This window comes from Aquila chrysaetos, chromosome 21 (genome assembly GCF_900496995.4).
Source record: "Aquila chrysaetos chrysaetos chromosome 21, bAquChr1.4, whole genome shotgun sequence".
NCBI lineage: Eukaryota > Metazoa > Chordata > Aves > Accipitriformes > Accipitridae > Aquila > Aquila chrysaetos.
The window spans coordinates 17100502-17380937 of record NC_044024.1 but is presented as its reverse complement, the minus strand read 5'-3'; the positions used below and the strand labels follow the sequence as shown (position 1 = coordinate 17380937).

General features: G+C 45.6%; 16 protein-coding genes, 2 long non-coding RNA genes and 1 other non-coding gene across 42 annotated transcripts; 11 read left to right on the top strand and 8 right to left on the bottom strand.

Moving 5' to 3' along the window:
* Positions 1–46295: 46295 nt before the first annotated feature.
* LOC115333471 lies at positions 46296–52636 on the bottom strand. Its single transcript, XR_003920811.1, has 4 exons — positions 52247–52636; positions 51825–51986; positions 49945–50084; positions 46296–49401 (listed from the first exon to the last, which is right to left on the bottom strand). It is a non-coding gene; the product is annotated as an uncharacterized LOC115333471 (long non-coding RNA).
* A 118-nt stretch (positions 52637–52754) lies between these two features.
* On the top strand, positions 52755–54776 carry C1GALT1C1 (C1GALT1 specific chaperone 1). 2 transcript variants are annotated; one of them, XM_029996407.2, is made up of 2 exons: positions 52755–52868; positions 53373–54776. In XM_029996407.2, exon 2 carries the CDS (start codon positions 53378–53380, stop codon positions 54332–54334), a length of 957 nt encoding a protein of 318 aa, XP_029852267.1. In that variant the 5' UTR covers positions 52755–52868; positions 53373–53377; the 3' UTR covers positions 54335–54776. The 2 variants fall into 2 exon arrangements, with proteins under 2 accessions (XP_029852267.1, XP_029852268.1); XM_029996408.2 differs by lacking the exon at positions 52755–52868 and adding an exon at positions 52877–52918.
* A 1957-nt stretch (positions 54777–56733) lies between these two features.
* MCTS1 (MCTS1 re-initiation and release factor) lies at positions 56734–64360 on the bottom strand. Its single transcript, XM_029996409.2, has 6 exons — positions 64204–64360; positions 63282–63434; positions 62447–62544; positions 61205–61338; positions 60082–60149; positions 56734–57866 (listed from the first exon to the last, which is right to left on the bottom strand). Exons 1-6 carry the CDS (start codon positions 64212–64214, stop codon positions 57785–57787), a joined length of 546 nt encoding a protein of 181 aa, XP_029852269.1. The 5' UTR covers positions 64215–64360; the 3' UTR covers positions 56734–57784.
* A 2706-nt stretch (positions 64361–67066) lies between these two features.
* LOC115333470 lies at positions 67067–67923 on the bottom strand. The gene is made up of 2 exons (XR_003920810.1): positions 67879–67923; positions 67067–67477 (listed from the first exon to the last, which is right to left on the bottom strand). It is a non-coding gene; the product is annotated as an uncharacterized LOC115333470 (long non-coding RNA).
* A 148-nt stretch (positions 67924–68071) lies between these two features.
* Positions 68072–95779, top strand: CUL4B (cullin 4B). The gene is given in 22 exon segments (XM_041118896.1): positions 68072–68177; positions 69008–69526; positions 72185–72300; positions 77657–77760; positions 78701–78770; positions 79263–79336; positions 80371–80476; positions 80479–80535; positions 80636–80725; positions 81027–81109; positions 82238–82305; positions 83479–83597; positions 84428–84620; positions 85702–85806; positions 86115–86225; positions 86970–87055; positions 88453–88560; positions 88815–88928; positions 89904–90009; positions 90103–90275; positions 90823–90975; positions 92180–95779. Coding segments are annotated over 22 exon segments (2664 nt in total). The 5' UTR covers positions 68072–68164; the 3' UTR covers positions 92276–95779.
* Positions 95780–105071: 9292 nt separating this feature from the next.
* Positions 105072–114643, top strand: LAMP2 (lysosomal associated membrane protein 2). 2 transcript variants are annotated; one of them, XR_005931065.1, is made up of 9 exons: positions 105072–105243; positions 106355–106473; positions 107001–107214; positions 107862–108023; positions 108809–109026; positions 109561–109680; positions 109958–110037; positions 110386–110502; positions 110881–111054. XR_005931065.1 is itself a non-coding variant. In XM_041119134.1 (9 exons), exons 1-9 carry the CDS (start codon positions 105102–105104, stop codon positions 112438–112440), a joined length of 1356 nt encoding a protein of 451 aa, XP_040975068.1. In that variant the 5' UTR covers positions 105072–105101; the 3' UTR covers positions 112441–114643. The 2 variants fall into 2 exon arrangements, 1 of the variants encoding a protein (XP_040975068.1); XM_041119134.1 differs by lacking the exon at positions 110386–110502 and adding an exon at positions 112301–114643 and having other exon boundaries at positions 109958–110030; positions 110881–111048.
* Positions 114644–121765: 7122 nt separating this feature from the next.
* Positions 121766–133570, bottom strand: ATP1B4 (ATPase Na+/K+ transporting family member beta 4). Of its 2 annotated transcripts, none has more exons than XM_029996934.1 (9): positions 133366–133570; positions 133074–133180; positions 130230–130392; positions 127459–127587; positions 126508–126612; positions 126027–126223; positions 125539–125595; positions 124749–124844; positions 121766–123254 (listed from the first exon to the last, which is right to left on the bottom strand). In XM_029996934.1, exons 2-9 carry the CDS (start codon positions 133176–133178, stop codon positions 123093–123095), a joined length of 1014 nt encoding a protein of 337 aa, XP_029852794.1. In that variant the 5' UTR covers positions 133179–133180; positions 133366–133570; the 3' UTR covers positions 121766–123092. The 2 variants fall into 2 exon arrangements, with proteins under 2 accessions (XP_029852794.1, XP_029852795.1); XM_029996935.1 differs by having other exon boundaries at positions 133116–133180.
* A 2422-nt stretch (positions 133571–135992) lies between these two features.
* On the top strand, positions 135993–165363 carry TMEM255A (transmembrane protein 255A). Of its 3 annotated transcripts, none has more exons than XM_029996937.2 (9): positions 135993–136158; positions 140645–140787; positions 145336–145398; positions 151012–151101; positions 153005–153067; positions 154126–154214; positions 156916–157075; positions 159042–159185; positions 162696–165363. In XM_029996937.2, the coding sequence occupies exons 1-9, from the start codon at positions 136101–136103 to the stop codon at positions 162852–162854; spliced, it is 969 nt and encodes a 322-aa protein (XP_029852797.1). In that variant the 5' UTR covers positions 135993–136100; the 3' UTR covers positions 162855–165363. The 3 variants fall into 3 exon arrangements, with proteins under 3 accessions (XP_029852797.1, XP_029852798.1, XP_029852796.1); XM_029996936.2 differs by having other exon boundaries at positions 135995–136158; positions 156913–157075; XM_029996938.2 differs by lacking the exon at positions 151012–151101 and having other exon boundaries at positions 156913–157075.
* A 1069-nt stretch (positions 165364–166432) lies between these two features.
* ZBTB33 (zinc finger and BTB domain containing 33) lies at positions 166433–177564 on the bottom strand. 3 transcript variants are annotated; one of them, XM_029996930.2, is made up of 2 exons: positions 177395–177564; positions 166433–171478 (listed from the first exon to the last, which is right to left on the bottom strand). In XM_029996930.2, the coding sequence occupies exons 1-2, from the start codon at positions 177420–177422 to the stop codon at positions 169434–169436; spliced, it is 2073 nt and encodes a 690-aa protein (XP_029852790.1). In that variant the 5' UTR covers positions 177423–177564; the 3' UTR covers positions 166433–169433. The 3 variants fall into 3 exon arrangements, with proteins under 3 accessions (XP_029852790.1, XP_029852792.1, XP_029852791.1); XM_029996932.2 differs by lacking the exon at positions 177395–177564 and adding an exon at positions 172767–172888; XM_029996931.2 differs by lacking the exon at positions 177395–177564 and adding an exon at positions 172415–172862.
* Positions 177565–177670: 106 nt separating this feature from the next.
* LOC115333807 (NFKB activating protein) lies at positions 177671–183762 on the top strand. The gene is made up of 9 exons (XM_029997276.2): positions 177671–177963; positions 178387–178467; positions 178868–178941; positions 179164–179283; positions 180380–180425; positions 180840–180955; positions 181104–181179; positions 181680–181829; positions 182469–183762. The coding sequence occupies exons 1-9, from the start codon at positions 177710–177712 to the stop codon at positions 182641–182643; spliced, it is 1092 nt and encodes a 363-aa protein (XP_029853136.1). The 5' UTR covers positions 177671–177709; the 3' UTR covers positions 182644–183762.
* Positions 183763–188292: 4530 nt separating this feature from the next.
* Positions 188293–189294, bottom strand: NDUFA1 (NADH:ubiquinone oxidoreductase subunit A1). Its single transcript, XM_029997277.1, has 3 exons — positions 189033–189294; positions 188699–188788; positions 188293–188390 (listed from the first exon to the last, which is right to left on the bottom strand). The coding sequence occupies exons 1-3, from the start codon at positions 189132–189134 to the stop codon at positions 188370–188372; spliced, it is 213 nt and encodes a 70-aa protein (XP_029853137.1). The 5' UTR covers positions 189135–189294; the 3' UTR covers positions 188293–188369.
* UPF3B (UPF3B regulator of nonsense mediated mRNA decay) lies at positions 189294–197519 on the top strand. Of its 2 annotated transcripts, none has more exons than XM_029997264.1 (10): positions 189294–189739; positions 189884–189990; positions 190125–190231; positions 191725–191823; positions 192183–192293; positions 193002–193045; positions 193721–193909; positions 194405–194556; positions 194999–195000; positions 195265–195534. In XM_029997264.1, exons 1-10 carry the CDS (start codon positions 189554–189556, stop codon positions 195282–195284), a joined length of 1017 nt encoding a protein of 338 aa, XP_029853124.1. In that variant the 5' UTR covers positions 189294–189553; the 3' UTR covers positions 195285–195534. The 2 variants fall into 2 exon arrangements, with proteins under 2 accessions (XP_029853124.1, XP_029853123.1); XM_029997263.2 differs by lacking the exon at positions 194999–195000 and adding an exon at positions 196444–197519 and having other exon boundaries at positions 189497–189739; positions 195265–195577.
* On the top strand, positions 197365–200245 carry RPL39 (ribosomal protein L39; the record flags this gene model as incomplete). Its single annotated transcript, XM_029997464.1, has 3 exons — positions 197365–197697; positions 198059–198162; positions 199907–200245. Coding segments are annotated over 3 exons (486 nt in total), but the record flags the coding sequence as incomplete, so codon positions are not given.
* LOC115333952 lies at positions 199301–199433 on the top strand. The gene has a single exon (XR_003920971.1). It is a non-coding gene; the product is annotated as a small nucleolar RNA SNORA69 (small nucleolar RNA).
* A 5053-nt stretch (positions 200246–205298) lies between the features above and the next one.
* SOWAHD (sosondowah ankyrin repeat domain family member D) lies at positions 205299–219538 on the bottom strand. Of its 2 annotated transcripts, none has more exons than XM_029997266.2 (2): positions 206617–207744; positions 205299–205830 (listed from the first exon to the last, which is right to left on the bottom strand). In XM_029997266.2, the coding sequence occupies exons 1-2, from the start codon at positions 207482–207484 to the stop codon at positions 205691–205693; spliced, it is 1008 nt and encodes a 335-aa protein (XP_029853126.1). In that variant the 5' UTR covers positions 207485–207744; the 3' UTR covers positions 205299–205690. The 2 variants fall into 2 exon arrangements, with proteins under 2 accessions (XP_029853126.1, XP_029853125.1); XM_029997265.2 differs by adding an exon at positions 218089–219538 and having other exon boundaries at positions 205725–207610.
* SEPTIN6 (septin 6) lies at positions 217500–250039 on the top strand. Of its 8 annotated transcripts, XM_041119207.1 has the most exons (12): positions 217550–217566; positions 217796–217820; positions 224320–224437; positions 232087–232282; positions 233422–233608; positions 233845–234006; positions 239850–239946; positions 240211–240379; positions 240886–241018; positions 241693–241883; positions 243831–243874; positions 246404–247507. In XM_041119207.1, coding segments are annotated over exons 1-11 (1284 nt in total). In that variant the 5' UTR covers positions 217550–217564; the 3' UTR covers positions 243835–243874; positions 246404–247507. The 8 variants fall into 8 exon arrangements, with proteins under 8 accessions (XP_029853132.1, XP_040975141.1, XP_040975139.1 ...); XM_041119205.1 differs by lacking the exons at positions 243831–243874; positions 246404–247507 and adding an exon at positions 249050–250039; XM_041119206.1 differs by lacking the exons at positions 243831–243874; positions 246404–247507 and adding an exon at positions 249050–250039 and having other exon boundaries at positions 241693–241887.
* Positions 250040–250826: 787 nt separating this feature from the next.
* On the top strand, positions 250827–259229 carry NKRF (NFKB repressing factor). Of its 7 annotated transcripts, none has more exons than XM_029996460.2 (4): positions 251043–251146; positions 253145–253264; positions 254618–254739; positions 256877–259229. In XM_029996460.2, the coding sequence occupies exons 2-4, from the start codon at positions 253197–253199 to the stop codon at positions 258862–258864; spliced, it is 2178 nt and encodes a 725-aa protein (XP_029852320.1). In that variant the 5' UTR covers positions 251043–251146; positions 253145–253196; the 3' UTR covers positions 258865–259229. The 7 variants fall into 7 exon arrangements, with proteins under 7 accessions (XP_029852319.1, XP_029852320.1, XP_040974843.1 ...); XM_041118909.1 differs by lacking the exon at positions 251043–251146 and adding an exon at positions 251384–251928; XM_029996459.2 differs by lacking the exon at positions 253145–253264 and having other exon boundaries at positions 250827–251146.
* Positions 259230–262195: 2966 nt separating this feature from the next.
* Positions 262196–271512, bottom strand: UBE2A (ubiquitin conjugating enzyme E2 A). 2 transcript variants are annotated; one of them, XM_041118914.1, is made up of 6 exons: positions 271197–271512; positions 270831–270911; positions 270671–270696; positions 265211–265300; positions 264083–264195; positions 262196–263646 (listed from the first exon to the last, which is right to left on the bottom strand). In XM_041118914.1, the coding sequence occupies exons 1-6, from the start codon at positions 271238–271240 to the stop codon at positions 263518–263520; spliced, it is 483 nt and encodes a 160-aa protein (XP_040974848.1). In that variant the 5' UTR covers positions 271241–271512; the 3' UTR covers positions 262196–263517. The 2 variants fall into 2 exon arrangements, with proteins under 2 accessions (XP_040974848.1, XP_029852322.1); XM_029996462.2 differs by having other exon boundaries at positions 264083–264171; positions 271197–271491.
* A 1131-nt stretch (positions 271513–272643) lies between these two features.
* Positions 272644–276388, top strand: STEEP1 (STING1 ER exit protein 1). Its single transcript, XM_029996461.1, has 7 exons — positions 272644–272830; positions 272949–273066; positions 273246–273287; positions 273398–273536; positions 274061–274150; positions 274295–274387; positions 275152–276388. The coding sequence occupies exons 1-7, from the start codon at positions 272707–272709 to the stop codon at positions 275212–275214; spliced, it is 669 nt and encodes a 222-aa protein (XP_029852321.1). The 5' UTR covers positions 272644–272706; the 3' UTR covers positions 275215–276388.
* Positions 276389–280436: the final 4048 nt, after the last annotated feature.

Below are 280436 nucleotides of genomic sequence, written 5' to 3'. Positions count from 1 at the left end.
CATTCCAAATATGACTATATAACAGAAGGTGCAAACCTCAATCTGTTTTAATTCACAGTTACAGGTTTTTATACTGGGCGTACCATATTTGGAATGACTATCCTTCAAAAAAAGCACTTTGGTAGGAAAGTGTTATTGATCTTATAGAAAGACAGACTACAAACCCCTAAGGATTACTGCAAGCAAGCCTAATAATATTATATCAAATATATGTCCAATGTAGAAAAAAAAAGTCTAAAGGTAGCTAGGAGCAAGCCACATGAAACTGCTAAGTTTGTCTATAGGGTCAAATCAACACACTATTTCTGTAATTAGCAGTTCTTTTTATGGAAATCAGCATCATATCTCTAAAATTATCCACTAGCTTAACTTTTAACATTATTGTTCCAGTTCTGTAGAAAGCTGGGAAGATCGTATGTGAATATTTTAAGAGTACTGTCCAGGCTTAGCCGAGACAAAAATGTTATGTGAAGTCAAGTCAACACTGCTTTGCATCATACTGTCCTGCTTACCAGAGAGTTGACCCAGCTACATAAGTCAGGTTCGGGCTGTATTTCTGGCCTGTCCCTATCACTTGGAAAGGACAAATTGTCCTTGGGATTCAGAGAGAATAATTCCAGAAGGAAGATCTTTTTCCCCCTTAGCAAGATCCACACGGTGAGGATAACCCAAATGAGGGCACAGCTTCTTTACTGCAGATAAACAACCTGAAAAAAAAAACCATCTATTGAGCCACTCAGAGGGCAGAGCTACCTGGAAGAGGATGGTTTAAGCAGACAGCCCGCATACCGCTGCAGCTGTCACCCACTCAGGATAAAGTCTTTCACCGCAGAAGCAGCTAAGCACTGGAACAATACGTGCCAAGACATTTGAGCATATTTGTTGCAAAAGACAGTAGTCGAACACTAAAAGAAAAGAGGACGGTAAGTTCCGAGGCTCTTCTGCCTGCCTTTGGGACTGATTATACTCCAGCAGATGACTGGAAAACTCAAAACGCATGTAACAAGAAGGAACTGCTTGCAGGCACTCCACTACTGTCAGTCACAGAGATTCTCATTCAACATGCTGCCATCCAAACTGCAAAAGGTTGAAGCCGTTCTGAAGATATGTATCATACTCAGACTGCCTTTTGCCCAAGGATCTTTTGTGGATGAGAACCTGACAACCATTAAGCTTCCCAATGCCCCCACAAGGCAAGCCCATCGCCACCAGCAGATACAGCAGCAAAGCTATGAAGCCCTGAAAAGCTCTCAGACTAAAAACTCCCTCTTAGACATTAACATCAGGCAACTCACTTGCAGACTGATAATCACCTTTTGCCATGTAACACAGAGGTCCAAATTTAGCGCTAATTTTAAGTAGGTAGATAGCCACAAGAGAGCATCTGGAGCTTAAAAAGGGATTCCATCAGCTCCTCACCACAAATAAGCTGAAAGGATCACTACCGTTTTCCTTGATTTAATTCTTACAAAAATGTCTTATCCCCCTCTATGGCCTGTACACTGGTTATGTCTTTAAACCTTGTTCACTCCCTAGACGGTAACGTGCCCCACTGCTTCCCAGACAAGTGGTCAGAGGCTTGTCTTGAACGTTCTGTGAAAGAACTAACTGGATATTAGAAAGATAACAATTACGTTGTTCTGTGAAAGCTTTTATTTTCACTTATGTTGCGGAAGCGTCCAGAGGTGCGAACCACAAACAAATTCTCCTTCTACTAGAGCCCGCAAAACAACAGACAATTCTCGCCAGAAAAGCACCCTGTGCTGTCAGTGAAAGCAGAGAAGACAGGAATAGGAACAGAAGCAAGGAGCAGAAAATGCCCAAGATCATGTGGATATTTGTATTAATGAAAGGTTTGCAACTACATCTTACAATTTCCACTTGGGTGGTACCCTGTAAAGTGTTGCATTCTGCTGAGCAACCCACTGCCATCCTTTACAACTCCTGAGGATTAGCCATGTTATTTCTAGGTGTTCTGAATACCTACTTCAAACACTGAAAAAAACTTTCCTAAGAAGCCTTGAAAAAGTCCTATGCAACCAAACCTTCCACAGAGAGGCCTTAAAGTTGACACATTTAAAACAATGGGACCACATATAGCCCACTGTTCTGCAACAGCTCCCACTGCTGACCCAATACGTACACAAATGTATGGGAATAAGCTACAGCATGCAATGAATTGCCTTGGTCTAAACACACGAGTTCATTCTGCTAAAAGTGTCACATTATGCAACCTCTGTGGTTCAGATCTCAGTACTACAGGTAGAGGCTAATGCAAACTATTCCAATTAATGAAAATAAGACTGTTCTTACAAGCCTGCTGGATGCAAGTTTGGATGACTAAGGCTGTAGCATGCTGTGAACTTAGAATCTGACTCTTAAACTGTGTGGTGTGCAACATGAAAGCCCGTGAAGTCTCAGTAATTGCCGGAACAAGTAATTGAGTTTTCATATTCTGAACTAACCCTGCCTGAGGATTTTAATACTCTGCAATTACACAATCCCACCTCTTCTCCCCAGATCCTAGGGATCTGACATGATTTAAATCAAGTTAAAGGAAATACTCTGCCCAGAACAACCCCAAGCCCCATGCTTAACAACCCTATGCTGATGGGAATCGTAATTCAGACCTCGCCACATACACATTCAGCGAGTCACAAGATTTCCCCCCACCATACCCACCGCCAGAGCATGAGATACTATTTCATTTAACACTGCAACACAAAGCCTCAAATCAGTACGTCACCAATATCTGCTGTCCCCAGAAATATTCTGCTTTGCTATAAGAAAGTAAAACAAACAAAATACCTAAACCTGGGAAGGTGGACAGTACATTAGCGGAAAAATACTCAAATCTGTAAGCAATATATGCAGACCTGGGCAAAGGTTTTGTTATTCCTGCAATACAGCCTTGTGTCAGACAAAGGCTGACAGATACATGAGTCTTGTTCAGTGGAATCCAGAGGAGTTTTGACACTAACTTCAAGAGGAGCACAATCCTACCTGAAGACCTGTATGTCAGCAGACGGGAAGCACCCTTCTACCAAGTGCTTCAGCACGACTGCATTTCCATTTCATTAGAGATGTCTGTGTCTGCCTTTCACTGAGCATCTCACCAGTTAAAATGTCTAGCTTCCCAAGACAACTTTTTGTACTGTTTTTGCCGGGACTGCTCCAAAAATCAGGTTACGTTTGTTGGAGTGTTTGTTTTTTGAAGTTAGGCAAATTAAAGAAATATTAAAGTGCTACGTTGAGGTTCAGGCAGTGAAGCAGCATAACTTATGTCAGTAATACCAAGTTATATCCAAGTCTTAACTGCGAGTCATGGAGTTACAAAGAATGGCTGTCTACTGACAATCTCCATACATTCCATAGGATTCTCTCCTTGACACCAAATGAATTCCTGGCTCAGAGAGGTTTTTTTGCCATCAGCTCTGAAAGGCTCAGATTATACGTCCACTCTGACAAGTAGCGCACCACAGTGGGAGCAGATCTACAGAGTAAAACACGTGGTGCTGAAGACCCAATATTTGCCTTATGCACATTTCTGAGAGATTCCCCTTCAGACTAACATGCCCATTGGTCATTGGAGCATATTAGATGCAATCTTAGACTGTATTCTGCAGTTCAGTTTCATCCAAAGGAAATCCAGGTTACATAGTCCAAGACAGCCCCATGATGCAAACAAAGATACTCTAAGTGAGGACAGTTCAGAGATAAATTTCAAAAGCACACTGTTAATCCAAGCTAAAATGCAAATATAGAGAGAGCATTTGCTCTCCCTGCTGCAAACACTTACAAAATATGCAGCCTACGTGAACTTTGGATACGAATTCTTGCAAGAGGCAAGAAAAGTACAGAGCTAATTGGGTTCCTGAGCCTCCAAGTTCTGCTGGGAGGCACAGGTTTTGACTCTCCTAACAATTTCTTCTGGGTTACAGTAACCCTCAGATCCCAACAGAGGAGATCCTGTTTCAGCTGAGTGACAGCCATGGAGATTGTACAAATGGAGACCTGACCAGGTTTGATTGTAGGAGGTGCTGAATCACAACTCTCTCTCACAGATGATTCACAAATGCAGAACAAATTCTTCAATGCAAACAGGATGCAGTTAGTGTTTTGGGATCAAGACACATCTTCCAGCAATACAGTTATCTCAGCAATGTCTCTACAAAGCAAAAAGGTAATTCCGCAAGGTGCTGAATTACACAAGACCCTCAAGCTAAGGCTAAAATTAAATCTCAATCCGACATGGAAAATTGGACACATGCTTCTTATTGGGAACAGGATCTACAGTGGTCCAAAGCTTGGATATAATCCAGAAAATCTTCCCAGAGGGAAGCCTTTTCTCTTTATTGTTCTCTTTACTGTGAAGCATTCCCCATGGGAGCTGCTCTGTACAAAGCTCTAAGTCAGCTTTCAATTTAAAAGGGCTCCCAGTGACAGAACCTTGGTGCAGGCAGAGCTCCGTGTCCGAGTGCAGACAGCCCTCTCACAGGGTAAAGCCACTCCAGTTAAATTATTGGCAATTAGCGGCATGGAAAGAGAACAGCCTCTGCACGGTATTAAAAGCCCATGGGTCTTCTGTGGTCCATTTTGAAAGACATGCATCTGCTTTAGAAATCCTTGAGCTGCCCATGTTTAGACAGCAAGATTGGGCCCTACAAGTTCATTCTTTCATGGCTAAATATTTCCATAAAGGTATATAAACGATGACAAATCTCTTCTGTTAGCATATTTAATTATGATTTTTACATTAATAAAGCCTCAGACTTTTACTGGTATAAGTGGCATTTCCTAGCATGCACTTGAATGAGAAAGTGCAGAAAGAACAGAAATTAATCTTTGAAGTCAACTAAATGACCAGCAAAAGTTCCTTTTTCCCCAAAGCATGCTGTGAAGTTTTTGATAAACTATGAAATACAGCTTTTTATGTCCAACTAGTGCAGTGACATTTGAACTGACTTTAAAGGATCTCAGACACCAGCTAATCCAGCAAAGTCACCAACAGCTGCCTTCTCCTCTAAGTAAACACAGGCAACTTTGCATGATAGGGAAACAGTCTGCACCTCTCTGCACCTCACATTAATGGAGATAGATGTGGTAGCCTGAGAGCCTTTTAATAACCACCTGGACTCTAGGAAAATCCGGCTGCACAGCTCCCAGAGCACATGCTGTTCTCTGCTCTTGCCTCTAACACACTTTCCTAGAAAACCCTGGTTAGGACATCCCTGTTTCCAATACAGGTTTATACACACATTTCTTAAAAAAATTTTTGTAACTGACTAGGAGAGAGGACAAAATAGGACTCCACTGGGACTAAACACACCCACCCAAAAATAAGAGATGCCAAGTTAAAGTTCTCAAGCCTAGTTCAGGCTGACCAAGAGTTGAACCTGTAGTATGCCAAATCAGTGCCTTAACAACAGGCCTATTGTTATTCCCAGCTTTACCCCAAAGCTTTCCCATTCTCCAGAAAACCAACCAAGTTGAAATTTAATTAGAAATGGGAGACTGCCATGAAGCAAACAATGAAAAAAATCTTCCTGTTAGAAGGCTCTGGGCAAGCTTTAGTCTGACATCTGCATGGGCAAACACTCCTGCCTGTGGCAAGCTGTGTTGAAGCCCATAAATACCAACAGAAACATGAGTGCAAGATCAAGTCAAAAGACTCCCATTTGTCAGAGATAGGAAAGCCCTTGTGCACCATAACCAGTCTGGCTAAAGCGCTGGTCTGCTCCCTTCCCCTGAAACCTGCTCCGAGGGATCACGGGACCCTTCATTTGTCAGTCCTTGGCTGATTGATGACCACCTTCAGCACCGTGCTTCATCTCCCACCACCCCCACCAGACAGCAGCACCAGCGCCTTCACTTTCACGGCCAGCAAAAGAATAGGTGTTTTATACCACCTCGTCCTCACGCCAGCAAAAGCCTTTACTAGGAACTGAGCTTTAGCTGGCCTCCAGCTGGAGCCTTCTCCCTGCCTGATATTTATCTCCTTGATATATTTATAGGCAAACATATCCCCTCTTGGCCTTCGTTATACTATGCTAAGCAAGCAAGCCAACCTCTTCTAGTCTCCTCTCGTAAAGTAAGCTCTCTATTTTCCTTATCACACGAGCAAGCTTTCTTTGCACCAGTTTATTTTCCTCAGACACGGGTCATCAGAACTGTATACAATATTCCAGAAGAGATCATTTCAGGTCCTTGTTCAGTAGCATTTATGCTCTCCACTGGAAGCAGCTCTCACTGATACACTCTAATTGTCTCCACTTCCCACCCCTCAGCCTCCTGCAGGCTCTCCATTTCCATTTTCTGCTCTCCTGACCCCCCAAATGCAAAGCCACCAGCCACCACTTCCATGCCCAAGGCACAGGTCTCTGGAGAGCAAAGCGAGGTTCTCAGGGGAGGCAATACCCAGCCGGCGTTCCCTGTCCTGCGATCGCTGGGGACACTGGACAGGACACATGTGGCAGAGTCCTGTCCCGGCTGGAATTTTGCAGTGTTTGAGAGCACAGTATGGCCAAATTTCAGCAAATTTTCCTCAGCTAGGAACCTTGACACAAAAATTGCAACCAGATTTTTTTCTTTTTACCTCCCTCCCCCCCAAAGAATAGAAATACCAAGACAGGTTAAAGAACCGCCCTACCTGTCCCACCTATAACATTTCTAGAGTTTCTTATCCAGAAGAAGACTATCTCATTTCTTTCCCAAGAAATCTTCCCTTTAATTTTTTATTGGAACTCCTCATCTCTTTCAATTACAACTGGAACCAATATTATTCACCTGTTTAAATTTTAACTAGAATGCCAAAGCAGCACTCTAAAATGAGTATGTAGCAACAAGCACTCTGCAGGCTTTACTTCTGGCACTGGACAATCAGAGCATGTTGAATTCTAGTCCTATTTACACATTGTTCTATTAGCTAAAAGATTTCACTGGGTAGCAACGGATGCAGTTGCCTGGAAGCCCATTATAAATATGCAGTGCCTGTTATCCTGAAAAATCAGACACAGGAGTATAAATTAACTGCATTTCATATTGTAATACATGCAGCATACCTAATTCGGAAACAATATATACTTGTTACATTTGTTTTAACCAGTAGCCTTCACGTAACACAAAATTCAACTCCACGGTTCAGCAGATGCTCTAAAATTTGATAATTTTACCCTACCTTCAACTTCAAAAGATGTTTTGGGTTTGGCAAAAAAGGAGTCTAAAATGCTCAATACCCTTAAAATCAGACTTTAAAAAAAAATCGGGACTTAATGAGATTATACAATTAAAGATACTAAAAAAAAAAAATGCATATGTTGTGCAAAAATTGCCACGTTCTATGGTTATAGTCTTCTGCTGTCAATGGGAGCTTTCAGTTGTCCCATTAAGAAACATATATTAATTGAACTATACAAGTCCTCTGTAAAAATACTTATTTACAAATCAAGGAAATACTGAAAAGCATGCAGAACTATTCTATGCTTCTCATGAATATCATTTGGCAATGATGCATGGCATCCTGTCACATAAAAAAACAAAACAGAGCTTCAAATCAACAGCACGTATTTACAAGTCCTTAATTCAGATTTTTTTTGTGGGAAGATGCAAGGTCACACAGGGGAATTTAGTTATGAATGAGGAAAAAAAAGGCTTTTAAATCAAGCACTATTTTATTGAAGGAAACCGCTCTTTTCAGATACCAGGTCCCAGTTTGGAAAGCACATTTTTCCCATTGCAGTGAAAAGCCAGAATCAAATGTTGACTTAAATTAATGCAGCAGGGCAGTCAGTAACACTGCGCTAGTTAAACACTGACATCTACAGTCATGTCTTGGGAAAAAGATTGTCTCTGGAGTAGGATCCAACCCGGCACCCTTTGGAAAGCATTGCCCCGTACTCACACTCGATAGTTATGAGTGGGACATGCCTACCTGGTGTGAAACTCGCTGTGCAGGTTACGGATTACACCACGACATCAGACCTGCCAGGATTACTATTCCGTATTAGCAATGAAAGGATAGACACGTGCAGAAGAACGACGCTGCTATCAGGAGGCAGGGAATAAACACAGAACTCAAAACCAGGCCCATGGCTTGGTTTTTCAATGCCACTTGAACATCCATTAATTTCAGCTGAAGTTTGCTCTGTGCTGGCACTCTGACAAGAGGAAACACCTTGCAGTTTCTGCTGCTCCCAATGGGTAGTGTGGTTTTTAATTATACTATTAATTAGACCAGTAATTGCAATTGAAAGGAAAAAAAAGTTAATTTGATAACTCGTATTGTACCTGAGCCACAATACTGCCAACAAAACTGGATGATAGCTATAAATTTAACAACATTTCGTGCTAGAAAAGAAAGAACAACAACATTTACAGCCAGAGCACATATGTAAATTAGATGATTAACACTAGCTTGGCCTTGAATTTTCTTCAGGTGAGACCAGATGCCCAGATCTGCACAAACCCTTCCCAGCTGCATGTCTTTTGTTCTAACTACTACAGAACAAGCTCTCAATTTTTTAAAACATCCAGGAAAAAATAAAGCTCTAAGAAGTCTAGGGCAACAGCTACTCCCAGGCTCTGCGTGTTCATCCCGTGCAGTATCTTCACTCCACTATCAGGTCACTGGCTGCTGTGCCCACAGCCCTCGCCTTGGCACTCCAGCACACTACTGGGAGATCACCCATCTCCGAAATTCACTCCTGCTGAACTCCAGCAGCTGACACTGTACTGCTGTTCATCCACGGTCTACGTGCACTCAAGCCATCTCTTCATCCGTGCATTGTAAGATTGATTTTATTAGTCAATGCCCACCCACGTTGAAGGGATCAGCCACAACAATTTTAAATCTTCAGAGGTCCACTTCCTTCAAAGGGACCTGAGCTCACGTTATTATGCTCTCTTCAATGTTCCCCTGAAGAGAAATCTCAGCACTTGCAACAGGGAGGAACAGTTAAGATATCCCTGCCATACACAGAGCGATACACTCACAAAATGACAGTTACTACCAGGGAAAGGGAAGAAAAATCACCCCATGTATTAAGAGTCTGTACTTCCTATCTGAAGAGGACAAAATTGTAGTTTTTATGTGGAAACGCAACATAAAAGAGACTGTAAGATAAGTATGAAGGCCAGAACAGAAGTAAAATGCATGGATGGATGAAGAGAATTGAGTAAGCTGTTGTTACAAGTGGCCTCTTACCATGAAGAGCTTAAGCCCTTAACTTCTGCTGAATTGGAGGGCACTCATCTATTCTCAGGTAATATTCGCCTCATTAGAGAAAGTTCTATTAAAAATGTAGCGCTCAGACCCTCAGCTTTATTGTTTTTTCCCTTGCCTGCTAGGCAGAAGGGGGTTTATTACCTTAATTTCCTCTCAGTTGGTGGACTGGATTTTCCTGACTAAAACAGTCAGGAAATCCTCTTTTACCAGCCTCTTTTCAGGCATGTAATCCCAGGCTACTCTATAACAATGCTATTGCACATTGCCCTTACGATCACTGCTTTGATGCGGGAAAACTATTGCTCTCTTGGCAATTTGCACTCTTCTTACTGGAGCAAGTCACAGTTGGGTCAACCACCATCAAAAAATATCTAGGTGTTTCGGTTTAGAGCCAGCTCTTCCCTTTCTCCGAAGTGCTTAAACTTGCAACCTCTGTCAGGGTTCACCATCATTTATCCTGTTAGCCTACTGTTATTACCTGATAATAGATCTGGGTTCATAAACACCTTGCCTGAAAACTCCATCTCGCAAGTTAAGCGATTTTCCGTTCACGGTTTCTGCTCTTACAGCCAAGGGTCTTGCCAGTTGGCACCCCAGATGATTACACGCCGTACACCCTCCCAGCCCAACATTGCGATTCAGTTAGCATCCACCGTGCTCTGCGCAGGGTTTTGTCCTGTATACGAGTCACTGCACCATCTGGGCTAGATTACGTGGCAGCAGTCCTTGGATGGTAAGCAGTGGATTAGCGGGGATGTCAGGAACGCTCCCGGGTAAATGGCTGCAGAGTCCTGGGTTCACAAAGCAAGCAGAGTTAAGAATTGATCTGCAGAAGGTTGTAAAACCACTGAAATACAAAACTGTGTATTCTCCTGTTCTGCCCTAAGTACATGCGTAACATTTCCATGACCTTTACCACGCAGCTCCTGCTATTCAGGGGTGCGATTCTAAACATAGCTTTGCCCTTGCTCCCGACTTTTGTCCTGGGGACTGGGCATATCAGGTCCTCCGAGATCAGTGACGGACAGACCAGGCTGTTTGTGCCATATTTCAGGATTAGTTCAAATCGGGAACACAGACTAGAGCTCAAATTTTAGTCTGCTTTCAAGTCTTTGCCGCACAAAATGATTAACTAATTTTCCTCATGTCTTACCCAGAATATCACACACTGGAAAGATAAGAGAGCAAAGAGAAACCAAATTTAAAAATGGCATCTCTTAAAAATTTCTTTGGAATACATTATGGTTTCCCACCCCAACTGCCAGCCTTGATCCCCTTACTCCCCAGTCTCCGTGCATGAATCCTCTCTCACTGAAAGAAACCCTTAAGTGGAAAAGTCATTTCTGCAAAGTCCTCAAGAAGCTGCAGTTCCTTAGTCGCCCAGTCCTTTCACCCTCAAACAGGGGGAGCCAAGCATACCTTTGAATTAGACATGCAAATGAAGGATGATGCAAATAGCTGCCTGTAAAATCCAACTACGGTAGCATTGAAAAGGTTTTATGCAAGACTTTTGGTTTGCAAGAAAAGCAAACGACTGTTTTTAAACTACCAGTGGTAGAGTACTTTGGATTAAAAAAACAACCATCTGTTTTGTTTGTTTATTTAAATTTTAAGTATTGGAGTATTGGTTCATTAAATATTTGTGCTGGGTTCAGTTTATTAATGTTATGCAACTCACTAGAACACAAGCTGAAAGGCAAGTTTCTTTTCAGTATTAATACCAAACCATATCTTGTCACAGAGAAAGCTATTTTTCAGAGTTTCTCCTTGAAAACAAAAACTGTCAGCTAAGGCCAGTAGATAGGGAGTGCAATCAAAGGATGAGAGGAGGAAAACTCTTAACTGCAAATCCCTGGACTACCTCTATCATCAGTCAAAGAAACAAAACATGTACCTGGGCATTCATATATCATTATAATTTATTCAGGGGGGTGACAGGTTTTACACTTTTATGGTCATAATCACACAACGCCATATTGCTCTTCAGCAAAAGTATACACAAAGTAATTTTCAAGAGACCATTATAGAGCTTGAATCTGCTCACAACTAGCGATCTCAAGCCTGTTATTACATCCCCTCCCATTTCTTCCAACGTATAAAGTCACACAAAAACACTTGTTCCCATTAATGGAAACAAGGAAAAAGGATAGGATGCAGTGTTTTACCTTGCAAAAGAATTTTGACACTACCCCCCATCCTCTGCAAAAAAAGCAGTTTTCCAACTTACTAGTAAGAGACATTTCAGCTTTTATTGTAAAGAATTTTCAGGTAGTTTATAGAAGACAAAAGGCCCCATACTACTTGTATTTGACTACATCTCAAGTTTAATTGGCTGTTCAATCAAATACAGTTGCCAAAAATTGAGGTTTTTTAAAAATATTAGTTTTCAATCAGAAATCAAAACAAGATCATGGGACATTTTAGAAACTGAATTTTCCTGATATTTCCATAAATTATAATTCTTTTAATCATCTCTAAAAGCCAGCAGATCATGCTAGGTGAAGGACTATCATTTATATTCTCTTATTATGTTATGGTGAAGGCCTTTCTATTTAAAGAAAAATTCTCAAGCTGCCTCGGGATGCCCTGCAGGCATCACCACTCTCACTTGACTGTGGGGCAGGATTTTGCAGGGCAGGGGGCAGAGGGTTAATTGATTTTTCTGTTGGGACATTTGTAGCTTGATCAAAGCTGTCCATACATTTGTCCTTCAAATCTTCTATTTCTATTGCAGCTACGTTTTCCCTCTCAATTGTTTTCCAGGTCTGTTTATCATTTCTTAATTTCCTAACACTAATGAGGCTTCCTCCTGTCCCTGGATTTTTCACCTGCCCAGCACTGGGCACCTCCACGGACATGTCCCATCTTCCCATCTTACTTCAAAAAGTAGTCAAAGGAGCAGGAAACACAGACGTCCTTTCACAGATCATACAAATGAGGTGCAACGTTACCGGTAAAAATCCTGCTAACAATTAATTCCATTTGATTTGCAAGACTCGTATAACCAAGTATCTCAGCATATGCCAAACAAGCTATTTGCTTACAAGGTTGGTGTCTCACCCTCAGCCGGACAGGAGCAATGACACCCAGTTAACCGGACTTGTCCCAACGCTGCAGCAATCCAGGAGGTGGTACCTGGACCCCAGAGAAAACGTCCTGTCGTCTGAAAGGAGGAATGCTACTTAAAGCAGAAGGGTGGGGAGGGGTGACAGGATGTTAAAAATAGATTTTGGAAATAGCATGTTGGTTAATAAAGATGACTACTTTAGCAACAACAAAAAAAAAAAAAAAAAAAAACTGAGCTGGAGGGTGGGATCTAGGATAAGGTCCCTGGGATAGTTCAAGAGCACAGATTACTCACATGTGGATACGATACACTTGTAGAGATTCACCTCTGCTACACATACAGCAGTTTTCATTATCTGGCCCAGACATATGCATCTTCTGCAGTTTGTCAGAGAATGATTGATATAGCAGCTGTATTAGTCTCTCCATATTGCTTCCTTTAGCGTGCTCTTGGGGTTACATTCTTAGTCAGAGCACACACAAATGCAACACATAGGAAAACTACTATCGCTGGGAACACTTTAGGGAAAACACGTTAGAATTGGTCCCAAAACCAAGTCCTAAGGAGGGTTACCAGGTAGGGTCTTGCTCAGGATATCTGAGAAACGGTCTCTGCCTGCACCTAAGTTTGGAAGCACATAAATCCAGCACAAGGGTCTAATCAGTGGTTAGGGTATCATCCCAGAAGGCAACATCACCCATGACTGTGTTGCCAAGCTTGTAACAGATGTGGCAAAAACCATCCCAGCCACCGTATTAATACACCGCTATGATCTGCCAGCAGATGGATAACACTTCCGTTAAGACTCAACAGGATATTTCACATCCCACTGTTATTCTAATAGCGTTTATTAAATACAGAACTCAACAGCCAAGAGAGGAAAAAAAAAAAAAAAAAAATCCAGCTTTGCCTTCATGCCGTAGGATACTCTTTTAGTATTTTAAACCCAAATGTATCTACTGCTGTTTTTCTGAGACTCCAGAAGAGACAAACACTGGGATTACTGGAGCTCTAAAGGTGCCTAAACCCTTCCCACTCCCCCCAGGAAGCTGCCCAGCACAGCCCCCCAGTTCTGACCAGCTGCACCCAACAGGCACAACTGCTGGAGTTCACCTCACCAAAAGCAACAGGAAACTCCAAAATTTTGCTGACTTTGGAGTCGTAACTTGGCCTAGTATAAAAAAAGACCAATTATTTTTTAACAGCACCATAAAAAGCCTATTCTTTTAATATATTCACATGGACCATTAATAGCTTCTCTATCTCAATTAAATATTTAGTTTCAGTAAACCGATGGCATGATAATGGAAACTCATCTGCTAGTTCTTATGTGTATTTAAGAGACAATGGCAGGCACATTTGGCAATAATACTCCCTATTACTATTATCACCATGACAGTCAAAAGACATCTTTGAGACTGCATCAATTTTTAGTGTTTCCATTGACCACAGCATGAGAGGTTAATCCTGGGACACGGGCAATCTGCCAGGCAGGATTGTAACGCCTTTCTTGGATCAAGTCACCAACCCTTCCTCACCACCTCAGAGCCCATTTTGCCCTTCCACATTACATTTCCTCCTCACTGGCTGCCCTCTGTACACTAGAGGTTTTCTTCTCTCCCCATCTGCTGAGAAAGTTCACTGACATTTTCCCTGGTTTCTCCTCACACTAGTGTTTTATATAAATAAAACCCTGTTCAGAACACCTCTCATAGTAAAGCAAAAGTAATAAAGTTTTACTGTATAGATATATCAAATCCAATTAAACATCATACATTGATAATATTTTACAGGGATTATTTTCTTAAGTATGATTTTGAAATTTGCTATGAGCAGACTTGCATCCCTAAATTTACCAAGTGTTCCTGGAATATGTATTCCTTTTAGCATCCATTTGAAAAATGAGGTGTCCATCCCTTATATATGAGCATGTTCTTTACTTTACTAATGGCAATAAAGAGATTTCTCAGACAATATATACACAAAAAAGCCCACCTTTCTTCAGTACAGAGGACTGACCACATCAAAAACCCAGACTGAATGACACTTGAATGCTACAGTTTATAAGTTAGAAGTCAGTCAGAAACATGAAGACTCTTAACTCCTCCTCAAGCTCTATCCACAAATACTTGTTATTTTTCTCAATATATTATCTAGTCCTACTGATCATTACTGAAGACTAAAGAACTGTAAAAGTATTACATACTTCTAAGGTTATTCACCATTTTATGATTCTACTTAGATTTTGAGCCATAATTGGGTCATAAGTGTGTTACGAGCTGTAGCCATACCATCCAAAACCCATGCAATACTGTAACCAATTTTTGAGTATTTAATATTCAATATAGCAATATAAAAATGCTTAGCAGTAAAGAGACTCTACTATGTTATTCAAAATGCCTATATTCCACAATACATACCAATTAATTTCTATGATAAAATCCATCAACTGCTTTTCCTCATTTCACCATTTTGAGACCTTTAATAAATAATTTTTTCCTTGGATAATATAATGAACAAATTGCCACAATCAGGAAACAAAACTGAAGAGAATGAAGATATTAGAAATCCACTTGCAGATGTCATAAGATAACCAAACAAGACACTCATTCCCACTCTCCCCTGGCAGAAATACAGCTGTGTTTATAATCTGTGAAATCAACTAAATCAATTATCTATTAAAAAAAGCAGAAGTTCCACTGCTTTCAGAGTCATAGCAATAAATTTGATAAATGCCAACTTCAGTGTTCACTGGCTACCATATCACAAGATTGGAATCACTCTTGAAAGACTTTGTCCTTTATCATTATTAATCAATTCATAACATAAGTATTTTACATGCAGAGACACTCCCTATTTTCTTCATTACTCCTACAACCCCAGTGCTAAAGTAGAGGATAGGAACATAGGGAACTCCTTAGAACCCACAATCATTCGCTTTTTTGTTTGTTTGGGTTTTTTTAAATAATTCAGGCTTTCGGTTCAGAAGTGAATGTTCCCTCAACGGCGCAATGTCGGCTTCCCTCATTTTTTCTGTCATTACATTTTATAACCATCAAGAGCCTCGAGCATCCCTTTCAAAACTGAATTTACTACATTTCTCAGCCTGTCCATCCATCACTAGCCATCACCTACTCCCTACGGACGCTGGCACGCATCCCTCACGCGGAGCGAGGGTGCTCTGGTGCACGCGGGGATGGCTGGAGCCCGGGGCAGCCTGCGGATGCAGTTTCCAACCTGAAGCTCAGCGGCCAATTCCCCAGCAACAAGACGGGAAGCCCTGAGAGTACATGAGAAACAACAGGTTCTTGAGGTGAATTGTTTGGACATTAGAGTTCTGTAGAGCATGACGCAGACTGCGCTCCCAAGAGAGCATGTAAAATAAATTCACCTTTTTTTTTTTTTTTTTTTTTTTTGCAGAGGCAATGTTTCCAAAGGAGAACCAAGCTTGCACGCACAAAGGAAGACATATAGTCCATGTACAGCATTATGAGAGCACTCACAAAATTAGGATGGTCAACAGGTTGGAGGGAGAAAAGCAGAGAATAAGCTACTATCTGGAGTCCTAAGCATTGTAGCTTCTCCAGGTGGGTCATTCTTTTTTGCCCCCTCCTCTGGCCAGCTTCTACTCCCTCTTTCCTCTCACTTCCTTCCATTAACAGAAAACCAGTAGCTCCCGGCTTTTCAGATGTACATCATTCACCATTGACCGTGATCTGTATACTGAAGAAGTGAGAAATGCAGAAAAATGCAAAAAAGCAAAACACCCTCAAAATAGATTTGAGGGGATAAGAAAAACTGCTGCCATAAATAATGTAGAATCCAGGGGAATCAGCCTTAGAAACCACTACACTCTGAGCAAGTTTCCAGATGTACAAGGAGGCCAGGCAATTATGTTCAATTCTTGACTGATTTAATTGGTATGCACAGCAAACCCACAAGACAAACTACAGGCGAAGTTATAATTGCCCTGATTACATAGCTCTACAAGAAGCTTTCAACAAAATAACATGCAGCAGTTTTCCTTTATTTATATCTGACACTGAAGAACATCATGGACAATCCATTTTTAAAACCTCCTCTAAAGAAGCTATTATCAGAAGCTAGGAATAATAAAAACAGGAGGTGGAAAAGCAGTGATCTAGTCAGTACCTTGAAGTATATCCCATCTGCTTTAATGTCTCTATTTTGTTTTGTTTGTGAAGGCTTAGGTTTAAAAAAAATGCCCAACAGTTTTAATGACAAAAATAGCAATTTATGATGTAATTTCTTGATGCCATAATGTAGCAGTAAAGATCTTCTTTGTGTTTAGAGAGGAAAAAAAAAAAATGTTTTCTCTCACTAAATAGGCTCACAAAGCAGGGTTTGCAGCACAAACATTACCCTCTAACTTGAGCTGAATTTCTTCCACTACTGCTGACATAAATGTCAACTTAATCAATAGGTTATACTCAACTGTCAAAGTCTTTCCTACACTTATATTTTATCTTGCTCTTCAGTTGTTAGAGAGGAAAGAAAAATGAGCTACCTAAACCAACATCAAGCCAAACACTGCAACAACAACAAAAAAAAAAAAAAAAAACCAACCACACACACACACAACTTTCTCCTGCAGCCTGCAAAGATGAACCTCTCTCCCAGCTCTTCTTTGTGCTGGTGTGCAAAAGACGTGCACAGGACAGCAACACTTTCACCCCAACCGCACGTACTTCCAGCAAAGGCAGGAGACAATGTTATTCCTTGCGGTTCTTCTGCACTAAGGAAACCCTTTCTCCATCACTGATGAAAGCCTGTTTCATCTCTGGCTCAAGAGCTCGGTCTCCATGAAATAATTCATATGTGCATCTGGACCAGCACAGGTACACAGCAAACACTGAAATCTTAAACTTTTCAAAACTATTATCCATCTTTACCAACGTGTTCCCCCTTTGCTAAATATCCTACACCTCAGATGGAGACGTATTGAGCTAAGGGTCAGCCTCCTCCTGCCGCTTTGGGAACTTACCAGCGCAAGTGCTGATCACTCCTCTTACTGATAACATTGGGTAGATTCCTACTTGTTTCAGAGATTCATGATCTTCTTATTGAATTATGTATCTTAATTGCTGACTGCATTGTCTGGCCTATTTAATCAGTCTTCATTAAACACCATCACTTTTACCACTTTAACAGACTGATCAGTGAAATACAGCCTGGTACATGCTGATCTTCTGGAAGTAAATAAAAGGCTAAATGAGACCTGGATCAATATGCAAATTCTGACCCCAGATCAGCAAAGCAGAGCTGCACAGCCTGGCCTCTAAACAGAGGAAGGCACCAGCTGGAACATGGAAATCTAGGTGGAAATTCCTCCTCCACCCCAGCTTCTGGGTGATTTGGAAAAATACATCTGGCCCACGGGTGATTTTCCCAAATGGTACCTAGGTATTTACTAGAGCGTTCAGACAGGCCTAAGTAGGTCACTCCCTCCCAAAACCAGTGGCGAGGAAACACATAACCTCCTTAGACATTTGTAAATCCATCTGGGTGTTGATCTGCATAACTAAGGATCTGAATATAGCTAGTCCTTAGTTTCTCTGTCTTGATTGTCTCCCATTGAAATGAAAAAGCAGCTGAATATAGATATTGAGAGAGACAGACAGACTGAACCAGAAGCTCTACTGGCATAAGTCTGGCACGCGTTTATTTGGCATAAATTTGGTCCAGCAGATTTGTTGCCTCAAAGCTTAAAATAAACTAAAAACAAAGCTGCAGATTCAAAGCTTCACACTTCATACTTGGAAGCCTGGGGTAGTTCTGGAGAATAGCTGTGAAAGCTACAAATGGCAATAATACATTTTTAATAAAATTGCTGTTTTAAATCATTTGCTTTTAACATCTATTTTGCAAGTCTCAGAGGAAACCAAAAGCCATTTTGTGGCAGCTTCCTCATTTTTATATATTATGAAGAATCTCAAAGATCACTCCACCTATAAATACATGTTATGAATGGAGTTTGGTATGGAGGACAACAGCTGTAAAATAATGCCTGGGGGAATGAAAAATTTACTGAGGCTTTGATATAACACTGACAGGCAGAGGCTGAGTGCATTATTTCAGCATCAAGGTAACTTTTCTGTCCCAAGGACAATATTTCACACAGTGATTGCTTGAAAAAACAACCAATATTTCTTTTATTACACTTGTCTGTATTTTTTCCCCACACCCATATATTGAAATTGCTATAAATCCTATTTGCTCAGGCAACATTACCCATTTCATTTACTTGGGTGACACGCTTCTGAGCACATGCTGGTTTTTCCACACTATTTCCCGATTTTGCAGAAAACTGTGCATATTAGGTTGCTTTAGCCAGTTAAGGGACAGGGGGAAGAAATCAGGAGCTCTTGGCACAGCTGTAATGATCCTGACCCCCAAAGAGACGAAGAGCAGTACAGTACACAAAATCAATACACCCCTCAACTGCAGTCACAAATTCTGCATGTGATGTAGGTCCTCTTGCAGCAAATTGCCAGCTGCAAACAGACAGGTTGTTATACAGCACACACACAAGACACAAGCAGGAACTCTTGTCTTTCAAGAGACACCTAGGAAAAAAAAAAAAATAAAAAAAATACATACACACTCTTCTAGCACCCCACCTCAGCAGCGCAGCGATTCCCCACAAAGTCGGGGCACTACCCCACCAAAAGCAGTTTGCTTTGTGCCCCAGCAGGAAACATTTCAGACACACGCACAGAGCTCCAGCCCGGCCATGGCTGCAAAGCAGCACGTTGAACAGCTGCGACAGCAAGCACTTTTAGACAAATTTCCAAATGCAAGAGCCATTAAGGGAAGCTTGCTCAGCACGGCGGTACTGCCAGGAAAGCAGAGAGCAGGCTGGCACGCAGCACTAACTGGACACTAGCAGCGCTCCAGCTGCACAGTGGAAGGCTGCTGGGCTCAACCTAATTCTCCTCTCACCCTTTCTCAGCCCGGGAGCTGCAGATAACCTTGGAAAGCTTTCCTCTTGCGGCATTTCCACACACGAAGGCTTTTCCTAGCTTTGAGCATTTAGCCAACTACAGACCCATTTTCTCCGTGTCCCTTGTGCTAACGCTGAAGCACGCGGAAGCGGAGGGTACATAGCAGGTCTAAGCACTTTCAGAGCTACAGGTTTCTCTGAAAAACGGCTGACGGGCTAGCTGGGAAGATACAAATCTACACAGGCAGCAACAGAGCCAATTGTTGCAGTAGAGAGCCGGCTGCAGCATGTCACTGTGCTGGCAGGGAGCAGGAGCGCTAGAGAGTCTGTATTTGCCAAGGTTTGTTATAATTCTGACTGTATTCCAACCAGGGAGAACAAGCTCCCTTCACTGGGTTTTGCAAAGTTGCTGCATCTTGAATTGTAGTCGCTAGTTCGTTGTGCTGTTGGTTTTCAGCCAGGCCAATTCCTCTTGGTCCTGGAGAAGCGTGGCTCCTCCAGACAACTCTGAAGAAGCCCTTTGCCTAGGAAAAGTGTCCCAGAGCTCAAGTCGGAGACCAGACACTGGTGTACGAAACACGCAGAGAAATGCACGTAAGGAGCCTACGTGGGCAAGCCCAAGAAAGAGGAGGTTGAGGGTGCGTGCCGAGTCCCAGGATCGTTACCGCTACCTCAGCATCCGCATGGCAAGTTTGGAACAGGACCAGCACAGCGCTTTTCCTCCTGACACAGTGCATAGTGCTGCATTTCTGTCAACTCTGTGTCCTTTCTGTTTTCATCACCTGCGTGGTAATGCCTGTCTGTCTAGGCAGAAATGATAGCAACCCTGGTAACTGTCACTGAAACATTCCCCCTTCAATCCAGGATGAAGATCCCACGCTGCGTGCTATTGCTTGCGATGGCACTATAGCCAATAAAACAAATTGGGCCAAGGAAGACTGATTGCTTTGTTTGATCAAATTACAAAAAAATAGTAGCTGAAGGGAACACAGGAGATGCAATCTCTCAACTTTCATCAAACATCCGCTACAGTGCCTCACAAAATCACTAAAATGTTTGAATCCAATTGCTTTGGACAGAAGCACTGTCAGATGGTTTGAAAGTTAACTGGAAATCATAAGCAGAGAGCAACGTTGGACAGCAGAGTTTTGAGCAAGAAAGGCATTTGTAAGTGTGCTTCCACAGGGGTTACCGTTAGACTCCATTTTATATAACATTTCTGCTGAAGCATCTGGAAGAGCAAATAAGTAGCACATTAAACTTGTGACCAGTAATTGCATAGAACAAAGAGGAGCCGGTTGGAATTGAAAGCCTGGCCACACAACCACTTGCAATGCAAAAAACCCATAGTATTTTTAACTGGTATGAAAATATCATAGCAAGAAAAATATTGGGAAAGCAATAAATACAAAAGAGATGCCTTGCCGTTTGGCCAGCAGAGTAGCAGAACCATGACTTAAGGCCATCTCTTTCCCAAACAAGTTGCCATTCTCCTGAGCAGAGTAGGTAAGATCACAGGGGACATAACAACTATTTATGAAATGTACCATCATTTGGTAAGAGCTGGCCATCTGAAGAGTAGACAGATCTCAGTAAAGTTGAAAAGGTTTAGAGAAAGGTCTCTGTATCTATTACATCCTCATTAATTAGCAAGTGATTTTCTCTGAGCAGCAAGGAAGATGGAATGCAGTAAGAGCTGACACTTGCAAACACTAGCAAGAAACAGATGGTCCTGCTCTCAGTCAGGGAGACAAGGCTATGGATCCGAGTCTCTTGATCTGTAAATACTAACCCCTTTCTTTTGCATTATATTAGTCTGGAAATAAAGTTCCCAAAATATAATACAGTCCAGACATCACACTCAGGCTAACTTTATGGCGCTCTAATTCACCTTCTGCCAAGTCTGTAGCTGAAATACACGTATTTTCCTTTCATTTCTGTCTGCTGTCAATATACCTCATGTCTTTCAGCTATCAGAGGAATCTTCATTAGCAGCCTATGATCTGTTTTGCACAGCCAGTCTCGCAGCTGATTAAGTTGCTAGATAAAAGACATTAAATTTCAGATCCTAATTTCCTTATCAACTATAAGGAAACGCTCCACCCTGCAACAAGCCTTACTGTTAATCTTCAGTAACACCTACAAGGCATCAGATGTACAAATTAAAGCGATCCACATCTCCTGCTGTAATGTAAGGGTCTGAGTGCATCAAGATGCTCTGCAACCTCTCCCTGGCAGGATTTGCCTGCTCTGACCTGGCACAGCGGTAACCTGGGATCCAATTCTGGGAAGAGCCACGGGGAGGAAGATACAGGAGAGGTCTTGGCTGGGACCTCTCGCCCTTGCTTCGGGAGGTGTCTGCAAGCTCAGGGAGGTCACTGCTCTGCCTGGCTCAGCATCACCCTTGGCTCCCAGCTCACCTGCCCTCGCTGCTCCCCGACATCTAACTTGTTTACCCAGGCGCCTGGTATTCAAAGTTACGCTTCACATTAACAGGAGCTAAGTAACCTCGGCTCGTTTGTAATTAAAGCACGTTATTGCCAATATGAACTATTCCCAAACCCTGCTCAATAACCGACACTGACCCTAGGCCCATCATTAGTAGCTGAACTCGGGCAGGAGACAGTCAAGGCAATGAGTCAAAACCATCAGAGCTACGGTGGATATTACTGCTGATATTCTCAACCTCACACCTGTCCCAACACTCACCCTGATCCACTGGTGCCGCGCACACAGCAAAGCAACACCCCAGTGACACTTTACTCCCAAACTGATGAAAGCCGCAAGCGCTGAGGATCTGCTCCTCCAGAAGTACAAGCCACACAATGCACAGAATGGCACGTTCTCATGGGCGCTCTGCAAAAGAGGACAAAAAAAACCAAAAAAGGGCCCTTCAGGCCAGCACTACTGAACTCCAGATGCTGCTCTCTGAGATATATCAATGTCAGTTATGATTGTGTGGCTTGTAAGGGGCACGCTAGTCACAACACATCATTTGCTTTGCTTTTTTAAATGGGGAGGGAACAGGGGATCTTTGCCAACAAGAGAGGAAGTACATCCAGGCACGCTGCGCAACACAGTGAAACGTATAAGTCATCAGCTACCACCCTAATCCTATAAACACAGCCTAACCGGCTTAAGTGAAAACCCCCAGCCTTGCGATCATCAGCACCAAGTCCAAACGGTGCCACTAGGAACAACCCTCAGAGACAGATAGTAGAGTCAATGCTATTTAAAGTCTTTTTTAAATTACCTGGACAACATTCTCACCAAGTTTGCAGACAACACCAAATTGAGACCAATGCTTGAAATTCTGATTAGATATTTGCATGATTTTTTTTTTTTTCCCCCACCATGCAGGTGATCAAACACCAGAACAGGTGCTAGGTGGGTGGGGAAGATTTATCCTTGGAGATATTTAAAATTCAACTGGACAAAACGCAGAGCAGCCTGATCCAAGCAGGCCCTGCTTCAACCCCAGCATCTCCGAACAGATGACCCCAGGGTTCCCTCCCAACCTAAGTTATTTTACAACAGCATTAGTTAATATATCAACAGCAGGGCCTGTGCTTTTGTATACCCTCTGTGCAATATTACTACAATGGGTTATGGAAGCCTGAACATCCTGAATACCACCCTATCTTCAGGTCTCTTTTCTGTTAAAGTATCTAGCTTCTGACACAAACTAAATTAGATTTTACTCAAAGCTAATCTGCAACGAACAGACTGTCTAATGAGTACAGAAGCTTCCTCAAGCCACATTGCCTCTCCTTGATGGCAATTGTTACGATGACACATTTTGAGCTCAGTAGCTGCTTTCAAGGAGAATTATGCAAACTACACAGGGTCTCCTCAGAATTAGGCACAAACCTTAGGTCAGCTATTTTATAGATTAAAAAGAAAAATAACGCACAATAAAACTCTTCATGGTCAGTGTGAGTAATTACTTATCTAACTAAAAGCACATTTTCCCCCACGTCCTGAACGCTCTACAGATTGTCTGCCTATAGTTTTTGTAAGCAGACTAATTCTCAGCCTGCCATTCTTTGCCTACACTAGTTCATTCTGCTGTAATAAATTGTTGCCTGTAGATGCACTGAATCTGCAGGACTAAAAAAAGGAAACCTGTCCTTATGGTAATACCGCTAGAAAAGAACAAAACACAAAAACATTCATTTTAGCCAAAGTGCAATGAGTAATGAAAGAATAAATAAATTATAATTGGTTAAATTATTGATGTCTATAATTTAGGAATCTTCCTCTTAGCAGTAGAAGTTTTCTTCCCTTAGCTATTCACGATGTGCGGGTGGAGCAGAGGTAGAAGGTGATATATTTGCAGCCGTATTTGGATAGCATAGTGTTGTAACCTTGCAGCATTCTACAGAGACCTGAAAGTTGTTGACCCTGCCAGCAAATACCAATTACAAGTCCAGCAGAATCTGACTGTCCTAAAGCCTTGCTTTAAGGAAGCCTTCAGCTTATTAACATGATACCAGCTTTCAAAATAAATACAGAAAGATCTCCTTGCTTATAAAACATGTAGCAGCATTATACATATGAACAGCCCGGGACTTGCAAAGCATTTTTCTGGTTAGTTGGCATTTTTCTTTGTAAGTAATTGTGGTACTAATGATTCCACTAAATCAAATAAGTACTTGAAAAACATTCAGGAAATTTATTCTATGTAATGCACCACTTCTCCTTAAGGATGAGGTTCTATGGAAATATGGACCGTAAGCCTTTCTTTTTGATACAAAAATACCATGCTTTTCAGGATATTAAAGTTTAAGCAGTTATCAGAAAAACAGGGCTCAACTAATTACAATCCTGTGTTCTTTCAACACAGTACTGAACCGTACCAATTTGACAGAAACGAAAGCTGCAGCCACAAAATGTCTCAGCAGAGTTTTGTAGCTCTCCATGTTTTAGTGTTGTTTTGCCTTGTGAAGGAGCGTGTAGCATCTGAATTACGCTCCCAGGTCCCTGTGCACCCTACAAACACCACGGTGCCCTGCAGAAGGGGAACCACAAAGGCCCACTCGCTAAACACGGAGCGCTTTATAAGGCTTTAGCTGAAACATAACCCAGTTGTGTAACGCACACTAGGACCAGTGTCACTACTCAGTATGGAGCCCAGAAGAAAGATACCACCACCACTCCCGCCCGTGTTCTTGCCTCTGTGGTTTATTAGTTATCTGGGATGTTCGGGGCTCTCTATTGTTATGAGCCTGACTCCAGTGGTGTGATGGGTTGGCCCTGGCTGGTTGCCAGGTGCCCACCAAAGCCGTTCTATCACTCCCCCTCCTCAACTGGACAGGGGAGAGAAAATATAACAAAGAGCTTGTGGGTCGAGATAAGGACAGGAGAGCGATCACTCACCACTTACCGTCACAGGCAAAACAGACTCAACTTGGGGAAAATTAACTCACTTTATTACCAATCAACCAGAGCAGAGTAATGAGAAATAAAACCAAATCTCAGAACACCTTCCCTCCACCCCTCCCTTCTTCCCAGGCACAACTTCACTCCCGGCTTCTCTACCAACCCCCCCCCAGCGGCACAGGGGGACGGGGATGGGGTTTACGGTCAGTTCATCACACATTATTTTCTGCCGCTTCACCCTCCTCAGGGGGAGGACTCCTCACACTCTTTCCTGCTCCAGCATGGGGTCCCACCCACAGGAGACAGTCCTCCACGAACTTCTCCAACGTGGGCCCTTCCCACGGGCTGCAGTTCTTCACGAACTGCTCCAGCGTGGGTCCTTTCCACAGTGTGCAGTCCTTCAGGAGCACACTGCTCCAGCGTGGGTCCCCCACGGGGTCACAAGTCCTGCCAGAAAACCTGCTCCAGCACGGACTCCTCTCTCCACAGATCCGCAGGTCCTGCCAGGAGCCTGCTCCAGCGTGGGCTTCCCAGGGGGTCACAGCCTCCTCTGGGCATCCACCTGCTCCGGCGTGGGGTCCTCCCCGGGCTGCAGGTGGAGATCTGCTCCACCGTGGACCTCCATGGACTGCAGGGGGACAGCCTGCCTCACCATGGTCTTCCCCACGGGCTGCAGGGGAATCTCTGCTCCGGCGCCTGGAGCATCTCCTCCCCTCCTTCTTCACTGACCTGGGCGTCTGCAGGGCTGTTTGTTTCACATCTTGTCACTCCTCTCTCCACTGCTGTTCCAGTGCTGGTTTTTTTTCCCCCTTCTTAAATATGTTATCCCAGAGGCGCTACCACTGTCACTGATGGGCTTGGGCTTGGCCAGCGGCAGGTCCGTCTTGGAGCCGGCTGGTGTTGGCTCTCTCTCCAACACAGGGGAAGCTTCCAGCAACTTCTCACAGAAGCCAGCCCTGTAACACCCCCCCACCACCACCAAAACCTTGCCACACAAAGCCAATACAACTGGTAATTAATGGGAATTCCCAAGAACACAACAGGAGCCTTTTAAGGTTGTCAGCAGGCAGTGCTGAGAGCACAGAAAGCCTATTTCTCCAAAGTGCTTTCTCTTTCAGCTGCAGAGATACACCTCTCCACACACCTTGAAAAGTCTCCTGAACTTTCTGAACAAAAGGAAGTCTCTTTCAACCATTGCCCCTGCTTTTTTTTTTTCCCCTCTCCCTCTTCTCTGTGCTAACCAATACCTTTCCCCCAGCTGTTTTTGCTACCTGTAATATGTTTTCTATTGACACACAAAAGCTGTTGACCTGGCCAGCAAATAGCAATTACAGATTCACTGGGAACGTGCCGACTTTCAGCTTTGTTATAAAGAAGCCTATCTAACCCCAGGATCAAGTACACAGAAAGTCACAGCTTCAGATCCCTTCTTGCCAGAGGGAACTCAAGCACGCTGCTCCAAGGAGGATGCTCTGGCAACAGGCTACTTGGGACAAAGGAGAGAAAGCAATGCTTGCACCCATACAAACTAAGGCAGAACTAATCCACGTTGAATAGTTACACAATCACTGACCAGAGAGGAGCACAGTACCCAAGGTATACTAGCAGAGGAAAACAACCTGGATTGCAGTCCTTCCCCCCCCGCCCCCCCCAATTTATTGCTTTTTTATATAAATTCAGATTCCAAATCCCTCCCTCTCCCAGCATCCCCAAATCCTAAAGTGAAAACATCATACTCACTCTTTCTTCTCTCAGCAGCCAGCTGTTCCCCTCTCCAAAGGGAACACGGGCTAGTAGTCAGAGCACTGGCCAAGAAGATGGCTCAAATCTTCCTAAATAAAGGAAGGCAACAACATTAGCCTTCCCATAATACCACTTTCCCCTTTTACAGGGTGACAGAGAGCCTGCTCTCCTGCCTAAACCCTATTAGTTTGATGACCACAATCAAGACAAGCGCAAAGAGAGATCTCCTTTTGGGAAGCACAGGGAGACTAAAGCCCCAAGTAGAGACTGTGCCACCCAGCACAGGTGTGATTTACCGCTCTCTGAGCCAAGCAGCAGAATTTAAGGCACCTGTGGCACTTCAGTAACAAAAACCAAATACACCTGGACATGGGCTCCCCTGAGGTTAATACAGTTACAAAGATTTTAACTTTGGACTTGCAGATCCCAAAAGTAGTAGCTTGTCCCATATCTGCCTTCTTGAGGATCTAAGCCTAAGTAAATTCAGAAATAAGGGAATAAGCCTTTGCTAGGCACCACAGTCTCCTTTCATTTTTTAAGTATTATTCATTTAGGGCTTGCTGTAAACGTGGGTGAAAGCCCAGCCTCTCAAGGAATAACCACCATCAGCTTTGTCCCCGATGCAGTGACCCTGACAACTTCACACCACCAATTTTCAATCATAGATGATGGACTAATCAAGGCTGATTTGAACCAGCTGCACTCTGTCAGAGTCTTTGCTCTGATCTTCACGCTGCAATAACTTTCCATTTGAACTGATTCTGCCAGGGGTGAGGCTGTTAAGACAGCAAAGTACTCTTTGCCTCCCCTCTGTCACAAAAGGAAAAAAAAAAGAGGCAATTTTCACTAATACTACTAAGGTATTTTTTTACAATAGTGAGAAAACTGACATGACCCAATTTCTGTCAAATGCTTGTGTGTGCACGTCCTCATTAGCTGAGGCTTCAGAAGCTGACCTAAAATTTTAAGGTCAGCAGACCAGGCAACAGGAGGAGAGGCTTATGCCAGAAACAAACTTGCATCCATAGAAGATTATTCCTAAATTTCCCAGCTCTTTCTGTGCAACTTAGAGCTTTCTGCCTTTCAAGGAAAAAATTTAGCATGTCCTAGGTCTCCATCATGTACCATAATAATAGTTGCCATATAAATGCGTCTCACGGCTTATCCATCACAAAAAGCACATTTTGTGGAGGCTTGTACGTCCCCAAAGCCCAAATCAAAAGCTGGTGTTGGACTGTTTACTCTCCAGTTCCCAGCACACACACAAGCACAAGCACCTGTTAATACCATTTTTAGATGAACAGTAATTGACTGACGGCTCCAGGCACGGTTTCATGCAAAAGCTACCGGACTCAGTGAGGTGGAAGAGCAGCGGAGTGGGGTGCAGCCACCTGGAAACCCAAGATCCAGGATGGATGAAGCTGGCTTGCCAGCCACTGGGCCACGGGCTCTGATCACTGCCTGCAATCCCATCCTGAGACAAGGCACTGCAGAGCACTACCCCAACAACCCAGCCAGCTCCGTTCCACGATCTCAGACAGCTACTTCATTAACCCCGACAAAAGTTGCTCACTTTCCCCTTGTCTGGGTAAAGAGAAATCCTTCCCAAAGCATCAGGAATGAGCTCAGTTTCAGATTTTGGTGGCAGGGACCCTGCTGTCAGCACAGGGGCCAACAGCACCAGATGAAAGAGAGCATCTACCGTCTCTCCTCATCCCGCAGCAGGCCATCCAGCATTAAGACACGCTCCTGTTGCTGCTTGCTGGCATGCTGGTCCTTTTAAGTAAGCTTTCATTTCTCACACCGGGCTTAGCACGCAACAGACCATTTTGCATTGCAGTCCAGCCTCTCATTCAACCGACTGCTTCTGTCCACTCAAAAATATCTGAGATCACAAGTACCTCTCTGCTGCCAGAGCCCCAAGTCACTAGGTACAGCAACCCTGCCAGTGAACTAAGGGTTAATAATAATTTCACTGACAAAGGTGCTTGGAGAATTAGATCCTGGAAGGATCATGGGAATCAGGAGTACTTACCAACCACTAAATTAAACTGTTTATTGGCCTCCTTGCACAGGCTCTAATTTACGCCATTCTCTGCTGGGTAGCATATAAAGAAGTATCAGCTCTGAAGCTGGCTGGGATTCAACAGTGGTAAAGCAGCTGCAGCACCACCGATTCCAAGAAAGTGGCTTTGTTTCACCCAGTGGATGATCTCGGCAGCTTTCCTGACTGGACATGGACCTAGCCAACAGATCCCTGTACATATTCCCATCCCCGCGTGTCAACAAAGCTGCCTGACCAGATTCACTGACTTGATTTCAGTTTAAATGTTGGAGTGCATAAGTACATCAAGAAAGGGCTTGGGCCCTCCATAGCCAACTCTTTCCAACTTTCCCAGTTCCTCCAGAGAAGCTTAAAAATCCTGAAGACCATACAGACAAATATTATTATAATATAATAGAAGTAAAACTGCAATAGCTACTAAAACAACTTTATTAAAAAATAATCAGTATACAATAAGACAGAATATACTAAGGTGGCTCCTTTTAAATGCTACAGTAGAAGCAGCTAGTCCGAAACATGCAATCCTGATAATGCCAGAGCTATGAAGGGACATCGGAAGGCTCATCAGAAAAAAATATCATTAAATGATGGCCTCCGCCAGGTGAATTTGAAAGACGAGGCACCACTGATCGTCTCTAAGAGACAGCTGCTCCCTTGGTGACCCAGGCAGGGATGAGAGCGGAAAGAAATGGGGTTTCATATACAACCCAACATCCATTCCCTCTGATGCGGAAGATGTGATGTGTACAGTCTCTTCTAGCACATTAACGCACCCACCCTGCTCCTTTCTTGTCTCATTTGACTGGAGGAGAAACAGTTCATTGGCATCATCCAAGTCTTCGTGACAAACTTTTGAACTAACTCATCATGGAAGAAACGCCTGCAGTCCATTTCTCTCTAGTATTTATTATTTCAGGCTGACTACAGGAATAAGGCGTTGATTACACACAGTTCATGTTTTGAATATTAACTTCCCAACCATAAAGAGTAGAGCCATTTGAGTTCAAACAAGAGTTTAGCCTTTAGGACACAAAATAGCAGTTTCCAGAAGAAAAAAAACAAAAAAAACAAAAAAACAAAAAAAAAAAAAAAAAAAAAAAAACCACTTTACCAAGCCTGTACTGTATCCCAGTTTGGCCCTTGGATCTAGTGGTGAAAGCCAACACCTGAGCAAATGCTGGAATCCCAGCAGCCATATGAATCCAGACAAGTCACTTAATCATGCTGTGCCTCCATCTTCTCATAGGAATAATGCACAGCTACTTCACTGGGGTAATGCAAAGCTGATTTCATTAGCATTCACAAACTGCTTTCTGCCCAGCAGAGGAAAGTATTAGGGAAATGCTAAGAATCTCTGCTGCTGGGCTTCTCTTCTAAACTAGCTCTTTCCATAAGTTATGTCCTACCAAGCATGCAAAAATTTCTTAGAACCTTCTTAATCAAGAAAGCAAACATATCCTCATTTACCAAACACAGGCTTGTAATTATGTGGGAACAAGGCAGAAACAGCACATACATGCATTAACATTGACATGATCAAGAGATAACAGCACCATTAATATATCCTCTTGGAAATGACAGTTTGCAGCCAGACAAACAGTTGGAAAATCATGAGTGGAGCTCATTAAACATTTTCTTTTGCAAGAAGAATTAAACAAAGGGGAGGCTTAACGAATGCTGCAGTAACTCAAGGGAGAAGAGGGATAGTGGTGCTTAAGTGAGCTAAATACATTCTAAAGTATCCATCCAAATGGACCCATGGACCTCAGGTACCCAGAGCAGACATTTAATGGACTGCTGGACAGCTGTAAATAACCAGCTGACCTTGTATGAGCTCCTTCACCTGCTTCAGACAGAAAAAAATCTGTCAGTAAAGATAGAAAAGCACATGCTCCTCAGTAATTGACACTGGCACCCAGAAATGGTGTAGGATCGGGAAGGTGAGCAGCAGAACTGGGCACAGGAACAGAGCAGTCCATAAAACACTTGCCATTACAACACAGGTTACCTGAAGGAAAGGACTGGGGAAACACCTGGATCTGTGTTGGAATCCAATGTAAAGTCAGGATAGAACATATTCCACTGTCAATCTGTAACATAAAAGTTGTTCTTACTCTTATCATAGCATTGACTCATAAACGACTTCATACTATGCTGCCGTATCCTGAATTAGTTTCTTTTTTCTTCTTCTTTTTCTTTTTTTTAAATTAAAACAGGCTTATCTTTCCAATTTTCATTTTTCAGCACAAGTCAGCATTCTAACCCCATTATTTTCAACGACATTGATGTTGGGAAATACAGAAACAATCCCATGGTTGTTTCTTTACTTCCAGACTCCTTGAAAAACAGCCTGACACATACTGACCCAGGTGCAAATGATTTTGCTATACATCAAGTCAAATGCCTTCAAGTCATTTCAGCTGCTACAGACAGTCAAGAGATTATATCTATATTAGTACTACTAGAGATAATAAACATTAGTTCAAGAGTTAAAGGCCCAGTTCCAGTCTGAAAAATCATCTTGTCACAGAATAATTTGAGTTGGAAGGGTCCTCCTGAGGTCCTGCTCAGAGCAGGGTCAATTAGAGCAAGTTGCTCAGGGACCCATCCAGCTGAAGCTTGAACATCTCCACAGACAGAGATCCCACAACCTCTCTAGGCATCATTGCGGTAAAAGAGATTTTTCCTTATAATTAACCAGAATTTCCTATGTTCCCACTTGCACCCGTTGCCTCTCACCCCGTCCCTGTGCACCTATGAGAAGAGTTTGGTTTTGCCTCCTCCATGTTCTCCGATCAGGCGGTTGCAGACAGAAATAAGGTCTCCCCTGAACCTTCTCCTCCTCCAAATATTTTAGCTAGTGAATAGTTATTAAGACTTCCAGTGCTTTTTAAGCTACAGGAACCCATATGGAAGAGGGTGGTCTTCTCATTCTTTTGGTTACTATTGTAAACACAAGTGACCATTCTCTTCCAAAAAGCTACACATTTGGTAGACCTTTCTTTGTGTGACATGCAAGACAGAGCCCTTTCATTTTAACGATGGTTAAGATTGGATTAGGTTAAACAAATGCAAAGCACTTGGATCTTTTTCTAAAACAAATTAAGGATCCAATATACTTTATTAGATCTGGGAAATACAGGATATTTCTCTAGACTAAAAGCTATATTGCTTCTGTTCTGTGATATTGCTACAGCTCAGGTGCTCAGAATTTGTATCAGCACCTTCCAATATCTTTAAAGTTCCAACATGTTGTAAAGTAAATCTTTAATTATCTTCTTGTCATTTTACCGTTGTTGATCTGCCACCCATATCACTGTATTAAGTCACAGAACAGAGACGTGACATGGGCAAATACTACTGACGGGGAGTTCAGGCGAAAAAAAAAAATCACCTTAGTTACATTAATAAGCTTTCCCCATAAGGCAAACTCGGCTCAAGCTGCTGCAGTCTTAATTTCTAATTTGTTTGGAATCTGTTTTGATTTTCTGTCTCCTGTTAAATATAATTCTCTTCTGGGCTCTGTTTTTTGCATTGATTTTTGCAATTGCATCCATATTACATTGGGACCCAAAGCCACAGTTCTCTAATTCAGGTTACACAGAAAAGTTTAGACAAATAATCCCAAATTATTTTTTTTTTAATTAGATAAATACTTTGCGTCTTTGAACAAGGATGGGACTCAGACTAGTTACAGCACCATTTGTTCCCACAGTCAAGGATACACATCAGGAAGGGATGGACTGTTGACTTTTTAAGAGTGTACTAAAAAAACCTTCCCTCTGGACTGTACTTCGTATTGGAGAAACTTACAGTTTAATGAAGTCATCAAACTATTATTTTAAATAGCTGTGCTCCAGAGTAGCCATCAGTGCTGCAGTGAAAGAGAATCTCCTAAAAACCTCTTCTGCACAGGCCTCATCTCTAATGCAGCGCATGATGACTTTTTTCCTCTTAAATAATCACAAGTGGGTCTGACATTTTTATTTCAAGCAGGGTAATTTTTACTGATTTTTATGGCTACTAGATTAGTTTTAGCATGTATTCATCTCAAAAATACACGCAGAGAGCAGAAAGCTCATTACCACTGTGCAGACCTGGTTTCTATTCCTGGCAAGTCATTTAGGGCTTTCTGGAAAATGCAGGTGCAGACAGAGGCAAAGCCTCCTACCCCTGCTCTCAGCTCAGCAACTCCACCGCCGAAGGCTGTACCCGCGTCAGCACAGCACTACACCCAAACTAATCCAGTTGTGTCCTCTCTTACAAGAAGCTCCTCCAGCTACCCTTGCCTTCAACTGGAATATAAGGCGGCAACAGCTCTGAGGATTAAAATTCAAAATTAACTGGGCTTGAGACCATCCCATTTGTAAGGAGCAAATACTATTAACTACTTTTTGGTGTTTTGCCAGCTGAAGTTACTCGGAGCTTGTAGAAGTACTTGGTGGGTATGAAATAGAGGATGATGCATAAACATTGAGAACCATTAAAGTGGTAGAGATTTTTTTTTGGTCTGTTTTATATAAAAGCAAATAAGAACTCTGGCTAGCAGCCGACAATTTCTGCTGCTATAGGAAATGCTGTTTCAAAGGCAATGAAATCTTTGTACCTCAACACCCTTCCTTCACCCCCTTTATTCACAGGGTGTGACACAATAGTTTTGATCCTCTCTTGCATTCAGTTCAAATAAATATTTTCAATCACAAACTTATTTCATACAGACAACCAGAATATTGTCAGGGACAAGAGTTCTCCATTTCTTCCTACAATGAATATGCCAGAGGATAGAGATGCCCATGATACTATTCCACTAATATTAAGAGATTTGGTTTCCTTCCCCTTAGAAAACAGCCTACTAGAGCTAGACGCATGCTAGATTGCTTGCTTTCAAAATAGCCAAGAAATAGCCCGACAGGTTTTTGGGGGCTTGGTTTTGGTGGGGGTTTTTTGGGGCGTAAATGAGGGCTCCCTTCTCATCCCTTTTCAAGCAGAGCATAATCTGTATGCTTCTCTGATACACTGCTCGTTGTCGAAGTTTACTCATCATGTTGATCAAGGAGTCTGGAGTAGTTCAAGTACCCTCATTGTGTTCTCATTTGCATTTTAGAGATTGCCTTCTCCCCATCATCTCAGACAGAAGAAAGCAGAGCAGTCACTGTGATGGGCCACCCTACCATTGTGCTGACCAACCACACAGGAAAAGACGCTTTGTACATTTTTTAAGAAGATGGAGTTTTCTATTGCTCCACCACAGTGATTATTTTTGTGTCCCATTATTTCAAACCCTTTCCGCTTCATTATAAAAACACCATTTGCGAGAGCTAAGGTAACTAGCACAATAGCCTTTCAAGGCAGCATGAATTAATCAATACAGCCTCTGCAGCTGAGAAGCACAATGTCGCTCTCACTGGGAAGGTGTAGGTTTCATTTCAAGCTGCTCTCCACCCTCCTAATTAAGCACTTTATAACTCATCTTCTACAAAAAGCCTTAGCTCCCAGGTTGAAAAACAAACATCTCTGCTGAGAAACAGATGTGAATATAACTGGAGTCAACAAAATTACCCCATGTGTAGGAGAAAAAAAAAGGAAGAAAAAAATTGAGTCAAATATGATAGTCCCTACTCCATCTAGAATAGTTAGTCTTGACCCATGCACACATACACACCTGCTATTTTCTGTACAGTGTTCCCAAGCCTCAGGGTCGCTTGTTTGATCTGGCAAGAAGAAAAGAAGCAAGGGCCAAGAGAGGTTTCCTACCCATACTTTTCACAGCCTAACACCCCATCCCATTTCCAAAGAGCACTTGTTCTGGTAGTGGGGTGCTGCGAGAGCACACAGCATGCAGCCTGGCACTCACTAGAACTCAAAAGAACAGATTTTTATTTCCAGGGCTGCTATTGAACCAGGAAGCTGTTCAGTGTTAATGCTCATGATGTTATTTCAGCTTCACTGAGTGACCTGTGTGGGCTCTACCTCAAACATTCAGTCCATTAGCTGTACTTAGAAAAATTTGACTTTTGTTCTTAAAATAGGATACTGTGTTCCACTGTGTCTTGTGAGTGGACATCATTTCTACCACCTCCCCAACGCACCCAGAGCAAACCAGACCAGTGGGAGCCAGCAGAGCCCTGGGTTAATTGCTGTAGGAGCTGCTCGCCAGACTCCTGTCCAGCCCCACCAGTACAGTCATCCTTCGTCACTCACAGCCCCTCTATCCACGCAACTTGCAACTCAGCCTCTAGAGGTAAGAGAAATGTCTTAAAGCAAGAAAACCAGCCCTCATCCTTTCCACTTCCAAGCCTTCCTTTTAAGATGTAGAAGACGCCAGGCTCAGGGACTGTAGTCCAATACTAGCTCTTTCTAATTGCATGATGAGGAAATGGGAGGAGTAGCACCAGTCCTTCAGAGCAGGAGGAGTTCTTCCCTTCCTGCAGTAGAGCAGTATAGTCGTCTTCTCCTTCAGAGAGTAAACCAGGAGTTAGCACCTACCTGTTTGTGCCTCACCATGCTGAAGGGTCAATCCTGCATGCACTTCTGCCTCTAGTGATCATACAGGAAAAAGCAGAGAAATGGGAAAAAACTGAGAAATGGGAAAAAACATCATTTCTCCCTTTACTCCCAAACCTTTTATCTATTCTGCAGTCAAGCACTAAAGCAAAGGCTTAACACAGCCAGTGTTTTCTTTAACAAGATGTCTTCCCCCAGTTGCTTTTGTTCAGCTGTGCCATGTACAGATCTGGTTTGGGGTCTTTTAGAAAAGAGCTCTGCAGAGCTAACAGAGGTAGAATAAATGCTTTGAATAGGGAAATTTTGTCCATTTTTTTCATTTACTTTCTGGGAATCCTCCTCAGAGACCAAAACTAATACTGTGCCCACAGCCATATGCATACAACACTGCAGTTTATTCTGTATCATGCTGCTGGTTTTCCAGTGTAATTTAATGCATGGGATTTTATCACCAGTCTTTCAAGAGCAGGTATCAAGCAGTCAGAAGGAACTGGCTTACAAGATCTCTTACTGGCAAGAGTTTAGATGTGTGCTTAAAGGGCAACTGGAGTTAAAATATGACAGGCAGTAGACTAACCTATACCTTAACAGAGGATGAAGCTTTCAGACAGTTCTTTCTCTCCCAAAACACAGTCAGCTCCTCTGGGGTCTGCTTTGCCTGTATGTTGTAAAGGCTTGTAACAGTGTACTAATCCAGCTCTTGGGGCTGGCTCAGACAAGAGATGATGTTGACTGCAAGCTCGGGAAAGAGCAGCACTCTTTTTACTGAGGTGAAGCTGGCTGGCTGTTATTTTACTTTTCCCCTTCAGAAAGAGATTTGCTTAAAAACAAATGCAATCAAGACACCAGTCTACTGACCACTCTGTCAGATGGAAAGCAACTCAGCTTTAGCGAGCAATCTCCCAGCACATTAGCCTTCCCACCTCAATTTAAGGAAAAGTTTCGTTTTCTTCAGTTTCTAAGTCTATCTAAAAGCAGATCCAGTAGCAACTCTTCCGCATATCTACTTTATCCTCCAGTGGAGAGAATCAGAAGCAAACAGCTCTCAGAATCAGCTACAGCCAATGCAGAGAACTGCCAGCCCTTGGATGTATGGTACCAAGGACGATACATGGAATAGCCTCGCAAATACACTGTTTGGCCAGACTGGTTTCCCCTATATTTTTCTATGTCTCAGCACTACAGTGACCACCTTCAAGCCAAGGAAATTCTGTTCCTTAAGTTCTGCCAGCTGTGGTGAAAGCATATATTCTGCTTCGAGATGCTTTCCGATAGCGACACTGCTACCTCTTCTGCAGCTGTTCTGCAGCCTCATCTAGTTTTTTTCCTACCAGGATGAAGTTGAACTACCAAATGATCTGAACTTTTACTTACTCTTATTCAGTGCTCCAACAGTAATAAACAAGCAAGGGCTGGAGCTAGGATCTTTGGCAGATAGAGTAAAAATCTATTCCTTTCTGAACAGGCTGTTAGAAATGGTTATCTTCCAGGATAATACTTCAAGGGCTTTTCTCACATGTATTTTATATGAAGATAAAGGACACTTAAGGTAAACAAAAAAACAAAACAAAAAAAAAAAATCAGGCCTCTGATTTGGTCCAGGATTGACAACTGAGGTAACCACGTAGCTGAAGATTTTGTAGCAGCCAGAGGAAGAAGCAGTCACTGCCCCGCTCACCTGAACGAAGTTAATCCTGAAGGAAGGATCTATTTCATCAGATCAGAAACAGTCCCCAGCTCTCAGTTTCCTCCAACAGCTGCCTGTTAAACAGCTGCAGTAGGCTCCAGATATTTTTACCAGGCCTTAACTTCCTAGTACAGACACCTTCAAATCCTTGCCTCTCCAGTATCTTTTTCAGAACAGATCTACAAAACATTTTGACTCTCTCCCCGTTAAAAATGGAGGTTGGCTAATTGTGCAAGTCACCACTTCTTTTGGCATTGTCAAGATTAGTGTTGCATTATTGCATCTGCAATTTTTGTTGCTTTTCCCGTTTCTTCTAACACCACTGATAATTCTGCCACCGGGCAATAATCCCTTATACCTGTCTCCGAGCGCTCATGAACCCAGCGTGAGCACAACGTGCCGGAGCAATGTAAATGGAGGAAACAGAGCTCAGCGTGCAAAGCCTCCTTGTAAGACTGCTCCACCTTGCAGCGTGGACCCAACTACCCCATCTTCGGTTAGCTGGGTCGGTTCCCAGCTTCAGCCTGAGAAGTGCCGGGGACCACGATGACATCTCTTCCCACCGTGCTGGGCTGACGGCACGCACACCCAGCCCTGACGCCTCCTGAGCAAATGTGTTTTTCTCTGCAAGTGCAGAAGAGCAGCTTCTACAGCTGAGGAGAACGTGCCGGGCTTACTGCAGAGCTGAAGTAGTGCAGACAGGCGCAAACTCTGTGGCTGCCTGCCAGCACGCAGAACGGCGACTGCAAATGCACAGCCCTGTCCTCCCACGGCCGAGATAGCAGAGTTACCCGGCGAAGGCAGAGAGCAGGAGCGGGCTGGTACCGGCAGAGCCCATTTGATCTGAGGACGGCTCACAGAAGGATAGTCTCAGCCACAACAGGCCTTCAAGCTGCGGTCCGAGCAACGCTGCCCTAAAAATGGGAGGCATCGATATAGCGCGTTAATACTCAAGGACACCCAGGCACACACCAGGCAAGATATCTGTCCTGCTAGCAACACGCTTCCTGATGCGAGACAACACGAGAGCTACTAAGCTGAAATCCAATTTTAATCCCCTTGTTGAGCGAGTTCACGTAAGTTCAAAAGGGAGCTCTCTATCATTGTTATAGATCTCATCTCCTGAGACAAGGTGAGGCAAGTAAATCAACAGAAGTATCGTTACTAAACCATAGGAGAAATGGGTGTATTGGGGCTGAGTTGGTTTTCTAACTACAGCTTTGATTCACCTATTTTTCTCAAGCCTGTCTCATCTGTCAAGCTTTCCGAACCGGTACCATTTCAATGCCTAGCTGAGCTATAAAGCTTCCACTATTCCTCATTCAGCTTAATGTAGCACTCAAGCCTCTACGCTAAAAACCGTGGCGCCACATGGAGAGAATAGATACGTTTAAGTTTAATGCTCACTATAGCTAACAGTCATTTATGTTAATAGACACTTTTGTTTCTTGGAATTAATCTTCCTCTGGGATTTTTTTTTGGTGGCATAAATCAGGACGGATTATTTCCCTTACAATTTAGAATACTCTTCTTTCTCAGATACTAAGAGCAGAGAAAGACAATCACAAGCAATCGAATTACCATATCCTAATGAACTACCATTTGTCAGCTGAGCCCAAGTGACTATTTCCTTGCATGTAGCAGGTAAACATCAGAAAGGTTTGAGGAAGGTGATTAAAGCCCGTACATTTAATTCTGCATTTGCAATAGGCTGAGAGCACTGTTAACCACTCACAGCCACCTGCCTTCAAACCTCCATCAACTGCAATCTCTTGTCCTTATTCCACACTTTCATTTCAGCCTTTTCCAACTCTCCCAGCACTGACTACTCCAGCCAGTTCCTGCTGAATTTCCCACTGGCCTCTGAGTGCTGGAGAGAGATGTATTCCTGAGCAATTCAGGTTTTTGGACCACCAGCACAGGGAAGTGAAGAGCCTTGCCGGGTGTCCTAGGAAGCCAGAGGGCAGCTCTACCCTCAGCTCTGCAAGAGACAGTTTGACATTTCTTATGCCTCCTTTTCCTCACATCTGAATTGAGAATAACTTTGCAAAACATCCTGAGATCCTTGCTGAGAGAATAAGATACATAACACTCCGGGAGAAGGAGATGCCCAAATGTGACATCTTGAATGACTGCAGCACACGTACATTTGAAACCTCAGCTACTAAAGGAAAAAAAATCATCCTCTCCTATCCAATAAAGGGTTAAGAGTTCAAAAGAAATAGTTTTAGCAATTCTGGGTGCAATATTAGCTCAGATGCACGAGTTGAATCCATATGGCATATTAACGATTCCCAGCAAGGAAACAATTTCAGGAGCTATTCATTTAAGCAATAGTTTTCATTCTATCTAAATACTGGAAGCAATAAAAGCTCCTACGCACCCAGTAAAACAGATGAGGAAATGGCATAGTATGAAAATCAGAGACTAGGAGACAGATGTCAGAGTTCCAAGGAATAGAAGGTCATATTTTTATTTTTCCTATTTCAGCTTTGTGTGCATGAAGGGGCCCACACAGAGCCCGCTTTGGTTTTCAACACAGTATCCAAAGATGGGAGCTTGTATTCCCCCCAGGAGAATACAAGGGTGAAAGAGGGGGCTGTTTCCAACAGAGGTGAGGATTCAGAGAACCAAAAGATTACGTGCCTAAAACAGGGAAGGGGTGAATAATCCCCTCACCTGGAAAGCAGCTGGACTTGCCTCAGCACCAGCCCTTTAGATACTCTGCTACTGTTTTGAAACGCCATAACAAAAATGAGAGAAAGCTTAGTACAAGCAAACGCCCCGATGTGCAGCATGGGAAAAGCAGTGCGTGCTTAGCCCCAGTCTGTCACCATACACTCATAATGCCCCGCAGCAATGTCACATCCATGGCTCCACGTATCCCTTCTTACACGTGCCTGATCTCACGGGCAGCTGGGGACTACAGGACGGCTCAAGCAGCCTTTGGCTGGTCCACACAAGACATACGTTAGGTCTGTGGAGCATAAGTCACAGAACATACATTTCCCCAGCCATTGAATGTTTTCTAACGAGATGTGATCACCTTCTGCTCTTGCTGACGTCTGTGAAGACAATGCACAAGTACCACCACATACTTCAGCAACAAACACTAAGGATCTGATCTTTCTTTATAGAAATACATTATAATAGAAAAGTTTGTGGGTGTTTTGGCATCATATTAATTGGAGCTGGATCAAACCCAGGATGAAGGACAGCATTCCCTACTGAGACAAAGGGCAACAGTGACCTGGAGCCCTTTCATCTCATTACCATCAGACCATCCCACCAGTTACATCAGCACTGCACAGAGACTAAGGTCATCCAGCATTTGAGTAGACTTAAATACTGCAGTATTATTTCCAAAAAAGGCTAGGCTGTCACAGGCAGGAATAATCACTTCTCTCTCTCCAGGAGGAGGTATGCAGATTGCTGGGGAGTCATAAAGGAAATGCGTCCCAGAACTACAGCAAAATCAGTGAAATGCTTTACTTTGTTCCACTTGCTGTTGAACCATCCTATTTGGTCACATATGGAGGCAGGTACTACACTACTGCTCTTTAAGGAATTTATACCTACCATCTTTCTTCAAAAGGAACAGTAACAAAACTTCAAATATGCAAAAACTCTGAGGCATTCAGGAAGCCTGCAGTGCATCTGGCACTGCTCTCTGAATGCAGCACTGCTAGTGCTTTACCGTGTCCTCTACCCTGTCCCATCAGATGTGTTGGGTGTACTCACCTGAGCTGTGCTTTGAATACCAGCTACTTCTGGAATCACCTTAGATATTTTTCTTGATCAAGCAACTCTGCAGCAATGCTTCCCTCAACAGTATTTCAGCCTTGCTGCCACCTAATCACACTAAACAGATCAGCACTCAGTTTCCCCAGAGTCTGTAGAAATAGGGGTTATTCTAAGAGAATCAAAGGATGGTATGGGTTGGAAGGGACCTTAAAGACCACCTAGTTCAACCCCCCTGCCATGGGCAGGGACACCTTCCACCAGACCAGCTTGCTCAAAGCCCCATCCAACCTGGCCTTGAACACTGCCAGGGATGGGGCATCCACAACCTCCCTGGGCAACCTGTTCCAGTGTCTCACCACCCTCACAGTAAAGAACTTCTTCCTTACATCTAATCTAAATCTACCCTCTTTCAGTTTAAAGCCATTACCCCTTGTCCTATCACTACATGCCCTTGTAAAAAGTCCCTCTTCAGCTTTCCTGTAGGCCCCCATTAAGTGCTGGAAGGCTGCTATAAGGTCTCCCCAGAGACTTCTCCAGGCTGAACAACCCCAACTCTCATCCTGTCTTCATAGGAGCTAAGGGCTTCTGATAAGAGCTGAAGCCTCCTGTCATCAACCTCAGGAGGGATTAAAACCATTGAACATCTTGCAGAGAAATCTGTCTACCTTCGGCCACCAAGTTCCGGGGTAGGATGCGCACGTGTCGTACAAAAAAGCCTAATAATTCACTTGCAATGTCTTTAATGCTATCATTGCAGGGGGGAAAGAACGTTTTATCAGAGCAACAGAAGTCTCTTTTTTTAACATTGCCTGAAAACGGACAAAAAACCCTCCCCACAGCCACTGAAAAGGCTTTCCTTCAGGAGCCACAGAGACCTTTCACTTTCCTTTAAGGCTAAAAGAGCTTTCTGCAGTGCCACTTTCATGTCCTATTTTTCACCATCTCTGCTCTGCCCACTCCTTCTGAGGGTCCTCCCTGCTTCCCTTCTCTGGATCCGGGTCCCCTTTGAACAGCCTTTCTGTTCTAGCAGTTGGGAGAGGAAAACCACGCTCCTCTCTTTTCTTTTCCCCTTCCCCATCAGCAGCGCTTCCCTCTCTGCCCAGCAAATTACCAGCGTGGAGGTGCCCTGCGTGTCGGGGGGAAGACATTCTCACCTAGGGCAGGTGGGAGAGACGACCGGAGGACCAGCGCTCCCTCGGGCAGCTTCGCTTGCCTACCTCCCGCACACGGCATGTCTCCAAGAACACGTCCTGACACCTTGGCAAAAGCAGAGCAGCGGTGGCTGGGTGCGGCTAGGAGGGAAGGTCCTGACACCCTGTCTGAAAGGTTGAAAAATATCATCGCTGCTAGCGAGATGGTGTTGCTTTTGCGGGAAGTTCAGCTGACATCACCCGTCACCGCGCAGTGAATGGGTGGCTCAAATGGGGACGCTCGTTGCTCTGCATACGCTGTCTGCATTTCTGCAGAGTACGAAAACCAGGAAGAACAGGCAAGCAAGGGAAATTAAGATCGACCTCCCCTGTTGACTTCATAATGGTATTGTCAACATTATGGCTCTGCTACGGGTCTTGCAAAATTGGCTACGTACAAGGCATGCTCCATCACGCTGACGTTTGACATATGGGCCGAGCAAACAGACTCTCCAAAGCGAAGGCTACCTATACTGCAATGCCGATTTCTGTAAGCTGCAAGTTCCTGTCCTTAGTTCGCAGATACAGGAATGTTGTCAGTATATTCATGCCAAGAAGTCCAACCGTGAAAGCAAAAACTAAAGGAGGGGACATTGCCAAAGAAAATCTGACCTTTCTGAGACTCTTGACATATCATGAGTACTGAAGATGTTGGATGGTTCTGCTCCTAAATACTCCTGAAGTCAGCCATTAAATACTGTGCAATAAATCCAGCGTAGACTCACTGCCCCATACTGAAAGTTTTGCCTAAGCTTTAGAGAACCTATAAAAAGTTATACCAGGGAGAAGTGAGGCCACCTGTCCTACAGAGAAGCATCTCCATTAATCAGAATTATAGGGCCATCATTGACAAATACAGCAAATCTGTTAGCAGAGATTTACGTGACCTTGAGGGGAACTTCACCTTCTAAGAAACTTGTACCCATAAGACTCAAAATTAGCAGGGTTAAAAGGCTTCACAGGCTTTTGTGTCCTTGGTCGCTTCCTTTGAGCCAAGTCATGCATGGTGCCATGGTTTAACCCCAGCTGGCAGCTCAGCCCCACGCAGCCGCTCGCTCCCTCCTACCCGGTGGGATGGGGGAGAGAATCGGAAGAGTAAAAATTAGAAAACGCCTGGGTTGAGATAAAGACAGTTTAACAGGTAAAGCAAAAGCCGTGCACGCAAGCAAAGCAAACCAAGGAATTCCTTCACCGCTTCCCATGGGCAGGCAGGTGTTCAGCCACCTCCAGGACAGCAGGGCTCCAGCACCTGTTAACAGTTACTTGGGAAGACAAAACGCCATCACTGTGAACATCCCCCATTCCTTCTTCTTCCCCCAGCTTTTTATTGCTGAGCATGACGTCCTGTGGTCTGGGATATCCCTTTGGCCAGTTGGGGTCAGCTGTCCCGGCTGTGTCCCCCCCCACCTTCTTGTGCCCCCCCAGCCTCCTCGCTGGTGGGGTGGGGTGAGGAGCAGAAAGGGCCTTGGCTCTGGGTAAGCACTGCTCAGCAATAACTACAACATCCCTGTGTTATCAGCACTGTTTTCAGCACAAAAAACGTAGCCCCATCCCACCTACGGTGAAGAAAATTAACTCTATCCCAGCCAAAACCAGCACACATGGCGATGAAGCACTGAGCACATCAAGTTCTATGAAACTCACTGTCCTGGCTGTATTTCTTGCTGATTTGAGTCACTTCTTCAAACTGTTATTTTTTAGTGATTATAATCTTGCAGGAACCCTGAGCATAGGACTGAAAGGACCTCATGGATCACTGAGTCCAGCCTCCTCTTCTTGAAATTCTGCCATATAATCCCACTCACAAGACTTGCAAATTCAGGCTTTAAATTAGCAAGGTAGCTTGTTCCCCGTGCTCCATGGATACGCCTTTTCAACACAGTGCCCTGATGCTTAACTGGTTCTGCTGCTTTTTTAGCAAGTTTTATATAATACTTACTCTCTTTACAGCTCTACCTGCAAAGTACTTCAAAAGATTCTCTGTTAAGACTACCACAGTAAACCTGCTGACTCCATAATACAAATTCAAAGTAATTCCAGGTCAAACCTTTAATCAAAGAGACCTCTCTAAGCTTTTTCTCACCCTTATTAAAGAGATTTACAAAACCGTGAAGGAGGTTGGAGAGTTAATGATGTGCCATTTAAAAAGGCTCCATTAAGATTTGGGTATTTTTATCTTTTAGGAAAAAAGCATTTGCAGATTATAACTCTAAGGAGACAATTATAAGAGCATTCTGAGAGTCTTTTCACTTGATCTATAAGGAGGAGAAATGCTACAGCAGAGTATAGGAAAGAAAATACACTGCCTAAGCCTTTTTCTTGAATAGGATCCTAACTAGCCACGTTGCAGCTGCAGTGAAGTGTCTTATGTTCCTGTGATTTATTACTGTAAGGGCCACATCATCTGCCAAAGTGCGCTTGTAAGAAATTAAATGGTTTCCAAAGGAAACATGAGAATAAGACAGATTTTAGATTTGCATTTTTACCCTGATTAGTGTCTGTGAAGCTCCTTTGAAAATTTTTGTATCAAACACAAATACAAATTTATTGGCAAATGCAGTCTGAATTTGGGAAGGTTTCAGGAAGGAAGCCCAGTTACCCACAGAAAGGGAAGAAGAGACTGTTTACAGGCGTGAGAATACAGACCAGTACTGAAAGAGAAAGGAAGTGGCAATCTTCCAACATGCTGCGCCTTGGACCAAATTGCTTTCTGTCTAACATGATGAGTTGCTCACAGGCCTGAGTTATTCCGTTACCCTTTTAGCTCGACCTTGGACACTAAGCTTCAAATCAAATGTAAGTAACAAATTAAGGGCTTGATCCTCCACTCCAACTTGCCTTTCACTTCAAATTGAAGAGGGGGAGCGGTATTAAGACCTATATTAATGTTGATCATGGTGGTATTCCTGATGGACTTCCAACCAGAAAAATAACCAGAGAAGAAAACTCCCACAATCAGCCTAGTACTGCTGACAGACAATTTGGCATCATAGCAGAAAATGAAGCAGCAATATTTCCATTCATCCCAATAGCATTCGTGAACGTCGGAGTCAGCCTTTCAAGACGTTCGTTTGCATATGAGAATTTCTGCCAATTTGTATCGATTTCTCAATTTCAAAGGGAAAGAAATTCAACTTCACAGTATTTGCTCATAGTTGTAAGACTCTGCTCTGTTGTCCTGCTGCAAGTCAGGAAAACTGACTACAACTGTAAAGAAGTCGCAATACTTCCATCAGAAAGACCTTGGAAACATAGAGTATGAGTCTGTTACACCTTTTTATTTGTCATTAAAGCCTGGAAAGAGGCAAAACAAAATACAGATACATGGAAAAGGAAAAATATGCAATAATCTAAACAGATCAGCAAGCTGCAACACTGGGTATTCTGTCACGAACACCCAGAAGTTTACTACTGCTAACAGGCCAAACAAGCCTCTTGGTCAGTATCAGCTTGATTCATGTTGTATAAAACACCAGAACACTAGCAGTGAGAAAGGACTGACATTTTGCTGGCCTAAAGAGGTGACGTGATTTTCAGATGTGTCAGGAAGTTGCTCCTGGCAAATTAGTGTTGCCCCAAATAACATGCATTCTGTAGAATAATTGCTAATTTAGTTTTCTAGGCTACGAATCAAAAAGCACAAATAGTTGCCATGAGACACTGGAAACAAAGCAGCTTTGGTAGTTAACACCACAGAGGAAAATTCTCCCCTGAGTTTAGATAGTTTTCAGAGGGGATGTTAAAAAAAAACAGGGAATAATCAGATGCATGAACAATTGGAAACATGTGGCTAATCATGAAAAGAGAAGGGGTTTTTGAACTGGGCATTCCCACCTTTATCTGTATTCCTCCTAGAGAAGTTTTGCAGAGCTTCTACAAGGGATTATTTCTGATTTTGAATTTGCAATAGCAGTTGTAACCAATAGCACATCCCGATAAGCCATGAATATCTCCATCCACATTCAAGTAGCACAAGTTACACCACCTCAATACTTCAATCCATTTGCTTTAGCACCAACCTATAAAAGGATGACCTATAACTGTTCAGTTTTCTGCCTGCTTTCTCTTCTCATTTCATGGTCAAAACAAGCACTTCACCTTAACTAGTGCAAATTTCCTTGGGGAGACAGGATCACATTATGATGAAGCCCATCAGATTTGTTTTAGAACTATAAAATGTCAGGATCAGCCCATAAGAATCCTTCCAAGTGTATATCGTAGTTCTCTTCCTATACGTTATTTCTACAATCCCATTCCAATTACCATGTTCCAAAGCCTTCACCTCATGCAGAGAAGCCAGCTAACACACGAGAAGCCATTGAAAACATTTCTGACAGCTTCTTTGACAGATGTTCAAGATATGCTGTTGACAGTATATATTTTAACTGCTTAGGATTAATAATTAAAAATGATTCAGCACTGAGAATCATCTAACTTTGTTCTGATTGGAAAAAATCATGTTCAACTATGAGATGACTAGTATCATTAAAATTCTATTTCAGAGAACTGCTGTTAAGTGATAATTTTGCTCTTCAAATTAGGAGAGAGGATTAATAATTGAATCCAAAGACCTAGTTATATATTTTGGTGGGTTTGTTTCCTAATAGGAAGAATGACTTGAGCAAAAATCCATTAAAATTTTTAGTATTCCCATGCTAGTCTGATTCTAAGCTTTTCCATTAAGTAGCACAGTCATAATGGCATTAAACCACTTAAGCAGCAAAAACAGCACATAATTATCACTTTTAATTCAATCTTTTAGAGTGTGAATAGATACTGTACATCACTGACAATTCACGCTCCTGAAGAGATTTTTCTATTCCTTCATAGCAGCTTCACAGCCTCTTGTACTGATATAACTGACCTAAACATGTGTAATTTTTTTCTCAAGAAAAATTCCTCAGAATAATGAGCTAGCAAAACTAAGCACAGATGAAAGAAGTTGTAACAATCAGCTACTGCTTTATTCTTACCTGAAGGTAGACATTTAGATATGAGTGGGAACTAGGGCACCGTTATCCATGTATCAGCATATCAACATTTGAAACTATGAGTGTACTCTCAGAATTATGAGCATGTTAGATATTGCACGTATTAAAAAAAAAAGTCCCACATAAAGAGTATGAAGTACATGGAAGCTTTCTGTAGAAATGAGGGGGGAACAGAGAAGACTCTGCAGCACGTAGCATCCCCTCCCTTGCCCCTCAACAGACCCCACTGTATTTACCACCTGAGACCTCGTTCCCTTGGGAATTAGGAAGTGTGCCGTCTTATCCGTACCTGCTTGCCCCAAGCCGCAGTGACAATGGCTTGTCCCCTGCCATCAAAGGACTGATAGGAGGTGCAGCTGGTGCGAACAGAGCAAATATTCGCTTCGCACCACTGCCATCCTCGATGCCAGCGCTGCAGGGAGCCAGGAGCAACGCTGAGCGTTGCAGGGTCAGGGATCCCCCCGGTGCCCTTCTCCTGGTGCACCCTCCCATAGGATTACGCCTCTGGCACACTGTAGCAGCTACTACCATGGTGCTAAGGAGCAGTGGCACCTTTGCATTTTTGTATCTGTTAAAGGGATCCATAAAGGCCAATAAAAGGCAGAGCGCAGGAGTGCTGTGGCTTAGTTGTTGACAGCAGCGACTCTGCTAAAGGCTGCAGCACGGTAGCTGCAGTAACAGAAGGCTGGGCAAGTCAGGAGTCTAAATACAGCCTGCTCTTCACAAACTAAACTGAAAGAAACCAGACAGTACGCTAGGACTGGCCAAGCTGAGGCCCTGAGAGACAATACAACACTGTCAACATCTCTTTGAAAGAGAAAGAGGCTAAAATCTGACACATTGATCTCAAATGCAGCAATATCTCAGACCCTACGCGCTCTCCTCTTTTGCCTGCAGTGTATGCTACTCCCTGCTCACATGCATGCGCTATTAGCACTGCTTACATCCCTGCTTCACCAGAAAGCATAAAGCTTCTACATCTGATCGCGGTGCCAGAGTGACAGCATCCCCTCCTACACAGAACAAGCTCTCTCTTTCATGGGTCCTCAGCTACCACGTAAAGATGAAACGGTTCTTCTCCCACCCCAGGACCAGACATACAACGTTCATGGTACATCTCCCCTCTGCTAAATCACAGCTTCTGCACATACAGCTCGGGAGCCTCCTGTTTCAACATCAGTATAGGAAAGCAAACGTCTGCTTGGAGAATCTGATACTTTCAAACCTCAATTTCCTTGACGAAATAAAGGGATGCCAACATTTCGTACAAGAAAGCATCTCATGGAAGCTACTGACATTCAGGCCTGCCAAATGCTCTGCTATTTCCATCCTTCCTCTTCCTCCTCTTCCCTTATTCGGCTAACATCAACAGAACTTCACAGATCCTCCCATCTAGTAACAATAACTATTTACTCACCATAACCCCTTTTACAATAAATACCATGCCAGAAGCTTTTGCGTATCTCCAGGTTGCAGGTAACCAAACTGAGGCAATGCCTAAAGAAGATTTTCTAAGACACTGGAGCAGAACTCCTGCAAACCAAGCCACAAACCTAGTCCTGTGCTTAGGCTCCACAAACTGTCCGTAAATCACGTCAAGGCAGCGCCTGAAGAGCAGCGTTCCCCTTCTGGCTTCTCTGTGTGCCACGGGGCCGTCTTTGTCACTGCTGCTCGCAATGGTGCTTCTTACCTATGCAATCTGAGCCTGAAAAAACATAATTTGAGACCGTAATTTTCTGCAGAGGCCCTTTTACAAATAACCTCAGACTGACAAAAGCAAGCTCCTTAAAGATGCAGCAAAAATCACTTCATCACTGTTTCATGCATTTTAGTTTAAAGGACTATTAAGAACCCATTCTTTCTGATAGAATTCTATTTTGAGCTCCACTTTTTTTTCCTTCAGGAGCTTGAAAAATAAGATTTCTCTCTCTCTGCTTTTTTTTTTCCTGTTTCTATCTGAGCAATGATGATTTTTTTTTTTTTCTGTGCTTCTAAGAGAGTTGACATTAAAATGTCTAGTTCCTATTCTCTTTCTGTTGTATTTGTGCATCGGAGCCATTCACAATTATGTCAGCTCAGCTCTGGGCATTGTCTCTGCTAGTTCAATTCCAGCTGAATTGCTGGAGCTAGCAGGACATTAGCATTCACTTGATTGATTTGGCATACCCAGAGAATAAGATGAGTTTTGCATTCAGCTACACACATTAAAAACTGAAGAAATTATAAAGCAGTCCAAAGTTGGTAAGTTCTTTTGGAGTCACACGTCTTTTGCGTCTCATATATCTTCCTGTGCTTGAGGGCACCATTTAAATAATGGCTATTTCAATGCCAAGCTCTTCCTTGACAGCGCTCATGGATGAAAGAAGAGCGAAAAGTGATTTAAAACTATTGTTTAACATAGTTAATCAATTTAACAGATTTCAAGGCTAAACGAGCATATTATGCACTATCTCCTATAAAATGTGGGCTATACAATCTCATCTTGTAATTCCAGAATTTTGTCCAACAACTGGAGAGAACACTTTTTCAGAGGTAAATACTTCAACCCAAGTTTTGAAATTAGTATTAAAAATATAACACTGTATCTCTTGATGGCTTTAAAACTTTCTTCCTTTGTCCAGTGCCGACCCCTGTGACAAGGTCTTGGTGTCCAATGTGGCTGTGCACGCTTGCTCAAGATGCACACGACCTATGAAGAGTCCACGTCTTTCCAGATTCCAGATTTTGAGTGTGAAACTAAAGTGAAGAGGAGGACGCAGGGCAAAATTTTCAAATGAGGAGACTAAAGTTTGGCTCCAGAATCTATCCTTCTCCAAAAGAAATGCTCAGCTGAGCAGCTCCCTGTGAAGTGAATGAAGAAATATGGCTTTACCTACCCGCGAACTAAAATCTCCACCTCACTATTTTATGACTTTAAAACAGGGATTCCCAAACCTTTTCCAACAATAGGACTGAAGACCTCAGCAGACATGTTTGTTCAATTACGCACTTTATGGGCTGAATGAAATAATGGAAGTCCCAGGCGTGTAACAGAACAGTAATAGCTGACCTCTTCATAAAAGCCCTTTTCTTGCACTGTCTCTGTTGGCATCAGTGGGAGTTCAGCTATTCGGAGGTAAGAGTTTGCAACCTTCAGATCATAAACAAACACACTTGACCTCCTCTCCTGATGGAGTCAGATGGACGGGTAAAACTTGTGTGTTTTCCAGCAGCTTCAGCATCATAAATACATGGGTGATGAGACAACAAAGTCAGCTGTCCCAGTTCAACCATACCTCTGCATTTCTCATTATTTCAACAGTATCTTCTGATTAGGGGTTCTTTCTATGTGGCATATAGCTCAACTGGTGTTTTAACTGCCCAGAAAAGTCTGCAATAGCTCACCTCTAACTTTGGTTACCCGCTCCGAATGTTACTGCACTGCTGTAGCCCAGCCTCTCTGCTGCACACTTACATAACGGAGAGACAGATGAGTCTGTTTCCAAGAGAGTGGACAGTCATTTGTGATCATTAACAAGCAGTCACTGTAAGAGATGACAATTCATGTGTCAGCTGAAACATTTTGCATTAATTGGAACAAAGTTCCTATCAAATATGTTCTGATAATAGCCAATCTCTCATGGACATTTCGGACCACACAGTGAGAACATTATGTTTGATGTCTTTCCTTGGAGGCAAGAAAGAGCATCAGAAGGCAAATGCAGCTGCAGGCAGCGAGGAAAGACAAACAGAAAACGGCAGGGGATCAGCTGTCTGTCGAGACAAGCAACGAGCCGGGGAGCAATTCAGCTCTGTCAGCAGTTTAGATCCTGGCACAGGTCTGTAGGTTTCAAAAGCTGCTATTGTTTGAGAGCGTGGTAGAGATTACTACAAAGGATCAGTAGGAAGTAAGGGGTGAAGCTGCAGCTAATGAACATCTCAACGGACAGCAAGCCAGTGCTCAAAGCTGAAATCTGGCCGATACTCTGTGTGCATACGTAACCGCACGTTTTAATACAAAACTAATGCACAGCCATTTGCGGTGATCTTAGTTCTCCTGGTTCATTCCTACCGTGTGGCTAAGCATCTCCCTTGGCTTTCCTCACCCAACCTCCATCTTAGGGCTGGCCCTTCCTTGCTTATGAGATTTGACTGGTTCCCAGCCCATGGCGGAATGGCTTCAAACACTTATCTCCTGCAGTTTTTAAAAAGTTTCTTGTAGTAATTTGAGATGGATAGTTTACAGGAGTACATACATGTATGTCTAAATGAGTTCTAATATAGCTCCAGAATACTTAACAATGGCTGCTGTGAGATCTTATGCATTACTATGCCATTTTAGCCCTTTTAACACAAAGCAACAGTTTCAAGCAACACAGAAGAGTCTCTTCAGGTTTATAACATGTTTTACATGCTGCTTAAACTTTCTCTTCACTGATCTGCTGCTGGATAAAAGCAATGTTGAAAATGTATTAAAGCGCCAGTCAAGATCTGTAACTACATTAGTCATTCTGTCAGAGCCTTGGAAAGAACCTCACTGAAGTCAAGCAGGAAAACAATTTGCTGAAGCATCAGCTGAAGCAGTGAATCGCAACTCATTCAAATCTGTCTGAAGTACATGATCAGGCAACTGCTGAAGCCCTGAAAGCCACAACTGATTCTGCAAACAGGAGATACGTAAAACAAACTTTGAGCTGACCTCTAATCTCTGGTATGTGATAACAACCTGAGTGTCCACCTATTTATACCTTAAAGGCAGCCAGGTGGGAAAAGATAGGATGAGTGATGTTCCCTTAGTGTGGCAACAGAACTACCTGAACATACAAACTGACAGTATTCTCCTATCACAGTGTGTAACTGGGGTTTAGCTCCACTGAATGGAGCCAATCTGGACATACAGCGATCCAACCAAAATCACTGTTTTGTAACATTTTTACCTGAACCACAAGCAATGATTCCCCAGGCCCAGAAGAGTCAAGCAATCGATATTCTTACAGATCTTTTTGCCAAGGTAACATCGTTAAGCTTTGATGTCTACAGTACAACCACGAGCCTAAAAAAAAAAAAACTTACTTGAATAACTGAGGCATCTGGGGAACCCAGCCAGATGCCAGAGAATCCAGAGGAGCTCAGCTGTAAATTGACTTAAATAAAACCCACCGAGTTCAGCCAACCAGGGCATACCTTACAATATAGGGAAAACCTGCCTAGGACTTTATCCTAACCACTATGTTGGCCTAAGAGTACACTATGATCAGCTAATAAAGAGATAAAATATGTAAAACCTTTTTTTTTTTTCTCCTCAAGAGGCTGGCGGAAAAAGGGAGCTAACTATTGTTCAGTGATGCTCCTTCAAATCAGGTGTCAATCATAAGTTCTTGAGAGATGATGTGTAGAAAGTGATTCCGACATGCCTCTTTCAATCTGGAGCTCAGGAATAATCACCACTAAAGGAAAGAAAAAGTTATGTTAGCAGAAAAACGTTTTGGCTTTACTCTTTAAATGTTAACTGATCTCGTGTGTGTGTGTTGCGCTCCATGCCAGGGAAAAGGAAAACAAGTGAAACGTACTATGCTTCCAGCACACCGTATTTTATTAGTTTGGAAATTCAGGGCAGTATATCCCATCGGCGTCAGCAGGTGTGATGCTGGATATGGTTTAAGGCCGGTTCTACCTTTCCTTCGCCGCCCCGTCCCCATTGGCCTACCTTCCGATTTAAAAGCAGCGAGTTCGCGCTAGAAGAAACTCAAAAGTCAGGTAAAGACCTCCGCGAAGAGGTTCAGGTTAGCACCGCAAACAAGGCGCCAAGCAGCCGCCGCCGCGGCCCAGAGGCCGCCCCGGCCCGGGCTCGGCCGGGGAGCAGCGCCGAGCGGCCCTTCTGGCGGGGCTGCCCCGCCGGGCCGGCCGCTCCTCCGCCGGCTCGGCCACGGCCCCTCCAGCCTCTGCCTACAGGCGAACCGGCGGCGCCCGGCCCCGCTCCTCCGCACCACACGGGCGCCGAGGCTCCTCTCCTCAGCCGCCCGGCGAGCCGGCCTCCCTGACGGCACCCTCCGGCCCCGCGGGGGCCGCCGCCGTGAAGGCAACGAGCGGGGAGAGACCGCCGCGGGGGCGAGGCGAGGGCAGGCGGGCAGCGGGGCTCGCCGTCCGGCGGCCGAAGGCGGCGGCACCGGGAGCGGGAGCGCACCGCGAGATGGCGGCCGCGCCTCCGCACCAGCGAGCGGGCGGGCGGTGCCTAGAAGGGCCGCGGGCGGCGCTTCCGGCGGGGAAAAGGAAGAGGCGGTGAGGCGGGGCGGCGCGCTTCCGGGGCGCGGGAGGGCCCGGCGGCACCGGTAAGCGGGCGGGCCAAGGGGAGGCAGGGCCGGTCCCAGCCCCGGCGGTTGTAAGGCTGCCCCGGCGCTCCGGGTGTCTCGGGGGGCGGGCTGCCGTTAGCGGGATAGAGGGCAGGGTCCCGGGACTACGGGGGGCCTGGCCTCCGGTACCGCGGCGTCTCCGGTACCGCGGTGCTGCGGGCGGGCGGGCGGGGAGGCTGCGGGGTCGGAGCAGAGCAGCGGCGGGGCGAGGGCCGGGCGGTCACGGCGGTAGAGCAGGTCCGGTGGCCGAGACCCCTCCCGCCGGGGTCTGTCGTACCGTCAGCGGTAACGAGAGCCGAGCTGGGGGACTTTTTTTTTTTTTTTTTTTTTTCCTTCGGTACCGCTCCTTCACCAGCGTCGTCCTGGTACGTGAGCGAAGGGAAGCGCAGCTGGGTTTAGAAATTGAAGAGCGTATTGAAACTATACGGAATCTGCAGTAGTAAACTTACGCCGTAAGAGCTTACAGGAATGTCTCCTTTCTAGGGAAAATGATTTCTGAAAGCAGCTCCTTCGTGAAGGGAGTGGTGCTCGGAGGAGCCTTCTGCATGTTGGTTACGCTCCTCGGACATATTAAGGTGGGCCACGGGACTAAAGCGCATCACCATGAGCATCACCACATCCAGGCTCCCAACAAAGAAGATGTCTTAAACCTTTCAGAAGGCGAACGCGTGGAGCTTAGTAAAAGTATCCGCGTTTATTGTATCATCCTTGTGAAACCGAAAGATCTGGGGCACTGGGCTGCAGTGAAAGAGACGTGGAGCAAGCACTGCGACAAGGTGGAATTCTACAGCTCTGAAAACGTCAAAGTGTTTGATTCTGTAGCCCTCAACACAAATGACTTATGGGTGATGATGAGAAAAGCTTACAAGATAACGTATGAACGCTATAAAGATGAATTCAGCTGGTTCTTCCTTGCATATCCAACAACATTTGCTATTATTGAAAATCTCAAGTATTTCTTACTGAAAAAAGACCCCTCGCAGCCTTTTTATATAGGCCACACTGTGAAATCTGGTGACCTTGAGTATGTAGATGGCGAGGGAGGAATCGTCTTAAGCATCGAATCACTAACACGACTCTCCCGTGTTCTTGAAGACTCTGACAAGTGTCCAGAGCAGGGAGGCATGATTTGGAAACTTGCCGAGGACAAACAGCTAGCGATCTGCCTGAAGTATACTGGAGTGTTTGCTGAGAACGCGGAAGACGCAGAAGGAAAAGACGTCTTTAACACGAAATCAGTCGGTGCTCTCATTAAGGAAGCAATGTCTACTCACCCTCAGCAGGTGGTGGACGGCTGCTGCTCCGACATGGCCATCACCTTCAGCGGACTGGCCCCGAACCACATGCACGTGATGATGTACGGTGTTTACAGACTGAGACCCTACGGCCACACGTACAACGATGCACTTGTCTTCTTGCCACCTGCAGGCTCAGACAATGACTGATGTCTCTCCAGAGAAGACCTGGAACCATGGAGTCAGCTCTTCTCATGACACGCATTTGTACTGACAGATTCGATTTTTGTACCTGGTGGTACTGGTGTACAATTTTTTTTTTGCACATTGAGGTTTGGTAAAGCTCTTAATTTTAAAAGTGGAAGGAGAACTTTTTTCTAAATCTTTTATACAGAAATGATTCTGGCTTTTGACAGTGCTGCAATGAAATGATAAAGAAGTTGTTAACGTTTATGGTAAAAGGAAATTAAGTTTATATGGGGGGTTTGTACATGTAAATATTTATTAATGAAAACTCAAATGAACTTTAGTCTACTATTACAAATCTATTTTTGCAAGACTTTGATTCTTCCAATTCTTCCAGGCATTTCTAGAATGTCTTTATATCTTTCCAAGACGTACCAATAAAACTGACTACACATTCAGTCTCAAAGACTAACTTTAAGCTATTTCCTTTACACTAGGCTACACAATAGCTTGAGCTATGCTGTTTATGCAGCACCTGTCGCTTTATGCACAGCCTCCTAACCCAGTAAGGAATTTGCAAGCAGCAAGCTGACAAGAGATCTGTTAGGAAGTTGCAGCAGAGTAATATTAAGTGACCTTTGGACTGCTGTTTTTAAGCAGACAAAGAGGTAACTGTACTTGAGTAAGTATTGACATGGTCACATAGCCTGTTATTACAAGAGTAATTGCTCGTTTAAAATTTCACTTCATACGTAAGTATATTAGAATAAAGGTGCGGTATTATTTTCACTCCTGTTAGTGGTGCTAAGCATTTACAAGAAGTTGGTTAACTGTCAATTCAAATGTAGCGTAGACATGTTTACAGATACTGTTAACACCAAGATGCAGAAAGAGTAACACGTGCTTGTACTCCCAACCTTTCTTTGAATATTACACAAAACAGGTTACATGCACAACAAAGCAATACGCAGACCTCCCCAATACTGGGTTGGGGGGTTGTGTGGTGGTTTTTGGTTTTGTGGGGTTTTTTGTTGGTTTACAATCGAGTGCACTTGAAATGAGTTTTATACAAGTTACCAGGTCACACTCCCTCACAGTCACAGCACGTGGGAATAAACAGCACTTCAGTATTTACTCCATTTAGAACTCACTGACCTGACCCAGGTGTTTCAAGACTTAAAGAAGGTGCTACATCTAGGACTATCACAGGCTTTGTTGGTACTACAATAACATACTATCTTCTCAGGTCTCTTATGGATATCTCACCTTTCTTTAACAGACTATTTGTGATATCTCATCCTATTCTCAGCTGCAAGGAGGCAGGTGGGGAAGTGAAACAGCTGCTTCAGAGGTGATGAGAATATCCACATTTTTTTCTGTTTTAAGCATCAAGGCCTTCATTTTTGACAAGCATGGTAAGACAACTGCTCAGACCCCCAAGCAAGCTACCACAGCTCAGCTGTTTCAGAAGGTGCACCTTGTCTCACCTTTTGCACATTCTCCTCCTCTGTGTCAGTCAGAGCTCAGCTGACCTAGCAAGACAAACATGTACATGATTGCTGCCAAAACCGAGATAAAACTTTAGTATTTTTTATGTTTTTCTAAATTGGTATACAAAATAATTTAAGCATGATTTGACTTGTATCTTCTTACAGAATCATTTTTTAAAGGTTAGATCCACCATTGGGAATACTCTGACAAAGCCAGACAAAAAAAGTAAAATTTTGATTTCAGTGGTGTTTCTGATATTAAAGACAGTTCTGACCCCACTGCAACAACAGCAGTCATAGGGCAAGTCAAGGAAAAAGATTGGGAGTTAACATTTCAAACCAGAATAAATATAATTTATCACAGATTTGAGAGGTACTGTAACACAACAGGAGACGAGATGGGAGGGGGAAAAGCAAGCCACAGAACTCCAGACTAGCTCATCTTATGCAGAAAAGAACCACTGAAGCACAAACTGATTCCCCAAGAAATTAGTACATTTAAAGCGGAGTCTTGAAGATACATAAAAATGTCCATTAGCATTCCGAAGGGAAGGCTGAGGTTTGACCAAACTTTTTTCTGCAATGCTGCTGTAATAATAATCACCTTCATTTTTGTCTTCCTACATTAATAAATAGTTTCAGATTTACCCTGTGATTTTCAGAAATACGATCTTGTAAATCATTTTACAGGAGAAATTTAAAAGTAGCACATACTAGGTAACACATTCCATCTCCCATGTCTTAACTTGACTTTAGAATCAGATGGAGAACACCTCTGCCACTATCTTCTGTAAAGGTCCCAGGGTGGGGAAACCAAACATGCAGAACAGCACTGAGACAAGGCACTTGCATACAAAATTAGGTTCTCCCATTATAAAATACAAGTGTTAGAACAGAGACTTGAAATATTAATAAATGCTTCCAGAGACAGAGTTAGGAGTGGTAGACCTTAAAGTTTCCTTGGTTTATTAAATGGTTCCATGGCACAGGCTGTTTTCCATAGGCATAGCTTTGGGTATGCAGTTGCTGAACAAAGAGTCGGATTATCCAGACAAACACACAATGCTCTTTAACCCGTTCTGTAGATGTACATGTATGTGGCAGTGTGCACAAGCTGAGATCTCTTTTGAAGTTCCACCTGAAGAAGTTGCTCCTGGCTACACTGATAACCATGTTTTGCTATCATGACTTTGTTAAACAGTGATTTTGTTTCTGCTCCTAAAATAAGAAGGCAAACAGGGAGTAGAGCATCAGGCACCAAGTTGGCACACACTCCATCTGGAGTATGCCCACCATTACTATAAACTCCACTATAAGGAAAGCGATATCAAACAGTGTTGGCAGGTAGAAATTTGAACATATATATATATTCTTCAGATATGAACTAGCATAAAAGGATTTCTAGTCCACATACCAGTCTTAAATTCATAAATCCTATACAGATAAATGCATATTAAAAAGAGAAAATCCTTAAGTAAAATACTGAAGTTAATGCTGTTAATAAATTAAGTTAAAAATAAATGTCAAAAAACCTGATTTCTCCACATTCAAGACACAGGTAGACTAACAAGATGTTAATCAGAAGAAAAAAATCTGAAATGTTTCAGAGGTTTTATAAACCGTATTAATTATATTTCACATACACTTTATATTACTCTTTCAGAAGAGCATAAAAATGTAAACATTTCTTGGCTTTTTCCTCCTTTTTGTTTGCAATAGTCTACTCACAGTCCATGCAGGATCTTTCCATCAGATATCTTCAGTCACTGAAGACTTCGGTTTAAGACAAAACAAAAGAACTGCAATAAAAAGAAATCTAGAAAACTATTGTAGCCTAACAGTACTTTCGCATTCACTTGATTTATTTAGCATAGCCACAGAACAAAGTAATTTGTACATTCAGTCACATTAAAAACAAGGAATTACAAAGCAGTCCACATTTAATCTAAGTGCATTCCTTTGGAGTAACACAGTTCCTTTTGTTTCACTTGTATGTCTTCATATGCCAAAGGCCATCATTTAAATAGTGGATATTTTCGATACCAATCCCTTTGTTGACCTTCTCACTGTAGAAGGAGGAAAAAGGTACAGAAGTATTAGCTAGGTTAAATATTAGACCAGTACAAAATACAACATTTAAAGTAGAAAATGCAAACTTTGTCAACTGGAAGGGGAGAAGCTATCATCCACAAAGTCATAATCTTCAACCGCAGGTGGACAAGAAACAATATTTGTTATTACATGTACCCACATTGGTGAATGATAAGAGGACAATATTTGCCTTCCGCGTTTCGTCAACAACCTTCCACAATATTTTTAACTACTACTTTGTGGAAGGCAGTTCTTCAGACAACACTTCTGCTACTATTCTTAATTTTAGCATTTCTCTATCAAAGTAGCACAGCAGTTTTAAGTGACCCTCCCCCTCCTAGCACAGGAGGTGGTGTGACATGGCTGGAACATAGAATTTGACAACCTGTGGTTCCGAGTGTGCCAGTGACACAATCAAATGCAGGTGAGCTGCTTCACTGCTAGTTGCAGGACATCTACCCACTTAATAAAGAATTTTAAATGCTGAGTTCATGATCCAAGGACTTGCAGCATGTTACAGACATACTATCCTTCTGTATCTTTTGAGTCATGTCATCTTTTAAAAATGATTGGGTTTTGCATCTGTATTGGATTGGTGTTAATCTTTTTTCCACTACATTATTCCATGGAAAAAATCTAGTTTTGTCACAATAAACAAGACAAATCTCATCATTCGAGGACTCAGAACAAGTTTCATTCCTCTGGAGAATATAATTTACTGTGTTTACACTAAGTGTTCCATTACTTATACGACTTATCCAAAAGTAATCAGGAAGGAAAATACTGCTGAGTTAACTCCAATAACACATCATGGATCATAATCACACTAAGTGACTGAAATCATAGTTTCACAATTTTCTGCTTTAAACAATATCACACAAAAAAACATGCAAACAGGCTGTATAGATAAGTATCATTTAATTTTCCTCCCCAGTTCATGTTGCTTCTCACAGGAACAGGATATTCAGCCGCAAGGCTGCTGAATTTGAAGTTAGGATTAGGAATACAGATAATCTTGGTTTGCAGTGATTGCAGCAGATCACTGCAAATCTAGGACTGGGACAGAAGTAGCTATCCTTTCTACTTACTCTTGGAGTCTTTTGAAGGCACTACAAACAATCTTGAGGAATATAATTCCTCAATAGCTGCAGCAGGTCCAAACTGCTGCAGTCCCACTCTATCCCTGTCCCCTGTAACACATTCCCACCTCTCTCCCTTGTGCTACCATCACAACTTAGGATCACAGAGTGAAATTCATAAGATGATCCTGCTGAGAATTATCCCCACAAGAAAGAATGACTTGTTTTCATCAAAATCAGCTTCCTTACCCACCTGAGTGCTAGACAGGGCTGGAACCAACACAGCCCAAACCTGCTGGGTGCATCTTACATCCTGCTGCAAGACATTATAGAACTTAAAATGACAAAGTGGTTTAGCTACTTGTAATTTAGCACTATCTGAATGCTAAGAACAACTAACATCCATTTCCATTTTCTGTCTCTTTTCCTTCCCAAAGAGTTTTCAGTTGATGTTTATCCACTGAACAGACCTCTACATTTCAGAAGAAGCCCAGCTAAGCTAGTAAGCACATAAAGCAGGAATGCTGCATGTGGGTACAAGGTAAAGAAAAAGAGAAGGCCACAGAGGAAAGCCCAGCTGGTCAGCCAAGTACCAGCAGGACTTTAGTCTCGGCTGTTCCTGCAGACAAAAAAAAAAAAAAAAAAAAATCACTTCAACATTTTCAACCCCCTCAAATCCAAATTACATCTCTTGCCCAGTCCAGGTAGTAAGTACTCCATACAAATACTTCTTTGTTCAGCAAGATCTTTGAGAAAGTCTGATCAGAGAGCAAGAAATACTAACATTCAGCAGCAGCACTGATGTTCTGCGTCTTAAAATCCGCATTCACATGAAAAGAACTATTTTGATTCCATTTGGTAAACAAGTGAGGAGGGAAGTGTCCTGGCATATAAGCTTAAGTATAAGCTTAAACCACAACAGGAGGATACTCCCTGCCTCCTCTACTTTCCCTGAATATTAATCAACAAAATGAAATCTTAAAAAATTCTGTACTTGAACAACATGTGCTGCAACAGCAATGCAGTAACCTTGACAGTAGTTCTTATATTCCAAGCTAACACAGGAATAATGACGTGGGACAGGTTATATTTCAATTTTTAAAACACTTACATGTCCTCAGCTGACATCTTCATTACTCCCACACATAATGCATGTTGTTTTCCCTCCGCCATTATTGCCTACAAATTGCCACTAAGGAAAACAGATTATTTTAAAACTATTTCAGAAAAGTAAAAGCAATATGAGGAAACAACTTTCCAAAAAGTTTCAAAATCCCATGTTGAACTTTTACCCTTTTAGTAATTCTAGAGCTCTAGCTCTTAAAGATAAGCAAAACAATGCACTGCATTTAACAATTGAATCACAGTGTGTAGAACAAAGCATGTATTTATGAACTTCAAACAGCAATTACAGAAAAAGATCTCCCGGCACTACACTCCCATTTCTTCCTTTGTGCCTAACACTGAGAGATGACAGCCTCACCCTTTCTGGAACAAAACTGCACATGTTTGCGGGGCCATTTTAGATTCCAAGGTACAGAAGAATTGAGACACATCTAAAGAAAACCAGAAGTACTGAAACCAGACGTGTTCTTTTCAAAGCTTAGCAACACATGATGCTAACGGCAGATCTTTCTGTACAGCATCTAACTAACAACAAAAGCACCACAGCTTGGTATTATTAACGCTGTATTTGCTCAGGGTTCCTTTCTCAGTAATATCATGAGCAGGAGTGAATTAGCATACTTTCCTCATTTTACATATGCTAATTTCATCAGACACATAGAGCAAGTCCTGACTACAGCAAAGCTGATCCTAAACATCTTTCCAAATTCCCTAGGAACAGGAGCAAACTCTTCTATAACGGAAAGAGATACAAGATTGATTAAGGAGGCAGGGGACAAATTACACTGTGCCTCATCTGTTTTTACAGTTCTGCATAAAATCACAAAGGAGCTCCACTTATCAATTAGCTTAATGAACAGCATGCCACCCAACAGCACAGTAGGAATCATTATTTGGTTTGGATCACCACAGTAAGCAAAAAAAAATTAAGAACAATTTTAACCTTGCCAAATAACATCTGAACCTCTGCAGCTCTTTTCAGAACACTAGTTATTCCATGAAATACCATTAAAATCCAAAGTAATTCAGATTATGATCATCTGAGAACACAAGAACAGAAATTTAACTCATCTCACAGCAAGCAGTAATTCATCATTAAAGAAGGATACAACAACAGTATCAACGGCAGCAGGGTAAAGTTTTGCTCCAGGAGACGTCAGGCCAGGGCACATTATATTAGCTCCACTTAGTACAAATTTAATGGCGCCTTTATCAACCTGCTGATGTGGTAGAATAAATGGGTCTAGGAGGGGAAAGATAGAGCATTACAATTAATACGATGACAACATGAATAGCTCATTATCAAGTCAGTTTAGATGGGGCAATTAGATATATAGTCTGCTGCAAGGGTAGGAAGTTTGAGAAACAATTACCGGAGCTCCTGCTGGGCTGTACTGTCCCAAAAGGACACAAGTACTGTTCTCCCAGACCACATCTTTTATCCAAAAACCAAAGGGTAATCCAACACTAGGCCTATGCCTCCTGCATACTCATATACTGAGCAACAATTTTAACAAGTTCCCCTGGTGAAAACAATCATGCAAGTGCCCATATACTAAGATCTCTTAAGACCAAGGGGCCTTAAATCCCTCAAATTATATGTATAACCTCTTACATGAAAAAGAAACAGTTCAACATTAACAGGAGAAAAAAGGCAAAGATGGACAAAATTCATGAAGGCTGTCAGCTCTCCAAGCCACCCTTCCAGTGCACGCACCTTCTTGAAGTATTGCAATCACTGAGATTTGACCAAAAAACATTTTTAGGGACACCTACACTCATCCAAATGAGAGTAACACAATCAAGCAGAACAGTGAGAACAACAAGAAAAATAACGTGAGAGTAAATTGTAAGAAGTAAAAAGCATGCCGCATAAATTGTTACAAGAGACAAGAATACATTACAGCATTAAACTCATGATTAAAGAATATTTTTCTAGTAAGAACCTACAAGTATTTGGAAGGAAGCAAAAAGGGTTTAAAGGAAGACTTGAAAGAACAACGATAGGGACTAACAACAGGAAATTTAGATCTCTGTCCTAGGGAAACCTCCCTCAAGATTTTTTGCAGAGCTTTGCACAATTTAATTTTTGGAAATCAAAGCTCAGATTGCTTAACAAAGAGCATTACAGTAATTATGGGGGAAGCAACCCATATAGGCACCCAATACAGCAAAGCAATAAATTACAGTTGAAAAGGTATGCTATATCTTTAAGATCAATTGTGGAACATATATATATATATGCATATGCACATAAGTACTAAGTTCTTTTTAATTCAGTTCTACAGAAGTCCTGTGGAATCACGCGCTCACCCCTCTCTCCCCACCACTACCACCCCCAAGAAACTTACATTTGTGAAGCAACCTTAGCGTTGGGTAAAAAATCCCTTCTCTTTGTCTGAAGAACAGCAACTCCCCATTCACAGTGAGGATTTCTATGTGTTCATGACTGCAAGATCAAAAAAAGATTATTCCAATAGCTACTTAACCCTTTTATAGTTTAAATTAAGTATTTCACTTCACAGAGTCTGGTCTATCTTGGCATCTGAGAATTAAGAAAGCCAATTAGCAAGAAAACTTAAAACTAAAAATATTATTTTTTTAATGGCTTGTTCTTCAACACTGGCCTCCTGCACACTTCCTTCACCTTTAAAAAACAAGAAAGAAAAAAAAGAAAAAAAATCTACAAATATCCAGCTGGTCACAAACTGCATTTCTTGGGGTTTTTTTTTTAAACACAATACAGAGAGAGGACAAGGAGAAGGAATCAGAAAAATACACTACCCTCTATTTAAAAAAAAAAGACAATAATCCAGATAATATATGGAAGCCCCAAAAATAGTAAAAAAATGCTACTGAAAGCTATCCAAACAAGTTTGAGCTTCCATATCCATAAAGCTGAATGCTTCCCTTCAACAACAGGCTGATCCCTGGAGAGTCCCTGAATATACTGCACATTCACTACTAGGCAGCATTTTTGTTTTCCTCACACATCCTACTAGCATGCCTTCAAGAGCGTGATGAGCACACGCAAACTTTCTGGTTTGGCCAGAACATGGACTATTACCTATTAAGAAATGATAGATGCTTTTCAAAAACAGTAGGTTCATCTACTACATAAAGCAAACGTATAAAGGAAGCAATCCTAGCACCTCGGAAGCAAAGTTTAAGAGAAAAGAAACTTACCATCTTACTATTTTGACTGGGTCTTTCTTTGGCATAATTTGGTTTAGCCATGGTTCAATGACAGGAAACTGGTCTATCAGTTGATTCTTAATACCTTTAATAACTGAAGTCTTCAGCTGGATGCAGTTTGATACATTCTCCTTTTCATCAAATCTGCCAAGTGAGTGAAAGCATTTCAGAAATGCACAATTTGCTGCCCAAAAGATGCCGTATCTCAGCAGCATTCTTTGGAAATGCTTATGAACTCGCTATAAAACCTTAGCGGTACCACATCTGTCCAACTTTCAAATCTAGGATTTTACGAGGCTTCAGTTCGTCCCCTGGGAACACTGAGCTGGGGGAAGGCCAGGGGGTTGCCACTAGTAGGCTGTCTTTGCCCCTAAACTTTGCGTACATCCATGAAACATGCTTTTAGTCTCACAGATACACCTTGGCACGCAGCGTTATCTCACTCAACTCGTAGAGCAGACTTTGCTGGTAACACTAACGCCTACAGCCCTGCTCAGACGTATTTACCTTTACCGCAGATGTACGAACTGCGCTTTGCACTACCCCAAAGTTCAGACGAATTAATGACCCGGCTTACTTTTTAGGTTTTTTCCTCTGTAACAACCAAGCGCCCGAACGGCCCAGGCCAGCGCGCCCGAAGGCAAAGCCGACGCCTGCGGGGCGGGCGCTTCCCCGCGGGCTGAAGGGGCGCCCCGGGGAGGCCGGGGCTGCCGGCGGGGAGCGGGGCCGGCCGCTCCCGCGCTGCCCCCGGCCCCAGCCCCCGAGCGGGGCCTGGCCGTGCCGGTACCGGTGCCGCGCTGAGGCCGGGCCGGCAGGGCCGAACGCCGGGCCCGCCCCGGCCCCGCTTTCCCCCAAACCCTCCCCGGCCCCGCTTTCCCCCAAACCCTCCCCGCTTTCCCCCGGCCCCACTCACTTCTTGAACATCCTGGGGGCGGTGGGCGCCGGGCGGACGAGTGCGTGGGGCCGGCGGGCGGCGGCGCGGGCACCCACAGCCTCCGCGCTCCCTCACACGAGGCTCCCGGCCCTCCCCTCCGCGCCAGCCGGAAGACGCCGCGCGCTTTACGGCCTGTCGCGCCGCTGCATAACAACGGAACGCGCCGAGCGTCAACCGCGGCGGGCGGGGACTACAATTCCCAGAGGGCGCTGCGGTGTCCTCGGTGCATGCGCACTGGCGGCGCGCAGGGCCCGGGGGCCAGGGCGGCGGCGGCGGCGGCGGGGCCGGGCCGCTCCGGTCAGGGCCAGCGAGCCCCGGGAGGGCTGCCGAGCGGCATTCCGGTCCTTCTTATCGCTCCCCCCCGGTTTGGTGCGGCATTGCCAGTCTCGTGCTGCTGACTGCGAACAACGTGACGTCGTTCTGAACTACAAAAGGGCGCGGAAGGACGAACCGCAACTCCATAAACCGAAGTCGTCTCTTAAAACCAGCACAACTGCTTCAAAGGTTTCAGGTGGATGAAAGACATTTTGCCAGTCGTTTTTTCAAGGCGTACGTAAAACCCAGGTTTGCCAGAGCAGGCCCGCAGGCAGGGCACGGGGTGAGAAGTGACCTCATTTTACCGTCTTCGGCCCGCTCTTCTGCCGAACCGCGGCCCGCTGCGCAAGAGCGGCTTCGTTCCGCTTTCCCAAGAACTAGGTGCTAGTTAGTTGCAGACACGGCTCTGTTTTCCCCGGTAATATATCACTTTTCATTAAAATAAATCCTTCAAGAGAAAAAGCGCTAGTAACTACTAACATCGTTTAAACACAAAATACGTTTAACAGGAAAAAACGCAGCCGCCTTCACACCAGCAAAGCAGGAGGTGTCCTCCCGCCAGTTTCAGAACGGGACACAAGATCCTGTCTACGGCATTCTGGGGGAAAAAAAAAAAAGGCGAGGGGGGGGGAAAGACGTTTCTTGGCAAAGAGCAGATACTGGAGCCGGCCAGGGAATCGGCAGTGCCACATCCTTCAGGGTGGAGAAGGAGCAGAAGAAACGTGGCTTGCAGCGAAGGTCTCAACTGCCAGACAGAGAGATGAGTTCTGGCAAAGACGATCATGCTCCATAGTGTTTTTCGGGATCAAATTAGGTTTTGCTTGGTGGTGGCTGCAGTAATTATGGGCATTAGTAGAAAAACGTAGATAGAGGGAATTTAGCTTACTGCTTTTTAACTCTTTTTAAGGGCAGACATCCATGGTTTTGTTCTTTAGGCAGGTAGCTGCTACATAAGCACAGATAGAGGTGACCGCCCTGTTTCTTTTTAGAGTAATGGAAATGCTACCACTGGCATAAAGGGGAGAAGGGGGAGGACATAAAAGGCCAGGTCATCATTTATGCTAACTACCAAGTTCTTTTTTCCATACGAAACAAATGAATCAGCTTTGATACTATAACAACTAATCAAAACCTAATACCTAAGAGTTACATCAGTCATACAAAGCAAAATCAAGCCTTTATGCATGGTAGCATTTATTCAAATAGTGAAATGCAGAGTCAGGAACGCACTAACAACTTTTAAAAAGGACAGGAATGAACTATGGCATTATATAAATATTCAGGCATTTAAGTCATGAACGCCACCTCCACCTACTTTGTAGCATCACTAAAAATACTAAGCTCTAATCAAGAATTCCATTTTAACTGAAACACAGCGGCATTGCTCATGCCCAGATTAGAAAGTGAGAACAGTTTATCACGCCAACAAACTATTCCATACCTTTTTTGTGCTCTTCTGAATAACTTTTATTAAATAATACTTTGCCAAGTAAACAATCCTTGCAGCTGTGCTCGCATTTTTAAAAACTGTAGCAAAAAATTCATTATACTCCCACCTCAAATGTTAGAAACATAAGGTAAACTTTTACCCTCGATAACCCCTGATAAATATGGCACATCTCACTGAAACCATCTGAACCACTGGTTTCATGCTAGCCTAAAACAGCAAGATTAGTTCCTGGTTTTCAAAAATAGCATCTGTCAAGAGGGAGCTCTTATCTCCATTTTTCTGCTACCTTAAAGCACTTGGACCACTGGCTCCTGTCAGGGCCAAGCTAACCTTGAGTCTGGTCTCAACATCTCCATCTTCTCTTCCAAATGCTTTTTGTTGGTGTAGCTACGAAGACTGCAAGGCCAGCTAACTGCTTGCCCAATCTAAATTTGCTCGTACAAAGGATTTTTGAAGAAGGCTCCGAGCACCTCGACTGGAATTTCTTAATATAGCTCTCAGTATTATTGTTCAGCCTCACCACCAAAAAGCTGGAGACATTTGCTCTGGTTGCAGTGTCACTTTTAAGTAACAAAATTTTAAAAGCGTGGTACCTGGATAAGATGGACAAAGCAAGAGGCGCATCCAGCAAATAGCTTTACAACCCCTCCAGCCCCGACAGAAACCACCCCTTGGGATCATATGCTAAATAGAAAGGATTTAGAATCTCTCCCTCCACATGTTTCAGTGGGAAAAGGGCAAAATCCATTGCACCTGGCTTCTTCCTGGCTCCCCAGCACTTTACCTTACCTTTACCCGCTCTCCCATGTATCCCAGACCATGGCTGGTCAGGAGCTGCGTGTTCTGACTGATGGGACACAGTTACTGACTCTTCCCCACATGAATGACTGCATGGAGAAGACAACCCTCCCGCTCCTCCAGGAAAAGGGACGCTTACTTATGTCTCCTCTTCTATAAATCCAATCATTTTCACAAACCAAGGATCTGTAGAAATTTAAGATCTCTTGCATCTCTACACCTCTTACCTAATTTGGCTTAAGTGAACATGACAGTTACTGGGAACAGAGGAAACCTAGATAGCGTAATCATAGAATTTTATTTACTTAGCAAAGCTGTTCATTTCTGTTACATCTCACTTGGAATGTAACTTATAAGTACCTGGGAACTACACAGCCTGTTCTCAAGCCAGTCAGAAACACACTGAAACTTTGTGTGTTTTTTTTAACCTGGAAAAAGTACTTTTCCACACATCAGTAGCATTACACTACAGGCCTCAGGAGCCCTCTGCCAGTTACTCAGACAGAAAATACGCTCCAGAAAAACCTCAGTAAAGTTACATTCATATCTCCAGGAACCGCAGTTTCTGTCAAGACAGGTTAGCATATCTTTTTCTATCAAACACAGAACTGCCAAGAGCCTTCCCCCGAGGAGCTCTGCTGTCAGGAAGGCAGGTGTAAGCTCTTGGCTGAAGTCCTCGGAGGGTCTCTTCTGGAACAAAACCTCATCCCTTGTTTTGTTCCTTTTTCTGCAGCTGTTTCTCACCGGTGATTGAATCGTAACAACGCTCTTGGAGAGTTCACGTTTCCGTTGGTAACAGATACCAGCCAGCATCAAAAAAGAGCCACCAAAGGTCCACGATTTCTGGGTTTGCTTCCAAACGTTACAACAAACGCCAAGAAGCAACGACCCTAGGCTTTAGCCCAACGCACGCCCGTCTCTATTAGAACCCTCTCAAAAAGCTGACGCTAAATGAATTGCTTGTAAATAAACGTAAGAAAAAACCACTTCCAAAATAAGGTGACGGGCCGAAGCCTGCAGCTCGCCGGCAGGCTCCCGGCGGGGCAGCCCCGTCCGAGTCCCACTTAAACCCGCTTTTACACCACATTTACCTCAGCCGGAGGCCCGCGCGGCGACCGACAGGCAGGACTTGGGCTTCCCACGCGTCCCCCGCGGGCCGATCCCCGCCGCACCGGGCACCCCGGCGGCCCCGGGGGCGGCCGGCCGGCCTGAGGGGACGCTACGGGGCGCGACGAGGGACAAGCCCCGCCCTCTCCGCGCTCCCGCCACGCGGAAGGCGGCGGCCACGCCCCCTGCCCGGCACGACGCGCCTTTGCGCCGGCGCGGGGGGGGGGGGGGGGAAATAACGAGAGCGGCCGTTCGGAGCGGCCGGCAACCATGATCACTTCCGGTAGGTCAGAGGGCAGCGGAAAGGACCGGGGGGGGGGGGGCGGCCGCCGGTGGCGGGAGCAGGGCGCGCGGGCAGAGCCGCCGGGCCGGGCCGGAGGTGGGGCCCGCCGCCTACCCGGGCTGGCCGGCCGCGCTTCCGGGCGGCCGCGCCCCAGCATGCACGGCGACCGGATGTGCCGCCATCTTTAGGCTCCCTCTCTGCCGTGTATTGACAATAACAAGCCCCGGGCCGGGCCGTGTCCCCCCCCCTCAGGAAACGCGAGCAGGAGGCAGAGAGGGGGGAGGCGGGAGCCCGAGGAGAGCGGGCCGCGGGGGGGGGAAGAGCGGGCCGGGCGGCGGCGAGGGAGCGGGAGGCGTGTGGGGCGAGGGGGCTGGAGCCGAGGCGTGAGGGAGCCGCGCTCAGCCCTCCCCGCTGCTGCTTGGCGGAGAGGAGGCGGCCGGAGCAGGAGGGGAGCGGGCAGCCGTGGGGGAATACTGGCGTTGGAGAGAAGAATTGAAAGAAACCGGTGGGTGGCGAGAGGCAGGCACGGAGACGCTCCGCTGAGAAAGGAGTAAAAGCAGGAAAGCAGAGACAAACTGCGAGAAGAAACAAAGTAATAAAGAGAAGGGGAAGAGAGGAGAGAAAGTGATTCCTCCGAGAAAGAAGGCGGCGAAGGAGAGGGAACACGGAAGGACTCCACTGATGAGAGAGAGGAGTTGAAAGACACCCCCCCCGAGAGACACCAAACAGAGACTGACTCTAAAACTCTCTCTCTCTCTCTCTCTTTGTCACACCACAAGGATTTGATGCCCCTCAGCCTGTTCACTTCTGTGTGTTCATGTTTCCCACAGGTTTCTCTTCCCCCAACCCCCCAGCTGCAGCCCAGGAGGTCAGACCTGCCACTGATGGTAATACCAGCAGCAGCTCCTCCTGCAAGAAGAGAAAGTTAAATAACAGCAGCAACAGCAATTCTGAAAGAGAAGAATTTGATTCCATTTCTTCCTGCGCCTCTTCTCCTTCCAAAAACACCTCTTCATCATCTTCCTCTGTCATCACCACCTCCTCGTGCTCCTCCTCAGGGGTCGCCTCCTCTAACCATCACCTCCAGAAGAAGCTCCGCTTTGAGGACTCCGTGGATTTTATTGGACTCGATGTGAAGATGGCTGAAGAGTCTTCTTCCTCCTCCTCTCCTGCTGCCTCTTCTCAACAGCAGCACCAACAACAGCTCAAAAATAAAAGCCTTTTAATTTCGTCAGTGGCTGTGGGGCACCATGCAAATGGCCTGACCAAAGCTGCCTCCTCTACTGTTTCCAGTTTCGCCAACAGTAAACCTGGCTCCGCTAAGAAATTAGTGATCAAGAACTTTAAAGGTAACAGGCCGTAATTTGTCACGACCTACGGGGAGCTGATGCTCAACTGTTGTGTTTTGTTTTCAACATGAAAACTGGTTGGCTTTCAGATAGCTCCAAGTTTTACAGGAAATGCTTTTCTGTGGCAAATGTTTCTATACTTATGTAAAGAGGGAATAATGTTTTATGATGCATACTTGCCCAGTCATGTACACATCCTGAGCTACACCTCGCTGCTTAGAATTGTTTTTCAGACTCCTTTCCCTCTGTTTCTTGAGAAGGCCTTAATTTGCATGTTAGACGAAAGGTTTTACTACATAAGTGTGTAAATCGCCCTTCTTCAAACTTTTAACGTTTGATACCTCTTTTCTAGTAATCCTGATTCAGGGCTTGGTGTGTATTTTAGCGCAGTTCATGATGTCTTTGCACAGAATGCATTCTTTTTAAATTGGGCCTGTCTTGCCTCTATCCGTGTTGTCTGTTTATAGGTTAATCTGCCTGTGCTTAGTTTTAAACTTTGAAACTAAGGTGATTATCAGGCTATTATGGCGGATTTCCTTTCTGGTTTCCCCACTTGTCTTCGAAGTAGGTAGTTGAGATTTTTGCTGAATGTTTTCCTTGCAATATCCTTGCTGTAATTTTTATTTCACTCTTTAACGTCTTTTCTCTGTCTTAACATACTCTCAACTTTGCAAGCTTACGTTATTTTGTAAATCTCTCGAAAGATGTGTTTGGGATTCTTGATTATTGTTACTAGAGACCAACTGAAGCAGAGAAATGAAGCTTTTCTGCTGTGATGCTGCTTCATTTTCTAGTAAACAAAAATATAAATAGGTGTAGGCAGAAAGCTTAGCTAAAATTCTGTCATTTTTTTTCCCTGTAAAGATGGAGAAATAGTGGCCTTCTTTTATTTCCTGCCTCTTGCTATCTTCTAAAATAGTCTGATAGCTTGCTGCCTTGGCTTGACTTTCTTTTTCCCCATGTGTTTGGGGTTTGGGGAGGTAAAAGATATTACTTAAATTAAAATTAATTTCTAAATACACAATTGATACAAATGTTCTGTAGAGATGCTGCAGAAGGTAAGGATTAGGATTATTTCAGCCACTGTAATGTTTTACAGCAATTGATGATCACAGTGTAACTTTTTGCCTTTAAGGTCCTCCTAATTCTCAAAAATGTTCTCCGCCCATCACATCATCATCATTTAATTTGACTGATTATTTTAAAATTTATACTGAGGTTGCATGATAGTGAGAAATAAATGCCACTCTTCAGTTGCTTGTACACTGTTACCTTTAAGGGAAGTCAACTTTTCATGTTTAAAATATTTGCTAAACGTCATGGATTGCATGGTGCTGTGATCATCATTGCTTATGAACTGGTATTTGAATCACTTGCTTAAAAAGGATGCCTCAGGAATCTGCCAGATTTGCTTTTTATTTTTACTCTCAGGTGCTAAACCGAATAATAAGATTATTTTTAAAGTATTATTAATACTTTATCTTAGTGTGATAGCAATAACATCTTATACAACTTAAATAACTTCCTAAGTAAAATACCAGAATCTTGGTATTTTCTGCTGAGTAGCATACTTATTAGTTGCTGGTGAAAATAGGCAAGTCTCGCTTGTAGTTAGCTGTCTCTCTAGATTCTTACGATACAGCTGATGTTGGGATATTGCCAGTATTGTAGGGAAATGCTTGGGAGGACAAAAAAATTACTTCTCTCTGTTTGTCGCTTCTAGAGAAATCACAAAGCTTTACAATTTGTTTTTTACCTTTAGGTACGTAAAAGTTGATTTTAATAGAGTATAAACTCTGGGCCAGTTTCACCGGTTGGTGGCATGGATGTGCATGGTGTCTTTCTCCCTAAATTTTATTCTCCTTCCTTCTCTGTTTGGGAACATGCTTACTAGGACAGAAGTGGTCATTTTAGCTAGTTATGAGAACACACAGAATTGTAAAATAGTCCTGGTATTCTGAGGGTGTGAGTTGGGGAATCTCTCTTACCCTGTAACGGAAAGAGTCAAATTTGCAAAGCTTAAGCTATTTGAACATTAAGAGAGGGCTTAACTCTAAGAAATATCCACTGGCCAAACCCAAGAGAGACGTAACTGGATTACTTTAAAATAGGAAGGTTTTCCTTGTGACCATAAAGCCTGTATTACAATTACAGTATTTCCATGCATGTTTCTTGAGGGTTTCTTTCCAATTGTTAATACAGAGTAGAATTAATGAGCAGTAAATTTAAAAAAAATAGCTACACACAACTCTGTATCTTTTAATCCATCATTTTTGGCTTTTATGTTCACATTTTAGCTGTGCTGTCCTGGTAGTGAAAAAGAGTGTAATGAAGATGTAGATTAGTCTTGCTGGGTTTTAGCCTTTATCCCTTCTTGAGCTGCTCAGACACAGTACTGTGATGTTTATAAATCACACCTACTGTTTGGGCTACAGATGCTGTGATGTGTATATGAAGAGCAATGCTGAATTTTTACAATGCGTTACTATTTCAAATGTAAATAAGACACTGCTTTCTTTTCATGTAAGTATAAATTAAAACCTAGAGCATCAGCCTGTACCTCTTTCCTCTCAAAGCTGCATTTTTCACTTCTGTAAAAGGTAAAATGTTCTGCTTTTTCTAAATACTTTCTCAGACTCTATATAATTTCTTTTAAAGATAAACCCAAATTGCCTGAAAACTACACAGATGAAACCTGGCAAAAACTGAAAGAAGCTGTAGAAGCTATCCAGAACAGTACTTCAATTAAGTACAATTTAGAGGAGCTCTATCAGGTAAGTGCTTATAGTAAAAGTGATGGGGTAGGGCTTTTTGTTTTGTTGTTGGCTTTTTTTTTTTTTTTTTTTTTCTTTAAAACAATTCTGATACAGTGGTAAGAATATGACATTTTGCTTGATAGCTGCTTTTGTCATTGAAAAACTTTTCATCAAATAGTTTCTCAAATTTTAAAATCCTCAGTAAAAATTTCACAAGACCTAACATTGAACTCGGGAAATTTTTTTACTTGCCGCAACATAATCCAAGGTATGGTTTCCCTTACAACAGTTGACAAGAATTAAATAAGGCAAGGAGCTGTATACCCTTTACTGTTTTGGGGTTTATGGTGTGTAGCTGCTAGAGGAGAAATGTGAAATCCTAAAACATTGGTGTTTAGGTAAGAAAAAGACAATTTTTATTAAAATATAATCCGTTTTCTGAAGACAGTGTCTGTTCATGATTGAGGATCATAAATCATTTAAAAACTGAAACTTTTTATTTGACTTCTTAAAACATAGAATACCATTTTTCTTCATGAATTGTATTGTTTTGGTTTGATTGAAATTTTTTATCATTCAGCATTCTGTCTATTCTAACAACTGAGAATCAAAATTTATTCCCAGCAACATTTTGCCCTAAATGTTTTAGGAAGTGATCAGACTTGAACTGCATTTCCTAACTTTTTTTTTTTTTTTAATAAGCTCCACTTCTGCTTTTTTGGCTAAATGTGTTAGGGAGACTTCTCCCCCTCCTCACCTTTTGCCTGCTAACATCGTGGTACTTGTGGTTTTAGCAGCCTAGCAACAGTACTGCTTTAGCTAGGTATTAAGAAGCACTTAGACCTTTTACTCTGTACTTTTAAAGCCTTCATTACCTGGTTAGTTGTTTGATTTGTTCCTCTGCGTGTATATAGGCTTCTCTCCATCTGTTTTTAGTGTCTCTTCTTCCCCTGCCCTCCCCTTTTCAATAAAAGTTGCATTTGGATGTAAATGGTTTCTGTGAAGACTTGGGGAGAAAAATACTGTTTGAACAAGGTTTGGGGACAGATTTAGGGAAGGATAAATTGCCATTCCTCGTGGAACCAAGAACCTCATGGGCCAGGTTCCTCAGTCCAGTGTGTTTTTAAGCTCATTATAGTTTTTTATAATGTTCAATTAATCTAAAAAGAGCTTTTTTCAAGTTTTTCAGCATAATATATAGTATTGTAACTTTTGCAGAACTTGGTGAAACTAATAAATTACAACCCACTGTATTGGTTGGTATTGTAAATTACTTACTCGGGACTGAGCAACAGAGCCAATAACTGTAAATTAAATACTTGAAGGATATCCAAAATTGTTTAAAAATACAAAGTTCTATTGAAAGGCTTGCTTCTGCTTCACAGTTATCACTTAAATTTCTGCTCACTTTTACCACAGGCTTAATTGAATGTTGCTTGTGCTCAGAAAACCAAAAATACGCTTTTTTTCTTTTAAATCTTGATTTTAACATTGTAATAACTTACATACTTTTGAATGAAATAGAGTGCAATCAAGTATGAAATTTTTATTTTTTTTATAAATCTAAAAATAAATGTCTTGATTTAAAAATAGTAATAGGAATCACTAGTGTTTTTAAATGCTAACTAAACTAATGTCATTTCTGAACAGCTGTTTGGTAAATGGATCTGATGCCAAATATGCCTTGGCAGACACTATTATCCAAGCATAGAGGGGAATTGCAAAAGAGTCTGCAAATGTTCTTCTGCACACCTCAAAATAAGATACTTCTTTTTTTTAATGGAGTTACACTTCTTGAGTTTGGTTTAACTCTTGTCTGTTGGAAAATCCCACTGAGGAAACATTTTGAGGCTTTATTTCTTTGTGAGACACTGGCTTCGTACTTGCTTTGTTCCTCCCCAGCAAAAGAAATTATACACATCTTTGATCGCTTTATTAGAAAAGCTGCTTTATTAGAATAAATTTCCCTAGATTAGTACCAGAAAATAGACATCAAGATCTTTAGTACCAGATCCCTAGTTAAATATTTTTTTAATCAGTCGCAGAGTTAAGTACTTCTGGAAAGTTCTGATTTTTCTCTCATCAGAGCTGCGTTCAGTTCTTTTTCCTACTTTTGCCCAGCACACAAATCCAGGTGTGGATGCTGCAATTTTAAAAAAAAAAAAAAAAAAAAAGGGCAAATGAAAAAAAACAAACAACAAAAACCACCAGCAGAATATATGTTACAGAAAGGGAATATGATGCTTCACCTTCAGATGTTCTGACCATCTTCAGGGAACAGATTCCCTGATCAGAAAGTTTTATTCCACTAATTCAGAACAAGATAATTTTGTGAACTAGAGCCCCTAAAGTTGTTGGAAAATTTTGATAGATTACAATTATCGTTGTGTAACGCCAGTAATTAAATTTGCAAAGCATAATATTGCAGTAGTGGTGTTATGCTCCACAGAGCAAATGTTAGTGAAAGGTTTTGTATTCATGTGCTTAGACAGTTTAATATCTTAAAAAAAAAATAATAATTTGAGCAGAATTCACAAATTAAAACATTTCTATGGATGCTATTAATGAAGATGCAGAAGTTTTGCACTTGATGTTCAAATACTCAATACTAGCAGACGTGTTTAACACTTTGGAGTTTCTGATACACAAATGCAAAAAGCATGGCTTTATATGAACACTGCTTAAAAGTAAGTGCATATTAATATATCTTAACTTATTTCCCTAAGAGTTAATAGTATGAGTTTGTCCATCAACAGTGCAGAGGCTAAATTCTTTTAAGGATTTGGAGCAGCATGGTTAAGTAGTACTGGTGTTGATAGACAGCAGTTACAAAAATGTTGGTAGTTGAGATGGATGAACTGACCAGAAGTACAGCAAAATGGCCACTGGTGTCCTAGGCTGGTAGGTAGAAGCGAGACTAACCGTGGTTAAGCTGGTGACTAGCAAGTTTTATCTAAAACATTCATCTTCCCAGCTCTCAGCTGGCTTCTCCAAAGTAAGTGGGAGAAAAGAAGAAACCCATTTGTTGCACTTGCTGAATGCCTCATCAGGCTCTTCAAGCTTAGTGTTTTCCATCCCCTTTTTCTTCTGAAATCAAGTGTAGCAGCTATTTCCTGTTTTGTTGCTGTTTCATTTAGAGCCTGACCCTGTGTGTACAATAGCAGAATAGAGTTGAGCAGTGTCCATAACCTACTGTGTGAACTGTAGAATATGTTTTCCTATCACATCATTGTATTTGTTTGCGGTTTCTTAAGTGTTAAGGCTGAGAGTTGAATTTATTGCTATTTCTAAGTATTAAGATATGTACACTTCAGTGATAATTCTGGCTTTCCTAATAATCATCATTCAGACCTGTTTTAGTCTTAAGTGGCACACTGACTCTGTTGTTACACCTGTTTGTTTCTGACAGTAAGCTTATGCAGGTTTGGTTTTCTTTTGTTGTTATTGTTGTGTAGGATGATTTTGTTGTGGGTTTCTGTTTTTTGTGGATGTTTTGTTTGTTTTAACTCATCTGTGTCCTATACCCAGTATTAGCTGTAGTGAACTTGCTCTAGAGAGTTGTTTACTGTTGATACTGAGAATGATTACTGTTGATATCCTAGGATAAACTGAGGAACTCCTTGTTTAGCTGTTTTGATTGTTGCTGTGCTTTTACTGGTGGCTGCTTACTGTTTGCTGGTGGCTTCTCTTTGGACTGTTGGGAAATACTCTGTAATGGAGTAGATCTGCTCTGTTGTGCTGCTTTTGACTGGGTTAGAGTTAATTTTCTTCACAGTAGCTGGTATGGGGCTGTTTTGGATTTGTGCTGATAACACTGGGATGTTGTAGTTATTGCTGAGCAGCGATTACCCAGAGCCAAGGCCTTTTCTGCTCCTCACCCCACCCCACCAGCGAGGAGGCTGGGGGGCACAAGAAGCTGGGGGGGGGACACAGCTGGGACAGCTGACCCCGACTGGCCAAAGGGATATCCCAGACCACAGGACGTCATGCTCAGCATAGAAAGCTGGGGGAAGAAGGAGGAAGGGGGGGGGACACACATTCAGAGTTACGGCGTTTTTGTCTTCCCAAGTCACCGTTAGGCGTGATGGAGCCCAGCTTTCCTGGAGATGGCTGAACACCTGCCTGCCCATGGGAAGCGGTGAAGGAATTCCTTGGTTTGCTTTGCTTGCGTGCACGGCTTTTGCTTTACCTGTTAAATTGTCCTTATCTCAGCCCATGAGTTTTTTCATCTTCACCCTTCTGATTCTGTCCCTCATCCCACTGTGAGGGAGGTGAGTGAGCAGCTGGCTGGGGCTTAGTTGCTGGCTAGGGTTAAACCACGACATGTGTATACTTCTGAACTAGCTGTCCCTGCATGGTTGCCTGTGGTTGCTGGGGAACAATCTTCCAGTCCTTTTTTTCCTATGGTTTGGTTGTACTGACAACTGAAGTATTTCCATTAAAAAAATAAATAAAATCAAGAGGCATTAGCTGAAAATCATATATACCTCTTCTGTCTAGCTTCTACAGAATATTTTATTTATTTACAGAATAATCACATATTGTCTTTCACCAATCTGCAAAGAGTTAAAGTTGCTTGGTTGCTTCCAAATCTGGGCAATTGGTATAAATTTTGGTAAAGTATTGACTTAAAGCTTATGGACTTGAGAATGCTTGTTTGCTTGATCAATCTCCAAGACATGTCCCCATTAAACTTTTTGCTTCTCGCTGTGAAGCACAGCAACAATTCTTCTAATACTTGATTATGATGCAGAAATCTGAGATTTGTCACTGTAAACATCTGGAATGTAGTCACACTACTAAAAATTGTTCAGGATTTTAACTAATTCAGGCAAGGGGTTGATGGATGGAGATATATATGTATATAAAATATGTATATGTATGTACTTTTGGGGATGAGGGAAGCTTAATCAAGGAAAGAACTCCAAAAGGAAATAACACTAGCAGTGCTTTACCAATATCAGTGTGACTCGCAGAGCATAGCAGTTAATAAAATTAAGACCTTAAGTGTCTGAAGTATGAAACCCAGCAAGCTGCTGGAACATATTACAATAACATCCTTGGTCTTAAGAGATGCAAGCCCTGCAGTTCCTTATGAGATACTGGTACTCCAACTGAAATTAATAAACTGTAAGCTGTTCAGGGCATGGCCTTCCATTTTCTCTTATTACCATTATGGTACCATATATAGTGCCCTGTCTCTCTCTGATGTTTTGCATGCAGCTGTTAACTATGTTACAATTAAGCTGGTAGATTTTTGAGTGAGAAGCAGAAGAATTCCATGGTTGTTCTGGGGGGTTTTCCCCCCTTTCCTTGTAAAACCACGTATAAGAACATAAACAGATTTCTTAGTATCTGTTTCTCTTTACTTCAGGCTGTTGAAAATCTCTGCTCCTACAAGATTTCTGCAAACTTGTACAAACAATTGAGACAGATCTGTGAAGACCACATTAAAGCACAAATTCACCAATTCAGAGAATATCCTTTTTTTAGCTGTTGACAAGCCAAAATGTTTTTACCTGCTAGTATGTGGTGATGGATTTCTTTGACTAGTTCATGACACTAGGCCATGGTAATCTGAATTCCTAGTTTTTGCATAATTGGGTCTGGTCTGTTTTTTTTTTTTATGGGACCTCAGAGAACACTACTAGTTCCTTTATGTCTGTGACCATTTGAAAAGTTTGTGAGAAAGTTTCATTGGTATTTATGAAAGAGTTTGACATATTACAAAAGCTCATATTAGACTTAAAGCAAGGCTTTAAAAGGCTGTATTGACAATATCACTTCAGGCTTTTTTATATGCTGAACTCGCTATGGTCAGGTAAATAGAAAAGTCTTCCAAGAAGTAGCTATTGTTTTCTTTTTGAAAAGTGCTAGTGGTCTGGTAGCATACAATGTTAGTGGTTCTGAGGATCAAAATGTTTTATTTTCAGAAGTTTTGAGTGGCATCAGATCAAGATCCTGTTAAGTGGATATTAGTACCAGAACTATACAGTGGGCTGAATACAAGTTAAATTTCAAGGACAAAATTTATCTCTTGAGGTTATCTCTTAACATGAGCTGAAATTATAGTATCTGTGTAGTCGTGGGCCCTTACCAACAATCCACAATACATGTTTTTCAGGTGTGGGGATATGTATGTTTGTTCCACTCGCTAGGGATGAGGCATTAGACAAAACATTAAAAAGTATTTAGATCCTTTTTTTTTTTAATTCAGATAATTTTGATTTCTCATTATTAACACAAGGGCCCTCATTAAAATATAAACAAACATGTTGCAAGAAGTTAACTGGTTCTTTTGGGGAGTAGGTGAGTTTGTTGTGCTCTGTTAAGTGTCTTTAAAAAAATAATAATAATGTTGGTTCATTTCATTGCTAACACTACCTATTAATCATAATTTTCTTAATGATTTCTTCATGGATTCATTGGATAGTGTCCTTTTTCTAAAGAAAATAGACAAATGTTGGCAAGATCACTGCAGACAAATGGTAAGTTTTTTATCTTTTTAAAGAAAACCAGTTGCCTAGTCAGTCTATGTTTTGCTTAACTTTGCTCCATTACAAATGTACTGTGCTTCTGAAATGTTATCCTAAATTTATATAAGGCTTCTTTGTGAAATACAACTGTATCTACTTTGTTAGAAATCAAGCCTCGAAAATACTTGTCTGTAGTGTGTTTCTTGACACATTGGTCTGATCTTGGACACACACAGCCCCAACTCCTAACTGTTTTTTCTATGCAAGCCTTTCTCCTCTTATACCTGTTATAAAAGGAGCTATTATTTTATACAGAAAGATGCTAAATGTCGCATTGATCATCTTGCTGAGATTGGCAGAATATTTTAAACAAAGCAACACTGTCTAAGAAAGCACTGCCTGGAAACTGTCAGTGGGATTTTTTTGTTGTTGTTGAGCATAGTTTGCGTTGCTCTTCAATTAAGAGTAAAATGATTGTGGCTTTTTTATTCCTTCTCATAACAGATTATGATTAGAAGTATCTTTTTGTTCTTGGATCGAACTTACGTACTTCAGAATTCAATGCTGCCATCTATTTGGTAAGGGCACAAAGAATAAAATTATTTGGGGTTATTATTTAAATTATCACATATATCTTGCTGATTTTCAGGTGGATTTTTTTAATATAAACTTTGTAGTGACCTGTAAATTAGATGGTGAATGCATACGTGCTTGTTGCAAAGGGAGATTTCAGTTTTAATTTATTTGCCATGAATTACAGGATTCTTCTAGAATAGCTGTGATAGCAAATTTCATCTAAGTTAGGTATCAGCCTCCGGTTTGCACTGTTAAAGGAAAGGGCCTGTTCAACAACTGAAGTGCGAGGGTTTGGGTTGCCCAGTTACTGGCTTTAACGTGCATAGTGTTCAAAGTTCCGTAAGGATTTTTGAAGGGAAAAGTTACCTAAAATAAAAGCAAGTTACTCTCTTTTGGACTTCAACCTTCCCCTACTTTCCACCCTCCAATATTTTACTAGTTAGCAAATGCCCTACGGTGCCTTTGGCGCTATCTGAATTACTTTTGCCAGAGGTTGAAGGAGTGGCTTTTCCTAAAAGTGTGAGACCCACAGTTTCAAATTCATGGAAGGGTTTAACTGGGATGCCCAAAGCAGAGATCCCTGTCTTTCACATCACTGAGTTCTTCTTAGCTCTGCCTAAGAATTAGAGATTAGAAAGTGATGGACAAAAACCAGTGTTGTCCAACAGCTTAACCATGGAAGTGGGACCCAGGATGACATTATCCTTTTCTCGTGAAGGCTGCTGTTCATTCACTTTCCATCATCCTGCCAACCAAGTGAAAAATAAAGAAGCTGCAAAAGTTAGGTGGTTATTGAGGAAAAAATACGTGCTTTGGTCTTTTTAAAATTTGTAGCTTACTGTTGATGCTTTGTCATGGTTTATTTTAGTGTTTATGTGTTTGTTCATCTTGAGTGATTTGGGGGCAGAGGGATGAGGAATTTGAAGAATGCTAGTATTCATTGGCCTCTATTTGATCTAGATCAAATTTTATTAATAGAGAATATTTGGGGTTGATTCTTACACAAATTATTGAACAGTCTTTATTTTCTTTTTAGGGATATGGGGCTAGAATTGTTCAGAACTCATATAATCAGTGATCAGAAGGTTCAGAACAAAACTATTGATGGCATTCTTCTGCTGATTGAGAGGGAAAGAAATGGTGTGAGGCTATCGATAGGAGTTTACTGCGAAGCCTGCTAAGCATGCTTTCTGACTTGCAGGTAAGTCAACTTGTTTCACCTTTAAATCAATGAACAGCTCAGATTCTTACTTGGTGCTCAGTAAGCTTTACCCTGGATTGCTATTGTGTTGTTTCCCTAGATTTATCAAGACTCTTTCGAACATAGATTCTTGGAAGAGACTAACCGCCTGTATGCAGCAGAGGGACAGAGGCTTATGCAGGAACGAGAGGTATTTTGAATGTTTAACAATGTTTGTTATGCCTAATGACAAAGCATTTGTCAGGGAGAGGAACTATTCTGCTGCCTTAGCCAGTGTACAGGGCAATAATGTGATGTTTACGTTTTATAGTACTCTGAAAAAGGAAATTCACATGCAGTTGCCTTCAGTCACAGTGCTAATGGTTTCTGCTTAAAACTGGAGTGGCTGCTGCTGTCAGACCAGTACTGTCTTCCCTGCCCGCCCCCCCCCCCCCCCCCCCCCCCCGCCCTTGATTTTTTTCAAACATACAAAACTACTCTGGCATTTTCAGGTTCCAGAGTATCTTCACCATGTCAACAAGCGCTTGGAAGAAGAAGCAGACAGGATAATCACTTATTTAGATCAGAGCACACAGTAAGTGCAATCTCTCTTTGCTTGGTGTTGTTAACTGTTTGGCTCTTCTTCTGTTGAGGGCCGTCTAATAGCTACAGCTTATTTCAGTTATTGACTGACCATCAAATGCTTTTCACTTCCCACAATTCCTTGTTTAAAATGAAGCACTGTCTTGGCTCACACAGCTAATATCCTTTTCTTCTAAGCCACCAGTTATTTTGACGTAAACATTGTTGGGCATTTGGTTGGAAAAAAATAGGCTGCCATCCCCAGTCCAAACATCTCTTTCTTGCTGAAACACAGTTAATCAGCTGTCGTCCTACCTGAAAAAGATAGGATGCAGGATAGAGAATTCTCAGGCTAAAGGCTCTGAATATTTACATAAAAAATATTTGCATATTCTTTATGGAGTCTGGGAAATTATTGACTAATAACACCCTTAAATCTTTTCTACTTAGAGGCAGGATTTCCTCAAATACAATCAAGGGGAGGTCGTGACTGGTAGGACAGGAGAAATGTTCTCCTAACATAAAGCCACAGCTGTCGTGTCTGAGAGAAAATGTAGGTCACTAATATAACAAAACTCTTCAAGCAAGTAGTAGCAACTTCTTAAAGAGCAGATACAGAGGATCTCTCTGAGAGGAAGGTGTTTTATTGCTACCATCATACATTTTTATTTCCTTCCTCCTTCAGCTGTTAAAAACATTTAGCTGTTTAGTGGCTTCCTTCTTCCACACCATTATTAGTGGCCAACTCCCTATTTTGTTTTAATACTTCTTGACTCATGCGGTATGTTTTTTCTTCTTGGTTTGTCTCCCAAGACATGAATCTCCTCCCACAAAACAGGAGAAGGTATATTCTTTGACAAACTTTTGCCTGATTTCTTCACTGATGGAATCGCTGTCCAGCTGCCTAGAGGACATGTACAACAGCTTATTGTGCGAATTAAATCCTCAGTCAGCAAACAGAAAAAAAGATTGCTTACTGGGGAGGAAAAAGGATAAATATGTGTATAATTATTTTAGGTCCTTGGCCACACATAATTAGAGCACTCCCAATGACAGGTGTAGTTAACATAATCTCAACAAAAGGATTTAAAACTGTCAATAATGGAAAAAGGAAAAGTAATTCTAAACGTTTTTTCTATAGGAAGCCACTAATTGCTACTGTAGAAAAGCAACTTCTAGGTGAACATTTAACAGCCATTCTTCAGAAAGGTAATCTTTCTTCTTTATAGAAATGTTTCTAATTACTGCTTCGGGGCTTTCAATTCCTGTGCTGAAAAAGAAAGTGACAGATTCAGGTGCTGGGGGAGGACACAAACTACATCAGTCTTTAACGCCCTTTGCTACTCAGTTCATGAAATAGCATTGGCCATTTTGCAAGAGGGCAAGTACCATTCTCCTTGTCAGAGGTAAGGAGACACAATGAGGTCTTCAGATACACAGCAAAGCAAAAGGAAAACTAGAATAGGGGGCTCAAGTTCAGTGTGTTAAGTAGCATTTTGAAGACTAAGAGGTAAAGGAGTAGCCTTTGAATTATGGCTGTATCAGAAAGGGGAAACAGTGATTACTTGCTGTTCACAAAAAGCAGCTTGTTTTAAAAATTCAGTACAATTTGAGCAATGAAGTACATTGCTTCAGTTCTGCAGTAGTCTCTGTGCAGTCCAGTGACCTTCTGTTGCTCTGAGGGATAGTCTGGAAATAGATAAGGGTGCAACAAGAGTTGCATAATAAAAGAAAATGATCAAGTCCTTACTAGCCAGATTCTGGATGAAACAGGTATGTGAGCATCTTTCTGCACATCTGTAACAGACTCTTTATTGAGAGAAGTATCAAGTTTGCAATATTTGCCCATCTACTTTCTTAGAACCTTGCTGTGGAGCATCAGGCCTTCTCTGCCAAAAAGGTAAAAAGTGAAAGGTGACGATATTTCTTGAAGCTGCTTGCCTTCAAACATCTGTAAAATTTATTTTACAGCTGGAATTGAGACTCAGAGCTCTGTCTTGCCAAGGAACCTTTCCTACAGATCAGTAGAGAGTAAACTTTACAAATCTTTAGGGAATAGTAAAGCAGAAGTAAGCAAAGGTGTTGTGCTAAGTATTTTATGTAAAGTACATGTAGCCTAGGATATCCAGTACAATAACAAGGATTTTAAGGTTTGAGCCAGTTCAGGTAGCCATGCTGTGTTTCACTGTTAAATTAGGTAGCTTAAAAAAAAAAAACAAAACAAAACAAAACAAAAAAAAAACCAAACCCAAACAAAAAAACCACCACTAATTGCTTGATTAAAAAATACTAGCTTTGAAGAGGTCCCTTACTGTAATAATATGCTATGCTTTCTTTGGATTATTCTGGTTTTAATTTCGATTTAAATTCTCTCATTTGCAGGTTTAAACCACCTTCTTGATGAAAACCGAATTCAAGACCTGTCTCTTCTATATCAGTTGTTCAGTCGTGTGAGAGGCGGAGTACAGGTTCTCTTGCAACACTGGATTGAGTACATAAAGGTACTGTTCCTAGAACTCTGGAACAGATACCACTATTCTGTCGATGGGGTTTATACACAGATATTTGAGTCATGTCTATAAACTACTGCATTTTTCTAAGAATTAAAAGACTACTTGCTTATAAACATATATTTAATATGCAGCTTTTGAAACTGTACTAGGAAAAGTAGAGTAACTGTTCTAGCCCTATTGAAGAAAATATTGAACATTCAGTTGAGTTCTTGAACTCCAAATAAATTTGGAGTTTTTATCTTGCTTATAGTTAGTTGTGGGGGACAACTATATTTCTCCAATAGCTATTTTGGTCATGGCAGAATGTTTCTGTCTTCTCCCTGCTAAAATTTCTTGTCCGAATGAGTGGTAGCTTAAGTTACCAACCAATTGAAGTTCAAACAGCACTTGAATATCACTTAAGATGTTTAATCTTATTACTCGGTGAAAATGTTGTCACAGAAAGTATGGTTGTTGTGAAGGAAGGCTTTGTAATGGCATAGGAGTACTGTAAATAAAATTGAGTTTAGTGGGAGCTTTACCTGTGTAAAACCTGAGGATATAGATGTTTAAACAGGGTGTGTTAATCTTGTCATGTTTATTTCTTCAGACAAAAGTTCTGCATCTGTTTAGTTATTCATAGATTGATTTTGAATCACTATACAAGGTCTAGAAATTATTATATAGTAAATACTTCATAATGCCATTACTTCTGTTGTGTTAGTGGAACTAATATGAATACCAGAAACAAGACATTACAAAGGTAACTTAGGCTTTTGGAAGTCTTATCATTTAAATTCATTATTCAGGCTAATTGAAAGATGTGTTTTATTTTGCAGGCGTTTGGTAGCACCATAGTAATTAATCCAGAAAAAGACAAAACCATGGTCCAAGAGCTACTTGATTTTAAAGACAAAGTTGACCACATTATTGATATTTGCTTTCTCAAGAATGAGAAGTTTGTAAATGCCATGAAAGAAGCCTTTGAAACATTCATTAACAAAAGACCAAATAAGCCAGCTGAACTCATAGGTATTTTTCTTCAGTTTATTCCCATGTGAGAATTTGGGTGGGGGACAAGAGAGAGTTGCTGATGCAGCGTACGGATGGGATGTGATGGAATTGTGTGTTAAAAGACATTATGTACAATGCATTGTCAAACTGGGATCTACCGTGCCACCTTGTGCAAGTGAATTATTTGATAGGATAGCAAACATTAAGAATAAGCTCTGTTCATCAGTTCACTGGCTAGGCTATAGAAAAGTGAAGAACATTAGAACTTAGGCATTCCAGCAATTGACTGGTGTCCAGATGTGAGAATACTGCTAATAATTTGACTTCTTCAGAAGCTTACATAATTGTGCCACCAACACAGAGCTATTAGGAGCTATCTGTGTTTTAATATATTAAAAGTGAAGAGAGGTGGGGATGTTAACCTCTCATGTTACGGGGACAGAGCCTCTGTAGTTTGCAAAGAACGTTGTTTACAGATTTGTGCATTACAAGCCTGACTCTTCACTTTTGAATACCTTAATCATTTCCCCACACAGTGAATAATACCTGCTTTGCAATCTGTTGTGCTGTTAGGCTTGTGGAGTAATGCTTTCTGCCCTCCTTTTTTTTAAATTAATTCACTAACTGTAATGTGCTTACCAAACCATTTGAAATTAAAACAAACAGTAATCTGCTAGAGAAATTCAGCAGTATAGTCAACACATTTAAATAACTGGTTTACATATTTTTCATCTGATCTTTTTGCTTCTATTATAGCCATGTCAATCTATAGCAATAGTGACTTTTTACTTTGAGACTGTAATATGGACCAGGATTTTTTACATACACAAAAATCTTTTTTAACATTATGTATGCTAATAAAGTTAAGATGCAATAATTGTTTATCTGAAAAAAGAGATTGTTATAATGTTTTTATAACCTTATAGCCTCTATGAAAATATATCAAGCTAGCTGTGATGAAACTGATTTGAAGGTGACTTCAGGATCCTTTACATTTTCAAAAGATTTCACAATGTTGGATTTTTTTTTTTAATTAAATTATTATTTCATTGTGATACTAAGCATATGCTGAACTTCTTATTCCTCAACACTCTTTTAGCTAAATATGTAGATTCAAAGCTTCGTGCAGGCAACAAAGAAGCTACTGATGAAGAACTTGAAAAAATGCTGGATAAAATTATGATCATATTTAGATTCATATATGGTAAGTATTGGGTTTTTTGTGGGGATACAGTTGTTTAACCACTAACATAAAGGTACTTCGAAATAATTTTTGCAGTCTGTCTGTGATTTAAAGTGTTCATTCTCTGTAGATGCAGTTTGCTGGTGTAATGCTCTTTAACTAGTTTGCATATTAAAATGCCAATAATAAGACCTGACTCGGAATCTGTGGAAATCTTAATGTGAAGGCCCTTGTTAGCTTTACTGAGCTTTGAATTGGGCCTCTTGTAGGTAATGTTTGTTTAAAACAAACAATGATTTGTGATCGCTGTCAAATCTCATCTCTTACAGGAAAAGATGTCTTTGAGGCCTTTTATAAAAAAGATCTAGCAAAGAGACTATTAGTTGGGAAGAGTGCATCAGTAGATGCTGAAAAATCTATGCTTTCCAAACTCAAACATGGTAAATATCTATCAGCTTGCTTTCTTTTAAAAATAGTTGTTTTAACAGGCCTTCCCAGAAGTGCTATTTGTATTTCGCCTTTACACGAGGGCAAAAACCTCCTGTGCAAGTCTTGAATGACTGGTGGGTTTTGAGACGCAGTTACTTATAGTTTTGTAATTCTAGCAGCAATAGCCAAAAACTAGGAGCTTAAAGTGCACGGTGTATCTTGGCCTGTGGGATAGAGTCGAGGTTCCCTGCTGAATAAATCAGTGATGTGCTCAGAGAACTTGAGGCTGGCTTCTGCTTGTTATTCACTAGTATAATGTCTGAAACATGAAGCTGCCAGCTAGCAGTCTTCTAGTCTGGTCTTCATTGTTTCATAGGATGGAGTCTTTGGGTTGTAAGAGTAAGATGTTTAGAACTTGATCTTGTTCTGCCACCAGGAGACAAGTTTGGCAGGCAGCTGATAGGGATTAGAATTGTTGTCTGAGTGACAGGTTGCCAGTGGAGTCCTAGGATGAACAGTCATGTCCATGTGGAAAAACAACTGGGTTGCAAAGTAGCTACCACATTAAAACCTTTTCCCCCTTCTTGTTTATAACCTTATTCTGTATCTTAATTAGAATCCAGGTCTTTGTGTAAGAACATATGCTGAAATAGGTTGTCTTGCTTCAGAGTACATTCTGATGTTTAGAATAACTACTCTATGGTGTTGAAAATAAACAAGATTAATTTTTAAGATTTACATGTTCTCTTTTACAGAATGTGGAGCTGCTTTCACCAGCAAACTTGAAGGAATGTTTAAAGATATGGAGCTTTCAAAAGACATAATGATACAGTTTAAACAGGTATTGCGGGAAAGCCTGCCACGGCTCCTTCATTTACTCACTTTTTGAATGAGTTATTCTCAGAAAGCCTAACGAGAGGGTGCATGATGTCTTCAGTTGTGAACATTTCTATTGTAATTGTGTTAAACTCCTCTTGAATTATTCCAGTTGTCTGTAATGTTCTTCCACTACAGAGAAAACGACTTTATAGGTGATTGCTTTCAAAAGGAGTGGACAAAAGCCTAACTGGGAAAACAGTCTCTACTGAAAATCAGTCGGAATCTATTTCTTAACTCTGTGCTGTCTGTGCTTTTGAAAATTTTACTGAATTTATTAATGGTTTTCCTGAACAACAAAGCAAAAAACCTGAAACAAGAAGCTCCTTAAAAAAAAAAAAAAAAAAAAAACCACAGTAATAGAAGAAGAGTTGTAAACTTATAAGACATTTTCACACCAGTTATAAAACATTTTTAACACCACTATATTCTGATGGACTGGCTTGTAAGTTTTTGCCCATTAGTTCTGGTGGTTCTGTAATGTTTTGATAACAATAAAATTTTAACATTCTTTCCTCCATTCACACATACTTAGGTACATCTTCACATCAGCCAGCTAAAACACTTATTTTGCTCTTTTCTTTCTGTATGGAAGTACCTTTAGAACTTCAGAAAAGTGCTTTTTCTTATCCTAATTTTCTTGTGTGTAACTTGCAGTTTATATAGCTGTCCTGGTTTCGGCTGGGATAGAGTTAATTTTCTTCCTAGCAGCTGGTATAGTGTTATGTTTGGGTTTGGTATGAGAAGAATGTTGATAACACACTGATGTTTTCAGTTGTTGCTAAGTAGTGTTTATGCGAAGTTGAGGATTTTTCAGCTTCTCGTGCCCAGCCAGCAAGAAGGCTGGAGGGGTACAAGAAGTTGGGAGGGGACACAGCCAGGACAGCTGACCCAAACTGGCCAAAGGGGTATTCCATACCGTGTGACGTCATGTCCAGTATATAAACTGGGGGGATCACTGCTCAGGAACTAACTGGGCATTGGTCGGCAAGTGGTGAGCAATTGCATTGTGCATCACTTGTTTTGTATATTCCAATCCTTATATTGTCATTTCATTATTGATATTATTATCATTATTATTTTCTTCCTTTCTGTTCTATTAAACTGTTCTTATCTCAACCCACGAGTTTTACCTTTTTCCTTTGATTCTCTCCCCCATCCCACTAGGGAGGGTGAGGTGAGTGAGTGGCTGCGTGGTGCTTAGTTGCTGTCTGGGGTTAAACCACAACAATAGCAAAACCATCATAAGGTCACTTGTCTTCTGTGGTCTCATAATGCCTGTTCTAGCTAACTTTTCAGTTCTACCTGAAATATGTTTAATAAACATTGCTTTATTTAAATTTACTTTGTTTCCTTCTGCAGTATATGCAAAATCAGAATGTACCTGGCAACATTGAACTAACAGTGAATATTCTGACTATGGGTTATTGGCCAACCTACGTGCCTATGGAGGTCCATTTGCCCCCAGAGGTAATGAACATAGATGTATTATACCAAGTATCAGTAATGCATCTTGATATCACCTGTAGCTTGGTTTTAAATATGCATATAATCTCTAGAAAGAAATGTAGATGTGGTTTTTTTTAAATAAAGTTTGTTTTCTTTTCTTGCAATTCCCTTCATCTTTCTAAGCCTTTATTTAAGGCTTATTTGATTGTGGAGGAGGGAAGGATGCTTTTAAAGTAGAATTGTGTTTTAGTGTTTTGGGTTTTTTCTTTTTTTAGATGGTAAAACTGCAGGAGATCTTCAAGACCTTTTATTTAGGAAAACACAGTGGTAGGAAACTTCAGTGGCAGTCAACACTAGGACACTGTGTACTAAAAGCAGAATTTAAAGAGGTGAGTGTATTGTTTCTCTTACTCCTGTTGCTTTGCTGATTCCAACTCTGAGTTGTACCTTAGGGATATATTGGAAAGGTTTTTTGTGCTGTGATGGAAAACAGCACTGTTTTTGCAATTAATTTTAACTTTTGACCTCTTGCTATCATTTCTGGAGTTGTGGTAGTTTCTGAAATAGATGTATTAAGGTCTAAGAAGATGCATCCAATTTCTGTATTGGTGGGGAAAAAAAAAGTTGTTGGTTACTGCTTGGGGAAAATATCCAGTGGGTTTAGTTCCATATTAAAAATGGCACTGATTTTTATACTGGGGAGGGAAAAAAAAGGGGGCCATGTTCCATAGATGACTTTACTTCATCTGACAGCATTAAGCATCTTTACAGTAAGCTTTTCACTACTGAAATAAAGAAAAGTTTTGGATTGTACAAGAACACAGCTGTTTTTAAAGGGCTTCCAGTTATTTCTCTTCAGCATTTCTTCATGGGCACAAATATATTTCAAGAAAATTTTTCTTGGAATAGGAATGCTTACCAGTTGTATTTTTCAGAAAAATGTTAATGGTAAAACAAGTATTATGAAACTTGGTTATTTCAAAGATCCTGTAGTTCCTAATAGTGTGTTTCTTAAACTAATGTTTGCATTACACTTTGACTTAAAGGTCTTTCAAATTGTAATTTTAAGCACTCAGTGCTCTGAGATTTGTCTTGAGTAAGTTGATGCATATCTTGGGTGAGTTTTGTCACTGGATATAATAGTCTAACCTTCTGACCTCTAGTTTATTCTGCATTTTATAGTAAACACAAGGTGACCGGTAACTTCTATTCTTTCGTATTCCCAAATGAATAAAATAACAATCACATCCTTTAAGTGAAATAATTGACATACAGGAGTGACTTGTTCCTTGCACCACCCCACCCCCAAAAAAAACCTCCAAAAAAAACAGTCTAGTGATGTCTGTTAATTTCCCTTGTAACAGGGCAAAAAAGAACTTCAGGTCTCCTTGTTCCAGACACTGGTGCTGCTCATGTTTAATGAAGGAGAGGAGTTCAGTTTAGAGGAGATAAAGCAAGCCACTGGGATAGGTTGGTATTGAAAACAGCTGACTAATTCCTAGTGTTCTTTCAAAAAAAAAAAAAAAAAAAAAAAAAAACCTCAACATCTTGTTTCTGCTGTAGAGGACGGAGAGCTGAGAAGGACACTTCAATCTCTGGCTTGTGGCAAAGCCAGAGTACTGACCAAAAGCCCCAAAGGCAAAGATGTGGAAGACGGTGATAAATTCACATGTAATGATGATTTCAGACATAAGCTCTTCAGGATAAAGATCAACCAAATTCAGATGAAAGAAACGGTATATTCTCCTTGATCCTCTGGGGTTTAGATCCTTGGATTAAGTATCTTGTTGCCTGCCCATCTACCAGCTTTTTTCCTCTCGGTTGTAATGTACATACTGATATCTTTGTAAAAGTTACACGTATAATTTGGATGATAGCACATACCTAACAATGCTGATTTAAATGTGTGCTTCCATACAAACTTAGACACCAGTGATGCTAGATTTCTCTAAATGAGGTTATTTAAGGGAAGTTCTAATTAGTGAATGTTCTTTTCACCCTTGGTCATTCCCTGGAGCTTTACTGAATGGTTTGTGAACATAGAAACAAATTCACAGTGAATTTTCCCTGACAGCCAGGGGAATCTGTGCAAAGATTTTAATTCCTTGTACAATTGTTTTTTTTAATAGACAATTGGTCTTCATATTTGTAAAGGATTTATGTCAAATATTTGACAACAGACGTTTTACTGTCTTGCACTGAGAACTGTCTTAGAGATACAAAGAAGAATTGTTTTGACAGTTGTAGTGTTCTCTTTAAAACTTTTCTAAATGGATCCTTCAGGTAGAGGAACAGGCAAGCACTACAGAGAGAGTATTCCAGGACCGGCAATACCAGATTGACGCTGCAATTGTACGAATCATGAAGATGCGCAAGACACTGAGTCATAACCTGCTTGTGTCAGAGGTCTACAACCAGCTTAAATTCCCAGTAAAGGTGTAGTACTGATTTTTCTTCTTCTAAAACTTTATTACTTCTTTTTATATTACCTGGCCTGTCCTCAGTTAAACAGTGCTTCTGTCTAGAACATGCATCTCTTTACTATTAGGAAGGACAAATACTCGCTTTCATGAATTTTTGAAGTGCCAATTGCATTCATGTATCTGAATATTACCTCAGGCTTTTAGTAAATTAATAAAACCTACTACCAAAGGCTTTCAGAACTGGAGTCTGTAAGCAGTAACTGTGAAGCTAGCTCTCTTTGTATGCTGTTCTTGCATTTAAGTGTTCTGACAGTGTGTTCTTGGGGACGAGGGAAAAATGATTCAGATATGTAATGCAGGATTGGTTTTGATTCTTAATTTGGTTGATACTTTTTAATAAATTAGTAACTAATAAATGTACAGTGTTTTTTCCAGACACATTATATTGGATAATATATATACACACACACATATATATGGAAAGAAAAGTAGATATTGATGAATGTCTCAAAGCTAAAGAAGCCCACAGTTGCAATATAAAATGAATAGCTTACTAATTGTATACAAATGGAAATGGATTTTCAAGTAGACAGTCATGCATCTGTCCGAGTTCAAATATACAGTGCTTTCTATAAATGGAAATGTAAAATGAAAGGTACTGCCATCTCCTTCTGTTTTGTTACCATGTTAAGTTCCCGCAGGCCTGTAAGTATTGCAAAAACTGCAGTTGGGCTTTGCAGGTTTATAACAGATGATTTAAATGCTTTTCATCACTCTTTATCATGAGATGTTTTTATAAAGTCCTTCATCCAACAAAATCATAGGGCACCCAAACTGTTGCAAAACTCACATCAAGATAAAATGAAACTTGTACCATCTTTTACCAGGTAAAAGTCAGAAATAGAAACACTTCGGTATGTAATGCATGAGAGTTCAGTTTAAACAGCAGCAAATATCTTTCCCTGCTGTAAAAAGTCTATGCCTAGCTGCAGGCAACAAGCTAATTTTGTAACTTTCTCTTCCATCAATTATATGTTGCAGACTTTAGAAGCTTTGATGCTTTAAGGGATTTTTATTTATTTATTTATTTATTTTAAACTGTGATTCCTGTTTCCTCAGCCATCTTAAACAGTATGGATATTTGGCTTAAGTAGAAAGAAAGCACCAAGAAACGTTGACTGCAAAGTAATAATGCTGACATCTGCTTTATTTTACAGCCTGCTGACCTTAAGAAGAGAATAGAATCCTTAATTGACAGGGACTACATGGAAAGAGATAAAGAAAACCCGAATCAGTACAACTATATTGCATAAACATACGTTGGCCTTTGTTTTACTGCACACTTGGTGTCATACACAGTTGCCAGTGGATAAACTAGCCTGTTGATCCTGTTAATTGACTTTTTATACTACCGATGATTGAATGAAAGCAGTGTAATGGAAAAGTATAGTAGAGTGGACTTCTTTCAGTGGTTAACATGCCCATTTAAAGAGTACTATTTACATTTTAAGAAGAATGCTGTTGAACTCTTTGCATGTTATTTAGTAAGATGTGCAGAAAGCTGAAAGAAAGTACCTGATCTTTGTGATTCCATTTGTCTCTGGGTCTGAAGAGGAGTCCCTTGATATATGACAGATGTCTTTCACACCTTTAAATGGAAACAGAAGGTTAATTAATATAAGAAAATAGCCTTTAAAATGCTTAAACTGCATGCAAACTTTTAATTTACTGTACAGAATGCATTTCAGTTAGTAACATACCATTGGTTTGGTTGATGCCCACACTTGGATTTTTCCCTTGAGGGAGGGAAAATGGGGAATAAGCCAAGCTATGCTTATTGCTGATCTAATGGAAAATACTCTTGGTTGCAATTAAGACAAAATGGTACCAATATAAAATGATGTATAAAGTTTGCAGTGTGGGCATATGTACTGTATATACAAACACCATTCTTAAATAACTGCTACAACAAAACAAGTTCAGATTAGATTTATATGGCTTGCCTATAAGACTTAGTGTTCACCTTTGGGAATTTTAAGCATAAAACAGCCATAATGGAAAAAGTGACAGTTTTTACTAGTCATGGGTAGGAGGCCTTCACCTCTTGGCAGCAATACTCTAGAAAAGAGAATCTATCTACAGATACCTATGAAAAGCCACACTGTTCTTGTGGTAGAGCTGTAAGAACAAAAATTACAAATGGATTTTAATACTTGTTTTGCTTTGCAACATTCTAAACTTGAACTAACCTCAAGGTTTAGACAGGGCAGCTCTTCTAAGACTGCCCTGCTTTGGATTGCTTTAACTTAAAGCTTTAAGAACTCAGCCCTAGATGTGGCAGGCCTCCTAGAACCCAGAAGCCTACCTCTCATATAGAAAGTTAAGTATTGCTACAAGGCATCTAAAATATATTTTCTTAGATGACCAGAGAGCATTCTTTGCATCTTTATAAGACATGGGAGAATAAGTCACTTGAATGTAGAGCTTTGTTTCAACAAAATGCATTTTTTTTATTGCTATAGCAGCATGTGCCAGGAATATATGGGAAAAAAAAGTGTCAGCAGAGAAGGTAACTCCTCCATGTAACAGTTCTTCCTTACCCAGCCAGGCTTTAGACCTACGATCAGCTGTGTTGCAGAGCTCAGTGAAAAACCTCATCCTCTTTCAGGCACTGATAGTCCTGGGGAATACCAGATATTTCTTGAAAGCAAGATGTTACTTTTGTTTAATGGCAGTGTAACTTAGCTTTCTATGATCTATAACTTTTATCACTGTGATCCCACATTCAGGGGTATGCATGTGCGAGAGAGGGAGAGTGTGTGTAAGTGCGTGTATTTTGTATCTGACACATCCCATCCTTACTGCTTTTTTGATCTACTGTTTAATTCCATATTTTCTCCAGCTGTGTTTTCTCTCAAGCTCTTTTATATGCAGTCCTCAGCTGACAGATGAAGCAGATGTTTTTTTCTCCTACTAAAATTATTTGCTGTCATCCTCTACTAACTGTCATACAGCTCTTTGTGATCTGCAGAAAATCTACCTTATCCTTTGACACTATTGCAGCATAACCACTGGTAGACATCCAGGACCACCCTTGCCTCTGTAAGAAAAATACTAACAGTAGAGTTATCTGGTAAGAAACTTGAAGACTGCTCCTGCAAATCTTTTAAGTATTAGTTCAAATAGAGATCCACCAGGGAGGAAAGAATGCCCCCCCTCTCCCCAAAACCTTCTGTATTTTGCATTCAATGTTGCTTTTTCTTGTATGTGTTTTGTATCTTTAGCCAATAAAAGATTCCTTTTAAAAAGGTGTTTTGTAGAAGGAGCATAAAACTTAACTCTTTGGGAGACAGGAGATGATGAGTATCAGTATTGAACTGGTTCCATTCAGTCTGTTGCAGCATATAAATCTAACACCACTACATGTTTAAAATGCCTATTCTGGTAAAATCCTCCCTCATTAGACAAGTGTGTTGCATTCAGTCAAACTAACTGGAAAGGTCTGAAGGTTTGTTTAATTTTTATCCCATCCATTTCAGTAACTTAAACGCAGAAAATATTACATAGAAAATGTCCTCAAATCTTATCAGACTTCCACGATCTGAGGCAGACCCTAAGCAGCAATCTAGTTAAAGCAACCCAAAGAATGGACTTTGAGAACCCTGGCTAGGCTGAGAGAGGGGGTGAGAGAGGGGAGGGGAGAAGGCGTCTCCTTGTATCTTCATGGGTTTTCCCCAAGAACTCATCCATCTCTTCTGCTAAGGTCTCGCGCATTCCTGGTTAATGACAAAGCTGCAGCCAAGATTTATCGTCCAGCCGTACAACTCTGCAACTTCTTGCTGGGATCATGTGCCTGCCTATTGAGCCATATATATCTCTGTAAGAAAAAAATTAAAGTGGGCTTGGACCACAACTCATCTGGCTACAACACAGCTTGTCTGTTTGGCCACACATTTTTAATCTTGACTCTTGCATGCAGTTTATAGCACCTTGTTCATAAGAAATTGCAGTTTATTCTTAGAAATATATATTTTAGGTTTTTTAATCTTTATACCCATAAATGGACTATTTTTTTGTCTTGGCTGGTTTAAAAAGTGACCATTTTGTTTAAATGCTGTAATTGCAAATGTGTTGTAAACGTTGTTTTGTTCTATAGTTTACACAAAGGTGCCAAAGTAAATAGTTAATAAAAAAAAAAAAACAAACCCTAGCAAATCGTTAAGTTGCTTTAGCTGTTCTTCATATTTTGGTCTCTGGTCTTTTTTTTTTTTTTTTTTTTTTTTTGTCAGCCTTTCATTTTTTCCTAGACATATCATTTGCCCTAATGCTTTCTTTAAAAAAAAAAAAGTGCATCTAAAGAAATGTTCAAATACCACTTTTTTAGTGATTTCATATAGTAGGAAGAATATTTTCTTTGAAACGTTACACTAAAACTGTAAGAGTACAGCAGCATTCAAAAATGTAATATACTTTTTGTATAACAGTTCTTCAGAGTATGTCTGGAGTGGGGGAAAAAAACTAACCCTGTTACTTTTCAGAAGCCTCTTCCCTTGGCTACCAGAATATGAAATTGTGCTTTTTCACTGCATCAAAAAGTTATAGTTTATGCAGACTTGCAAACAGGGCATGTATCACCGTTGCATCCTTCGATGCAAAAAGCAGCAAAACCTTTTTTATGTTTCATAAGTCTGATATGGGTACAGAGAGTCTTTCTTAAGTTGGTAAATAATGTAAATACATGTCCTTTCAGAGAGTGAGTCTGTTATCTAGGTATTTTGTGTCATTTAATAAATATTAAACAGTTTTGTGTTGATAAACTCTTGTGTGTAAAATGCCTTCTTACTCAAAGTTCTGTATGTTGGGCTTACTAATGTTTGTGGCTTTAAATTCTTTAGCTTGTGCTTTGATAGCAAAATACTTGTTTGCTACTTAAATATAATAAGAAGTAGTTCCTTCTTCATTCAGTCATTAAAATCCCTTCAGTTTTCTAAGTGGCTTCCATTCCTGATTTTTTTTTTTTTTTTTTTTTTTACTAAGTCTTCAACAAGGTTATTGGAGGGGAAGGAAATCAGCATCCTCGCAAACTCTGAATTGGGATTAGAATGTGTAGAAGTGCCAGAAATGATACAAAAGTACCAAAGGTGGTGGCTTGTTGCTGGTGGAGGAGGCTACTCTCCTGCTGTACGATTATTTCTTGTCTCCCAGTACAGTTAATAATTTTTTTTTTAATGGCTCTGGTACGATTATTGAAGTACAAAGGACAGGGCCAGACAGGGAACTTGCTCCTGTTATTGATGATGGCTGACTGGGCTGTTTCTTAATTTTTCTTCAGCTGTTTGGACCGCTGGACTAAATCTGAGCAGAATTTGTCAGGAATATCTTTAGCCTGGCCTTTCCTGGTGCAGGTGCTCTGACGACTTGGTGGAGAGGGGAGGCAGAGTCTTTTGATTTTACTTTCTGAGCTCTGGAGGGGTGGTTTGGAAACACGGATGGCTGTAGCAAAGCCAGTGCTGATCCTCCAAACTGCTCTCTGTTGAAGGCTTGCATACGCTGCAGGCAGGCTGACCTTGTAGAGTGCTGCTGTAATCGCAAAACATTCCTAGTGCATGGTGGTTTTAAATAGGTATGGTAAATGTCTTCTGCTAATAGTGCTCAGGTGCTTTCTTTCTCTGTTACAGCTTGGAGGCATCTAAATGCATGGGATGGTTTTTCCACTAAGAATTTCTCCTTAAAGAGAATATTTTGTACTTCCTACGTTCTCCACAATCCTACAGAATTTTGTTGTTAAAAAAAAAAAAAAAAATCCTACAGAAGCAGATGGGTATTTGGAGATAGAAGAGCTATCAATCTACTCAGAGAAAAAGACCAGAGAGCAGTAAATACTTGTAATTTCTGTTACTGTATGAAGTGCAATGTATGTTACTGTACTTTCTCCTGATTTCCAGAGAAACTGGTGCCAAATCTAATGTAAGATGGTAGCTTTGGATTCACCTCCCCCCCCCCGCCCCTAAAGAGGCAAGGGCGTGTGGACATACTGTGGTATTTACAAAATCAACACCTCAAAACTTGAGGGGTTGAAAGATATTGGACTTTGTGTAGAGGGTATCTTGTAAAATATGGAGTTAACTGCGAAGAGGAGTAATGGGTGTTGATCAACCTATAATGGAGCAGGTTGTTCTGGTTAAGTAACTGTTTCCTGATAAAAGGTCATCTTTAAAATGACCCTTACAACTTGCCTTGCTGGTGCTTATGGGACATAAGCATTAGGATATAAACAAAACAAGTAACTTTGAAAGTTAATTTTCTGAAATCACTAAGATATTGCAGCACTGTGGATAAACCCCTTTCCTTAAGCTTAGGAAAAGTAGTTCACATCCAGAAAATACTAAATTTTTATTGATTGTTATGGATTTGCGCACGCCAGCCACTGTAGCAGGGTCTGAACCTAGGATCCTGCTGAGAATGCCAAGTCCAAGTGAAGGTTTCCAATTAGTCTTGTATTAGTTCTTTGGTTACACCTTGAGCTGGGTGCCTCTGGAGAGGGACCCCCACCCCAATTCACGCCTCCCAATTATACCTGTACCACCCATCACCTGATCCCTAAGTCCAATCATTTAATTCTGGTCGGTGGTCTCTTGATTTCTTACTGGTTTTCACTGTCCCTGGGCTGGCCGCCTTCTGAAGTTACCTCATTCTCCTGGAATGGTCTCCTTGGTCCTCATCTTCTTCATTCTGCTCATATCCACTGAGTTCTTCGTTAGCAGCATTAGTTTTATCAAAAGTTGACGCTTGCTCAGCTCTCACAGCCTAAGGCTTCAGCTACTTTAGCTGCTAATGCTAAGCCATTAGTGCTAAACGAGACTATTCAGAGAGAAGAATACAGTTTATCAAATTTCTTCTGTAATATTGATGATAGTTCTTTAGCTTACTCCTTAAAACAAGCAGTTGTTTGTCAGCTTGAAACACGTGTATTTTAGAGCTGGAGGCAAATAGGGATGTTGCTAGGTACTTGCGTTAAAATACCTAAGTAATCTTAACTTCCTTTTGATACAAAATTTTGTCTTTTCAAAAAGTGTATGTCTAGAGGTTCTGCTCCATCTAATGATATTTTCAGTAATAAGGAAGTTGCAGTAACCGCTTTTCCAGTAGATCCAATGTTTAGATGCTTTATGCAATTAAGGCATGCAGAGGGTCAGGCATCAGACTCTGATAATGTCCAGGCCACTGCAGGGCTCAAGGGTTGCAGCGCTTCTTTGCAAAGCTTAATCAGTATGACTTTGCAAATAGAGAGGGGCTAGTATGCAAGTAAATTGCATCTAAGATTATATGGAATGGATTTATTTTTACCATTTGGAGTGGTAAATAGTTTTAATAGACTGTGAAATACCAGTGATGGATTATCAGCAAGATGTTCACTTAGTATGTAGCTTTTTTTCCCCTCCCAGACCAAACCTCATATGGAATTATCACAATGCATGTTCTGTTTTACCCTTGTGCCCTTGTGTAGTCTCTGAAGCTTGAAGTAAAGCTGAGAACAATTTGTTACCATGGTCAAAAACATACCTTTTTCAAAAGCAGTCCCTCAACTATATCAAGAAAATCTGTCAACTGGTGCTAGTTGGAGACTAAAGCAAGGCTGCCCTACTAATTTTCACTAAAGGCTGGGCAAGACACTGTGCAGACCAAGTTCTGCCAGGTGTGTCCTGGGAAGGCGGTACAGCATTCAGGCATGAGATGGGAACAAAGATTACAAAATACAGCCTCTGCAGAGGTGAGCTGGAGCCTTGTCACCGTGCAGGTAAAGCTTGCTTGTTGGCTGTGGCCAGGGAGTAGCTCGGGCTCACTCCTCTGGAGAACTGGTTCTGCAACCAAAGGGCTGCGACTCTGCCGCTTGCAGAACTGGCACCGTCTGCATATCCCTTCAATTTCCGCCTTTTTATTCCTATGGCAGCAGCTGCTGCTTCAAATCCTAGTTCCAAAAGCACAAAGCAGACATGCAACCTCAACCTCGAGAGAGATCGTTCCCCAAGAGTTTTGTTGCTCAGGACAATGCAGTGAACAGGCATTAGCTCAGGGTTGGCCAGACCTGGTTTCCTACCTCTGTCAGAGCTGGAAACTGTAAACTAATTACATTTATCATTATTACATATATCATCTGCCCTGATGTTCTCTCTGTAAAAGGGAGCTAATGTTATTCTAGGTCACAAAGGGATCCTGTAGCACTGAAGTCCTGCAGTTAAAATATCCCAATATGAAAATGACTGTATAATACTAGTCTCCCTTCCAGCCTTGTATTTTCGATACAGCTTCCTTTCCTGCTGAAATTTTTCAGAACAAGTTACAGTCAACACATCTTTCGTAAGGTTGGAAGTGGGAGGTGCCTCGTGTGCAGAGCCAGTCATTTTCACAAAATAATTTCTGCCCTGAAGCTGACAGATATATCTCCAGCAAGTTAGCGATGTATGTCGATAAAAACACAAAATTGAGAGTATTGACATTTTTCTATTTTGCTGTTACAAGCCCAAAGAACATGTTGAGTTGTCAGTCAAACAATTTTTTTCACATTAAACAGATCTACGCCTGGAAGTAGTTTGGCATGACTCACAAAATGCATAAATCTGCTGCCACATGTTAACCCAGCTGCTGAGTGCTCCAGTACACATCCAGCAGCAGCTGGAAATGCTTCAGAGCACAAGCGGGGGTACCCCACACCAATGCCCCCACCTCACCCTGCATCCCACAGCACTGGGGATGCTGGCAGTGGGACAGTAAAGGAGCACCGGCTGTGCCAGCACCATGCCAAAGCCCAGCTCCTGCCACGCTTTCACCTCCCCAGGCAGCCAGCGTATATAAACCAAGCTGCATATATATGAGTTAATGTTTGTGTAACAGGCTTGTGACGAAACACCGCTGCCTCTGCCTCGGCTTCTTCCTGCTAAGCTGGGAATGTGTTTTTCCAGCTGTGGCACAACACGAAATCGCAGAGTGGTTTTGCAGGAAGTTTTGCAGCTGCCTGCTGCAACCTGCTCTCTGATCTCTTCACCTCCCCACCGAGGTTTCTTTTTTTGGCATTTCACGTGATTGCCCCAGTCTTGACTCAGCAGTTTCCTGCAGCAGCATTTAATGGTTTGGTTTCCTACCACCACCTCCTCCAGAAACCCGACAGCTCAGAAACACTGCCATCTGCTCGGAGCAATAGCGAACCACAGCTTTCGCTTAGATAATTCGTTTTAGATAATGAGCCATTTTTTTCAGAGCTGGTACAGCAGAGCTCTTGGGAGTCATCCCTTTTCTACCAGTGGGCAGGCCAGCATACGCAGCTGAAGCGCTGCAGATGGCACGCTGTGCTGGACAAAGCACGGTCTTCATTATGGTGGCCGGATCACAGCAAATCCTTATTCCCCAGGCTACAGACTGGGGCTGCACGAGAAGGAAAACTTTGGTGAATAGCTGTAATGCTCACAGTTGTTGGCACAGTCCCAGGAGGGTCCCTCTGGTTCATCCCCCTCTGCCAAGTGAATCTGTGACCTCTCTGGACAGCATTAATCTCGTCCTCTTTCCATCCCTCCCATGTGAAATGGTACCAAATCCTTCCTCTGCCTCCTGGAAAGGAATAATCGGTTCTGCCATAATCTTGTCCCTGGTTTCCAGGTACAGAAAATGCTCTGTTGTTTAAAGAGACATCTAAAAGAATGAATAAAAGACATTAGAATAAAGGAGTGATTACTGCATGTCCTAGGTATTCTCTCTTTCTTCTTTTTATCACGGTCTGTGTCTTCTGCACCAGAGATCAGAAACATTAAGTTACTCAGTGCTTCATTAAACACTGGACACTTAGCTTCTGACCACACACATCCATCAATTTTTGCAAGTCCCAGGGTTAAGAAAAGTTTGATTACAGATATAATATCTAACCAGCTGAAACTGCTAGAGGATTCGCAAAGGATTAAGCATATGCTGGACATCAGGAATATGATGTGAATGAAAGTCACAGAACAGGTTATACATTTGAAATTAGGCATGAATTTATATTCCTTGATGAATCAAAGCTTTAAAAAGAAATCATAAGGTTTTGCGTATTTGTTCTCAGTACACGTCAATACCTTCTTAAAACTACTGACATCAGACTAAGGATAACATGCAGTAAAAATGTAATGCCATGCAGAAACATTACAGTCCTCATTTTCACATCCAGCAATAAACATAAGGAATGTCTTAGAAAACCAGGATCAGCTTGCCATCCATCAGTGGCTCCCAAAATCATGCCAAATGCAAAACCATTTCTCTCTAATAAGCAAAAGGGTAAGGTGTTTTCTCTGCATCATGGTAACAATCATTCACACTCCCATCATTAAAGGAAAACACCTGACCGTATGAATTTGGTCTATTGCATAAATTTTACCATTCTTTAAGACTGCCACAATCAACAAAGAAATTACTCATGATAAATAAGATGCAGTGGATGTCTCTTACAGGTTGAATCCTACAAGTACTGAATATAATAGCTTTCCATGGAATTTAAGAGGAATCGGACAACATCTGACCCTAACCACTAAATTTTTTTTCTAAGGAAAGCTGGAGGATTTGTTAAACGAGAGAGGAATGGAGTTTCATTTTGCTCCCTCCAGAGCTACAAACAGGAGATAGGCTTTGGGAACTGCCCAAAAATTTTCTATTTAGGGAGAATAGTGCCAAAACCAAGCTTCTGTCAGTTGGCTGGGCAAGAGGAGACTATCACTGTGCTAATGCAAAAGTACATTGTTTTTAACAAGCTTTTAACACGTTCAGATGGCTGGAGAACGTGGGTTTTGCTGGGCAAACTTCATCCCATACATGAATGCAAGGTGCCTGTACCAACTCCCTGCAGGTGAATTTGATCCTTTGGTCTCCCCAAGGACTCCACACAAGGGCAGAAAACCCTTTGGGCAGCTTTTGTGGCCACCTCATCGCTTCCCACATTGTCAGTAGGGTCAGCCTTGACGTACACACACACCACAGGCACATCAGTCTCTCCTGTGATATTCTGTGACAATCAAAATAAACCACAGGTTCACAGTCTCTGAATTCATACAACTTCATCTTTCTATTAAGCTACTCCTACAGCCAGTTTGGCATTGACTTAACCGAAAGCAGGATTAGCCCATACATGGTTTTTCCATAGCTCCAATGGAGGAACTGTCCTCTCATTTATCTTGACTGATACAGTGTCCTGGTTTTTATTGGGATAGTCTTAATTTTCTTCCTAGCAGCTGGTATAGTGTCATGTTTTGGATTTAGCATGAGAAGAATGTTGATAACACACTGATGTTTTCAGTTGTTGCTAAGTAGTATTTATGCGAAGTTGAGGATTTTTCAGCTTCTCATGCCCAGCCAGCAAGGAGGCTGGAGGGGCACAAGAAGTTGGGAGGGGACACAGCCAGGACAGTTGACCCCAACTGGCCAAAGGGATATTCCATACCATGTGACATCACGTCCAGTATATGAACTGGGGGGATCACTGCTCAGGAACTAACTGGGCGTCATTTGGCGAGTGGTGAGCAATTGCATTGTGCATCACTTGTTTTGTATATTCCAATCCTTTTATTATTATTATTGTCATTTTATTATTGTTATTATCATTATTATTTTCTTCCTTTCCGTTCTTATCTCAACCCACAAGTTTTACTTTTTTCCCTGATTCTCTCCTCCATCCCCCTGCGTGTGGGGGGGAGTGAATGAGCAGCTGCATGGTGCTTAGTTGCTTGCTGGGGTTAAACCACGACATACAGCAAGCAAGAAGTAAACCTCTGAATAAAAAGTGCACCTGCTAAGATCACGGTAAAATGATGTAATACCACACAGTGCCCACAGAAGGCAGTTATATGGCAGGGACGGATATACAGGGAGGGCAAAGCAACCAGGTGCAAAGAAAGAGATTCATCTGTGTTCTGCTATTAATGATGATATTTCTGGTGCAAAACAATATATTTTTCATTATGCTAAATTATATAAACCATACGGTTCTTTTAATCCCACACCAGTTGCTACTTTTATTCTGTGTTATTAAACAGAAACAGATTTGCTGGTTATGATAGCTACCATTTGATTTCAAGCTTCACTAAACTGGCATAAAGGACACAATCAGTCTTCCTTTTATGTCTGCAGAACATCTAGTCATTTTACAGTCTATATCCTATGTGCAAGCAAGAGATCAAAATATTCAGGACTCTTCACTCAGAACAAGGGGGTGTTGGAACATACTGGTGTTTATACATAAAGCTACAGGTCCTGAAGTAAATGTTCCAGCTGATACAAAAGGTGACATTCTACCACACAAACTGCCTGGAACATACCAATCATTTTCTTCTCCTCCAATTAATTAAAGCCTAATTCGATGTCTCTCTCCTAATAGTCAAATCCTCTTAATGTAATTGCTCCTAACTCCCTAAGAGATCACTTTTTAAAAACAGGACTTTGCACTAAAACTGCGAGGCCTGCGGAAATGTAAAAGCCCCAGCAGCAGGACTCTCCCTAGCCACTGAAATGCCCCATTCTTTGCAGTGGAGCTGAGAAAGACAAAAGACTTGCTGCTTCCAGAATTCATTATTTTGTCTGTGCTGCTGTTACTGGACGCTGCCCCACAGCCTACAGCAAGTGCTGGCTCAGTTATTAAATATAAAGTTTATTTCTTCAGATAAGTTTTCAGCACATTAAGCCCAAAGGCTAAATAAAAAATCATCCTTTCTAAGTATTTTGAAATGACATGTATTTTGATATTCACATGCAACAATGCTTAGACAGATGCATGTGCGGGTATGTAGTATGTATTCTAAGTCGGTTCTAGGTGCAGTTATTAAGCACAAAAAGAAATGCAAAGAAGCAGCGAACGCGTCTGACCACGCAAGCATTTGTGTGTGGAACCCCCATTTGTACGATGCACTGGTTTCAGTGGTGGTCCTGACTTCCCAGGTTTGGTTTTGTGATACTCTTTGGAAAAGTATGGTATTGCAAGCATACAACTGAGAGTATTTAACTGACATTTAATCATATATTCCATTATTTCAACTTCCTCAAGACTTCATAACTGCTTTCTTATTGACACCATCTACAATCCCACTGTCTCATTATATCAGGTCAATGTGTTTTATTGTCTTCTTCAAGCGCTTTCATTTTCTTCCCCCCCATGACTGGGCATGTCTCTTAGCGTCTGATTATTCAAAATACTATTTGCAGTTCTCCCACAGCATCAGAAACAGCAATACGTTATTCCAGGAGGGCCCTTCCTCGCTAAGGCTAGAGCTCCTGCCTCCTCAGGCAGCTGAGCATCTGCCTGCCATTTTCCTTGCTGTCTCCCAGCCTCAATCTCTTCTTCCCCAACTCCCCTTTCTTTGCCAAGCCAGCCTTTCTCCCACCTTCTTTCTGCCCCGCGTTTTGCATTCTGGCATCAGCCAAAACGCAGCAAAGCGTCCCGGTTCTCGGTGCTGGTGCCATCCCCCTCCCTGCTTCACGGAGGCCATTACTGGAAAGGTTTCTGCCCAGTCACGGCGGAGGCACAGGCCCCCAGAGAGGCCGAGACCATCCCCGGTCGGCCCAGGGCGGCGCGGGAGGACGGATAACGACGACAGTCCTGTCAGGCGGGAGGGACACGGGCACAACACCTCAGGCCGCCATTTCGCCAGGGCAGGCCTGCCCACCCCCTGACCCCGCGCGGTCACCCCCTGCAGTGCTCTGCCGCTCCTGCGCCACCCGCTTGAATATTTAGGTCAATTTAGCCCATTTCTCCTCCTCTTTATTTATGGTGAGCACGGAGAGTATCTTCATTCTTTATTTTTGGCAGTGATAGGCTCTACATTACACTCCTTTGAACGCATACCTCTGCTCGGCTTTCTCTTCTCAACCTACAGCGGCCCCAGTGGAGGCAGCAAAGGCTGCCGAGGGCCAAGGCAAGCCGCCGGTAACCCTGCAGTGCCCGCACAGGTCAGGGGCAGGCGGACGCCGCCGCTCCCCCGCCAAGGCCCCGCTGGGCCTCCGGAGCCCCACCGAACCACCGCCCGCCCGAGGCGGTACGCGGCGAGCGTCCTGTCCGCGAGCCATCGAATCGAGCACCGGCGCGGCGATTGGCGGCGCGCGGGCGGCGCCGCCCCTCCCCTCACATGACCGATGGCGAGGTTTTTATCGGGCCCGCTCGCCTCTGCCGCTCGCCACTCGCTGCTTCTCGGCGCCCCTGCGCCCGCCGCCGGCGGCATGGAGCCGCGCGCCTCCTGCCTCCCCTTCCTTCTCCTCCTCCTCCTCGGCACCTCCGGTGAGCGGGGCGGCGGCCGTGGGTGGGCGCTGGGCCTACGGGCGGAGGTGTGGGGGGGAGGAGGAGGCGGCGGCGGCAGGTGTCTCCGCGGGCGCCCCCCCCCCCCCCCCGCCGCCGCCGCCGCCCCGTCGCGCACGTGACGCGGCGTCGGGCAACGGTCGGGCGCGCGCGGGGCCGGGGCCGCCTCAGCCCGGCGGCGGCTTCCCCCGGAGCGGAGGCGGCGCCGAGCTGCTGCCGCCTTCCCCCCCCCGCCCACCCCCCCCCCCCGCCGCCCTGTCAGCCGCAGAAGGGGAGCGGGGGGCCGAGGCGCGCCGCGCTGGCCTAGCGGGACCCCGTTGCCGGTGGCGCTGACGGGATGGCCGCGTCGGGCCGGGCCGGGCCGGGGGGGGTGGTGGAGAGCCGGTCCGATCCGGCGCCTTTCCCAGGCACGGGTGCAAAGCCGGGCGGGTGGTGCGTGTGGTTCAGCGAGGGGGGCTGCCAGGCGGCGGGTGAGCTGCGGGTGTGGGTCGCGTCAGGCCTCCTCACCAGCGGCCGGGCAGAGCTGTGGGGGTCGGCGGTCACGACGGCGGCAGTCACAACTGGCCGGGGTGGGGAGTGCCTCTGCTGAGGTTCACTGGGTTGACAATCCAACAACTATAAAAAGTTCCCTAAAAACGTAAAGGGACTTCAAGCTCCGTGCCTTCTGAGCCAGAAATTGCAGAAATGCGATGAAGGCACCCCGATCTCATCTCTTAGAGGTCGGCTTGAGTCATACCACTGATGAAACAGATAACAGGAAGACCCTGGTCTACAAGCAGTGCATTCTTTAAGTGCTGTGTTTGTGCACTTCAGTTTACTCCGTTTGTCACCCGAAAGCTAACACTCCTTTAGATTATTAGTCTTTGTCAGGTAAACGGACTATAAATTCTCTCAATTTTTGTCTAGTTTTAATAACTTCACAATGTGCTTCCCAGTTTTAATACTTTTCACAAATCTAGCTACTCTTTCAGTGTCTGGCAAATTGAATCCAGTCCTGAAATAATTTACTACTTTGTAATGAGCTGTCCTCTTAAGTGGCTCTAGAAAATGAAATAAAAGCAATGTCTTAATAGCTAATAATCATATGTTATAGGCTTTTTCCAGTCCTATGCAGTGGAAGTAGATGTAAAGGATGCCTCTAATGCTACATGCCTGTATGCGGAATGGATGATGAGATTCTTGATAAAATATGAAACAAACAGTAGCGATTATGTAAGTATTCGGAGGTAACTTTTGTTGAGAGCTGTGTTTTTGTCTGGGGTAAAAGTTTAAGTGTACTCTTTTACCTAGGATGTTTGGTTTTTTACTTGTTTTGTTGTTGTTGTTAAGTCAGTTGTTAAGAGTATTCCTAAATATTCATTTTAAAACAAAGCAGAAGTTCTCAATAATACAAATAACTGAAAGTGCCCTATTGCACTTACTTAAATGGCACACTGGTCACGCTTGATGGTTTTTGTGTATCAGTGTAGTAATGTTCTTAGCCCAAATAGTAAATGTAAATTGCAGCTCAGCACAGTCAAGATTTACAGCCAAGTTAGATTTGTACTTTTGCACTTGAATCTGATATGGCTCCTTTCTAATTCAGATGTCAGGGAGCCTTTTGCATAATTCTGTAGAATAACCTAAAATAATCTCGCTAACCTTGTGCAAGGTTCCATCTAACTCAAGCAGGTTTATAATGTTGTCATGGGGAGGAACTGCTATTTGTGAAAACATTTAAAATTACCCTTCTCTTCTAGAAAAACACAACGTTGCATTTGTCATCCAGTGTGACACACAATGGAAGCGTCTGTGGCAATGACACACAAGCTGCGCTTCTGGCAGTACAGTTTGGAGAAGGTCACTCTTGGAGCATTAACTTTACAAAAACTAATGAAACTTACCAAGGGGACTTCATCACATTTACCTACAACACCAATGATACTGCTGTATTTCCCGATGCTAAAAGAAAAGGTAATGTTCAGTGCAGAATCCTAATTACCAAACAATCTCGGCCATCAGTGTCAGATCTCCTGTACCTGACCTTTGTTGGCTTTTTCAAAGTTAGAAGGACTAGTAATGTACCTAATGAGTTCTATGCCATATACTCCCTAACTATTGTTCATCATACCAGCCTACTGGATAAGAATACAGACTAGTTAGCTTCACAGAGCATATAATTCTTTTAAGCGGAGCAGAAGGGGAAGATTAACTATTTGAACAGCCTTGATCAGTGAGATGCTGCTAGTAGACAGCAGGCATACAGAAGATTAATTTTAGTGTGTCCTACTTGACCTTCCACCTAGCAAAGCAATACAGTGTTAGGCATTCAGTGTACTAATACCTACTAGTAATAGGATTTTTTTTTTTTCCCTTAAATAAGAACTTAAGTAAAAGGGTTCACCTTTCTAATGGCTTGTATAGTTCTGGAAGCTTGGTTATTTCTCCGCATTACTTAGCGCTTCAGGTCAGGACACATAGGTAAAACATTCAAGAGAGGTTAGGAATGTTAAACTTAATTATTTCTTACTCTTTGTCTTATAGAATTACATAAAACATAATGCTATCTATAAATGTTCTTGTAGTTCATCAGGCATTAAAACATTTGTGCTTATTTGTAGGACCAATTACTATTGTTGTAAAGGATATTATGCATCCAGTTCAACTGAATAACGTCTTCGTCTGTCATAATACTGACTTTGTTGAAGCAGAGAACGTAACGCAGATTTTCTGGAATGTTACTGTGCAGGCTTTTGTTCAGAATGGCACAATCAGTAAAAAAGGTGAGCATTTCAATTTGTGAATGAGCTTTTTTTTGTATTGCACCTCAGTGCAGGGAGCAAAGTCCCATAATAAAAAAAATCCACCAGTTCTAAGATGTGCTGTGTTGAACAATACTCATGTAAATATCCTTTAGTATGTCTTTCCTTGTTCCTGGAAAATAGATTAGTAGAATGGATTTAGCAGTAGATAGTAATGTAGATTGTTCCTGTGCCAAGGTGGTAGTCTAATAAAATGTGTATTCCAGTAATTGGGGTATTAAAAATAAGCACTCCAGAACTACTGTTGCTGACTGAGATCATTTGAGCTTCAAGTTTTTTAACAGACTGCCTTCCATTTTCAGTGGTAGCCTCTGCTTTTTCATTTAAATAGTTCAGAGCCTGTTGTCTCATCTCATATCTCAACTACTCAAAATGAGATGAGCACGTCACCCTGCTACATAGGGCTGCTTGCTTTGTTTACAGCAAATACATACCACACTTCTGTAACCACTTAGCTATCTTTGTCTGTGTGTTTCACTTCTGTGTGTCAGAGGTAAGTAGTACTGCATATGCTACATGGATTTAAAACGGCGGGCCTCAATTTCTGAGAATAAATGGTAGCTATAAATTGTTTGAAATACTGTGCCATAGTGCTGAGTTTGAGACTTCTGACTTGGTGCTGAGCAGAGTCCTAGGGAGCCTAGATTTCAACAGAGAAATTGGTATCCGTATTGAACTGACCTCCGAGTCGTATAAGACTTTAATAAAATTTCAGCACTGAAACGGTGGTTAAAATTTCTTTTCAGAGTCTAGATGTCACGCTGACACGCCTACTTCTGCACCTACTGTTCCGCCTACTGTTGCCAATGTAACTACTGCATCTACCACCACTTTATCACCTGCTCCAACCACTGCTCCCAAACCTGTGGAGAATCCAGACACAGGAAACTATTCTCTCAAAAGTGGAAACAAAACTTGTTTTCTGGCTACTGTGGGGCTGCAGCTGAATGTTTCCCGCGACAAGGTGCTTCTCTTCTGTTTTGGAAGAGTAGAAAGGTTGCTGTAGTTATTTGGTATGAAATGTGAGTGCAGGGTATTTGCTTTGTATGCTGCTGGCTGTCCAGAACTGCTTCCAAGTATTGTACGTAGCACCTCTCTGACATCAGAATAGTTTTGTGGTATAATATCTAGCTTCAAAACCTTACGTGGATTCAGGGTAACTTGTTACTAGGAGTACCTCTAACATCATTAAAAGCCTGGAACTTTCCTAGCTTTTAAAGCTCTTGGTCCCTGCAGATAGTGTCTTTCCCACAGAGGGAGCCAAAGCTAACCTGTTGTATTAGGTCAACAAAATAAGGCTTCACTGGGCAATTTGTTTGCTTTGGTATTACCAGCATGTAAACTTAACTCAAGTAGCCTTGGCTGGATAGTTGCCAGGCTCAATCTTCCTGCTGTCATCTTCATGACAAGCTCTTCTAGCCTAAGACTGCTACTGAGTGAAACAATGGATTCTGAATGGCAGCTGAATGTCTTTGATGTGATTCTGTCTGTGTTTCAGCCTCTTCTGATCAACATCAATCCAAAGACAACTAGCGCAGATGGTACATGTGGTAACACAACAGCTACTCTGAAACTGAATGATGGAAATAGCACGTTGATCAGTTTCACATTTGTTGTTGTAAGTAACTTCTTTTATTTTAAACTAAGTTGCCACTTTAACAGTATTGCATGATGATCCTTCATAGTAAAATCCTTCTGTCGCTTGCTGGTGGTAGGCTGTTCCCATGTAGGAAGTGGAACTGGCTAGATGACTGCCTCAAGACAAGTGGAGAATTGGGTTAAAATTACAGAAAATGTAAGACTGTGGTAAATGTGTTAGCCTTTGTAAAGCATGTGTTATTAAAGTTAAAAATGCGGAATTGCACACTGACAGTTGGTTCTTGCTTCTTAAACAGAAAAATGCAAGTGCAAGTGTACAAAAATTTTATCTGAAAGAGGTGAATGTTACACTGCTCAACCGTCTGAATGGTTTCTGGTAAGAAATAGTATCTGCCTTTAAAGCAAATGTAAGCTTTTATTCAATGCCTGTCTTTATCAAATACTTGTGACTTTTTCAATGCTGTTCATGCTTACTGTTACTTCCTACTTTAAGGCTTTAAGTTGGTAGGAACAAAAGTAATAAGCAGAAATGGCTATAAGAGTTACTTTAAACAACAGTGGGGGATCATTCTCTTTTCCTGAAACTTCTGCTAATGGAGTCTCTTACTTTGTGATAAATGTGTATAAATTAAGAGGGCTTCTTTAACTGTTTTCAGTAACACAGTTTTTTGAGGTGTGAAATAACAGCTGTACCAGCTGAAGCTTTTTGTTTTTCCGAAACCAGCTGTTGTCTTCTTTGATGGAAGATGTTGCTGTATCTTCCAACCACTTCTACTTAATTCTCACTGGGAAAAGAGATCAGTCCTTCAAAAACAAAAGCATGCTTTTTTCCAAATCAAAAGTATGTTTGTTGGGGTTTTTTTTGAAGTTGCTTGTCACGGCTACTGCAGTTAAAAGGGTATTAAAGCTAAAAAGCTCACAACTCTGCAATGTTGGGATGAGTGGAGGTACAAGGAAAGCCTAATGTCATGTCTGTATGGAGGATAGGTTACTGCTAAGTACTCAAATAACTTCAGTGCCTGACTACTTTTGGTTAAGCGGGTCAATCATGCTTCAGACTACCCTGTTTTTCAGAGTAGTCAGTGTCGAAAAGTTGGCCCATCTAGATTCAGCTCCTTAGTCTTATGACCGTATTGGCAACTCTCTTGCATTTAAAGTGGGCATACAAATTCCCGTCTCTTTTTTTTTTTTTTTTTTTTTTTTTTTCCCCTTTGTTTAGTCATTTCAAATGCAGATAACAACAATTTCAGCAAGTGGGATGCTTACCTTGGTAGTTCTTACATGTGCCGAAAAGAGCAAACTCTTGAGATTAATGAAGATTTTCAAGTACATACTTTTAATCTATGGATTCAGCCATTCCTTGTGAAGGCAAATAAGTTCTCTACAGGTAAGAGTTCTTTTTTTTTGTTAATTCTTGCAATGCTTGCAAAATTCTTATTAGCTAAAAAGCACCAGTGTTTGGCACAAGCACTTTATTTTTGAAGCTCTTGTTCCATTGTTTTTTGTTGGGGAGGGGCGGGGGGGTGTCTTTTTTTTTTTTTTTTTTTACACACATGGAATGAAGCGAAGTTGTGAGACGTTCAAGTTCAAGGAAAGCTTTGTTCTCACTTTAAAAATGTCTGCTGGGTATGTTGGTTCTCCTTCACAAAACTTGAAGGAGCTAGAGACACTGAAGACGGACTTAAGTGTTGCCTTGCAGAATAGGTTAGAAGTTATCTGACATGGTCTTGACATACAGCTTTTTGTAGCTCAAATATATAAGAAAATGGGACAAAGCTTTAGTAGAAGTGGACTTCGGTGATACCGTTAGGTGTTTCCTTTCTTTTTACCTGTCAGTCTAAGGTATAGGAGTGTTGGGGAAAAAATGAACTGACAGAGCTTCTTTCAGAAGCAGTCTTGAATATCCAGACCTAAAGAAAGATTATAAAATGTTTTACTGCATTATCCTGGTCTTGTCTGGGGAAAACTGGAATGGCTTAAATGACCTCGATCTTTAGTGTAACCTGGTCTTTGTACTTAATGATACTACTTGCAGCACAGCCTTATTAGTCTAGTCTAATCTGTAGACAAATATATTGGGTGCAGATTTTTGAACTATTTTTAGGCAGAGGTAAGTTAACTCCCCAAATGTATGCAGGGTAAACAGTATTTATCATAATACCTTCTAAAGTGTTAGGGTCCCATTTCATTCTGTAGTTCAAGCTGCAGCTAGCTTCTTCTAATTATAGTTATTTCATTTCTCTGTAACATGTATCCATTCTGAATAGGTTCTTGATACCAAATCTAGGTCACTTTATTCTTAATGAGTAAAAGCACCAGACTTGCCTTAAGAATGAAATAAGCCTGGTTCTGTCTTAAAAGTAGAAGAATGGCTTGTCTAGTACAGATCTTGTGCACATGAAAACTTGTACATTGTTAGCTTACTATAGTTTATCAAACATTCCAAGTGATTATAATGCTTACTATATGCTAGATATACCCATGAGACCTCTGCAGTTCTTTCTTTCTTAGTTTAAAGATGTAATAATTCTTGATTATTTTTTTTTAACACCATATTAAGGAAAACAGATTTTTATACCACACTTGGCAAGTATTCTGTCTTTATTTATTCCTTGTTGCAACCTTTTTCTCATCTACAGCCCAGGAGTGTTCGCTGGATGATGACAGCATTCTAATCCCAATTGTAGTTGGTGCTGCACTTGCTGGCTTGATTGCCATTATAGTGGTTGCTTACATAATTGGCAGAAGAAAAAGCTATGCTGGATATCAAACTTTGTGAATCTGAATGTGATTCTTGTTCCGATTTCACTCTAAACAAAGCAAGTGCAAGTTCTGAAGTCCAAAAAAGACCCAAAACTTAAGAGTAATTACTAGCCACAGCTAATTGGAGTTCAGAAACAAAGAGAGAATGTTTCTCTCAGATGAAACAGAACTACGTTTTTAGTTTTCCTGCTCTAAGAAGACGACGTGGGTTTCATAGCTGTTTTGAAGATGTCAAATACTGGAAGAATTGCTAGGCTAAGGATTTTATCTTGCAAAAACCCTGAAGTGTTGAGGATTTATTTCTGCTTTTTACAAATTGTAGCCTGAAACAAGAACACATTCTAAACTGATGTGTACTGGGCAACTCCCAGAATAGCATAGAATTTGTACTTGCTTCTCCTCTGCGTTCCTTAGTTGTTGTCATAATTGTGGGTTAAGCTGGCAGCATTAGTCACTATGTTGACTCGTATAGTATTTAACAAGGATTGTACAATGCCCAGTAACAACTTCGTTTTTCATAGAATTGAACTTTAGGCTGGTGATTAAGTGATCTTTTGAAATGGCAGCAGTAACTTACTTAGCTTTACCAGAATTTGAGTAGTTTACTCCTGCCTTGGTGTAGTTTCAGGAATCATTCCTATACCCTGGCTGTACAAACAAAATGAGTAACCTATACTTGCCAAATGGTGGATATATAGGAAGACTTCAGTGCTGTTTCCAAATGCATTAAAAAAAAAAAAAAATTACTGTTAGGCACTGAATTCTTCATCACTTATTATACCTTGGCAATCATCTAAAATACTCAACTGAGGCAGAGTTCTGCTAAATTAATGCAAGCTTTTTTGCTGGCATCAGTTTAAAGGGAATAACCTTTCTAAATATTCCAGAACTTTAAAGTGCACTTAACTTTATATCATACTCTGCACAGAACTGGTCTGTCTTGTTGCTTTGAATGACTATTGTTTAAAGATGCTTTCATTTAATGAGCCAGTATCTGCTGTTGCAGCTTGAGCTGTCTAAATCTTCATCTTGAATGGTTCTCTGCCAATCAAAATTCACATTATAACTGCCCGCCATTGGCATTCTGAATGTTTAATGTAGTTTGTGTTTGATTGTTTGCTATGTAGCATTTATTAATGTTAAGAATGCAAAAGCCAAACAAGTCTGAGATGGGCCCACAACACCTGTTTTTCCTTGCTGTTTGGAAAGGATAACTAGCTTAAAAAAAATGCAGTGCAACTGGACTGTTCTTGAACTGCAGCTCTGTAGAGACTAACCCTTGCTGCACAACTTTTCTCTGGCCTACTTGTGCTGTAATACATAGTTTTTACTGCATGGGAAAAAAAAAAAAGTCTTTTGGACTTTTAGGTAAGTGTGGCTTTTTTTGCATATGTCATAACATGAGCTGCCTAAACTAGTTATTTAATGAACATAACGTTTCCCTCTTTAGAATGAGTTTAACCTGCATCAAAGCTGGTTTAGTGTTTTATTAGTGTTTTCTAGGGTTGTGGAAATGTCTGTGGCATGTTTGTATACAAATCATAAAATACACTTCTTTCAGTAATTTTTTTTTTTTTTTGTAAAAACGGTTTACTCTTGCCAAGGAAGCAAGTATGGGTGGATAATGCTTACTAGAGCTTGTAGTCTACAGCTTGAATCTTGCATCAGTTACTGAAATTCATTTTAATGAAAGTGGAGAACTACTATAATTTTAATCCTGAAATAGGCTTCAAGACTTTCCATTTTAATTAAAAAAAAAAAGTGGATCTAATGACTTTCATATTAATATATCCTCAAATGCAGAAGTTCATCTAGATTTTTAGCACTTTTGTGACTGATGTTCAGTGGCACCAGCTACACATGCATTTCTGTTAAGGAGTAGTTACCACACTGTATTCATCTGACCGTGTAAATTTTTGGACTGTGCACGGTTTCCAAGTGACGGTATAGAAGATGAGTGCAAACTGTTCCCAAAATTCAACAATACTAGAAGTATCTTTGCAAAAACCTGCAACTTAATCTTCATTTGCAAGTATGTTGGCTCAGAGATTAAGATACTCCTAGACTGACGTGCAGATAACTGGTTCAGAAAACATCTAAGTTTCACCTGACTGCCTGTTGTTATAAAACCACTAGTTTTCCTCTATGTATTGCTCCGTAGGGAACTGTCAACCTGTTCAACATGTGCTCTAAATAATAAAGATTGTTCTATTTCTTAAGGAAACTTGTTCACATTTTTTAATTGATTTTAAAACAGACATCTTGTACTGTCTTTATTTAAAGAAAATAAACTAAATGAGTAAGGTCAACTTCAATTAGTCTACATCCCAGATTCTGTTACATAGCTGGTGAAGGTGCTCCTTGAAGCGTCCTCTCTTGTCTGTGTCTTAATGCTTTGTTTTGCAGCACATGCTGAAGTGTGCTTGGGTACACAGTCCACTAGCAGAAGACAATTGAGACACTACATCTGGTCATCATTAGAAATTTGCTTAACTTTTTTGTCAATTGTAGCTTCATCTGGACAAGATAGCTTTATGATTGATTTTGCTCGCCATCTTCAATTGGTGTATAGCTGTGAACAGTTTGGTTTCTTCTTGCAGTCCTGGAAAATAAAATCAGTCTCTGCATTCAGCAAAAGTGGGAAAGCGTTAGGGAGCCATCTGGGAATTGGTTAGTAGCTTCATCCTCTATGGTAGAAGCTGTGTTGATCGTGTCTGTGCTGACAGTTCTTTGGGTAACACTACTACTCTATACTATTCTGCATCAAGAGAGACACTAGCCTTCCCTTTATCGTACCTCTTTCTGGCCTGTCATATGACCATAGAGTTCACAAGACAAGAGGAAAAAGTGTGGTCTGATCCTTTACCCTTTCTTCTTGATTCTAGCCTGCACTGCTTACATAATGATTATGTTAAAGCTACCTTCTTATCTGCTACACAAAGTCAAAATAACGTTAGCACCTTTCTGAAGTGCAAGCTGAAGTCAGCTGAAGCTTTTTGTACTGTGAAGAAAAACAGAAGTATTTCGATAGTCTCTCGTTAAAGAGCTTAACAGTGGGGTTCCTAAGGATGTAAATCAGTCAAAGTGAATTTAAACTACAGTGGGACTGCAGGCATCAAATTTCTGTCAAATATCAGTACAAGTCAGTCTGCAAGAGTCTGCGACAAAACTTGGAACAAGCAGGAGTTACTGCTGTCCTGTAGTAAGTGTAAAGACTTTGGATTTTTTTTTGTTGTTGTTGTTGTCAAAGCGTTACTGGTTTTACTGTAATTCTATCTCCAGTATTATTGTCTCTCCTGGAGACTTGCAGTATCTAGACACTGGAAGACTGGATTCTGTGGTGTACAATAATGGTAAATCTACAGTAATACACAGATACATGCTTTTCAAGGACGTGTATGATGGACTGACGAGTCAGTTATGATGTTTGGTGAGGAAAACTATTGCTGTCATATTTTGGGGACGGGGGGAGGTCAGGGTTTTGTGGATAACTGTCTGATGTCCTGTTGGGGAAAGGTATAAGACTTTTAAATAATTACAGGGAGATTAGTGTTAAATACTTCTATTTAAATGCATTTCTTTTTCAAACTTGCCCTCTTTCTGTTTAGCTGGAGACTGCATCCCAGAGGTAGACAGCTTCATTGTACCTATAGCAGTAGGAGCAGCTTTGGGAGGATTAGTTGTCCTAGTACTTACTGACTTAATTTGTTGCTTACAAGAAACACTGTAATGCTGGATACGAGTAGTTTTAAAATGGGAAAGCTTAACTTTTTATTAATAAAAAAAATAAAAATCTGAACTCAAAAAGATGGCTTGCTTGCCAAGTCAGGCAAACAGTTTGTTAAAAACAAACCTGGTTAAGAAATGTTACAGAATGTATTGTCATGGTTTATATTTGAACCTAACAACTTAAAATATGTTCTAGTTCATAATCAATCAGTGAATTAATTTCAGTTCTTCCAAAATGCTACACTTTTAATTAAAAAATATTGAAGACATGCAGTGGTGTTATGTGACTAAAAATAGTTGTGTTTGGTCTGTGGAAACGGCATTTAACTTGTGTGTGCTTGTGGATGTTGAATATTAATGTGTATAATCTATCATAGACTGCGGTTTGTTTTGATTACTATTGACTGTGCCTTATATACATTTTACTAAATATTACAATTGTGCTTGAAGATACAAAGATTTCTGATCTAGCTTAAAGATGCCATGCTAAAAGTACACAAAAGAAGCTTTTCCAGCCAATGAACGCCTTTTTTTAAATTTTATTTTTAAATTTACTGCGGTGTTTTCTTGTATAGCATATACCAATAAAAACACAAAAATTTGGGCTATCGGTTGCATCTCATGATCGGAATTAAAACAGAAGATACCTTTTATACTGGGGCTAAAAATGTTGGGGGCCAAAATTTCTGATTATTTTGAACGGAGACACATTCAACCAAATATGTCGAAAAAGCTATTCCTCCTGGCCTGAATGTGGAGTCTGCTTGTGGTGCTGTACAGTTACCAGGTTCTGCATTTGAAGACACTTCTCTGAAGCTTGTAACCATTGTACAGTAACAATAGATGGATAGATGTGTGCCAACAACAGTGGCAAACTGGAGAGAGGTAAAGGATGGAATGTTCCTGGTATGAAACTTCAAACTCTTTTTGTCCCAGAAATTCCTCGTAAGCGTGCCATAGTGTGATGTGTATTGCAGTGATCTCCTTCCTTTAAAGAAGAGAGAAAGGGAATTTCTGTAGCTGTCTGTTGGGCACCTTCCATCCTTAGCAAATTCATTTATGTTTAGTATTAATGACCCATTATCCAGCATGTAGTAGTTAAATTGTGTACGTTGATGTTCAGTGAACAAAGATGACTAAACATCAAATGCGGTTCTCTTTTTAAGATGCTTAAATACTTTGTCAGTAGTCAGAATATTTTGAAATAGCTCACTGCATAAGGTACATATTTTCTTTCCTCTTTTTTTTCCTTCCCAAGTGTTGCTCTGCTTGGCAGTAGGTGCATTCAGGTTGTCCGAGTTTAGTATTTTCAGGTGCTGAACCTCCCTGTGTTGTTTTCTTTCCTCTTAGCCAAAGGCTTTGCGTAGCCTTTTGTGAAGGAGTGGTGGCAAGCGTCTACTGGACTGTAGTGACCTAAATCAAGACAGTAAATTTCCCATGATTTAGGCTGATGCAGTTAGAGGTTCAAATGGTTTAAATATTCGCTTAAAACAGTAGCTAACTTTTGATAAAGCACTGAATGTGTGCATGACACTTAACTCTGTTCTAATATAAACTCAAGCAAAAAAGTTTTATAAGGAGCTCTGCTTTATTAAAAGCATGTAAGTCAAGCACCCTTGCAGTGTTGAAGCAGTACACAGACACCATATGGTATCTTACTAAACATCTCATCTCGGCACCACGCAGGTGGAGCTCTGCTCTCTTTACAAACGGGAGGAATGCCAAGCCCTGCCTCCATGTCTAAGGTGTATCACTGAGTTGAAATCAGTGGTGTTTGCTAATCCCTGCATGAGTGTTTGTATCGGCAAGGAGTTCATCACGTATCTTACAACCTGTATGTTAAAAACCACTGTAGCATTACAGCTGTCTATGTTTTTTTATTTCTCCTATGTTGATTTCGGTAAGGTCTGCATAGTTCTCAGCTGAAACTGGTAACCCTTATCTTGTATTTGGATTGAAAATAAATAAAGTTAACCACCCAAAGAGAGAGTCTTTCAGTGTTTTCCATTCAGTGCTTTCAGCGTATGTATCTTGGCTGTCTCTTGTCATTTTCAGTAAATGTACACAGAAGAAGAAGTGTATTACCAATACAAATTATGTGTGTAGTATATATGTTTAAAGAAATCAGTCTTTCTATCAATTCTTTACTCAATACTGATTTGACTTTAGATGCATTATTGTGTCTAATACAGTGTAAGTTCTCAAAAATGTCTGTTTGCTCCTTGCTTGCTTTGGTTTCTAATGCTTGATTTCCTTTACTAATTTATTCTCCCTTGCTTTTTTTGTTTTTCTTCTTTCTGCAGCTGAAGAATGCTTTGATGATTCTGACCTGAACTTTCTTATTCCCATCGCAGTGGGCATGGTGCTTGGCTTCCTTATCATTCTTGTCTTTATATCTTATATCATTGGAAGAAGAAAAAGTCGTACTGGCTATCAGTCTGTATAATCTCTTAATTCCGTCTCTGTTGCCACCTTTCCTGCCCTTCTCCTTTTCCCAGCATCCCTGATCTGCCTCTTTAAAAAGAAGAAAAACAAATGAATTCATAGTTTCTTTATTTAAAAAAAATTAAAAAAACAATTCACGACAGAATAATGTGCCATGAGTCTGAAGATGAGTTGCAGAATTACTTGAAGCTATTGTACGATTTTAGAGAAAGTAAGTGTTCTGAGGACCATAGAATTGAGTAGGGCTGATGTGTGTCCACATGAGAAATGGGATTATTTTGAGTAAAGACGACATCTATGAAACTTTATTTCTGTTCTTTATCTTTTTATACAAGAAAATTTCTAGTTGCATACAGCTTATCTCGGATAATGCTAAATCTAAAACCATAATTAAAGGTGTGGATGCTATGTCGAAAGGGACTGTATGTGCTATGGGAAAATGAATACCAAGCTCTTAACAGATTTCTATTGGGAACTTGGCATATGGCTGTTGTCTTTCTTCATTAGCAGCTTGTTCTTGTGAATCAGTCTGAATTTCCTATTCCTTCTGAATGTAAAGGTAGTACCTGATCTCACTAATAAACTAACATAATATGAGAAGAACATCTGATTCTTCTAGTAAATTAATTTGTTTAACATCAGGACGGAGAAGTTGACTGCTAATGTATGTTAAATAGCTTTGCGCTAGCATGATGTCTTTAATGTCTTTTATTCACTAAGATAAGGTTCAGTCCTGGAGAACTTTCACGACTCGGAAAAGCCAACAGTCTGCTAAAGGAAATGCATCCTGTGCTGTTTTGTTTGACTGTTTTCCCTTTTGTTCTGCGCTCAATTGCGAAATGAGGGCAGGAGGCTGGAATTTCACTGCCTGCAGTTTGTCTCAGCTTTGATTCTGTGCACGTAAAAGAAATTACACAATGTTTCAGCACGGGTCCATGTGAGGCTCAAGAGTATTTTGAGAGCTCTCAAAGAGTTACTAAGAACACAGCTTGTTCAGAGATTCCTGCAGTTCCTTTGGACAGCTTTTGTGGGTTAACGGGGTCACTGAAAAGCTGTGATCTGGGAATGCAAGTGAAGGTATAAAACTGGTCTGTTTTGATAGGATTAAGCTGCTTTTAACCTCCTCATTATTGGTCTCCCAAACAACAGTTGAATAGTGTAAGAGCACAAAATTTCTAGTATGAGGAATGCTGATCATAAAGCTGAAGCAAATATATATAGTGAAGAAAGCGACTTCCAAAGGAATAAGAGCATCTGCCTTGTTTGAAGATGCTTTCTTTGTTAATGCCATACCTTTTGCAGTTCTGTGTTCCGTATCTAAACTGTACCAAAATAGAAGCTAGTCATTTGTGGTTGTATTCTGCTTCATTCCCATCAGGTTCATGTTGATAGGATGAAAGAAGCCTCTTGCTCTTTCAACCTCTTTGGTCCATCTTGGTAAAAACCTTTTGCAGCTAGTAAACCCTGATTTCCAACTGTGGGACAGCGCAATAGCTGCCAGGTCTGCAGAGAGCTACTGACGGCACACAAAGTTCCTGTCTGCTGTGGCAAGTGTTTACTAAAGCTTCTTTAATATTTTATCTCTTTGTGCACTGAGCCTGTATCTATGTTGTAGGGAAAGCACCTTCAATAATTCACATGCACAAAGGAGGGAGTCAACACTGATGTTTAAGAAACTCACAATAGCTATATATTCAGGAAAGGGAGATTTCTATAGAGTTTTGATGTTTGAGAAATACCTGTACATTCAATTATTCTTGTCCTCACTGTGACCAAAGATAAGCTTTATCTGAATCTGACAACACTGATTTTTGTATTGCAAATAGGCTCTTGAACCAAGTTGTCTTTTTTTAAGAGTGTAATTTAATGCTGCTGAGTTGGACCATGTGCTTTGGTTTTGGTTGTCTTGGTCTTTTGTGTTGTACCTTTGCTCTCACAATACTTGATTTCCCTGCCGGAGTGGTAAACGGTGAATTATTTTGAGACTGGCAATTTCTGAATAACACCTGCTTGTCAGAGTGTGTTGCTTCTCTGCTGCCAGCAGATGGATTCAATCTATGGTTTCATGCTCAGATTGCAGATCCAAGTATTTTGCATCACTTTTGCTAGGTTATTTTAGTAAAATGTGGCAATTTCCTAGATGCACATACGTATATATTTGATATATACATATAAGCTATTATTTTGGGCTTCAACAGAAGTTGAAAATTCAGCCAGCACTTTAAGGTTGTGGTAGCATGAAGAGTGGTGTATACAATTCTCTAAATCTTGAAATGACTGTACAAATATGCTGAAAGCAGAATATGTTTATGGAAAATAAAGTTGACTATGGTGTTTATAAAGCTTTGTTTTAGTGTAAGTAGACACGCGTGCCACTTCCGAGAACTTTTCCAACGGGATTGTCAGCATGCCTGGATCTGAATGTTGGTGGGGAAACAAACTTTTGCTTCTAAGCTGTTCACACATTCACATCCGAATTAGTTGATCTTTCTTTGTTGATTGGATCCAAGCATGGGTCCAGCATCAGCTAAAGGACCAACTGCTTCATGAATCCTTCCAATAGGCAGGTAGGGAACAGATATAAACAAAGTTTTGTCCTGTTGCTAGCTGGAGAGCTGTTAATTTCGGGGCCTGAAGCATGAAGGGTTTGGTTTCCTTTCAGGATCCTACAGAAATAGGAATGTTTTAAAAGAGCTAAAGCAATTGCCAGGCAGGGAAATGTTTGTGGGTTTAATTTATTTCTGATGTCAAAGGAAGAGCCGCTAGCATGGCAGCATCTTCCTTGGCAGAAGCTGGTTTCTGTTGATCAGAACATGCCCTTTCAGATAAGTTGTGCAGGCAGAACGATTGTGTTTCCCTAGCTCTATTGGTGTCCTATGAACAACCACATCTGAGCAAAATTAGTTCTAAACTACCTCTGGTTCAGGTTTTTAACAGTTCTTAATAAATAGGTTTTGCTCGATGGTTGTTTGTGATACTTAGGGTATAGCGAGTCTTATTGTACTGGGCTTCTGAACTCTTTGGCCCTAGAAAATTAATCAAGTGCTCAATATTAAAGGATCACATTACATGCTGCTTTGAAATTCAGTCCCCAACTGGCCAGCACAGGGAGCTAAAGTCACAAACTGCATCTCTTGCATCAGTGTTTTAAGAATGGTACCATAGAGTTAAGTTTACTGTAGTTGCTTTATTTTTAATACAAAAAATGACTTCTTAGAGACTTATATAGATCAGGAAATGATGGCAGATTAAGTACCTGGACTAGAATGTAGGACAAACATACCATAATGCTCTTGTTCAGTCAGTAATTTTAGTAAGTGTGCTTTCCAACTAGTACATTATCTTAAGGCGTCCTGTCCTGCTGTGTTCTCATAGCTCGTAGCATGCAGAGCGCAGTTCATCTCTGTCAAATACGAAGGCTGTACGCTGACGGGTCCGGGAGGGTCAGGCTGCCCGCGCAGCAGAGGGTGCTCACGTTAGCGGCACCCCTCTCTGACGAGGGCGAGCGTGCTTCACAGGTCTTTGAGGATGATAAATTGATGACTTCGCTAATACCAGCCTTGACCCCTTAGCGATGAAAGGACTCATCATTTTCCTGTGGTTTTCTGCAGCATTATAGCTGTGACCTCTCTGGAAGGGGGAAGAACAGGCCTGAAATATTTGGGGGGGGTCTAACCTTTTTCACAGGCACTTCTGTGCCTGAACAGGGGAAAGAGCAGCCGTCAACCTGCGAACCTGAAAGGGGAGAGAAGAGCTCCTTTCGCTTGTCCCTGCCTAATGGACTTGATGAGGATTCCTGGGGCAGAGAGAAGTACTGGAGTGAGGAGGAGGAGGGAGAAATGCATTAATCTTCCCACTTCAGAAAGGAACAGTTGGAAAGGTTCAAGGGCAAATGATTTTCTACATGGCCTTTGCTCCAACACCTGGGGTGTGCTGAACAAGCGGTGTAAAATGTTGCATCAAGATGCTCTTGGTGCTGAAGACCCTAGGAGGCATTTTGAGATCTGCCATTTTCACTTTTTAACTGTGTCATTGCAGGCATAATCCACAATTTTTGCTGTTTATTATTTTAACAAGAATAGTGCTAATAAACTACCCTCTTGTTAGCTTTTGCCTGAGAAACGCACATGAAACTATGGCAAAGATTAAAATTTAAAGCCAGGAAAAATTCATTCCACAGAGGTCACTCGTAAAAGACCTTATGAAAATAGTATTCAGATACCAGAGATTTTTTTAATCAAAACTGAAATGCCTTTGCAGGTTCTCTGCCCAGGAAGTAACTTTTAATTTTTACTAATAATCATTTACATCAGATGATGAAAAATGTGGTTCCGCGCTCCATTGTATCTCATTTGTTTCCTAACTATGAACAAAAATAAATTAACAAAAATCTCCATGTGCCTGTTTTTCCTAGCAGAAAAAATGCTGGCTTTATGCTTTAAAAAGGAAAAAGCCTCTGATTGACTTAACCTAAGTGCCCAGTGTTTGCGGTGGCTACTTTCCAATGCTGAGCGTGAAGATGATTCGGCCCAGGAAGCGGTCGCTGTTAACATCATTGATAATACCTTTCCCATTCAGACTGCACTGAATAGGAACCAAATAATTCTTCTTCACATCTGTAAAGTGCATAGCCACCAGTGGGGATGTATAGTTGACCTGAAAAGAAGGGAGATTTAAGTGTAATTTTTGAGGGAGCCGAAAAGCAGGCAGTGCTTTCATGTTCAGTAAAAACCATTAGTAATTGGTTCGCGGTTCCCAGGTGCCTGAGTGCGTTTGCCTGATGTCCATCACGGTGCCTCAGGATGCTGAAGCTGAGTCTTTCTGTGCCTGTGCCTCAGGGGGACGGGATCACGTCAGAGTTTTGCACTGCACCGTGCCACTTGGGTTGATTAGCCAGGACAAGTAACGCTGGATAATGGGACTCTCAAACACTTTCTGCTGTTTTAAAAAGCGACCTATGACTTGTTCCTCGGATCTGTGCGCTCAGAGGACGTGGAGACCCGGCATCTGGGGCTGTTCCTCGTCCTCAGCCAGCAGCAGTGTGACAATAGGAGTCTAGTGCCAGCCTCATCTTCCATTTCAGCTTTTGTTGTGAAGGTGCGTTACCTCCTGTCCTGGTTTCGGCTGGGATAGAGTTAATTTTCTTTCTTGAAGCTGGTATCTTGTTATGGTTTGGGTTTGGTATGAGAAGAATGTTGATAACACACTGATGTTTTCAGTTGTTGCTAAGTAGTGTTTACATGAGGTTGAGGATTTTTCAGCTTCTCATGCCCAGCCAGCAAGAAGGCTGGAGGGGTACAAGAAGTTGGGAGGGGACACAGCCAGGACAGCTGACCCAAACTGGCCAAAGGGGTATTCCATACCATGCGACGTCATGCCCAGTATATGAACTGGGGGAGTTGGCCTGAGGGGGGTGGGGATCGCTGCTTGGGAACTAACTGGGCATCGGTCAGCAAGTGGTGAGCAATTGCATTGTGCATCACTTGTTTTGTATATTCCAATCCTTTTATTATTACTATTATTATTATTTTCTTCCTTTCTGTCCTATTAAACTGTCTTTATCTCAACCCATGAGTTTTACTTTTTTTTCCAATTCTCTCCCCCATCCCACTGGGTGGGGGGGAAGTGAGTGAGCGGCTGCGTGGTGCTTAGTTGCTGGCTGGGGTTAAACCACGACACCTCCTAACGCTGTACAGCCCAGACCAGACCAAAGCAGTGCTGGCCAGCATGTTCAGAAACAGCCACTGCTGTTGGACTGCTCTGTTTTGAACCACCCAGCCTGAAGTGGTTTTGTCATAGCTTTGACAGAAGCCCCATCCTTTTTGTCTTGTGTCACCTAACCCCTGACTTCCCTAACGCCCTGGGAAAATGCTGGTGTTGAGACCTTCTCTGGGAGTTAGCAAAGCCAGTCTTAGTCTCCAGATGATAAATGTAATCATTCCCATTGCTGGCAAGGGGGAACCGGAGTCCCCAAGGATTTCCCGCAGTTTGTCAGAGACAGAAATAGAGTGCTGTAATCCCAGTGCCCATGGCCTCCCTCCTGCCTGCATCTGCCCAAAATAGCCAGAAAGCACATCTGTACTCTGTGCAGCAGCTCCTGCCCTCTCCTTCCCAAGGAGACATAACAAAGATGCCAGAGTCCTTACTTACGTGAGTGATCTTGCCGTAGTAGGGATAATACATGAGATCAAACGTCCCGTTTCCAGGGTAGAAGTCCACTGATCTGAGATTGCTCTCATTGCCTTTCTGTGATTAGGAAAAAAAAAAAAAAGGTACACACATAGCACATGGGACACAAAATACAGCTCCCTTCAGAGTAAGGTGAAGGAGCTTTAATACAGACATCTCTTGCAAATCCACATCAGGGCTCAGCTGTGCCCGCCTGCCTGCATGCAGCGTGTTTCCTGCGAGAGCCAGCTGTCGCTGCAGCGAGCCAGAGCATAACAGTGCTATGAAGGCACGGGTGAGGGTTACGGAATTTGCTGCCTGTCGATCCCTCCCTGCGCTTGCCTTCTGCTTTATTGCTCTCTAAAGGTACGATCCAGCTGCTGCCTGGGCAACAGGAGTCCTTCCTTCACCCTATTGCTGGTGGCTTGCAGGGTGCTGCCCAGGACCGAGGGTCCCGCGGAGCTGGTGGGGATGGATGTGAGCAGCTCCTGCTTCTTCCCCCCCCAGCTCCAAGCTCTAGCTGGCACCCTGGCACCCAGCCCTGCAGGGTGAGGCTGGCAGGAGCCGGCAGCGCTCGGAGGGTGAGAAGCAGGAGACCGGTGGCCTCTCTCATTCTCAGCAGACCGGCACCCGCTTGCACCCAGAGGCGTTGGCAGCGCTGGGTTCTGAGAGTGGTTGGGGCTAAAACGAGGACAGATATTGGTGGGGTCCATCAGAGGAAGACATTTGACCTTCTACGCACCACGCTGCCGAGCATGAATGAAAGCAGTACCTGCACTTTGCAGCCCACGCTCACGGGAACCCCACCACCAGGGCGGTAGCCTATGATCTGCAAAAACAAAAGACATCCATGCTTATATGAAATGCAGTGCCAAGTGCGTGCTGCCTCCCTTCGCCAGGGCTTGAGCTCTTTTTCGTGCCGGTCACGTTGCTCAGGACAGGAGTTATGTGCTCCGAGAAGCAGATCCCGTTATAAAGAGACTGGGGTCTGAGGTGTAGCCCTAAAGCTCAGTTTGTCCCACACAGGGGCCTGGCACAAGACCCTCCAAGCACTCAGGTCTCAACAAATCAAATCGAGCAAGTTTTGTAGTGTTTCTTTTTTATGTTTTCTAGCAGGTATGAGCCAGCGGGTTTTGGGATTCTAGTTCCCTTTTTCCCTAGGCCTGCGAAGTAGCGGAATTTCAGTCCCTGCATGGTCTTTACGCTATCACACTGGATTACACTGAAGGAAGGAATTAGGACGACCAGCTTTCTCCATACCCTGTTCATCTTCAGCAGGATGCAGGGCTGGCCTTTAGAGTAGCCAAACGTTGGGTCCTCAATGCCAGAGCAGTTCTGCAGCAGTGAACGCTTGAACTGGCAGGCCTTCTTCTCCTCACTTTCATTGCCCCCTTGGATGAAGTACTGTCCTGAAATGCACTCGATATTCTTCTCCTCTTGAACTTTGTCATCATAAGCTGGTGGGAACCAAGAGACTTGTTAACGCTTCTTGAGACCTGCACAGACCCAGGCTCTCACAGTACATCAGCATGTCAAGGGAGTTAGCAAGTCCCACGTGGAAGGGCAAGGCTCCCTCCCACAGAAGCTCCCATGACCACCTTACGAGCCTCCCTTTCTAGATGGGCTTCATGAGATGCCGAGAGCTGATCTGCACCCCAGGAGGAGACCCCTGCACTGGGTGCATGTGCGCGTGGATGCAAACAACTTGCTGACGTGACTCCTGGGGTGCCAAAGAGCTTACCTGCTAGGAAGTGGTGCATGCTGTCCACGTAGGGTTGCCACGTGCTGGGCTGAGAGACGTTGAAGGCAATGGTGAACCCGTTCAAGTACGGCCTGATCATTACTCCTGGAGAAGGAGACGGACCCTGTTAGAGCAGGCACGGGTGGACTGGCCACAAGATTGGGGCGCGTGTTGCAGGGGCCGGTTGCATTGCAGCCGGGCTTGGGGCTGGGCACAGGCACGAGAGCAGCTGCACCAGCTCTCAAATAAACCCTCTCCTCAACCCGCTGATCCCTCACCTCTATTTCACACCCAGAGAACACCATGCACGTCAAAATATCCCAGGAAATGTGGGAGACCTGGAGGGTCTCAGCAGTGCTGCAGGGAAGAGATGGGCTTGGGGCTGCACCCAGAGGCTGAGGGGTTCCCCGTGCTCCCAGCCAGCTCCGGGCAGGGAGCGGGGCGACCGGGCCTCGTGTTCCCCACCGACACAAAAACACAGGGAAAATGCTGCTTCTGTCATAGGGAAAAGATGTTTTGAACATTATCTTGCTAGGACTCTCCCAAATAATAATGCATAAAAGCTATTCTTGAGTTGCGTTTTATTTTGAATTTATGGGGTATAAAAGAGCAGCAACTGAAATGAATGGGCATCACCTACAAAATGCCTAAACTTCCTCATTTATCTTGAGAATAATTAGCCTGAAAATTAGCACAACTAGAATAACAATTAGTATAATTAGAATGAATGCTTCACATGGGGCTATTTAAGATGCCTGAGCCTCTGCAGAGAACCTGCAGCACTATCAGTGCCCTGAGGTAAGTGACAACACCTCCGGTGGTATGGAGGGCTGGTTGAGCGTACAGCCCCAGCAGGGCTTTACCCGAGGGCCATGCCGCACCATTTTGGTAGCACTTTGCTGGGCCAGCGCTAGCAGAGGTGCCCGAGGCCGGGCTGGCGGGGGTACGTACCCGGCGGAGACACGCGGTCCCGGTACGTGGGTGTGTAGGGGCTCAGCGTGAGCAGCATCACGTACATGCAAAAGGCAAACATTCCCGCCAGGCACGTGTAGAAAATGAGGTAAAACAGTAAGATCAAGCCTGCAAAAGAGAGAGGGCATGTTGCTGTTAACGCAACCAGAGCACGTCCCGTGGGCTGTGTCCCGCAGGGATGCACAGCCATGCTCAGCGTATGGTGTCCTCCGCGGCTCTGAGTCCATCGTGGAGGTGGGAGCTCGCAGACCCCCTCCACGCACAGACCTTGGCATTTTTGGGTGCAGGACTCTCAGCCAGACGCACTCCCTGCCCCGGGGAGCTGCCGTTTGGCTCTGAACCCCTTTTTGCTGCACGGTCTTTCCCAGAGCTGGGTCAGGACCAGGTCCGTGTCCCCACCTGCCTCGGCTCTCTCCAACAGACAGACCCCACCTCGGATCTTGCCCTTCCCACCCCTTCTTGGCACGGTAATGCGCACGGGTACCCAGTGGCTTCGGCACATCCAAAATCCCGACGGGGGCTGCGGGGCGATGCTCCTGTCCCGATTCCTGCCACCGGCGCGGCAGGGACCCCAGCGCTGGGACCGAAGCGAGCGGCGTCGCTCGGGGGCTGCGGCACCACTGGCTGTTTCATAGCCCTGACGTCCAGGGAATAGGTTTGTTTTTCCTCTGGACCAGGCTGATGGCTAAGGATGTCTCAAGAGGCCACGGCCTATGAATAAAACCCAGCGGCTCAGAAAGCAAAGTGAAGCCCTAACCCAAACATTTCCCAGGAGAAACGTGCCGGCAGCTCGGAGGGAGCCCTGGGAACGCAGATGTGCGCTCCTGCCGTGCTTCTGCCGGGGCCGCGGTGCTGGGAACCACTGCGGGGCTGTGTCCCGCTGCGGGCCTAACCGGGGAGAACGGGACCGTCACCACCGCTGGTGGCACAGCAGGGACAACGTCCAGCCCTGCCACAGCGATGCTGGGACGGTGCCTCTGCACCAGCCTGGCGGGGCCGGAGCTGCCGCTGGGATGCCGAGCCGCTGCTTGTTGGGATGTGGTGCTGATACTGTTCCCGTTCTTGCTGGGACCTCCAGTGCTGACCCTGTGGCCAGCTGCCTTCCTGCATTTTGGCAGCACGAGTCCCCTGAAGCCCCCAGTCCCTGGGGAACACCTTCAGGACCAGGGCAGGGGAGCAGCCCCAGGCTGGGCAAACTCTCTGCTCCTCACCCGTGAGATGAGAGTGGGAAAACTCAGCTCCATTTGCCTCCAAATGCTCTGATTTTAAAAGAAAATTTGATTTTCACAGTAGCTTCAATGCCTCTCTCCTGCCCTGCCCGTACGGGCATGTGAGCACACACGCGTGTGCAGCCGGGGGTATGTGTGTCCATAGGGTGGTGGGGCCGTATAGCACACCCTGACGCTCCCAGGGTGCAGGAGGCCACTGTGCCCTCCCTGAGACTGTAAATAAATAACTTCCAGCAATAGCCAGCTGGGGCCACATGCACACCAGCCTGAGCAAGTCCTCTCACAGGGCTTTTCTCAGCACCTGGCAGAGCCTCCAGAAACCCAAACCTGCATCCCTAAGGACTGTCACCCCTGTACTGCTCCCACACTTCAGTCTGCGACCCTTCCCATCCAGCAAAGGAGCAGCAAAACCGGGCTGCCTCCGTGGCTGGCAAAGGGCACAGGGGAGCAAACGTGGATTTCAAGGCTTGCCCCAGACTCATGCTTGTGGGCTTTCAGACTCCTCTGGTGCTCGTGGGCAGTTTCCTTTGTTTCTCCTGGCTGTCACCACAGGATTTGCAGGAGACCCAGAGCGCTTGGCAGGGGCACGGGCAGGCTATGGGGCTGGGAACGCTGAGCAGCAGCGCCCGATAATTCGCAGCCTCACACTGGTGTGGATGTGCAGGTGATGCTGAGCTAAGGTTGGGGATTTTTCACTCCGCTGCGGCGGCTTTGTGCTGTCAGGAGAACAGAGCTGCAAAGGTGGACGGCATCGCGTGTGCTGTGGCACCTTGGTCTCGGACCGAGCCTGCGGCACTGCTCACCCCACAGCCGCGGGCTGCTCTTAACCACCCAGGGCACCTCCATGCTCAGCTATAATCTTTGAAGGCCACATGGATACGGATAAAACAGGGTGCTCGAAACCCTCACTGGCACATCCCAGCCCACCAGCCTCCACAGCACATGCGGGATCTGCCGTGGGCACCACATCACACCCCGAGAAGACGTGGGATAACGGCAATGACCAGCCCTTCCCAGCCCAGAGCCAGGGCACACGCAGGCAGGACGGGCTGCTCAGCCCTGCAGCGTGCACCCTCCCCAAAATACCTGTCCCATGACTCAGGTGCTCTTTCCCCACCAACACCGATGACCCCAAAGCCACTTCCCCACGGGCTCCTCACTTGTACGAGCAGGAGCCGGGTCGCTGGCGGCTGCAGGGGTGCGTGGCTGCAGCAGACCGACCTGCAGCCCCTGCGCTTCCTCGGGCTCTTAATTTCTTCCCACTACCCGGTTTGGGCAGCCCAAAATCTTTGCTTTCACTTTCTCAGTAAACATTAGCATCCAGACCAAGGGTAACTTTCCCAAGGTTTTCTGCTTGTCCTCCTCACTAGTTCTTTATTGCACTGGTTAGAAACATCTACCCTGAAAACGTGGGACGGAGGTGGTCAGTCCAAGCTATCGAGGGTGTTCGCAGGCAAGTGCATCCATTGTGAAGCAGAAAAGGCAACGATCCCCGAAAGCGGGGCTCGAGCAAGGACCTACCCCAGCTTTTGGCCGTTCTCCCCAGGCACGTTCTCTCCTCTGGGTTCCACAGGAACGTCTTCATCTCCCCAGCCAGGTCTGCCCAGGTTTTGCTCCCCATCTCTGCCTTGGTCTCGTCCTCCCCTCTGTCAGGATCCTGGACCTTCTCCTCATGCTTATTTTCCTGGAAGAGTTACAGGACACAACCCCCACATGCAAGCTGAACATCTCATTGGCCAAAAATAAATGCAAAAGCACTTAATAGCTGGAAGTGTTTCAAATTTCCATTTTCCCATCATCACTCTTGAGTTAAAGAGAGGCAGTTTTGGCTGTTCTGACTCAAGATAGCTTAGATCCCAGCATCCATTTTTCCATGACACGTACGTCACTGCCGTCACACCGGGTACTGTCTCTTTGTCCCCGCATTTACAGAAACTCATCTTTTACCACCTACGTGAACATGACCAAAGAAAACCTGTGAGCTGGGAGGGCCGGGGTTGTTCCCACGCCTCTGCAACATCTCTGAGCTCAAGTGCACGTTTTCTGTGCTACCACAGATGACAGCAGGCGGCATTATTTAAGAGGTCATCCAGTTTGTTTTTCTTGGCGTGTGAGCAAGTGTTTAGTCTTTGGAGAAATCCCTGTGTTGTTATTTTTTAATTACAGTAAGTTCCAGGGAAAAGCATCTCCCAGGTGGCGAGAGTTTGCTTTTTGCCTCGGTGGTGAAAACTCACTTGTCTGGAGCTCGGGAACACAAATCTCTCTGTACCTGCGCCTGGCCAAGAGTTGCTTGAGACAAGACACGGCAGCCGTCCCTAACTCCCCTTCAACCTGGGCACGCTCTACACCTCCAAAACCAGGCAGCGAGGTGGGAGAAGGTGCAGACCTCACTTTGAGCTCGGGGCAAGGCTGGGCCAGGTACCACTGGGGAGAAGGGCTGATGCTGAGATCTGGATGGGTTCATCGCCTCCCCACGATTTAATGCAAACGCTGCTGCAGGGCTGATCCGCTCCCGGCTGCATCAGGGCCACCACGCTCGCCCACCCCGGCCACGTCTCCCTGAGGCCACCGTGCCCGCTGCAAGCGTGGCCCCGCACCAGCTGCACCAGCATGATCACCCCGTGTCTGTGCTGAGGGCCATGGAAACCCGCCGGCCGCGGGCAACTGTTGGAGCCAGGGCCGGCAAGCGAGAGATCTGCGCCCAGGGGAGCCGGGAAGCAGCTGAGAGCTTGGCTGAAAGTCTGGCTTGGAAACACTTTCAAATAGCAGGGGGGGATTAAACTCTGCTCAGACACACAAATACTGCAAAACAGTGAGAATCGGGGGAGAGTACCCACTCCAAAGCCCAAATTCGTGCCTTGGAGAGCCTGAGTCAGCCCCAGGGCGGCTGTAAACCATCACCATCCCACTGATTGCCCCGATCGGACCCAGTTAAAGCCCCGATGGGGCTCTTCTGGGAGCACGCTTTTGCGTCAGAGCGCTGCTGCCGGCAAAATGCCCACGGCCGCCCGTACAGCAAAGGCAACGCTTGGCCCAGGTCCCGCACCGCGGGCTGGAGCCCTTCCTGAGCCAGCTCCTGCATGGCCACAGCCCTGTACCGTGCAAGGCTGATGAAACCGGAGGATTTCAGAGCGGGGAAGCGGCAGCCCCAGCACGAGTCGCCGGCAGGGACATGGGAGAGGAGGTGCGGGAGCTGCCCGCTGCCGGGACACCCGCAGAGGAGCAAGTGATGGAAGAAGAGGAGGAGGAGGTATTCTCCTTCCTCCTGCTCTCCTCCCTGTTAAATAAAAGAGCTACCGGCAGCTGTTTTGGAAACATTTTCTCAGATTGCCAGAGCGGTGGGGACTGCTCGGAGGGACTCTGCACCGATGCTTAGTACTGCTTTGGGAAAAGCCCTTTGGATATCACACCAGCCACGGCTCAGAGGCAGTGAGGGCAGCACGTGGGCTGTTACGCAGAGCCCTCACCCAGAAGCTGCTACTGATGCTTAGGGCTGTGGGGGGACACGGGGACGGTCCCCATGGGCTCTCACCTGGGGGACCCCACAGCTGCGCCCTGCAGAAGGCTTTTGCAAGGAGGGAAAAGTTTGCAGCTCTCCCGGCTCCATGCTTCTTATCGAGCACTCGGTGAAGGGGCCCATCCTGCCAGGTAGGTGAGGCCACGGGGGCTCTGTGGCAGCGTGGGAAAGCTGAGGAGGCCCCGAGCTCTCCCCATGGGCAGGGAGGTCTGCGTGGGGCAGCTGGACAAGATGGGATGACTCCACTGCCAGGTCCCTGGCAGAGGTCCCTGAGCTAGGGAGCTAGGTTAAGTCTGGATTGCAACACTCCCAGGTGTTTTATCTTTGCAGCTCAGGACCAGAGATGGTCTCGGGGCAGTCCCTTGCACCTGGACAAGGAGCAGGAGCTGGGATAGGAGCATGCTGGGGCAGGGAGGGTGTTACAGCCACGGTGGGACCTGTCGGGACACTGGACAGCCCCAGGCTGCTGCCTGCCATGGAAGCTGGGGTGACTCCGGGTGGTGAAGCAAAGCTGAGGTTCATCTCTGGTGGGATCACGCAGAACTGATGGTTGTGGGTGTCCTGGAGGAGGCCAGGGGCTTTCCCCCATCCTCGGCCCGGACCAGGTCAGCTCTCAACGGCAGTTTCCTCCTGCTGAAAGCCAGGTATGCAGAGGGTGGCCCATGCCCAGGTGTCCCCATCTCTTCTAATCCCCCTCGCTGCCCAGGACCACCAGCCAGACCCCCTGCTGCCCCTTCCTCTCTCAGTACAAAGTGCTTACACTTTGCCTAAGGGACAAAGCAGCATTTCCTAAAGCAAAGTAGCTATATTTATCAGCCACGAAGCAGGTCCTTGGCAGCAGCCCCCACCTTGCCTCTCGGAGGGTGGCCAGCAGCCCCCAAAAGACTCACCGCCTTCTGGTGGGGGCTCCTGTGCTGGCCCTCCGTGTCCCCAGCGCTGGCGTTTCCATCCATCCCTGGGTGGGAAATGCAGAGAAACATGAGCGTTAGCACCGCAGGAGCCTGGGGCTGAGCCCAGCGGCACCAGCCCCATCGTGGGTGCCACTTCGCCCCGGCTCTCAGGGACGCGCAGGCACAGCCCCCTCCCCAGCACAGCTCCCCAGCCCCCAGAAAGGCTGAGTGAGCGCAGCTGCGCCAAGACCTTTGCCTGTCTGCGGTGAACCACGCTGCTTTCCCTCCCTACTCCGCAGGACTTCAGCGGTCGGGAGTGGATCAAAAAATAACTTGCCTTCCTAAGAGGGGTGAGCTTAACGCAACAGGATCCCATCCCGAGCCCCCCCGGCATCTGGTGCCCTTTGCAGCACCCTCGCAGCATCCTGCCCCGCGCCCAAGTCCCCATCAATGCCAGCCAGCGCCCTAAATGGGGAAGCCAAGCTCTCTGCCCCAGTGAGACCGTGGAGCTGTTAATAAACATTAGCAAATCTCTAGGGCTCTCGATGGCCGCATGTGTCCGTCAATATGTGCTTGTCAGTCACGGCGGGGCCACGGTTAATGCTTGCAAAACCTCTTTTGCAGTGAAGGGGTAGCGCGAGGGGCAGGTCTATATTTATCCCTTCGAATTGAGACAGCAGCTAGGAGCGCACAGCGTCGGCTTCCCTGACGCAGCTGTAAGAGCCGGCCACAGCCACCGAGACAAAATCCAGAGGGACACCTTGCTGTGAAACCCTGCAGACTGGGGCTGGGGAATATCAGATTTCCCCCCCCCCAGTGAATTATGGGCACAAGATGGTGCATTAGGGGCACGGGGTAGCGGGGTGTGTGTGTGCCTGAGTCCCACAGCTGCGAGGGGCCGGTGTGGTGGGAGCGCTGGAGGGCAGTGGGGGGGACGGGACACTGGTGTCGGGCCAGCTTCCCCAAAACCCTGCACGTGCAGCAGCGCCTGGAACGGCTCCAGCGGCGTGATGGCAGCGTGCGAGGGCTGCCCGTCCCTGGCTGTGCCCACATGCAGCTCTCCAGCAACAGCGGGACTTGTTTTACACCGTCTGTCTCAGCAGGAACTCGGCACCATCCACCGGCTCGTTTCCTCAGCACGTTTCCAGTGGGGCCGGCGACCCTTCCCTTCGCGGGAGAGCCAGGCCCCGTTCAACAGTGGGGAAAGGCTGCCTTGCCGCAGGCTGAGGCTTTGCCCGGACATCTGTCCCGGGCTCCCACAGGTCTACACCGCACTGTCCAAGCAGGCAAAGCACCATTTCTCCCTTTCCTCTCCTGAGCCTGGCTGAAAGCCGCTCACCGACTGTGCTAATAAATGGGCGCAGCGGGAAAGAAAGAGGTCTGGCAGCTGCCCCGGTCTGCGTCGAGTTGGCCGGGGCTGCCGCACGCCTGCTGCCGGGTACACAGGCAGGGCTGGCTCGGAACCGGTGCCTGCCCGCAGCCAGGCATGCCAGCGTTAGGGCATGCAGGCAGCCGTGCTCGCGGCTGGCTCTTCTTGGCCGGGCCGAGGCCTCGGGGCCGACGGTCAGGACCCGCGATGGGGCGCAGGGATTTAACATCCCTGGCCTGGGCCATTGTGGGGCACCGGCGGCTCCCTGGGGGCACACGCACCCCATCGCAGCGGTTGTGCTGCCCCTCAGCCCGGCCCTGGCTCGGGGCGGAGGATGAAGCCGAGACCCATCCCCTCCATCACTGGCACGGAGTGGGGCACAGGCAGTGAGCGCTGGGCTCCTCTAGTTCATCCAAGGTAAATAACCGCTGTTTTCTCTGGAGGCGATGCGTTCTTTGCCATTAATTGATCTGGCCATTTGTAGCTTGCCTCTTGCACCGCTGTCAGTGTATGCTTTCTCTTTTCTCCCGGGAGAAGCTGGTAATTAGGCTCTTACCCAATGAAAGTGTGGGGTCTTTTGAAGCAGAGATAGGATTAGTTTCTTTTAACTTGATGAAATATGCTTTGGCTTGAAATAACTACATGATTTGCACTTAGCACCTCTCAGCCCAGGGCATTAAAGGGATTTACAAGCAGTTATGAAGCCTGGTGGGAAGATGCTTTTATCCCCATTTTACAGACACGATAGGGAAAACCGAGGTTGAGGACCTGTCCCGGCTCCTTGGCCAGAGATGCGGGGGGCTTGCAGGGTCTCCCGGGAATGCTGCCTCCATGGAAAGGGGCACGGGCAGCAACAGGCATTGCCACCGGAGCAGAGATCCCAGAGCACCGAGAAGTAAAAAACCGGGCCAGTGGCCACGGTGGGGTGGCTGCCCGGGAGTGCCACCAGCACCGCTCTGGGGCTCAGCACCGCTCTGGGGCTCAGCACCGCAGGGAGGAGGCAGGTGGGGAGGATGGCGGGGAGGGGACCAGAGAGGTGCCAGGGAGATGTTTGGTAAAGAACAGCCTGGAGCAGCGGGGCTGGCGGTGGGGTGGGAGCTGCTGGGGTGCAAAGGGGCTGGGGAAAGATGGGGAGAGGGCAGGGGAGACCCAACACCAGCGAGGCTGCTGGGGGGGGGGGGGGGGAATGTCCAACGCCGGGAACTTGCTGGAGATGGGGCCAGACCTCTCTCCCTCCCCTCCCCAAACCCACCCTCGAGGGCTCAACCGCTCCGCCGCTTTCCAGCAGAACGGCACCAGCTACGCTCCCCCCGGACCCCCGTTACGGCGCGGGGAGGGGGGTAAGGCAGTCGTTTTTTGGGAAAGAACGGCACGTATCCAGAGTCCTTCCCGGTGAGACTCGCAGGCGCCGCCGCGGACCCTCCCCTGGCCCCTCCGCCGGGCGGTTCGGTCCGGTTCGGTCCGGTTCGGTTCGGTTCGGTCCGGTCCGGTCCGGCCCCGCAGCTCCCGCCGCTCCCGCCCCAACGCGCAGGCGCGGCGGAGCCGCTGCCGGGGCTCTGTCCGCCGCCGTGGCCCGGCGGGCTGCGGCGGGGAGCGGCGGCGGCGGCAGCAGCAGCATGCGGCAGTCCCTGACTCAGCAGCGCCCGGGCGGCGTCCCCCTGCCCGACTCCGTGGGTAAGTGTCGCGGGTGGGGTGGTGGGGACAAGCCGCCGGCCGCGGGAGGATGCGCTACGGGGTGTACGCGCGGGGGACGGGGGCGCGCGGCCATTTTGGGCGGTGGGTCCCCGCCGACCCCCGGGGCCGGACCTTCCCCCCGCTCCCTCGACCCCGGACCCGCGCTCCCCTTGCCCGCCCCGCCGCGGTTCAGGCGGTCCCTCTTGTCCTCCCCGGAGCCCCCGGGGTCGCGCCGCCCTGGTGTGGGGCTGCGGCAGAGAAACCCCCCAAAAACACCTCAGCCCGCCCCCCCCCCCCCCCCTCCTCAGTGGGGCGGAGGCAGCCCCCGGCCCCAACGCAGCCCCCGGGTCGCGCAGCATCCTTCTGCCCCGGGGGCGGGAGTGCGTGCCCGCTCCCCTCGCACCGCTCCTGCACCTCCCTAATTAGGTCAGAGACTCCCTCGTACCGCTCCGCACCGGCCGCTAATTGCAATTTCCCCAGCCATCCAAGCAGGAGGCGAGTCACCCAGACGCCTGCAGGACCCCCGCTCCCTCCAACCCCCCCACTCCCTCCAAAACCCCCACGTCCCGTGGGCCTGCCAGCAGGGCCCTTAATTCGAGTGCGGTTTGGGTCACAGCTCGCACACGAATGCTTTTTTAGCAGAGAAGTGGCACAGAAGGAGAAGGGCTGGGAAGGAGAATGGCTCGGTGCCGTTTGCCCCCCCCGGTTCTCCTGGGGTGGAAGTTAAAGCTGGCTTCCTTGGATTACTTTGCATTTATTCTTTGCTTGGGGCTTTTCCCCCCCAGAGAACAAGATGGAGAAGTCGGTGCTGTTTCTGTGCCATCTTGTCTATTTTCTTCCAATAATCAGGAAAAAACTTAAATCAGGGACAGTACGAAGATACGTATTATTGCAAACTTCCAAAGTGATCCGGAAAAACCTGCTACAACCTTGTTTTTATAGTGGGCTTTTATATGGCAACCATAATAAGAAGATGCTTCTGAGGCTTAAAATAAAAATGATCTTTCTGAAGCCTGTCCACCTTCTGAGTGCCATTTTAGCAAACGAAATAGCCAGACTATAGGTAGCAGTGATTTCTTTACATCTTGCTCACAGAGTTAAGCACAGTGTTTCAAACCACCTTGTATACTCACATCGAGGTAAGCACTGCAAGTTTGGAGGTCTCTAATTTGGATAAATCACAGAGAAAAGGCTATTCCTGTCTCTCAAAAGCAGAGATAGCAAAGCTGTCGTAGCTCCACTTCTGTGTGTAAAGCTTTTGCTCAGTAGCAAAGAGGAAAATGATCTAATGGGGAGTACTTTCAGCAAAAATTAATGTTGAGAGAGAGGATTTTGCCAGGGCAGCCCTTCAGCAGCTATCAGTGGAGATACCGAGTATGCGTCCATGTATGCTGAAGCTGCTGCAGGCATCCTTACGGAAGTACAAAACCACTTTCTCAATATACACGTAACAAAACATGTTTTCAGAGAAAGAAAAAATGGAATTAGTGTCCCAGTACAGAGCTGAAGTGGATGTAATCACATTATCTCTTCAATTTCGCATCTCTCTCTCCAGTATCAAGTTAAAGGATTATGGTTGGTTTTGTCAGGACTTGGAATAGAAGTATTTTTTGGGGTTTTTTTTGGTTTGTTGTTTGTTTGTTTTAATCTTATGAGGAATATTGAACCGCTTTCAGAAATTTTCCAGTTGGAAACCTTTCATTTCACTTCTGTGTTGCATGTTGATGTGTGCCAGTTGTGAGCTGGGAAACAACGTAGAAATGTAAGAGTAGAAAACATGGTGGTTCTGAAACAAGTTCAGAATCCATAAACAATGTCTCAAGCTGCTGCTTTTAGACTGTTTTCCTCCAGAAATGCTATTACAGAATACTCTGGTTTTGAACAAAGTAGCACATTTTGCAGGTCTTTTCATTGTAACTTTTTGAAGCACCTCTGATGGAAATGCCGGAATACCAGTTTGTGTGGGTAAATGTCATGCTCGTGTACCCTAAATGTCATGCTCGTGTACCCACGACGCTCCCTCAGATGTGCTCTGCAGGGTGGTTTTGCATGGCACGCAAACATCTGCGCACCCACACAGCCTAACCATAAAGAGTTTAAACAGCGTAAGGAACATACGGCTGGTTTTACTTATCTTCTGCTCATTTGCCAGCCAGACTGCAGCAGTAATCAGAAGTTTGGTAATCTACCATGTGTGTAAGCAAGACAGGTTCATTCTTTCCCTCCTTTCAGAACTAATAGATGTAAGAAGTAGCAATTTTTTCTCCTGTTTCTAAAGTTTTGTTCAGCTAAACCTTTGGTCCCAGTACTTTGGAATTTTAAGACATTTATGTGACACTTGCATTTAAATTATTACATTGGAACTGGAGCATGGCACAAGCTCCCAGTATTTGGGAGGCAATACATACAGAATGGCTGGATATCTTGATGAATTTTGAATGCTTTAAAAGTCTAGATTTTATATTATTAACTTGTTTGGCAGATTTAGGAGAATAAAAATATTAACCCCAAATGCAACCTGCAGCAAACAGTTGGGTACCTTTATCTCCATCCTATTAAAAATGGCATGAAAAACTAAGGATCACTGATAAAAGATCCAGCCTGGATCTTAGGGTTCTCTAGCAGTTATTTAATTTTATTTTGTCTGAAATTAGTAACTGTAGCTATTCATTCCAGCTAAGGACTAACTGTTAAGGTCCTTGCTGTTAGACCCGGTGATGTCCCAGTGGTGTGGTCACAGCTGTGCTCCGGGACATGAGCAGAAGGTTTGTTGGTGGAGCGCTTTCCTTCCAGAGACACTGATCCGTCAGAAAGGATGCTGCTTTTCTTTATAAACCTCTCTTGCCTTTCATTTCCTTGTGTTGGGCTTTTAGGCCCCAAGTTCAGGACTTGTCTGTGATTTCAAGCTCACCTGGTTGGTGTGGGTGAAATGATCCAGCCCCATGCCCGTGGCAGCCGTGCCAGCCCAGAGCGTGGACCGGCACGGAGAGGGAGCGCTCCTGCCAGCAGCACAGCTGGGTGGCTCCGGTGGGAGTGGGTGTGGAGGAGCAGCCAGGAGCTGCTGTGCTTTTCCCCGGGGAGAGCTGTCCCTGCGGAGGAAGGAAGATAATTTGTACCAGTGTGTGTCCGTACAGCTTCATCGGTACAGCTGTTAGGGTGAAAAGATCTCTCTAGCTGTGCTGCAAGTATGTGCAGACCCTCAAGAAGGGCCCGTGGGCACCTGGGGCGTACACCTTCAAGACAGAAAGCTGCCCAGTGAGGCCTGGTGCGCTCCTCCCTCTGGAAAATTTGGACAAGGAGGTTGTGCTTGGCTTGGCTGAGTCTTTCCTCCCGGCCTTTCTGCAGGTGTTTTCTCTTGCCATGTATGGGCTGTCAGAGAGCCCCTGAACACCTCAGATGGGGATTCCCAACATGGTTTGCTTTAGGGAATACACTCAGCAATGGTGGAAGCAGCTCCTTGCTCTTGGGACGTGTCCCTGCCCTTCTCTGAAACACTCTGAGAAGTGCAGGTAGCATGCACGTCACTTGGGAGCCTCTGGGGTGGGAATTACCTTTGCCTGCTCCTGGGGTGCATTGGAGAGCCCCAGGCTGTGGGGATGGGATTCAGGGTTGCCCCAGCAGCCCCCAGGGAGCGCGGCAGGGGACCGTTACAGTCCATTATCCTACCAGCCCCTCTCATGGGTGCTGGGTTATGTCTACATAATGTATGAAATATAATCAAAAGGATTGTTCCACAAAGTGATGTAAAGATGGCAGAGCACGGGCTGAACAAACATGCCTAAAGATGTTGCTGAGTGTAACGTCGCAGCCAGCTTTCCTTTTGGCTGATGGAAACACTATTTTATATTTATGCTCATTTGGGAGATCTATAAATATATAAAAGAAAAAAAACCATAATCAGGCAGCTGTAGATGAGTTTTACTAATCCACAAATTCATTATTCAGGCATCTAAAAATACCTAGTCCTTGCTGAAAGTAGAGGATGATACTACAGGAGGAGGAGAAGTGGCTGTTACTGGTGATGTCTCATTTACATAGAAAATTGTGCATGCCTTATGGTATGATTACAGCCAAGGTTTCCCCCCTCAAAACAAGTGGCATACACTGTGGTTATTTAGCTCGATGTAAGTAGACAGATCAGAAAATACATAAATGCCTAATGCTAATATTTCTCATTAGCTCAATTGCCCCAGGGCAGAGGGCCTGGGAGCCTCCGACGTATCCAAATGAGCTTTGCAAAGTTACAGTTCTTAAGGCTCTTTTCATCTACGTCAGAGCAATGATAAGTAAATGTGAATTCAGATGCCCCTAGTAATGCTTGATAAAGCATGTTAGTGAAGGTGAAAAGTGACAGCCAAACCCAAAAATATTCTCAAGTTAGAAGAAAATTCACCACGATGTCGTTGGCGGTGGGAGGAGAAATTTGCGGTACCGTGACTGTCCCCATATGGAATCAGCAAATTCTGTTGTGTATGTGTGTTTTTAGGGTCGTTCAATAGAAGAAAAAGAAATTCCCTCTACGTAACTGTGACTCTCCTCATTGTGTCAGTATTAATTCTAACGGTGGGCCTAGCTGCTACAACAAGAACCCAAAATGTGACTGTTGGAGGTTATTACCCAGGGGTTATTGTAAGTATAGAACTCCTAGGTAGGTCTAGAAAACTTATTGCCTACAAAGTCCCTTGTAATGCTGCAATGTTATAAAGGGTGATCTTGTCCTGAATATTATGCTCAGCTACTTCATTGCCATTTGATTTATTTGTTTTATTATTATTTTGCACCTGCTGCTCATTCCCATGCAAAAATCCCGTCCAAGTGGCAGCTTCCTCTGAGCTTAGGTAATAACATGCTTTTGAGCTGACGGTGAGACAGATAAATAGATCTTATGTCAGTCAAAGCAACCTTAGAACTTCTTTGTTTGCATACATCACATTAACCCTGGGCAGAAGTAAGGCAAGGAAGGACCATAGGTGCCAATAACTATTGAGAGACCAGGTCTTGAAATACTGTTCACGTGAACTTGTGGTCATAAAGTTCACTTGCAGAAGTGTTTTAACGATTCGGAGTCCTTGAATGAGGAGAAACACATTAGCAATAGCTGTGGCAGCTTGCCAGGGGAGCTTGCACATCAAAGCAGTTAGCACATCCATTTCTTCTTTTTTGTTATCAACAGATGAAAATGGGAAAGGACAGTCTTGTAGCTTCAGATGGCTTAATTTAGAGAAGACCAGCCTTCTTGCCAGTAGATGTATAACCTCCTGCAGAAGCATAAGGGGAAAGTACATCATGACCCTCCTGGCATGAGCAGAGGTCTAACACGAGCTGGAAGGCAAGTCCTGGTCTGTTCCTGTGCATGTCTGAGACATGCTCAAAAAGAAGCACAAAAAGGACTGAGCTGCAGCCAAATTAGGTGCCTTAGCAGGTGGAGTGTAACTGCAGGCCCCCAGCAAGAGGCTGCTGGTGTAACAGCTGTGGAGTGCTGGGTGCTTAGGTTTGGAGCCTCCAAGTTGGAGGCTTAAAGCCAGTCCAGATAACTAGGTGGAGGCTTGTTCTTGTCTTATTGCGGTTTGATTTATTTGCCACACATTGGTGGTGTCGGGGAGGTTTATACTTCTCTGTGGACAAGCTCTTCTGTCACTGAAGAAAGCCCCTTTACAGCCATTAGTGTGGAACATCGTTACAGACCGTGTTGGGCCTCTTCGGTTTAGCATTGGTTTTCCTGCTTGTCCCAGTAATTCCTGCATTTAGGCCTGATCTTTTTTAAAGAGAAGTATAGAAGGGAAGGTGTTGAGAGAGGTGACAGGCTGGCTTCAAACTCTCCGCACTTAGCCTACGCTCTGTCAGCCTGAGTTGAACCTCGTGCTTCAGAGCAGGTCCTGCAGGCTGATGCAGATGGGTGGAGCCTGTTGTTCACGTCGCCTTGACATCTCCCATGCTATTTATGCTCCGGGAATGTCAGCATCGCTTACGCTTTTCTAAGACTCAGTCTACTCAAGGAATTAATGAATTCCTGGACTTGGGAAGGGCGTTGAGTTACGTTATGCAAAGGCACCCTGACAGTTTGTGTTTGTCACCAAATTCCCCCCCTCAGTTAGTTCATTGTGCAGATATGTGTGATGACCTCGCCTGTCTCCCTGCACAGGAAAACATTTCAGTGTGCTGCTGGATGCTTCAGCAGGTGCTTAAAATAGCTGATGTTTCGTAACAAGCTGGGATTTCTCCCTTTACTGTGGAGAAAGGGCTTGCTGTGGTGCATGAGTGCTCAGTGAGTTGTCCCCGAGCAGGTGGCTTCCACAGCCCTGAAGAAGCAGCTCCTTGCAGGTCTTGTCATCCAGAACTTCACACGAATGTTAGGCCTGCGTGCATCTCCATCAGGGGTTTCTGTGCACCGTTGGTGGTGCACCACCATTAGTCATACCCTGAGTACCCTGCATTGGTAAGGAAAAGACAGAGCCAGAAGTCTCTTCATGTGCTGGGTGACTTCTCCGTGTGTGGACCAGATCCATGGATGGGATCATCTCATGGGACATCAGATGTCTCATCGCTGCCATGCCTAATGCACCGTTCTTTCCTCCTTTAACTTGTGTGTCTTGGGCAAAAACCTCTTGTGCAAGGACGAAACATGCAAAGAAGTGGCTGGCTGATGTGGGGGATTATCTTCCCAGGCCTCTGCTCCTGAGGAAGGACAGAACCAGGAGCTGGAGACCTTCCACGCATCAGTGGGATTTTGTTTGGTTGGGTTTTTGGGGCGCTTGGTTTTTTTTTTCCCCAAACAGTGCAGTTCCTCATTGATGCAACCGGAGGAGCTGAAGCAGAGGGTGCAACGACATGTCCTGTAGCCAGGCAGCCTTCACCCTCCTCTGTGACCACTGACACCTCCACGACTATCTGTGAACACCCTGGCTGTGCTTCTGTGGGAAATACCCTCACCTGTGGCTGGATGACTGACCTGAGCCTGGGAAGCCCAGAGTGTAACAGCGATGCTCAGCAGACAAGAGTAACGATCGGGTGCAGAGGGCAAGCACCCTTATGGAAGTGAGGCTCTGTGAGATACGTGTGTTGTCTCCAAGTTATACCAGCTTCCAGCATCTGTGTAAATGACTGACCTTTTTTGGGCTTTGACTGGCAAACCTCTTCTGTAATGGTTCCTTGTCAAGCATTTTGTCCTGGAGCTTTACTCTGGAAAAGCATGTTCATTTTTTGTCCTGTCCTCCTTTCAGACAGACATCTCAGGGGATCATATCTACCAGCAAATAAGTGATGTAGTTGATGCAGATTACTAAGATCTCTTTGTCCCATCTGTAGAAGAACGAGTGGTTTTCCCATTAATGCAATAAGAATTCCCATTAATTAATGAGAATCCACTGATTTATTTGGTCTTCACCTGTTGGATGTACAGACTTGCTCTAATTTCTTCTTTTTTAATTATCTTAAGTATTTCACCTTCTAGTTTGAAGCTGCTCTGGAACACCACACGGACATTCCTCTCAAATGTGCTGGATCACGCTCAAAGGGCACAAAACATTTTTCTTGAGCATTTATTTGCCTTAGGTGTGTGTTGCCACACAACTTCCTTGCTGCTAAACATCACCAGACTGAAAATAATGCCTGGATCTCCCAGGTTTTGGGCTTGGAATTGAGCTGTAAAACTCCTGTTACCTGGGGAAGGTAGGGGTTGTTGCCCAAGCTGAGCAAAACAACAAGCCCAGAAGCACTGGCAGATCAGCGTGGGGCAGTTCAGCGGTGCCCCTGGCTCTCTGCCCTGCCTGCCTGCTGCCCCAGTGTTCAGCAGCACCTGGCTTCGTTGCTGTGCTTCCCACCATGGTAGTTTGTCCCTGATTTGGGGACAACAGTCTCCGAGAGCTCAGAGTGCCAGGCAGGTAGCCGGGAAGCAGCAGCCTGATGGGCTGCTCCGCTTTAATCCCTGCCGTTTGAGCCAGCAGCCCTCGCTGCCCGCGGCACTGCACCAAATGTTACTGGGTTTAAGCAGAGTGGGGGAAGATTTAAGCCCAACTTCTCATCACGTTTGTGTCTGCTAATCTCTGCACGTGCCTCTGCTTGTTAGTATCAGATTTATTAAACCTTTGTTTTCTATTCTTGGATCTTAAAATATCGATTCCAGGATAGTTGACTCATTCTTGAATCACTGCAGCTTGTCTCATGCCTTATTCTGCTTCCTGAGGAGCTGGCCAGTTATTTGGCATTCTCACCCGGATCTTCACTGCCCCCCTAGTCTATTGACTGGATTTGTACCTGCTTAATAGGACCAGTCCAACTGTAGCACTCTTCTGGCATTTCTCATTTTGCCAACCCATAGAAGTGGAGTTGGATATGCTCTACTCCGATCAAAGACCTTTCTCAGTGTGACACAGAAGTACTTCTGCATCTCCCCCCATAGTCCGTGGTTCCTGGTTGAAGTTCCTGTTTCTGGCCTGGCTGAGGTGTGCTCTGTCCTAGAAACTTCTATTTAGTGTAGCGAAATAGCTTAAGGCTATGGAGAAAGGAGGTGGGAAATTACGCTCCTGGCTGACTTCGCTGAGCTGGAATAAGAACAGTGTTGTCAGTTACGGCAGCAAGAAAAGATGCTTTTGCTGGAGTAGCTTATTCTGTTGGCTGGGCTGGCACGAGCTCTTCTGGTAGAAGACCCTCGTTGATGCATCCTTACCCCTGGAAATGAGGGGAGGAGTAGAAGGCAGCAGAAAACTGCTAAATCTTCCCGCGTATAATTCTCCCTTATTTCATACTTCACATCAGGAAACTCTCTGAGTTGAAAACTTAGGTGATTGCTCACACCCTTGGTGAGGTTACAAAAGCCTGGTCCTGCAGATGCTAGTGGTGTGGTCCTGCTAGGTTTGCATCTGGAGGCTCCTAAGTGTTTGTAGGGTTGTTCCAAGACAGCAATGCATATCCTCATCCACCAGCCATTTCTCAGCATCACTGGGGAGGGAATTCAGAGCTCATCCTTTTGGTTTCTACACACGCTTTTAGTGTCATATAAGGGATACCCTTGTTAGCTCCTGCTAGTGAGAGACTCCACTGATTCCTTGCTGAAGGAAGAGTGCTCACACATCCGCAGTATGTTCTTTTGCTGCTTCTGGATTTAATTGTGTTCTGTCTGTATGTAAAGTATGTTGGATATCATCCTGATCTAAATGCTAACAATATGTTGTTTTTCAGCTTGGTTTTGGGTCATTTCTTGGAATAATTGGATCAAACTTGATAGAAAACAAAAGGCAAATGGTAAGTTCATTATAAAAACTTTTTAAAAAAAATGACAGTAACTCAAATTTTGTATGTAAAGAGTATTATTGTTTTTCCTAACTCTTCCAGGGTAGTGTTGCGTACCTCTTGAGAACTAGAGATGGTTTCTGACAGCCCAGGAGAACAAGGCTGCTAACCCTGATGTTTTTAAATTTAAAAAAAAAAAAAAAGGCACACTCAAGGAAGCACAAAGTGACTATACACAGTCTCATTGAACTCAGTGGGAATTTTTTAAAGGGCTTGAAATTGAGCTTTTGGAGTTTCAGGATAGTTAGTGCTTCACAGACTCATGCCCAGCGCTTTTTCGGTTGAGCTGTCACAGTATGTGATACATAATATGGTAAATAACATAAACAGAATACATTTATTTTAAATCTCTTAAAATAAATTCTTAGAGGCTTGGGGCTCTGCAAAAATTGCTGTTGGCCACTTTCTATTCTAAGCAAAGGATAGAGAAGATCAAGCAGGTGGTGTAACAGCCAGCCTGGAGACTGGAGACGAAAGCCCTTAGAGGGCCCAGCAGAAAGTCCTTCCCAGGGACAGGAGTGCTCAGAGCTTTCAGCTCTAGAGAAATCTAGAGAATAAGTCACTTGAGATACCAACATGACAAAAAGCATGAAGACTGGTGTAATTGAAAAGCAACCAACTTCTCCCGTGTTGCCGATTAACATGCATGTTGCTGGTCCTCGTTTCCAAACACCTCTTCAAGTAGGAAGGAAAACCAAGAAACTTTGCATGCTGTAAAGCAGCGGCTGGGGACCTGAGAAGCACAGAAGACGCTGGCTAGACCAGATGCGCGGACCACAGCGCTCTCTGGTTCCCTTCTTGCGCTGCAAGGAGGCTTTTGTGTGCTGGGGCTGGGCGGCCGCTGTCGGCGGGTCTCTGGTGTCCCATCCCATGGGAGCAACGTTCAGAAGAGAGCAGGCGGGCAGTGAACACGCAGATAGCACAAACCAGATGAGACCAGTGCTGCTGATACGAGGTGATCACAACTGAGCTTGTGTTGGGGTAGGAGGGGGGTCTCTCTGTGCAGTGGGGACAGAGCTGGCCCAGATTACTCCCTTTGGCAAGCACAGGAGACTTGTGTGGACTTGGCTGGGTCTTTCATGGCCTGTAAACATGCCTTGGAGATGCTGTTTCACAAACTTCAGCCTGTGCGTGAAGGTAGGGGCTATAGTGCTTGGAAGTGTCAGTAACAGGTCTTAGGTTGGGGGGAAGTTATTTTGGGAGAATTTGGCAAAAGGTGTGGGTAGAGAGAGATCAAAAGAAGTTGGTACCTGATGCGGTCCTGGCAGGCTGTCCAGCTCAATCTTTCCTAGCCTGTTCTCTCTGCTTGCTGTATGTGGCTGGCTAGAGGCAGCAGGTGGGGTGGTGTAGTCCAGCTCCTGGAGTGCCCTATGGGCATGCCGGCCTCCTGCCTCCGCTTGGCTCTCCCGGGAGAGCGGCTGCAATCCACCTCCCCCGTGGTTGCCCCATGCTCTGGCAGCGAGATCCCTCCAGCCTTCCTCGTGTGAGGTTGCAGAGGGCCAAGGGGGGATCGTGGTGTCCCTGCAGGCTGGCCCAGCGCTGCTGCCTGGTTTTGTAGGGATGGAGCTGCCTCTGCAGGGGGGCTCGGGTCAGATTAGCAGGGTGTGCTGCTGACCAAGGCTAAGGCATGTTTGCCAAGCTGCAGAGGGAGTTGGGAGAAACTCCTGCTTGTCCTAATTCAGAGGCTAGGCTGGGCTGCCTTGCCCTTTGCTTTGCAAATAGCGTGTTCCCTGCAGAGCAGGAGGGAGAGAGTGAGGCAGACGCTGTAGGAGAGGAGAACTGCTTTTCCCACAGTCAGGGTGCAGGGGAGGTGGGTTTCCCAGTGGATATTTTTTGTTGTTTTCACCCTGGCTCTGCAAGAGCGACATGTCCTGTTCTTTCTGTCCTAGCAGGGTTTCCAAGCCTCTTGCTCATTATGTATTAGCAGCATGTCAGAGTCTGGTTGAGCAATGGCCATGTTATGCCAGTCCTGCGTTCGTCACAGGAGTGCCCATGAGTGACAGCGTGGCTCTGACTTGACTTGTTCGTTTATTCTGAAGAGCCCTGGGTAGCCTGTGTTCATTCTTTTCATCTCTCTATCATTTTGTGTCCTAAAAAGCACGCATGACCCAGCTTTGCAAGGATTGCGTCACTGGTTGGCAGCTAGCATGTCTCTGCTCTGACCGCAGAGAGGACATGCAGTAGCTGTCATTTATTGTCCCCGTGCTTTAGTCACATCTCCTCCTTGCCCAGGAGCACTTTACGGTGGCAGCTTTGTCCATTACATGTTTCCATAATACCACTGGCAGTGCAGGATTTTTTTTGTTATCTTCTGTGAACTTCCCCAGTGTCCTAGTTTGCTAAAAGGCAGTCTTGGTGTTGCTTGTTACGCAGCTGCTCCTCAGCGATGGCAGGAAGAGCTAAAAGCAACTTCTGCTGCCGTGTTCTTGTGTGTGTTTCTGCCCATAAGGTGGCTGGGGAGCATGAGGAGTCGATCACGCCAGGGTGGCTGACGGGGAGAGCTATCCTGAAGCAGCACTCCTCACTTCTCTCCAGCCTGCCGACAGGAATAGACCTCTCTTGTTTTTCCCACCCGAGCGTATTGGCTTTCATGCCGCACGTCTGCGCTTCCCACTTGTCAAAGTAAGGGAGAGCTTTCGCCCCCCCAGGGAAGGCCAGCTGCCCAGCGGCACTGCCCGCCGGCCTGCCAGCATCGCCTGCCTGCCAGCGCCGCAGGCAGCTCTGACTTACACCCGAGCTGCCCGCTCAGCAGTTTTCAAGTGAGGAGTCAGCATTTTACGTGCCTTCGTGACAGTCGTCCGTGCCATGGAAAAGTAATAACCAACAGCTTCACAGCCCATGTGTCGCTGGACTGTGGCCTGAAGGGAACCTCAGCCCGGGACACTTCTGCTTCGTGGTTCCTGCACTATCTGAACCCAGTTTGTCCTTTCGTGTCCAAACGCTACTCGGCGTGGCTGACTTCAGCAGGAGTTAGATGAGTGAAGACCAGTCACTGATATCACACAGCTCTTGAGAGGGACTTCTGCTTGCTACAGTAACAGTATTGTCAACACCAAATCAAAAATCTTGTTGGCAATTCATGAGATTTGGTGAAAACCGTGGGATTTTTTAAATGAATTTGTATGGTTTTATTTGCTGTTTGATTTTCTTTATCATAACTTCTCAGTGTTTGGTTTTCAGGCTTTTCTTTCTCCAGCCGAGAGAAACTATGTGTAAACAAAGTGAACAAATCAATTTCTAACACCAGTTCCTTATATCCTAGTAGGGCTGTTACGAAAGTATCATCATTAACCTTGTATTATTTTAAATAACTATATTAGCAGCTCCTATCTGCAAGCAGGGGTGACCGACAAATACCCTAATTGTATATATTTAGTGTTTGGCTTGCTTCCCATCTCCAACAGTCATGCTATTTAGGGAGAATATCCTCCTGCATGTATGTATGAAACAAAGGACACTACAGAGAAAAACTAAACTCTCTACGAAAAAACCTAAGCCATAAAACCAATTTCTTCCACCAAGACTGTAAGAAGTCGAGCTTTCTCCCCTTGTGTGGTTTCACTGGTTGTGGTAGTGAAACAGTGTGACTGCTGTAACGGACAGTGCAAGTTGTGATCCAGATGTGGAGATGGTGTGGGTCTGAGTGGGGAGGACATGCTGGTGTTTACAGCTGACAGAAACAGGATTCCAGCATAGGACCTGATCCTGGAAAACTTGTCACCTGCTGCCATCTGCAAGTACTTCGTGGCACAGCATCTAATATTCCAGTAACAGCTTGTTACTAGTGACCGTGACTTGTTTGTATGGTCATTGGGTTAATTTCACAGTCTGCTCTGTCTACTGCTGCGGTTTTTATTTGCAGTAGGACAGTGTAGGTCTTGAATACTTGCCTCATCTAGAAAACCATTTTATTTTCTCTTATTTTGAAGCTAACTGAAGTAAGCAATTGTACAGGGACCATTTCCACTGTCCCAAGTGAGCCCTCCTGCCTCTCCAGTCCTTGCTCAAGCTGACCTGGTCTGCATGTGGATGTTGCTGGAGGAAGGTCTGTTTTCACTGAAGGAGGTTTAGGTAAAAACAGTGTGATTAACCTAAAAATCCTGACATACTTTAAAAATAGCATCCTTCTGGCTTGTGTTTGTCAAGGGGTTTGGCTTGTCTTTCCGAGAACTGGATCTTGGTGCAGTGGCAGGAACCAAGGTTTTCAAGCAAACTTAGCACCTGGAGCTTTAAAACAAACATCCCCATGGCAGGAGACCCAAGATATCTGTCAGTGTTGGCCAAGCTGTTACATTTGTGTTTGTGCTATTAGCGATTTTTACTATTGCTCAAAGCTCCCGATGACCAGAGTCACCTTTGTACTTGTGGGGAAGCAGTTTTTAACAGCTGCCAGTGACCAACACTTGAAGGCTGTGATCGCTGGAGTGGAAAACCACTAGGGAAAAACCCAATAAAGCTTTCAGTTCTTTAAACGGAAATACTGCTGCTCCCCAAGCTATTGACTTTGTGAACCTGCCTGTTTGAATGCCGTGCTTGCCCTTCCTCTGCAGCTCTGTCGGTATCGCCAATGTGCTTTGGCGAGGGGGATTGGGATCAGTATTGGGAGCTCTGTGTGTGATGAACTGGTCTGGACCCCGCTGGCAGCAACTGAGCTGCTGCTCGGGAGCAAGGAGATGGGTCGTGTGAGCACTTGTGCATGTTTCCCCCAGCTGAGCACTGGTACTTTGGCAGAGGTGGTGCTTAAAGTGGCGTAACGGGTGTAGAGACTTTGTTTCTCATACCTGGGTTGGGGTTTGAGTATTTCAGGTTTACCTTCTGATTGCTTTCACCCTAACTTTAACAATGGCCACGATGGGGCCAGTGGAAGAGGATCAGACCTGTCTGACTTACCTCCTTGAGCTGAAGGTGGAGATCTCTCTCCTTGCAGCTCCAAGGCGGGAGGAGGACCTGTGGGCTTCGTTCCCCACAACCCGGCACTGAGGAGCCCAGTCAGGCTGCCATGAGGGTGTACAACACCGATGGCGTGGGCTGGTCACCTGTCTTCTGGTCTCGTGGCTTTGTGTTTATGGCTGCATGAAAACGTTGTTTCCTGAAGGCGTAGTCCTACCAGAGAGGTTTGCATACAGCAGTCTCCTGTGTCCTTACAGCCTGGGAAGCGTTCACAGGAGCAGCTCCCCACAGCACTCCAGGATGGGGAGAGAAGAAATCCACTTCTTTCTCTCCAGGGAAGAGTTAAGGACAGCAGCAGCCAGGAAAGGAAGTGTATCCTCAGCCTAAGTTTAGCGCTTTGGAGTCACGGAAAAACTTGCATTACAATATCAAGTCCCCAGAGAACCAGTCTGGCACAAGGCTACTACTCCTGCCGCCTTGCAGGAGCAGACGCTCTCCTTTGAGACGCACATCCCATTGCCTTCAATGAGACCAGTCTGTGCAGCCTGGGCAAACGTTTGGGTCATTGATTGCTTGAGGGCTTATTGACTGTGGTTTACGTATCCTTGCAGAGAAGGCACGAAATGCTTGGTTGTGGAGAGGCAGATGATACTTTGCTTTGTTTTCCTTTCTCAGCTGGTTGCATCGATCGTCTTCATCAGCTTTGGCGTCATTGCTGCGTTCTGCTGTGCCATAGTAGACGGCGTCTTTGCTGCCAGACACATAGTAAGTGCTTCCAGGAGAACACAGGTCCTGCGATGCTTTTCCTCTAGGAAAACAAGTGATGGTGTCCGTAATCCCATATCAGGCCACATCAAGCCCTATAAATATATGTCATGTGCTGAATGCTGTTTTAAATCACAAACTTTAGAAAAATGTATCAGTTTTTCAAAAATATTTTGAAATTAGCAGCAAGCATTAAGATCTTAAAACTTTGCTTTAGTTTTTTGTGTATGCTTTATGTGTTTACTGAGTCTCAAAACTGTAAGATGTAATGTGAATTACAGCTATTGCCAAGAGACAATATATGAGCAGTAGCTTCTATTGTATTTTAAATGTTAGCGGAGGTAGTTCTTAATGCTGATTAAACCACTGGATGTTGTAGTAGAATTAAGCAATTTGATACGAAGCTCGTTAAAGCATTACAGTATAAACAGGAAGCACTTGCAGTAGGTTCTCAGTTTCCATTAGATGACTTAAAAAATACGAGCTACTGCTGTCACGACCAACTGCTAGTACAGTGGGACATGCAAAAGCTTCAGTTATTAGTATAGAAATGAAAAAACACAATTCCATTTCAACTTTCTAATTGAAATTTATAACTGCAAACAGATTTTTGTCCTGCAACTCTGCAGTTTGATGACTTTTTTTTGAAATTTTTGGCAAAATGGGATTAAAAAGATCAATTTGGGGTTTATTTGTGATCAGAATGGAAAGGAATTTCAGAAGGTCAGAATTACCCATGAAGTGGAAACTCCCCGTGTCAGCTGGCTCATTATTCTCCTTGTAAAGCCAGCTCCCCTTTCCTGCCCCTGAGTGTTCCAATGGTAGAAAGACGGCTGGACGCAGGATTTGCTGACAGAGCAAAGGGCAGCTCCGCTCAGCTGCATGATAGGTCTCTGTCTGTCTGGATGCAACCAGCAAGTCTTGGCCATCTCTGACCCCCCTCGCGAGGGCATGTAAAGCATTAGCTTTGGTAAAAAGGTGAAGCTCCTTCGACTCCTGATCCTGGCCATGTGGGTCTGAGCCCTGCAGACTTGCTCTGGGATTTTTAGGTGCTGACCTCATGGTCGGGTGATGGCATGAGCTGGCACCTCCTCCCGCCTGGCCCTGGGGATGTCTGCATGTCTGAGGCGGCCAGAGCTGAGCAGTTGGGACAGCAAGGGCTCTGGTTTCTGCCTCTTGATAAACGGACGTGCTTTTGGCCTCGCTTCACCCCCTAACAGTCCAAAGATGTCACCATCTTGCTGGAGACGTGCTCCTGCCATGCTAGCACGTAGTGTTCCCCCTATCGCCTGCTGCAGCCGCTGCCCTGCCACCCCGAGTTTTGAATCAGATTCCCAGAAAGCAGGTCCAGCTGCTCCTGGGAAGGGCTCGCTGGTGTGAATACGCATCCGACGTTGCTTTCCCTGACGTTTTTCCCTAGGGACCAGGCTGCCCCAAAGTGAGACGTTAATGCGTGTTTTTAGGCTGAGCCACTGGTAATCCTCCCGAGCTTTCCCACAAGCCACTCAAGAGCCCAGAGAGACAAATTTGCCAACAAATGAGAAAGTGTTATGATTCAGCACGAAGAACCCTTGGAAACGCCATCAGGCAGCCCTGGGTTGTGTCTGAGGGGATGAGGAATGAATCATTCAGTTCAGGGTGGCCGCCCTCACCCAAACGAGCCCGACTTAAAAGCCTGCTCCTCCCATGTGAGCTGCAACAAATACATGCCTCCAAGGACCAGGGTTAAACATCACCTGGGGTTCAGGGGGGCTGCTGTGGGTGGGGATGTTGCAGAACAGCCACTGTATTGAGGTGCTGATGCGAGAGCAGGGTCTCTCCAAAGCCTGGCCCCTTTCCCCAGACCAGCCAGCTGATTTTGATTTTGCTGCGGTGCTAAGCCTGGTGCTTTTTTCGTTGGCAGGATCTGAGGCCGCTGTACGCGGGGCGATGTCAGTACTACTCCAAGAGTACGACCCCACCGGAGGTAAGAGCAGGTTTGGCTGTGCTGCGTCCGTGAAGGCATCAGCTTCATGGTGCAGGTGGAGGAACCTGCTGCCAGGCTGCTGCTCCGGTGTCCCGGAGGTCTGCGAAGCGAGGAGGGGGTGGGAGGCTGGGCCTGGGGCCGGAGCAGGGTGCTGGGAGGACTCCAGGAGTGAATTCCTCCACGCTTGGTACTGCCACATTAGCAAAGGAGCAGGTTGAGAGGAGGGGATGGGGGGTAGGAAAAGACACGTTTCTCTAGATCTTCAGCTGTGCATTCATTACAGGAGCAGGGTGGCGGGTTAAGAGTTCAGACAGCAGTAATTTCTGTGGATACGAGCAACACATACCGGCCTCTGCACCTCTGCAGTCTATTGTCTTCTCCAAAGAGAATACTGTTGGGAATGGATGTTCCTGCTACATGCTGATAGTGTGTGTGGACATCTTTGGCTGCCTTTGCTGTGCACTGAGAGTCTCTCTGAGGTTTCCTCACAAGTTCCCAAGTAGTTTTGAATAACCACTATATTCCAAATTAAAATTCCTGCTTGAGGTGCAAAGTAAATACTACCTAGTGGGGTAGTGGGATCCATTCGCTTTTCAGCCCAAGGACCATGCGTGTGAGCTTGGGTGTTACTACGCACAGGCAGACAATTAACTGCTTTAGTCAGTTATTCACCAATATGGGAATCTTGCTCTCAGTTTTTATCACCCTACTGACAACTCTTTGCTCTGAGTTGCTGTGTGGTGAGGAGTGTTAGTTCAGCAAGGTCTTGGCTGCTTGTAAGAGTTGCACAACCCCCTTCCTATGCAGGCACATGCTTATCTATGACTTCCCCATGGTGAAAGGAAACACTGGTCTGTTCTAGTCTAGTGCATCTTTATTCCAGTATAACTGTGTGCTTTGTAAGAGCTGTGCTGCAAGATAAGGAAAGAAAAGTCTGCCTGAGGCTAATCTGGAGATCAGTGCGAAATCTACACGTAGAGCAGGCCAACTAGCAGCAGAAACCATGTTTGGTGATTATGTCCTTATGTGCTTTATGTATTTTTTCTGTATTCACACAGGCAATCTGTCACCCACAGCGCCGTGCACCCTGCACACCAAAAATAAAAACCAACACCTGCTTCTGTTGTGACCTGTATAACTGTGGAAAGTGAGTAAGCTAAAAACACCATTCCTGGCCGTGGGAAGGGTGAGCAGTGGTCATGCTGGTTTGCAGGTGTCTGAAGGGCCAGGATAGGGCACGAGCAAAGTATCAGCTAATGACAGCTGTTGTGGGAAGGGATCTTAAACTGTGGTTGCTAGCCACAGGGAATCCCAGGCAAAAGATAACCAAGTAAAGGGGTGTATGAAATACACTCAAGCCGTTCCAGCTACGGGTGAGCATGATCTGGGCCACCCCAGCTGGAAAAATGAAGAAGGTGGGAGTTTCTGTTACTTCCATGTTTGGTGCCTTCCCCAGTTTTTCCCCTACTGAGTGTCGCTTGTCCTAATACCTTCCTTCTCTGTTGGCACTGCTTGTTCGCTGGGTTTTATTTTGTTTTCAAAGCCTGAAGATGTAAAAACTGGGACATTGTTCTTCCTCACCTTGTCACTGTTTCATTCCCCACTCTGCTAACAGGGAGGAGAGTTTGCAGGCCAGTGCCACCTGCGTGTTCATAAATCAGTCTCCTCTCTGCCCAGTGAATATCTTTCATGGTCACAAGAGGTTGGAAGGTGTACCAGCACTGTGCAAAGATGAGTCAGAGGGTTGGTTACCAATCGAGAACTGCTGCGTGGTGATCACACCATCATTAGATCTGGCTACTGTGCCTAAGCCAACTTAATTTACAGCATGTGCTGCTTATATCATTTGGAGTGTCTAATGTGTGTCAGCAAGTGATTAATAAATGGATTTTTTTTTTTTTTTTTTTTTTTTTAGTGCTGGCTCTTGCCTAGGGCTGTTTCAGGCTTAGCATTTCTCACAGTACTTAGTTGGGCTGGCCCCCACTTAAATCATTGACTGTGGTGGAGGAAGATCAAAAGCTGCTGTTGGGAGAGGGTGGTTCCACATGCTGGGAAGGGTAATCCCTGATCTCTGTAGGACTTTGTTTCTGTGGAAGCCACTGCAAAGGGGTGAAGCTCACACTTTTATGTGACAGTTTACAGAACACGATCCCTTTTTACTAGCTGAAGAGAGCGATACACAGAGAAGTGATTGGAATAGAAAAATTTGTAACTTTTCTGTATGGTTTTTCTTTTTTTTCTTTTTTTTTCCAGCAGTCAGGCTGGTTCAGGGTCTTGCCTCTGACCCATTTTACCCTCTCTGATATAAGATATCAGTTGTTATCATCTCAATCTTGCTTAGTACCACACAAGTGTTCTGCACTGGGGAGGTACTGGTTCCTTTGGGATCTCAGGAAGAAAGGCATGGACGCTCAAGGCTGGTTAGCTCACATACTAAGTAAAGGATGGAAATTATAGAAAAAGTGACAGTGGTCTTTCATTCCTCTGAATGCTGGGAACCCTGGCTGTGTTGGCAGCGGACAGTCCCCTTCCCGTTGATAAGTACATGCTGTACAATGCTAAATGTTCTTGGTGGTAAACCAAGGCTCTCTGAGAGCTTTACATTCTCGCACATCTCCATAGGAACGAACTCTTGCAAACAGTACATACAGGTTTCATTGTTAAAGGCAGTCATGGTATGTGCTCAGGTTATACAGAGGTCATGCAGGCTAACATACAGGTTTTTACAACCTGTGGTTATGCTCTGCCTTGACTGTGCTCGAAATCCCTGCCTCATTGCAATGTCTGCTGCAGTGGCCTGCTACAAGAAGATATGGAAAAAAGGAAAAGAAGAAACTGAGTAATGAGGGAGGGAGGGCGGCTCTTGTGAAAGGGGACAGGTTCCTGCAGGCCTTGCAGAGTCTGCTGAGGAGCTGAGCCTGGATCTCCTGCTTCTTGGCCTTTAATATGAGCTTGTTTTTCCCCATTTTCTCAAAGCCCTTGTGCAGTTTGAGCCTAACCCCGTATGTGAGCTGGGAGGTAAGTAAATCGTAAGCCCTTGGTATTGTTTGCCCCCGATAAATATGTTTTCTTAAGGGGAATTTGCTGTAGCCCATGACATCTGGTAGGCTACGCCGAAGGCCAGCCTGTTCCCCCAAGCGGCAGTCAGAGAGAAGTCATTACTGAAGAATCCCGCCTGCGAGGCTCCAGCCCACATGTTGCGGGAGCCGCTTTTCCCTTTCCAAAATAATGACCTAAGTGGATTCAACGGAGTTTTCTCCATCTCTTTTCTGCATGCGGAAAAGCTTAAAAATGCGAGCAGAAGGACCTGTCTCTGCCAGGTCCCCGGGGGTCCTGCCAGCCCGTGCCATTGTAGAGCCGCGAAGTGCAGGCAGCTGGAGCAGAGCGGCCGAGTTGGACGTGCTTTTTGGCCAAGCCCAGCTGTGCTGTCCTGTGCCCATCTTGTGGTGGTGGTGAGGAGCCAGTGCTGCCCTGAGGGGCACGGACTGACTTCCCTGGGTAATTCCAAGAGCGGTTTGTCCTTGGGAAGCCTCCAGGATCTGTGGAGATTTCGGGTGATAGAAGTAAGAGGCAGATTCAGGCTCAAGGTAATTTGGGTATTTGCAGGCCTTGCAGGACTTGTTTGTTTCACAACAGATCGAGCCATCTTCTGCCATTGTTGTGCAGGGAGATCTCAGATGCCACAAGCGTGGGATCTAGCAGGCTTTATCTCCACTCCCTTGGTAGTTAGGTTAAGGCTATCATTAAATTGCAGAATGCATTTTACTGTCCAGCAGAAGTGCTTAGGTTTTATGATGTGTGGTGCATTTTTTTATCATTATTGTTGGGTTTTTTCCCTAATCTAGCAGAGTAGAGATTTCTGGAGGCTACTATGAATACATTGATGTCAGCAGCTGCCAGGATATCATCCACCTTTACCACTTGCTTTGGTCGGCAACGATTCTGAACATAGTGGGACTATTCCTAGGGATCATTACAGCAGCAATACTTGGAGGCTTTAAAGACATGGTAAGATGGTACCAATTTCTTTGTGCATTAAACAAAACAAATCAGGCAAATTGCCTTTTAAATATAATCATGAAAACAGCTATTGGCATTTCAGTGCAAATGATCTATGCATCACTGCAGTCAGGCTGGAAAGAAAGGTTTGAAATAACTGTAAGGAGAAAGTGGAAATTATTCACTTTTCTGATCTGGTGTTGTTATCCCACAAGTGGGGTGGTTTACCCGGTGTGCGAAACGCCAATATACACACAGAGCAGAGGTATTTTATTCCAATTCATGTTTGCGCAAAGATGGGGGCTAGGTGGTAATCCGCAAAGCTAGCACACCTCATGCCTAAACAGGCAAGCACTTTATACAGTTCAGTTATACATATTCAATTTGCAAAGTTCTTCCCCAAAACTATTCCTGGTAGTTGCTTATCTAGCACAGTTTCTATTGGGTTAAAGTTTCCCCGCTTCGAATTAAAGGTACAGTGTTCTTTTATTCTACAGCACATGCTCAAGGAGAGGCGGGGGGGTAAGTCTTTTAGTCTTGAATTGAGTCGGTGGTCGTGATCTCCCCCTGCCACCTTTACCTTTCCTCCAGTTATCAAAGATTTTTGCTGACTTCATGCCTATTAGCAATTTTTCAACTTCTTGGCGCCTCCTGGGGTAGGATGTTCCCTTCTTATCAGTCTTCTAGTTCTCCTTCAGGGGCCCAGTTGTTAGCAAGGCATGCCTTGTATATACAAAGGATATCTTATTTCACAAGACCTTTGTGGTCTTGTAAGTAAATCACCCCCTAAGTACATCACTTCTCAAGTACATCTTTTCTTAAGTACAGTCCACGTTACCACCCCGATCACAATTAGAAAAGATGAACAGAATTGGGAGATTGTAATTTCAAAAGGAAGTTTCTCAGAGGTGTTGGCAATACCAGGATGAATGAAAATAAGCTCTTTCTTAAAAACTGATATTCCTTTTCATAGCATTGACTTTTTACAAGGAAATGTGTGGTGGTTGCTCATGAATGATGATTTTATAGCAGTAGTAGGGTTCTGAGCTTTACAGACTGTTTAAGCAGCTGTGTTAGGCTGAAACTCTCCATCTAGTTTCTTCATGGTGCAGAATCTGAGAGGGTGAACTGGAGACCAAAACCAGGTGAAAGATTGCAAACTTCAGATAATGAAAAAAAATGCTGTTCTGACAACATGAGCTTTGAAATACCCTCACTTAACCAGGCTGCCTGTTACCTTCCACACAGTTTTGTTCTGCAGAGGACAATTCAGTGGAGAGAACTGAACATTCAACAGATAAATTTGGGGTTTTTTTCAGTCTGTTGTGACTCATTCAGAATAACACAAACTGAGGCACCCAGAAAAGAGCATTTGTTGGCCTGGCAATACATTGTTCTTACAAACAAATCTAGGGCCCTGTACTAAGGGTGCCTTATTTCAGAACTCTGAACTTTCCTGCACTCTTTGCAGACTTACCAAGGTCTTCGCAAACAAAACAGGAGACACGTTCCCAGCTGTGCATCGCGGCCTTTTGAAATTTGATCCACACCAGACAGCCTGTAAACCTCTGCAAATAAAGATGTATAGAAGTGTCTGTGAACAGCAGTACAAGAGGAGTTGAAATATGCTGATCTCAAAATGCCCTAAAAAATAGAGTAATCAAAATTAAAGGATTCTTTCTCCTACTTGTGAAGGTGCAACCTGAACAGTTGTTTTGTTTGAGTACTGGCGTGCACTGGGCTATTGCCAGCTTCTTCTGTGGAATCTCAGGGGAAACAATAGGTGGCTGAGGAATGAAATGACCTCTGGACTTACCTGCTGCCTAAGAGGGAACCAGATTGCCAGTTGCTAATTCAACAGAGTTGAGCTCTAAAGACACACAGGACTCCTTTAAATCACTTCTGCTTTCATTCAGCTGTCAGCTTTCTGTGACTTTGTTAGTGGCCTGAGATTCTCTTCTTTTTGTTTTAACAGACTCCTTCCCTCCCTACGCTGAACTGTACGGTTGAAAATGCACACCCTTCGGTGTCCTACTACTCAAGGCCGCAGGTGACATCTTACAACACCTACTACCACAGCACTCCTCACCTGCCTCCCTACTCCGCATACGACTTTCAGGTAGGGAACATTAGAGGATGTTTTCTTGTTTAGCGGCAAGGTTAAATCCAGCTGGTCTGCAGGACTCTGGAGGCATGTCTTCCCGTCATTCACACAGTTTAATTTTCCTGTTCCTGCAGACAATACCAAATCTTTTGTACTAGGCGTTGGTCCTTGGCAGTGCTCTCCCTTACTAAGGCAGTGTTTTCCTGAAAGCTGTCCTTGAAGAAAAGGCAACAGAACCTACTGCTTGCCTCCCCCGTTGTTCATTGGTAGAGGCCACATTAAAAAAAGGCATTGCCTCTGGGACCTGCAATGCACTGAGCATAGAGGCAAAGCGAGGTGTTTAGGTGCTACTTTTTATTAGGCCAACTGCTATGTCTGAAAGAAACAGATGAGCTTTTGGAAACAAGCTATTTGAGCTCCTGAAGACACATACTGACTGAAAAGCTATTCTGTTGTGGTTTTTTTCCACACGCTTAAGCTGGTCTAAGAAGGGTCCCTGCAAACATCCCCTCTGCTGCAATGCGTCCCTGCCTCTTCTGAGTGATGGAGCTGTGCTGTTGGAAATGATGATTTCATGTGAACCTTGCTGTCAACATCAGCTTTGATTTGTTGAAGCAGATGCGCACATTTCCTCCTCAGGTCTTCTGTCAGGTGGATGTTACCACAGTGGTGATGTTAACTTAACACATGATACGTTTTCTTTGCAACCATCAGGGATGGAGACTTTTTTTCTTAACAAGAGCTTAAGGTCTTGGACTTGAACAGAGAGGTGTGCTCTGTGATAGCCACCATCTCCCTCATCAGAGCCATGCATTAGAGATAACGTGAATCTAAACTTTTCTGGTTTTACTGCTAGTGCCACTAGACAACACTGTTGTCAGGGCTTCCTAGAAGTATTTGAACACTTACATCAGAATTTCTAGGACTTATTTATACAAATTTGTGACTCATTTTTGAGAATAATGCAACCTGGAACAGTCACTAGTGTTGTGCAACTCTTTACGGTTACAAAAATGCCAACCTCAGCGCATACCAAACAAAGCTCTGCTGCGAAGTCCTCTTCTCAGCCGCTCGGCTGGTGCTAAGTGCTGTTTAACTCGGGGTTTGTCCGTACTGCAGCCACAGTACCAGCAGAGAGCTCAGCATGGGTGGATTTGCCCTGCTTTTCAACTAGAAGTACTGTTGGGGCTCTGCTAACACTTACAGCTCAGCCGGACAGATGAAAGTCTCTCTCTGTCTCACTGCTGTGAGCACAGGTGTTGGTTTAGGAGCCGGCACAAGAGCTGGGAATAAATTGAGGTAATCCAAATTTAAAATAGCCAAGTCTCTCAGATGCAATTCCAAGTCTGAGCCTTGCTTATCTTCCAGGGAACTTGAGGTCCTGCATGAAGCATTAGCTGAGGCCTCTGGCTGTGGAGACTCTCTCTCGCCTTGAGCCCTACTCTTGACCCGAGCAGTGTCTGTACCACACTGGCACCTTCTCCCCTGCCATCCTACAGCACATGGAGCAAGCCCAGCCTTGCCTCTCAGATCCTTTTTGAAGGCTGCACTCCCTCTGGTGCAAGAATTTGCCGAGTCAGTGCCTCCCACTCATCCCACACATCTGTCACAGGAAAAAAAAACCCCAACATTCCAGAATTTCTAAGGAAGCCTGTGCCCCTGCAAGAGCCTGGCTTTCACACACAACTCCATAAATGGCAGATCCAGCTCTGGTTTTTGGGGGACCACAAGTCGATGGGTGTTGCAGCGGCCACCACGTGTGCCACGGCTAATGACAGTCCAGCCAGCTGGTCACGGTGAGGAAGGCAGCAGGGCTTTGCAGGCGTCCGTGACGGGAACCGGGCAGGAGGAAAGGGCACTGGTAGAAGTAGTGCCGGTATCTTACTCCTCACTCCGTGTGCTTGGCTGGGGGCAATCGGGTGAGAAAGTCTCAGTCCTGCAGCGTTTTGACTTCTGCAGGCTCTGAGCCACGTTTGGCTCTGACGAGAGAACGCAGGCGAGCGTTGGCCTTCTCTGCCTTTCACCCCGTCGAAAGTGGAATTAGTGCCATCTTCCCAGCCGCCGGCTTCGTTGACAAAGCCAGGCTGCTGCCTGCAGCCACAGCAGCTCTCCTCCAGGACGTGTGGCTGCGGCTGAGGCAGCCGGGCGCAGGCGCTTTGTACCAGCGAAAACCCAGGGCCGCGTTTGCTAACGAGTGCCGGCGCCGTGTCGCCGCGGCCGTGCCCTTCCAAATGTCCTTGCGGTCCGGGGGCTGCCGCCCGTTGGGCTTTAGGTGAACTGGAGCGCGATGGAAGAGCTGTTGTGTTGTTCAAAACGGGAACGGTTTGTGCGGCTTTCTGCGAGGTCCTCGATGAGCAGGCTGGGCTTTCGTGGTCTGTATATCCGCTTAATAAACCATCACCGGTTGGTGTTAGGGGAACGACACAAAAAAGGCGCTGTTTGAAAACAACCGGCTATTACTGCAGAGTCCGTCATCCCTCCGCCCACCGAGGTAAAACTACATGGTCGCCTCCGACCTTGTACGTTGTCCCCACTGCGTACAGCTCGGCCTCGCCGCCCCTGGCGCGGGACCCTCGCCGCGCACCCCCGCTCCCCTTTTGCAGCACAGTGCAAATCCTCCTCACACTTCCGTCTCTGCCGGGGCCTTAAGCCGGGCACGTTTGGGATTTGCAGCCCGCGCCCGCAGCCCGAGGACGGTGCAGGGGTGCGTGGTGCCGGCGGTCCGGCCGAGCGCCCTCCGACGCCGCTGGCTCTGCAGGTGGCTCGTTCGGGTGGGCCAGATGGCCAGCAGCAGCGCGGGGCTCAGCGTGACTGTCGGGGATAAAACCACGGTGAGTTAGCGGCCAGAGGAGCGAATGCAAGCGACTGTTATTTCATTGCCTACTTGTCCAGCCTGTTTCTGGACAGGACGCAGCCTGTACGCAGGTCTCTGACAGTGCCAGCGCCGTATGACTTCAGGCTTTAGACCTAAGGTATTTTTGATAAGGAAGGTATTTTGGAGAGCAGAAATTAATCTTCAGGCATGCACAAATTTTGTTTCTCCACTTTTTCAAGCTTTTTACTTCCTGAAGGAATAAATTATTTTGTTATCATTAGTTTCTGGGCGCTTTTTATTTGTGATGAAGGGAAGAAGTAGTGTAAAAACAAATTATCTGCAGCCTGTTAATTGTTACTACTGGCTGATGTGCGAAACCCAAGATGTGAGAGAGACTCATCAGTTTTCAGTTGTCTGGCCTCTGTGCAGTAGGTACACAGAAGTGATGAGAGAGTTTTTTTTTTTTTTTTTTTAAATGCCTTCTTCAGTTTTAGGTCTAAGGAGTCTCATTATGCAAAACTGTTACTCACAGGCTGTGCTTACCTTGAATGCAACAAGTTATTTGAATACTTATTTGTATGTACATATGTTTTGCAGAAGTGAACCTTGAAATGTTAATCTTGCACCACTTGATAATGAAGTATCAATTTGCCAGGGTCCTTTACATTAAGAAGTGGTTACGTTACAGCCTTCTTGCTGTCTCCCTGCAGCATTCCAGCATGTTTCCAGCCTCCACTCCTTCAGGCCTCTCCGATGACCCCCAGTCAGTGTCGCCGTCTCCCAGCTATATGTGGTCGTCTAATGCGCCGCCTCGTTACTCGCCACCGTATTTTCCACCTTTTGAAAAGCCACCACCTTATACACCGTAAAGAATGTGGGAAAGAAGAAAAAAATATTTGCCATTGAAATAATTGTGAACATTTTGTATTTATATTTTACTGTGGGAGGGAGCAGGAGGATAGATACAGAAGATAATTGCAAATACAAATATTAGATTGGACTGTTCTTTCTTGCGAGACTTATTTCAGAGGTTTAACAACGGAGTATGAGGAAGGGGACATACTGCTGATGTTTTGCAGTGCCGGTGAGTAGCAGGTGACCTAAATTCCAGACTCCTTGTTTTATTGCGAGGTTCATGTAGTCCTTGGTTTTTAATAAAGCGATACAACACAGATGGTAGATTCTGGTCTGCCTTACTCCATCTTGTGCCAAGCTGAAGTAAGGGTAGCCAAGATCGATAGTTGCAGGAGAGTATCAGTCTCTTTAAGGTGAGGGTGCTTGCAGACACCTTGACTTGACGCTTGTTTTGTTTGGCCTTGGGATTCTTTGGGGCTGCAGAACCTAGCTCGTGTCACTTGTTGGTTGGTTACAGCCTACGCACTGGAAAAATCTTGGAGGGAACCACAACAGTGTCTCAAACTTTAGTGTTAATGAAAACGTCATAGGATATTTTTCATGTATGTCCAGCAAAACAATCGGAATATTGCTTTTTTGAGGGGAAAAGCTTTAATAGGCAAGCTGTTTTTATTTCAGGATGCTTCTTAAGATGGAAGGTGAAATGGACTTGTCTCTCTCTGAATTCTGTGTAAGTAATGCTGAAGTCAAACAGTTTGGGTGGTTGCACTGCCTAAATCTTCTTTGTATTCCTATAAAGAGCATCAGAAACTGTCCACAAGTCACTAAAACAGTGCAGTGAAAACATTTTTTTTTTTCTTCCTTTCTGTTTGGTTGGGATTTTTTTTTTTAAGCTTGTACTTTTAACTTTTTTAATGGACTGAATCAGCACCCTGAATAAGCACTGTTTTAGTAGCTGTATTACGGGCTGCACATAAGGAATATCCACTACTAGTTCTCCAAGATGTAAGTCTCACATGGATAAAATTCAACACCCTGTAATATAGGATGAAACTGATAGGAATTTGCAATTATTATTGTGACTTTCATTTAGTCTTCAGCCGATGACTGTGCTGATTGATCTAGATTCCAACAGATTTTGCATGCATCCTATCCTGCATAAAAAGAGAAGGTCAGCTTTGTTACGTGACACACTGTGCTTTAAAGTGTGGTTCTACTCCAGGAAGTGATTTCAGATGACAAAGTTCAGATCTGAGCTGCTCAACCTGAGCGTTCTCAACTGCTTACTTCAGGGATAAAAATAAGCTATTGACATTTTACTCCTTATTTCCTAAAGATTTAATTTCCTTGGCATCAGATTGTTGACCTTAATCCTCAATTGTCTACCTTTACTTTCAAGTGATGCAGACGAAAAGGTACCTAAAAGCTAAATCTGGCTTTCGGAATCTAAAAGTGGAATACATGCTAGGGGGAAAAAAAAAATCCAGTTGGATTTTAAACTGTGGCATCCCTCTACTTTTTTTTTTTTTTTTTTTTTTTTAAAGATTAAAAGAAATACTGTCAACATGGAAAACAAACACTGAAGTCTCTGATCTCGCGTTTCGAAGTACACCCACACTTTATAATGCTGGTTTTAGTCCTATGCATTTGCAAAGCCTTTAGGCTAGGCTATATGTTAACCTTATCATTTCCACTGTCAAATACTAATCAGTATATTAATAAGCTGAAGGATGACACTGTTTATCCAGAAGCAAGCATAACTTTTCTCCAGTAACAAAGAAAAATAAATGGCTGGAGACAGGAATACAACTCATGGGATTTAAAGCAGTAGTGTATGTAAATTAAGTGGAAATAAATTTATATACTAGGGCGCCATCCGTTTTATATTACATTTTCCTGAATTAAATCTTGATAAAGAGACCATGGGTAATTTCAAAATAGACAGTACTTCTCCTGCTAAAACTCCCCACAAAACTAGAATCAGAAGGGCACATTAATTTAGTATCAGAAAACATTTTATTGCTCCATCTTTGAAATAAAAGCTAACAGTCCTGTCCCACTTCTGACAAACACACTCAGCCATTTGTGCCTGTCAACTAAATAGGGCTAGAAGGACTAGGGGACACTACAGGACAGGACTAAAACTCATGAGGGGAACATAACTTAGTGGCAGAGAAACAATTAGGAAATGACTATGTCATTGGTTTTGAGTTGACAAATACTAAACTTAGGAAAATATCCAAATTCTCTTTTTTTTTTTTTAAGGAATATTTAAAAGAAATTACATTGCTGCTTTAAATTCACTATAAAAGGACAAGTCCATTTTCACATTTAAAAAATAACTGGTGGGATTTTCTGTTGATTACCCATTTCCTTCTGCTTGAGTAAAACTAAGCGTTTAATGTAAATGCAACATTCTGCACTGTATATTCATCATTTCTTATGAGAATGTCAAGATTGTGACTCATATGTACCCTTTTATTACTTTACCAAAGTTAAATAAAATTGTGTGACTTTTGTAAACATTTATAAATTGCATTTTACATTTTAGCAACTTTCCTGTTTTACAGGCATCTTTAATGTTAGTTGAGGAATTCCAGTATAATAGCATCATGCATTTAAAAAAAACACAAAAACAAAAAACAAACCCCAAAAAACTGCATTTGCTATATTGGAAACTGGTGTTTCTACCAGGATTAGCCAGAGACACCTTTTTTTAAGTTGTTTTAAAAGCTCCAGATGCCCCTACACTTCATAATTCTGCAGTTCCACCCACGTAACAGGGTGCCCTGACTTCAGTCACTGTAAAGTCATTAATGCTGATTTTTTCCTTAACACAGAAGCAAATAATCCAGCCAATGCAGTGTGTCTCCTTTACTTACTTCCATGTTTGCTGTATTACTTTGGGCCTAATTCTGTCCTGATGACGTCAGCTGCTCTCTGATGTTAGCAGAAGTAGGTGGAAGCCCTATGCCAAGGAGATAAAGGCATCTAAAGCATCATTTGGTATGTTACTTATTAAATTGCATTCCTTACCTGTAATAAGAAGTCTACATAAAGTAACTAATTTTCTCCACGTTAGCCATGGTTCACCAACAACCTAACTCTTCCAAATCATAACTAGTCAGCACCCTGGTAAGAGGAGCCCTAGCTGTAAGCTAGCTGAAATGCGTTGCACAGGTCACTGTGTATGTTTTTCTTGATTTCTAGCTCATTTGCAATGATGGTAGGGTAGTAGTTGGACAGACTGTTCCACAGCAGCTCCGCCTATTCTGGGAGTAAGCATCTATCAACAACATTCAGCTCACAATACACAGTTCAGTTTTTCACCTAATTTGCTTTCTTGGAAATGCTCAACCAAAAAAAAAAACCAAACCAAAAAAAACCCACCAAAAAACAAAACCTCCAGCAAACAAACAAACAAAAAACCACCAAAAAAACCTAAGCCCCAAATAAAAACACCTCCCCGACCCCACGGGGTTCCCTGCTATTCCCAAAGACCTGGAAAAGGAAGCTACAAACTGTTGGTAATCTAACATGTTAGACTGTAGAAGTTGAAGTTGTCATTAAAAAGAAATATGCTACACCCATCTTTAGAATTAAACTTTTTTATTTTTGCCATAGAAAGCTCTAAGAACTAATATCAAGTATTGATTAATGAAAAGTAGAACACAACTTTAAAAAGTATGTTAAGGAAAGACTGTACAACTATATACATTACAGATCTGGCAAAAATGATAAATGTTTCACGTGGAACAGTTCCTAGGCAATAGCTGTAGAACTCAACGTATATAGTTGTCAGCTTCTGCATCTTTTTATTAGCTGCATGCCTTAACAGTACAAAATAAATAAGCAGTCAATTGTTATCTCAATATTTGTTTAATTCACATACTGGAATGCTATGGTATGAATCCCCAAAGAAACCATACAGTGAGGACGCAGCCACCATTATCATATTTTGCAGCAGATCCGTTAATGTTTTTATATCCATATAAATGACTGTGAGGTTTGCTACCATACTCTGTTGACATTTTTAGGTTTTATATAAATGCTTTTTCAGATTCAATCTTTTTCTTCCATTACCCCAAAGCCAATTTCTTAATATTTACATAAGGTTTTTCATTAAGTTAAACTGGAAGCTAAGTGTTTACAAAAACAAACAAAAAAACAAATATAAGTGCAATAGCCAGAAATCTAAATATAAAAGCTCATGGCCCCATAAAAAGTTTTACAAGAATGGATTTAACATGTTTCCAAACCAATAAATACTGGAAGTGAAATTAAAAAAATGCTTTACATGACCTCTGGACTTTGGATATCAAAAATCACTTCCAAGGAAAACTGAAGACCCTGAGACACATGCAAGCACGAGTCTTCTAGCAAAAATAGTTACAAAGCCCTAGTTTTCCAGTTTTCCTCCAAAAAGAGACCTTTAGTAGGCACAGTTTAATTTAAGGTTTTAAATACATCAGCAGCAAATATTGATAGCCATTATGTTCATTACTGAAGGTACACTTTGCAACATATGCTTAATTCCAGAAGTGTCATGTCAGTAACAAAAATAGCATTGTATTTTTCTTGTCAAAAAGTTCAGGAAGTCTCAATATAGCACGCAGCCAGCTACGTCAGAGCTACCTCTGCTAATACAGACAATCAATACTTATGTCTTGTGAGGATTATGTTTGACTGCTGAAATGCCACCTCAGGTAACATCCAACCTGTAACATTTGAAAGCATGCCCCACTATACTCAAAAGGGTCTGCAACATGATCTGGAAATAATCATGTACATTGTGTTCTTGGCCTACAAAACAGAAGTGCTGAGCATTACATGCATAAGGTAAACAAATCCTCCTCTTTCTCCCATCATTACTCATACAGATTTCTGGTACCCTTTTTTACAGCTCAAGTTGTATTTGAACCATTCACCATTTAAATGTCTTTCTGTCTAGAGTACTATATGTCTAAAACCTTAACCTTGAAGGTCATAGGATCAAGATGCTTACTTAAAACATGAAAAGAAAAACCTTTAACGGTAATTTAAGCAATGAAAGGTTACAATAACTAACTAGTACTATGCACGACAATCTTTCTCAGTCACCTCTAGAACTTGAGCAGTTTTCATATCACCATTTACAAAAATTCAACAAGTCACTAAATCTGAAATGCTAAACTATGACTCCTGTAAACAGCTGTTTGTTTTTTCTCAGATCTACTGTTTCCTGTTCAAGTTGGACATCTAATTTATCTTCTAAGTGCCTAAATATGTGCCAATTGCAAGGAGAAAAAAGGACAATGTAATAAACCCAAAACTGAAAATAGGTGACAACTAGTCAACTGCAGAAAAATGATACTTTGGATTACAGTGGATGGAGGGTATTTTCTGATTCTTGGTTTAGTCCTCATGCTTCCACACCCTATAAAAGTGGGGGGGGGGGGGGGGGGAGGTGTTTGTGCGCATGTGTGAGTGCGTGTATGCATGTGAAATCCAAATCCCTGTTTCACTTAAAGATCTAGCCAAATAGGCATACAAGATCCTCAGCAGTCTTGGTGCTAAACTGATACAGCACTTAGATTATTTCATCGTTTTGAGAAGCAAATTTCAAAGCTTTCAGCTAAAAAAAAGATTAATTTTATCGTATTACCTTTTTTTGAAATACCAGACTGAAGCCTTTCTTCTTGAAGGGCAAAAAAAGGAACAGCACTTTATTCCAAACTAACTACTGGCATCTTTTCCAGTAGTAAGAAAACCTAACATTATTCCTCAAGCTTTGAAAAGGCAAAATTTTCTCCTTCCTAAGTGTTCTAATCTTCACTATTGAGCTTTGTGGGTTTGGGGGTTTTTTTTCCCCATTGCAAAAAGAGCAAAATACAATGGTCCAGACACTGAATACTCTGCTCACCATACTGCCAAGTATAAATAAAGTTTGTTCAAGTTAGCCCTAACTGAGTATCTCTTGTTGGCAAGACTATTTGCATGAAGACAGATGATTCATAGTGCTTATAAAAGCAGAACTAAGATGCTAATTCAAAAATACACTATTCCAAACTATTGGATCAGTTATTTTGGACCCTTGCAGTAATGCATTGTTCACAAAAATGAGTTCTGAGATTTTTTTTTTTTAAATGGTTCCATATTCAAGAGACTACAATGAAAAATCTTACTGTTTTCTTGGTTAACGTCTAAACAGAATTCAGCATTAAAGTGCTAACATGAAAGAAAGGGTTTACATAGTAAGTATGGGTACAGGAATTACCTCAATTACTTTAGAAGAAAGATTTCTAGCTCTTCAGAAGAAATTGTACCTTTTCAAGCTACAAATCCCCATGTTTTGATCAAAATTAACATACCAGAAAACACTGCCAGCTCCTTGGAAATGTCTTACTCTTTATTCAAGTAAACTTTCAGATGAATCGCTTCCACAGATCGCTTGCAGCTACTAATGATCCATCTAAGTGCTACCACTCGACGAGTTGGTAGAACAAGTTAACTTGTTTTCACTTTAATGTTTGATTTTACAGTGATTTTAACAGTTCATTTAAAACAGCTGCAGTATTTCTGCGCTGAATCCTTTTTCCTGCATTTAATGCATTTCAGTAAGATTCTGGTATTACAAACTCAAATTCAGTACTTCCCTCTGATGGATTTTGTTTAAAAATTGCTTCATTTCCCTGCGGAATGAAAATGTCATCCCAGGTAATTTGTTTGGCTGGAGGGTTAGATGTTGTTCCTTCAGTGCCATCCTTCCCTGTGCCAACACGATAAACAATTCCACCCTCGTTTATTACTGGTATACTGCTTGAGTGATCAGTAATGTACGCATACTGTCTGATCTGCAAAGACCTGCAAGGATGCAATCGATAAAGCTTGGTATCTCCAGAAGGGTCTTGACTATGAACTGATCTTATGTGGGAGGCCGTAATTTGGTAGTTGATGAAAGATTTGCCACACGTCAAGCACTGGTACCTTCGCTCACCCGTGTGGTGAATTTCATGCTTTGTACGGTATTCTGCAAGAGGAAAAACTTTGTCACAATATCGACATGGATACTTCTTCTCCCAGGAATGAACATTAAAATGTCTCCGTAAACTTGTCAGACACGCGTATGATCTCTTACACACAATACAAATGTAGTAGACTCTTCCATCCACTATGAGCTCGTAATGGTCATCGTGCTTTACTTTCATGCGTTTCCTGTTTGGAGAATCACCACCAGATGTTCTAGGCGTTTCATCAGCCTTGGCTTCGCCTTCCTCGGAATCACCCTTCACAGGAATGACTATGTCATATGTATCCTCACCGATATTCGCGTAAACCTTACAGCCTGTGGATAAGCCTTCTATTTCAGTTGCTGTATCTAATGTTATGATTTTCTGCCCTTCTGCCACATGCTTTGATGCTATACCTGAACTTAATTCCTTGTTGTTTCCAGTAAGGACATCTGAGATTTTTATTTTAAATTCTCCAGGTTTAGAAAATGGCTCTTGTGAAAATGTAACAACCTGTTTTTTCTGTACACCTGATCCTTCAGTGGTTGCTGCTTTGGGTAGAGAAGGTTGCTGAACCAAAGAGCTACTGCTGACTGAACCAGGACTAGAGGAGCTAATGATATCCACATCATCTTCAACAGCCTCTTCATCATCAACAGCAGTTGTTTCCACTTCAGTTAAGGAGCCATTATTAGATGGCTGCTGGTTCTCCTCAACTAAATTAATTGTAGGGGTCACATGTGTTTGATGCAAGGAGCTGGCACTGAGCGATGAGTTAAGTAGAGGCTTATTTAGCACAATGATATTGGGAGTCAAATGCTGTGGTGTTCCAGAGACAAGTGATTCAGCACTTGATTGTGTTTGGTTTGGGCTTAGCTGACTGGCAGACAAAGTGAGTTTTTGAGCTGCTGTGGTGCTCGTCAAATGGGGAGAGCCACCACTACCACCTGATTTTTGGTCAGAAACAACTCCAGCTGGACTTGGGCAAGGCTGGTTCTGGGTTGCAGCATTTTTATCCTTAGTACATTCTTTTGGAGGAACAATCTCAGAGCAAAAGATTACATCATCATCTTCATCATCTGAATCGCTCACTGTAATTTTTGTAGTCTCATATTCTATGCCATGTAAAGAGAATGATTGTGTTATCACCGGCATCCCATCCGTTACCTCTTGACCCTCTGGCCGTATTACAGGTACTTGTGTTTCAGCGTCCTTTTGACCTGGACTAGAAGTTGAAGTTTCTGAAGCACCATCTTTGCCCTCGCTTGGCATGTTTTTTCCTTCAGACGGAGGTATGCCCAGATCAGCTATGAATTTAACACCCAGCTGTTGCCCTGATTTAATCAGTTCATCAAGTAAATCGGATGAAATGCTGATTATTTTGGAACTATAAATATAGTTAAGAATTTCTGCAAAAATTTCTGCTCTTACAAAGCTCAGTTCAACCACTTGCCCAGCCACTGAGAAAAGCTGGTGAAAATATGTGCTTGAGGCCGAAAGGATGTTCCTGTGAGCTCGAAATTTCCGGTCCTCCACAATGACAGTAACATCACAAAAAAGTCCGTGGCCACGTTGTTCATTCAAAGACTGAAGGAGCACACTAGAATACTGTGTGTCTGTTGCAGAAATCAGTTTTTTCCCCTCCATTCCTACAAAGAGAAAGTAAAAGGCATCAAATCAGTAAAAACACAAATTTATGGTTTTAACTGTGTGATATTCCCACATTTACTGTTTATTCCTTCTTTTGAAAAAACAAAGCTGAGACACTACTCATAAGCTTATATGCTATAGCACTCTGCAAACTTGATCCTTATGGTTATTTGTCCCTTCCCCTTCTACACAAGGTATGCGCAATTCTGAATATATCCTCTATTCTTACAAGGTGAGGAACAGAGAAACAACTGCTTAGCTGATTCAACAGCAAATAAGGTAAATTTGAAAACCGGGAAGATGCGAGATTCGGGTCTCTCGGAAGGCTTTAAACACCATTAGCGATTTCTTTTTAATTGTGAAAATATTCCATAAATTGTTATGAGAAAGCCCAATAACACCCAGGTTATTATTTATGGGCAGGACAACAAAATCCATGCATCTGTATGCTACCAGTCAACCGAGGTTAATGAAAATGCTATTGATACTTCACTTCCTTGCCCAGAAAAAGAAACTTTTTTTTTTTTTTTCCCCACCCCTCCTCATGTACTTGCAAGGTTGCTTTGTGTTAGAAACCGAGACACCGCGTCAGCACGGTAACAAAAATGATCTGTAAAGTCAAACTGATCCATCGATCCGATTCGACGCGCCGCCCCCCCCCAACCCGATGCAAAAAAAAACCAACCCCGACCCACCCGAACAGCGACGGAAAGGCTCCAAGTCCTTCGTTTTACTCCTAGAACTTTATTCCCCTGCGCCTGGAAAGGGCAGGACGAGATGAGGAGGCCCCGGCCGCCGACCGCCCGCCCGCCCGCCTCCCCGCTCCGATCGCGGCCGCGGCACGCCAGCCGCGGTCCGAGGCAGACGCCTCGCCCGCTCTCCTCCAAGGCCGACCCCTCGGTTCCCCCCTCCCCGCAGCTCCCGGTGAAGTTTACCATGAAAACGAGCGTTTCGAGGCGGAGACGCCGCCGCGGGGAGGGCACCGTCACGGGAGGTGTTTCGCGGGCGGCCGCCGGGCCCCGCCGCCGGTTCCCCGGGCGGGGTAAGAGCGGCCGGGCGGCCCCCGCCTCAGCCAGACGGAGCGGCGGCGGACTCACCGGGAGCGGCCCGGCGGCGGCGGCAGCCGGAGGTGACGGGCGGCCCCCTCCGCCGCCTCCGCGCGGTCAGGCCGTGCCCGCCGCCGCTTCCTGCTCGAGGCGAGGCGAGCGCGGCCGGCCCCGCTCCCCGGCGGCGGGAGGGAGAAGGGCAGCCCGCGGCGCGGAGGAGGAAGGCGAGGGTCCGCGTTACCTGCGCTCCGGCCGCGAGCACCCACCGCCCTTCTCCGCACAACGGGCACCGGCCGCCGCCGCCGCCGCCGCCGCTTCTCGGGCTCGGGCGCCGCCCCCGCTGCGCGGCCGCCAGGGGGCGCTGCACCGCGCTGCCCTCCCCTGCGGGCCGCCGCGCATCCGCCCGAGCGCGCTCGTCACTCTTCGGCTCCCTGAGCCGAACGGTCTCGGGAACCTTCGGCCGAGCTCGGGGCCGGAGGGCGGGGCGGGGCGGTCCTCAGGCCGCCTCAAGGCGGGGGGGGGCCTCAGGCGGGGCCGGCCGAGGCGTGCTCTGCCCGTGCCCGCCGTGGGCTCCCCCGGCCCGGCCACCCTTCTCCCGGTACCGGGAGCCCCTCGGCCGCGGTTCCGGTGTAGCGGGCTGAGGCGGTCGGCGGCTCCCAGGAGCCCCCGGAGGCCGCCTGGGGCTGCACCGCCCGGGGTCGCCGCGTCCCTGCGCCGTCTCCCGCCCGTTCGCCTTCAGGTGCACCGAGGGCCGGTTACAGGCCTCAAGGCCCCGTGCGTTGGCTGCTGGCGGGGGAGGGCTCCGCACCTCGCCGGTCCCTGGCCCTGCTCCACCGGGGGCCTTGGGCAGCCGAGGGCCGAGCACACGGGCCTCGCTTCGGCCTTGGCCGCTCCTGCCAGGCTCCCGCCTGTCCCGCTCTCCTTGCCCCAGGCGAAGCTCGCAGTAAGCCCCCCAACACGTGCCTTACGTCTGACCCTGTTGGATAAGGCTGTGGAGACGCGATGGCAGCAGGTTATTTCCCACTGCGGCTCATTTCCTTCCTGGGGGCAGAGACCGGGCTGGCGCTGCTCTGCCAACGGCTGACGCAGCTGGCACCTCCACCCAACAGCGAGGAAATCTCCTGTAACCTAAACCTGAACACCCACGCTCGCGCTGCAGGATCACGTGTTTTGTATTCTTTGCACCACAGTGGCACGTGTTAGACTCCGCTAGGAGCTGTACAGACCTAAGTCCTCTAATAAAACGCGGCCTTCGGCACATTCGACATGTGGTCATCAAAGTGACGTATCCACAATGAGGTCTCTTGGAAACTCTCACTGTCCGTGAATGCTCAAAGAACACCGAGATCATGAAAGATATTTTTCATCTTCAGTTACTGATCTGTTCCTTTTTTTTTCCTATGGATTTTGTTGACTTGAACCACAGGGGATCTTGATTTTTCGTAAGATTCAAAAACTTTGCCAAGATCAAACATCCTTCTATCAAGTTCGATCAACAACATTAACAGGCCACAGTCACTGGCACAAATGACTGCAATCCCTCACTGTGTGTATCGGCAATGAAATGGTCCCACCCAGGTTTGTGAGCCCTTCTAGCCAGAAGATCACCTGCCATGCTCCCTGTATTTGTATAGCTAGTGGCAGAAGTGCCTTTTTGAAGTGAGCCTTCAGATCTGAAATGTTACAAAGCCGGTTTCTGTTTATTTACAGGGTTTTCCAGAGAGTTGAGTGAAGAAGAATAATGGAAAAGAATAATCGGCGGAAAAGGTAGGCTTTTCCTCCTCATATAACCCTTCAATTAAGTTTTCTCCTTTGATATAGGTTCTTAGTAATTTTCACAGAGGAGGTTATATTAAATGAAAATAACACTATAATTGTTTTAATTCATAATGTATAATCCAGTGTTCTTTTTTCTCCTCCAAAAATGTCTGATAGTCCAAATTAAACCATTTCTTAGCCTTTCTTCCTTTGGCTTTAAGGAGGTTTATTCCCCTCATTGCCTATCTCATTTCTAAATAACTAACAGGAAAATTTACAGATAAAGATAAGCACTGATTTGGAAGGAGCCCTGCTCCTGAAGCATCATCAGTTCTTAAAAATCAGGTTTGAACTGCTTACCCTTTGCCACAGAAATGCTGGCTAATTTAAAAGATGCTGGTCTAGCTGTGAGAGTTGCACCACCTCCTTGACTTTTACCTTTTCGCAGAAGCTTCTCCCTATGGCAACTTCTCATATCAGGTATAAAATCTGAACTCCACTGTCACCTTGCCATGGTCAGGGCAGAGCTAATGCTCTGACCAGCTTAAAAAATTTTACTGAAGCTGCCACTCAGTCCTCCTGCACCGGAATGCAGAGTTTCAGTGTGAATTTTTTTTTTGTCTAGCACGCACATCTTAGTTTTGGGGGATTTTTTCCTCTTCTTTTATTTTTTTATAAGCCTAGAAAGCGGTTGGTGATTTGACTCCCATAAAATGTTACATAGTGACAAATGAAAAGAGATGTTTTATCTAAGATATTGACAAGAAACATCTAGAACATAGACCTAAACGTGGTGTTCTTGGAACTGAAAAATAGATAGGAGACACAATAGCAACTTTTATTTTGATGCATAGGAGTGATCAAAAAAAACTCTGGGATGGAGGCTCTGAAAATACTAAGTACAAATTTAAAGAAGTGATATGTAGGCGTTTGTGAGAAGACAAAAAAATATGCAATTCAGTGACAAGATTTCAGTTAAACAATTTGAAGAGTTCTCTTCTTTTTTAAAAATACAGTTTGTGGGAACAGAAATTTCTTTTAAAGACTTGACAAATCTGAGAGACAAAGAAGCATTCTCTGTCATGAAAAAATGTATTTTACATTTAAATAATTTAAATTTTATAAACAGGACAGTGAATTTTCCCTTAGGGCCTTCAGTAAAATCAAAATGCAACAGTTATCCTAGCTAAGGCTACTTTTAGGGACAGAAATATTATTCCACTGTGGAATTTCAAATGAAATACCACTGCTTCTGAAGGACTCTAAAATACCAATTTCCACTATTTGTGCTTTGAGGAATTTTCAGAGAGTATTTTTCCTGTCAATCCCAGTATTTAAAGCCTCACATAACCGAATTTAAAGTCCAGTGATGCTTTTTATTGACAATAGTAGTTGTTTTAGATGCTGTTACGTACTGCATATATGTGCATTGTATAACCTGTGTATAAAAATACTTCAAACCACTTTACAATAGTAAGTAACAGAGGGGCCGCACGCTCCTGAGAGGTAGATATTTTAGTCGTCATTTGGCCAAGGCAGACCCTCGGGTGCAGACATGAGTGGCTGTATCAAGAGAGCTGCCTCAGCGCTACCAAAGGCTGGTGGCCAGCTGTGAGCTGTGCCGAGCGCTGCAGTGCTCAGTGCCTCTGAAACCCCCTTGCTCTTCGCCTCCCTGCCAGCCCGCATCAGCACACGGTAGACCCCGGCTCCAGTGCACAGAACGTTGCCGCTGGCCACGTTTCAGGGTCTTCCACCCCTTTTCTGGGGCAGCCCTGAGCCCTGGCTGTGGGGGACCCCAGGGGAGAAGCTAGGGAAGGCCACGAAGGCCTCAGGGGTACATTTACTTGCCACGTGGACAGGTCTCTATGTTACGTGTCTGGCCCAGCAGCTTCCATCTCTCTCGGGGCTTGGTGGCGTGACCTCCTGTAACCAGTGCTGGGAGCACATAGTGGCCTGGACTTCTTCCTGGGGACATCTGACTTCACATACCACAGGGGTAAACAAACTTGGGCAGCCTGTGAGGAGAGTGTGGATACGGGCTGCTAAGTCTCCGGATCACTCTAGGTTTCAGGTTCCTCCTGAGACTGCAAGCGCAGAGAGACAAAGTCACTGAGCCTGGATTCAGGCAGTATGGATTCAGCTGGCAAAAATATAGTCACTTCCAGCTGTCTCATTCAAATGACCATACCGCCAATCAAAACAACAGCCTTTTAAAAGATAGCCTTATCTGGTTTAATTAGGCAAGCAGTAGTCCCTGATACTCAAAATATTCAGAAAGCTCCACAGCAGGGAGATACCTCGGACAGACACAGGGTAGAGTAACCCCATACACATATGCCAACCTCTGGTAACATCTTTTCCGTCCCCATTCTGCATGTGGTTACATGCACCAAGATAACACGCAATTTAAATAGGCCTCCTCCTTCTTACAGATTTTTTTATGCTGCTTATGATAGGTTTGGGAACTGAAATAGCGTTTCGTTTGTAGAAAAGAGACTGACATACTCAGACATCTTTTCTAGACAGCATAAACCAACAAGGGCTTTCCGGGATGGAGCAGCCGTCTGACATGCCCCGTTCATGCCGAGCTCACCGGAGCCCAGCAATGTTACGCCGCACTTCCCAGGGCAGAGCAGAAACTCCGGGTTGTTTTTTAAGAAAGCACGGCTGCAAGGTGCTCAAACCTGGCACCCTGCAGGGGAAGGACGCTCAGAGAAGGACAGCGAGCGTCTGATCTTCATACAGAACGTGTGTCATTTTCTCCCCAGATCGCTGCTGCTTCGCCTGCTCCTTACGTGCTGCCACCGAGACCGTGCCGGGCCTGTCAGGGAGCTCCCGTATTTTTTAATTTCCAAACGATCGGCCGTGAAGGTACCAGGCGGTGCCCGGGGAAGGGGGACCCCCGCCGCCCCGCGGGCTCCGGCGGAGGGTGAGTAACGGGGACTCCCCCCGCCGCCCCCCCAACCCCTCGCCGGCGGCGGGGGCGGGCCGTGAGCTGTCCGCCGGGCAGTGCTGCTGCCGGGGCCGCCCTGGACAGCTCCCGGCCGCGGGGCCGGGCCTGCACCCCCGCCGCCAGCCCGCCGCCACCCGCCGCCGCCGCCGCCGCCTTACCTGGCACCGCCGCTGCCCGCACGTCCATGCTTGCCGGGCGGCCGCTCGGCTCCCGGGGGACCCGACCCGGCCGCCGCGGGGCTCGTCCCGCCGCCGGCAGCACAAAGGGAGCCGCCGCCGGGAACGCCGCCGCCGCCGCCGCGGCGCCGTGTTGCCGCACGGGCGGGTGGGGCGGTGCGCCCCGCGGGCGGGGCCGCCCCGCTTCCGCTCCGCTTCCGGCCCGCTTCCGCCCCGCCGCCGCCAGCCCGGACGGGAGGGCGCCGGAAGTGCCGCCCCACCCGGAAGCGGCTCATCGGCAACGCCCGCCCCGCCGCCATGGCGCCGGCGTCGCGTTCCCGGAGCCCGCCGGCCGCCAGCCCCGAACGCCGCGGCCGCAGGTCGCGCTCCCGGTCCCGCTCCCGCGAGCGCAACGGCCTGAAGCGGCCGAGCCACCGGCGGAGCCGCAGCTGGTCCCGCTCCCGGGAGCGCACCCCCGGCGGGCCGCGCTCCGCCGCGCACCACGGCCACCACCACGGCAAGGCCTGGCCCGAGTACTACGAGAAGGAGAAGGAGGAGATCCTGCGGCAGAGGCGAGCGCCGGCCCCGGGCGGCGTTCCGTAGGGCCTGTCGTGCCGGTTCCCCGGCCCCCCCTCCGCTCGGAGGAACCGGCGCTCCCGGGGAGGGGAGGGTGCCGGGCGGCTGGGCCTGTTTCTGCAGGGCCCTCTCCCGGCCTGGCGTCCCGGTGCGGCGGCGCTGCCCGGCGCTTTCTGCCCCTCCGGCCCGTCCTTGCGGCGGGCGTCGCCGGGGCTCGGCTGGGAGGGTGCTGACAGCCGTCAGCCGCCGGGGCTCCGCGGTGCGCGGAGGTTTGCGTCCGGCCTCCCAGGCCGCTGGTTGTTTCTTCTCCCGAGCGTGGCTGCTTCAGGCCGTTAGAACCGGTGACAGATGCCGGACTCAAAATGTTTATGGGCTGGCGATCGCACACGGGCCTTCGGTGAAGGTGTTTTCCGTTACAGGAGGCTCAATGAGAGAGAGAGAATTGGGGAACTGGGCGCACCTGAAGTCTGGGGACTGTCACCAAAGGTTCCTGACCCCGAGTAAGGCACACTCTTTCTTTTTCCTTCCGGTTTCTATGCTCCTGATTGTGCGTCGGTTTAATTTACAAAAATGTCTAGTCCCTTTGCCGCAATTCACATTGTGTCAGTTGATTTCTGAATCAACACAATGAGATTATTACTTTTCTGTTCTTTTTGGGGTTTTTTTGGTCCCAAATAATTCCAACATCCCAATTATGCAAGATGTGATTTATTGTAGATCAGGTGACCTTTGTGTTGTGGTTCTGAAAGGAGTTCCCGTCCTGCAAATTAGCTGTTTAATAGTTTACTCTGTTGCAAGTATCGACTTAAAATCTGCAAGCGTGTGTTTGGTCATGTGTGTACCTTTGATCTTGAATACTACAAAATAGATTTTAAATAGAAAACTTTAATTTTTATTCAGTTCTGATGAGCACACACCGGTAGAAGATGAAGAAGCGAAATCCAAGAGTAGTTCTTCAGATTCCAGCTCGGAAGGTATTTTGCATTCCTTACACAGCTTGTTTCGAAAACAGGAAGCTACCAAAGCCTAGAATCTGCTGTTGTTGCTTGCAGGAGATTCACTGGCTTTGATGGGTGGAAGGCAGTGTGGTGGGCTCCAGTTCAAAGGAGAGCGTTGCTTTGGGAAGATCGGGAAATACATATGGAGCTAGATGATCTTTGTCTGTTCTCTAATGTTGTATTTTAAAAACATTTTAGAGGAAAAAAAGAAAAAGAAGAAGAAAAGAAAGAAGAAAAAGCGGAAGGCATCCAAAAGAAAACGCAGAAAACATTCTGAGGACAGCGACAGTGAGTCGGAGTCAGAGCAGAACTCCAGTGGTAAGAAAAGAGAGTTTTGACTAATATGCGTGGCGTGAGAGCTCTCCTTCTGCTCCTCTGAAGGCAAAGCGACACTTCTGGCTTTTGTTGCACGCTTGTGTCCTGGTTTAACCCCAGCCAGCAACTAAGCACTGTGCAGCCGCTCACTCACTCCCCCCCCTCCCCCCCCCCCGCAGTGGGATGGGGGAGAAAATCGGGAAAAGAAGTAAAACTCGTGGGTTGAGATAAGAACCGTTTAACAGAACAGAAAAGAGGAAACTAATAATGATAATGATAACACTAATAAAATGACAGTAGTAATAATAAATGGATTGGAATATACAAGTGATGCACAGTGCAACTGCTCACCACCCACCGACCGATGCCTAGTTAGTCCTTGAGCGGTGATCCCCCTGCACCCACTCCCCCTAGTTTATATACTGGACATGACATCACATGGTATGGAATACCCCTTTGGCCACTTTGGGTCAGCTGCCCTGGCTGTGTCCCCTCCCACCTTCTTGTGTCCCTCCAGCTTTCTCGCTGGTTGGGCATGAGAACCTGAAAAATCCTTCATTTTAGACTAAACATTACTTGGCAACAACTGAAAACATCAGTGTGTTATCAACATTCTTCTCATACCGAACTCAAAAACATAGCACTGTACCAGCTGCTAGGAAGACAATTAACTCTGTCCCAGCTGAAACCAGGACAGCTTGCAGTGTTCTGAAATTACAGAGCTGCAGCATCAATCCAGTGGTATTTTCTTTCACCATCTTGCTGGGTTTGCAGTGCATTTTCCTTGAGCGCTTGTGTTCTGGCCTCAAGAAACAGGATTTCTGAATTTAGCATCCATTGGGCGTCTCACGCCAGAGATACATTCAGCATGTTCTCATATTGAACAATATTGCAGGTAGCTTTCTACTAAGACTTTGTCAGTATTATTTGGTACCTAAACAAATCATGTCTGAGAAGCTGTGTACTAAGGCATTCTGGTGCTTACTAAGGCATTCTGGTGCCTACTAAGGCATTCAGTTAGTTATTCACAGTGCAGTAAACTACTTAATTATAGCTAATCATCTCTCTTTTGATAATATGTACACTTTCCTTTTTTCAGATGAAGATAAAAAGAAAAGCAAGAAGAAGAAAAAGAAGAACAGAAAGTAAGTTTCCAGGTTGTTGTGTGTAATTCTATCTGCTTTTGACTAGAGGGCAGCACCACTTTCTTGGCAGATAGTGAGGAAGGCTGAGCACTCTTCTAATTAGGGCTATAAATGCTGTCGAGAAATCTTAATTTGGTGAATTTTCTGTAAATTTGCAGAACCATGCAGCATAGAGAACTTGCTGCAAACGTAGGGAGCCACTTTTTAACGCTATATGAAAGGCATAACGGTGCATATTTTGTCTTTGTTTTGCTGTAAAGTTTTCTGTGAAACAGCAACAGTCTATATGCAGACAGCCCGTCTTTCCATAGGTGGAAGTTGCCTTGAGAAACTAATGACTTGAGTATGATTCCAAGCACTTTCTTTCATCTTAAATTTTGGTAAATAGCATGTCTGTCTTTGACTTTATTACAGGAAGAAGTATAAGAAAAAGAAAAATAAGAAGAGCAGGAAGGAATCCAGCGATTCAAGTAGTGAAGATTCTGATGATGAAACATTTCAAGGGGAAGATCTCTGGATTGAGAGATCAAGTAGGTCACCTGACTTTAAACTTGGATCGAAACTTCTTGGTGTCCTTTTCATGAATTTTTTGTTAGGTGTTGCTGACCTGTGTAACTGTTCTGATAACAAAGAACAATGGGCACAATATTAATCTTCCTCATTATTTGATTGCTGCAGAAAATACAGAAGCTGACAGCTTGATTGGACCAGAAGCACCCAAAACTCATGCATCTCAGGATGATAGGCCTTTGAAGTGAGTAGCCAGCTCTAAGGGTACTTTGATCAAATCAAGTAAATCAAGCGTGAAGGTTACTGTTCAAAAGGGCTGTTGTAGCAATGTGGCATGTATCGGAGAGAAATGCTGTGCCAGAAACTCACAGACAGAAGTGGTAGTGGTGCTAGCCTTTATCCTGGCCTGAATTCAGGCAGAAAAGTCTGATTTATGCTTTTTCGCCTCAATTCCTAGAAAATCAATTGTAAGATGCCTTTATTCTAATGCTCTGCAGTATTGTGACTTTATAGTGTTTTCATTACTGTTTAATCAGAACGGATACAATTGGTAATTTAATGAATGTTGTTGCTAGTGTTAGCCATAAGGAAGAAACAGGCCAATGTGTGGGAAAGAACAAGAAAGTGCTTAAAAATGCATCTGTAGCAAGTAGTGAACAGGGAAGTTGGATGTTTAGCTCAGGCTCTCTCTATTTGAGACTGCTTGAAATAACGGCTTTTTTTTTTTTTTTTTTTTTTTTTAAGCTATGGACATGCCCTCTTGCCCGGTGAAGGTGCAGCAATGGCAGAGTACGTAAAAGCAGGAAAACGTATACCCCGGAGAGGTGAAATCGGCTTGACCAGTGAAGAGATTGCATCGTTTGAGAGCTCTGGTTATGTCATGAGTGGCAGCAGGTATGGTTTTGATGATGGTAATGGTTCAGTGAAATTTTCAAGAGCTGCTTCCTCTGTTGGCCGGTTGGAAAACTGCTTCCAAGCTCTAGTTGAAAGCACAGAAGAGAAGGTTCTCTGTGTGCTTTTAATAATCTACACTAAACTCCCTATTGCTATAGATGGTGAGGTTTTTAAGGACACATTCTCCTCAAGAGCAAAAATTCTTTCCAGGTAATATACTTATCTTGTGTTTCAAATGAGGAGATGCTTGTGTCAGGTGGCTCAAAGGTGGTGTGTTTGGACAGCAGTGGTGATGTGCTGGCTCTTCAGTGGGAGACAAATCAAAGTATGAGAGGTTGGCTGCACTTTTTTCTCCAAGTCCAACAGGAACTTCACCTAAATTTTGGTGAGCCGGCAGCTGATGCCCTGGGGTTAGGTGGGGCTTCCAGCTGACTGCCTGAGAGCAGACACCCCCAGAATTCAGTTTCTTGCTCTGCCATGCTCCTTCCTGGGAAGGTTTGTGTGCAGTTTGGATTCTGTAGTCTGGGTATCTTTATTTGTAAGTCCCTCAAAACATTCAGGCCAGTTGATGGGTGGAAGCCGTGATGGGGCATTACATCCCCCAGCCCGTGCTGATGTACACAATGTTCTCCTCCACAGACATCGCCGAATGGAAGCTGTGCGTCTGCGTAAAGAGAACCAGATTTACAGCGCAGATGAAAAGAGAGCTCTGGCATCCTTCAACCAGGAGGAGAGGAGGAAACGAGAGAATAAGATCCTTGCAAGCTTTCGAGAGATGGTCTACAGAAAGACAAAGGGCAAAGAGGAAAAATAATTCTTTATTTGAACTGTACGCTGTAGATTCTACCAAGCAGCAGCTAACCTGTTCCAGTCATGATTTGAAAAAAGCTGCAAGTGCTGCAGTGCCTTTCACCCAACAGGGCCAAGCCTCAGGAGTGGATTACTTGTATCGAGGAAACAGTTACTTTTGTCAGATTTTCTTGGATGATTTTTTCACCATCTGCAAGGAATCCCCGTAAAGTGAAAGGCTACGAGGCAGGGAAGGCAGGAACAAGCAGGGAAGACTAGAGGTGACAATGTTGTGTGCTCGCTTTGAATCGGACAAGCAGAAGGATTCCATGGGAGGGCTTTGTTACCTGATGCTGATAAGTGCAATTTTCCCTTTATTTTGATTAATCAGAGTCGACTGGCCATTAGAAGCAAGCTACTAGTAACAGTAGCAAAAATGAAGGAACTCCCAAGTTCCCATTTAAGATTTAAGACTGTCCACTTAGGTATTTTTTCATAAGTCTTTTAGATTTATTTTTTTCTCAAAACAGTTGAGGTTGGTTTGTGGTTCAAACTAGACTTGTAAATAGAAATTAGTTTGTAATTTAATACAGATGGGCTTTAGTTACTTTAAAGCAAGCAGATCGCAACTGGGGTATAAAGTAACAGTAATAGGAGGGTCTGATCTTCAATCCGCCAAAGCCCGTGGTGAAGAACTAAGTTGCTTGCTTCTTTTTTTCCTATGTTATACATAGGTATCAGAGCAGTGGGGTGCAGTGATTGGAACCCCTGGATGTACATAGGTGGTAACAAGGATGTATCTTTCAATTTATTTGAAATTCTTTTGTCTATGGAAGTGTTCTAGATTAAAACCTTATTTTACCTCCTGTGGTATTTTAATTTGGTCTGTTTCAGCAATCTTACATGGCTGTCTTTAAACTCTACTCAGAGGCCTACTCTGGGTAGTGCTTCTGTGGTGGTTATCTTTGATTCAACTGCATATTGCCAGATATACCTCCCTTAGCCTTCTTTTTTCTCAAATGCTTTTAAAAACAAAGTGTTTTCTAGAGGGTTTTTTTTGTTCCCCTAAATCTCTGTGTGGTAATTTTGGCAGCAGAGATGTCTTGTATGTTTGTATGAAGAAAATAAAAAGTCCTATAATGTGTTTCCCTTGAGTTCTGCAGACGTGGTGTTCACAAACAGCAAGTCCAGCCCAGCTGCCTCTTCCCATTTACAGTCTGGAACCTGGTTCTGTCCAGCCGTACCCACTCATACCTGCAAGGGACCATCATTTAAAGCCAGCTCCCACGTCAGGCCATAGTTGATTTTTGCACAGATTTAATGCTTTTTATGTATCCGCAAAGTAGAAATGCTAATAAGGAAGAGCCATTCTTTCTTCATTGTGTTTATTTGATTCTCCACAAAATACCAACAGAGCATTGGTGATGGTGAATTGGAACTGTTCATTAGAAAGTAAGTCTTTCCATGATGATTCTTTTATTTTCAATGATGTCCTTAAGCCACTTTTCTCTAAACTGACACTGTTCTGGCCTGGAGGATGGAATAAAGAGGGTGAATGGTAAGAATAATATTGAATCCACGTTTGGCCAGCTGACCGCTGGCCTTCCTTCACAGGGCAAGCCTATCTGCTGAAAAAAAGAACACCACCTAGACCGGTGTCAACCCAGTATGGAGAAGGCAGATGCTCATGGGGTGGCTATCCATGCTTGTGGTGGAGTGAAGCTAATGATAAGCAGGGTCATTTGGGTTTGTGTAGCAAGGTTTTGACAGCTTCCTCCACCTCTCTGCTATTATTGCTTAGTTGCCAGCTGGGGTTAAACCACAACATCTGTGGACTGCTACTTGTGGATCCATAGCCAGTAAGTAGAAAAGCTAAGGTTCAATATGACTAAGCACAGGTTCTAGAGGTAAGAAGTCTACATAGTGCAATTTATTTCTTTTTTTCTCTTGAGCTGCAACATGTTATTATACAGGTGACAAACTTCAGGCCGATCTGGAGAAGGGTTCTGAGACAGCATGAAGAGCAGCAGGCCAGTCTCCCTTTACTGACTCCTTGTTCCATAACTCGCCTCTGCTCAGCCTTACAGCTGCCCAGAGTGAATGCTGTTGCTTGGAAGGGGAAGATGGTATGAGCAGGAAAGCAGATGTGGGATCCTGCCAGATTCTCTGTTTGTCATGTTTCTCCCAGTCTCCACAATTTGGGAACTAAACCAGCCTCCCACTCTGTGCTCTGCCAAACACAGACTCTGTCCAGGCTGTTGCACAGAGGTGCTGTAGGCTCTGAACACCAGCGCTTGCGACGGAGCCCTTCAGAGGGAAAGGACTGTGGACACTACGTGAGAGAGGCCAGAGATGTTTTAGCAGAACACAGCGTGCTGAATTTCCAGCAGCTGCTCTTCCAGGATGACAAGGGGCTGTTACAAGGATTCGGCTACTAGAGGAATAAATGAGCAAAGTGTAGGTCCTAGTCCTTGTGGTCTGACAGAGGTGCTTACTGCTTGAAGGTGAAAAGAGGTAGTGGGGGCGATGGGAAGCTGGTTTATGTTTGTACGAGATGAGAGAATGAATATGAACAGATAATACCACAGAGCGAGAGAGCGCTGTGAAACTTCCCTTTGCTCATTGGCACACTTTGTTCTGTGTTTCTTACGGGAGTTTTCCTCATTTGGTTTCATCCCCTCAGTAACAAAATAGGGAAGAGCAACTGCAGCATAGGTGTCTGCTTTGAAAGACAGGTGGGAGAAGAAGACCCCGAGGACCCTGGTGCGGGACTTGTGCCAATGTACAGGGAAGCCTCTGAGGAGGAACTGGTCAACGGGTTGGAAGATGGCTTAGCAGCTGATGGGAGGGTCTTGTATTGGAACTGTTGGGAAGGCAAGACTTGGGATGCAGACCCCTGAAGAGCTCCGTGTGTGTGCCAGATGAGGCCCACTTGTTTATTGCATCTCATGCAACAAAGGAAGCCTCTTCCAGCTGCTGCTCAGGACATGCTGTAAGGTGAGCACGGCCCGAGGCATGGTGTCAGACAGAAAAGGCCTCTTCTGAGCCCCAAAATTGTCCTGCCTGGGTGAGTGTGCCTCCGCAGAGAAGTTTCACAAGAGCTGTTGAAGGCCCCTTGGTATCTGCAAGGATTACAGCAAACCCTACCTAAAGCAGCCCTGGTTTGCTTTTCAGCTGTCTGTGTAGTTTGGGAGAGGAGCTCAAGGTTAGTGTGAGCCCTGGAAGCCTGTCTCCTCCTCTGCTTCCTGTCCGGATCTCCAGGTCTTTCCCTCTCGTTTCTTGTCCTCCTTATCTTCTCTTCCTGCTAGTTCTTCTGTCTCTCCAGCCAGCACTGTAGCTGACTAGCTGGTGGTAAGTGCTTTGGGCTGGTATTTCATTGATTCCCAAGCTCTTTTTAGCCCTTCAGAAAACTGAGACCTTGACAAGCTTGTCAGGAGCCAAGGCCGACCACATCTAGAAAGCACGAGCAGCTGGACAGCTTAATTTAACCACATCGTCTCAGAACCTGGACACAGAGTGCCACAGAGAAGTGTCAGACGTATCTGTCCATGCTCAGTGACACAGGCTGTAAGTTATGGCTCAGGACTACTGATAGACTATCAGAAACACTTCATCCCAACCCAACTAATCAGCAGAGGAATTCAGATGCAAATTTCTGTGTCAGCTTGCTGTTATTCATGCTGATGTAAACCCAGAAGAATTCTGTTTATGTCAGTGTATTTTCTTTCTCTGCAATATTACTACTTTTTCAATATGGCTACAAGCAAATAGAGAGAATTATATTACAGAGACACTTGCGCAGAGCAGAGAAACAGACTTGGTTACAGTCAGCAGGAAACAACTTCTGGTGCTGCTGGGCATCCTCAGCTCTCGCTGGCTGCGGAACAGTAAAAGGATATTTTGCTGCTGGCCTGGCTGCTCCTTCAGTAGTCTCCGTCCAGCTGAGTAAGTGTAGCTATCCAGTCATGGGGCTGGAAATCTTTCAGAAATTTCTCTGATTCATGTGACTCTGCACCTTGTTCACTCTATGTGGTTATTTGTGGTTGTTCCACACCTCGTGCTTCACAGTGAATCAGTGTTAATGGTAGTGACACAAGATCTGCATTTTACTCTCCCTTTTGCCATACTTTAACAAGCAGACAAGTAAGAGTCATTGTTTATAGCGGATTTAGGATGTAGGAGAAGGAGTTTTTGGCTGTATTTTAAGTTAAAACTGCTAAGTATTAATGTGCCAGGAGGGAAGAATTGCAAGCTGCAGGAGGTGACACTGGCTATTCATGCAGACTGCTGCACAAGTCAGCAGGGTTGCTACAGGGAACTGCAGGTCTGCAGCAGTGGGTGCAAAAACAGGATCAGTCCTGCTGTCTTTCTGCATTTCGCAAGTATTTATTACAGATGCATCTGTAATGGTAGTTTTGTGGTAGTCCTCTTGGCATTCCTTTTCTTCTTCTTGCAGACACCTGCCTAGTGTGTATCAGAGTGCATAAAGTGAGGAAACCATTCTGTACAAAGCTTATATGCAACTGTATTGGGTTTGCGTGGCAAGGTTTTGGTAGCAGGGCGGGGGCTACAGGGTGGCTTCTGCAAGAAGCTGCTAGAAGCTTCCCCTATGTCCGACAGAGCCGATGCCAGCCAGCTCCAAGACGGACCTGCCGCTGGCCAAGCCCAAGACCATCAGTGACAGTGGTAGCGCCTCTGGGATAACATGTTTAAGAAGGGGGAAAAAAACCAGCACCAGAACAGCCGTGGAGAGAGGAGTGACAAGATGTGAAAGAAACAACCCTGCAGACGCCCAGGTCAGTGAAGAAGGAGGGGAGGAGGTGCTCCAGGCGCCGGAGCAGAGATTCTCCTGCAGCCCGTGGGGAAGACCACGGTGAGGCAGGCTGTCCCCCTGCAGCCCAGGGAGGTCCACAGTGGAGCAGATCTCCACCTGCAGCCCGGGGAGGACCTCACCCTGGAGCAGGTGGATGCCCAAAGGAGGCTGTGACCCCATGGGAAGCCCCTGCTGGAGCAGGCTCCTGGCAGGACCAGTGGCCCCATGGAGAGAGGAGCCCACACTGGAGCAGGTTTGCTGGCAGGACTTGTGACCCTGCGGGGGACCCACACTGGAGCAGTCTGTGCCTGAAGGACTGCAGCCCGTGGAAGGGACCCACGCTGGAGCAGCTCTTGAAGAACAGCAGCCCGTGGGAAGGACTCATGTTGGAGAAATTCATGAACGACTGTCTCCCGTGGGAGGGACCCCACGCTGGAGCAGGGGAAGAGTGAGGAGTCCTCCTCCTGAGGAGGAAGGAGCAGCAGAGACAACGTGTGATGAACTGACCCCAACTCCCATTCCCCGTCCTCCTGCCCCACTGAGGGGAGGAGGTAGAGAAATCGGGAGTGGCGTTAAGCCTGGGAAGAAGGGAGGGGTGGGGGAAAAGTGTTTTAAGATTTGGCTTTATTTCTCATTATCCTACTCTGATTTGATTGGCAAACGTTAATTTTCCCGAGTTGAGTCAGTTTTGCCCAAGATAGTAATTGGCAAGTGATCTCTCCCTGTCCTTACTTCAGCCCACAAGCCTTTCGTTATATTTTCTCTCCCCTGTTCAGCTGAGGAGGGGAGTGATAGAGCAGCTTTGGCGGGCACCTGGTGTCCAGCCAGGGTCAACCCACCACAGCAACACAGATAAAAGGGTTGAATACATGTATATCTTTAATAAAGAGTTAAATCATTGTATATGGATATGTGGATTCTTCAAAGTGGCCACCACCTTAGTCTATGTTCTCCAGACCCTGAAAAAGAAAAAGTTACAGCTGTATCTGCATCACTCTTGATGCTAACTGGCAAGAGGGCATAGCTGAAAATGCAGGTTCTCAAACTCTGCTTAAGTACCCGACTCCTAATAATAATAAAAAAAAAAATTAAAACGCGCATCCCCGCAGGCAGGCCAGCTGCAGGTACAGAGGGAGCTCCGCCAGCCCCAAGAGCGACCAGCGCCCGCCTCAGAGGCCGTGGGAGCCCCCAGCCCGGGGATGCGGGGAGCAGTGCGTGGCTCCCGCTTCCCTCCCAGCGGTACCGGCCCGAAGCTCCCGGCACCTGCCTTGGAGACGTAGTACTTGTTGACGCCCGACAGCCGCCGGTCTCTTTCCATCAGGGTCCACTGGTAGGGATAGCGGGCGATCCTCTTCTCCTGTGGGCACCCGCACTGCTGCCTGTTACGGCCCGCGGGGAAGGGGGGTCCCGGGAGGGAGGGGGCCCTGGGGGAAGGGAAGGGATCCCAGGGGGAAGGGATCTAGGGGGAAGGGGGAGCCCGGGAGGGAAGGGATCCCAGTGGGAAGGGGGGCCCGGGGGGGAAGCGGAGCCCCGGGATCCCGGCCCGCGGGCAAGGCCGCCGGGAAGGGAGGGGGACTGGGGGGCGACCTTGCCGCGCTGACCTTGCCGCCGTTGCACCAGCGGTGCATGTAGACGGTGGAGAGGCCGGGGATGCTGAGGCAGATGCCCATGATGGCCATGCCGGGCAGGATCTCGTACCACATCCCGCCGCTACCGCGCCGACCCTCACGGCCGCCCCGGGCTCGCTGCGGACACCCTTCCCGGCCTGCCCCGCGACCCTTCCCGGCCTGCCCCGCGACCCTTCCCGGCCTGCCCCGCGCCGCCGTCACTACCGAGGCAAGGCCCGGGGAGGGGGGGGGGCGGGCAGCGCCTCGGTAGCGCCGCGGCGGGAAACGAGGGCGCGGAGGCTGACGCCGCCGGGAGCCGTAGTTCGGCGGGTTTCCCGGTGCACGCCGGGAGCCGTAGTCCGGCGGGTTTCCCGGTGCACGCCGGGAGCCGTAGTCCGGCGGGGAAGGCCCCGGCCGAGGGCGCGGCTCGTGGCCCTTTAAGGCGCAGTCGCGCGAGAGGCGCGGCGGGCCAATGGGCGCGCGGGGGCGCGCGCGGCGCTGTCCCGCGGCCCGGGATGAAGGAGGACAAGGAAAACGCCAGGCCCAAGGAACGGCGCGGGCCCGCCGCCGGCCCGCCGGCCCTGCTGGGGACGGGGAGCGGGACCGCCACCGGGACCGCCACCGGTACGGACGGCAGGGCCGGCGGAGCCGAGCCTGACCGCCTCGAGCGGCCCAAGGACAAGAAGGAGACGCTCAGCAAGGTGGGGCCTGCGCGCTGCTCGGCGCGGGGGTAACGGGCCGCGGGCGGCGGCCGCTGAGGGGAGAGCGGGGGCCGCCGCGGGAGGGAAGGGATCGGAGCGGGAAGGAAGGGGGGCCCGGCCCTAACGGCCGCCGCCGTGCCGCAGGTGGTGATCCGCCGGCTGCCGCCCAGCCTGACGAAGGAGCAGCTGGAGGAGCACCTCCAGCCCCTGCCCGAGCACGACTACTTCGAGTTCTTCGCCAACGACTCCAGGTACGGCCGCCGGACCCCCCCAGGCACCGGCCCGGCTGGCTCCCGAGAGCCGCCGGTGTCGCCCGCCGGGCCCCCAGAGCCGCCGCCGCCGCCGCCAAAGTCATCCTTGGTCTCTGGGTCTTGTCTTTCTGCAGCTTGTACCCTCACATGTTCTCGAGAGCCTACATCAACTTTAAAAACCAGGAAGACATAGTCCTCTTCAGGGATCGCTTTGATGGCTATGTTTTTGTCGATCACAAAGGCAAGTGAAGGGCGCTCGGCTCTGTGTTTGAATCTTTCCCGGTGTGCGTGCAGCAGGCTGGTTGAATTTGAGAGGGATGGGTGTCAGCAGCCTAATGTGCCCCTTCGGGTTTGTTTGGGTTTAGTGCCTTAAATGAATGACACGCAGCATTTCACAGAACAAAGAAAACGTCTTGTGCTTCGTGGAAACTGATCTAAATTGCTTTTGTATATTATGTGTAAAGCCCAGTTAAGCGTACGTCAGGGTAGTAGTGGTATCGATGTGAAACCAGTTGCCGCGTTACTGAGGTTAGTACTTGCATTGTCATACCCGAGTATAAAGTCTGAAAAGCTAAAGTGGGTAGGTGGTGTCGCTGTCCAAACTAAATGAAGCTGAGGTCAACGATGCTGCCCTCTGCTACTGCCCTCACCTGTTCTGTATGCTTCTAACAGCAGGACTTATTTTTTGGTCAGTTTTTAATTCAATTTATTACTTGTTCCAATTTACAACTGACTGAGTCCTCTTGATTCAGTAAAAGGAGCAGCTTGTTCCTTGCAGTCTAAGATGTGAAAGTGACTGCTCTCTGGAGACGTTAATCTGTAGGAAACAAATATTTTAACTCATTGGTTAAACATCCAAGTGTTTAGTTGCCGCTTATCTTTTTTCTAAATACGCGTTAGGTATTCGGTACGTCTCAGGTTTTTAAATTTTGCATTTCAAGACTGCTTATGTTGGGTAGCACTGGAAGTTGTTAGTCTCTCACTCATAGACCTTAAATTTACATATTTAGCAAAAGCTTTAACAAGAATTTTCCTGTTGGCTTCAGTAGGCTAAGGATTTCACCTTGAACTTTGTTTCAAGTACACGTTTTACGCTTCATCCAGCCAGGTGTTTTATGTGACACAGAGTTCTGTCCACAAGATTCTTCCTTATTTAGGAGGGTTGCATGATGAGGTTCTAAAAACGCCTAGATCTTTTAAGTAAGCTGGTTTGCAGTGTAACAGCACGCTGTATTTGCCATACCCAACAGCAATATTGGATTTATGCAGCCATAAATGTAGCATTCTTGTCAGAAGATAAAACTTTAAAGCTTGCTTGTAATGTGTTGCGTTCTGTTGTATTTTGCCAAAAATTGAGACTTGCCTTGGTTGCATTAGCTTAAAATATTCCCTTCTACTTGCACAGTGAATGCACAGTCTGTAGGATGAGGATATTACATGGTGCGGTGTAGCTGAGGTGGCTGAAGAGACAGTTATGGGCAGTCTTAAAGCTAGCATTTCCTTCTTGTTGCAAGTCTGTGAATTTGCTGGTTTGTTAACATAGTGAGAGTGTTTAGTTCATGAATTCTGCTGTCTCTCAAATTTTTTTTTTAATTAAATGGCTTTCAAAATACAAGAGTGGTTTTTTTATGCTGTCTCTTCTAGTATTGCATATTTCTTCTGAGGCTTATCTTCCTGCTTTAGACATGGTCAATATACTCTATTTTAATATATTTTTCCCTCTCCTCTTAACAGGTCAAGAATATGCTGCCATAGTTGAGTTTGCACCTTTCCAAAAAGCTGCAAAAAAGAAGAGTAAGAAAAAGGATGCCAAAACTGGAACTATCGAAGATGGTATAGCAGCTAGCTACTTTGTTTTGCATGTGTAGACTTGAAAGTCCTAGCAATAATTTGAATATAATATTTTTGCTGTGACACTGTAGTTTATCAATAGAATGTTTGTTTAATTATATGGGAAGCTTATTAACACTGCTTTGTCAGCTGCAAATCTACTAAATATGATTGTCCTGGACAAATATAATGCAGCAGCTCATTTGAGAGCTGCCAGCTTATGAAAAGGTGACATATAAACAACACAACTTATGCAAATCTAACCCAGAATTCCAGCAGTGTGCAATGCAGATTCTTTTCATGCTACAGTGTATTTTTTTTTTCTTTTTTATTTTTTTCTTCCCTTTTCCCCTCCCCTGTAGATCCAGAGTACAAGAAGTTTTTGGAAAGTTACAGTGCAGATGATGAAAAATTAACCTCCACTCCTGAAACTTTGTTGGAGGAAATAGAGGCAAGAAACAAAGAGCTAATAGGTATGGAAATCTATGTACTATAGTTACCTTTTCCTAGAGCACAAAGAAATGTATGTGGTGTAACTTGAAGCTGTGATTTCTCAGCCTTGAGGAGACTGAATTCTTTTGTGTGTTTGCTTGGTGTTTGTTAAGCCTTTAGGCTAATATTATTCAGTGTATTTTATTTTGCTCCCATGCTCTAAATTCTTCTCTAGGTTTAAGTTTCATGTGATAACCTTCCTTCCTGTTTTAAGCTGCTTGTCAGATGTTTGTTAGCCAGACTAGGCTGTGGAGTGGCTGCCTTTCAGTGAGATGCAGTGATGTTTAATGCTAAATGCTGCGACCAGTGACGTTCTGTGCAGGCACGAGTTAAGAGATAGTGTGGTCGGGTAAAATACCACAAAAATGACTAGAATGCTCCTTTTAAGTGTGTTACAGGTATCTCTTTCAAAGCAAGAGAATCTGGGAAAAGCCTAATGCAGACCGAATATCCCTTTACAGATAGGGGTACTGGATTATCGTATTAGTGTCCTAAAGCAGTTTATAGAATCCTAATAGTTGCCACTGTTCAGGGATAGGATTGGAATACTTGTTTCACTGCTGTATTGCTGTATGTGAGAGGAGATAGGCTGGATCATTCATAAGGCTCCTTCATTTCATATAGGGCCTTGTAGGTATTGCGGTATTGGATAAGGCAAATTGTTTACGTTTGTTTTATATGTTCTCTAGCTAAAAAGACTACTCCTTTATTGAACTTCTTGAAAAATAAACAGGTAAGACTTATCTCCAGAATCTTCTTGTTGCTTGCAAGTACAATTTGCTCATTTAAAGCATGGGTGTGTATTTTGCTACACATATACTGATATGTTTCTGCCCTCCTGAAGAAGCAGCTTTTGACCCAACTTACTTGTTACTTGTTACTAACATCTGGTTCACGTATTTTAAACTACTAGAATGGCGGCCTTTGTAGGAATGGTGGTGCTTTGTGTGCATTCTGGTCACAGCTAAATGTCTCTTGTGGCACTGCCAAACCAGATTCCATTTTAATGCTTTCATTTTTAATGCAGTTATGGCTGAGGTCCTTGTAGATGATCTTTCTCCTAGCACACAATCTCATTTTAACTTTTAGTGATGGAGAAAATCACAGATGGGGCAAATTTAATTAAAATTAGATTGATAAAGGCTGAGGCTAGTGTTGTGTTTGGTTTTCTTAAGACAGTACGAATCAAGGCTTATGAGCGAGATTTCAAAAAAAGAAATGCTGCTGTAACATGTTCAGGTTCACAACAGAAAAATAGAGACGACAGGACTTTAATAGGGGCGGTTTTGTGGTGAGTTTTTTTGGTGATGAAATACTTTATCACTTTGTGGCAGGGTATAGTGTTAGGCTTAAGGGGATGTTTTCTAGTGTAGAAATACACTATTTCTCTTTGCTTTTACACACACAGAGACTGAGAGAAGAAAAAAGAGAGGAGAGGAGGAGGAGAGAATTGGAAAGAAAAAGACAAAGAGAAGAAGAAAGAAGAAAATGGAAAGAGGAGGAGAGAAGGAAGAGGAAAGAAGCAGAAAAACTGAAGAAGGTAGACAGATGCCCAGAAAAAGAAAGAGACAGATCAAAAGAAGAACCAAAGATTAAGGTCTAGAACAGTTCTTTATTATAAACTGTTACACTCCCTTTCCCCTATTATTTGTATATCAGTCTCTCAAAATGTGCTTTGAGTATTGTGTGAAGAATCACATGAGTTTGGTGTTAGTAAATTACCACTCTTTTGTAATATTCAATATTAGGCATTGTAAAGGTTTACATGCTGTAATGCTTCATAGTAATATTTAAAGCTTTTGTCATGTGACTGTTGTACATGTTGTGCTAAACAGAATTGTGAATTCACTATGGAATGGAGACTATTTTTAAGCTTTCTAAAATGGCCTGTTTTAGGAGAAAAATCCTAGTCTGCTGTATGGATTATGCTTACTCATACACTCCAGCTTTTAGAAATACTACAATTTGCAGTAATATTACTTTAATGCTTGTTTCTTACTGGACTACGGTTCCTTTGATGCAATTTCCGTGTTGTGCCAGACAATATGTATTAGAGTGAGCTTTTTAGTTGAGACTTCTGTTTTCTTTGTAGCTACTTAAGAAGCCTGAAAAAGATGAAAAAGACTTGGAGAGAAAAGAAAAATCCAAGAAACTGGAAAAAGAGACTCTGAGGGAGGAAAAAAATGCGAGTAGTGCATCTGCCAAACGATCTGATGGGGAGACAAAAGAAGAGAAGGCAAAAAAGTATTCTAGTACTTGCTATAAATATATATATGTATATATAACTTGTTTCCTGATCGTACCAAGGCTTAGGCTGCTCTGCCATGACCATGTTTTGAAATTTCTTTCAAATTATTTTTCTCATACAAGGCACGGGATGTGTTCTGTGGCAATGCACATCCCCGTGAGTACAGAAAGCTGTGTGAATTACCTGGCAAGTCTTCACTAGTGGACAAATTTTAATATTTTTGCAACTCGCTGTAGGAATTCTGCAAAAGAAGCCCAGGTGTAGGTGACCTGCAACAGGTTGTGAGCACTGTCCTTGCAATGAGAGAATTACAACCATGGCAAGAGGAGAGGTGTACTCCAGTTGACTAGTCCCTTTAAGTCTTGTAAAAGGTCAAAGCGGAAAGCATAATTCTCAACAGCTCTGTGATCTGTTCAAGATTCAGTTCTGCCATGTGAGAAGTGAGACGAGACAGAGAAATTCAGGTGTTTTCCAAAGCCAGAGGAGACTCAGCCAGCTATGCGAGTAGAAGGCTAGGAAGTGCTAGCAGTCAGTGTCATCTCTGGTTATCATGCATGACTCAGGTTATTACAGCTTCCCAAAAGCTCCCTAGAACCTACCAATGTGTCGTCTTCGTATTGCAAATTTACGCCAGTATTACATTGATCTCCCAGCTCTGTTTGATGAATCGTTTGAGCTTAATTTTCAGTTTTGTTTTCATACAGATCAGAAGATGAGTGTGTAAAGGACTACAGGGACCGAGATAGAGATTTTGAAAGAGACAGAGAATATGAGAGAGCACAGAGGGAGAAACTGAGACGCCAAGAAGAGGAGCGTCGGAGGCAGAAAGAGCGCTTTGATAAAGAGAAGGTTTTTAGAAGAAAAGAGGAAGAGGTGAAAAAGGAGAGAGACTTACTCAGAGAAAAGGGAAAGAAAAGTGATCTTACAGACTTTACCAGCAGCACGGACAAATCTGAGAAAGTAACCAAAGACGATAAAAAAGAGGATACAATTAAGAGGGATCGTATCAGAAACAAGGTGCTGGATTTCTTTGAATTCATATGTTGATTCATAGGGACCACTTTTTGGGTTTTAGGATAAAAGCACTTCAAGGAAAGAACCGTGTGGTTTCTCTGTTGAAACTTCTTCCTGTTCTGGTAACAAACTCTGCCATTGTTAGAAAGTTTGCCCGTTTGTCCACTAAACTTTGCTAAATTGTTTGTGATATTTCTTGTCACTGTATAGGAGTTAAGCCAAGATACCATGGGCCAAATTGTAAAGACACTGATCCCTTTTCATTTGCTTACTTATGCCATAGGCTGTATCTTTAAGGTGTTGGTAGAGCATCAGTAATCTACCTGTGTCTCTGCTGATGCTATACATGCCTGAAAATACATCTCAAAATGGGAGTGTGATCGAACAGGTTCCTCCAAAACAGGGACAAGACTGCTACATGCAGAATATGACAACATCTCTTGTAGACTCAAGAAATGATGTCTTGAGTTTAGTTTTATATACTCTGCAAATATCCCTTTGCAGCGTCAGTATGCAAGTTTTCCATGTCACCTAAGGCTTTATTGGGTACAAATGAAACTCAAGGTTTTGAAGAAGCTTTGAAGTTGGCCTCTATTCTGAGAGAGGGTCAACTCATCTTGAGAGGAAACTCTTTACAAATAACTTCAACTATGTGCAGTGTTCTTTGAGGCTTGAACAGGGATGTAGCCTTACAACAGAGACAACCATGATTTGAGACAGTTGAAGTTACATTGCCACCATGGTGGACTAATTTAACTTAGAACACCTTGAAAAGTTTGAATTTGAGCCATTTCTAATATCACTGATGCCATAATAACCATGATAGCATGGGGCTATGAAAGAGTCTAAATAGTTTTGATTTATTTCAGGATCGTCCAGCAATGCAGCTGTACCAGCCAGGAGCCCGAAGCCGAAGCAGATTGTGTCAGTATGAAGACAGTGCTGCGAAACCCACAGATCAGGGAGCAGATAAGAAACAAGAGAGTGAGACCAGTAATATGAAGGAAGAGGAGTGACTAGCATGCAAGCCTTATGTGTTCTGACTGTCTGTGCAGCCAAAGAGCATGTACTACGCAATCCAGAAGTGCCTTCGAAGCGAAGAAGGAACAAAGGAAGAAAAGGGGGCATTGTGCTGTTGGATGTTTCTGGTTAAAGAACCTCAGTTGTAGATTCGGAATTTGAAATGTGTTCTCATTGTCTTTTCAGTTATTTGAATTTATTTTCCCAGCATCTAACTACAACAGAGAAGAGAATCTTTGCAAAGTAGAAAGACTTTATGGCCTTAAGTATGATAATGAGTCATGTGGTCAGGAGGAGATGACACCTGGATCTAAAGCCAGAGCTTTACAGCTTTACTGTGTGTTTGATGCACTTAAGCAGAGCAAGCTTGAAGTTGCCCGGAGCCAACACAGGTGTTGCTGTGTTGTGTGGTGCTCCGACCTGAGGCAGTGATAGCTAAATTAACTCGGTCTAGCACTGAGACAGGTACGCAGGCTGGGGTTGTTGAGGTACCAGTGAACAGGAGCCCTCTGGCATGTAAAGAGGAGAACATCTGGCATTGCAGTAATAATGTTAGGGAGGGAGAGACCTTCCTCCTTAGCGGTTCTCTGGATAAAGTAACTAAGTTGGAGTGTATGAATAAGCTGGCTTAATATTGGAATACTTCTTGACAAATTCTCGTGTAAAGTCTACCTACGTTGAAACGCTTACTCTTAATCAAATGTAGCTGGTTTGAGCATCCTGTTCTTTTCCAGCATCCTCCCTTCTCGAGCGTCTGAAACGTTTCCTAACTCCTGCCCTCTCCGTACTGCTTCATCTTCCATCATAACTTGAAGTATTGTTTTACAGCCCAGAAAGAGACTTCACCAGTAGCAGCTCCTCCTCAGCTAGCGAATTTTAGCCATAGCGATTTTGTACTAAAACCAATAAACTCGCAGAAACTCGTGCCGCCGCCGTCCCTCACTGAGCTCCGTCTGCGCCGCGCCGGGCCCGCCGGGCCGCTAGGGGGCGCCGTGGCCGCGGAGCCCGGCGCCGCCCCCCCCCCCTCTCTGGCCGCCTTCCCCCGCCCCTTCCGTCTCTTCCGCCGCCGCCATCGCCGAGACGCCGGGCAGTTCAGCGCCATGGTGAGACCATCGGCCGCCATCCGCCGCCGCGCCGCGTCTTTCCGAGCCCTCTCGCCGCCGCCGGCTGGCTTGGGCTGCCCGGCAGGCAGGCCGCGCGGGGTGGCGGGGCGGAGCGGCCGCGGCGGAGCGGGAGGGCCCCGGGTGTAACCTTCCCCTCCCCGCCTCGCCGAGGCCTGGCGGCCCACCGGCCGCCTCACCGCGCGGGGCGCCGGTGCCGGTGCTTTTGCTCTGCGGGGCTTCCCGCCCGCGCTGGCGCGGCTGAGCTCCCGCGATGGGGCCGGCTCGGGCCCGGCGGAGCTGCCTTCCGCCGGCTGCGAGGCGGGGGCTGCCGTGCGGGAGTAACGGCTGCTCTCTCTTCCAGTCATCTCACAAGACGTTCAAGATCAAACGCTTCCTCGCGAAGAAGCAGAAGCAGAACCGGCCTATCCCGCAGTGGATTCGCATGAAAACGGGCAATAAGATCAGGTAATAAGATCAGCGGTTGTCTTGTGAGGAGCCGCAGCCTACAACCGCACGAGTGTCAGTCAGGCTGCCTGTGCCGTGGGGACTGAAGGCAGAAGCTGATTGTGTAAAAGCGTTCGTGCAAGCAAAAGTGCGATTTTGTGGCCGTGAATACCGTACAAGCATGCTAGTGCAGATACGTATCTCCACCCGATGCTGTCGGCCTGCTGTGTTTTCTTGAGGCGGTGTGGGGTTTCCGTGCCGTTTCCTTCTGCTGCAGTTCGGTTCGTTCCAGTGCTCTGCAAGCATCCGCGGGTGTTGGGTCATGGCACGTGTAAAGTGAAGGCGTGAACCGTATGCGTGGATAATTTATTCCAGAATTTGTACCCTTGTAGCCTCTGTGCTTCTGCTGTTCCCCTTCCCACCACCTTTCCCCTCTCTCATAGGTGTCCCTCTGGGTTCCTGCCTTTTCAAGGAACAATACCTTACTGAGCGTGGGTGTTCCAAGATAAAGGAGCTTGTGCATAAGGGAGCAAAGGCCTTGTTGGGTGTCTGGGAGATAAAATTGATAGTATAAGACCCTTGGCACACAACTGCAGAATTAATTTGCAATAGTTCCTTTTTGTTTGCCTATAGTGTTTATTTTCAAGCATTGTATTTAGGAAATTGCAATGAGAGAGTACTGCAGAATACTAGGTAAATGTGGGGCATGCAGAAGGCGGTGCATATCTGAACCCTCTGGGTTAAAAGCTTCAGCCAGTATAGTTCAGTCACTCATACTGTGCAGCTACCTTTTTATCTCATATACTCCCTTGTCTAGACTTTTTAAGGGAACAGGATTTTTTCTCCCAGATCGTTTTTTGTCCTAAGTAGTGAGGAGAGTGACGGTAGCAGTGGCTGGCTCAGGCAGCGAAACAGCACAGAACTGCCAGGTTCTGTTCCTGTTACTTCTCCTAACTTGTTTATTTCTAGGAAAAATCTGTGTTGTGTGCCCGAGACTGTATCCTTGTCTTCCAGATACCGACTCAGAATGGGGTTCTGTTTTAGCTAAATTGCAGTACTTTGGAATACTTTGTCATGGGGCAAGGGCAAAATCATGAATTTTTGAGTTGTGACACTTCATTACCTCCCCTGGTCATCAGTTTTATCCAAACTGTGTGCTAAAGCAGGCTGCAATTACAGTGCTTCATTCCGTGGGAGTACTGCCATTTTCCTGCTGAGAGGAACTCTGTTAAACACTGTCTTCAGTTTCACCTACACGGTGGTGAAACTGTTTGTTCTTAACATGTACAAGTACGTAGTCATAAATGAATATACTTTCCCGGAAGAGGGCCTTTTCCATACACTGCTATGCTTTCCTATTTTGAACAAAAATGATACTTTTTGTGTTAGACCATGAACTACGTTCAAGGAATAGTTTTCATTATCATTGGACAATCAGTACAAGATCACAGGTCTTGTCTCCAAAAGAGGAAGTAGGATATTCACACACCACTGCTGATGTATCTCTGCGGGCATCTTTATCTCTTTGAGGTTTAGTTTCTCTTGCAGTAAGGTGCTACTTGGTTAGTGAATGAAGAAAGTAAACAGAGGTGGAAATTTTAAAAAGTGAGTACACAGCTGATTATTGTTGGCAGCTTGCCACTATAGCACATAAGAAAGATTTCCACCCTTTACTGTTGAGCTAATTCAAGGGGGTTTCAGTCTGCCTGGATCCTCAAACGTATGTGTGTGTGCACTTTGCTAATTTACACTGCTTCTGTCTTAGGTACAACTCCAAAAGGAGACACTGGAGAAGGACCAAACTGGGCTTGTAAGAGAGACTGTCTCCTGGGAACTCTAATAAACACGTGTCTTTCTGCGTCAGATTGATACACCCGTATGCTGTTCGGCGACCCCCAAGTAATTCCTTCTGTAGTGTTGGACTGCAATCCCCAGTGTTTGGTTTTTTTATGAGCTAGTCTGGGTTATTGATGTTAACTGGGAAAATCTTAAAGTAATTTGCATCTGAAACATGAAGACTGTGTTCTATTAGTGTTCTTTCTTTCAGGCATCATCCTGGGTATTGACAGTGTACAGGCTTACTAATAAATATGGACCCAAATGACTTGTTTGAAATTATTTCTCATATATATATGGTGGGATAGTAACTAACATTACTGTGAATATAATGTCACTTAGTGTGAGAAACCTTGTCAGCTCTTTTCAGGTAGAGTAGGCTGTGTCTTCCTTTTCACTTACTGTAAACCTTTGAGAGCCAGACGTACCAATTTTTTTAAAGAAAATGGGTAGAAATCAGAACTGATTTTAGAGGAGTTAATTTGAAGAAATTCTGTTATTAGACAAACTGAAATAGTTTGGGGTTTTTTTTAAAGTATTTTAGGGGCAGGTTTGAAAAAGGCAGACTTCACTTCATGATCCATAGATTACCGTGGCTACAGTAACTCTGTTGGAGTGTCAGCCTCTTATTACTTAACCCCAGGGAAGACTCTGGATTACATTTCTGGTAGATTTATGAAATGTTACTAAGAAAAGTAAACAGTATTGTCAGAACTTGCTAAAGATGTGTCTGTATAGCTGCTGGGTGCATTTTATGGGGCCGGAAAGCAAAGCACACTGAAAATGCTCATCTGGGGTAAGGTGGCTTCCCGTTCGAGGTGTGCTGTGGTAGGTGAGGGGGATCCAAACTAACAAAACCTTTTGCTAAACCAAGTCACTCTCCAGTTACCTCCCTCTCTTGCATTACGCTTACACGTTGGATGCATGTATGTTCCCTATGGGTGGCTTCTGTCACAGCGGCAGATTCTCGACTCCGCCATTATCTCCCGCATGGCCCTTTTGAACACCCAGGGTAGACCCCATAGTAAAGCGTAGCTAGGCCTGTTTTACATCCCTAGAAGTGCTATAAAAATACCTGCCCAGGGAGCGAGAACGCGGAGCTGAGAACAATCAGTGATACTGAATACCAAGATGACCCGTTCTGCGCCTGAGCAGCGTACTGCCAAGGCTGCCCCTGAACACCCCCCCTGTGTTAGCTGCAGGTGGCTCCTCGTGAGCCTCACAGCTGCAGTCGGCCGAGGATGGCAGCTTCTTACCCCGCGTGGGTCTCGCCCCTGCAGCACTGGGAGCTGCTCTTGGGCAGGACGTGGGGCAGGGCAGCCCTTGGAGCCTGGGGTTAAGATCCTGGCTGGGGAGTGGATGCAGTGGAAGAATCAAATGAAAGAAAGTTTCACAAAGGAGGAGGAAAGGGAAGAATACAGCAAGGGCAGTGGATAGATTTGTCTCCTATAAAACGCAGTACTCCTATAGGCTGTAGTACATAATGTCTGCATGTTCCCTAGAATGTGTAATAGCCTCCTGAGTTTTGTTTGGAGCTCTGTGTTGGCTTGATCAAGTTGGTCTTGATGCCAGCCATAGGTGGAGCTTAATTTAAAACGTTCTCAGCAGAAGGGTGGTAACTCAAGATGTTGCTCAAAGGAAGAGTTAGCAGCTATTTTAAAAAGGGGAGAGAGGAAAGAAAGGATTAAACTGCTCAGAGTAGTGAGCACTCCAGCTCCCTGACGCCGGCATTCTCTGCTGGGGCCTGTGAAACATCACATATTCACCGCAGGGAAGCGGAGGAGGAGGCGGCTGCGGCTCAGCACCGAGTCCTGCGTGGCTGCTGCTCCTTTCCCTTCTGCAGCGCAGACCTGGGATCGATGCTGTGGTCAGCAGGAAGTAATGGAAGGTGCAAGCCTGTTCTTGGATGTGGCTGCGGCAAAGCCCATCCTGACGCTCAGAGCTGCGAAGGTGCTGTTTTCTGGGTTCAGCCTGCCGTGGTGGCTCAGTTCCTGGGTGGCAGCTTCCTGAGGAAGCTTCAGGCTACCACACCTTCTGTGTTGCTGCTTTTCATGTTGAAGGTACGTAGGTTTATCTCCTTCGCGTTACAATTCATAGCAAATAATGCTGGGCAGCAGCATGTACCAAGCATGTGTAAATGCATAACAAATACACGCCTCGCTCAGAGTTCATGACGGTCTCTCCCTCCTAAGGTGTGCTGGAGGTTTCTGTGAGCACAGGAGAGCAAGGCTGGGATTTTTACCAACTTAAGGAGACTTCAGAAGTATCTTCTAGCTTCTTTTCCTCTCTGGTAAGAGTCTAGTTTCTGCTTCGTTATCAGGGGGAAGCAGTAAGTCACTGCAACAGGAAAGCAGCAAACAGAATTGCCAGAGATGTTTCAACAGAGGCCCATGTGCTGCAAACACTTTTGCCCCAATGTTTTTTAAATCTCTTTTGTGCTCTTCTCTTTGAAGCAAGTGTTTGGGAAATAACAGCACTGCTGAGGATCAAAGATCAGCCTTGGAGCCCTGCGAACCGCCCCCTGCCTCCTCATCACCACTGCTGGCAGGCAAAGCTGCTCGCAGACTTTCTCTTTAATTGTGTCTATGAGGACCTGGCTGAGGAGGCAAAAAGTAATTTTATGGACTTGAGAATGGAAAGAGACAGTCTTCTCCATGGCATTTCTGGGAAAGCTTTCCTGACCAATAGGTTGAACTATTCATTACTATTTAGTAGAGAGTCTCCCTATTACTATCATTACTGTGATATTTTTATTAGATGGAAGCAGCTTCTACCAAGGAGCTGCTTTGGAAAATAACCCCTTCTATTATTTTTCCCCATTTGACTGAATCTGCTTTTCAAATTGGACATTAAGGGATAGCACGAAGCAAATTTGGTACAAATTAAAATTGGGTTAAAATCAATCTTCTGCAGAACCTTAAGCAACAGAAATACCTCTGGGTTTAAATTATTTCTGTTGTTTCTGTGGCAGCTCCCTTTGCCCTCTCCTTCCCTGTGGATTTGCAAGGGCTATCAGGGATCTCTGCAGAACTGGGCTAACACGCAACAACAGACATCAACAGAAGCGTTCAAGAAAAAAATCTAAATAATTTGCATATTCTAGTCCATTAATTTGGGTGGATATGCTTTTGTTTTCTGAGTGAGAAGCAAAGTTAGAGCTGATTGTATACTTGAGGAATATTTTTTAAACCTGTCTGTATTTCCAAACGGACTGCCCCTCGGTAGCTATGAAAATAAACTGCGCGAGACAGGGCTGGGTCACTGGAAGTGGCATGGTGTTTGGGGCAAACACCGTGTATAGCAGCAGAAGGGGTACTGCGATTTGAAGATCCTTTTTTTGCTCTGTGGAGAGGAACCCTTGCAGGGCAGTTAAGGCAGGGGATGGCGTTGATGAGTGTGTTGTAACACCACCCAGAGAAGCAGGGCTGTGGTCTTGCTCCTTCTGAAGTGCCTGCCTAATTTGCCTCAGAGCAGAATACAGCTTCAAACCCACAACCAAAAGATGGGGGAAGAAGCTGCCTTTAGGGGGTTTTGGTTAGCCATCAAGGGGAGGCAAGCACTAAAAATCATTTAGTCATATTTAAGTGTAGCATTTGCCAGTTAAACTTTACTCTCGAATGGAACATTGAAGTCCAAGTTTCCTGGTAGAGTGTGACTAAGCTGCAGGTACAAATGCCAAGGAAACAGCTCCTTCAAGGGAATTCTCACTAATTCCACTGTTTACTCTGTTTCTTACTCAGAGGAGGATGTAAGAGCAGTCCCGTGCCCTCTCCCCGGCAGCGTGCTGCCGCAAAAGGGTGACAGAGGACTAACAGGTCAAAAAATATTTCATCAGAGATGCACCCACCTATCTTACCAAGAGCACTTTGGTTACCAGAACTAAGGATCGCAGGTGTTTTGACATCAGTACTTTTCATGGAGTTTGTGCTGGTGTGACCAGACTTGTTAGAAGCCAGCCTGCTGTCCTGTGGCATTGATGTGGCCAGAGAAGTTCTGGAAGGAAGGAGCTATGTTGCCATAGTCTTTAATCTATTAGAGTTCAAGCATTACAAAACCGGTGTAGATCAGGCATTAAATCCATTCCCAGTGTGTTTTGTATGTCTCTGCTGCTGACCTCAGTGATTAAAAAGATGTCCAGACACATCTATGTGTCCACCCAGTCACCTGGACTGGACACTGTCCAGTCACTGGATCACTATCCGCTCATCTGGAGGCTGTTCTTCCATGTTGTTGCGGTTTAACGCCAGTCACCAGCTAAGCACCACGCAGCTGCTCACTCACTTCCCCCACACCCAGTGGGATGGGGGAGAGAATCAGAAAAAAAAAGTAAAACTTGCGCGTTGAGATAAGAACAGTTTAACAGCACAGGAAGGAAGAAAATAATAATGATAATAACAATAATAAAATGACAATAATAATAAAAGAATTGGAATATATAAAACAAGTCATGCACAGTGCAATTGCTTACCACTCGCCATCCGATGCCCAGTTAGTCCTGAGCAGCGTTCCACCCCCAGGCCAACTCCCCCCAGTTTATATACTGGACATGACGTCACACGGTATGGAATACCCCTTTGGCCAGTTTGGGTCAGCTGTCCTGGCTGTGTCCCCTCCCAACTTCTTGTACCCCTCCAGCCTTCTTGCTGGCTGGGCATGAGAAGCTGAAAAATCCTCAACTTCGCATAAACACTACTTAGCAACAACTGAAAACATCAGTGTGTTATCAACATTCTTCTCATACCGAACTCAAAAACATAGCACTACACCAGCTACTAGGAAGACAATTAACTCTCTCAGCTGAAACAAGGACACATGTCTCGTCCACTGCAGACTGGGTTATCCCAGTGTCCAAGCAGCATTTCAGAGCAGAGTCTGAATATAAACAGGGTTTGCTCAGGGTCTGTGAAACCCATGGGCTCAAGTTCTCCAGAGCGAGTTACCCGTGTATCGTTCTGCATCAAGGTGCAAATTCACCTGTGTGGCCAGGCGAGAGATGATTTTGAGTCCCTCAGTCACCTCTGCAGACCCCCAGAAAGGCAGCTGGAAAGATTTAACCACGACTCCCATCTGAGGTGTCTCCACGAGGGCTGCTGCTCTGTGATGGGGAACAGAAACTCCCCAGTTGCTGTCTGAGAGTCACTTCTCAAATGGGACTGCTATTTAAGGGGGTAGAAATGGTCTCATGGTGATGAAAAAGAGGAAGGGGCAATTGTTTTTCTGGAGATATTTTGAAGCAGCCCTGGCCTTCGAGAATGTGAAAAGCAAGTTGAAATCAGCTGGGCAGAGTTCCATTTGGTGAACAAAACACAAACAGGCGAGCAGAGGCTTTGCCCTTTTAATGCAGTTACCAGTACGTAGACGCGGGGTTATGCTGCTACAGGGATGTTTCTCGAGAGTTGAATTTTTGAGCATAACCTCAGTAACAACAAAGATAATCTCACAGCCTTCATACCTTTTCCATGGTTTTGAGCAATGGATCATCTTTCCAGAGCCGCTCCTGGACTCCAGTCCCTGCGGGAGCCACCGCAAGCCACCCCATTGGGCATCCCTCCTGCCTCCTCCGCTCCGGCCCCCATCCCCAGTGGGGCTGAGCGTCTCAGGCTGCCCTGGACGGGGGTCCCCAGGGAAGGGCTGCCAGGGGGACTTGTCTTGCACTTTGAAAGACTTCTCTGGGTCCAGCCTCCTCTGGCAAACGGGCACTCTAGCTCTTACTTTAGTGAGAAACAGCTTTATCTGTTAAAAACAAACAGCAACCCAGAGGAGGTGCATGTGGCAGAGATCTGGTGATCTCACAGGGAGCTGGAAAGCGATGGCAGCTCGGTGGCACGGTCTGCTTGTCTGTACCCGCTCTCCCTGCCGGCAGAGAAGTGTACATAAAAAAAGTGTTTGGGAGGGGGGTTGTTGCTGAAGCCATACTTTCTTCTCTATTGTCAGCCCAGCGCCAGGCCTCTGGCATCTCAGAGTATGGTTGTGAAATATTTAATTATATTCTGCCAGTGTCTCCGTCCAGGCACCCAAGGCACCATGACCAGTCCAACCTCACAGCATTGCTGGGAGCCAGGGCAGTGCCGACAGCCTCATTTTACAGGTGGGAGAACCAAGTCACCGAGTTGCTGTGTGACCTACCTTCAGTCACACGCAAAGTCTGCCGGCAGCCCGGGACAGGCAGCCCAAACGTCCACCCCCGGCCCCCAGCACGGGACACCACCTCCCGTAGTGGGTCAGCGTGCCCCTGCGGGCACACGGGGTGTCGGAGAAGCAGGTCCCTGCAGCAGGGCTGGCACGTGAGCCCCCACCGTGGGGCTCTGCTGGGCTGCAGCAAGGAGTCCCCATCAGCAGGGGCAGGGGGCAAAACCCCCTCCGGGGACAGGTGTTTTTTTGGAAGGGCTGTCCCCAGGCAGTGCTCCCGATGGCTGTGGTTGCCCCACGCACACTCACGCTGGCACAGCCCCGAAAGACCACGCGAGACTTGGGGTTTGGAGGCGAATGGGCCAGAGGAGCTTCAGCGCTCTTGGAAGAAAGCAGATGCCTGTCTGACAAAGGCCCGGAGCGTCGACAGGCACCAGGAGCGCCGGGCTTTCCCCTTGGCCCCGGAGTCCACACAGTCCCGCCCTGCCCTGGCCTCTCCGGATGACTTACAGTTGTTGTTGGTGTTGTGAGAGCCCAGCTGGACCAAGTCCTCCTCCAAGGCCCCCGCCAGCTCCTTCAGCTCCCTGGAGGTGTCTGCCCTCAGGTACTGCCAAGCCTTGCGCCCGTTGTGGTCCCTGCGGCTGGTGTCGGCCCCGTAAGCTCCCACCAGCACTTTGATGAGCAGCTCATGTCCCTGCAGGGCAGCCAGGTGCAAGGGGGTGAGCCCGCCGCTGGCGGTGGGGATGTTCACGTTGACGGGATAGCCCTTCTTCTGGGCGTGGGACATGACCTGGATGAAGCTCTCATGGTGGCCGTGCTTGGCAAGCCAGTGGAGAGCGGTGAAGCCCGTCACAAAGTCTTTCCTGGTCAGCAGGCTGGGATCCAGGTCCATCAGCCTGACGATGTTGTCCGCATCGCCCTGGGCCACCGTCAGCAGCCACTCGTGCTCCAGGGGATCCAGGGCAAGGGACAGCACCTCGGGGCTCTGCTCGGGCTTCTGCTCTTGGTGTGGCCCGGCAAGGAGACCGCTGCTGTTGGACGTCTTCTGAGCGGCGGCGAACCGCATGGTGCCGCCGGGGCTGTTGCTCTGCAGGAGGATTTCCTTCAGCTCCTTCCTCCGGGTACCGCCGGGGCTGACGGAGACCCTGCCTGAAGTCCTACCCCAGCTCCCCGGGCCTTGGCTGCCCCAGCCGGCGCTCCTGTTGGTGTCCATCTTCTGCAGCGGATGGAAACGCTCTCTGGTCCCCGTGGCGGCCGGCCAAAGATGGGAGCTGCGGGCTAGGCTCCCCGCTCGGGGCTGGGCGGCTTCCAGGAAGGCGAACGTCCGGACGATGCCAGCTACCCTCTGCCCTGCCGGGCCTCGCTCCCGCCGGGCCATGGCGGCGCCTTCTGCGGGGCTGGCCGGCGGCCCGCTCCCCGGCAAGGCGCAGCTCCTCTCACCCCGCGCTCCCCAGCTCTCACCCCGCGCTTCCTGCCTCGGCGTTAGGCAAAGGAGGAACCAACCCTGCGCGGCAGGAGGGTACGCTGGGCATGGCGGCGGATCCGCGGCGCTGCCACGCTACCGGGGCGGTGCAGGCGACCTTTGGTCATCCTACGTCCGCGGCTGCCGCCGGCGCCGGGCACGGCCGCGGGCCGTCCGCTTCCAACCCCCCAGGAGCCGCTCGCCTGCGGTATCCCAGAGGGAGAGCGGGGAGTGCGTGCGGGGAGCGTGCGGCACCGCTGGGGCCGGCAGAGGCGGAGGGGGGGGGTCCTGGGCAGCCCGATGCTGGGGCTATAGTAGAAGTTGGGTTAACTGGGTTTTTCTCTGTGAATAGTCTCGTTTAGCACTAGTGGCTTAGCATTAGCAGCTAAAGTAGCTGAAGCCTTAGGCTGTGAGAGCTGATCAGGCGTCAACTTTTGATAAAACTAATGCTGCTAACGAAGAACTCAGTGGATTTGAGCGGAATGAAGATGAGGACCAAGGAGACAATTCCAGGAGAATGAGGTAACTTCAGAAGAAGGCCAGCCCAGGGACAGTGAAAACCAGTAAGAAATCAAAAGACCACCGACCAGAATTAAATGATTGGACTTAGGGAGCAGGTGATGGGTGGTACGGGTATAACTGGGAGGCATGAATTGGGGTGGGGGTCCCTCTCCAGAGGCACCCAGCTCAAGCTGTAAGCAAAGAACTAATACAAAACTAATTGGAAACCTTCACTTGGACTTGGCATTCTCAGTGGAATCCTAGGTTCAGACCCTGTTATGGTGGCTGGCATGTGTAAATCTGTAACACTGGTCCCGGGGACACCCCAAAGCGCCAGGTGCCTTGCTGAGGCACCTGCCTTACAGCTCCCCCCAAAAATTGCCCCCCACCGTTGCAATGCTTCTCCTTGGTGCTATGCTCAGGAAGGGTGAGGGTACTGCCCCACGGGGCTGCTTTCCCAGTCACCAGTGGGTCTCCATGCTGTAAGGGAGACCCAGCCCAGGGCGGTATTTTGGGTCCCTTGTGTCCTAGTTTCAGCTGGGATAGAGTTAACTGTCTTCCTAGTAGCTGGTACGGTGCTATGTTTTGAGTTCAGTATGAGAAGAATGTTGATAACACTGATGTTTTCAGTTGCTGCTAGTAGTGTTTAGACTAATGTCAAGGATTTTTCAGCTTCTCATGCCCAGCCAGCGAGAAAGCTGGAGGGGCACAAGAAGTTGGCACAGGACACAGCCAGGGCAGCTGACCCAAACTGGCCAACAGGGTATTCCATACCATATGACGTCCCATCTAGTATAGGAACTGGGAAGTGGGGGGGGGAATCGCCGCTCGGGGGACTAGCTGGGTGCCGGTCGGCGGGTGGTGAGCAATTGTACTGCGCATCATTTGTACATTCCAATCCTTTCATTATTGCTGTTGTCATTTTATTAGTGTTATCATTATCATTATCCGTTTCTTCTTTTCTGTTCTATTAAACTGTTCTTATCTCAACCCGTGGGTTTTGCTTCTTTTTCCCGATTTTCTCCCCCATCCCACTGGGTGGGGGGGGGAGTGAGTGAGCGGCTGCGTGGTGCTTAGTTGCTGGCTGGGGTTAAACCACGACAGTCCATTTTGGCGCCCAACGTGGGGCACGAAGGGTTGAGATAACGACAAACCTGACCAGAGCTCGTTAAAACAAATTTGTTATAAGCATTCATTATATTGGTCTTATAGTCGCTGGTCATTATGTTGATTTATGTGTTCTTAGAGTTGTTGCTCTGGTTTTTAAAGTTCTGTTATGTATCACCTCGCTTGCTGTATGTAGTCCCTCTTCTCCTGCTTATCATCCGTGGGAGGTGGATTAAGGTTTTTGCTTTGATGTATTGTATAACACTGGTTTATGGTATGATAAAGTCATCAGTTGTGGAATTAATCCGGTATTTGCACTCAGCATTGTCACCTTTATACTGCGGGAGCCATCTGTGGGAAACTATTAATAATTATACCATTTACCTTTCCTCCTTGGAAACCAGTCTATGAGTGGGATACCTTTCTTCCCCTCTCCTTTCTCCTTCAGTCCAGTTACAATGGTGTTTGGGAATTTTGAAAAATTTGAATACTCTTGGGATGTTGATACCAGCACGGTCCTAGCCCTACTGCTGGGAATTAGCATGCTTCTGAATGTGGTTCAGCTCTTGTTTAAGGTTAAACAACTATTTAAGAAGATCACCCAGAGGTCTGCCCCGAGGCTGGATAATTATGAGTGGCAGGGTGTGTGGGGTAGTATGGGCAAGTACCTAGAAAAGTGGGCACCTCCAGTGTTTTGGAAATTCACCCCTGAACAAATGCAGAATCCAGAAGAACTAGTAAAATATTTGGAAAAGGTATGCTGTCACCCCGGCAGCTCCAGAGAGATACAAATCACTGCAACGTGCTGGGGCCTGGCCCATGCCTATCGAGCCCTGTTCGACACAACTCAGCACCCCCAAGGGGAAGAGAAGGTCTCTGGACCTAACAACAAAGCAATGAGCACTGCGGTCACCCAAACCCCGGCAATGGGCGCTGCGGCCCCTCCAGCCCCGGCGACGAGCATTGCGGCCACCCAGACCTTGGTGACAGGTACCGTGACCCCTCCAGCCCTGGCAACGAGAACTGTGGCTACCCAAACCTCAGCAACAGGCACTGCGGTCCCTCCAGCCCCAGCGACGAGCACTGCTGCTACCCAAACCTTGGCGACAGATGCTGCTACCCAAACCTTGGCGACAGACGCTGCGGATATCCAAAACCCGGCGAGTGATACTGCAACTGAACCAGTGGATCAACCTGCACCAGTATCAGTTGCCCCCGTACAGAAAAAGAAATATAAAAAATCAGCTCGCTTAGCAAAGGATGAAGGTGAACCAGGGCCATCACGGGAACAGGAGGAAGAGGCAGAACCAGAGGTAATAACCCGGTCCCTATCCTTGAGTGAGCTGCGAGATATGCGAAAAGATTTTGGCCGCCGTATAGGTGAGCATATTATCACCTGGCTTCTCCGATGCTGGGACAATGGGGCTAATAGCTTGGAATTAGAAGGTAGGGAAGCCAAGCAGCTGGGATCGCTTGCCAGGGAAGGTGGTATTGACAAGGCAATTGGAAGAGGAACACAAGCCATCAGCCTCTGGAGGCGACTCTTGTCAAGTGTGAAGGAAAGGTACCCCTTTAAGGAAGATGTTATATGTCAATCAAGCAAGTGGACCACCATGGAAAAAGGTATCCAATATCTGAGGGAATTAGCTGTGCTAGAGACGATTCATCATGACCCGGACAACCCACAATTACCCAAAGATCCAGACGAAGTCCAATGCACACGACCCATGTGGCGGAAATTTGTACGGAGCGCACCATCGTCCTATGCCAACTCACTGGCAATAATGACCTGGAAAGACGAAGAGGCACCGACAGTGGATGAAGTGGCTCGCCAACTCCGTCAATACGAAGAAAATCTCTCCTCCCCTACAAGCCTGCATTTCGGCTGTGGAGAAGCTGTCCGAGGATTTCCAACAATTCAAAGAGGATATGTCCTATTGCCCACCTGTAAGGACCAATGTCTCAGCTATTAGGAGTGAGCGCTCCTCTGCCCAAGAGAGAGAATATAGAAGGTACACACCGCGAGGTGCCCTGTGGTTTTACCTATGTGATCATGGAGAGGACATGAGGAAATGGGATGGAAAACCTACCTCGGTCCTAAATGCACGGGTACGTGAGCTGCGAGGAAAAACCACCACAAAAGGGGATTCTACTAGGAAAAATGCCGCTCCAGTTTCCAAACAGAGCAGAAGGGCTGATCTTATTTCTGATCCTCTTGAAGGGACTTCTGAGCCAATTTTACGAGAAGTGAATACCGGATACTCTGGCCAGAATTAGAGGGGCCCTGCCTCCAGCCAGGTGGAGGAAAGGGATAACCGGGTCTATTGGACTGTGTGGATTCGATGGCCTGGCACGTTAGACCCACAGGAGTATAAGGCTCTAGTAGACACCGGCGCACAGTGCACTCTAATGCCATCAAGTTATAAAGGGGCAGAACCCATCTGTATTTCTGGTGTGACAGGGGGATCCCAAGAGTTAACTGTATTGGAAGCTGAAGTAAGCCTAACTGGGAATGAATGGCAAAACACCCCATTGTGACTGGTCCGGAGGCTCCGTGTATCCTTGGCATAGACTATCTCAGGAGAGGGTATTTTAAGGATCCGAAGGGGTATCGATGGGCTTTTGGTATAGCTGCCTTGGAGACGGAGGGCACTGAACAGCTGTCTACCCTGCCTGGTCTCTCTCAAGACCCTTCGATTGTGGGGTTGCTGAGGGTTGAAGAACAACAAGTGCCAATTGCTACCACGACGGTGCACCGGCGGCAATATCGCACCAACCGAGACTCTCTGATTCCCATCCACAAGTTGATTCGCCAACTGGAGAGCCAAGGAGTGATCAGCAAAACTCGCTCACCCTTTAATAGTCCCATATGGCCAGTGCGAAAGTCTAATGGGGAGTGGAGACTAACAGTTGACTATCGTGGCCTGAATGAAGTTACGCCACCGCTGAGTGCTGCCGTTCCAGATATGCTAGAACTTCAATACGAACTAGAGTCAAAGGCAGCCAAGTGGTATGCTACAATTGACATTGCTAATGCGTTTTTCTCAATCCCTCTGGCAGCAGAGTGTCGTCCACAGTTTGCCTTTACTTGGAGGGGTGTCCAGTACACTTGGAATCGATTGCCCCAGGGGTGGAAACACAGCCCCACCATTTGCCATGGACTAATCCAGACTGCACTGGAAAAAGGTGAAGCTCCGGAACACCTGCAATACATTGATGACATCATTGTATGGGGCAACACGGCAGAAGAAGTCTTTGAGAAAGGGAAGAAGATAATCCAATCCTTCTGAAAGCTGGTTTTGCCATAAAAGAAAGTAAGGTCAAGGGACCTGCACAGGAGATCCAGTTTTTAGGAATAAAATGGCAAGATGGACGTCGTCAGATCCCAATGGATGTGATCAACAAAATAGCAGCTATGTCTCCACCGACTAATAAAAAGGAAACACAGGCTTTCTTAGGTGTTGTGGGTTTTTGGAGAATGCATATTCCAAATTACAGTCTGATTGTAAGCCCTCTCTATCAAGTGACCCGGAAGAAGAATGATTTTAAATGGGGCCCTGAGCAACAGCAAGCCTTTGAACAAATTAAACGGGAGTTGTTTCATGCAGTAGCCCTTGGACCAGTCCGGACAGGACAAGATGTTAAAAATGTGCTTTATACTGCAGCCGGGGAGAATGGCCCTACCTGGAGCCTCTGGCAGAAAGCACCCGGGGAGACCCGAGGTCGACCCCTGGGGTTTTGGAGTCGAGGATACAGAGGATCCGAGGCTCGCTATACTCCAACTGAAAAAGAGATATTGGCAGCATATGAAGGAGTTCGAGCTGCCTCAGAAGTGGTTGGTACTGAAACACAGCTCCTCTTAGCACCCCGACTGCCAGTGCTGGGCTGGATGTTCAAAGGGAGGGTCTCCTCTACACATCACGCGACTGATGCCACGTGGAGTAAGTGGATTGCACTGATCACACAACGGGCTCGCATAGGAAACCCCAGTCGCCCAGGAATTTTAGAAGTGATCACGGACTGGCCAGAAGGCAAAGATTTTGGAATGTCGCCAGAGGAGGAGGTAACGCGTGCTGAAGAAGCCCCGCTGTATAATAAACTGCCAGAAAATGAGAGGCAATATGCTCTGTTCACTGATGGGTCCTGTCGCATTGTGGGAAAGCATCGGAGGTGGAAGGCTGCTGTATGGAGTCCTACACGACAAGTCGCAGAAACTGCTGAAGGAGAAGGTGAATCGAGTCAGTTTGCAGAGGTGAAAGCCATCCAGCTAGCGTTAGACATTGCTGAAAGAGAAAAGTGGCCAGTGCTCTATCTCTATACTGACTCATGGATGGTGGCAAATGCCCTGTGGGGGTGGTTACAGCAGTGGAAGCAGAGCAACTGGCAGCGCAGAGGTAAACCCATTTGGGCTGCCGCACTGTGGCAAGATATCGCATCCCGGCTAGAGAATCTGGTTGTAAAAGTACGTCACGTAGATGCTCACGTACCCAAGAGTCGGGCCACTGAAGAACATCAAAATAACCAACAGGTGGATCAGGCTGCCAAGATTGAAGTGGCTCAGGTGGACTTGGACTGGCAACATAAGGGTGAGCTATTTATGGCTCGATGGGCCCATGATGCTTCAGGCCATCAGGGAAGAGATGCAACATATAGATGGGCTCGTGACCGAGGGGTGGACTTGAGCATGGACACTATTGCACAGGTTATCCATGAATGTGAAACATGTGCTGCAATTAAGCAAGCCAAACGGTTAAAACCCCTGTGGTATGGAGGACGATGGCTGAAATATAAATTTGGGGAAGCCTGGCAGATTGACTATATCACACTCCCACAAACTCGCCAAGGCAAGCGCTATGTGCTCACAATGGTGGAAACAACCACCGGATGGCTGGAAACATATTCTGTACCCCATGCCACTGCCCGGAACACTGTCCTGGGCCTTGAAAAGCAGGTCTTGTGGCGACATGGCACCCCAGAGAGAATTGAGTCAGACAACGGGACTCATTTCCGAAACAACCTCATAGACACCTGGGCCAAAGAGCATGGCATTGAGTGGGTGTATCACATCCCCTATCATGCACCAGCCTCTGGGAAAATTGAGCGATACAATGGACTGTTAAAGACTACATTGAGAGCAATGGGGGGTGGAACTTTCAAACATTGGGATACACATTTAGCAAAAGCCACCTGGTTAGTCAACACCAGAGGATCTGCCAATCGGGGTGGCCCTGCCCAGTCAGAATTTTTACGTACTGTAGAAGGGGATAAAGTCCCTGTAGTGCACACAAAAAATATGTTAGGGAAGACAGTCTGGGTTACTCCTGCCTCAGGCAAAGGTAAACCCATTCGTGGGATTGCTTTTGCTCAAGGGCCTGGGTGCACTTGGTGGGTGATGCGAAAAGATGGGGAAGTCCGATGTGTGCCTCAAGGGGATTTAATTTTAGGTGAGAATAGCCAGAATTAAACTGTATGATACTAGTTGCTATATAACCCTGCTACTGTATGTTATCATTACTATAATTGTTATATGCTATATCCATAGTACTATAGTAAGAATCACTTAGATCAAGCAAGAAAAACTGTGATAAAACTGAGCGAAGCGCAGTAGTGATGGAACCAGAACTGACTCCAGCATGCAACAATCCAACGGTGCACACCATCCTCCTGCTGCGTCCAATGTCAACTGCTCGTCATACTGCACTGAAGCCCAACTCTGCTCTACTGACTGAGAGGACTTTGCACCATCCCTCCTGCCCAGAAAGACTGGTATGACGGATGGAGCCCAGAGTCAGGAACTAAATGAACTCAATGAACATTTAATGAACATAACCCATAAACTAAAGGAATGATATCTCTGTGTATGATATATATATATATATATATATATCATTGTTCATATGTCTCAAAGTGATAGATAAGGTGTTGATGATTGACCAGGATGTAACTAAAGGTATGGGAACTGAGCATGACGTCAATGGTATAGAATAAGGGGTGGATACTGTCCTAGTTTCAGCTGGGATAGAGTTAACTGTCTTCCTAGTAGCTGGTACGGTGCTATGTTTTGAGTTCAGTATGAGAAGAATGTTGATAACACTGATGTTTTCAGTTGCTGCTAGTAGTGTTTAGACTAATGTCAAGGATTTTTTCAGCTTCTCATGCCCAGCCAGCGAGAAAGCTGGAGGGGCACAAGAAGTTGGCACAGGACACAGCCAGGGCAGCTGACCCAAACTGGCCAACAGGGTATTCCATACCATATGACGTCCCATCTAGTATAGGAACTGGGAAGTGGGGGGGGGAATCGCCGCTCGGGGGACTAGCTGGGTGCCGGTCGGCGGGTGGTGAGCAATTGTACTGCGCATCATTTGTACATTCCAATCCTTTCATTATTGCTGTTGTCATTTTATTAGTGTTATCATTATCATTATCCGTTTCTTCTTTTCTGTTCTATTAAACTGTTCTTATCTCAACCCGTGGGTTTTGCTTCTTTTTCCCGATTTTCTCCCCCATCCCACTGGGTGGGGGGGGGAGTGAGTGAGCGGCTGCGTGGTGCTTAGTTGCTGGCTGGGGTTAAACCACGACACCTTGCCACCCGATGTTTCAGCCCAGCAGCATTTTGGCCTTCCTCTCTTGCTGTGTTTCACTTCCCAGCAAGGCCCCGTGCCCCGCACTGTTGGCAGCTGCAGTCACCAGCAGTTTGTACCCTAATTTTTTTAGGAATCAGGACAAACTCCTCTGCCCCAAAAGCCCCCAGTCCTGTTTCTCCAAAGGCCTTTCTTATCCATGACTCCTCAGATACCCATAGCATGGCTGAACTGCCACCAGGTGGTTTTGCGACTGATGTGACAGCTAAGAGCCATGCCAGCCCCTTCAACCCTTTTCTTTGCCTTCCCTAAGCTTTATTCCTGCTCTAACCTGCCCCAGGCTGGTCGTCAGCCCTGGAGGGAGCTTTGCCTTTCTCCAACCACTTGGACCAGTTTTTCTGGGATGTGTGGGGAGCCGGCGTCATCCCATGAAGCCCAAATGACTGGTGGTGAAAACGTAATTGTTCCCTTGCTCCCTTTCTGGCGCTGCCTGGTTTTGTCACTGGCTGTTGGTGGCTTCTGCGGGCTCAGGGAGGCAGCGAACTTGACCCACACAGCCGTGGGATCCTGGGGAATGGTTTAGAACACTTGTTGGGTGGCAACTGGGGAAAACAAGGAGGGAAACGAGGGCACCGACGGTGCAAAGCAAAGCACCCCTTTAGGGCCACCCTGGTTGTGCCTGCATTAGGGACGGGTCGCACTGGTGAGCTCTGACCAGGCTAAAACTGGGGTGCCAAACCTGTGGGCTTTACTAGAGGGTCCCAGGGGCTGGGAAAGTTACTTGCTTTGGGTAAGGACTGAGGTTCCTCTCTCTCAGCCTTTGTTTGACGCTTGTGCTGGCATCAAATGAAGGGAAACCCGAGTGGCACCAGCTACACCCTGAAAGCAGCAGATGGGCTTACCCAGCCCCTGCCCGCCGGGCCGGGGAGCGGAGGCTGCGTCCAAGGGCCGAGAGGGGCCGGGGAAGGGGCTGTACTGCCACTGGACGAGAAATCGGCACAGCCGCCATCAATCGGTGTCCGAGGCGAGCGCGAACCGCCCCGACGGACCTCAGGCAAAGCGGGCAAAGCGCACAGACGTTTTATTTTCGACAGCAAGTGACCTACTGAGGCTGGGAGACCTCAGACCCAAACCATAAACCCCAGCCCAGGCTCAGCGCTGCACGGCTCTGCCCTAGCCCTGCCCGGGTGCGCGGCCCGGGTTACCGGAGGGGCCACCGGGCAGGGTCCCCCCGGGCCTGCCCTGAGGAGCCAGTGCGGGGGAACCCATCACCCTGCCGGGAGCGGGCAGGGGCCGGGGGAGGCCGCGGTGGCGGGCAGGGCGAGGCCGGGCTGCAGGCAGCGGCCCGCCGGACAGCCCGCGGAGCACTGGCAGCGGGTCCCGGGGCTGCGGAGCCGCCGGCCGGGGGCCCGCCCTCCCGCCCAGGCCCCGCTCGCCGCCGCCGCCGCCGCCGCCGCCCCGGCTGCCTCCGGCCCCCTCAGCCCGCCGGGCCCCGCGCCCCGCCACACTGTGGCGGCGGCCCCGCCCGCGGCCCGGGCTGCACCATCGCGGGCGGCCGCGGGGGGGGGGGGGGTGAGACCGGCAACCCACGCCTCCCGGAGCGGGGCGGCGGGACCGAGGGGCGGGGGAGCCGGGGGGGGGTGGAGAGGGGGGAAGGGGCGGTGGCGGAGGGGGGGGCGCGGGCTGGGCGGGGCCGGGGGCGCGGCCGGTTCGCTCCCCCCCCCCCCGCCCCCCCGCGCGGAGTCGCGGTGGGCGCGCCCGGAGCCGCCCGCCGGGCCGGGGCGGGCGCTGTGGCGGGCTCGCAGCGATTGGAGGCAGGAGCCGAAGGTGGCGCGGGCAGGTGGGAGCGGGCGCCGGGCGGCGGCGGCCTCCTGCGGGCCGGGCATGGCCGGGACGGCCGGCGGGAGAGCCTGGCACGGCCGGGGCGGCGGGCCGGGGCGGGTCGAACCGGGCCGGGTCAGGGGTGCGCTGGGTGGGGCGCGGGCTGCGGGGGTACCGGCGTGGGGCCTCCCGCGGGCTCCGGGGCTCGGCCCGGGGCGGCGGCGGCCTCTGAGGGGGGTCGGGGTTTTTGGGCCGCTCTGAGGGGAGCCGGGGTTACCTGGGGGAAGGGGGGTTTGGGGGTCCGTCGTCCCGTCCCCCCCCCCCCCCCGCTGGCTGCGGGGCAGCAGCCCGGCCCGGCGACCTTGGGCTGTCCGCACCGGGGTGGGCCCGGGGGTCCTGCCCCGCCGGTTCCTCCGTCCCTGGGCCCCGCCGCGGTCGCAGAGGGACCCGCAGCGCAGCCCGGGGCTGGCCGGACTGCCGTGCTGGGGAGGCCTCATCCTGCACCCTTACCCTGGGCTGGGGACCCCTCGCCAGGCCAGGGTGTGGTAGCGGGCGAAGCGCTCCTTGGCATCCCCATCTCTCCAGGGATGCTGTTCTCCTCCCAAAGAAAACCGTCATCCCGCGCTCGTTAGGGCGTGATGCGGAGAAGGTCGTCAGTCCGGCGCCGTGTGCCGCGGAGGAACCGTGGGAGCCCTCGCCGAACGTTGGCACCGCATCCCTGCTACGCTTTGTCCCCGAGGGTCCCCCCGAGGGTCCCCCCGCGGTGTCGTCCCCGGGTGCCCCATGGGCACACCTGCCGCCGCCGGGGCTCGCCTGCCTTCCTAGCGCAGCGCAAAGCTCTCTGCGTGCCTGCGGAGAATTATCCAGAAGAGGAGCAGAGGGAGTTGAGCCACCTCTGCGTTTGTTAGAGAAATGCTAAGGAGGCATCTGTAGCGCGTTTGCATGCGGAAGCGTTTTGTCTGTGATTTGATGGGCTTCCAACTTTTGTGTCCATGCATTAGTACAGAAATAATACTTGAGATGAATGCTTGCCGTTTCGTCTTCAAAGCAGTAGGTTTTAGAATGGACCAAATCTTGTTGAACGAGTAGATGTAGCCATTCCTTGCCAGTTTGTGATGTTATTTCCTCCTGGACATACCCGTTGCCTTGTATGTGACTGCCAGGGTATGTAAAGTGACTCACTTGCTCCCCTGTCTTTTAAGGAAATTGAGCGTTAGGCTTTCCTAAGATAATGCACAGGAGTTTCAGACATCTGCTAGTGGCCTGGAATGAATTGTGATACAGCACAGCCTCTTTTTGGAGGCAAAAGGGAAAGCTAGCTGCGAGATGGACCTGAAATTAGTGTGCTGCAAATTGAAAATGTCTTTGTCCAGACAGACGACTTGTCAGCCCAGGTCTTCGGCATCCGGTTGCGGCTGGGCTTCATGGAACAGTCAGCCGTAACATCCTGGTGATGCAGAGGGCTGCCGCGTTTGTGTTGACGGGGTTAAACACGTGCAAGAGCCGGGCTTGGGTATGCAGGGGAGTTGGGGTCCCCACCCTGCCTCTGTCCCAGCAAAACCTTGATCTAAACTGGCATTTATTGTGGAGATGGTCGGGTGCAGGATTTAAACGCTGAGACCCACGGGGGATGTGTCCACCCTGCTCCCGTGGGTGGTAGACAGGTGCAGAGGACCAGCTTGCCGGGCACTGTCTAACTCTCAATCTCTGTAGTACAGGTCAGAAAAATCAGTAAGACTGCTGATACAGATACGTATTTTTTTAATTGCTGGAGGAGTCTTCTGGGAACATATCCAAACAGCATGGCATTTCTGCAGCCCTTTGGCAGGGGCATAAAGAAATGTAATCTTAAGAGCTGTCAGAATTTGAGATTTCGGAAGCACTTGACTGTTTGTGAATGTTGAATGGCTGAATGATGCAATGCGCCTGAAGAGGGTGGTCAGTGGTCAGGAGCTTTGGTGAGACGTTTCTTGCTTTCCGTGGTGGCTGATTCAGAATTCTTTCTCTCCCACTTTTCTGTTATTTTTCTTTTATGTGTGTCCTGACAATTTGTTATCAGCCAAGCAAGGAAAAGAAATACAAGGTCTTTATCTACACTTTACATTCCTGCTTTGCATTTGTCTCATGAAGGATGTTTATACTGTCTGCTGGATAATTCTCTCATTGGATAAGAGAATTGCACACTTGTACAAGTGAGAAGTAATTGGTACAAGTGTTCTTCTAATTTGCTGTTTAATCAGAGCCAAATGCAGTCTGGGGAAGTGGATGCCATAACACCGAGGTCATGAGAAGGGATCTGATGTTGTTCTAGCTTAAAGATGAAGTGAAAAACCGTGGTGTGGACACCTGAATTGAGGTTCTGCCTTGCTTTGTGGTTTGTCATTTGATGACTTGTGCCAGAGTTGTCTCGGGTATAGGGGTTAACCCCCCAGGTCTCAGCTTTATGGGGTGGCAGAGGGGCAGAGGAGTGGGTGCTGTGAGCATCGGCAGTGGTCGTGGAACCCTGTGAGCGTTGCTTAATTTGTTTTTGTTGAGGGATGGTGCTGTTGTGTTTGTCGCAGCCATTTGGAAATCCTCTGAAGAAAGTCTCCACAGCCTCTGCGTCTGAAGTGATTCTCATCTGGGGAGAGGTGGGAAATTGCGTCGGAAGTACTAAACGTCAGCTGTCAGCGTCCTAAACAGAAACACTCTTTTCAATTAGATGCAGAAGTAGTATTGTACTGCAGTCTTTGGGAGCGTTTTCTTGTTGCACGGGCCTCGTTTGGACATGGGGTCCCTTGGGTTCAGAGCTGTAGCATTCTTTATTTGCTGTGCTCTGCCCGAATATTGCCAAGTGGAGGCTTTTCCTTTGCCCTGGTGTCCTTTTTCATTGTTCCTTTAGTCCAGGCCACCAGAAATTGTCCTGAATATGGAGTGTTGACATTTGCAATGAACAGCACCGTTGTGTGTCTCGGGGAGGATGCTCTGCTTTATCTCCACAAAGCAGTAATAGCCTCTTGGCGGTCCGAGGACGTTGGGAGGTGACAGCACTGTACCTACTTGTGTAAGGCAGATCAAGGCAGAGACGCACATTCAGCAAGATTTTCCTCTAATCGTTTTTTCATCCTGAGGACCCTGGAGTGATTCAAACACCTGGAGTCTGAATCTTGCCCGTTTTGTGTAAACCGATATTTAATGTGCAGTGCTTTCAGGCTTGGGGTCATTTATTATAACATCTTTGTATTTTCCATACATTTCTGATAGTTCTCGGTAAGAATCAGAGTAGGCGGGGGTGGTTTCTGTGGCAAGGAAAAGCCCTAACAAAAGGTGTGTAAATCCTCCAAAGACAGGGAAAAAATAAAATAACCTCTCCAAGTGGCTACTCTTTACTTTCACTCCACAATAGCCCTGCCTGGTAATGCAGCAAGAGAGTGTGTTGCTCTTTTTGTTCTTTTAATCTTGTTTGTGGCAAACACGCTTTGCTTCCTCCCGAGCAACAACAGCCCATTCTATCCTAAGGGGTCACTCTGTGTATGCGGGGGAAAAAAAAGGCATCTGGTGTCTTGGTGTGGTGCCAGCGTTCACACTGGCTTCCCAGAGATCCCATCTTTGTCTTCATTCCAAGAAGATGCTAACTTAAAATAGAGAGTATGGAAGGACTCTCAGCCATCCAGTGCTCACTGATGCTGGTGGAAAAAGCCTTCACATGGACAATAGTTAAACCTTGCTTACCTTGTTGGTACCTCTTTATACGTTTTAAATTTGCCCTGAAGGATTGTTTTTGAAGATAAATCATGGAAGATAGCTCTTGAACAGTTTTTCAGCAAAAAGCTTATAAGCTTAGCATATTTTCCTTCAGTTTTGAACAAGGTAATACAAATCTACATTTAATGTACAGGCAGGATGACTAATCGCTGTGTTCATATGTTGTTTATGATGGTGCTGTTTATATATAGCAGTATTTGGGATACAGAGACACCACTTGGTGCGTGAAGTCTGGTGACTTGCACTGTTTCTTGGTGGATCAGATAGAAAACATTCCTTTTCTCTCTGCAGGTCTGGTAATTGCTGACAACTTTCTGATGTGTGTCAAAACCAGTCTGACCTTAAAACATTATTTCTTATTTTTTTTTCACCACATCTGATTGCTTGATGCCTTGGCCAAGCAGGCTTTGGATTTTTAGCCAGAGTAGCACAGTATACCTCATGGCTGCGTACTTCACATGACGGCTCAGCTGCTGTGACTGGAAATCAGATTTTGCAGTACTTGTTTCCTGGCCTGTAGCAGATGTGAAGTGTGGTTTAACTGCATTATGAAACCACAGGTGACTAGAAAAAGAGGCTACAGGAAATGACTTGCAGGCTGAATTCTGTGCAACAGTAAATGCCTCCTCTCAGCCGAGAGCGGCTTAACTTCTACCATTTATTTTGTTCCATCTGGGTCACGCTTATATTTAGGGATGAGGAGAAGGTTTGTTCTTAATGAGAGCCTACACTCCCTCCCACGTTTCCTGGGGAGGGTAGTGTTCAAACAGCCTTCCAACGGTGCAGTTTTAAGGCTGGGTATTAAAAATACACTTGATATTTCTCCTTCCCCAGGAGGAGTCTGCTTGCGCTTCTCTCGCGCGCCTTTGCGGACTCTGTCCACCCATCTGTTCTGCACCGGTGCCATGGTTGTCTCGCTGAAGATCATGAGATACCCCAGTGCTGGGTTTTTGTTTTGGTGAAAGCAGTTTAGGAGAGTTTAGGTGTGTCGTCACAAAATCTGCACGCCTGACGGTCTCCCTTTCTTCTGCTTTAGCTTTTTGTTTGTGAATTATTGAGCCTTGGAGCTGCATCCTCAGAAGGCAAAAACAGAATCTGCTGGGGAACTCGAGCGCCTTCCTGATGAACATGTCGTTTGGAGGCAAGGTGCTCAGGAATTAATAAAACGCCATATTTGGTGAACATCTTGGCAGGAAGAGTCAGACTAATACACAAAATATGGCTAAGGGGAAACATATTTACACATCACAGGGTGGTAAATATGGTTAATGGCTGAAGTGTATTTGGAGCCTCATATTTGGAAAAAAACCCACACCGGCAAAACAGTAACGAGGCAAGTAATCGTAGTCTGAGGCTACTGTAGTAAATGCAGTCTGGAGGGATTTTTTCCTAGCCTAAAATACCAGTGCCATTAACACAAGAGGGAAAACCAGTATGCCGTCCCTATAAACAGGCTTTCAAGATATGTGAAAACACGATTCTGAAAGAGTAAGTTAAAAATTACACCCTATAAACTCTTGCCTTTTGGCTGTAGTATTTCTTGCGAACTGATGATGTCCCTGAAAGGCCAGAGGGGACTTTTCTGTATTTGATGCTAAAATACATTGTTAAGAAAAGCCTTTGCTCCAGAGAGGGAAATACCTTTTTGGGGGGCTGCGGGAGGGGAACTTTCCAGTATGCACAAATATGTGGGGTTAGCACCGACTCTCCATTTTGTACGATGCCATTTCTGAGGTTCAGCCTCTGCGTGTAGTTCATTGCTGTCTGCTGTGCAGGTTTGGAACCCAGAGTGCCTTGTCGCACACAGGCCTTTGTGCAATGGCCAGGTGAAGATTTCTGACCCCCCCTCCAGAAGCAAGCGGCCGTGCTGGGTGTGGAGCACAGCGTGAGCAGGAGCTGGAGCTCGGCCGTTCTGCTTCCCAGGACAGAAAGGGGACATCTGGCCGGGGAGACTGGGTTAGCGGTGTCGGGCACGGGAGGGAGCAGGGCGTGGGAGCAGCTTTTCCTGAAGTCGTTTGGGTGGCTGGGTGGGAGAAGCCCATGCCCCCCAGCAGGCAGGTTTGGGTACCTCCACTCCCAAACCCCTGTGCAGGCTCCCTTCTGATGGGGCTGTGTGGTTATGAGCAGCTCAGTTCTGGACACTTTTTCTCGGCTTTTTTTTTTTCCTGTTTAGTTCCTAGCTTTGAAAGATATGCTCCGAAGCTCGGAGAGCAACACTCAGAGCTGGAGAAGACCTGCTACCTTGCATGGTCTGGCCTCCTGCCCATGCAAGCATCTTCCTTGCAGCTTCCTTCAGTGATACCTGATTTTCTGGTGCTAATGTGCGTTTTATAGATTTGGACAGACTCCCGTTTGCAGTCTGAGATTTTCATCTTTGCAACAATATGGAAGATACTGCTGTGTTTGATGGCTTGAAAACTATTCTCTGCTGTTTCTATTGCTACAGCACTTGAGCTTTGCAGAGGCAGTATGTTTGGGCTGTTCAATTACTAGATGTAGGTACAGTTTTCCTAACTGTTTCTAGCTAGTTTCTATAATTGCAGCTGTGAATGTGAGTTACGTGCGAGTTACAACTCACACTAAGTGAATCGTAATAGGCTTATAGGAGGAGGCATCATTAATACATTCCTTTGCACAGAGGATTCTTTTTGTGTTCAGTGTAAGGTGAGGCTTGAGTGTCTACATAATTTCTGAAGAAACAAATGTTTTGCCACCTCTTTATTTCAGCAGCTGTGTTTGGGTACGTGTTTTGCACAGTTTAATATTTTTCTGACAGGGCTACCATCTAATGTGCAGCATATGAAATGTTCTGTTTGTGCCGTCTGGATTTGTTTTGGAGAAGAGGGAAGCACACTGACACGATTTACAGTATATGATTTACAGTATACGTGCAAATCTCTGCTTGGGCTGTGCGGTTCATTCTGCTTGGGAGGTCTTAAGGGTTTATACAGAACAGTGTATTTTGCTTGAAAATGACACAACTATTTCATTGTATTTCAGGGTGAAGGCTGTCGTACTGTCCCGCTTTCTGGACACGTAGGATTTGACAGTTTGCCTGACCAGCTGGTTAATAAATCAGTTAATCATGGGTTTTGTTTCAACATCCTGTGTGTGGGTGAGTATTTCCATTTTGGGAAGTTCTCTTGCTGAAAAGGGTTTCTCTGCAGCTGGATGTAGCTTGTAGGTGACAGCGTTAACAAGGTAGCTTTGATTTAAATTTCCCCAACTGCTCTGTCTGTTTTCAGTGACAAGATTTACTGGTGCCCTGGGAAATCCCTGCTGGGGTTATGCAGTATGGCTTTCTACCAAGCAGTGAACCATAGAAATAAAATGCCTAAAATCCCAGGCTTTTATGATGATCTTTATTTTCCTAGTATGTTTGAATTAAATGTTTTTAAAAGAAAATAGGTACTCATGCCAGAAAACTTTGTTCTGAGGTCTTGTTTGGTTAGGTATTGAATTATTATTATAATTATTTTAACAAAATACCAGTCATGCTCCTCTTAAATCACTAAAAGCTATTTTTTTTCCTCCTCCCTTCTGTGCATACTTGAATTAAAATAGTGTCTGGCCAAGCCTTAGCTGGTCAGACAATCATCCAAGCTGCCATGTGGTATGGATCTCAGCTGGGGTCTGGCGCTGTAGTAGGACTTGGTGTCTGTCCCTGCAGCGTCTGCCCGTCTCACAGGTCTTCCCCAGGGTTAGGATCCCAAATGGTCCCTCCTCGGAGGCACTCCTAGGTAACAGAAGTAAAGTCTTGTATGGCTTTGGTACAGTAGTTTGGTAAGGTGGATAAGAAAATTAATAATAGGGAATTAATAATTGTCTGATAGGACAATTAGTTTGTTTTACTGATGCCAGTGCCCTGCCTCTGGGAGCAAGAGGTTATTGTGTGGCCGTGGCTGCTCGGAGTAAGCCCTGTCTGCAGATGTTCCCAGCAGTGCCTGGCGTGACAGAGGGGAGAGCTGCAGCTGTGGATACCTCCTGGGGACTCAGCTGGTGGTCAGCTCTGCACCTGCACAAAGGTTGTCTGTCCCCTCCCATGAGAGATCCAGCTCATGGTATGGACCTGGTGTTTGCCCAGGACAGGGTTAAGCCTGAGACAAGAGTCGTAGGTCGATGAGAGGGGAGCTGAGCCCTGTTAAATGGAGCTGAGAGGAAAACTTTCCCTGACAATGGCATTAATGTGAGATGATAAACTTTGCTGACAAGTGGAGGTCACTGTCAGGCTGAGTGGCTAGGTGATTCCACAGTACGTGAATGTGATATGACCTAGTGAAACTCTTGTCCCAAAGACTGAAGCCTTGAAGTATTTCCTTTTGCACTTACCGAGCTGCTGTGTTTTTTTTTCTACGAGTTATAGGTGTAGCAGTGGATGCCTCCTGTGGTTATATGTTGACTTTGATGTGTGGAGAGGAGTTGAATGCTTCTGCTTTCCTCTTTGCAGGACAGAAATGGAATGCATTAATCGCTTGTTGATCTGAATAACAAGGACTCGCCCAGATCAATATGCATTAATTATTAATGTCAGTCTTTTATGAATAGTAATAACACAGACATGGTCAGTCTTGAAATAAAGAAACTTTATAGAAAAAATCAGTAAGTTTCATTAGAAAAAGATCTACAAATCTTGAGTTGAGGAGGTCAGGCTTTAAAATGTCTTTTGAGAGTTGTCTGGTGCCTCTGTTAACTTGTGGTAACAAAGTTAAACTCTTAAACATCCTGGAGAAAGAAAACAAAAAGTCCCAGAGTCCATCTGTAATTTATTCTGTAGGGTCTCACTTGTACAGCAGGAGTTTGGGGTGAAAAATTGAAAGAACAGGGAGCAAATGAGGATTGGAGCCAACAAAACAACAAATAGATGAACTGATCCCATAGTCAGGCCACTAAGCGTGATAGAAAGGCACTTCATTGCCCCGTTTTTCAGCTGTGTGTGTCGTCTGTTGGAGGAAAAATCCAATGACAATTTTGCTCTGCACCATACTGGATCTGAGCCACCGATTCCTCCAGCTCCCGGTGGAGAAGCCAAGGAAAGCTTCAGAAATTGCTCTCAGCAGCACGTCCAGAGTGGAGCAATTTTTAGCTCTTCTCATGCTGAAAGCTATCTCCCCTTTGAGACTAGAGCCAAAGATAGAATAAATGAGCAAACCTCTCATAAGAAGTTAGGGGTTGCGGATGGTTTCTCTGGTATTTTGTTCCTCAGCACAACCACTTTCTTCCTAAAGCTTCCGTGTTAAAATGTTAGTTCCCTCTTAGTTCAGTGCAAAGGCTGGAGAAGTATTTAATGGCTGAGACCTTCTGTGATGACTGTATTTCTCAGTGAGATGGAGGAAAGAAAGAGGAAGAATAGGCGGATATTTTTTAATGTAAACTTCCTCAGTTTTGCCCAGGGTAGATTATAGTTGCATTAGACTAGTATCCCCTTATAAGCAGGAGTTTCCCTCTTCCTCTCTCCTGGGATTTGCAGGGGATTTGTTCTAACCAGCCTATTCAGTGCAATGTGAAACAGCTATTTTGTGGCAGATATACCTTCTCTTTTCCCAGGGGCTGTACCCCAACTGCTTGAGGTCTCCAAACGAACGAGCCCCTTGGAGTGTGTGAGCTCTCGCTGGCTGGGGAAGGAAGGGATGTGCACAGGTTTCCTCGTGCAGAGCTGCCGTCTGCTCTCCAGCAGGCAGCTTTCTCTGGGGCGATGAGCTGTACAGCCTGGAAGTTGCCCAATGGTTGTTTTTGTGGTCACTGGTGCAACCAGCTGAGGAGAGAACAGGGTTTCCTCAACCAAAAAGTCATTGGTCTCCTCAGCCCTCTTCTGCCCACTCGCCACTGATGCCCTGGGGCAGACAGCAGCAGTGGGGAGCCGGGTAGTCCTCTGAGGTGCTTCAGCATCTTTTGTGAGCCCGTGTTGCTCCTCTTGCTCCTGCAGCCCAGCCTTTGCCTTGTGACGGGTGAATTGTGTGGTGTCTCTGAACGCCTGTCGGATGAAAAGAACTATTTTTTCCTCTCTCCATGAGAGATGGCCTTATCAGGCTGAGCTGCCTCAGGGCTTGTCTCAACAAACCTGCTACATTGGATTAGCTCCCATTTCTTCACATGAAAGGGCTGTGCATGTGTATACATTTTCTTTAGGATTGAATTATTTGATATCTGGAGCCATGGTTGTTAATCTCATGAAGGACAGGTGTTGCTCTCTTGTGAAAGGGTGCTCTTGTGAAAGCTGCTCCATGCCTTTGAACAGAGAAATACTCCAAGGGCTCCTCTGTCCTCCCACAGAGTTGATTGAGGATGATAGGAGTGGGGCCTCTTAAATCCTGAGTGATGTGGAGAAAGGGGCCAGTGAGCAGTTGTTTGTTGTTTCACTTAACATGTACTAGGGAAAAGCAAATTAAATTGCCAGCCACAAAAAAGGAGGTACAACTTTTGTGGTGTATAATTCAGCTTACTGCTGCGAGGTGCTTAGGATGCCAAAATTTCTGTGCAAGGATGAAGCCACGAAGATGCATCCAGCACAAAGATACCCATTTTGGTTTGGGAAGCCGGGAGCTTCCTAAAGGAAGAAGCATTTGCTGTGGGCGCAGCTTCTTCTGTTCCTCCACCTTAGCTGCTGGCTAGTGTCAGAAACGGGTATGGTAGCACCTCACCTCCACCTCTCACCTCATCTCCATCTCACCCAGAGTAGCTGGTGTTGGGTAGCCCTTGTGTTGCTTGCCTGCACAGTATGACGTGTCACTTTGCGGTACCGATGTCTGGATCACTCACTCCTTGCGGCACTGGTGCTTGCTGTCTTTTGGCATGGGCTCTGCCTGGTCACCAGCTGGAGAGCCCCAGAGAGCGTGAGCAACGTCCTGCCCAGGCAACACAGGGAGGGCAGTCTGGTCGCAGAGCAGAGGATTTCTGTGGAGTAGCTGAAGGGAGGTGAGTGGGTCTTGCCCCAGCTGTGTTTTTGCAAGCGGTGCCACTGCTCTGTCAATGACGGATTTGATGAACCGTTTCTGTAGACCACTGAAGACGCTGCGTGCATGTGCAGTTGGAGCAGGGAGCGTGTCTCAGGAGACGGCAAGGAGGTGTGGGGAGCCCGGCACAGTGTCTCTAGCCTGGCAGGCTGTCGGGTGTTAACTGTGGATGCTGCCTGCCGGGCGCTGGTGTAAGGTTGCTGCATGTCCAGAGCCTGACTGATGTGGTGTCTCTTGCCATTTTTTTTTTTTTTTTTTTTTTTTTTTTACGTCTCTGAAAATCGACAGACTTAACAGCTAAAATCTATCCCATGATGAAAGGCACAACGCTACAGCTTTTCAGTAGCTGTCAGAGCTTCTGATGCAGAAGTCTAACAGTAAAGGTCACCCTCCCTGCCCTGTCCTCCCCACAGCGCTTTGTCAGCCCTGCTTCAGGAGAGCGGACCACTGCCGAGTTGTATAATCCTAAAGTACGGTTTTGGAGATGAAATCACATGTGTGCCTATAAGCCTGACATCAGGAAATAATCTCCCTGCCAAGGACTCCTCTCAGTTTGCATACACCGCTGCTTTTTCCACAGTAATTCTGCCTCCCTTAATCCCCATTCATCGTTTCTGCTTTTTGGAGAAGATTCCAGCGCTGTCGGCTGGAACAAGCACAGACTACTTGTCCTTTTCATCAGACCATCTGTTCCATCTGGACTCCTGTCCTTACAAGAAGCAGTTGGCACCATTTACATCTTCCAGCCAGCAGAAAGTTGCCTCTGTGTGAGGCAGAAACTCCCAGGAGATTCAGAAATCCTCCCTTCTGTCATTTTGCCCTTCAAAGTAGCACTGCTCCCTAGCTCTGGTCATATTTAACACAGCAAAGCACTTTATTAACATCTTCAATCTTTTGCCATCTCATGTCACTCCACCAGTGTTAACATGGTGTTTCTTTTAGCTGAGATGGTCATTCCTCTCTCCTCCATCCTCCTTTTCCCTGGCAGGCTTTAATGCCGTGCTGTGTAAGTGGGGTTACGCAGTGTGGGGATGGGTGTATCTGCTGGCTGAATGTCATTTCTGGTGTGCAGACTTCACGTTTAAGATGCTGTGTTAGTGGCTGGGTGTTTTGTGTTTTAAACATGAAGTTGTAGGTGTTTGGATGGGCAACTCCCACCTATGGAAAAATGCAGTACCAGTTCAGATCTTCCCCTTCCAAACGGAAAACCTCAGTGTGTAAATTCAAAGTTGCCTTTTCTGGCCCTGTGTAGCTGGCATGAGATGGAGTACAAAACCATGTTCTGTCTTAAATATCTGCCTGCGTCTCTTATGCACTTCTCCTGGCCCCTCTGACAGTTAAAGTCACTCCTGCTGAAAACAACACATTAGACTGATTTAAAGTAGACAATGATTAGCAGGTTCAGGATGTGTTTAAACAGTAATCTTGGCCTCACGTGAACACCTTTCGCCCTAAAGAAGGAGGGAGGCAGAAATGAGAGGTGGCTTACAGGGTGTTCTGCCTGCCCAAAGCCAACGTGATTCACACACGACCTTGTGTATCTGCTGCAGAGAGCAGCTCCCTGCCCTGGTCACTGCTGCTGCTCCCCTGTCACCCTGTCCTGCAGCCCTGGAAGCTTGAGGGACAGAGTGCTGGATCCAAGCCTGCTCTGGGGCCCACCAGGCTGTGGGACAGAGAACGTGGGGCAGCGGCACAGGAGGAGACTTTGCCAGGCTGGTGTGTGGGCGAAGCTCCTGCACCCCAGGGCTGACAAGCTCCCCTGTCCTGAGACGCCCCGTCGGGGATCCTGGCGTTCGCAGGCAAGCGGCCAACTCCCTGCTCTGTCCCACCCATCCCTTGGCAGGGGCTCTGGAAATGCTGCAGCCTTCTCAGGCTGTTTAGATTTTTGGTTTTTTTTACACTGCTGTTTTCCTGGAATCCCTGAGAAAGGCCTGGCAGGTTGTGCAGGCTGTCTGCTGTTAACTCTCAAAATCCCCGTCCAAACCGTGCCAATGCTCTGGTCTGCTGTGCTTTGCGCACCTGCTCCCCATCTGGGGCAAACGGTACCCCAAAAGCCCAGACTGTTTTGATTCCAAGTCAATGCAGGGCTTGCTGTGATCAGCCATGAGTCTTCTGGATGGTCCAGCTCATTCTTCCAGCGACAGGGAGAACCTTGTGCTTTGCTGGTCCCCCTCCCTCCTTCCTGCCGGTGCACTCTGGTCAGCAGCGTTGTAGATACAGCTGATGCAATGATGTAGCACAAGGGACTGCAGCAGTGCCAGCTTCTGGTGCTGACTCCTTCTTCTCCCCTTCGGATTGCAAATGAGATTGGTGCGAAGAGCAACTGGACTTGTGGCTGTTCTGGCCGTAACTGGCATCAGTCAGTGATGGAGCGCAAGCTCTTAGCTGGCTCCCAGGCAGCTCTGCAGCTCAAGGTGTACATTGACTTTCAAATGGTAATGAATCTTGCTGCCCTGGAAAGATACTTGATACGTGATACATGATCCTGGCAATCAGAGACCGCTCGGTTCCCACAGCAGTGGATGTTTGCCCTGCCCTGCCTGCCATGTACTTCAGCCTTGAGTGAGAGAAGTCCTTTCTAGGGCCAAGAGAGGAATTTGGCTGCTTGCAGGGGTGAGGCTCCGAGATTTGGACGGGGGAGGATGGGGAGGAGTTTCCCTTGTTGAATTGGGCATTTCATGCAAGTTTGGATCTGTTGCAGAGCTCTAAACCTACAAAAATAAGAAGCTCTTTTCTTCTGAGCAGGGTAGGAAACTGATGAAGTTGTCTTGCTTGGGAGCTGAGGGCTCGGGGAGGGAAGGGAAGGCTGCTTCAACCAGACAGTCTCCCTGTGGTCCCGCAGCAGGCTGGAGGAGCAGCCTTCGCAGTGGGTGGGTTTCGGCCGGCTCCTCAAGTTTCAGCAAAAGCCAGCTGGGCAGCTCAGAAATCGCTGTTTCCCCAAAACACAACAGCCCTCACAGGGCAGCAAACCAGACTGCTTACGGGTGTAGCACAAAGTCAGATCCTTTGAGCTTGGAAAGCTGGCTCCGTTGTCAGAGCGTGGTAAGGCAGGCTGCCCTATGGAATGAGTGTGTGGAGGGATTTGTTTTGTTCTTCCTGGGATGCATCTAAACCAAATTTAAGACTGGCCTCTGGGATTTGTCTCTTCCTTCCAGACAAGGAAATAGTTCCCTGTTGATAGATGGAATCCAAATAGCAGTTCAATGCTGCAGAACTTTTTGAAGCAGATTTTGGAGTATTGTATAGCTTGTGTAGCCTCTAAGGTATGGAAACCAGATATTACAGAAAATGTCCCCTCCCATTCTAGGAGGCTGATCTCTCAACTCAGTCTGTTGTGGGTACAAGAAACTAACCACACAACTTGCTGTAGGACTGGAACTAACTCACAGTGTTTCTGCGCGGAAGAAGGCTATTTCAGTGGCTGCTTATTAGACACCTATTGATCTGGAGCATCTTTTTTTGGAAATGGCAATGAGCCCACTTCCCCTTCCCACTTTTTAATGAAAACAGCATCTTCTGTAGTGTAGTTGTGGGTTTATGCAGGATCTGAATGATGCTTTCCCCTTTGCCTTTTCACCTCTTTCTTTTCATCTCTATTTTCTAATGATATTAATGGCCATTAGACTGTGAAATGTAATTTGCCTGGAATACAGACCTCCCATTGTACATGGCTTTCTGCTTGCCAGCCGATCCCTTTGGAGCATGAGATCTGCTTTCATCTGCTACAATTTCACCCCTGTTAATGTTTGGAAGCTGAAAGGCCAAGCCATATTAATATTCAACAGAACATTTAAACTCTGTTTTTCTCCAATAGGGGAAACTGGCCTTGGTAAATCCACCCTTATGGACACGCTTTTCAACACCAAGTTTGAAGGTGACCCAGCATCTCACTCACAGCCTGGGGTCCAGCTGAAATCCAATACCTACGACCTGCAGGAGAGCAACGTCAACCTCAAGCTGACTATTGTGAGCACAGTAGGCTTTGGGGATCAGATCAATAAAGAGGACAGGTGAGTGAAGGGGTAGAGAGGCTGTATCGTGACCTGGTTTTCTCATGCAGGGTCTCTCCCTGTGCCCTAGTTGGGCCAGACTGTGCTGTAAAGTTTTCCTCCTTCCTTCTTATGGGTTGTCCTTGTCATCTCTTTGGGATGGGACAGGTAGATGAGAGGACAGAGGCTGTGGTGTGTAAGCACTGCTCCAGCTATCAAAGCAGCTTTTTTCATGCTGTCAGAGCAATATCTGGCCTGCTGGCAGCCTTCTGCCCAAATTCATCTGGTGGCGAGAGAAGAGAGCTCCAGGGCACCTGTGCTTGTTTCCTTGTGCTGTGCTGACCGCAAGCTACTGACCAAACCACTAGCGTGGGCTAGTGACCACTTGGCTTAACAGCCACTTCTGGCAGGGCTCTTCCATGTTGCCAAAGGAAGCACGATAAATGTGCAGTGAGATACCCTGGGGAAGCATCTCTGGCAGCTCACATCCCAGCGTGGCGGAAGCGTGGCAGTTAAGGGGTGTGCGATTCCACCAGACCATCTCCAAGGTGCATCTTCACAGAGACATTGCTGATGAGTTTTGCTTTGTTGTAAATCTGTTAGATTTTCTTTTTAGTTTTGTTTGAGATGCACTCATGTCCTTTACATTGTGAGTCTGACAGGCTCTGGATTTCAGATGGCCTTGCAAGGGAGTTGCAGGGATTTCCTGCCCCAGAGCGCTGGGCTAAGGTACTACTGAATGGAGATGTGTCTTCCATCTGCAGGACTCGGGGCTGTGAGAGCAGCAAGCCGTTTGCTCCCTGAGTGCAAGCAAGGGTTACACACTGCTGCGAACGAGCCTACATTATTCTTGCTTTTAAAAGTCTCTCACCTTCACGTTTCAAAGTATGAGAGTCTGCTTTCCCTGAAGAGGATGGTGTGTCTCCTGTCCTCTGCTGAATCTCCAGTACTGTGTTTGTCAAACAGGCTGCTACAGTCTGATGTAGGACCACATTTCCTTGACAGTAGTGCAACTTGAAAATTTCTTACCGGTGGATTGGTCTTGGGAAGTGAAATCTAACAAGCAGCTTGTTTCTTAAAAGCAAGCAAAGGAGCACTGTCTGTGTACCTCTCTTACTGTGTAACTCTTTTTTTTTTTTTTTTTTTAACTTTCACCAAAGCTATAAGCCCATCGTTGAGTTCATTGATGCTCAGTTTGAAGCCTACCTGCAAGAAGAACTGAAGATAAAAAGGGTCTTGCACAATTACCATGACACCCGGATCCACGCTTGCTTGTACTTCATTGCTCCGACAGGCCACTCGCTGAAATCCCTGGACTTGGTAACAATGAAGAAGCTTGACAGCAAGGTAGGCATGTTTAACTCTTACTGGGCAGGTTCGCCATGTGCATGGTGGAAAGGCTGCTGCTTTTCCAGAGCACATCTCCCCACCTTGAATAGCCCTTATGCTAGTGCAGATGACTAGGTTGGCAGATAAATCCTGTAGCTTTATTGAGCACTTTTAAGTTTTTGTAAGTTGTATTGCAGACTTGGGAAAACTCCCCGGAGCAAAGCAAAACTTCTTAACACTCTGTTCCGTTCTAGGTGAACATCATTCCCATAATTGCCAAATCTGATGCCATTTCCAAGAGTGAGCTGACCAAATTTAAAATTAAAATCACAAGTGAACTGGTCAGTAACGGGGTTCAGATCTACCAGTTCCCAACAGACGATGAATCCGTGGCGGAGATAAATGGGACAATGAATGTAAGTGCTTCCTCCTCTCCCAGAACAGCGCTGTCACTGTAGGGTTTGGTGGCCCATATTGGGGTGCTTCTTAATCCACTTTCCTTTTTATTTTGTGTCTTAAAACCAGAGGATTTCACAGGGATCCCATGCTTGTAGTGTCATCCTAGGCTAGCAGAACCTTGTGGTAGGCTACTGCCTCTCTGGTGGGCTTTTTTAGTCAGAAAACAGACTTTTAACCCCTTCCTTGTCCTAATGCGTTTCTGTTGAGGGACATGTAGAAAATTGGACAGATGCCTGGCTGTGCAGGGCAAGGACAGTCCTGGGTTATGAATTAATCAGATGGGTATTACCCATCTGGTGTGAGGGGCAGGCTGCCTACAGACACGCACCTCTCTGCTCCTCGCCCTGTGTTTTTTGCACCAAACAGTTTTGCTCTCCTGGGCTGATGTTTCCTGCAAAGCCCTGCCTCCATGGGTGTCTCCTCTTGCCTCTGGCTGTCCTTGCAGCATTGCCCCTTCACCTGGCTGGCTCTGGGACTCCTGTCTGCACTGAGGTGCCATTTTATTATTGATCAGGTTACTTAGCTAGGTTCTTGGTCTGGTTTGGCCTTTTGGCTCTGGTGCTGTTGGCCAGAATGGATGGTCAGGGGGATACAACAAGGCTGGTTAGAGCAGTGGCTTCCCTTGAGCTACATCCAGCCAAGTGCTGATGTGAGAAATAAAACACAAGGGTGGGACCAGAGGCCCATCGAGCCCTTCTCTTCCCTAAACATCTGCTTTTGGTCACTTTTGGAGTATACAAGAAGAGAGGGAATGTATATGATGCTTCACTTTCCCCAGGTACTTCCCCAGCATCTAATCCCATTCAGCTCAAGGGTTTCTCTAGATTTCTGTCCCTCGCATCACCTGATGCGCCCCCCCATCAGCAAACTTCCAGGATCCTGTGGCAAGGAGTTACACAGCGTAACCAGCAACGTGTGAAAAACAGTACACAACTTGGGCCAAACATGTCTCGAGGTGCCTGCAGGCACTCGCTCTGGCATTCCCAGCATTGCGGGTGCTGTCTGTGGCTCCCCGAAGACACAGCAAGCTGCCCCTTGGCCCCTCTGGCAGCGCATCCTGACCATGCTCCCATTTTCCAGAAGGCTTTTTACAGGAAAGCAAGTAGGGGAAGCTGCTTGCTTAACGGCTGTTGATGAAGTGCAGGTCTAGCTGACATGCTTTTGTGTCGTCTCTTGATCTAACATTAACAGTTGTAGAGTGTTGTGGAGAGGCCTGAAAGAAACATGAAGTTTGTCCTAGCGTAAGAGCTGTCAGTGGTGGTTTCCTGGTCAGAGTAGTTTTGTGATGGCATCTTTCTCAGTGCTTACTGCTCTGTGTAGGATTACAGTTACTCCTGGAAATGAAGATACAACATCACTCTATCCTCAAGGAACCAGAGGTGTGATGACAAAGGGAGAAGTCCTCCCCCCTTGGCCATTCTGAGGGTGGAGGTAAACCTCTGCTCATCTTTCCTTTCAGCCATTTGCATGTCTCCTGGGAGGGAATTGCTGTCTCGGGTCATAGACGTTCTAGGTTGTGTCAGCTGCTGCACAGAGAGATCAACTCTTTAAATCCTCCATTAAACTGATATAAATCATAATTACCAGGTTTATGGGGACTAAGCAGGCCAGAATCTGAATCTGATCAAGGCAATTTCGCAGACCTGGAAAACTTGCATCCAAATACTGATTTTATTAGCAATGTAAGACAAATATCTTACGCTTTGGGTCAGGAGATGAGCTTGTGGAAGGATTGAGACCAGTAAAAGAGCCAGGATGGGTTGATTTAGGTTTGTGACTTAAAGTGCCATTTTAGTCATGTTTAAAATTGAGGAATGGGAGCCTTTGATTTAAATCAGTTGCCTTAACCTTTGTGTTTGTACTTCTCTACAGAAAGCTTTGTTGTCTTTGCCTGTTACAGATCAACATCTTTGAAAGGTTATAAATGCAGTCTTCATGCTTAAGTAGTGCTTCTTGCTGACCAGCAGTTTCTCTGGATCGGTTACTTTTCTTTTTTAATTACAGAGAAAATTGAGACTGGTCTTTTGATTACTTAGTGTTTTGCTTATTACCTCCATTAGTTGTCTTTTGCATGAAAAGTAAAAATTAGGCTTTAAAATATGCAAACTCACTATTTCATATGCATTTTACTTTATTATATCCACTTGTGTTGGATGCATTAGGAATCTTTTTCCAGAGTATTTTGCATTCCAAATTGGCTTACTAAACAGAGAAAATATTGCCTGATCTGGCAGGAATTGGTTAACTGAAGGACTTAAAATCTGTGCCATCATGATCAGAAACAAAAGTATTTAACCATGAACAAAGGCGGCAAGTGAAGTATTTAGAAAATAATCAGATTAAACACGTCTTCAGAACAAGATGCCTGATTTTCATTGAAACTGATTTGGTCTTTTTGAGAATCCCACCAAGCATATATTTACAATTTCAGAGAAGACACTGTCTAAAATCCTTTAGGTCTCTTCCCATCTGGATTTTATTCTTAAATCAAATAAGAAAAACAAGCTCTCCTATTCTTTCAACTCCCTATTGGCTTTTCCATTTTGAATGAATTAGTCTAATTACTGAAGAAAATATTCTCCCTGCACCTGCTAGTTAAATGAAACTATATGCAGCTATGTGAGCTGTCCCACATGGTGGGAGCTGGAACTTCCTTGCTGATGGAAGAAGGAAATCACCAGCACTTTCTCCCTGTCAAAGACAGCAGCCAAACAGTTGGTACCAGTGGAGGAAGTGACTCTGCTGTTGAGGGTAACTGGGCTTGTGGATGGCTGAGGTTCAGGCTGTGCCTGTGTGGCCATAGCATGGTGGTTTTCCCACTGTCTCAGGTTGCTCCTCTTGCTCCCATGGCTTGCTTTGTCCCTTGGAAATCCCCTTACTTCACTCTCCTGAAGACCTGGATACGAAGCAAACAAAAAGCTTTGACAGCTGTGGGAGAAGCTGACCATGGGATGCTCCTCATGGACAGTCTCAAGAAGCCAACAGGGAGGTCTGGAAGCTCTCACCCAGAAGTGGCAGGATGGGAAGAGGAGAGAAGTGAGCAGCTCTGGTGGGCTGTGGAGGAGAGGGTCACCAGTGGGAAGCACGTTGCCACTAGCAAACATTTGCTTGATCCTCTGTCCTGGGGGAGTGGCTGGCCTGAAACCTCAGGTGCCACAGAATTGCGGTGGCTTTCCTCTGGAAATAGCACTGTGTAGACCTGCAGAGGAGGCTGTAGCCTCTGTGGGGTTTAGTACCTGGGGCGTTTCAGAGTTTCCAGCAGTTGGCCACAGGTACAGACCAGTTCCAGTGCATCCCATAGTGAGGAGCCCGACCTGCGGTAGGTGAAGAGCCCACCCAGTGCCCGGCACTAGCCAGCATGTCCCTGTGGTGTGGTGTCTCCGGTTCCTCCCAGAGCAGCCGAAGGTGGCATGTGGCCCTTGCTCAGCCCTGGGGTCTCTGCTTGTCCTCTCTCCAGTCAGGCTGCCTGACAGTGGCTGCACAACGGGATGCCACGGGACGTGCAAGGCCTGTTTGCAGCCAGTGGAGAGGCAGTGACCTGCTCCACAGGGACCACGGATGAGTCTTCTTGACTCTGTTTGCAGAAGCGTTTGTGGATAGTGCTGCTGCTTATGCGTGGGCTGTCTTGAAGTCGGAAAAACAACAGCTTGTAGAAATGAGGCAGCAAATTATTCCTTTGAAAGCTGGCTAGGGGAGTTTCCCTCATGTTGCGGTATGGAGGCTGTTCAGCTGAGACAGCTTTGTTTCCTTCCCCTCCAGTGTTTTGTATCCTCTGCCCTTTGCGATTAGACAGTCTTCTGCTGAAAATCAGAATCCTTCAACCTGGGAGACCCCTTTCCTCTTTCTGCTGCTTGGCCTCTCCCGCAGGGAACTTACCGTGCGCAGAGCAGGCACAGCTCCATGCTGGCCTGTGTCCTTCTAGATGCTGGCATGTCAGTATGATTGCAAAGGTAACTCGGCATGGAGAGTGACCTGGGAGGCCCCAGTGCACAGAGCCTCTGCGTGGCCCAGGGTGGCCCCATCAGACTGACCACCAGCCCCACTTACTCTGCGTGTGTCCCGTGCGAGAGCTGGGAGGCCAAGGAATAAAGGCTGAAGAGCCCATCTTTGTGAGTGCTTGCAGGCAGTTTTGCTGTATTTGCCGTTTGACTGTATGAGCCACACTCTGAAAGCAGAAAACATCATCTCTGAAATACTTTGCTTGTACCAGCTGTCATGAACTTGTCCAAGTTTTCAGATAACCTGTGGAGTTAAAACTTCACTGCCTGCTCTTGAGAGCAATCCGGGGTCGCTGATCTTCCATATAGTTGGCTTCCTGGGGCCCTTTTAATTGCCCAGAACTCAGTGCACTTCAGAAGCTCTAGCTAACAAATGTCACTGCACAAAACTCAGCAGAAGGGGTGGGTGCAGGGAGCTGGCAACTTTATTTTTAAGTGCTGAAACCTTGCGCTTGACTTCTTTGCAGCTTGGCAGAATGCAGTACAGTTACCAGGAGCAAGCAGAGGTGGGGAGGGATCTTGCTTATTGCACAACAGATAAATGCAGCAAAGTATGATAGCAGTGTCTGGGGGGGTTTGCTTGGCTGCTTGAGTCTGGGGAATGAGGGGAGTGTAAGGTGAAGTCTTCTGAGCCTAGAGAGGTGTTGGGAGTTGTTTCTGTTCCAACTCTGCTGAGCTTGCACTAGGTGAGTCTCTTAGTCTCTCCACAGAAGACAAAAAGTACCTTCTTTACTAAGAAGTGACTATTTTTTATTTCTGAATTTTTGAAAAGCAAATCCCTCTTGTTCTTAGTCAGCCTTCAGATACTTGTAACAACTGTACTCTGTGGAGTGTGTGTTTGAGCTTGAGGAGCGTAACAAGGCACAGCTGAGCTAGCGGTACAGCCCTGCTCTGCTGTGCCCAGGATCCCTCCTCATGGGTGTGATCCCTGGATTTGGCCTGCTTTGTCCTCTAGCTATGCAGCCATCTAGCAGTGGCTCCACATAGCATCAACATCATGAGGATTTTATAAAGCCATTGGCACTCCTTTGGGTTTCTCAGAAACAGTTTTGATAAAGAAGTGCTGCGGGATTTGGGAAGGGGGGAGTGCTGAGGGTGAGCCCCAACACAGCCGCAGGAAGCGTGAGGCACTATGGAGTGTTAGCACGGGGCAGGCTCAGCACAGCCCCAGGGAATGCAGAGTCCTTCCCAGCTCAGCCTGGGGCAGACCCCAGGGCACACGTGGATGCGGAGGCTGACCCAGTGCAGGGACGTGTTCAGCCCTTCCTCACCAGGGCCGAAGCAAGCAGGGGGGAAAGAGCCATTACTCTGGTTGTGAAGGAGGGACTTCGATCTCATGATCCGATAGGGCGAGTTGTCTTGTGCTCCAGTGTGAGCTGAGGGAGTGGTGGGGGGATAAAATCAAGAAGGCTCCAAGACCTCTTTTACTGCTTCTGTGCTTGTGCAGATGTTCTCTCCTCAGCCACGGCAAGCCCCCGGGACAGCACCGCAGTCACAGCCGCGCAGCACGTTGTTCGAGCTGTCGTTCTGATGCTAGTCTTGCACTGGCTCATCTCACCTGAGACCTTGTGGCTGGGAGGATCAGCCAGGTAGAGGATGTAGAGTGGTAGCACTAACAAGGTTTCGAAAAAGGACTTTCCCTTTTTCCCCCCTTGTCTTGGGCTAGTGGCCAGTGACTAGACTCCCTGAGATTAGCGTGTGCATAATGACTGTCTTGCTCAGTGGCTGTGCTAATCTCTGTGTGCTGACAAGTCAGCCAGAGTTGAGAGGGACTAACATGGCTATCATTAAATGTGTTCCAGGCCCACTTGCCGTTTGCAGTGATCGGGAGCACGGAGGAACTGAAAATAGGAAACAAAATGATGAAAGCTCGTCAGTACCCCTGGGGCACAGTGCAGGGTGAGTTGAGCCCTAGGATTTTCGTGGCATGAATGGTGACACTTCTGCCAGGGGGCAGAGGGCTCTCATAAGAGGAGCAAGGGCCTGCTGGACTTATATCTCACTGGGAATTATCCTTTGTTAAATCCTTGTGTCAGGCCTATAGTGACAGTTTTCTCTGCTTGGAAGGGCTGTTAAACCTATTGGAGGAGTAGACAGGTAGGGAATGTGGGAAGACACCTTTGTTTCTGCCCCCATCTTACTCCTTATCATGTCTTCTTACAGTGGAGAATGAAGCTCACTGCGACTTTGTGAAGCTGCGGGAGATGCTGATCCGCGTGAACATGGAAGACCTTCGCGAACAGACCCACACACGCCACTATGAGTTGTACCGGCGATGTAAACTGGAAGAGATGGGTTTCAAGGACACCGATCCAGACAGCAAACCCTTCAGGTGGGAACCCTGGAGGAGACAGGAGAGCTCAAGAGAGGCATTGTTGGATGCACTGCGCTTGTGTGTGTATGTGTGTGTCCTTGAGAGAGCATGTAAAGAACCAATGCAGCAAGAAAACCTGCCAGGTCAGATAAATCCAGACTTCAGCAAAGGTGCTGGCTGAGTGAGGGAAGGTGAAAACACAGAGACCGTGTGCAGGATTGACTGTGAAACTGCAAGTATGGGAGTAGAAATGCATGTGCTGCAGGGATACAGCAGTGTCCCTCTGAACTAGTGTTTGTTGCCAGCCGGGCTCTTTGAATTGCCCAGCATTCAACATACATGAAAGTGCAATAGGTTACAGACCTCAGAAATGGTTGAATGAAGATGACCTTGGGCACACGTGGGTGGGTGAGTAGCAAATGTGCTGTGGGCAAGCAATATTCCTGGTGAGGGCCTGATTTCAGAGGCTCAGGGGAAGCAGAGTTTGTCCCAAGTCATATCACTGGACTTTCCTTTCTTTTTAGTTTACAAGAAACTTACGAAGCCAAAAGAAATGAGTTCCTGGGGGAACTGCAGAAAAAGGAAGAGGCAATGAGGCAAATGTTTGTCCAAAGGGTCAAGGAAAAAGAAGCGGAGCTGAAGGAGGCTGAAAAAGAGGTGAAGACTGCAGTACTTGTCTCTTCATGGTTGTGAGTGATAGATCCACTTCCAAGTAGGTAGCTGCTGCCAAAGCACTTTCTGCAGAGTGTAGTTTAGGACTTCCTTATCATGAAGCCTAAAGTTTAACCTGGGGTCATGGGGGCATTAAGGTGTTCATCCTGTAGGACAAAACTAGATCATAGTGCTTGTACTGTACAACTTACTGCATCATGAAAGTCCCGTAGTCTTGATTCTGATGGAGAGTTGCAGTGTGGCAAAACTCAAGGAGAGAAACAGCCCCTGATATAAGCTTGTTATATAAAAAAATATGCCCATACAACTTCCTTAGCATTGTGAAAAATCCATTAATTTACTGACCTTTAAAGAAGAAAAAGGCAGAGACCCCTGGAAATGGATTAAAATATTTTTATGATTATACTCTTTCAATCCTCTACTGTTAGTCTGTGCAGTGGTGCCTCACTGGAACAGTGCCTGGTTTGTAAGCTGTTGTGGAAGGAGACTGTTCCCTGCCCTTTGTCTATGCAGTGTCAGCTCAGGGGGCTAGAAATGATGTAGAGACCAACGGAGACTTGCAGGCTCAGATTTCATGGGATCCTTCCATCTTCGTTTTTTCCTGTGAACAGAATATCTGGTAGTGCTGGGTCCTGCTCACCTCTCTCCTTTCCCTCTAGCTGCACGAAAAGTTTGATCGCCTGAAGAAGTTACATCAGGATGAAAAAAAGAAGCTAGAGGATAAGAAGAAGTCTCTGGATGATGAAGTAAATGCATTTAAACAAAGGAAGACAGCAGCTGAATTGCTCCAATCTCAGGCTCAGCAGGCTGGAGGATCGCAAACTCTTAAAAGAGATAAGGAAAGAAAAAAGTAAGTTGCTGACCCAGTGGTATTTGCTTTTTGGTAATGGTTCTCCTTTACTATTTTTCTGGGTGTTCATCTCTCTCTCCCAACCTAGCCAGTTCTTATCAGGGGAAGGTTTGCAGCCAGATTTAATCCCTAGTAAGGCTGAGCAGTAGCTGGAAGCATTTTACCTTTAGCTGTCATCCTGAAGAGCAGAGAGCAGTGCTAACCTCCCTCATTGCTTGCTGACAGCATGGGAGAGGATGGAGAGATTCCCTGCTCCTCCCTTGGTCTGTCAGTGCTTGTAATGAAGTGGAAAAATATTGGCTGCCAAGGCTAGGCTGTGGGTAGCAGGGATGTCCCACTACCAGCAGAGAGGAGCATGTGCTGTCTCAGGTTCTTATTTGTTTAGGTTGGGAAAAAGCTTATACTGTGGAAATTATTCAGGGAGACTAATAGTCTTGAATTCTGGAGTCTGCAAAATGTAAGGCTGCAAAATGAGGGGACAGGTCATAGCTCTTTGTTAGTGCTAGCACTCTTGTCCAGCCCTAAATCAGCTTTTTGCCCTCCACAGAAACAGTGAGAGATACTGCATGGCTTTAGCAGGATTTCCCCATGCCAGGGACTGGAGTGACAGGATCCAGCCCCTCGTCAGGGTCCTATGATCTGGGCCGTCGGCAGTGCCCATGCCAGGCTCCTAATGCTCTGCCGTTGCTCAAGAGCAGCCAGCTGTACAGCTGAAACAGTTCTCCTGGTTCACCTAGCAATGAGCAGTTCCTTTTCTTCTCATTGTGGTACATTTCCTGAAATGGAGTGCTGTGCCACCTTAGCGTGTGTACAAAGAGTGGTGCACAGATAAACAAGGGTCTGGTTTCCATACCACTGCCATAATCCTCTCTCTGCACATCCCTGGGGCAAATCCAGAGTAAATCTCGCCTGCACTACGCAATCTTAAATACATGGAGAAATGCTGTTAATACGAACAATGTGGCACATGCCCGAAGAGCTGACAGGACTGTTTGTCAGGGAGAATAGCCCTTGACTGTTAAGTTTGGAATCAAGTGAGACAAGAGAGGAAAAACCCAATAACCAGAATGAGATCCTGGTTTAGTCTTTTTAGTTTTGAGCTGGAGCCGCTTCAATGTCAACATTCTTTTGCGATGAGCAATTAGTGCTGCCCTTTTCTCGCTTGTCCGTTCCTTTTTCCACTGCATATTTTGATTTGCTCTTTTGAATTACCTTCAGGGGCTTTTAATATCTTTTTATACTGAGGAGCCTGAGACTGACTGGGGACAGACATCTCTCCCCAGCCTGGACTGTGTGAGGAATACACAGCTGAGTTCTTTTATGCCTAGAGCCCTCAGACATCTGCACACTGAGGACTGCAGACTTCAGCCCTGAGATCAGTCAGGGTCAGGAATGCAGAAAAGGGAGATGACATGCCTATAGTATGAGCAATTAGTCGCTGTGGCCCAAGTCACACTCTTGTTCCTAGAAGCAGTTCTGATCTCAGAAGAGCTCCTTGACACCAAGCGCATTCATATGGAAAAGCATTGGTACCTCTGTCAGTTAAGGACACAGAAAGGCACAGAAAACTCCATGAAAGAGATAGGTCAGTGCTTGAGTAAGGCTTGGGAAGATATTAGGAGGCTTCTCTCTCCTCCAGGAAAATAGCTGTGTTAGAAATAGTGCTGCTTTTTTTACTCTGTAACTTCTCCAATTGTCCTTAATAGTTCATTTCAGTACTTAGATTATAAATATCTCTTAACAATCCATGAATTTCACAAGCTGTAGCTTAATTGTATCTTGTTTACTAGTGGCTGGCAGTACACTAGCCTTTTTCTTTCACAGGTCACTCTTTTAAACCCAAGCTCTGGTAATTTGCACTAACCATTGACTTGGTTTCTTTGTTGTTGTTGTTGTTGTTACATCATTATCATCATTATTAGCTCTTACGTGTATGCTGTTTTACAGTTAGCTGCTGTTTGGCTGCATGGTGCATGAGGCACATTGTCCTGGTAAGCGTCATTAACTAATACAGACCTCACAGTGGGATCAGTTACAGTTCCTAAAAAAGCAGATCCTGTGCAAGTCCAGAAGCCTATAAGTATTATCTCTGCCTTCCTCTGCTTTCACCCTTACTATACATGCTCTACCAGTCTCTCTCTACATATGCAGTTGTAGAAAAAGGATGCAATGAAGTTTGTCTAAAGATTCTGCAAAGTAAAATGCAGAGAGACTCAGTATTAGGACATGAAATGTAGAGAAATAGGGATTAGGTTCTCTGCCTTTTAGACCTTCCCAGCACTTTGGTGGCTCCATTTTCTTTATTCTGTTGCCCTTAGAAATAAATTAACGTAGGCCATGTTGATACTATGGCAACAATTGCTATGGAGATGCACTGATGATAGAACTAGCTAGCCATGAAAATGTCTTTTCCCCTTCTCCTCCTTCCCTCCCACCCCCCCAAGTTGTAGTGTTAACTTGCAGGTGAAGGTAGATGCAAGACTAGTTTCTATCCCTCTCTTCACATACTAACAGATGGTAAAATCTGCCAGACCTAGAGCTTTCCTTTCTCCCAAAGCACCAGAGAATCACCAAACTCTCTGTGTGTGTGTGTGTGTGTGTGTGTGTGTGTGTGTGTGTTAAAGAAGCTACTGCCGAGTAACCAAACCAATATTCACCTGCTGACTGCTTAATTCACCTGCTGACTGCTTATAGTTGATTGTCCAAAACTGCAAGAAGTGATGGGCGGAGCATTTAGCAGATAGTGAAGGCTCTGAAGATAGACTGAGAGACTTTATGACATTTTTAACAGTTAGATGGGTCACCCATGGATTGGATGTTCAGGTGTAGCAGACAGACACAGACCCACACGCCTGGGAGCCGTGCCAAGTGTGCCCACGGTTAGGGTAAGGCTAGTGGTAGAAGAGGGCTGTATTCCAGGTGTGTCCCGAAAGCCAGCCAGTGCGCTTTGCCCCTGAATAAGGCCAGCGTCCAAGCTTCTGAGGAGTTTTGCCAAGGCGTGGAGAGTTCCCACTGGAGTAGAGCCCTGTCAGTGGTGTTATGCTGTGAGTCTGCTCTGCTCCAGTTGCTGTGGCTCTGTCCAGAGTGTCTCTGACTTCATGTGAGCAGGGATGTAAGGTGGCCACATAGTCACAGGCAGGCTTGTGGAACAGATAAGGTTGCCTGAAAGGGTTAACAAACCTGGCCATAAGCAAGTGTCTGCAGTGCAAAGTGCCAGGAGGTATTGTAAAATGAAGGCTCATTTAAACAAAGATGTGTAAGAAATGCACCTGCCTGGCAGGAGAGCAGCATCCTCATTAGGGTTATTGGTTAAACTGCTCATGACAATGGTCTACTTATAGCTAGGTTGAGTGTGTTTAATTGAGCGGTTTTAATTTGCTGTTGATTCTCTGGTGAGACAAAAAAAAAGCTCCCACAAGAATGTCTTGCTTCTTGACAGAGCAGCGATACTTATTATCCAAGGCAAGAGTGACAGCACCCCAGGCTGAGGTGGGCAGGTCTCTCAGAGAAGGGACCTGTTGGTACAGCACCACTTAACTATAAAACACCCTAAAAAACTCAGCCTTGATTCCACACTTCCTGCAGACAAAGCTAGGATTTATGTTCTCTCCAGGATACAGTCCAAACTAACTTAACAGTCTGCCCTTAAATAGGGAAAAGCTGATTCCAGGATTCCTTCCCTCTTAGCTCCACCAAGGGAAATGGAAAAGCAAGTAAACATTACGCTGTCAGTGAGAGGCATTTGAATTTAATTTCAATGGGACGTTCCACTTAACAGAAGAGCTTCAGAAGGGTCTTGCACTGACTCGAACTGGAGCTTGCAGTCGTCTTGAGCAGTCCGGTTGAATGAATGTCTCTGCTGCCAACGGTAACTGTAAAACAATAAAAAGAACAATTCTCTGCTTATCAGGCTCTGAATGTGGAAAAATAAGCTCAAAGAATAACAGTGTTCATTCTGGTGCTGAGCACGAAGGCATGGCTAAAGTGCAGTTTGAGTGAACATTACTGATTTTTGTTGGTTTTGGATTGCTTTTGGCAGTCCTCATAACTGTACGCTGTTGTGTGCTGAGCTTTGAATCAAATGAAGTTCTTTGTTCCCACTATACAAATGCAGACAGTGCCTTTTTCAATGGGCATTTGTCCTTGCTAAATTAAATATGTATATATGGTACTTTTCCAGAATTCAAAAAAATACTCTCCATATTGATCCGTAAAGTATTGCAGGGCCCCACTGTTTTGCACGGACACAGACAAGTCACAGTTGATGAGTCCTGTAGCTTGCAAAACTGTGAAAGGATTGTTTTAGAAAATAAATTTGATTCATCCCACTGCTGAGTGTGCGTGTGTGTGTATGCATGTGTGTGTCTGCATAAAGCACGTTTTGTAATCAAATTAAACCTTATTAACACTTAGCAACATTTCTTTTTTGTGTGTGTGTGTTAGGAAACATTTATATTCTTATTTTGTTTTTTGTTATTAATCCATAAAACCATTAATCTGCCTTTTTCTTTCATTTTCAGTTCGGGTTTCCTGTAGAACCTTTCCCTTCACACCAGAAGCGAATGCCCCCACATTCGGTTAACACGCGGCTATGCCATTGTGCCTGTTTGCTCACCTTTACTCATTGCTCCCTTCCTGCGCTCACCATTTTGTTTTAAGCAAGAGTCCGCACCCTTGGCTGTTCTGGGTTATGGTTGTTCTTGTGAAGAACTCGGCAATAGCCTACGTGGAACTGGCAAGAGATGCTCATTGCTGATACCTCTTCCCCTCTGGGCAATAGCAGGCTGCCGAGTGCTCGTAGGGCTAGCGTCCCCTCTTCTCAGTTGCTTGGCTTTTTGTCTCTCCCTCCGTTTTGTGCGAGGGCTGCATGGTAAGAGAGCGCGGCTGCTTGGTGGTGTGCATTTAGCTCCTGTCGTGGGACTGCTGTGAATGCAACCCGAGGCTGCCGTGGGGTGGGACGTGCTGTCTCAAGAGACCGGCTGCCCTCTCCCCTTTTTAATTGGCTGTATCTAACCCCTCATTACCCCCTTCTGTGCTGCCGTGTGTGACTCAAATAATTTTAAAGGACTTTTTGCAAAACTTGACACCCTCACAGGCATGGGCCTGAGTCCAGACCTCTAGTCCCCAGGCTTGGGGGATTCTCAAACTTGGATCCACGGTTTGCAACTAAGTGTTCTCTGAATGCTGCAGGGGTCACGAAGGATCTCTTGCCTTGTCTCCCTCTCAGTGTGCTGGCCTGGATGCACATCCTGGATCCAATCTCAGGGAAAGCTGGTCACCTTGCTGTACATATCAGTGTTTGTGAAGAAAGACGATGATGTTTCTTTGACTTTCTTCTCAGTGATTCCAACAATTTCTGGTTTTAATGCAAAAAGTATTACCTTTATTTTTTTTATTTGGCATCTGTTTAGAAGTGTACAGATGCTGGCAGGTTGCTTCTCATATTTTCTATTCAGCAAAAGGCTTGTTTTACTGCAAGATTTGCACTAAAAAGGAGGGTGTTTTGCTCACTGGGGCCAGGAGTTCACTCTGGCCAAGTGCAACTGTGGTTTGCCTGCAGGTGTCTTCTCTGTGTATTTCTGGATGAGTTTTGTTTTTAAATAAAGACTTCATCAGACAGTGAATTCTGGTTAACATTTACTACTTTTGTTTTTTTGTTTTCTTTTGCCCTTCTTTTACAGTAACCCATGGCTCTGTACTGAGTAATTACCCCTGAATACAATGAGCTGGAATGGACCTTCATTTACTTGTTAAATCGGAGGGTCTAATAAAACGTGACAGCATTTCAGCTGTGACTTTTCCATGGTGTTACCCTTGCTCTCTCCTATATCCTCACTGTGATTCTGTCTTTACTATGTACTGGTGGTTATTGCTTTTATTAAACAATGTAAAATTAGTCCTAACAAGGTTTTGGATGCTGCAACTTTAAATACGACAATTTTTTTTTCCTCTACAATTAATGGATTCCCCTTTCTCCTGGTCCCTCTCCACCCAGATGAATAAGGGATGTGGAAATAAGTTCTGTGAGTTATTTTTGCTGGCAAAATAACAACTCAGTTTAAATGTATTTATTGGTGACGTTAAAATGACAACACCGCCTTAGTTTAATTATCGCATAGTTGAGAGATAAAAAACTCTTTTCTCTTTATTCTTGGTGTCATTTTTGTGACATCATCTATCTTTTTTTATTTGCTTTTATTTTTTCTTTTGCTAATTCATGCTACCTGAAGACTAGCATGTAATCCTCATTTCCATTTCAGACTTGCTTGTTGTGACCCTGATCCGTCAGTCGCACTGTGTGCAGGCTAAGTTCTCTGTATGTGGGTGAATCCACACGTCCTGACCCTGCTGAAAGGTCAGGATGCATGCTGCCAAATAGTTTCAACAAAACCCCTTCCAATCCTGGGTTTTTGGAAGATAAGCCCGCCTCAGACCTAGCCATGATAGGTAATGCTGTTTTTAGTGCGAGCTGCTGCTGAGAATTTTACTAGAAAGGTAGCCTGCGTGATGCTAAAGCCTCACGAACAGTTTCTGCATACAACGTGTTGGTCTGGCTCGCTGCTCGCAGCAGCAGCAAACCTTATGCAGTAACTCAGATCAAACGATAGTCTGGCCTCCATTTCCGGCAATCAAAGCAGTTAAAACTCTTGATTGCAATGTATTTTCTCAGGTATTCTGTTTCACCATAAATACAATTTTATTTCCCATAAAAATATTTTGACTGTTTTGTGGTTTGTTTTGTTGTTGTTTTTTTTTTTAAGCAAGTTAAAATAATTTGAGTATTTACCTCTTCCTCTACTGTCGAATGTCGGCCTGCTCCCCAAACCAGTCAGTATCGGTCTGTCAGTGATTTCCAGATTATCTGCTAAAAGAACTACTTAATGTGGCTTTTTTTTTAACTATACTGCAGGTCACTGGCTGTTCTTCCTTACCATTTGCCATATTAGAATGTTATTTAAAGTTATGTAGAGTCTTTTTAAAGACTTAAAAGAAAAAAGGTTTTTACTTGTGTGATTTCCTTGAAGTACTTGAGGTACCACGAGGTTCCATCTCTCCTCTGTCAGCTGTTTTCACGTTGCATCTCTTTTTCCTGCTTTTTGAATGTCTTTCTCTTTTTTGCTAATCTTCTGTTTTTTTCTCTTTTTTTCCCTTTTCTCTCTCTGTAGCTTTTTTTAATCTGTCTTCGCCAGCTGCACTGGGTCTGAGGGAGAAGACTGCCACTTCTAGAAGAGTTTAAGGGTCTTATGTCTGGGGAGGGGGGGGAACAAATCTTCAGTGTTAGTGTCTTGGAAAGAAGCTCTTTTACTGACTTGCATGGTACCTAAAATTGAAGTGTCTTGTGATTTGTGTGACAAGACAGAGTAATACGGGGGAACTGATTGTTTACCTGGAATTTTGAAGAGCAACAGACATGTGATGTTTGGACTAACGATGTAGCGAATACATTTTCAAACATTGTTATGGGCATATTTTTTTTCTAATTTTGTCTTTAATAATATAAATGTCATGGGCTTCCATGAGGTGTGAAGCCTAAGGAATATTTTCAGTATGCTGTTGTTTGGTTGGTTTTGGAAACCGTGCATTCAGAGTCAAAGGAAATACAAACATGGTGCAATTTGCTCTGTTGGCAGCCACGAAATATTTAATTTTAACAAAGAAATAAAGTAAGAAGAACTGTGTGTTTTCACTGGTGTCCTCCTGTGTCCCCCCACCTTATTAAACAAGCTCCATCTGCTGGTGGATGTGGGTCGAGTGGTACTTTTTTTTTCTTCACAACTAAACCTCCTCTTGTTCTTTAAAGTTAGAAAAAAGTCAGCGGTGTCAGGAGGGGGAGGTGATGCTGACAGCTGGTGTAACAATAACAACAGTGATCCACGCAGATTCCCCGTGAGTAGGGTGCAGTGTCCTTAGAGCGCGCTGGAGCCAGCCCTTGCACTTCTCGCTCGTCCGTCCTGCCCTGGTCCGCTCACTGCATGCTTTTCCGAGCTCCGATCTTCTCTCCCCATTCCTGGTTTTGTTTCCTTTTTACACATGGAAGTGCGCGAGAACTGCACCGAGTTACGTATTCACGCGACGAACGTTGAAGAACCGGCGCTGTTTAGCTTGATACCTTTCTAACTTTACTGTAAATTTTAAATAAAAAAAATATGAAAGCCTGCCTGCGTGCTGTCGTGTTGGTGGCCCACGCCTCGGGCCTGGCGCTGAGGGGACTCGCACCCCAAGACGAGCTCTGCTGGGGTCAGCCACCGGCTGGGCCTGGTCTCTCAGAAGACCGTTAGGTGGTCGCTGAGGAGAAAAAAAAAAAAAAAAATAAAAAGCCCAGCGCGTTTTGGGCCGGGTGGGCGGTTTTGAGGACGGTTTTCCTCGCCTCCCGGGCAGAAGCATCCCCGCGGTCCCGGTAACCGCGGCTCCGCACCCAGCGTTACGCGGCCGGGGGAGGCTTGGCGTGTGGCGAGCCCCGCCGAGAGACACACACACACACCCCCGCCACCCCCCCGGGCCTTCGGTGAGGGGCGAGGAAAGGCCTCGGGCTCCTCCGACCCGGTGCCCGGCGGGGAGGAGCCGCGGGAGCGGCGCCCAGAGCCGGTCCTACGGGCCGCGGCTGCCGGCCCTTCGCCGCCGCCGGCGCTTGGCGGGCTTTGCCCGGCGGCGGCCGCCAGGGGGCGCGCGGAGCTGAGGCGGCGCCGGCCGGCGGTTCCTCTCGCGGCGTCTCGCGCGCTCGTGACGCGCGGCCAACGTGAGGCGGCGGCGGCGGCGGCGCCGGCCGGGCCGCTCCGCTCCGCTCGTCTCCGCGCGGGTGAGGGGAGAGCTCCCGTCACACCGCTCACGGGAGCGGGACGGGGGCCGGGGACGGGGCCGGGCCCGGGGCCGGGGCGGGTCTGAGGCCGGGGCGGTGGTCCCCGGCGGCCCGCGGCTGAGCCGCGGCCTGTTCCCGGCACGTGGGGCCTGCTCCCCTCCGGTCACGCCCGGGCCGCTTCCGCCGCCGTCGCGCGTCTGTGCCCGGCGGCTCGGCGAACACCGGCGGGGACGGGCCCCGCGGCTTCGTCCGCCGAGCCGCCCGCCATGCCGCCGCCGGAACCGGAGCCGGAGCGGGTGCCCGAGTCGGTGCTGGAGCAGTGGCGGCAGTACAACGAGACCGAGCGGCAATGGGGGCTGCGCCGCCGCTTCATCCTCCGCCACCTCCACGGCTACCCCGGCGCCGCCATCGACCAGCTCCTCTCGCTCTCCGTCCTCTGGACCAACCACGTCTTCATGGGCTGCAGGTGAGGCCCGGGGGGAGGCCGTGAGGTGGGCCCGGGGCCGGCCGTGAGGTGGGCCCGGGGCCGTGGGGCGGCCCTGAGGGAGGCCCCGGGCCCGGAGGCGGCCGCCCGGGGTGGCCGTGGCGGTCCCCGGCCGCTCGGCCCCGCTGTCTGCCGGGGCCTGGCGCTCGCCGTCAGGCGGGGGTGCCCCGGCGTGTCCCCGCTGCTCCCCTCCGGGGCTCCCGTCGTGGCCCGGTGGTGCTGGGCTGGATCCTTTTAAAAAGTAACGCCGGGGGAACTGGGGCCTCGGAAGGGGCCGGTGCGGGAGAACTCCGGGTTCCTGGGCGGCTTTCGTTGCTCGGATACGCTCGGATTTGTATGCGGAGGGGAGCAAGCTGCTGAAAAAGTGTACGTGTGTTTTGAAAGTAGTTCTTGATGTCCCACCCCCGAGGATGCCTTCAGCACGTGGTGGTACGCTTTTTGTAATTTAACCGAGAAGAAAGTATTCCTCTGAGCGTAAAGCAGCCGATAAAATCGCCTTGAAGCTCGGTTTTTCTGAGAGAAATAGGCCTGGTGAATGGAAGAGGTATCCCTTCACCAGGATTACTCCTAACGTGCAGAAAGCACCTTACCGTAACTAGCAAGGTTGTGGAGATCTGCAGAAACATCACCCATGTCCTGACTGACACTTTTGCTGTTGTGATTATTTTTAACTGGACATAAGGCTTTAAAGACAGAAGCAACTGCTTAGCAACTAACTTCAGCAAATTGTGCAGTGACAGAGGAGCTTGTAAACACTGAAGGAGGTATAGTTTGGCTTTTATTAAAGTGGCTATCCCAAAGCCTTGTCAGGGACTATTTTGTGTCATTTGTACAGAGCCAAGTCAACATCTTTAAATGTAGAACTGCACGTTTTCTTATTTCTTTCTGGTCCAAGTACTAAACTGCTCTGCCTTGCAAGCACCAAAATTGAACGTAGTTTTAAAACAGCTTCAAATTCCAAAGCTCAAGTAGTATATTAAAATTGAGCATATCTTCTTCTTAAGATATAGTCTCTTTGGTCCATTAGCTCATCTTAATGTGTTTACGCGCTGTCTTAATGGAGCGTCTTCTTTGTGATGGTGCTTTTGGGAATCAATGCAATAATACGGTTAGAGGGTGCTGATAGCAGAAGTGAAGAACTATGTGGCAAGATCTCAAATCCTAAAAAAATGATGCAATTTAAGCCTGTAAGTGCACATACTTTCCCTGATGAACATCTCTACCTACAACTCTCAAGGGAGACACGAGCAATAGATTTAGGCATGATGCAGTGCAGAGCGGTTATCAGTGAGGATGTTTCCCCAAAGCTTGCGTTGCACACGAACGTGAACACACTGCACAGGCACGGTGAACAGGCTGTGCTGTTAAAGAGCAGTCAGCAGCTTTACTTAGAGTTGTCTGGGGAAGTAGCAGCTTTCTCTGGAACTGCTGTCTCTTTTGCTGCTTGGGAAGAGCTGTTGTTGCTGTATCAAGTGAATAAGTTCAGATTTGGGGGGATTTTTGTTGTTTCAAGTTGGTTGGGTTTTGGTTTGGTGGGGGTTTTTTTGTTTGCTTTTTTTTTTAATGTTGATCATTTGCTAGCTAAAGACAACCTGTTTGTCAGAGTAAATACAAATCAAGAGTCTTTGCTGATGTATTCTGAGGGAGTGTTCTGCTGGGGAGAATGCCCAGAAGACTTAGAAAGCATGGCCTATGAGGAAGGAGTTAAGTAACAGGATTCATTTAGTTTAGGGGTGGATGAGAGAAGATGCACATATTCTCAGATGTGTTAAAGGTGGGTGCAAAATGGGGGGAAAGCATTATGCTCCAGAGCTACTTGGATTGGGATAAGAGGTAACGTATTTAGGTCACACCAGGGAGACTTTAATTATGCATTGGAGGCATGGGATTCCTCTGCCTCCATGTGCAGTCTCCACAGCTTGAGACTTCTAAGGCCAGGTTAGACAAACGCATGTTGGGACTGGTTGATCTTCCCCCCAGGCAGAAATCTGAGCCCCAAAACGTCTCCATCCTTTGTGAAGAAGAGTGACACATGTCAAATCTAACGCTGTTCTTGCACCCTGCTGGAAAAGGGCATCGTCCTTCAGGTTCCCATCACAGGTAATGTACTCTTCTCCCTGTAAGCCAGAGAGAGGAGTAGAGATTCCTACCCCTCTCCCTTCTGGCTGCAGGAGGATGAGGGGATCACCACTGTCCGCCTCCCTTTGATCCCTCTTGGCATTTTCTTCCCATGCAGGGTTCCACTGCCTCTCTGCTGGGGGCTGAGCTGTGCTCAGTACCTGCAGGTGAAGCAGGGACTGCAGTAGTGTGTTTAGAGTTCTTGCCTAGTAATTCAAATGGATCTAATTTCTGCCTGGCCCTCTGAATCAGGAACAGGAAGGGCATTTCTTGAGTGGAGAGTGAGTAGATTTCCAGAGCCCTCGGAACAGTAGTATTCAACAGCTGGTGCAAGTTATTGCAGCACTAGCTGTTGGAACGGTTCTGGACTCCTGTCTGTGGGCAGTGACCTGATGCTTTTGACTTTTGAAGGTGAGCGCACCATGGAACAGGTGCAAGATTGCTTTTTTTTCTTCCTGAACCATAGTGCAAAGCTGTCAGAGGCTAGTTTCAGGCCATGTTTGTAGCTTCTCCTTGGTTAGAAAGGTTTGGGTTTTTTTTCTTGTTCAGCTTCAGCATGCAAATGGCTTGAAAACATGTGAGAGATCCCCAGAGCAATGGAAAACTTAGATGGTTAGGGATGTAAGGCCAAGAGGGATGGGGTTGTACAGTGTGTGTCCTGCCTATGTGGAACTGCGAGTGTGCTGCAGCAGGGTCAGGGATTGCACAGAGCTGGTTACAGCCACCTCACCTCTGTCCTGGCTCAGGGATTTAAAACGTTTCAGTTACAGCTACCAAGCTAGAAATTAGTATGGCTTTTTAAAGAGTAGTCGATAAAGGCTGAGCAGTGCCTTTGTCATCTGACATCTGTGATTTCAATATTGGTGACGTGCAGTCTGTGGCTGCTGACCCAGACAAGACTTGGGTGTCAGTCAGTCTCTCCTGCGCTTAGTTCACTGAAGCTGCGATGCCCATGGAGACTCCTCCTTCTCCATGCCTCTGCGTTCCTAGTAGCTCTGCCAAATGTTATATTTTGACAAATAATGTATTTAAGTTTAAAACGCTGTCAGTTTGGTGGCTGCATGGTTTGTTGTTCACAAATGGGTTCACTTAGAGCCAGGTAGCTTGTTAGCTGGTGTGCAAGCTGTCTGCTAGCACTGAACTAGCTACGGCATGAGGCCGGTGGTCAGGTCCCGTGTTAATACTCCAGAAAAATCAGGGGGAGCATCTCCCTTGCACCAGGTACTATGTCTCGGGCAGCTTTAGTTCTTGTTTTGCGTAAAGCTTGTGTGTGCATGTGTGTGTGTTGCCCCTGTGGGACCAGCTCTAAAGTGGTTTGCTGTTGAATCCACACAGATATGGCTTGCAGGTCATGGAGAAGGTTCTCAAGATGGCTGAAGGCATCGATATCGGGGAAGTGAGGACATACGAGTTGGTCCCTAGCAGGAAGCTAAAAAGATACCACTCTCCATCTGACAGTGAGTATACCTGCCTGTGTGTCAAAGGAGACGCCCTTCCCTGTCACTGTTTGGCGGGCATTATTGGGAGCGTGGGGACAACAGTGTGCCACGGGGCTGCCTCCGAGAGAGCCAGCATGGCAAACTGAAGAGAAGCAACCATGATGTAATCTGCTAGACTGCAGCTGTTTCCCCTCCTCTGCCATGTTGTGGGGTGTGCATAATTCATGCAGAGTTCCCTTTTTGCTTAAGAAAATATCATTTTTCATTGAAATTACCAGGTAATTGATTTTCGACACTGATAGTGGTAGGAATTGAATCTATGTAATGAAATATCTGTCTGCCCTTCTTCACTGTAGTGAGGGGCGATGTTCTGACCTGAGAAGGGATTGTACATGTGCATGGAGATGTGGAGTTCCGCTTACTGATTTTGAGTTATGACCTGCCGGGAGCACTGTGGGAGAGAGGTTTAATTTTTTTTTACCTCCCTACTGGGCCTGGAAGAGTCCTGCATATGTCAGCCCAGTCCCATGGTCTCAGGGGCTGATGTTCCAGCTGTAGCTTTTTCCAGTGGAGGAAATGCAGCAGGAAGAGAGGGCTGGCAGTTCAGTGGCTCCATCCGCTGGCTCCTCTCCTCCAGCACCTTCAGAGCTCCCTGCCCTCTCTCCGGAGGTGTGCAGATGCAGGTTGTGGATGCGAGCAGGCAGGCCCTTGCTTTGTGAGGAAGCGTCAGTCAGTAGTTCGGCTGTTTAAAGCACAAATGGTCAGACAGCGCAGGACTCCTCTAGGCTTGGATATATCTCTAGCTCTGCCAAAGTTTCTTCCCTTACTTTGACACCCAGCAATTTTTCTGTGCTTCCATGGGCCAGCTGCAAAACTGAGGAAAATGCTGCTTTCCTCCCATGTTTTGTCTGTCTCTCAGGCAGCAGCTCTGAGGGGTGGCGTTCTCTATTGCACATTACACAGACAGCATAAAGAGTTGTTTTGCTGGTGAGAGCCTTTAGATGCTGCTGCAGCGCAATCATCAAAATACCAAATGGAGCAGGAAATGTAAACCTTGCCATAATTCATGAAAACTGACAACCAAAGGATTTAACGCATGCGTATGAGCTTTGTCACCTGATTTAAATATGTTTATGCTGTATGCGAAGTGGTTTTTTCATCTGCAATGAACTAGGCTATGATAAATACAATATGGTAGTGTGATGTCTAGACAGATGTGTTGCCTGACCTATATTACAGTTGCACATATTGGCATTGGATTAGGCAGCTCATTCCAAGGCACTGAGGTGGCCTTTTGCTCCCTGATGGAATTACACACATGTACCACTTCAGGGGGCTAAATCTTTCACAGGAGAAGTCTTGTATAACCATCTTTTAGATGTAACATATTTGCTTATCAGCTATTTGATTCTCAATTTCTGCAGTAGCTGTGCATATCAGAATATTCTGCCTTATTTGCATTTCTTCTGGCTAGGAAACAAGAGGTCTACCAGTGATGTGTAATGGGCCCCCCCCCCAGCCACTGCAGCTGTCGCCTGAGGCTCGGGCAGATTTCTCCATGTTTGGTGTCCTTTAGCCAAGCGTAGTTACATTTACAGAAAATACGCTTTTATTAATGCTGCCATTAACAGCCCTTTGTGTTTTGGAAAGGAGGGTTCAGTATCTCTGCGTTCCTCCATCAAATGAGAAGACCTGAAGGTAAAGTAGTTTATCTGAGATCAGCCTGCAAGCCTGCGGCAGAGTCAGAGCTGAGGCTCTAGTCCCGCTCTGGTGTTCTGTCTTACTGGCCGTAGTATTTACTTGTGTTAGTAGCTTTGAATGGATTAACTTCAGAAATGACTGGATGGGTTCAGTGGGCAGTGTTGGGGGGCAGAGCAAGCAATTCGGACCTAGAATCCACATAACTAAATACGTAGAGATTTTTGTGTGGTAATTGTGGAGCTGGAAATACCATTGTAGTGACCTGCGCAAGAATGAATGGTCTTATTTGATCAATTCTGAATGTCTTTGGAAAGAAACCTTCTGGTTTGTGGCAAAGAAGTGGAAATCTTGTGTTCAGAGCTTGCAGGTTCCTCCTGGAGATTACTCTGTGAAAACATTTGTCTCCCTGTCATGGCATATATTGGTAATTTTATCATTTTCTTTCACTCTGTAGGTCCAGAGCTGGAAGAGATTCCTGAGCCGCCCAAAAAGATGGTCCCCAGGTTCCGGGTGCGACCACGTTTTGAACCCATACACTTTGTCACCAGTGCTGAGAAGGATGACAGGAAGGAAGATTCTCTGGATAACCAAATGCAGGAGGTGAACCAGGAGGCAAATACAAACAGCATAGCGCAGCCAGCTGAAAATTGTACAAATTCTTTTGCGAGTGCACGGGAGGCGGATCCCCAGCTCTCCAACTCAGCTGGGTTTGGCTTTGCAGGCCAGGCAGCAGCAGCCAAGAAGGCTGTCAATAGTATGGACTCCACCACAAGCAGCATGTTGCAGGTGGCAGTTTCTCCTGCAGCTGTCCAGTCTGCATCAGAGACTTTCCCTCCGTCAGCTATAATGCTGAAGCAGAGTTTTATCGAGAAACTGTCAGCAGCTATCTGGAAAAATCTTGCGAACCCAGATGCAAACACTGGGACCGATAAAATTAACTATACGTATCTTTTGACACGTTCAATTCAGGCGTGCAAGACAAATCCTGAATATATTTATGTTCCTCTGAAAGAAATTGCCCCTGCTGACCTCCCCAAGAGCAAGAAGCTCTTAACAGATGGCTTCGCTTGTGAAGTGCGATGTCAGAATGTCTACCTGACCACCGGTTACGCCGGCAGCAAAAACGGATCCAGGGATCGAGCCGCGGAGCTGGCAGTCAAGCTGCTGAAGAAGTCTGTGGAAGTTAGAGTTGTTCAGCGGAAGTTCAAGCATACCTATCACGAAGACTTGGTGGTGTGCGAGGCAGGCGTGAGTCGCCCAGATTTCCCTCCTGCTCTCAAACCTCATGAGGAGTTCGTAGTTGCCAACAGGGACTGTGTCCCAATGCAGCCTGGTACTGAATCTGTAAAAGGTTCCACTAATACCAACAAACATTGGACTAGTTTCGTCCTCACAGAGAATGCCAGTGACGCAATAGGAATACTTAACAATTCTGCCTCATATAACAAAATGTCTGTTGAATATAAATATGAATTAATGCCCAACCGCTCGTGGCGTTGTCAAGTGTATCTGCAAGATCACTGCCTAGCCGAGGGGTTTGGCACTAAAAAGACCAGCAAGCACGCAGCAGCTGAGGAGGCATTGAAAATTCTGCAGAAGATGCAGTCAAATATAGCAGCCATCAAAGTGACCCAGGTTCAGAAAGTGGGCTGCTCGTCGCGGGGCTCCGGAAGGAAGAAGGACCTGAAGGACCTCGTGGTTTATGAGAACTCCAATAATCCAGTGTGTACGCTGAATGACACCGCCCAGTTCAACAAGATGACGGTGGAGTATGTCTTTGAAAGGATGACTGGCATGCGATGGAAATGCAAGGTGCTGCTTGAAGATGAATTCATCGCAGAAGCAGTTGGAGTGAAGAAATCTGTCAAGCATGAGGCAGCAGAGGAAGCCGTGAAAATCCTCAAAAAGACTCAGCCAACTGTTGTTAATAACCTGAAGAAAGGCACCGTCGAAGACGTCATCTCCAGAAATGAGATTCGGGGTCGATCGGCAGAAGAGGCTTTCAAACAGAAGATCAAAGAAGACAACATTGGGAATCAAATTTTAAGAAAGATGGGCTGGACAGGTGGTGGCCTAGGGAAAGATGGTGAAGGAATTAGAGAGCCTATTTCAGTGAAGGAGCAGTTTAAAAGGGAAGGACTTGGGCTTGATGTAGAAAGGGTGAACAAAATCGCTAAAAGAGATATTGAAGAGATCATTCGAAACTATGCACGCTCAGAAAGTCACATTGACTTGACTTTCTCTAGAGAACTGACCATGGATGAGCGGAAGCAGATACATCAGATTGCCCAAAAATATGGTCTTAAAAGTAAATCTCACGGGCAGGGGCACAACAGATACTTGGTGGTAAGCAGGAAGCGGCGCAAGGAAGATCTGTTAGACCAGCTGAAGCAGGAAGGCCAGGTTGGGCATTACGAGCTTATTATGCCTCAAGCAAACTGAGGTTAGGCATCCCATTTTACCGGAGACTGAGCTTCCTAGATACTCGATTAAAGAAAGAGATGCTGCATTTTTCTTGTTGTGGGTTATATTAACGTTCAAGTCTTTCACTTCGTTAATATAATTTCTAAAATGTTGTTAGACGTTTAGAACTGACCAGGTTCTGTTCAAGTATATTAGCACAACCCAAAAGCAGTAGTGCTGTTACTGTATGTGTCTTTGATATTACTTGTTCCTTCACATTTTAATAGTTTTGTAATAGCAAAAACACATGTCCAACGAGAAGGAATTTGACATCATTTAAAATTATAGTTCCCTTATTCTTCTTGACCAAGGAAGGAAAAAAAAATGCCTTTTTTTTTTTTTTTAAATAAAATAATAAAAAGCAAAGGAAATGCAGTGTGGGGGAATAAACCTGTATGTAAAGTTGGTATTAATGACAATAAAAATAAAGTTTTATTTCTGGAAAAAAACCCCAGGATTTGTCACACTTTTTATTAAAAAAAAAAAAAAAGTGTGAAAACTGCGTTTATTCTTGAAAAATATGCATAGTGAGGTCTTGTCTCTGCTGTGTACGTATGTAGAGAGATGTCCTTAACCAGTTTAACAGTACAGTTTTATTCATAGATTTCTACCTTGGGTCTCGCATACTGAGAATTCCTGAATGCACCTTAATCATCAGTGTATCCGACTGAGATAATTCCAGTGCGTTTTTACCTTGCAGCGCTGCTTGATATGTGCAGATACCATGGTGAAGTGTGAAATATAAAAACTGGAGGTAAATGCAGAGCCCACGCTCAAAGATGCTCGTGTAGCTTGTGGGGACTGTTATATAACTTATTTTTTTTACTTTGAATATAAGCTCTTTAATCCTGAGCAAAGTCAAATCTGTGCCTAATTATTTCTCTGCTCCATTACTGTACCTGTGCTTGTGTACGTCGAGGGCGATTCGCAAGTAAACTTTCCGGTGTTGCTCTGATGCGTGATGCGAGTGCGACATCTCTCCAGGACTGACACGCGCTGCCGGGAGGCCGGAGCGCTTCTCGCCGGGGAAGCAGAGTCCGACCTCCGCCCTGTTCCGCCAGCAGTACCACAGGACACGGTGCTCTGTGAGCCTTGGAGGAACGCTCGCTTTGTGCTTGGAAAACATAGAGGTTTGGAATTGACCTTGGAAGAGCCAAGAGTGAGACGTGCCTAGAGGCGCTGGGTTTTTCTGTCACCAGTAGGGTGATGACTCTTTAGGACAAAGCCGATCCTAATGAAGTATTGTCTGTTCTGTTGCCTTGTGTCTTGGTTATCACTTTTGGTTTTCTGCTGCCTGTATTTGCCCCTCCATCTTTTTATGTCATCCTCTAGCTTTTTTCCCACCTCCTGCTCTCTTTCTAAATGCTCTCAGCACTGAGGAGGGGGTGACTGACCTCTACTGATGAAGCAGAATATCCTGGTGACGTGCAGTCAGAGGCATTTCCATCCCCACAGTGTGAAAAGGAAGAGGCTGCCCTGGCAGGTAAGACTTGCTCAGGGAGAAGGAGCATTCCCTCCTCTCTTTGCCTGGCTGGCTGCAGCACAGCTTCTGCTTAGCCTGGCCTTCCAAAATAAAAACGTGCTGCTGCTGTCTCTGTAGAAAAATAATCTGGCAGTTAATTCTGGAAGTATGTTGGTTTTGTTGTTTGTTTTTTTGTGTGCACTATTCCCTCTCTCAACTTCTGAATGCTGGGCTCTAGCAGATGGTGATGTAGGTGTAGAAGAAGCCTGGTCCTTTCTAGGCAGATATTCCTGCAAGCAGGAGTGCAGCTGCCCCCTCCCTAACTTGGATATGCAGCAAGTCTTCAAAGTGTGGTGGTGCTGAGAAAAGCAGCAAGAGCACCACTGCAGTATTTGGAATGAAAAAAATGCCTCTTTTGGTGGCGGGGGGTGGCTGGCTAAACATAACGGTGTCTCAACAGGGGTAGGTGTCTGGCTTGAGCCTGTGCAGGGCGTTGCTTTTCCTCTCCAGGGTGCCCGTTTTTGCCGAGGGCAGTACCTCTGTGCAGGACCCGTCTGTTGCCTTCCTGTTTGGTGAGTGGCTGTAGGGTTGGATGACTGGGTGTTACCAGTTTGAGCTAAAGAATTGCCAGCCTCGCCATCTCCGGTGTGGTTACGTAGCCGTAAGCTTTCTGGAGAGCCAGTACGTGGTTTAAAATGTATGTTTGTGTATGAAGGACTTACCTAAGAGGGGTGTAAAGGTGAGGTGGGGTTTTTGCAGATTGGTGCTGCTCTTGTTTCTGGCTGCCTTAAAAGAGCCCACTCCATCCTTTTTAGTGACTAGCAGGACAAATACAAAAATGGAGGGACTGAGGAGAGGTTCAGTGACGTTAGAGTGACTTGGAGCACGCAGAAAGGGTTCTGCTCGCAATAGCTTGGCTGGTACAGGGGCAATGGTTGAGATGATGCTCTTGGTTGGCTTCAGTCATCCCTATCAATGCAGGTGGTGGGGCTGGGTTTTGCTTATTTGCACTGGTCTATAACTGGGCACAGCTAAGGCGCTCATTGCTTGACTGGCTCTGACTTGGGGAAGTCTTGCACAGGGAATGCTTAAGAAACAAAAAGACCATTACTTGAGGCAGACTCACTCTGTCCTGCCTTCTCCACGCACACCCAAGAGATTGCCACATCTGGCTGTTATCGGGGTCCAGTTAAAAGACACTCTGTCCTTTAACAAAATGAGCAAGTGTAACTTAGGCAGGACTTCAGGGGTAAAAGGCTGCTCCTTGTAAGATGAAAGGCCCATTCAGGGGTATGAGCTGTTACCACAACAGGTATAAATCCCGATTTAATTTTTTGAAAGAGCCTGGCAGCTTCTATCTTAATTGCTAAGCAGCAGTACCAGCTTTTGTTATGTGTCAGTCATTTTAAATCCTGTTCTCCTCCTTGTAAGACAGGAGAAAAATAAATGTGATTCCTCCATCAATTCATTACTGCACCTGTTAAGTTGCTGTAACTAACGCGTTATCACAGGCTCCACTTTTGTCAATGGTTCACTCGTAGGCATGACATGGCCCTGAGCTTCCTGCAAGTGCTTTTTTTGCCAAGACTTGTGTCTGTTTCTCCACTTCTTTGCTAGTTAGTTGATCCTGGCCTGTCTTTCTTCCTTTGCCGCCTCCTTCTGGCTGGAAGGGCCGAGTTTATTCTCCCTGCACTACAACTGGCAGAGCTTCTGCCCAAGCACAACAACTGCCCAGAAGGTAGGTTAGGAAGTATTTCGCCATCCTGCTGTAAGAGTCTACCTGGAGCTTGGATCCCACAGCAGACTCCTACCCTCCCAGTTAAAATAACCACAGTTATACACCTCTTGCCTATTTATACAATAAGCACTAAGGTTACACTTTATTTACAACTTTTGAAAAATGTACAGTTTCTTACATGGGTTACTTGTGCAAAGTTAAACTTCTCAACTAACAGACCAATGTGCACACAAAAGACACTGGAACAGTGGACAACACAATTGTAGGTTTCATCCCACACTGCTGCTTAAGGTACTGTATCCAAATGTACAAACTTAGCCTTACAAAAAAAGTGAGTCTGGACTTACAAATGTTTTTTCAGTTGAAAAAATACTTTCATAAAACTGAAGGGAAACTAACCCAAGCATGCAGCAGTAGCTCACACAAACCACACAGTCATCTACGAAGAGCAGAAACTGCAGAGACTCAAGTGCCTACCCCGTACTTTATTCAAACTTTCCACAAGGCTAAGTTGGATCCCAAAGAACTTATCTTTCTCAGCTAAAGATAAGGGGCAGGAAAAAGACGCTGAAGGAGAGTAATTTCACCACTGGAACACTTCAGGTTTTACCTCTTCCTTAATGTGGAAGGACTTTTGCTCAGAGTACCACAGCTCTACCTGGTTTTGCCCAGTAATGCCTCAGTGACAGGACTATAGAAACTTATTGAAGCAGTCTCTCTAGGCATGTCCTTTAAAATAAAATTTAAAAAAAAAAAGGGGGAGGGGTTGTTTCTCACCCTCAGCAAAGATCAAAATACCACAACTGTAGAGATTTATGTATATCTGTACATAAATCTTGCATGTGAAGTGCAGAAGTAACTAGCATTCCACAGTCTTACTAAATATTTGAATAGGAATCAATTTAAGAGTTGGGGTTTTTTTTCCATGAGTAAGGAGTTGATAAACCAATACAAAAGGGAAACGAGAGGTTATCTCTTCACTCAGTACTTACAAATGCAGTGGGGTCTAAACCAATAGAGGTAAATGACCAGCCTGGACACATCAGCACTTTAGTTAATATCGGTTAAAAAATGTGTATGTATATAAACATCCCTTTTATCAAGCTACACATAAGCATCACTGTGTATAACACAATTACAATTAAAAGCTTAGTGTACACTACAGAAATGCACAATACTGCCCTAAGACTGGAGAGGGACCACAGAAAATGAATTCAGCATCAGTAACTCTTTTGCAAGTAACCCAAGTACAGAACACTTGACTTCAAAGTGGGTGCTTTCTGATGTCCAAGGAGAAGAAGCTTCAGCAAGGGAGGGTGGCAACAGCACAACAGCTATTCTGCTTTCAAAGTAAATGCTAGGAGGAAAAAGATGACTCGGACACTTTGTTTATTTTCCTCATCAACAGAGTGTTCATTTGCATCATCCTGGGTCAACAGTCACGCCAGCTCTGTTCTACTATTGCAGAAACCCGTTTTTCATATTCCCGCTTATTCTCTTGGTATAGCTGAGCTGCCTGGCTGTTTGCTGGACTGTTAGGATTTGGCTCATCCAATAGAGACTGCACGAAGAGAAAAAGATTCTTAGGCACCTGAAAGTATGCATAGTTTTCCAACATAATCCTTAAACTATCCCTCCCAGTGAGAGTGCAGAAGTTCATCTAGATACAGGTAAGGTACACTGCATTATTCCAAGTGTAAGTTACTGGAAGCTTTCGCTATCTTAGCAGTGCAGCTGACTCTTTAAGTGACAGCCAAGCAGCAATACCCAAGCAGTGCAATGGCTGGATGGGTCCTTTCAGTGACCACCTCCTGTCACTGTCCGGTCAATTTCCATCTGGGAAGTATTCATACTTTAGCAAATATCAAGGTATAGCTGCTATACTGGCTATTGGGAGAAAAAACAAAACAAAACAAAACACCCAAACATTTTCCCTGAGCTGTTTTTGTCAAAGCATCCTAATTTCATTCTGCTTTTTCATGCAAAGTTCTTTTTACCTGTATGGATGTTAAGATGGAGGAGACATCGTAAGTAGGACTCCAACGATTCTGAAGAATATCCAGACATATACTACCATCTGCATAGACTAGAAAAGGTTCAAGAAGAATGGCTTAAAACAGAAGTTGTACAGCTACTCAGTTTTTTCCTAGTATTGCGTGATTCTGGAAACCTACATACTGACAAACGCTACCAAAATCAGTGGTGTCTGACAGACTTAAATCCAGCAAACAAGCCTGTAGCTATGAAGAGGTGAAGCTTGTCACCAACAGCTACCTGAGGTGTTTAAACTCAACCCCTGCTTATTCTTCAACATCAAGCTTCTCTGTGACATTGTAACTACCACTATGGAAAACGATGAATAGATTTTAAGGCAAAAAAAATTTAAACTACCCACAAGTGAACCAAATGAAGAACACAACTAAAAAGCTGTTTACACATTAAGATTTCGCCAGAAAGTATCTACAACAGTGTCTAGTCACCCTCCTCAGGGCAGCTTTAGAAGAACCTTCCCTCAGTGCACTTTACCCACACATGCTTTCTTGCTACATTTTAAAGTTTCCAGTATTTCTTCACAAAGCTTATTACTTGTTTGGAGGCAAGGAATACATCTTCAACCTTTACTTGCCAAGGAAGGGGATTAATTAAATGATCTTACTATCACCAGTTATAGTTGGAAACTAGCAGTACATTTCAAGGTATATCATTCTTACAGGCATTTTTGGGAAGTGATAAAAGACAACCACGTTCAGCAGTGTCATTATGCTATGTATGCAATACGTATAGACCAAAGTGCAAGGCACTGCTATTTAAGTACAAAATATTCTTCTGTAAGGTCTAACAACAGGCAGTAGAGAGAGAAGAGTGTCTCATCAATACTGTGCTGTAACACCTGAAAGGTAAGAGGCTCCTTTTATTGCCCCTTTCACTTCAAGCCTGAGCAGTGCTCACATATTCATCCTTACCAACCCTACACAGAACCACAGTGGAATTTTGCTAGCTTATGAGATAGTGGAAGCTTTTATAATAAATAGACCTTTTTCTACAGCACTGTAGCAAGCTATAAAAACACCACCACCACCACAACCAACCCAAACAAACAAAAAAAACATTGTCTAAGTACTTACCATTGGGATGAAACATTTTAGAGACAAATCGAACAGTAGGTGGCTTATTCGGATATTCTTCTGTGAATTCTATTGTGAGTTTGAAAGTTCCTGGAGTTGAGAGAGAGACAAGTAACCTTTATTCAGAATGAATTTACACAAGCGATGAGTAAGTAGCATCCCTCCACAAGCACAAACTCATACTATTGTGCTCATATATGCATGTTAGATATGGAATACGGATTGCTCAGTCCTACAATGATTCTTCTACTCTCTTTGGAGTTAATCATTAACTCTGAAGTCTTAGACAGTACTGGTAGGAGAGTTTCTCCTATGACTTACCTTTACTGCCAAAACCACCGCCCCAGTCAAAAGGTTTGTGCAAGGAAATAAATCTGCCCTTCCACAAAGCCTAATCCCAGGGCACTGCAAAACCAACACAAGTGGGTGTATAACCAGCTGTGTAACAGGCCATGATTTAGTAAGTCCTAGAGACTGGAACATGCTATCATGACAAGGACCTTCTTATTTGTTTCCTGTTTAAATTTCAAGAAAATACATTTCTATCAGCAACTGTTAGGTAATCAGGTCTTATTGTAGAAAAGTAGTAACTGAAAGCAGCATCCAAATCAGACACTTTAAAATCAAAATCTGATCATTTACTTCACACTAACTAGTCTTTCTTTGAGAAAGACTGATTAAGCAGAAACAGAAAACTGTGTAGTTAAGTCCCAATCCAATCATTTTGACAGCCTGCACCAACATAAGTTATTTTAGCCCTTCTCCTCAGGCTATGACAATCTGAGAATAAGAAGTCTGTCAACTAAACTGCATAAATATGGGTCCAAGGGACTAAGTACTGCTAGTGATTCAGATCAGTAACTAAGGAACTCTACATACTCCACTTCACTTCAAAACGTGCAAGCTTCTCTTTACCGTGCTATCACCTCAGACCAACCAATCTGGGAGGTAGTTCATGAAGTTCCTGGGTATGCCCAGAGAGAAATATCTGAAGCACCTTCCTATAAATATATAGCTTTCCTATAAAAGGAATGTACCTTACAGTAATAGCTGTAACAAGCTGCCAGGGCAGACATACCACCTTTTTTGAAAAGGCATTCTTATGTATCAGTGACAGGTTTTTTTTCCCCCCAACACTCAGTGCCCAAATTAAAACTCAGGGGCTGATATGAAGTTCATCCTTGCTTCCTACTGTGAGGGAGTTTTCCAGCACTACTATAATTAATGTAGTCCTTTGTTTGGCTGGCAAACGTGCCAACAGCTGGTGGCCAGAGAACAGATTTTGCAAGCCCTTTTCCTTTTTTTTCAGATCAGCAAGGACCTGCAGTATTTCCCAGGGACTCCTTCCTTTATAAGGAGATAAACTATAACATTGAGTTACAAGAAGTGAAGGTCATTGCTTTGACATTCCAGTTTGCACACAGTACAGATGCTTCAGAGCTTTTCCGTACAGCAGTGGGAAGTCTCAACATCCTAAAAATAAGTTTTTGCATGTTTGTTAATTATTAGCAGCCTAAGAACGTAAGAGCAGAGAGCCAACAGCATGCTATCTCACTGTAAAACAAAAGGAACAAGAGTAGTATAGTTAAGATTGTTCAAATTAGCACAAGTCTGCAGTGGGGCTTCAGAGCTTTACTCCAGCTAATCCAGAGGCACAGAGCCAGATCTGAGATCAGTTTGAAAGCCAGCACTGGAAAGTTAGTAACAACTTCTACCAGCTGTGAACATCAGCTCAGGACTACCCTTCCTTCCCTACACAGCAACAATCCCAAGCAATATTGGCCCTTTAGAATCGAACACTTAGAGATTTGATTCTAAATCGTAACGATTCCCAGCTCTCCCTGCCCCAATTCTGGTTCTCAGTAGCCTCCTTATGAAGTAGGAAAGCAGGCGCTTTGTGCTGTGGAAGAGTGACTAAGCAAGCAGTAGGCTGAAAACTGAGCACAAACCATCAAATAGCAGAGTTCAACAAGCATACTTGAGAAAATGAATGCTATTCTAGAACACTGACTGAAGTGGGAGCAGAGGGGACAGATACGATGGCCAAAAAGCGGTAACAAGGGCAGTTTGGTCCTAGAATCCATTTAAAACTACTGAAAGAAAGGGAAGCTATCTGTCCCACCAGGGACAGGACAGCATTACTTTTAACACAAATCTGAGCGAGTGGTTAGACAGCTTCCAACTGGAGCATCTACCTACTCAAATTTCCAAGTCAAGACCCAGAGTGGCAATGGCTCTTTGAAAGAGCTCCACAGTACGCAGCACCTCATTGCTGAGCTTTATGAAAGGACAAATCCAGAGATTCAATGAACCAAAGTCCAAGGGTCACTCACACTTAAAAGTCCACATGAGTGAAACAGGTATCACGACACGCACTGCCTTCAGCGTCCAGTCTCTTCTGTCACTAATTTTAAAGCTTTCAACTGGTACTCCTTGCAACTTACCCTAGACAGCCAATTTTAAAACAGAAATTACCATATTCACTGCCATTATTGATATTAGGATCATCACTGATCTTAGCAGAACATTCACTTCTCCCTCTTGTACTTACTTACCTTGTTGATCTGTCTTCTCCTACCTCGGGACGTGAGTCTCTCACGTGGCTAACAGGGACGCTTCTCCACGACCTGTACGCTGGCCCGAGTAACCCCCACCAGAGCAGCACCCACGTTCCCGTCAGGCCCTTCTCACAGCAAGGAGGGAGAGCACTGTTCCACTGTCCGTAAAGCATGGACGATTTCTTCCTCTCCCATGTGAGAGTACAGAATCCATATTCCATAAGCAACAAACCAACCATACAGAAGGTAAATGCCTTGCTTTCTCAGTTCAAGCCTCCTCCACCATCACAGAAAGGCAGGATACTACAATAGCTGTGTTACTTAACTCTGTCCAAGCCAGGAATCCTGTACTAACCGCAATATCATCCAGCTTCAGAGAAACAGGTCTGAAGGACTGGGAGAGCCTGGGTTTCCATCACTGTGACAGCACTACCACTTTAGATGCCACACACATATAGATTCATAGAAATATAGTGAAGGGCAGGATAAATATCCCCAGGGTCCTACTGCAGACACCTGCAATCGAATCCTCTTAAACCAGAAGATGGAAGTTATGCTGCTGATCTAAATTAGTAGTTGCTCCTAGGCCAAGTCAGCCTGCGTGCCGAGTTGTGAAAACACCCTCTAAAGTCTGGGGGTGGAGGGGAGGGAGTGTTGTTAGCTGCATTATGCTGCACAGCAAGTAAACAAACATGTTTGAACTTAAGGTTTTCAGTTCAGACAAAGCTAAGAAACCTCAGAAGCTGCGACTGGAGAAGGGCCTCACCCGAATGAGGATAAAGAACAGTAATTCTCACAAAATTATTGAAATTATTACACCTCTAGTTCAACAACAACCACAAAAAAATTCACAGGCTACTTTCACAAGAACCAAGGTATCTGAAGTCTTAAGAGTATCACCAGGAAGTCACAGAGCCTAAAAACGAAAGTACAAAGCAACTTCTGCCCTGCAAAGGCTTCCTGAGAAGGATTACAGAGCTCCAGCGTACCTCTGACTCATAAGGGCCTGCACAGTTACAAAGCAAGCCCAAACTAACAGCTCAATACTGTTAAATAAGAATTCCCTTAATTTCACCTACATTAAGCTAAACTGCATCTGAACTGTGCTACTCGACTCACTTAAAGGAAAAGCACAGCCGACGCACCAATACACCCATATCTCTAGGCACCACTTAGTATTTTGTTATCTAGCACAATGCAAGATATGTCCCAGAGAAAAGGAGATAAGCATATCCTGCAACACAAGATATATCTGTTTTCCTGAGTGCATACTGTGAAAACGCACACTTTGCTATGAAAAGAGCAATCCATCACACACTGAGATTATATTATTAGATCAACCAAAGCAGCAGGACAGCAGTAGCAGACTCAAGCATCTGTTTGAACTTCAAACTGCTGTGAGTGCAACATGTCCTAAGTATATGAGATAAAGACACAGTGCTGCCACAGTGGAAAGCACAGAGGAAATCAGGATGTCGGGGCTCTCAAAAGCAGTCTCCAACCTTCTGCAACTAAATGGAAATATATGAAAAAAAGCCCTTATAGCATCTGTTAACCCCACACTGAGCTGGAAGAGCCTGAATGTGGAAACAATCTCCATTTTAGCACACTGCAAGGAGACAGCTTTCTCCTCCAAACAGTGAATCACTCTATTAGGGGCAGTGCTTAGGCAGAAGCTAAGCAGCTCTAGCAACCCTCACAGAAGTTTAAGGAAGCCCTTAGACTTTACAAGATGAGATAAGAGAATACATTTAGTCTATCTGTTCTATTATGCGATGTTATGGAATACTCAAGTTCTAAACATTAGACTTCTGAAGGAGCCACTATAGCAAGTTTCTTAACTAATCTAATACGTTAAATAAAGTAACTGGAGTCTCTGGAGTTTTCTTCTGCCTGAAATACTTAAAATCCTCAAAATCTTCACAGGAAAAAAAAAAAATCTGCAATTTACAGGCATGCCCACAGGTGCTACCTCCAAGGATAAACAGAGACAAAGGAGTTAGCCAAGAACAACATAAGAGTTAAGGAATTTTTCCTATGCTTTTATCATGAGTCATGGAGACCTAGGATTAATTATAGCCTGCACTGAAAGTATCTTAAAAAAATGCATCACTGATTTCAGTTAGACAGTATTTCATGTCTAACAAGTTTTCACAAAGATGCTGAAGTATTCATACAGCATCAGTAAAGCTATAAAACACAGTAAGGCCAGACAGAAACTACTAGGACACAGGTATGTTACAACGACCTGTTTAGTCGGCTTTTGAAGTTAGAAAGTCCTTTCAATCTTTAACCCTGAATGATACTGACTGTAGCAGAGTGAAGTAGATGCCAAGAAAAAAAAGAAAACAACTCAAAAAATCTGTTCTGAACTTCCTCAGACATTCAGCCCATTTCCTACTTCAGCTGACTCACGTCAGGACTTACTCGCACAGCACTTCCAGCATCAGAAAAAACAGAACTCAAACCAAATGACAGTGGTCCTATACCAGGTTTTTGACAGTTCTCCCACATACGAGTGTCCCTAAAACCATGATCCAGGGTTCAACAGAAAAGCGTGGAGATCCTTAAAATGGTACATTAAATTAGGCTTAGGATAGTCAGATTTAGCTATTGCAAGCAAGCCCCTCCAAGCCAATTTGTACGTTTCTGTAAGTCAGCGTAGCAATATAAATCCACAAGCCTTTCCTGGAGTAGGACTAACAAAAAAATAATAAAAAAATTTACATAAGTCCAGCATACGGATGTGTGGTCAGGGGAATATGCACCCGTGCCCCTTCTCCGTCCCCAGGCCCACACCTGTTGCAGAGCCCACGGCAGGGACACACCAAGGCCGTGTCAAGCTGCAGCAGTTTACCCCGAGAAAGCCAAACACCGGGCCCGTACGTAGCCCCCCACTTACCGTCCTCGAAAGGGGTCCCCTCGGGCCTAGAGGAGGGAAGAAGCAGAGCACAGCGTTACCCCGCGGGCAGCCCGGCTCTCACCGCCCCCCGCCCCGGGAGGCAGACCGGCGGGCCCCCGCCGCCTGCCGCCCCCGGCCCCCCGCCACCGCCCCGACTCACCCGAAGATGACGGCGTTCCACACCATGATGTTGTTCTCGGAGGGGGCCCCGCTCACCCCGGCCGGGGGATCCTCCTGCAGCCTGCGGGGGGCACAGGGAGGGCTGAGGCGCCGGCCCCGCCGCCGCCCCCCGCGCGGCCGGCGGCCGCCCCTGCGCAAACAGCGTAACCCAGGCAGGTAGCCACCCGCCCCTGCGCAAACAGCGTAACCCGCAGGCGGACGCCGTCGACCGGCGCTACGCAATCAGCGGAGCGCGCCCTACCCCGCCGCCATGTTGTGCTGCCCCCCTCCTCCCCCGGTAGCAGCCGGGCCCGTCGCCCTCCTCCCGCCCGCCCTCCCCTTTCCCCTCAGCCGGCGGCCTCGGTACCTCTTGAAGTCCCGCATGAGGCGCCTACGGGCCGGAGTGGACATGGCGGGCTCAGGGTTATAGATCACTCATACACTATCAGAGGGAGCACGGGGCGCCCAGAGACGACGGCGGCGGCAGCGAGCTCCGACTGAGGCAACGGCAGCGCTGACGAACAGGAGCGATCGCGGCCTCTACCACTCAGGCTGGCGCGGGGGGGGGGGGCACCGAGGCGGGGGGGGGGCCCTGGGCTCTACCGACTCCTGCGCCGGCTGCCGGGCGATCCCGGGACGTACCAACGGAGCGGGGAGAGGGGGCGGAGCCGGATGTCGCTGAGCCCCCGGAGCAGCCTCTACCACCGCGGCGCGGGGGCGAGGGGGCGGTGCCTAAGGCGGGGGGGAGGGCTGTACCAACGGCCGTGGCGGACGGGGGTGGAACGTGGCCTGTGACGTCACGGAGGGAGGGCAGAAATCCAAAACATCGCTCAGTACCAGCGACTGCGAAGAAAATTAATTCTGCCCCAGCCAAGACCAGCACAACCCGCTACGCTGCACTTTCTGCCTCCACAGAGAGCTCTTTCCGAGGGGAAATAACCTCTTTTCTACCTTTTTTTTTTTTAATAGCCGTTGGGAGTAAAGAATTTCTCTCAGCTGTTGCCTAGGGTAGACGGGATAGGCCCTGCTTTTCGACCTCATCCTCGCTTGTAACCTCACGTAATACAGCCGTGCGCGCAGCAGGCTTCAGCAAAAGACACAGGGAGGAAGACCCACCGCCTTTCGCAGAAGCTGAAAGAAAATAATAAAAACACCGCTTTTTGTGGCCGCACTGAAAAGCTCCTGTCCTTGACCCTTCCCGCTCTTGCCTGCGCAATAAGGAACGGATGAGCTCATGGCGATTCTCAGGAAGACACTTTGTTCTGTGCCTTGCCTTTCGGTTCGCCAGAGGTGCCCGTTCGTTGGCAAGACAGACAGATGTGCCCATTACGCAGGCAAGACAGATGTGCCCGTTGCCCAGACGAGACAGACAGACAGACGTTCCCGTCGCCCGGCCGGTGGCGGAGGCGCGGGCAGAGCCCGAAACGGGGTGCAAAGGGAAACGCCGTGACCGGCTCCCCGCTCCCCACGGTTCGGAGCACCTCCGTGCCGAGTTCAGCCTCGCTTCTTCGTTAAGAGGAATGGCGCCAAGGCCTGAATTTTGCCGTTGCCCTTTGCGTTTAACGCGCGACCACGCCGTGCCGCCCCGCGCTCGGAAGCGGGGTGCCTGTACCCCCTCCGCTGCGCACCAACGTCCCCCTCGCTTCCCCTTGACAACGTCCTAAAAAAAAAAAACAAACCAAAAAAACCCCCAAACCAACCCAAAAACACCCCAGCGGGGGGCATAGCGCCTTCAAAAACCTTGGCGGGTGGAGCCGAGCTGCTGCGGGGGCCGGGCCTGAGGAGAGGCCGGGCCTGAGGGGAGGCCGGGCCTGAGGAGAGGCCGGGCCTGAGGGGAGGCCGGGCCTGAGGGGAGGCCGGGCCCCGCCGCCGCCGCCATGCCGAAGGTGGTGTCCCGCTCCGTGGTCTGCTCCGACACCCGTGACCGCGAGGAGTACGACGACGGGGAGAAGCCGCTTCACGTTTACTACTGCCTGTGCGGGCAGATGGTGCTGGTGCTGGGTGAGCCGCCGTGAAGGGAGTTGTTTGGGGGGGGGGGGAGGACGGGGACGCGGGCCGCCGGCGCGGCGGGTGTGGGTGCCGGTCCCGCCGCCAGCCTGTGGCCGCCGCTGTCCCGCAGACTGTCAGCTGGAGAAGCTGCCGATGAGGCCGCGGGACCGCGCTCGGGTGATGGACGCTGCCAAGCACGCCCACAAGTTCTGCAACGCTGAGGAGGAGGAGAGCGTCTTCTTGCGCAGGTGGGCCGAGGAGGGGGTCTCAGGCCTTCGCCTCCGCCGACCACCCCCCCGGTCCCTCTGAGACCCCCTCCGCGGCCCGGGGAAGAGGTTACCCTGGTCTGGCCTTGCCTCCTTCACCCGGCTGGGGCCCATCAACCAGCGCCTTCGCGCTCCCCTCAAGCTCTCCCTCTCTCCCCCAGGCCCGAAGGCATAGAGCGGCAGTTCAGGAAGAAGTGTGGCAAGTGAGTGACGACCGTGGCTCCCGAGTGATTTCTAGAAGCCGTTTGCGAGGTAACCGTAGGAATGCAGAGCCTGGGTTTCCCCCCCAGTTACAGTGTGTTTCTGTTTCCAGGTGTGGACTGCTGCTCTTTTATCAACACCAACAGAAAAATGCTCCCGTGACGTTCATTGTTGATGGCGCTGTGGTCAAATTTGGCCAGGGTTTTGGGAAAACAAACATATATACTCAGAAACAAGAACCTCCCAAAAAGGTAATCGGCTTTAGAGAAGTAAAAAGGCTATCTCTGCTTTTCAGAAGGGTGTGGTGAGTAAAATCACTTAATGGCAGGGGCAGAGCAGAGAAAAGAAAAGAAAGAAAAGGACCTCTAAACAATGACTCAGTTTGGTGTGTTCTCCCCATCTGCCTTCAGTTTTCCTTTACAGAGCAGCTTAGAGTCTTAGCACTAAAGGAAAGCAAAATAAACTTGAAAATCTAGACTGTGCCTGATGCTTAGGCTCAGTTACCAGAAAGTTTCCATTTGCAAGTAGGTCACGTTGCTAGTCTGCACAGTGATTCTCAAAATCTGGCTCATCTGTTGTATATCAGTGAGTTTGCTTCTGATTAATGACAGCTCTAAGCCCAGAAATCACTGGGGATAATTCTCCTTTGCCACCCACAGAGTTCAGGTAATCTTAATGACTTGCAAGAGAAGACTTAAAAGCTTTGGAGGGGGAAGTGATCCCTAGCGGCACAACTGTTGCCAAGGTTTAACAAAATACTCTGCTTCTTACCCAGGTGATGATGACCAAACGGACCAAAGACATGGGCAAGTTCAGTTCTGTCACAGTCTCCACAATTGATGAAGAGGAGGAGGAGATTGAAGCGGTGAGCTTTGTCTGCCCTTAGTGGCAGTCACACCTGAACTGGGCAGCTGTCTCAGACACTGATCAGAACCAGTGATCGTCTCACCATTTGGATAAGGTGTTACTTTGGGGTTTGCTGTTGCAAATGACACTGTATGTGTTTCAGAGGGAGATTGCAGACTCCTATGCCCAGAATGCAAAAGTGATTGAGAAACAGCTGGAACGCAAAGGCATGAGCAAAAGAAGGCTACAGGAGTTGGTGAGTGTTTTCATCGGTGTTGAACGTGAATCCCTGAGATCTGCTGGCGTTGTACACAAAAGCTATCTTGCAGATCGGACTACAAGTACAGAGAGGTCCTGGTACAGTCATGGGGAACTTGTAGCTTGTGAGGATGACTTTTTCCTTTACAGGTTTTATAGAGATGTTCTTCTAGTCCTCCTGAACTTAAAATCATATGCAATTACCTATAGAGCTAACTGAAGAGCAGAAGCAGAGCTTTTGCAGGGAGAATTTCTGTGACCTGTTGGACAAGGAACGAGGGAAGGGGAAACCAGGCCATGGCTTTGCCAACCAGAGCACCCCTAATGCTGTGCTCTCAAGCCTGCTTGGCAGAGCAGGGCTTTGCCATGAGGTGTCAGGGCAAGCTAAGGCCCTTGTGGAGGACCTGCCAGCTCAGCTGCTACCAGAAGGGTCACTTGAAGGATTAATGGCAAGAACATCACAGCTGAACTTACCTGCTGTGACAGGAGAGGAGTAGATGGGGGTGGGGGGAATGTGTAGCTTCCACCTGAGGATAGAAAGTATGAAATTGTCTCCTGTGCAGTTAGTCTTGGACCTTTTATGATTTTAAAGGTAGTCCTCATTATCTACCTCAGGGGAGGAGGGAGTCAGCAAAGAACTTGAGCTACTCTTGCTCCTGGTGTGAAAAGCTTGCAGTGGTCAGACAAGACCAAACCTTACTGGAGCACTGAAGGCAAACGTATCCAGACATTATTTCATTCTGTCTTAATTTTCTTAATCAGGCTGAGTTGGAAGCCAAGAAAGCCAAGATGAAAGGAACTCTGATTGATAACCAGTTCAAATGAAACGCTGCACATCTGCTGGGTATTCAGAGGCAGGAGAAAGCTACCAGGAGCTATCGCAGATCTGTCAACAAAGCAGAAGTAACAGACAACATTCAAGGGCAACGTGCTGCCACCAGCTTGGAGGATGAGTACCTCTCTGTCCTAACTGATGATCTGGTACCAATTGTAATTACTCCAGCGGTACTGGAGACTTTGCTGAAACTGCAGTTCTCTATGGACCCAGTGTTACAAGCAAGCTGTTCCAGCCAGAATATTTACTTCTGGGAGAATCTTTGCTGGGTGCCTTCCTGAGTTCAGTGCACCTTTAGATACCTGTCTTTTTGTTTTGGTAGTTTTCAAATGTGTAAGATTTCCATAAATGTATTAGAAGAGTAGGTCAACTGTACAACAAAGAAATCGTTATAAAAGTAAGCTCTGCCTGTTGTTCATTTTGTTATTTTAAATGTGTCCAAAACATGCAGCAGCCTGAGAGACAACGCGATTCCAACACAGTCTGGAACAACTCAGATGCAAGGCTTGGGGACCGCGCTGCTGCTCACCCTGACCAGCCAGCACAGGCTTGGCTGCAGCTCTAAGTCTCAGCTCCTGTTGACCGTCGGAAAGGCGCAGTTGTACAGAATTACACTGTCCCAACGGATACTGTCCGATACAAGAACATGAAATCCAGCCCGGTTTTAAACTACTGAAAACAAAAACTGCCTGCATGTTACACCACTAACAAGTACAAATATATAGTTGGAAGCTACTGATACGATTGGTGATCCTTTAATGTAGAATACAACCGCACGTCTGAACTAACCTGTTCTGCAAAACAATATCAGTATCTGGAGTTCTAAAATGTGAAGGAGAAGGAAAAATTGTTTTGAATGCACTGACCACTAAGGACTTGGATAAAGACAACATTAAGAATTGGTGTGTAAAGTACCTTGTTTGGGAAGTAATATTTTGTGTCTCTTATGTGACATAGTAATAGTGCTTTATGGCCCATGTCTCTGTTGCTCTACTTGGGATTAAATACCGTGTTACGGATTTCAACTAAAATACTTTTCCTAGGGTGTTCTTACTCTACCAAGTATCGTAAGATAACATGAGCAATGAAGAAGATGCTTCATCTCCCACAATTATCATGGAAGACTTTCTATAATCAATAAAGATTTTCTATCTGGCTTTGTAACCCTGGCTGGGAAAACTCGGGTCTGCTTAGCCTAAGGATGTATCCTTCCTTTCTTTGGGAAAATAAGGTGTAAGGGAGGGAGTGAACTCTGCCCCAGAGCTGGCAGATTGGGATGCGTCCGTCAGTCCTGTGACAATTTAAAGCCAGGCTGGGTAAACCGTGTTCAGGTTAACTCAAGCAGCGCTGATCTTGTCCCCTGCTGATCATCTGCTAATCTGAGGCCTATTTCCAGAAGCCTACGCCCAGTGGCTCTTCACTTAAGCAATTATAAGGTGGTGTGTAATACTTAGGAAGGGCAGGAGGGATGAGTGGGTACAACTCCGTTACACAAACCCCTTTTCCAAGTGTGGTAGCACAGTGCAGCCGGGTGAGGGCCCCAGGGTGCCTCTGGGAGGGACCCAAGCTCCAAAGAACCGCAGGTTGGTCTCTATAAAAATGAGGAAGTTTTTTCCAAGCTGGAGTCAAAGACTTTGGAATTTGAAAAGAGGTTGTGAACCACATGAGGTCTGCTGGGATGCGGACTGCTTCGTCTCCAGTTGTAATAAAGGATGAAGTACGGCCGTTCATGCTTCAAGTGACACCCAGAACAAAAGCTGACTTGGGGACAGTGTGAGTTACAGTTAGGGTTAAGGTTGGGAGTGACAAAACGCAGGGCTTCAGCTGATGTGGGGCTGCCAGGAGGGTCTAGGACCAACTTTGCAGTTCAGTGAGGCACAAAGAAAATTCAGTGAGTGCACAGCTCAGCACAAGTTGTCTAAAGCAGCAGTTACCAACTGCCATCAACTTGCTCAGCTGCGCACCTCGAGCATTGAGGCAGCGTTCACAGCACAGCACAAGCACCTCTCCTTTCTGGCTTTTAGAGGACGAGCCCATGTTCAGTCAATCTTTTTCATTCTTGTTGTCAGAGATCTGCCTAGTTCGGCTCAGGACTTGCTCACGGACCCAGTCGGAAAGGGGAGTATGTAGTTTGTCACGCTAGCAGTCCCTGAGATACTTCTAATACACTCTAGTTACGCAGTCGGTGGCCGAAACAACTCCAACACAGAGAATCTGATCCAATACGTTTTTAAGTATGTATTTCCTACCCTAACTAGATCTAGGTCACAACAATTTAAATCAAGTTGGGTTTTTCATTTCTAGATCTAAATGAATTAAAATATGTTAGCTGACTACAGCAACAGGAAGCAGAGGCACCTAGTTCAAATGCTTGATTAAATGGCCTATTATAATAGATAAAACTAGCCGTTCTGTAGTTTCCCACACCCTGGTAGCAACTGGGTCATCTGCAGCAGTGTTTAGACCAAAGAAAAGTCAGATTTTGTGGTACCGTAAAAGCCAACATTAGTTTTTATAAATCTGTAAATATAGGTAGGTGATTGATAGATTTGTTTGTTTAACTGAGCACTATGTTGTACATAAGAACTTGTCCAGATGCAGAGGTATTGCAAAGCAAAGTAGCATGTGAAATAAAAGCGGAGAGGATCTGTTCCAAAAATAATGCCACACATGGCCAGACATAGCTTAGTGTGTTTCATGGCTCAGTCCAGTCCAGTTTCCAAGTGCGTTTGCAAGAACCTAGTCTGAATTACCATGTCAGAATAGCTCCATGTGTAGCAATGCTGCCTTGTTCCTCATAACCTGTAAAAAAAAAAAAAAAAACACCATGCAGTTTGCAACTTGCAAACACTGAAAAGAAGAAGAATGGCACATCTGACTTCGTTGGTGTTAATTGCAGCTGTACCTGGGGAGCAACACAGGGTCCTCCCCGCCTGCCTCCCTGCACACAGCTGGTGCCATCACAGAGGCTCCAGGGTGCTGGATAACACTAAGGCTTGTTCAGAAGCTGGTACGTGACCAGGTGGCTGGACCATGTGCAGAGCTCAGCCTCGAAACCTGAAGGCAAATATTTCTGGTCAGCTATTACAGCTCTCCTTGCACTGTGCTCTGTGTTTCTGCTATTTCACCTGCTAGACTGGCATATAGATGGCTCGCTCTGACTCCCTAGACTATTGCAATGAATATTAATAAATGCATGCTAACTTTTTTGGGGTGTATGACAATGCGATCAGCTTGGGAACAGCACTGACCGATCAGCCTAAATCAAACTAGACCCAGCTTTTGCTGGTGTTACCCTAAAGAGCCCCACAGGTCCGTGGGGCACTGCCACATCGAGGCATCTAAAAATCTAAAATAAAAATTACGGGCTTGTTTAAAAGGCTGCAGGGCTGGGCTCCGAGGGATGGGGGAGGAAACCTTGTAGCTCTCCACTGGGGAGATTTTATGAACCTAGCTGGCCACAGCATGCTGGCTTTTTGGGAGGATTTAAAGGCACAAGTGGCCAATCTCTCCTTGCTTGTCAGCCAGAAAAACACTGCCCTGTCCCTGCAGCCAGGGCTGTAACTTCTGTCGACCCCAGCAGGATCAGAGAGCGACAACAGCAACCCCCTGGTAGGACAACACCGTCCAGAACCTCCCTGGTGCTGCGGGTCTTGGTGTGGGTTTTGGCAGCTCCCGAGGGCTCAGTGTGCCCAAAACCGTCCCCCCCCCGGCAGCTCGGTATGGCACCAGGGTGTGCAGAAACGGGGCTGCGTCCCCACGGGCACACCAGCTCTAGCTCCTGCCCTGCAGCCCGACCCACCTGCTTCGGGCAGCCGACGGGGACACCTCGCGTGGCTGGACAGTGGCAGGATCAGTCCCGCAGGCGGTTCCAACACATCCACCCTGATGGGAACAACCGATTTTACCCCGCGCCACACAAAGCATCGCGCCTTCCCCTGCCCCTCTGCGCCAGCCGCTGCCGGACGGGCGCAGGCAGCACATGGAGGATGCTGCGGCCATGGCTGGCCCACGGTGACGAGGACATGGGGACAGGGGGACTCCTGGCTCCATCCAGAGCCCAGAGACACAGCCTGGGGCAGCTCAACAACTGCCGGAGGGGATGACGGGAGGGATGAGCCGGCACCGTGCTGGCCTCGTGCAAGTCAGGTCCCCGAGGTGAGATGCTCTCCATTGCAAGACCTGGTGAGATCCAGGCACCAGCCCTCCCGCCCCCCCCCAGCAAGAGGTGCAGGGTGTGCATTGGAGAAAGCTTTCAGACAAGCCCCTGTTTCCTCAGGAGCAGGTTAACTCCATGCAACACAACTGGTTTCTGCTTCTTCCCCTCCAGCCACGGCGTCTTGGCCCCGGGGCTCGGCTTTGCCACGCTCAGACCCTACGCTGAACCGCCCCGAGTGCTGGGCACGGCTTGGAGGAGGTCAGGCTTCAGTGACACGTTGAAGGCAGAGATGTGAGCGTGGAAACACGAGGTAGAAACGTGGCCTCACGCAGGCAGAGCGAGCCTGGGGCTGCCTGCCGAGGCATACCCCGAGCTTCTGTTCCCTGCTTGCGCCAGGTGGATGAAGATCCCTCCTGCCCGTGTGTGCCCGCTCGCCCCTGTTCCCCCGCCACCCCTGGGACACCCTGGCCGTGATACTCCCCTGTAGTCTCCACAGCTCAGCCTGGATGTGGGGTGAGATGGGGCCTGGGGGACACCGCTGTTCTCCCCGGTCACTGCCTGGCCCTGCACCCATCTCCAGCAGAGGAGACAGCAGGAGAACTCGGCCATCACACCTCCCTCCTGCCACCCCGGGGCGAGCCCCAGAGCCCTGCTCCCGTCTCTGCCACCATTACCGTCTCCCAAATTCCCCTAGGAAGAGGACAGCTGCCCCTGCCTCACCTTGCTCGCCACCCAAACCTCCAGGCGAAGGGTGGTCCCCGCAGCATCCAGCCCAGCCAGCGAGGTCCCGGCCCCGCAAAGCCGGCGGGGGGCAAGGGCAGCCCCATCCCGCAGCCCCCCCCCCCCGCACCACAGCCAGCCCAGCCCGGGGGTGCTGGTGTGCACGGAGCCATTCCAAACCTCCAGTACCACTGGCCACCCGCCCCAGCCACCGACAAGTGTTTCATACGATCCCGTGCGCAGCCGTGCTGTGTCAACAGCTCCTAAGCCTCGGATTTACGGCCGCCGGGCGAGGGGCCGAGATGAAAGCGGCGTTACAGGCGCTCGCCCACC

Coding starts and splice junctions, on each gene's coding strand:
- UBE2A (XM_041118914.1), bottom strand. CDS start 271,240: ATGTCCACTCCGGCCCGTAGGCGCCTCATGCGGGACTTCAAGAG. Junction 264,196..265,210: donor TAAAATGTTTCATCCCAATG/GTAAGTACTTAG, acceptor TTCTGTTTTAAG/CCATTCTTCTTGAACCTTTT. Junction 263,647..264,082: donor CCATCTTAACATCCATACAG/GTAAAAAGAACT, acceptor CTCTTCGTGCAG/TCTCTATTGGATGAGCCAAA.
- ZBTB33 (XM_029996930.2), bottom strand. CDS start 177,422: ATGGACGTGCGGGCAGCGGCGGTGCCAG. Junction 171,479..177,394: donor GCGGGCAGCGGCGGTGCCAG/GTAAGGCGGCGG, acceptor TTCTCTTTGTAG/GAATGGAGGGGAAAAAACTG.
- NDUFA1 (XM_029997277.1), bottom strand. CDS start 189,134: ATGTGGTACGAGATCCTGCCCGGCATGGCCATCATGGGCATCTGCCTC. Junction 188,789..189,032: donor GCTGGTGCAACGGCGGCAAG/GTCAGCGCGGCA, acceptor GGGTGCCCACAG/GAGAAGAGGATCGCCCGCTA. Junction 188,391..188,698: donor ACAAGTACTACGTCTCCAAG/GCAGGTGCCGGG, acceptor TTTCTTTTTCAG/GGTCTGGAGAACATAGACTA.
- NKRF (XM_029996459.2), top strand. CDS start 250,947: ATGCCGCCGCCGGAACCGGAGCCGGAGCGGGTGCCCGAGTCGGTGCTG. Junction 251,147..254,617: donor CACGTCTTCATGGGCTGCAG/GTGAGGCCCGGG, acceptor GAATCCACACAG/ATATGGCTTGCAGGTCATGG. Junction 254,740..256,876: donor ATACCACTCTCCATCTGACA/GTGAGTATACCT, acceptor TTCACTCTGTAG/GTCCAGAGCTGGAAGAGATT.
- UPF3B (XM_029997263.2), top strand. CDS start 189,554: ATGAAGGAGGACAAGGAAAACGCCAGGCCCAAGGAACGGCGCGGGCCC. Junction 191,824..192,182: donor AACTGGAACTATCGAAGATG/GTATAGCAGCTA, acceptor CCTCCCCTGTAG/ATCCAGAGTACAAGAAGTTT. Junction 194,557..195,264: donor AAAGAAGAGAAGGCAAAAAA/GTATTCTAGTAC, acceptor GTTTTCATACAG/ATCAGAAGATGAGTGTGTAA.
- ATP1B4 (XM_029996934.1), bottom strand. CDS start 133,178: ATGGATGGAAACGCCAGCGCTGGGGACACGGAGGGCCAGCACAGGAGC. Junction 127,588..130,229: donor GAGAACGGCCAAAAGCTGGG/GTAGGTCCTTGC, acceptor TCTCTTTTGCAG/GCTTGATCTTACTGTTTTAC. Junction 126,613..127,458: donor GGACCGCGTGTCTCCGCCGG/GTACGTACCCCC, acceptor CTCCTTCTCCAG/GAGTAATGATCAGGCCGTAC.
- MCTS1 (XM_029996409.2), bottom strand. Junction 61,339..62,446: donor GCTAAGGTTGCTTCACAAAT/GTAAGTTTCTTG, acceptor TTCCCCTCCTAG/ACCCATTTATTCTACCACAT. Junction 57,867..60,081: donor AAGATGTCAGCTGAGGACAT/GTAAGTGTTTTA, acceptor CTCCTTCTACAG/TGAGAAGGTCAACAAAGGGA.
- SEPTIN6 (XM_041119201.1), top strand. Junction 239,947..240,210: donor CCCCTGGGGCACAGTGCAGG/GTGAGTTGAGCC, acceptor GTCTTCTTACAG/TGGAGAATGAAGCTCACTGC. Junction 241,019..241,692: donor TGAAGGAGGCTGAAAAAGAG/GTGAAGACTGCA, acceptor CTTTCCCTCTAG/CTGCACGAAAAGTTTGATCG.
- STEEP1 (XM_029996461.1), top strand. CDS start 272,707: ATGCCGAAGGTGGTGTCCCGCTCCGTGGTCTGCTCCGACACCCGTGAC. Junction 274,151..274,294: donor AGGAGGAGGAGATTGAAGCG/GTGAGCTTTGTC, acceptor TATGTGTTTCAG/AGGGAGATTGCAGACTCCTA. Junction 274,388..275,151: donor AAAGAAGGCTACAGGAGTTG/GTGAGTGTTTTC, acceptor TTTCTTAATCAG/GCTGAGTTGGAAGCCAAGAA.
- SOWAHD (XM_029997265.2), bottom strand. CDS start 218,196: ATGACGGTTTTCTTTGGGAGGAGAACAGCATCCCTGGAGAGATGGGGA. Junction 207,611..218,088: donor CGAGGGGTCCCCAGCCCAGG/GTAAGGGTGCAG, acceptor CCTGCCGCGCAG/GGTTGGTTCCTCCTTTGCCT.
- C1GALT1C1 (XM_029996407.2), top strand. CDS start 53,378: ATGATTTCTGAAAGCAGCTCCTTCGTGAAGGGAGTGGTGCTCGGAGGA.
- LOC115333807 (XM_029997276.2), top strand. CDS start 177,710: ATGGCGCCGGCGTCGCGTTCCCGGAGCCCGCCGGCCGCCAGCCCCGAA. Junction 180,956..181,103: donor TCTCTGGATTGAGAGATCAA/GTAGGTCACCTG, acceptor TGATTGCTGCAG/AAAATACAGAAGCTGACAGC. Junction 181,830..182,468: donor TATGTCATGAGTGGCAGCAG/GTATGGTTTTGA, acceptor TCTCCTCCACAG/ACATCGCCGAATGGAAGCTG.
- LAMP2 (XM_041119134.1), top strand. CDS start 105,102: ATGGCGAGGTTTTTATCGGGCCCGCTCGCCTCTGCCGCTCGCCACTCG. Junction 109,027..109,560: donor TGAATGTTTCCCGCGACAAG/GTGCTTCTCTTC, acceptor TCTGTGTTTCAG/CCTCTTCTGATCAACATCAA. Junction 111,049..112,300: donor GGCAAATAAGTTCTCTACAG/GTAAGAGTTCTT, acceptor TCTCATCTACAG/CCCAGGAGTGTTCGCTGGAT.
- TMEM255A (XM_029996936.2), top strand. CDS start 136,101: ATGCGGCAGTCCCTGACTCAGCAGCGCCCGGGCGGCGTCCCCCTGCCC. Junction 145,399..151,011: donor TAGAAAACAAAAGGCAAATG/GTAAGTTCATTA, acceptor TTCCTTTCTCAG/CTGGTTGCATCGATCGTCTT. Junction 157,076..159,041: donor TTGGAGGCTTTAAAGACATG/GTAAGATGGTAC, acceptor TTGTTTTAACAG/ACTCCTTCCCTCCCTACGCT.